Source organism: Hyla sarda, chromosome 13 (assembly GCF_029499605.1).
Source record: "Hyla sarda isolate aHylSar1 chromosome 13, aHylSar1.hap1, whole genome shotgun sequence".
In the NCBI taxonomy this organism is placed as follows: Eukaryota; Metazoa; Chordata; class Amphibia; order Anura; family Hylidae; genus Hyla; species Hyla sarda.
In genome coordinates this window covers 16,306,973-16,595,330 of record NC_079201.1, presented here as the reverse complement: position 1 = coordinate 16,595,330, position 288,358 = coordinate 16,306,973, and the positions used below count along the sequence as shown (strand labels likewise).

The 288,358-nt window shown below is 44.1% G+C and overlaps 2 protein-coding genes, 3 long non-coding RNA genes and 1 pseudogene across 9 annotated transcripts in view; 5 read left to right on the top strand and 1 right to left on the bottom strand.

The window, feature by feature from the left end:
* The window catches only part of AAR2 (AAR2 splicing factor), a 12,740-nt gene extending 12,473 nt beyond the window's left edge, over positions 1 to 267 (top strand). The window contains exon 5 of one of the 2 annotated variants that reach the window (XM_056549963.1): positions 1 to 267. This exon is cut by the window's left edge and continues 1,677 nt beyond it. The gene's annotated coding sequence lies outside the window, so the exon portion shown is untranslated. The other variant, XM_056549961.1, reaches the window with a different exon arrangement.
* Positions 268 to 6,619: 6,352 nt separating this feature from the next.
* Positions 6,620 to 21,718, top strand: LOC130297460 (uncharacterized). Its single transcript, XR_008849528.1, has 3 exons — positions 6,620 to 6,970; positions 18,158 to 18,313; positions 21,457 to 21,718. It is a non-coding gene; the product is annotated as an uncharacterized LOC130297460 (long non-coding RNA).
* Positions 21,719 to 56,089: 34,371 nt separating this feature from the next.
* DLGAP4 (DLG associated protein 4) lies at positions 56,090 to 257,912 on the top strand. 3 transcript variants are annotated; one of them, XM_056549957.1, is made up of 12 exons: positions 56,090 to 56,290; positions 123,773 to 123,849; positions 134,211 to 135,254; positions 137,437 to 137,648; positions 140,907 to 141,021; positions 145,458 to 145,998; positions 227,365 to 227,717; positions 234,834 to 234,922; positions 235,577 to 235,950; positions 236,231 to 236,322; positions 246,327 to 246,479; positions 256,607 to 257,912. In XM_056549957.1, the coding sequence occupies exons 3-12, from the start codon at positions 134,256 to 134,258 to the stop codon at positions 256,829 to 256,831; spliced, it is 3,153 nt and encodes a 1,050-aa protein (XP_056405932.1). In that variant the 5' UTR covers positions 56,090 to 56,290; positions 123,773 to 123,849; positions 134,211 to 134,255; the 3' UTR covers positions 256,832 to 257,912. The 3 variants fall into 3 exon arrangements, with proteins under 3 accessions (XP_056405932.1, XP_056405933.1, XP_056405934.1); XM_056549958.1 differs by lacking the exons at positions 56,090 to 56,290; positions 123,773 to 123,849; positions 134,211 to 135,254; ... (1 more) ...; positions 140,907 to 141,021; positions 145,458 to 145,998 and adding an exon at positions 188,054 to 188,406; XM_056549959.1 differs by lacking the exons at positions 56,090 to 56,290; positions 123,773 to 123,849; positions 134,211 to 135,254; ... (1 more) ...; positions 140,907 to 141,021; positions 145,458 to 145,998 and adding an exon at positions 216,425 to 216,464.
* On the bottom strand, positions 92,756 to 281,401 carry LOC130297461 (uncharacterized). Of its 2 annotated transcripts, XR_008849529.1 has the most exons (5): positions 281,123 to 281,401; positions 273,298 to 273,365; positions 166,667 to 166,827; positions 97,557 to 97,664; positions 92,756 to 92,918 (listed from the first exon to the last, which is right to left on the bottom strand). It is a non-coding gene; the product is annotated as an uncharacterized LOC130297461 (long non-coding RNA). The 2 variants fall into 2 exon arrangements; XR_008849530.1 differs by lacking the exons at positions 92,756 to 92,918; positions 97,557 to 97,664; positions 166,667 to 166,827 and adding an exon at positions 226,347 to 226,527.
* On the top strand, positions 124,328 to 124,432 carry LOC130297882 (U2 spliceosomal RNA; annotated as a pseudogene).
* Positions 264,966 to 268,058, top strand: LOC130297463 (uncharacterized). The gene is made up of 2 exons (XR_008849532.1): positions 264,966 to 265,717; positions 265,836 to 268,058. It is a non-coding gene; the product is annotated as an uncharacterized LOC130297463 (long non-coding RNA).
* Positions 281,402 to 288,358: the final 6,957 nt, after the last annotated feature.

Here is a 288,358-nt window from a genome sequence, read left to right as displayed (position 1 = left end):
TTGTGAACCGATGTTACTTATGCCGCATTTGTAATTGTTTGTCAAGATATGATCTTCTCCCAGTAAAGCTTTTTTGTATCCATGGAGAGAGCTGCACTCACCTTTGGGATCAAATGCTTAATCCTATCCTATAAAATTTGTGAAAAAAATGAAACTGCTTATTCTGACTTCTAAATCTTCCACCAGGGGGCGCTGCTTTACTTAGAAATATTAAAAGTGCACTTGCTTCTTATAGTCCCTAGATCTCCAAATTGTGACACTCCAGCTGTTGCAAAACTACAACTTCCAGCATGCCCGGACAGCCAACGGCTGTCCGGGCATGCTGGGAGTTGTAGTTTTGCAACAGCTGGGGGTTCACAGTTTTGGAGACAACTAGTACAGTGTATGTATAATCTCATTCATTCAGTAACATAAGTCTTATATCAATGGTTACCTACATATCAGATGTTGATTTCCTTTCTTATGACCCGTATATCCTCTGTTCTATATGTATAACTAATCCATTTTAGCTTGTAAATCCCATCATCAGCCTCCTCTGCAGAACTTCACACCTGTCACTTGGCAACCATCGTGATGTTGAGTCGTACCACATGTTTCAACAGAGATATTTGGCAAAGGAGATACAGAAATTTGTTTCAAGATGTCTCTCTTCTGTTTATTTATTTATTTATTTTTTATATAGGACTTCTAAGGCTGCTTTCACACTATAAGTTGCACCGTTTTAAAGGGGTACTCCGGCGCTAAGACATCTTATCCCCTATCCAAGGGATAGGGGATAAGATGCCTGATAGCGGGGATCCCGCCGCTGGGGACCCCCGTGATCTTCCACACCGCACCCCGTTAGAATCAGTCCCTGGAGCATGTTCGCTCCAGGTCTGATTACTGGCGATCCTTTGGATAGGGGATAAGATGTCTTAGCGCCGAAGTACCCCTTTAAAGACCCGTTATAATGTCCCGTTAAGAAAACCCTTACAAACGGCAGTTACAAAATCCCGTTAAAGTCTATGGGATTTTTTGATTATCCGTTATCACCAGTTATAGCCCGTTATGAATAGAGATGAGCGAACTTACAGTAAATTCGATTCGTCACGAACTTCTCGGCTCGGCGGTTGCTGACTTTTCCTGCATAAATTAGTTCAGCTTTCCAGTGCTCCGGTGGGCTGGAAAAGGTTGATACAGTCCTAGGAAAGAGTCTCCTAGGACTGTATCCACCTTTTCCAGCCCACGGGAGCACCTGAAAGCTGAACTAATTTATGCAGGAAAAGTCAGCAACCGCCGAGCCGAGAAGTTCGTGACAAATCGAATTTACTGTAAGTTCGCTCATCTCTAGTTATGAATAACAGACGTTAAAATTAGTGCATATAACGTTTTTTTTTTTCTCCCGTCACAAATAACGCCCGTTATTCATAACTGGCTATAACAGGTGGTAACGGATAATAAAAAAAATCCCATAGACTTTAATGGGATTTTGTAACGGACGTTTTTAAGGGTTTTCTTAGGCCCCTTTCACACTACAGGTTTCATCCTGTAAAAAAAAAAAAAAACTCCTGTAAATTACAGTGGTCCCCCAACATACGATGGTAATCCGTTCCAAATGAACCATCATTTGTTGAAACCATCGTATGTTAAGGGATCCGTGCAATGTAAAGTATAGGAAGTTATACTCTCCTGTCCCCGCCGCTCTGGACCGTCACCGCTGCCCTGGATGTCGCCTCCATCACGTCACTACGCACGCCGCTCCTATTGGATGACGGGACGGGGTGTGCGACGAAGTGATGACGAAGGAGAGCGCCGGTGATGCAGCGGAGCCCGAAGAGGACGCACCGGAGCCCTAAGGACAGGTAAGTGATCGTCACTACAGCACACGGGGCACCGTAAACGGCTATCTGGTGGCAGCTGAAGCAGTCTGCGCTGCCGGATAGCCGTTTATGCGATGGCCCCGACATACAAAAGCATCGTATGTTGATGCTGCCTCTGAGAGGCCATGGCATGTTGAAATGATCGTAGGTCGGGGGGGGGGGGGGGTGTCACTGTACTGTTATTACTCCCGGCAAAAAGTCAATGGGGTTTTTTGAACATCCTTTTGCATCAGGCTTGTCCATTTTTACTAATAACAGTTATTTTTGCCGGCACAAAAGTCGGTGCATGCACTAATTTTTGGCCCGGCAATAAAAACCGGACATTAAAATTTAACATTGAAGTCTATGGGATCCGGATGTTCAAAAAAAACATCCATTATCATCAGTTATTGTCAAGTTTTTTAACATCTGTTTTTTTTGTACTGCTCATCAGTTATTGCATCCGTTTTTTTCCCATCTGTTATTGTAAAATAACGGCAGTAAAAAAAAGCAGGATGATACCTGTAGTGTGAAAGGGGCCTTAATGGGACATTATAATGGGTCTTTAAAATGGAGCAACCTATTGTGTGAAAGCAGCCTTCTATGGAACGCTGGTAACTTGTGTTTTTTGTTATTTTCACTCAGCGAGGAGCTTCGTAATGAAATCATTAACAATGTTACTGTACATTGCCCTATATATCTCCAGCATCCCTGCGGTGACTGAAGGAGAAATCCATCGGTCATTGTGTCTTTGCATGTAAAATCCTCCTTAAAATAATCCCTTAGGCTATATTCACATGAGCGAATGTCTGAGCGGAAATTCCATCGTGTGAACATAACCGTACTGAGAGGCCTAAATGTAACCTTAAAGGGGTTCTCCACCATAAGGTTATTTAAGTACGTACCTGCCAGAGGGTAATGGACATGCTTAGAAAGGATCCGTGCTTGTATTGGGGCTAAATGGCTTTATTGTGAGATTACCATAATGTTGTGGTGATCTTTTTGTGAACTGGGTATTTCCTGTTGGAGTTCATTCTCTCAAACTACAAATCCCATAGTTCCTTGTGTGTAAGTGTGAGGTCACTTTCCTCCCTCCCACACAACAGTCACCCCACCCATTGAAACACAAATGAGCTGCATTCCATTCAAAAGCAAACATTAGAATTTGTTGCCTAATGATACACTGGGTTATAGTGCGGGTGAACAGGAGACCGATGCTAGGTCTCGGACTGTTATACCTACCTGCAGACCGAAGCCCCGATCCCCCAAAGGTCCCCCTCTTCCAACGCTGACTTGCGCTTTTAAGGCAGGCCTGCTGGCTGGATTTCAATATTTATAAGCGCTGGTCACGTGAGAGCTTGTGCCTATTGAGTGCTCACGTGACCGGCGCTTATGAAGATTTAAATCTAGCTGGCGGGCCTGCCTCAAAGCGCAAGTCAGTGCTGGAAGAGGGGGACATTTGGGAGATCAGGACCCCGGACTGCAGTTATGGTATAGCAGTCCGAGAACCCGCATCAGTCTCCTGTTCACCCGCACTATAACCCAGTGTATTGGCTTATAGTGTGGGTGAACAGGTGACTGTTTTCCTTTTAAGCTCTTACTCATGGTCCGCCACCATGGCCCATTGGGCTTTATTCACATGGCAGATTTTTCATATTTCTGCAGTATATTTTTACTTTATATTTTGCAACAGTTAACGGAGCTGAACATGGGAACAACAATGTAGTCCACCATTCAAAATCTTTACTTTATTGCCTTATGGTTACAATTATGTGCAGATAAATACTTAACCCACAAAAGTCTGACATGTTTTGAACTACTTAAGTTCTTATTCATGGTCCCCCAACATGACCCATTAGGCTTTGTTCACATGGCAGACTTTTCAGATTGCTGCTGCAGATTTTGACTTTAGTTTTAAGGATATTTAATGGAGTTAATCAACCTTCTGGTTATCCCTCAAGCTGTCCATGTGTAAAATGCATGAAAATCACATCAATAAATCACACATAACTCTTGTTTTTCCAATGATGCAGATTTTAAATCATAGCGTGAACTATGGCCCAGATGCCAATTAATGGGATATTCTCAGTTTTTAAGCAGATTGCAATATGGAACAGGCTTCAGTCCCATGTAAAAATCCATATAGTATGGTTGAAAAAAGACATGTTCGTTAGGTAAAACCAAGGAGTGGGGGTGATGGATGAAGGGAAGGGGATGTGATACTCCATGTGAACATAGCCCTAGACAGCACCCATTATTTATGGCATCCAGTATTTTGCATATGTAGCTTCAGACACCTGTTTCTATAATATATTATTTTGGCTTTTAGGTAACACACTATAGGAATTTGCTGTATATGCAGTTTTTTTTAAACCACTGCAATGATAATGAAGAAGTCGTGGATACAGTGTGTCTTCTCTGCAGCCCTGTTTTCTCTAATGATGCACCTCCCCATCCCCTGTCCCTGTGTACAGCCAGACGGCTCCTCCGTCCTTAACGTGGCTGCCTATGAAAGAAGCACAGTGACATGTATCGTCATATGCTCCTCCATAGGCAGCCATTTTATGGACGGAGGAGTCATCCAGTTGTATACAAGAATGGGGGATGGAGGAAAGGAAGGTGATGGTGAAGCAGCATCATTAGATAGAACGGGGTCGCAGAGAAGACACACTGTATCAGTAAGTCATTTGCTGTGATTTCAATGGTTTCTTAAAAAAAAAAATTAAAAAAATTTGTATACAAGAATGGGGGATCGAGAGGGCAGAGCTGCATCATTAGAAAGGTGTTGCAGAGTGAACACACTGCATCAGTAAGACGTTCATTATCATTGCAGTGGTTTCTAAAGCGGTCAACCCATTGAAACATCTTTAAAGGGTACCTCTCATCAAAAACACTTTTGATATATTATAGATAAATGTATGCATAATAACTTTACAATTGCATGTTATTAAAAAATATGCTTCTTTCTATTTAATTTTCCACTTTGAAGAAATGACCACTAGGGGTCTCCCTATCAGTCCTGGCAGCAAGCATTTCAGACTCATGCTGGAGTCCTAAACACTACGAGCTGCCAGTCTGCTTTGTTCACAAAGGAGAACACTCAGAGCTGCCAGCCTGCTTTGTTCACAGCCTGTTTGGCTGTGAACAAAACAGGCTGTCATCTCTGAGTGTTTAGGACTCCAGCATGAGTCAGAAATGCTTGCTGACAGGACTGATCGGGAAAAATACAATAGAAAGAAGCATATTTTTCATTAACATGCTATTGGAAAGTTATTCAACATTCATTAATCTAAAATATATCAAAAGTTTATTTGATGAGAGGTACCCTTTAAATACTTCACTTTATAACAACTTAATAATATGGTCATTTAAAGTACAGTGACAAATATTACTCATTTCCAGTCGATGGTTCAGACAGAGTCTTTATTCATAGGTTAATTTAGGATGGAATTATCATTAAATCATGTGAATATTATTGTTTGATGGGCTGTCGGGAACAATGGCAAAAAGGCAATTGCAACATTTTTTATGTATGGACACAGCCCAGGATTTTCACATTACAAACACATTTACTCTGGCATTGTTTCCAGGATGGTGGCTCAATGTGTGAGTGACGTGTTGTTACGTTCTACCAGGATTCCATTATTGGCGGCTTTCATTCACTCTCTCACCCGACTCCACCATAAACAACAATGGAGGCCTGTCCCCGGCCAGTGTTATGGCAGAATTTTTTGTTTGAATCCTGTATCGTTGTAAAAAGTCAGTTTAGTCCTATTTCATGCTGTGTCTGTGATTTCCGCAAAGTGAAACTGATGACTATTTCAATTTTAGGGCCGATTTACACAATTGAATTTCCGAGCTGAAAAATTTCGGCATACCATTCTCCCTGGGATTCTGCTGCACCGTGTTTACTGCAGAATTTCCACAGCGGCAATTGCGGACTCTGGCGAAAGATTGAACTTGTTTCTGCCCAATTCTATAGAGTGAATGAGCCCTAAAGGGAACATGTCTTCAGTTTCCTGCTGCTTTAACTATGCGTAGTTAGGGTCTATTCACAGGGCAGTATTTTCGCTTGCGGAATTCCGCCTCAAATCCCATAGACTTCTATAGGATTCCGCACTCCTATTCTCACTTCTGAATTTCGGCATGCTGGGAGTTGCTGGAGGCACACTGGTTGGGAAACACTGTGTCAGACCCGTAGTCATAAAAATGCAATGTGGGTTTAATGGGGGAGATTTTTCCAAACCTGTGCAAAGGAAAAGTTCCCAGTTGCCCATAGCAACCAAATAGCTTCTTTCATTTTGCACAGGTCTTGTTAATAATGAAAGAAGCGATCTGATTGGTTGCTATGGGCAACTCAGCAACAAGTTTTCATTTTTCAGAGGCCTTTTAAAAAAACCTACAAGAAGCGATCTGATTGGTTGCTATGGGCAACTCAGCAACAAGTTGCCCATAGCAACCAATCAGATCGCTTCTTTCATTTTTGAAAAGGCCTCTGAAAAATGAAAGAATGAAACAGATTGCTATGAGCAACTTGTTGCTGAGTTGCCCATAGCAACCAATCAGATCGCTTCTTGTATTTTTTTAAAAGGCCTCTGAAAAATGAAAACTTGTTGCCGAGTTGCCCATAGCAACCAATCAGATCGCTTCTTGTATTTTTTTTTTTTTTAAAAGGGCTCTGAAAAATGAAAGAAGCGATCTCATTGGTTGCTATGGGCAACTCGGCTACTTTTCCTCCCAACAGGTTTTGATAAATCTCCCCCTGTAAGTTGTGTGGAAATGTAGCCAAAGTGTACCACCTCTTCACACCAAGTCCGGTAGTAACCAGGGAGCTAATTTTAGGAATGGCAGGAAGAGGCAAACGCTATTTTAAAATATCGTCTTAAAAATAGTATGTGTGTATTGTTCATAGGCCGAGTCATATGCTGAATGTTCTGAGACATTCTTGTCGACCTGCACATTCACTTCCCTCCCCCGGTTGTCCAGCTGAGAGCTGCTTTGAGATGATTAATGTCCTGGTCACCTCCCACTCCTCCTTTAGTCTCACCATTACATTCAATCAGCCAGAAATAAAGCCAACAAGTCCTGTGACATCACTACGTGCAGCTACGTGACATCACAGAGAGCACAGGGTGATGATATATACGTCACGTGCAGTCATTTCTGCAGATTATACTATCATACTATATAAATAAATACTGTATAAATAAATAATAAATAAAAAATATATAAAAATATATACATACATAGTAAATTTGAGTAGCTGTATTAGTCCAGAGATGCAGATGCAAATCAAAAAATGTTGCAGTATCTTGTAATAACTTTTTTTATTGGACTCATTTTGTAGAGAAAAGCTTTTGGGATCCCAACCTTTATCAAGTCCCATGACAAAGGGAGGAATCCCAAAAGCTTGTCTCTCCAAAATTCTGTCAGTCCAATATAAAAGGTATTACAAGATACTGCAATATTTTTTGATTTGCATCTGCATCACTGGACTAATACAGCTACTCAAATTTACTATATATATATATATATATAAATATATATATATATGCTGTCACGCCCCCTCCCATAGGCTTGCATTGAGGGGGCGGGGCTATGATATCATCTTTTGGTTTATATTGCAACTTTACAAGGGGAGATGTGCTGTCCACAAACAGTGTTTTATAAGCCTGCAAGATCTCTGTTATCCGCCGACCATGCTTTGCCGTTTATACAGCCCGTTCATCCCATGTAAAAGACTCTCCAGATCCTCTATGCCCTTTATTAGTTAAAAGGGGTACTCCAGAGGAAACAAAAACATTCTAATTAAAGGGGTTATCCAGGAAAAAATTTTCTTATATATCAACTGGCTCCAGAAAGTTAAACAGATTTGTAAATTACTTCTATTAACAAATCTTAATCCTTTCAGTACTTATGAGCTTCTGAAGTTTAGGTTGTTCTTTTCTGTCTAAGTGCTCTCTGATGACACCTGTCTCAGGAATCGCCCAGTTTAGAAGAGGTTTGCTATGGGAATTTGCTTCTAAACTGGGTGTTTCCCGAGACACGTGTCATCAGAGATTACTTAGACAGAAAAGAACAACCTTAACTTCAGAAGCTCATAAGTACTGAAAGGATTAAGATTTTTTTAATAGAAGTAATTTACAAATCAGTTTAACTTTCTGGAACCAGTTGATATATATAAAAAAAAAAGTTTTTTCCTGGAATACCCCTTTAACTGGTGCAAGAAAGTTATAAAGATTTGTAAATTACTTCTATATAAAAATCTTAAAGGAAAACTGTCACTTGTTTTCTCCCGCACTATCCACAGGCACTGGTGGATAGTGCGGTAGACGCTGGTTAAAATGAGCCCTACCTTGTCCGGACCTGCGCCGCCGTTCTCCCGCAATTGTAGTTTTATTATTTGTTGAAATCTTCCTGTAACTGGCACGGGCGGGGCTTCTGCACTGACGTCATCGCCGCTTATGAATATTCATCCCCCTCCCTCCAGTTCTCCCTTTCTTTGCCGCTCCTTAGGCTAGGTTCAGACTACGGAATTTCCGCCTGCAATTCCTCTTTGAAATTGCAGGCGGAAATTCCGCTTGCTAAAATGTATAGTGTAGTGAATGGGTTTCCGTTCACAAATTCACACTGCGGAATATGTGAAGCGGAATTTGTGAACGGAAATTTCCGCCTGAAGAAAGGGGTTGCTCTTTCTTCAGGTGGAAATCCGCGCGGAAAACATTGCAGTCTATTGGAGACTACAGTGTCCGCGCGGTCCTAGTGCCAACTGATTCAGTCAGCGCTGGTCGCACTCGGAATCTCCGGGCGGAAATTTTCTGCCCGGAGATTCCGTAGTTTGAACCTAGCCTAACTGGGGGGAGAGGGGATGAATATTCATAAGCGGCGCTGACATCAGTGCAGAAGCCCCGCCCGTGCCAGTTACAGGAAGATTTCAACAGATAATAATACTACAATTGCGGGAGAACGGCGACGCAGATCCAGACAAGGTAGGGCGCATTTTAATCAGCGTCTCCCGCACTATCCACCAGTGCCTGTGGATAGTGCGGGAGAAAACAAGTGACAGTTTTCCTTTAATCCTCACAGTACTTATCAGCTGCTGTATGCTCCAGAGGAAGTTGTGTAGTTCTTTCCAGTCTGACCACAGTGCTCTGTGCTGCCACCTCTGTCTATGTCAGGAACTGTCCAGAACAGGAGAGATTTGCTATAGGGTTCTATATAGGTATATGGTATAGGGCAGAGAGCACTGTGGTCAGACTGGAAAGCACTAAACAACTTCCAATGGAGCATACAGGAGCTGATAAGTACTGGAAGGATTAAGATTTTTAAATGGAACTTTCTGGCACCAGTTGATTTGAAAACATTTTAGTACAGTGTTTTCCAAACAGCGTGTCTCCAGCTGTTGACAAACTACAACTCCCAGCATGCCGGACAGCCAAAGGCTGTCCGGCATGCTGGGAGTTGTAGTTTGGCAACACCTGGAGACACATTGTTTGGAAAACACTGCCTTAAAGGGGTTCTTCGGTGAAAACCTTTTTTCTTCTAAATCAATTGGTGGCAGAAAGTTAAACATATTTGTAAATTACTTATATTAAAAAATCCTTAATCATTCCTGTACATATTAGCTGCTGAATACTACAGAGGAAATTCTTTTCTTTTTGGAATGCTCTCTGATGACATCATGAGCACAGTTCTCTCTGCTGACGTTATTAATATAATAATAATGCTTTACTTAATGTTGTCCTTAGTGGGATATGAACCCAAGTCCCCAGCACTGCAAGGCAGCAGTGCTAACCACTGAGCCACCATGCATGGTTGCTAAAATGGACAGAGATGTCAGCAGAGAGCACTGTGCTCGTGATGTCATCAGTGTTCCAAAAAGAATGGAATTTCCTCTGTAGCATTCAGCAGCTAATAAGTACTGGAAGGATTAAGATTTTTTAATAGAAGTCATTTACAAATATGTTTAACTTTCTGCCACCAGTTGATTTAAAAGAAAAAATGTTTTCACCGGAGTACCCCTTTAATACTTTTTTTTCCAGCTCCAGGGCGTCTTTTCTTCTGAATAGATTTTCCCCAAATGTAGTCATTTATCATTTCTTCGGGATCTCATGCGGTGATTCTGCCAACCGTCCTCTATCTCTGCCCGTATGAAGTACGGGTGACTCAGGGCTCCGAGTAGACAAGGAGTGTGAAGAAGCCATAATTTAACCCCGAGCCAAAAAAAGAAAAACACCCCATTCACAGTTTAGTTGCTGACAAGTTTTTGTTAATGTTACTATAATGAAATGGTAAGAGTTCAAACCAAGTGACTCACTCTTTCCAGTACAAACTGTTCTACTCTGGATTTTCCAAATTACTATCCTGAAGGAGCCAGGTCCAATTTTAATATTATGAATTAATAAAACTTACATCACCACAATAGTAAACTACCTTGAACATGCTGCTCTGAGTTGAGATGGAAGGGTCACAGAGGGATTGGGTGCTGATAATTAAACGCAATAAAATAACGCAGCGCTTTAGCTACTCCATTAAAGGGATATTCCGGTGAGGCCAATACATTTACATATTGCTGGGAAATGAAAATGAAATGCATTGGGGAAAGTGTTAAAGGAGAAGTGTTATGGGGAAAAACTAATCCCTTATCCAAAGGTTTTGGATCGCTGGGGTCCGACCACTGGGACTCCCTGCAATCTCCTGTACGGGGGGCCCCGGCTCTCCTCGGGAGTGGCATGACACGACCCCTGCATGAAGCATTGACCAACACGTGTCCCCCCCATATATCTCTATGGGAGAGACAAAAATAGCCGAAACTTCATGCTGCCCACACCGTGCTTCACTGTAGGGTTGGTATTGGGCAGGTGATGGGCAGTGCATGGTTTCCTCCAGACATGATGCTGCCCCCATTATGCTTGACTGTTGGGATGGTATTGGGCAGGTGATGGGCAGTGCCTGGTTTCCCCCAGACATGATGCTGCCCCCACCATACTTCACTGTAGAGATGGTATTAAGCAGGTGATGGGCAGTGCCTGGTTTCCTCCAGACATGATACTGCCCCCACCATGATCACTGTAGAGATGGTATTGGGCAGGTGATGGGCAGTGCCTGGTTTCCTCCAGACATGATGCTGCCCCCACCATGATCACCGTAGAGATGGTATTGGGCAGGTGATGGGCAGTGCCTGGTTTCCTCCAGACATGATGCTGCCCCCACCATGATCACTGTAGGGATGGTATTGGGCAGGTGATGGTCAGTGCCTGGTTTCCCTCAGACATGATGCTGCCCCCACCATGATCACTGTAGGGATGGTATTGGGCAGGTGATGGGCAGTGCCTGGTTTCCCCCTGACATGATGCTGCCCCCACCATGATCACTGTAGGTATGGTATTGGGCAGGTGATGGGCAGTGCCTGGTTTCCTCCAGACATGATGCTGCGCCCACCATGATCACTGTAGGGATGGTATTGGGCAGGTGATGGGCAGTACCTGGTTTCCTCCAGACATGATGCTCCCCCCACCATGATCACTGTAGGGATGGTATTGGGCAGGTGATGGGCAGTGCCTGGTTTCCTCCAGACATGATGCTGCCCCCATCATGATCACTGTAGGGATGGTATTGGGCAGGTGATGGGCAGTGCCTGGTTTCCCCCAGACATGATGCTGCCCCCACCATGATCACTGTAGGGATGGTATTGGGCAGGTGATGGGCAGTGCCTGGTTTCCTCCAGACATGATGCTGCGCCCACCATGATCACTGTAGGGATGGTATTGGGCAGGTGATGGGCAGTACCTGGTTTCCTCCAGACATGATGCTGTCCCCACCATGATCACTGTAGGGATGGTATTGGGCAGGTGATGGGCAGTGCCTGGTTTCCTCCAGACATGATGCTGCCCCCTCATGATCCCTGTAGGGATGGTATTGGGCAGGTGATGGGCAGTGCCTGGTTTCCTCCAGACATGATGCTCCCCCCACCATGATCACTGTAGGGATGGTATTGGGCAGGTGATGGGCAGTGCCTGGTTTCCTCCAGACATGATGCTGCCCCCATCATGATCACTGTAGGGATGGTATTGGGTAGGTGATGGGCAGTGCCTGGTTTCCTTTGATCTACTTGTGTGATAGCCTGGGGGATGTAGGGTATGGGGAGTGTAGCTGTGCAGTAATTAAAGGGTGCTTGTTAATCCTTGCTATTCGTGACGCCAGGGTGAGGGTTCATCAATAACGCTTGTCCTACCGCCACCCTTCCCAAGAGCAATAGGGAGGTAGAGAAGAACAGATTGTCCACAACCGGAGAGTTTTCTCAAACAGTATTAACTTTTACTATAGGTTTTCTGCAAGCTTCAATAACATAACAGTCTTTGAGCATAACAACAGCTTTCCTTGGAGATTGACAAATGTTGGGACTTTAGCATTTAGGGTCTTTTAGTACTGTGCGTTGTTCCACTGGATTTAGGGGATTTAGTTGCGGTCCAGTAGTCACGCTAGCATTAGCGGGGATTTAGATTTGAACTCACGGTTTTGGTTCTGCTGAGGTCGGCAGCTTTTTGAGGCCTAGCGTGTCTTTGAAAGTTGCGCAGAACCGTCCTGTTAGTCCGGAATCCACGAGAGCAGCAACCCAAGAGAGCGATAATTGGACGCAGCTCCCTTATATGGGCAGGGGCTGGACTAGTGCTAATTAGTCCATACTGATGTCAATCACCATTACAAAGATTTGTGGGTAACACATGACCCAAGGACCTCCTAAGGTCCTCCAACATACCATAGAGGTGACTAGCATGGTCACATGACCGAAGGTCCTGCGACGCCAAACAAGGTAAGTACTATACACTACTATAAAATATATATAATTATTAAATATATACATATATTATTATTAGAGATAGACTTGAGGAGAGGCGAATAGGGGCTGTCCCACCTGAGGAACCCCACCTGAACGTAGTTACTCTGACTTTGGGACCTCTACACTAGGTACGGTATGTAATACGGTACCGGGACACCACACTTGCTTCTCAGCATAAATTAAAAAACAGGTTGTTAGTATACTTTTTGATCAAATAGTACAAGCCCACTCACCACGTCAAGGCCACCTATTTAGAGTGGGTCCCCAATGTCCCCAGCATAAAATGGCATAGCACTGGGCGCCGACCACCACCTCCACAACACCAGTGCCCACAGGGGGAACGACCCACTGGCAGAGCGGCCCCAATGCCACTCAAACCAGTCCCTGGGCCGTGCCCCCCACAGACACAGCGCCTCGGCAGCGACGGATACCGCACAGCACCACACCAGTGTGAACAGGGAGTAAAGCTCATTTACCATGTGCTCCCAGTCAAACTGGGAGGCAGCTAGAAAAGAAAAGGCCCTTGTGTAGCTACCTGCTACTTTATATAGGGTTGGGCTGAGGGGGTGGGGCGGAGTGCTGACCAATAAAAAAAAGAAGGGATAGAAAACACTATTTGAATTCAAGTAGAGAAAGACATGGTCGCACATCCACAATATGTATTTTGATCTACTTGCTTCTCAGCATAAATTCAAAAACTAACAGGTTGTTAGTATACATTTTGATCAAAAAGTACAAGCCCACTCGCCACATCAAGGCCACCTATTTAGAGTGGGTCCCTAACGTCCCCAGCATAAAATGGCATAGCCCTTCACGCTGGTACGGTTCTCTGTGGCGGCCGTTGTTTCTGTGATGCTTTGTCTGTGGGTCTGGGTCACTCCCCCTGTGGTCACGGTGTATCAGAGGCAGTGGTCGCCGCCCAGCGCTATGCCAGTGTCAGGTTAGGGACCCACTCTGACTGGGTGGCCTTGACGTGGCGAGTGGGCTTGTACTTTTTGATCAAAATGTATACTAGCAACCTGTTAGTTTTTGAAATTATGCTGAAAAGCAGGTAGATCAAAATACAATTGGTGGATGTGCGGCTGTGTTTCTCTATTTGTGTTGTACATTTTCAGTCTCTCCCTTATTCCATGGCCAGCACTCCGCTCCACCCATTCTGCCCAGGCATTTTTAATTAGCAGGAGACTGCATAAGGGTTTCCTCCTACCATTCTCCCAGCCCTCTGGCACTAAGCACACGGTAGGTTTCACGCTAGTGTGGTTCTCTGTGGCGGCCATTGTTTCTGTGATACTTTGTCTGTGGGGGGGAGTGGCCCGGAGCCGGGGGCTTGGTCGGGCGGAGGTGGGGTTGCCTGGCCACTGGGTCGCTCCCCCTGTGGGCATGGTGTTTCGGAGGCAGTGGTCGCCGCCCCAGCGCTATGCCAGTGTCAGGTTAGGGACCCACTCTGACTAGGTGGCTTTGACGTGGCGAGTGGGCTTGTACTTTTTAATCAAAATGTATACTAGCAACCTGTTAGTTTTTAAAATTATGCTGAGAAGCAAGTAGATCAAAATACAATTGGTGGATGTGCGGCTGTGTTTCTCTATTTGTGTTGTACACACTGACAATACTTCAACTGAATGTAGAACACATTCATATGAGAATCAACCGTGCTCTTTTGGCCTGTGTTGGACCAAACACTTTCAGGACAGTGCTTAAAAAACATGACTATATTGCCGGTGGACTGCAGTTGTCCTAGGTATAGGAATGCAAAAAGATGGCTTTTATGACAATTTCAAGTCTTCTAGACCTTTCCTCCGATTACTCATGGCAGCGCATGCACAGTAGGACCATCGGAGCAGCGTAGGTCAAGTAGAGGAGACAGAAATGGGAAGATGTGATCAGCAACAATGATAGCTGTAGTTGGCCGAGAAATTATAGGTAGGGAGGTAAACGGAGATGGAAATGTAGGAAGGAATCACAGCGTGGGGCGTTTCGTGGATGGGAACTGGAGCTTTAAATTCTATTCCATGCAAGCAGCCAGTGTACTGACTGGCAATGAACAGCAGCATTAGTAAACCCATTAAAGCTTACAGCTGTCTATCAAGTGCACTGCCAGGGAGCGGTCTCCAATTTCCTTTCCTGTATACTTATATGGCGCTTGCTATTGTGTTCGCATGTTTTATGTATGGTATATTTTCCGTATCTGCATACAAAACAACCCATTGGCACTTTCTACGGCCTGCTTGCGTTACAACTGGCATAAGCCACCAGCACAAGTTAATTAGCAGCTAATTATTAATCAGGGTCTCGGTGGGTGAAAGAATGATTAATCCGGCTGGTGAGCCGCTAAATAGTAAAATAATGTGACACCATGTATTCTCTTCAGACAAGACCTATTGGTCATATCACATCCCATGCAAAGGAAGCTCAGAAATGGTTCATTTTAGTTGTGTCTTGCTTGTGTCTAGTTTGTAACGTACTTGGAGATAAAACAGAACTGTCTAAGGCTATGTTCACACCTCGAAATGTCTGCTCGAATCTGCAGAAAGAATGGACAGGTTCATTCTTTTCTGTGAACACGGAAATTGAAATTTCCGTGCCAGAATTTCCGCCATGTGCACAGCGCAGCAGAATCCCATTGAATGCTGCAGTAGAATCTTCGTGCAAGAATTACGCACAGTAATTCCTACGTGTGAACATGGCCCAATTCCTAAACAGTGTAAAGTAAGACTAGACAAGTGGTCTCCAAATTGTGGACCTCTAGCTGTTGCAATACTACAACTCCCAGCATGCCTGGACAGCCGTTGGCTGTCCGGGCATGCTGGGAGTTGTAGTTTTGCAACATCTAGAGGCCCACAGTTTGGAGACCATTGGACTAGACAATCTATAAAAGCAGGTTCATGGTGTTTGAAAATCTGGTATATCTATAGACTGTCTAGTTTAAAGGAGTATTTCAGTAGAAAATAATAGGTTTGTAAATCAACTGGTTCCAGAAATGTAAACAGATTTTGTAAATGACTTACTTATTTGTAAACAAATCTTAATCCTTCCAGTACTTATCCGCTGCTGTATGCTCCAGAGGAAGTTGTGTAGATCTTTCCAGTCTGACCACAGTGCTCTCTGCTGCCCCCTTTGTCTGTGTTAGGAACTGTCAGGAGCAGAAGAGGTTTTCTATGGGGATTTGCTCCTGCTATTAAAGTGACAGCTTCTACTATTCCAAGGCTAGACAAGGACTGGAAATAGAAGCGGGTGGCTTGTTGGTTTGCTTTGTGAGCTACTGTTGAAGCGGTGTAGGCTGAATGCATGGTAAGCCTGTAAGTAGCTGGGTCTAAGGAGTCCGATGGGCTGTGGGACAAAGTCAACCCAGTACTGATAACCTGTGGGGGAAAGCAGTGGGATGCTCAAACCTGGAAAAAGACTGTAGTTAGAGCTGAAAAATATAGTGGAAGTCCCTAGTCACGATCGTCCGCTCAATGGCTACAGGGACATCTTTTCACCCTACAGGCCCATGAAGTTGTTTAGGAAGTTTGTGGTAAGCCAGGGTTAATGGCATGTATAAGCTGTGGGGTAACCATGACTAGAGTTTGTGACACCAGGAGTGTTAACAACCACATTACCAAAGTTAAGAGGTTGCTGGTGCCAAGCGCCAGGTAAGAAATACCTACAATGAAAGGTTAGTGAAATTGCAGACATATCTAACAATGAGTACAGTTCAGTCTGAGTGCAAGTTAAGCTGTAGGATGCTATAGAGATTCACAAATGCTTCTTGGCATTTTGGGACTTGTAGTCCTCCATGACTTAGATGTAACTTAGATTGGTCTGAACTTGACGTGGACAGACTGACTGGGACTTGACTAGGTTAGACTTAATTGAAAACAGAAGAGAAGATAGAACTTAGGGACAGGAGAGATGGCTGCCACTGGCCTAGACTTTCAACACATGGGGTTCCAGGGTTAAGGCTTACTGCCAGGGTGAACCTATTTGGACCAGAGTTGCCTGAGGCTTTCACTCACATTATCCATTTAGTACTTGACTTGTCTGAACTTGACGTGGATAGACTTGACTGAAGGATGACCCGGTCGACTGGAATCTGTATGTGGGCAGTCAGTCACTCTGGAACAGGTAGACTAGAAGAAAGACATTGAACCTGTCTCCATTAGAGGTAAGGGGCAGGTATACTGCTGAGCTGCTTCACATTGTTCTGACTGGACTCTACGCTCCTCACTTACTAAGTCCTCCCTGTCTTAGAAAACCCCTGATTGGCCAAAGTGCTCATGTGGTCCATTATGCATCCTCCTTCAGACAGATAAAAAATGGAAATCAAATTACAATACATCATAAAACATAAGACGCTTAAACATGGAGCTGTGGGCTGGAGCAGACCCTGGAAAGTGACATCCACCTGACAGGGCTGGTGGACAAGTGTGTTCTGCACTGGAACACCCCAAGTGAAACTTGTAAATGTGGCCTAGGTTGAAGGACCTGGGTAGTAGGCCACATTGGGACACTCCTGTAAGCAGTGGGATTTGCTCAGAAGACTGAGAAAAGAGTAGTAAAGTGAAGTCCAGATTCTGGTCCTATGTGAAGTAACAAAGACTGGGAAGGGTCTCATGTGATGATAACAGGATCCTGAAACTAAACTGAAGAATTAAATAATGTAATATCTAATACCTGTGTAGTATCTGTAATGTTTACGAAACTGTGTACCGTCACCTCGTATGAAAGCAGATGCTTAGCATAATTTTTTTTAATACAAATTCTACATTGTATGGAGCCATATTACTTCACCCATGTCTGCGGAGCAATACTGCACTTATATATGCCTAAAATTCAATATGGCAGCATCAGGATTTTTATTTCTCTTGGACAGACCAGATGCCATGGGTGCCATACAGAGAGATCATAAAAAGGCATACAGTCCCTTTGGCTCTGCAATATGGAACTATAGCAACTCCATGGGCCGCTATATAGTCTCTGTAGAGGCCTTGGTGTCAGTAATCCTATATATATATATATATATATATATATATATATATATATATATCCTATATAGAAATATATATCTATATATCCTATATAGATCACTGCAGTCAGCCTGCCCCCTAGGCAACAAAATGGCTGCTTACAATGATACATTACTCTGCAGAGTAAATGAGACTTGTACCGCAGTCTGAGGGTACCTGTATAGATTAACTGATTATATGCAGTTCACTAATACAGTCTCTGCATCAGCATCACTATGATCTGAACAATGAAGGTGGCTGCTGCGGGGAAAAGAAATAGTCCCTGGAGACCTTTTAGTGCAGTCTGCTATGGCAGAAGGTGCATGTGAGCAGCAGGTCCCTTGTCTTAAATGCAACTGCCCTGCTCTACATTTAGGCTGCTCCTGTGTTAAAACAGTATTCGAGCCCAGAAAAAAAATAAATAAATGAATGTAAATTGGGTCATATGAAAAAACAACAATACTCACCTTCCCCCTATTCTCCGGATCCAACAGCTCCCGGTCCCTGCTGCTCACAGCTGCTTCCTGGTTCCTGCAGGGTTGACACATCACAGGAAACTGGGACAGGCTGCTCCATCTCCCATCTTGCCTTGACCGTGAACCATGCATACCCCTTGCCTCACTCTGCTGATTACTATGACATTTTAGCAGGTAAGTGTTTGCTGTAGGAGCGGTCACTATAAATCATATGGGGTGTTGGATTATTACATCAGAATTGGTGTGCATGGAGGAGAAAGTTTGTTAGCTCTTTCTCCTCCAATACATTAAACTTTTTCACCTTCAGACTGTTGTTCAGGCTCTTGTATGTAGTGTTTTCCAAAAAAGCGTGCCTCCAGCTGTTGCAAAACTACAACTCCCAGCATGCCCGGACAGCCTTTGGCTGTCCGGGCTTGCTGGGATTTGTAGTTTTGCAACAGCTGGAGGTTCACAGATGGGAAACTGCCGCACCAGAGCAGAGTGATCAGGGGAGTTGTATAACTCTGCAGCTAATTATTTCATGTTGGGAGTTGTAGTTTAAGAACAGCTGGAGGTAAGCTGTTTACAAATCACTGCTGTTAATATTTTCATATGTCTGTAAATTAGCCAAGACGTTGTAATGTACAACGTGTTAATACTCCTGGGACTTCTGCATAACAGAAACAGTCATTATCTCATTCCTTCGGGAAAACAACTTTAAAGCAAAATAATTTACTATTGCTCTTTTCTTTTCTTCTTTATGGAAAAAAAAGCCCCAAACAATAATAATATAATATTAAATTGAGTCCCCAAAGTATTGCATACTACCCTCACGTTTCAACCTAATTAAAAGACTTTTAGGCACGGAGAACGGTACAGATATGCTTTAAAGTGTACCTGTCATTTGCAAAACACTTTTTTTTAATATAATGTAGATGATAACATTATATGTATATTTGTAATATACATTGGTTAAAAATGTGCATATTTTTGGGTGAAAAAGATGCTGTTTGGTCCTTGCAGCTATTGCCTGTGTCTCGGCTGGGACAACATACAGGAAGTATGGACGGGACAAACAGGGCTCTGCGCAGGCTCCTGGCTTGTCAATCATGCTGCTATGTTAGCCAGGGGCATGTCACAGAGCCTCAGTGCACAGAGCCCTGCTTGTCCTCAGTGTACAGAGCCCTGCTTGTCCTCAGTGTACAGAGCCCTGCTTGTCCTCAGTGTACAGAGCCCTGCTTGTCCTCAGTGTACAGAGCCCTGCTTGTCCTCAGTGTACAGAGCCCTGCTTGTCCTCAGTGTACAGAGCCCTGCTTGTCATCACTGTACAGAGCCCTGCTTGTCCTCAGTGTACAGAGCCCTGCTTGTCCTCAGTGTACAGAGCCCTGCTTGTCATCACTGTACAGAGCCCTGCTTGTCCTCAGTGTACAGAGCCCTGCATGTCCTCACTGTACAGAGCCCTGCATGTCCTCACTGTACAGAGCCCTGCTTGTCCTCAGTGTACAGAGCCCTGCTTGTCCTCAGTGTAAAGAGCCCTGCTTGTCCTCAGTGTACAGAGCCCTGCTTGTCCTCAGTGTACAGAGCCCTGCTTGTCCTCAGTGTACAGAGCCCTGCTTTTCCTCAGTGTACAGAACCCTGCCTGTTCTCAGGGCACAGAACACTGCTTGTCCTCAGTGTTCAGTGCCCTGCTTGTCCTCACTGTACAGAGCCCTGCTTGTCCTCAGTGTACAGAGCCCTGCTTGTCCTCAGTGTAAAGAGCCCTGCTTGTCCTCAGTGTAAAGAGCCCTGCTTATCCTCAGTGTACAGAGCCCTGCTTGTCCTCAGTGTACAGAGCCCTGCTTGTCCTCAGTGTACAGAGCCCTGCTTGTCCTCAGTGTACAGAGCCCTGCTTGTCCTCAGTGTACAGAGCCCTGCTTTTCCTCAGTGTACAGAACCCTGCCTGTTCTCAGGGCACAGAACACTGCTTGTCCTCAGTGTACAGAGCCCTGCTTGTCCTCAGTGTACAGAGCCCTGCTTGTCCTCAGTGCACAGAGCCCTGCTTGTCCGCTATATATACACATTTTTTAACCAATGTATATTATCAATTTTTGGTTTTAAAATCAATTTTTGGTTTTAAAGGGGTACTCCACCCCTATACATCTGATCCCTTATCCAAAGAATGGTGGTTAAGATATCTACTCTGGCCGCTAGGATCCCCGCCCGGCACCCTGGTGTTTTCAGCATTAATGTTCAGAACGCCGACTGTGTTAAGCTTCAGTCGTCATGCCCTCTCCATTTATGTCTATGGGAGGGGGTGTGAGGGCTGTGGGGGTCGTAATGGGGTGCCGGGTTGGAGACCACGGGGGTCCCAGTGGCCGCATCCCCCCGTGATCTGACATATTATCCCCTATTCTTGGGAGTACCCCTTTAAAGCAGTAAATGGAAATAGTTGTTTCAAAATGGTATCCAGGCAGAAAGTCGGGACTGGCAGACTGGAGTACATAGTCAGGAAAATAGGTCGGTCAATGCCAACCGATAGTAAATGGAACAAACACTGTTGCATGGAACAGAAATGAAAAAGGGCCTTATGTCTCTGTCACAGCGGTCAGACCCCCATGATCAGACACTTATCCCCTATCCCCAGGATAGGGGATAGGTGTCTATAAAGTTCAATTCCCTAAATTACCCCTTTAAACATATCCCCTATCCACAGGGAATCTACCACCTCCACCTTCTGAGACAGCCTCCTCATGCTGAACAGTGACGGCTCACTCAGCCAATCATCGGCTGAGGCGGGACCTCGTTTCAGCTGGTTATTGGTTCAATGGGCTGTCTCTGTTCAGCATTAGGAGGTTGTCTCGGAAGGTGGGGGCTGATGATGTGGAGTGCTCAGTGGGGGAAAAGCAGCATCCAGAGGTAAGAGAGTGTATCTAGTGGAGTGGAGTTCCCCTTTAAATTTGTAACAGCTAAACATTAGCACGTGCTGGCCCAGGGCAGGGCCCTTGTGGCCCTCCCTCCACCTTAATTGATGACTGTCCCGATGATTCGAGGTTCAGGCAGCGTGTAACTGATGACAGTTTCCCTTTAAATACTGAGGGTCAAATAGAAGAGGAGGACCCAGGAGAGTCCTGGTGGAAAAAATGATGCTACATTTTAATGGACGTTCAGGATGCCAGTAATGGAGTCACCTATGTAGGGGAGAGCAGGACAGAGGCCTAGAGCAGGTCCTGACACTCCTATATATGTCATTCTAATAGCCCACAGATCCCTATCACAATCTATAAGTGCGCTTTTTAATTGAATATATATTTTCTTTCTTCTTGGGAAATCCGCTGCATCGTATGAATTTGATGATGAAGATTTCTACGAATTTGCTGCAGAAAATGTTTGCAATTGTTCCAACCTGTGTGCACCCGCGACCCAAGCCAACTTTAAAGATTTTACCAACCTTTGTACCCTACTGACCTCTGTGATCCTTTGGTGTTACAGTTAATTCGGGGAAGGTCCGCAACATCATTGGAAATCAGTAAATATTACCACTTGTCCTGCAGTAGCACAAAAAGCTTATCATTTCTACACAGGGTTTATTTAGTAAACACAGAACATTTTGGCAATAAATGCATTGTGGCCATTTGGTGTTCTCATACATGAATACTGAAATTCTCTGCTGGACCTTAATCATCTGATTGCAGCCAGTTGATATTACTGTGATTTTGAGTGGGATGTTACTAAGCTACTACATGCTGCAATCAATTGCTATTCTTCAATGTGTGTATATAGTATACTGTATATGCTCTATTTGCTTTACTTACAGTGGTTGTACGATGTTTGTAAAAAAATATATATTTTTTTTTTTACAGAAATAGCTTAGCCTCACTCAAGTGAATCAGACAGAACTGCAGTGCAAGACACAGCTCACGAGCAAGAGCCGTTGTTTCTGGGGAAAAAGTCCTCAGGTGTGTCGCTTGCCCCTTCGGTCCAGCAGCAGCCACCGCTGCTCACTGTCTGCCTGTTTAAGATCATCAGCATGGGCCATAGCCACTTTGAATCAGTGAGAAGCGGTGGCTGCTGGGACTGACGAGTAAGGCCCCTGATGTTGCGCCATTTGTCAGTGCCACACAGAGGACATCGCTCATCAGACGTGACAAGAATGAAACGGCACAGAGGATGATCAAGAGGGGGAATTACATGCCTTTGACTGTCTGGGGATGTTGGGAGTTGTAGTTTTGCGATAGCTAGAGGCGCACTTGTTGGGAATTACTGCGTTATGTAATGACCTTCCTCTTACACTGTCCACGTCTTTGCAGCAGTCATGTGAACAGTTCAGAGACCAGACATAACACAACTCACAGGGGGACACTGCTGCAAAAGGCTAGCAGCCATTGCCCGTTGCAACCAATTAGTTCTCTGCTCTTTTATTCTCCACTGCAAGTTAGAGAATTAAAGACGTAGACGATGAATGTAGTTCTTGGCCACATTTGCATAACAGCATACACAGCAATACTGTAAAGTTGTCAGGGTCACTATTTACAACATACACCATGCAGCCATAACATTAAAGGGAACCTGTCATTGTGCTGCCTGAACCATGAGTCACTGGGGTGGTCCCCAGTGGGTTCTCCGCCAGCCTTAATTGATTGATCTCTATATATACTGTAATAGAAAGAGATCTATCAGTCATGGCTGGTGGGGCAAGGAGAAGCCTTTGACTGTCAGGGCATGCTGGGAGTTGTAGTTTTGCAACCGCCAAGGAGCCACAGGTTGGAGATCACTGACCTATAAGTGATTTTGCTGTGGTCTCTAGTGCTGTCATCCCATAAGGCAGTGGTCCCCAACCCAGTCCTCAAGGCCCATTAACATTTCAGGTGTTATCAGTTACTCCATTTGAATAGAACAGAAAAAAATTCTGGACTGTTGGTGACCTTGAGGACTGGGTTGGGGACCTCTGCTCTATACCACTCATATAAAGATCTGGACTGTTGGTGACCTTGAGGACTGGGTTGGGGACCTCTGCTCTATACCACTCATATAAAGATCTGGACTGTTGGTGACCTTGAGGACTGGGTTGGGGATCTCTGCTCTATACCACTCATATAAAGATCTGGACTGTTGGTGACCTTGAGGACTGGGTTGGGGACCTCTGCTCTATACTACTCATATAAAGATCTGGACTGTTGGTGACCTTGAGGACTGGGTTGGGGACCTCTGCTCTATACCACTCATATAAAGATCTGGACTGTTGGTGACCTTGAGGACTGGGTTGGGGACCTCTGCTCTATACCAATCATATAAAGATCTGGACTGTTGGTGACCTTGAGGACTGGGTTGGGGATCTCTGCTCTATACAACTCATATAAAGATCTGGACTATTGGTGGTCTTGAGGACTGGGTTGAGGACCTCTGCTCTATACCACTCATATAAAGATCTGGACTGTTGGTGGCCTTGAGGACTGGGTTGGGGACCTCTGCTCTATACCACTCATATAAAGATCTGGACTGTTGGTGGCCTTGAGGACTGGGTTGAGGACCTCTGCTCTATACCACTCATATAAAGATCTGGACTGTTGGTGGCCTTGAGGACTGGGTTGGGGACCTCTACTCTATACAACTCATATAAAGATCTGGACTATTGGTGGCCTTGAGGACTGGGTTGGGACCTTTGCTCTATACCACTCATATAAAGATCTGGACTGTTGGTGGCCTTGAGGACTGGGTTGGGGACCTCTGCTCTATACCACTCATATAAAGATCTGGACTGTTGGTGGCCTTGAGGATTGGGTTGGGGATCTCTGCTCTATACCACTCAGAAAGATCTGGACTGTTGGTGGCCTTGAGGACTAGGTTGGGGACCTCTGCTCTATACCACTTATATAAAGATCTGGACTGTTGGTGGTCTTGAGGACTGGTTTGGGGACCTCTGCTCTATACCACTTATATAAAGAACATAACTGTTGGTGGTCTTGAGGACTGGGTTGGGGACCTCTGCTCTATACCACTCATATAAAGATCTGGACTGTTGGTAGCCTTGAGGACTGGGTTGGGGACCTCTACTCTATACCACTCATATAAAGATCTGGACTGTTGGTGGCCTTGAGGACTGGGTTGGAGACCTCTGCTCTATACCACTCATATAAAGATCTGGACTGTTGGTGACCTTGAGGACTGGGTTGGAGACCTCTGCTCTATACCACTCATATAAAGATCTGGACTGTTAGTGGTCTTGAGGACTGGGTTGGGGACCTCTGCTCTATACCACTCATATAAAGATCTGGACTGTTGGTGGCCTTGAGGACTGGGTTGGGGACCTCTGCTCTATATCACTCATATAAAGATCTGGACTGTTGGTGGTCCTTGAGGATTGGGTTGAGGACCTCTGCTCTATACCACTCATATAAAGATCTGGACTGTTGGTGGCCTTAAGGACTGGGTTGGGGACTTTAGCAATAAGGTTCCTATGTTACTTTTCATAAAATTAAAAAAAAAGTAGCTTGTTTCAGAACAACTTCATGAGCTTCAACCAGTCTGATGTCGTCTCAGGAGGACAGGCAGCTAATAATGTGAAAAGGGTAATTTATTCTGCTGCATAACACTCATGCTAATAGCATTCCCTCGGTCTACCTATGGGTGATGCCAAAATGATTTCCACTGAGTCAGCTTGCCTATTATGATTCTTTAAGGTAGTGTTTCACAATAGAATGGCACTATTGGGGGAGGATTCACATCGAAGGTTGTAAGATTTAGGTAAAATGATTCAGTAATACTGTAGTGACATTGTGGGGTAGATTCATCAAAACTTGTGCAGAGGAAAAGTTTACCAGTTGCCCATAGCAACCAATCAGATCGCTTCTTTCATTTTTTAAAAGGCCTTTGAAAAATAAAAGAAGTAATCTGATTGGTTGTCATGGGCAACTGGTCAACTTTTCCTCAGCACAGATCTTGATGAATTTCCCCCATTGAGTAGACGAAAAGAACAGACCCCTTTAATTTCTTAACATATAACAGGTTTGTTCCAGAAACAGAGCCACTCTTGTCCTCAGGTTGTGAGAGATATTGCAGCTCAGGTCCATTGAAGTGAACGGAGCTAAATTTTTGGCGCTGTTTTTTTTTTTTTTTTTTTTTTTTTTAAACAGCTATGGTCAGCTTTAAGTAAAAGTGCCCCAGCCCCATAGCAAATTTTGGAATTGACCCAACCCCCAACTCCACCATGACAACTATCTGCAGCAATTTTGGAAAAGCTTATTATTATTTTGTGTTTCTTAAAGGGGTACTCCGGTGGAAAACTTTTTTTTTTAAATCAACTGATGCCAGAAAGGTAAACAGATTTGTAAATTACTTCTATTAAAAATTCTTAATCCTTTCAGTACTTATGATCTGCTGTATAATACAAATTCTTCCCTTTTTGAATTTATTTTTTGTCATGACCACAGTTCTCTCTGTTGACACCTCTGTCCATGTCAGGAACTGTCCACAGCAGGAGAACATCCCCATAGCAAACCTATGCTGCTCTGGATAGTTCCTAAAATGGACAGAGGTGTCAGCAGAGAGTACTGTGGTCGTGATAGAAAATAAATCCCAAAAGAAAAGAATTTCCTCTGTAGTATACAGCCTCTAATAAGTACTGAAAGGATTAAGAATTTTTAATAGAAGTAATTTACAAATCTGTTTAACTGTTTATCTGGCACCAGTTGATAAAAAAAAAAAAAAAATTCCACCGGAGTACCCCTTTGAAGCACAGCAATAAAGCACATGGTGATATCAATATGCAGAAATAAGGGACACAATGATGGCACAGTACAGGGGTAAGGCACACAGTGATGTCATCGTACAGGAATAAGATACAGAGTGATGTCATGGTACAGGAATAAGGTACACAGTGATGTCATGGTACAGGAATAAGGTACACAGTGATGTCATGGTACAGGAATAAGGCACACAGTGATGTCATGGTACAGGAATAAGGCACACAGTGATGTCATGGTACAGGAATAAGGTACACAGTGATGTCATGGTACAGGAATAAGGTACACAGTGATGCCATGGTACAGGAATAAGGCACACAGTGGTGTCATGGTACAGGAATAAGGTACACAGTGATGTCATGGCAGAGGAATAAGGCACACAGTGATGTCATGGCAGAGAAATAAGGCACACAGTGATGTCATGGTACAGGAATAAGGTACACAGTGATGTCATGGTACAGGAATAAGGCACACAGTGATGTCATGGCAGAGAAATAAGGCACACAGTGATGTCATGGTACAGGAATAAGATACACAGTGATGTCATGGTACAGGAATAAGGTACACAGTGATGTCATGGTACAGGAATAAGGCACACAGTGATGTCATGGCACAGGAATAAGGTACACAGTGATGTCATGGCACAGGAATAAGATACACAGTGATGTCATGGCAGAGGAATAAGGCACACAGTGATGTCATGGTAGAGGAATAAGGCACACAGTGATGTCATGGTAGAGGAATAAGGCACACAGTGATGTCGTGGTACAGGAATAAGGTACACAGTGATGTCACAGTACCGGGATGATCCATAATATTGGAGAAATGTGCACAGTGGTGTCATAGTCCCGGAATAACTCAATGATGTCACGGTGCAGAAATAAGGCTCATAATGATATCAAATTACAGATATAAGACACACAGCGCTGTCACAGGAGCCTGTGGCTCCTACCACAATTTGCAACTGTATCTGCATCCTAAACATATGGATACAGCTAAAAGTTGCATTCACTTACCCCATTCCTTCATGGCCTTTAAGTGCTACTGTCGATTTTTAATTTAATACTTCCTTAAAAAGTATCTCCCTTTGATCCTAATTTTATTGCTAAACGTTATATATATATATATATATATATATATATATATATATTTTTTTTTTTTTAATGGCCTCATGGCATCTCTGTTCCTTTAATTTTGCAAAAAAAAACAAAAAAAAACAGGTCTCCTAGTATTTTTGGTCCCAAGAAGAAGAAGTTTGGACCTGTTTGCTGACAGGGGTTGTGGTTATCTCCTTGTTTGTCCCTCATGACAAAGGAGGGGGAGGGTGGAGGAAAGGAGCAAGTTTGTCATATTCTTGAAGAAACACGCCCATCCACTAGGACAATTTTTCCCAACCAGGGTGCCTCCAGATGTTGCAAAACTACAACAGCCGAAGGCTGTCCAGGCATGCTGGGAGTTGTAGTTTTGCAGTAGCTGGAAGCACCCTGGTTGGTAAACACTGCTCTAGGAGAACTGCCAGAATGGTGAGCACAGTAAAACATAGATCGAAAGGTATTTTGCATATAAAAACATGCATATTTTTATGCATACAGGTCTTAGGGAACATAACTACACTGACTTGAATATTTTAAAAATAAGGTAGACACCATTTTGATTGGTGTCACCTGCACTAACAGGCAGTGCCAGAAGGTAAGTGTGTGATGTCCTGGTGCGGAACATTTCTGTCTTCCTGAAGTGGATGTCACCTAGCGTGTCTGCTCTGGGCCCCCACTTCTCAGGTTTAAATGTATAATTGAATGCTTTATCGTGTCCTTAAGGGTTAACCTTTCTGTGCAGGAGGATGCTGAGGATATCACATGTTTGCTTCAGCCAATCAGGCCTGTTACACTGTTCCCCTGTCTGGCTAGAATGGGAGGATCTAGTGCAGTCCTCTGCTGTGGACCTGTACCTCACCACATGAGGACAGGCCTAAGGAGATCCAATTGCTACACTAATCTGTTCCAGAGCTACAACAACCTTCTCAGGATCCCGCTGACCAGGTCGTCCAGTAAGTCAGAACTTAGTCCGCAGTGGGGAGAAGAGCCAAGTGAGCCCACGGACCCCATTCGCAAAAGAAGAAAATAACTTGAGATAGAAAGCCTCAGGCAACTCCGGTCCAAACATCTAAAGTTCAAGCCTGGAGGTAAGCACTAATAAAAGGTTCCTGAGTGGAGAGCATTGTCAGTGTTTGTTAGCTCCAAAGTCTTGTTCAAGTTATTCAGTCAAGTTTAGACCTGTCTAAAGTAAATCTCTGTTAAGCAAGAAGCTAGTCTGCCTGCGATTATTACAATTCCCATAGTGCCTTGAAGAAACTGATCCCTAAAGCATGTCAGCAGACAGCTCTGTGTTTCAAAAAGAAAAGAATTCCCAATTTAGTATTCAGCAGCTAATAAGTACAGGAAAGATTAAGATTTTTTTTATAGAAGTAATTTACAAATCTGTTTAACTTTCTGGCACCAGTTGATTTTAAAAATAAAAGTTTTTCACCGGAGTACCCCTTTAAGTATCCAGAATACTCATTTAGCACCATAAGTCTTGGTCATTAAGGAGTTTTTACTAGCATTCCTTTTAGGAGAAAAATACATGCAAAACCACAGCAGACCTTTATTCATTATCTAATGCGCGCAAGGTAGATCCAGGCTTATTGATAATCAGTTGTTCAATCTAGTTGTGGTTTAGAGCAAGATTAAAATTCTACTGAGGCAGACAAAGTAAAAAAAAGCTGAACGTACATGTGAAGGTTTATTTCCGGGAGAATCATAGGCGTGCGCAGCCTATTGCATTAGTGTGTGCACCCTAAAGCACAAACTCACGCTGCGCACGTGCGTATATATATATATATATATATATATACACATACACACACAAATACACTCTTGCTTGCATGCACACATACATAAACAGACCTGCACTCATATAAATATCAATACAAACAAAATGACGTCACCATAGGCACAGTGTTGTACTTGAGGCTCTATCCCCTCCGTGCTGCACTGCCTTGCCGTGCATTTGTTTCCCTGCCGATCCAATCCTCCCACACTATGCGAGCCATATCGTTGCACAGTGTAGGACAGACATGCTCCTCCTCCAGACCTCCCCTGTAGCATGCGCGTCGCGTTCCACGACGTCGTTGACGTCACGGAACCCGCCGAGCATGCTACAGGGGAGGTCTCAAGGAGGAGCATGTCCGTCCTACTCTGTGCGGCGATATCGCTCGCATAGTGTAGGAGGATTGGATCGGCAGGGAAACAAATGCACGGCAAGGCAGTGCAGCACGGAGATGATGGATGGTTTGAGGCTTGATTAGGATGTGCCCAAGCACACCTGGCACACCCCATGCGGAGAATCGCAGACCAGGACACTTCTCTTATGATGTATGCCTAGTGCATCGAACATATAAGGCCTACAAATGAGCAGGGTGCAATACAATGAATGCCATCCTGCACATTGCTTGGGGATACTCTCGTAGGCCTATGTTCAGACAAGACCAGGCAGAGTACATGCTGTGAAACGAAGACAAATCTGAGGTCGCCTTTGAAGCTTACCAACTGCTGAGAGGGTTTATCACTGTTTAAACAAGGACAAGACAACAAGATACATAGACTAGCTATGATCCAGAAAGCAAATAGGTTGAAGACTGAATCTTCTAACAACCTCCACTATTACAGATGCCTTTAAATAATTGTAGAGGTTGCTGGGAATTTACTAAAACCGAGCTCATTATCAGAGATCACAGACAATCGATACATGGTTTACAGATGGGAAAGAAACCTGCAGCCGATGCATCTGCTCCGATTCAATACATGAAATGTAGACATACCGGGTTCATGCACCGAGGCCAATAATGTTTATCCATATACAGTTTTCTTTAAAATGACCAACAAAATTACAATTGTGTATAGTACACATGGAAAGATGCTGGTAATGTATACAATGTCATTACTTGCTTGGCTCCTGAAAGGACCCCCTACCGGATAACCAATATCCTTTGAAGACCAGGAGGATCATTATTGGCCATAATGGGAATACATTCAGAGGATGACTGATGACCTTGTAGTTACTGGAAGTAAACTGAACTGATATTAATGATACTGCACCTAAGTCTGGGCCAACAAAATCATTTGTAATCAATGCTTTAGTTAAAAGGATTCTATGGGATTAATACACGTATTGACAAAACAAAAATAATGTACCCAGATAGAAATGTCGAATTGCTGCAACACTCTACATGCAGTTCTGTCTCTAGAAAAGGCATAGGCAACCTTTGGCACCGCAGATGTTTTGGACTACATCTCCCATGATGCTTTGGGAGCATTTTGGGAGATGTAGTCCAAAACATCTGCAGTGCCGAAGGTTGCCTATGCTTGCTCTAAAAGATAAGTAAATGATTACAGGCGTGGACTGATTAGACACTGGGTCTTAAAGGGGTACTCCGCTGCTCAGCATTTGGAAAAACTGTTCCGAACGCTGGAGCCGGCGTTTGGAGCTCGTGACGTCATAGCCCCATCCCCTCATGATATCACGGCCGCCCCCTCAATGCAAGTCTATGGGAGGAGGCGTGACAGCCGTCACACCCCCTCCCATAGACTTGCATTGAAGGGTGAGGCGTGACATCATGAGGAGGCGGGGCTATTACATCACGAGCTCCTCTCACCGGCTCCAGTGTTCGGAACAGTTTCTTCCAAACGCTGAGCAGCCGAGTACCCCTTTAACACAAAGGAGTGTAAAAGTGCTTCCCTGCCTTATAAAAACATTCTCTTAGACTACTTTTGGGTAGTGTACCTTTTGGGAGATAAATTGTTGACCCGCTTAAAAAAGTTGACAGATTTTGAGAGGGGGTGTATCATTCTACTGAGAGAAGCAGGATGGTCATTTCAACAAACTGCTGGCCATCTAGGCTGTACTGACCAAACTTTTAGGAGGTGTTCAGATCAGAGGAGGCAAACCGGCTCTAGACAGTTCAGACAGACCAACAGTAGAGAGGATCGTTTCATCCACTGACAAGCACGAGTAGCTCCTAAAGTTTTCTTGTCCACCATCCAGACAAAGGTGACCTGGCATTACCAGGCTCTTAGCAAAAGGAAATTTGGTGTCTCGGCACCCATTACATGTCCTGCCATTACCACCCAGCCATTGTCACCTTCATTTGCAGTGGTGTTGTGATGGATAAACCTGGACTGGTAGAGGCTGGAACCATGTCCTCTATATCGACAAGTACTGGTTCTGCTTGAAATCTGATGATGATCAGGTTGGAGTATAGAGACTTTGTGGTGAGTGCTTCATCCCAATACTTTAACTTTGGAATGACACACTGCCTCAAATGCTGGTATGAAGATCAGAGGAACCATCGCATATGACAGTCGGTCACCCCTAGTAGTGATACCAGGGACACTAACAGCTCAATGATATGTACAGGACATCCTGCGGCCACATGTGTTGTCTTTCGTGAATAGAAATAAAAAACAAAAAAGTATACTCACCTAAGACACATTCCTCCAATGTCCTCTTCTTTCTGCTCTGATGCCTTCCCACACACCCCAGGCTGGGCTATGCCAAGGCTTATGGGACTGCGGGAGTGCGCTGATAATGTCACAATGAACTGATTGCCTCATGCCATCTACATCGGATCTGTGACGTTATCAGCGTGCTCCCTCAGCCCCACAGGCTTCAGACCTAAACCAGCCTGTAGTGTGTAATAGTACAGAGCCCGTGGCTCTGCAAGTGGCACTCGCTCTGAAGTCACAGGCCCCATAGATGCCACAGGGCCCCACTGCCAGCCCTGAAGGCGGGTGGCCTGCTGGGAATTTCCGGTAGGCCAGTCCGGTCCTGTTCTCAGGCCAGATCTCCGCCAGATTGCAACACTTCCTTGACTTGCCCAGTCACCAGATTTATCACCAATTGAATGGATCTCCAGGCCCAGCTATAATATATGTGGGCATCTCATCTAGTGGGCACCTCCTTTCAGTTAAACAGTTCTCCTAATAATCTGATTCTTTGGCTCTAATATTGTAATCACTTATACAAGTATCATCATTATATTCACACAGAAAGTTTCATTTGATTCCAGCAACTCGTTCTTGGTGAGTTATTTTATTTTGTCAATGAGTGTAGTTATTGTTTATCACTCTGAGTTAAGCTTTGCAAACTAAACAATTTCCTTTGCTAAGATCTAGTGGACTGGTACTGTGTAGGAAGCGTGTGTTTAGCTATACTCATTTGGCCATATAGCATAGCAAGTAAGTTGTCCTCCTCTACCAAACTGTTAAAAATTCCATTTAATCACATCTTAGTTAAACTTCTTTTTTAGAAAACCGGATGACAACCAATAAAGTTGCCAGCAAAACACCCACAGAGGATGTTATGCAGCTTTCCCAGACTCCTGAATGTTATGCAACAATGTGAGAACAGAAGATGCCTCAATACTATTCAGGGGTTTTGGAACATGTGTGAGAACACTGACCTTTAGAAATCACTAAATAAAATGTAGTTATATATTGCAGGTTCTTTTTTAAGGGTTACCTAGATTTGCTTTACTCATTAAAAACAGATATGGAAACCTGTTATTTTTTTTAATTTTCTGATTGTAATTTTCTTTATTTTATGTATTTTTTGGACATTAATATGGGGCAGCCATATTGCCTAGGTCTTTCTGCACAGCAGTTAGGCATATTATTTACAGCCCCGTGGACTAAGGCACAATAGACTGGAAAGGACACTATTGACTTCTATGGGAGAGTTTTCTAGACATACTCTGCGACCTGTGCAGAGGACATTGTGCAGGGAGGGGGAGGAGCTGTGCCTCTCACCCTTTGTTAATGGCTTGATTTTAATGTTATCTATATACTGGTGTCACCTTTCACTTTAATCCAGTCTAGGATCATAAGGAGAAGACGGTTTATTTTTAGACTTAGTGCACACAATGAAAACTGCAATATTTCAAATTTGCAACCTAAAAACTAAAACTAAAAGTTAAAAAAAAAGATAACTGAAAGTGGAGTCATAATATAAAATAGCTTAGCGAAACTGTGTGATCAATCAACTTCTATAGAAAATACACTTGTAAATAAGTTGTAAATAAGCTAACACCATACATAGAGAGCACCAGCGATCTTTAGTCCAAAGTATTAAAAAAAAAAATATTATTATAGAAAACTGTCAGTAAGAACTTGGAAAAATGTCCTCAGAATTAATTTGACCGCAACTGGTGTGAAACAGGGGAACCACAGTAAACTCTATGGGAATTACCATTATTCCAGATTACATGTATTCCACACTGTACCTTCCTGTGTATATTCCATCGTATGCTGTATTATAAAATGTTTTTTTGTTTTTTTTGCTATAAACATTAATAAAAGAAGGCATACATGAGGCACCATATGGTGGCACATAGAAAGCCAATAGCAATATAATATAGGACCAGAGGGACTTAGGGACTTCATGACTTTGCTGTGCACATGAGGCCTTAGTATAATTTTTTACCATTTGTGCAACTACCAACCAACCATGACAATATTGTGTTCTGTAATGGCTAATGAGAGCAGGCACAATGCCAGCTAGGACATCGGTGATAAAGCCTTTGTTTATCTTCCTCTTAATGGAAGCACAAATCCTCAATATTCACACTGAGTTGTCTACAATCCTCTCTTTCCTTTATTGGAGGCTGCAACTGGGGCCTAAAAATATGGTAATCACTGAAACTGGATGATATACAAACATTAAAACTATTTCACCCTGTCGAGCTTTTCTTTAGGACAAAATGTTTCTGATGACAACCTTCATGTCAGTTCTGCAGTCAATTTAAAGACGACCAGTGGTCAATCCAAAAATATTACCATAGAATTTTACATTTATTGTTCACTGATTCCAACAGTGTTTTTACTCCATATAGTACCCTCAAACGTCGATAGCTGCCTTGAGATAGAAAATATTTTGGTTTTGGGAAATTAAATTTAGGCTGCAACTTAAAATGGGTCTTCCAGCCTGAAAAAAAGTATCCCCTATTTACAGAATAAGGGTCTTAACGCAAGGGGTTCGACCTACTGGAACCCAAGGATATCTACAACGGAGCCCAGGCTCTCTGCACTGTATGAGGTGGTAGATAGCACCCACTCCATTCATTGTCTATGGAAGCACAGAGATACCGTGATCAGACACCTATCCACAGTTTTTCAAGGTTGGTAAAATCCCATACCTCTGACTTGGGTGGACTGTTCGGACGGATTTAAGGTTTGAGGCCAAAGCTAAGCATTACTCCACTGGAAATGTGGCGTGAGGGATCCAATTTGTGACCATAACATTAAAGAGTTATAACCCTTGGGAAGCAGGGTACTAGTGTGTAACAAGGGGCATTAGCCACTGAGAGTTAGTTTGGACCAAAGGGAGTAGTCATTAGGCTAAAAGTGCAAGTTTTTAGATGGGCCTGGGTTCTGTTTGAGGTAACACAGGCAGGAAAAAGGCTTCTGTGAGAATAGTGAAATTCTTAATTTTAGGGTATAGTCCCAAGTAGCGCTGACACAGCATTAAATACGCTGCGTAGCATTAAATACGCTGTTGAGCATACACTCAGGGCTACCTGGCAACAGCCCTGTGTGTTCAGTGAGGTTTGAAGGTGGCGCCGCGTATCACAGTCATGCCGACACACCAGATTTATACGCAGCGTGAAATACGTAAGCGCTACCTGGGACCGTAGCCTAAGTTGAATACCCTTAAAGTTATGTTTAGCTAGCTCAGTTTATAATATTTGAGGGGTCACACTGCCTTGTGGAGAATAAAAACTCATTAAGCGTATTTGCCTCTAGTACAAACTGCAACTACTATGCTTGTTGTACCCCTTTATGCGATGGAGCAGTTATGGTTGATTCACACTTCTTTTCTTTAAAAGGATAACCATTGTGAGAGAAAGAAAGTCCAAACTCCATGCTACAGGAATGCCACCGGTGGGGTCAAAAAACCCTAGTCTGACGTTGGCCAAGCCTACTGTATATATTCAGTGTATATATATATATATATATATACACATACAGTATATACATATATTTTTTTAACATGATATTTTCCGGTATGATCATTAAATATCTATAAGACATTTACCTATTAATAAAGTGTTAATAGATTACTTTCTCACTAGTATGATATTTACATCTCTCGCAGTTCATTTGTTACCCAGAATCCTTTGCCTCCTTCTTGCTCTGCCAATTATGGTTCCCTCAATACGTTTAAATCCCTTCATCTAGAATAGAAATCATATACTGAGAACAAAAAAATGTGCACTTTTACTACACCTGAGTATCACAGACGCGGCTCTGCCGTAGCTCCACATTCAGGATGAAAAATCATTATCCATATAAAACATTATAAAGGGTCATAGAATTAGAAATTAGGTGAAAAAAAAAAAACACAGCGACAAAAAGACAGCACTGCAGACAGCCAAGCATTTGTTACTGTATTCAGCTCCATAAGAAAGGCATCTCACGACCTGATGAAGTCACTATTATATACCTGGAGACCAAGAAAAGAGCCATATTGGACAACTAAAAAAATTTGTACAGAATAAAATTGTAGTTAGGGTTTTCTGCGCACCATATTTTGTATGCATAACCTGTCTATACACTGGGTGTATACCGGTATTGTTGGGCACCCTTGCAAAGAATACACCTTTGGCATACATCTAGTCCATTACACTATAGATATATACATCAAATGCACTTATAGCATATTAGTATTGTCCATATGGCGGTGCCAGCCATAACAATACCTGTAAAGCAGAGCTCATTTAAATAATGCGACAAACCAGACTGAAGACTGCAAACTGAAGTGCTTATGTGGTGTCCCAGCACCAATAGCTGTCCTGTGGCTTCGGATTACTTCAGGCAGCTGGACAGCACAAGGTGTTGGGCCCACTAGAGACTTACAGTGAAATCAATTATGTTTACATACTATTGCCAAAGAATATATTTTCCTAAATTAATTGCATTAGTTATCTGTAAATATGTTATTGCTGTGTTACTGTACCCTTAAGTGAGAGCAGTGAACCCCATGTGACCCTGCCTGCCAATGGGAACCCCAAAGTCTCCTCTATATAGTGTAGTGGAGGGAGGAGTTATCCCAGTTCACCCTAGTGTGGCTCCTGAGCAACAGTGTGGTTCAGGTGTGCTGTGTGTCGTGTGCTCTGAGGAGAGGCCCATCTCAAATCTAATCTCAACTGGTCATTCTGCAAGGATCACTCGCTCAGTGGAAGTTCATGCCCCGGTGGAGAAGTCTTCAGTACCTTGACAGAACCTTATGTGGTGAGCGTGTGATGAGGGCAGATGGAAATACCCTAGGGGTAGATGGCATTAACCCCTTGAATTTGTGATGCCCGGGCATGGTTTATCCTCTACACCACCCAAAGGTATATAGCTGGATCCTGGGCTAGGCATGGGGGCAAATTATGACTCAGACGCCAAGTTGTTGGGACTTATGGTGGACTTGGACAATTAGTCCCGGTTGTCGGCCAGGGGGAAGTGTGTGTCCCTGTGCCGAGGCAGGGTGCACCGAACTCGTGCAAGGTCCCCTGACAGACTTCGAGGCCTTGGGACTTTTGGCAGAGAACCAGGGAGGGAGGCGCAGGTCCCTGTACCCAGGCAGAGCGTGCTATCCTTGGGCACAGGATCGTCGACGTGCCCCCCCCCCCCCGGGACTGACTATGACAGGCTTCACCCCGTTTGTAGCTTACCAGGTTTTGACTTGGCCCCAGACACTCTCTCCAGACTTGACCTCACTGTATCTCAGCAAAGACTCAAAGAGAAAGAGGAAGCTTCACGCAGGGTTTATATGGGGGAGACTCCGGAGGGGTCCCATAGGTTACGCTGTAGGTCACATGGTCACTGACACCTTCCTTGGTTACAATCGCATGACAACAGTACTTAAAAGCATAGAACAATTATGTACATTGCATTGGATAACATATAAATGATTTAACTATTCAGGGCACACAGGTGAAGGGGAGGCCCAGGGGTCACGGAATGGAGTCTGCCTGAGAGGGCAGCAATGGTACAGGGGTGCATCTCCTGTAATGGGCCACCACACTTACCTACCAGGATTCATCTACCCATCTCACAAGTCAGTATAAATCTTTTTGGTGAAGCCACTCCAAGTCCCAGCAAAGCAACAGGGCTCCCAAGGGGTTACGCTGCACTCTCTCACCTAAAGCCAGCTGTATGTGTAATATCATCTGCACCCAGCTCAGTAAAGACAGTTAACTGTAACCTGACATTGGTGTGTTCATTTACCCCTGTGTCTGGCCCAGGAGAAGCTGTCCCCAACCTCGGACTGTGTATAGGATAATGGTGCCCTGGCGTCACAAAGTGATCAGGTATTTCTACTAACACCCCGTGGCTACCACACTTATATAGTGACATCAACCATTGCAGTACCAAAGATAATTATACTAGCTAATGTATGAACAAACAAATGATCCAGTGCCATCATGTCAGAAATTTTTTTTTAGTAAAACAAAAACTCATACACAGAAGCGACTGGGACTAGGGGACTGGTCAGGGTTGAAGGAAAGCTGAATGGATCATTTTTAAATCCTTAAAGAAGCATTCTGGGAATTATCTTTTGTATTTCCTAAGTAGTGCTGCATATGCTATTATTAGAGAATAATGTAGAGGTTCTTGTGTATGCTTACCTATTTTTGTTGAATGCATAGGATAAGCTCCATTTTGGAAGTAAATCCTTCAGTGAACTGATTTTGTAATGCAGCCTACATTTCCCATGATGTTCACCTCCCAACAAGACAATGACCCTAAGCCCACAGCCGAGACAACACAGGAGGGGTTTAGGGACAACTCTGTGAATGTAACTGAGTGGTCCAGCCACAGCCCGAACCCAATGGGAATTCTCTGAAAAGTCATGAAAAGATCGCTTTTTTAAAAAGGCCTCTGAAACATGGAAGATACAATCTGATTGGTTGCTATGGGCAACTGCATCAACCTTTTCTCTACACAGGTTTTGATAAATCTCCCCCAATTTCCCAAAAGTGTGAAGTTTCATCATATAATACTTAATTAGGGAAGACATATAGGGCAGCATAGTACATCACCGTCCAGTATAGTATTTCTTGCCACATCTCAATAAGATGTAGGAATGTAATGTGTTACATAACAGTTTGGTGGCCCAGTACGGGAGGGTGTTTCCCCGCACCTTTCCTGCCCTGTCAGGCAGTGTCCCTCAGGTTCCCCGGGGCCCCCTGCAGTTGTTTCCCCCATGTAAATATGTTATGAATTATATTATGTGCTGTATCTTTAATAAATGTACCATGTGATTGTTACCCAGGAGGTACTAGTGACCAGCTGACCCCAAAGGTGACATATGGGCTCCCTGCTAGTCTCCCATATAAACCCTGGGTGGAGCTTCTCTCTCTTGTTCCTGAGGTCCAGTGCAGTCAAGTTGTCTTTGTGTGTCCAGAACATTGGAGGCCTGAAGTCAAGTCATGCATCCTCAAGTCAAGTCCCGCAGCCACAAGTCAAGTGCAAAGAAAGCTATAGTCACAGTCCTGTCAGTCAAGTCAAGTCTTCTGTCTATCCAGCATGGCCTGCACTAAATTTTCCTGTCTGATACAAGTCCCAGCAAACCTGCGAGGTCTCTGTGTCACTGGTCACCTCCTTGGGCCCTAGCTGTACTGCATAGACTTTAGCAACTGTCTACCCTCAGTAAAGCTACTGTTGTCCGTAACGTGGCGTCGCTGTCTTCATTGCCCCGTGCCTAGCCCAGGATCCAGCGGTATACTTTCGGGTGGTTAAGGCTAAACCATGTCCTGGCATCACGAATACAAGGGGTTAATGCCATCTGCCCCTAGGGCAACAACATCTGCCCTGCACCAAACACCGCCGCCATTACCACAACAGTATCGAATGACATAGCAGTAAATAATACCGCTAAAACAATATAGAATCAAATTTAGGTTGTTTAGGGCCATGCTTCCCACAGAGCTGTCAAGGTCAGAACTGTGACAGAAAATCACCCGTAATCTTCCCGTAATAACCATTAGGTCAGACTGTTATGAGAAACATAAGCCACCTAGTCCTGATTCAGGATTAGAAAGAAAGAGGACTTATTGGCTGTGATAGGATAATATGGAATTTAACCCAAGCTTTTAGACATAGAGTTTGAAATAATCAGCCTAGAGTTCTAAGATTATTCACTTAAAAGGGTTAAGCTAATAGCAGTAGAGGAAATAAACTAATATAAACAATTCACCCATCCATGGAAAAACACATACTGATGATTATTATTTTATAGAAAGTTTCAGGAAACTATTGAATTAAATCTTATCTAGGTCCTTCAGACTCAAATCTTTTATGGTCCATGCAGTCTCCTTCTAAAAACAAGGCCTCCCAAACACAGCAATACTTGGGACACCTCCCATAACTAGCTTACCCACTGACTAATCGGTGATTTTACTTCTGCCTTACTGCACTGCACCACTATTGCACTTCTTAAACCCAGGGTCCCTGCTACTCATGCATCTGTCATTTGCTTTGAGTTCCAGTAAATCAACTCTTCCATGATGGACAAGCCACTCGAACATCCTATTGAAACTCTCATACATACAAGCCCTGGTCCTCTCTCTTTCACAAACCACAGCAGGTTCTCCAGGCACCTCACACGGTTCCACCACACACTTCCTTTGGTCCCAAAACACTGCCCTCAATTGTCTTCCTTTTGTCCCATCCTGCCAGCGTTTTCCTTTTGAAAAACAAAGAGGTCAGGCAGTTAAAATTCAACAAGCCCAACCCTTCTGTAATATATATTTATAATACAGTATAATGTGTGAATATAATATAATGTGTCGTGGGAGAATGAGGGGGCCCTATACACATTAAAGAGTCTGCCAGTCCTGTCAAAGTTGGTGAAAATGGACGACTTTTGACACTCAACTTTTTAACTCTTGATACTTCTTGGAGTTTTAGAATTGCATTTTTAATTTTCCTAATTTATCACTAGAGGGGCACAGGGCCAAGCAAATAACTTTTTGGCATGGGCCATGGTTAAGATCAACCTTCCTTGTAAGGCTACATTCACACTACCGTTATGACACGGTAGTGTAACAGCCGTCGGGGGAGCCAGGGAGAATAGCGGGAGAAAAACACAGCTTGCGCCGACTTTTTCTCCCGATGTTCGTGTAAAAAAAAACAACAGCACCGGACAGCCTCCATAATAATAAATGGGGGCTGTCGGGACCCGTTGTTGCCCGTTGCTCCCCTTCACGAGAACGGCCATTAAAGTCACACACACAAAAAAAGAGACTTTAATGGCCATTCTTGACGGGGAGGTGCGGCAGTGTGAAAGGGGTCTAAGTCTCTAAGTCTAACATTAATGATGAAAAGGAAAGAAAAAACCTCCCAAAAACAGGACAGCGCCTCATGTTATTCAACAAATAACAGGAATAGGTTATAGACTTGTAGTTGTGGACTCGAAATACGCCTTGGGTATACACATATCACCACTAATCCTGGGGTACAGATGAAGTAGGATCTTTGGGCAGAAGACTGTCGGTGATAAGATTGGTATCCACATGATGGAACCGATACTAACATGGAGAAAGCGTGCAGAAAAAAGAAACACTGAAGTAGTGCTACCCTAAATGAAAACTCCATAAAAGTATAATGTTATTTTTTTGTAGATTTTTTGGTATAAAAAAAGGATATCCATTGGCAAGACGGGTTTCGGGAGGCTAATGTCCCTTTCTCAAATGCAGGTAATGTTTTTTGGCACCATCACACATTTCAATAACCCTGTTGTATATATTGCACTATATATATCATGTCCTGTTTATTGTTTTTTATTTTATTTTTTATACCAATAAATCTATACATAAAAACATTATACGTCTACAGTCTTCATCTGGATTGCTGCCAGATAGCGCCACTTCAGTGTTTCTTTTTTCTGCACGTTCCTAACATTGGTGACGAGACTCTTGTAAACTGCATATTCCATGTTGTGCATGGAGTGTGGCGCTATATAATTGGCTAAAATCATAATAACAGCTGATGTGCGCAGTCAATGGATATATGGAATAAGAGCCTGAAGTTTATGTAGTATGTTTTTGCTTAATGTTTCACAGTCAAACATATTCTGGTGGGTCTACTGTAAATAGCCCCTAGAAAAACTAATGTGATCTCTTATACAGTATTATGTGAAGACCCTATATACAGTAGAACATGGCACCATTTTTGCAGCTAAGGGAACAGGGGTTTAGTCTCAAAACTTTACTTTCCTACCAAACTTTAAAGTAAAGAATAGCCGAAAGAGATTTAAACCCTGCTGTTGCCAAATTTATTTTATTTTTTCAGTGATTTTACTATAAAAAGAAGCAACTTTGCAAATAGTTTAAAATAAAAACCTTCCTGTTTTGTATGTTCAGCTCCTATGCAGGTCTATGCATCTCCATGGTAACAGACAACAAACCAACCCTGTTGTAGTCGGATCTTGCTGTCTCACTCCCATTCATTTGTACCTAAAGGACGAGGATTAGATGTCTCACTTGAGAAACACTGTTACGCCTAGCGCTCCGGGTCCCCGCTCCTCCCCGGAGCGCTCACGGCGTCTCTCTCCCTGCAGCGCCCCGGTCAGTCCCGCTGACCGAGAGCGCTGCACTGTCATGGCCGTCGGGGATGCGATTCGCACAGCGGGACGCGCCCGCTCGCGAATCGCATCCCAGGTCACTTACCCGTCCCGGTCCCCTGCTGTCATGTGCTGGCGCGCGCGGCTCCGCTCTCTAGGGCGCGCGCGCGCCAGCTCTCTGAGACTTAAAGGGCCAGTGCACCAATGATTGGTGCCTGGCCCAATTAGCTTAATTGGCTTCCACCTGCTCCCAGACTATATCTGCTCACTGCCCCTGCACTCCCTTGCCGGATCTTGTTGCCTTGTGCCAGTGAAAGCGTTTAGTGTGTCCAAAGCCTGTGTTACCTGAACTTCTGCTATCCATCTTGACTACGAACCTTGCCGCCTGCCCCGACCTTCTGCTACGTCTGACCTTGCCTCTGCCTAGTCCTTCTGTCCCACGCCTTCTCAGCAGTCAGCGAGGTTGAGCCGTTGCTAGTGGATACGACCTGGTTGCTACTGCCGCAGCAAGACCATCCAGCTTTGCGGCGGGCTCTGGTGAACACCAGTAGCCTCTTAGAACCGGTCCACTAGCACGGTCCACGCCAATCCCTCGCTGACACAGAGGATCCACTACCTGTAAGCCGAATCGTGACAGTAGATCCGGCCATGGATCCCGCTGAGGTGCCGCTGCCAAGTCTCGCTGACCTTACCACGGTAGTCGCTCAGCAATCGCAGCAAATTGCCCAACAAGGACAGCAGCTGTCGCAGTTGACCGCCACGTTACAGCAACTTCTGCCTCTGCTACAGCAGCAACCATCTCCTCCGCCAGCTCCTGCACCTCCTCCGCAGCGAGTGGCCGCTCCTAGCCTCCGCTTGTCCCTGCCGGACAAATTTGATGGGGACTCCAGACTCTGCCGTGGATTTTTGTCTCAGTGTTCCCTGCATATGGAGATGTTGTTGGACTTGTTTCCTACAGAACGGTCTAAGGTGGCGTTCGTAGTGAGCCTTCTTTCAGGAAAGGCCTTGTCTTGGGCCACACCGCTCTGGGACCGCAATGATCCTGCCACAGCCACAGTCCAGTCCTTCTTCGCTGAGGTCCGTAGTGTCTTCGAGGAGCCAGCCCGAGCTTCTTCTGCCGAGACTGCCCTGCTGAACCTGGTCCAGGGTAATTCTTCAGTGGGCGAGTACGCCATCCAATTTCGTACTCTTGCTTCCGAATTATCATGGAATAACGAGGCTCTCTGCGCGACCTTTAAAAAAGGCCTATCCAGTCGCATCAAGGATGTGCTGGCCGCACGAGAGATTCCTGCCAACCTGCAAGAACTTATCCATTTGGCCACCCGCATTGACATGCGTTTTTCTGAGAGACATCAGGAGCTCCGCCAGGAAAAAGACTTAGATCTCTGGGCACCTCTCCCACAGCATCCTTTGCAGTCTACGCCTGGGCCTCCCGCCGAGGAGGCCATGCAAGTGGATCGGTCTCGCCTGACCCAGGAAGAGAGGAATCGCCGTAGGGAAGAAAATCTCTGTCTGTACTGTGCCAGTACCGAGCATTTCTTGGTGGATTGCCCTATCCGTCCTCCACGTCTGGGAAACACACGCACGCACCCAGCTCACGTGGGTGTGGCGTCTCTTGGTTCTAAGTCTGCTTCTCCACGTCTCACGGTGCCCGTGCGGATTTCTCCTTCAGCCAACTCCTCCCTCTCAGCCGTGGCCTGCTTGGACTCTGGTGCCTCTGGGAATTTTATTTTGGAGTCTTTTGTGAATAAATTCCGCATCCCGGTGACCCGTCTCGTCAAGCCGCTCTACATCTCCGCGGTCAACGGAGTCAGATTGGATTGCACCGTGCGTTACCGCACAGAACCCCTCCTGATGTGTATTGGACCCCACCACGAAAGGATTGAGTTATTCGTCCTTCCCAACTGTACCTCTGAGGTCCTCCTCGGTCTGCCATGGCTCCGGCTTCATTCTCCCACCCTTGATTGGACCACCGGGGAGATCAAGAACTGGGACTCTGCCTGCCATAGGAAGTGCCTCTCCCCCCCTCCCAGTCCCGTCAGGCAAGCCTCAGTGCCTCCTCATGGCCCCCGTCCTGGTGACACACTGCCCCGTGCCAGGCTTCGCCCTCTGCCCTCCCTCCCCATTCCCACTCATGCTGTACTGCCTGCCGTTGAGGAAACCCTCCATTCTTTCCCGGTGTCCTCATCCCAGGGGAGGCAGTTACCGGACAAAGAAAAGGGGAGACCTAAGGGGGGGGGGTACTGTTACGCCTAGCGCTCCGGGTCCCCGCTCCTCCCCGGAGCGCTCACGGCGTCTATCTCCCTGCAGCGCCCCGGTCAGTCCCGCTGACCGAGAGCGCTGCACTGTCATGGCCGTCGGGGATGCGATTCGCACAGCGGGACGCGCCCGCTCGCGAATCGCATCCCAGGTCACTTACCCGTCCCGGTCCCCTGCTGTCATGTGCTGGCGCGCGCGGCTCCGCTCTCTAGGGCGCGCGCGCGCCAGCTCTCTGAGACTTAAAGGGCCAGTGCACCAATGATTGGTGCCTGGCCCAATTAGCTTAATTGGCTTCCACCTGCTCCCAGACTATATCTGCTCACTGCCCCTGCACTCCCTTGCCGGATCTTGTTGCCTTGTGCCAGTGAAAGCGTTTAGTGTGTCCAAAGCCTGTGTTACCTGAACTTCTGCTATCCATCTTGACTACGAACCTTGCCGCCTGCCCCGACCTTCTGCTACGTCTGACCTTGCCTCTGCCTAGTCCTTCTGTCCCACACCTTCTCAGCAGTCAGCGAGGTTGAGCCGTTGCTAGTGGATACGACCTGGTTGCTACTGCCGCAGCAAGACCATCCCGCTTTGCGGCGGGCTCTGGTGAACACCAGTAGCCTCTTAGAACCGGTCCACTAGCACGGTCCACGCCAATCCCTCGCTGACACAGAGGATCCACTACCTGTAAGCCGAATCGTGACAAACACCATATACAGGTAACATAGTTATATAGTTAGTATGGTCAAGAAAAGACATTGTCACGATGCCGGCTGGCAGGAGGTGGATCCTCTGTGCCAGAGAGGGATTGGCGTGGACCGTGCTAGTGGACCGGTTCTAAGTCACTACTGGTATTCACCAGAGCCCGCCGCAAAGCGGGATGGTCTTGCTGCGGCGGTAGTAACCAGGTCATATCCACTAGCAACGGCTCAACCTCTCTGACTGCTGAAGATAGGCGCGGTACAAGGGAGTAGACAAAAGCAAGGTCGGACGTAGCAGAAGGTCGGGGCAGGCAGCAAGGATCGTAGTCAGGGGCAACGGCAGGAGGTCTGGAACACAGGCTAGGAACACACAAGGGAACGCTTTCACTAGGCACGATGGCAACAAGATCCGGCGAGGGAGTGCAGGGGAAGTGAGGTATACATAGGGAGTGCACAGGTGAACACACTAATTAGAACCACTGCGCCAATCAGCGGCGCAGTGGCCCTTTAAATCGCAGAGACCCGGCGCGCGCGCGCCCTAGGGAGCGGGGCCGCGCGCGCCGGGACAGGACCGACGGAGAGCGAGTCAGGTACGGGAGCCGGGGTGCGCATCGCGAGCGGGCGCCACCCGCATCGCGAATCGCATCCCGGCTGGAGGCGGTATCGCAGCGCACCCGGTCAGTGGATCTGACCGGGGCGCTGCAGTAGCGAGGGTGTAGCGAGCGCTCCGGGGAGGAGCGGGGACCCGGAGCGCTCGGCGTAACAGTACCCCCCCCCCCTTGGGTCTCCCCCTCTTCTTGAAGCCTGAGAACCTGAGGACCAGACTTTTATCTAGGATATTGTCCTCAGGTTCCCAGGATCTCTCTTCAGGACCACAGCCCTCCCAGTCAACCAAAAAAAAGGTTTTTCCTCTGACCTTTTTGGAGGCCAGTATCTCCTTTACGGGAAAGATGTCCGAAGAACCGGAGACAGGAGTGGGAGAAATAAGTTTAGGAGAGAAACGGTTGATGATGAGTGGTTTAAGAAGAGAGACATGAAAGGCATTAGGAATACGAAGAGAAGGAGGAAGAAGAAGTTTGTAAGAGACAGGATTAATTTGGCACAAGATTTTGAAAGGACTAAGATAGCGTGGTCCCAATTTGTAGCTGGGAACACGGAAGCGGACATATTTAGCGGAGAGCCATACCTTGTCTCCGGGAGAAAAAATGGGGGGAGCTCTTCTTTTCTTATCAGCAAACTTCTTCATGCGTGAAGAAGCCTGTAAGAGAGAATTTTGGGTCTCTTTCCATATGGTGGAAAGATCACGAGTTATTTCATCCACAGCGGGCAAACCAGAGGGCAAGGGAGTAGGGAGGGGGGGGAAGAGGGTGACGGCCGTACACCACGAAAAATGGGGATTTGGAAGAAGATTCAGAGACTCTGAAGTTGTACGAGAATTCGGCCCATGGAAGAAGATCTGCCCAGTCATCCTGGCGGGAGGAAACAAAATGCCGTAAATAATCACCCAGGACCTGGTTAATTCTTTCTACTTGCCCATTGGATTGAGGATGATAAGCAGAAGAAAAGTTTAATTTAATCTTGAGTTGTTTACAGAGAGCCCTCCAGAATTTAGACACGAATTGGACGCCTCTATCCGAGACGATCTGCGTGGGCAACCCGTGAAGACGAAAAATGTGTACAAAAAATTGTTTTGCCAACTGAGGCGCTGAAGGAAGACCAGGAAGAGGAATAAAATGTGCCATCTTGGAAAATCGATCAACGACCACCCAAACAACAGTGTTGCCACGGGATGGGGGTAAGTCTGTAATAAAGTCCATACCAATCAGAGACCAAGGCTGTTCGGGGACAGGCAGAGGATGAAGAAGACCAGCAGGCTTCTGGCGAGGAGTCTTATCCCGGGCACAGACAGTGCAGGCCCGCACAAAATCAACAACATCCGTCTCCAGAGTCGGCCACCAATAGAAACGAGAGATGAGTTGCAAGGATTTCTTGATGCCCGCATGGCCTGCGAGATGGGAGGAGTGACCCCATTTGAGGATTCCGAGGCGTTGGCGTGGAGAGACGAAGGTCTTCCCTGGAGGAGTTTGCCTGATGGAGGCTGGAGAAGTGGAGATCAGGCAGTCAGGAGGAATGATGTGTTGCGGAGAGAGCTCTACTTCCGAGGCATCCGAGGAACGAGAGAGAGCATCGGCCCTAATGTTCTTATCGGCAGGGCGAAAGTGAATTTCAAAATTAAACCAGGCAAAGAACAGAGACCACCTGGCCTGGCGAGGGTTCAGCTGTTGGGCAGACTGGAGATAGGAGAGATTCTTGTGATCGGTGTAAATAATAACTGGAAATTTTGATCCCTCCAGCAGATGCCTCCATTCCTCAAGTGCTAATTTAATGGCCAGTAGCTCTCGATCCCCGATGGAGTAGTTCCTCTTTTTTAAATTTTCCTGGATGTACTCAGACATAGCAAGAGTCTCTGGGGCGGACAGAGGATAAATTCTGCCCCGGGGTGGAGTAGTGCCCGGGAGGAGGTCAATAGGACAGTCATAAGGCCTGTGAGGAGGTAGAGTCTCAGCTTGTTTTTTGCAAAATACGTCAGCATAGTCCATATAGGCCTTAGGGAGACCGGTTACAGGGGGAACCACAGGGTCACGGCAGGGAGTAATGGGAACCAGTTTAAGGCAGTCCTTGAAACAAGAGGTACCCCAGCTCTTGATCTCCCCTGTGGACCAATCCAGGGTTGGGGAATGGCGTTGAAGCCACGGTAGTCCAAGGAGAATTTCAGAAGTGCAATTGGGGAGGACCAAAAACTCAATTTTTTCATGATGAGGTCCGATGCACATAAGGAGGGGCTCCGTGCGGTAACGTATGGTACAGTCCAATCTTTCATTGTTAACGCAATTGATGTAGAGGGGTCTGGCGAGACTGGTCACCGGGATGTTGAACCTGTTGGTGAGAGAGGCCAAAATAAAATTTCCTGCAGATCCGGAATCCAAGAAGGCCATAGTAGAGAAGGAGAAGGTAGAGGCAGATATCCGCACAGGCACAGTAAGACGTGGAGAAGCAGAGTAGACATCAAGGACTGTCTCACTTTTGTGCGGAGTCTGCGTACGTCTTTCCAGGCGGGGAGGACGGATAGGACAATCCTTCAGGAAGTGTTCGGTACGGCACAGTACAGGCAAAGATTCTCCATGCGGCGTCGTGTCCTCTCTTGAGGTGTCAAGCGAGACCGGTCAACTTGCATAGCCTCCACGGCGGGAGGCACAGGAACGGATTGCAGAGGACCAGAGGAGAGAGGAGCCGGGGAGAAAAAACGCCTAGAGCGAACAAAGTCCATATCCTGGCGGAGCTCCTGACGCCTTTCGGAAAAACGCATGTCAATGCGGGTGGCTAGATGAATGAGATCATGCAGGTTAGCAGGAATTTCTCATGCGGCCAGAACATCTTTAATGTTGCTGGATAGGCCTTTTTTAAAGGTCGCGCAGAGGGCCTCATTATTCCAGGATAGTTCAGAAGCAAGAGTACGGAATTGTATGGCGTACTCGCCAACGGAAGAATTACCCTGGACCAGGTTCAGCAGGGCAGTCTCAGCAGAAGAGGCTCGGGCAGGTTCCTCAAAGACACTTCGAATTTCCGAGAAGAAGGAGTGTACAGAGGCAGTGACGGGGTCATTGCGGTCCCAGAGCGGTGTGGCCCATGACAGAGCTTTCCCAGAGAGCAGGCTGACTACGAAAGCCACCTTAGACCTTTCAGTAGGAAACTGGTCCGACATCATCTCCAAGTGCAGGGAACATTGTGAAAGAAAGCCACGGCAAAACTTAGAGTCCCCATCAAATTTATCCGGCAAGGATAGTCGTAGGCTGGAAGCGGCCACTCGCTGCGGAGGAGGTGCAGGAGCTGGCGGAGGAGATGATTGCTGAAGCTGTGGTAGTAGCTGCTGTAGCATCACGGTCAGTTGAGACAGCTGGTGGCCTTGTTGCGCTATCTGTTGCGACTGCTGGGCGACCACCGTGGTGAGGTCGGCGAAAACTGGCAGAGGAACTTCAGCGGGATCCATGGCCGGATCTACTGTCACGATGCCGGCTGGCAGGAGGTGGATCCTCTGTGCCAGAGAGGGATTGGCGTGGACCGTGCTAGTGGACCGGTTCTAAGTCACTACTGGTATTCACCAGAGCCCGCCGCAAAGCGGGATGGTCTTGCTGCGGCGGTAGTTACCAGGTCGTATCCACTAGCAACGGCTCAACCTCTCTGACTGCTGAAGATAGGCGCGGTACAAGGGAGTAGACAAAAGCAAGGTCGGACGTAGCAGAAGGTCGGGGCAGGCAGCAAGGATCGTAGTCAGGGGCAACGGCAGGAGGTCTGGAACACAGGCTAGGAACACACAAGGGAACGCTTTCACTAGGCACGATGGCAACAAGATCCGGCGAGGGAGTGCAGGGGAAGTGAGGTATACATAGGGAGTGCACAGGTGAACACACTAATTAGAACCACTGCGCCAATCAGCGGCGCAGTGGCCCTTTAAATCGCAGAGACCCGGCGCGCGCGCGCCCTAGGGAGCGGGGCCGCGCGCGCCGGGACAGGACCGACGGAGAGCGAGTCAGGTACGGGAGCCGGGGTGCGCATCGCGAGCGGGCGCCACCCGCATCGCGAATCGCATCCCGGCTGGAGGCGGTATCGCAGCGCACCCGGTCAGTGGATCTGACCGGGGCGCTGCAGTAGCGAGGGTGTAGCGAGCGCTCCGGGGAGGAGCGGGGACCCGGAGCGCTCGGCGTAACAGACATAGGTCCATCAAGTTCAACCAAGCAATTGAAGGAAAGTAGTATGGTTGGATGAAGGGATGTTATTATATTTCTGAATAAACATTAATGTTATTTTGTTCTAGGAATGTATCTAACCCTGTTTTAAAGCTTCCAGATGTTTCTTCTGTAACCAGTTCCTGAGGTAGACTGTTCCATAAATTCACAGTTCTTATGGTAAAGAAGGAGTGTCGCCCCTTGAGACCAAACCTTTTCTTCTCCAAACGGAGGGATGCCCCCTTGTCTTTCCAGGTTTAACCTGGAACAGTTTTTCCCCATATTTTTTGTATGGGCCATTTATATAATTATATACGTTGATTATATCCCCCCTTACTGGTAATAAGAAAGAATTAAGAATTTATTAATATGTAACATTTTATCTCTACTCCATGGCAAATTAGTTACTGTTATAAATAAAAAATAAAAAACTTTTGTAGTTTTATGCAAACGTGAAAAATTTTGATTGATAAAGGTCACCGATCGATAGATATAGCCGGGTGAACAGCGTGTCACTCTGCCGGTCTCCATAGATTATAGCAGTGTTTTACAACCAGGGTGCCTCCAGCTATTGCAAAACTACAACTCCCAGCATGCCCGTACAGCCTTTGGCAAAACATTAACCTTTCTAATATACTTCATTAGAATATGTCATCTCCTCTTTACAGAAATCATGGCTTATGAAAAAGACCACTAGGGGTCCCCAGCCCATCCAGAACATAATCCTGTCTGGCTGCGGCATCATCTTTGTCCCACCTGAAGGGACAAAGTCTAGTAAGTGAGGGCGGGACTAGAACTTCTCAGTCCTGTCCTATCAGAAGGCCTACAGTGATTGCATGAAGATACCCAGAAGTAAAGTAAACGGAAGTAAACGCATGGTAGGTGAGGGCGGGCTCAGTGCTTGGCTAGGACATGCCCCTCCCTGAGCAGTGGATGTCAGAATGAGTGATAGCAGAACAGAGGGACTTGTGAGTCAAATACAGGAGCTAGACACATAAAAAAGAATCAGCATGACCAAGTAAGTAACATATATATGCATCTTTTTTTTATCTGCAATATGTCAGGTACTCTTTAAAACGTAAACATTTTTCAGCCTGCCATGTTAATACTGCATACAGCATGCAGCCATATGGCATTCTGTATGAATTTAACAGCAAAAAACAGCCATACAGTGCTCTTTAGACTACACTTACTGTGCAAATCATATGTGCAGGCTCTGTGCGCATTGGTGCATCAATAGCACAATCAAATATAAGAAACTTAGTAACAGAGACTGCAATGAGACTATACAAGAGATTACTTAGCTCACAACCCTGGGCTTGATTTACAGTGTATACTGCTCATTACTGCTCTATAGTGTCCTTCATGATGCAGCTGCTTCTATAAAGAGATTAAAGAGCTGGAACTTCTCCTCTGTATGTGTGTTGAGTGTATGGGAGACATCATAGAGGTTAGGCTTTATTCACTAGCCTCAGGAAATCTGAAGAAAAATGCCATATACAAGGTATGGTACAGTGCTTCTCCTTATGTTCAATCACATGACGGCCTATCCATAAAGCTACCTAACAATGACAGGTACACTTTAAGATCTGACACAAGCAGAATTGCGGTGAACGGATGAATTTGCAAAGGCTCTTATCTTCATGCAATATGATTTATCATATTAAAGGGATATCACGATTTGTTGAAAAATGTGCTGGTACTGTTTGAAAACATTAAAAAACATATACTTACCTTCTTTGCTCTTGTCACCATTGTTCTCCTGGAGCCGGTCCTGTTGAACAGCAATTTGTCATTTCAGGGCATCGCAAGCACTGCCCATGCAGTGGTGCCCCAAATACAGCAAGCGCTGTGTAAGGGGACCAGCTTTGGAAGCTGGAGTGAGCAAGGTAAGTATATAGCATTTTTTTATGTTTTCAGGCAGCAGCAGCACATTTTTTTTTACCTTTAGGGGAGTAACACTTTTAAAAATGATGGTTGCTTTCATTGAAGGGGGGTTCCACTAATGGGACCCCAGTAATCAACTATAATCTGTTGAGGGGGGACTGCATGAACCATTCAATTCCCCTTCAGCAACACTGCAGGGGAAATAAAGCATTACACAGTTTCAACTGAAATCAATTGTCTGTCCACGTGGTGAACAGATGTGCCAGGTCTCCAGGGCAAGGGCCGATCTTAAAGCTAATAGATGTGGGTATTGAACAGGAGACCCTTTCTGTTACCTAAGATATCCCTAATATAAAATGGGGTTTCTAATCCATAATCCATGCCAAACTTTTAAAGTGACACCAGTTTATCTCACCATAAATCATTTTTTTATTTTGCCTGCAAAAGTTTTCACCAAGTTTGGGACCATGAATGTTCCCCGATACTTACAGATTATTTTCTTACAGTTTAATTCAGGGTAAAGACTGGAAATTCCTCTGTATGAACAAATACGCCCCAGCCTGACTCCTAATAGAAATATTTATGTTCCTGTTAGGTAGGATGGATCATGACACTTGTCCTGATCCGAATGCAGCTAAATCAGACAACCATATTATGTAACCTTGGTGGAGATGGGGCACCCACTGTTTTACTTTAGTACTTCCAATCCAATCGAGACACCTGGTCACATCTGAAAACATTTGTCAAAAGACAAAAAGTAGTGTAATCTTTGGATTGGATGTGACTTGGACATATTCACAATTGCAAACATTTGTATTATTTATTTGAATCTCCTTCACGCGGATGTCCCCGCGCGCGTCCCGCGTCCCAGCTCCACTTACCTCTGCCAAGGATCGAGGAGTCACTCACAGCCCTCGGGTCTGCTGCTTACTTCTCCACCCTGGACTTAACCAGCGGATATTGGCAAGTGTCCATGGCTGTGGAAGACCGTGAGAAAACCGTCTTCAAGACACCCATGGGACTGTTCGAGTTTAAAAGTATTCCGTTTGGGTTATGTAATGCCCCTGCTATGTTTCAGCATTTGATGGAAAGGTGCCTGGGCCATCTAAACTTTCAAAGTGTCCTATTGTACCTGGATGATGTAATTGTATTCTAAGTCCTACCAGGAACACCTAAGTCATCTGTCAGACGTCTTCCAAGTCCTGATCAAGCATGAGCTGAAGACCAAGCGGTCAAAGTGTCACTTGCTCAAACCTCAGGTACACTACCGCTGCTTCATTCCCCACTTCGCCCAGATTGCAGAACCCCTCACAGCTCTCTTATGGGATACAGCAAAGGAGAACTACAATGGGAAACTACCTGTGGAATGGGCAGAAGAGCAAGAGACAGCATTCCGAGCTCTTAAACGTCTGCTGACAGAACCACCTATCCTGGCACACCCAGCCTACAGTCAGCCATTCCGGTTATATACCGATGTCAGTTTCGAAGGTCTGGGAGCTGTCCTGTACCAAGTCCAGGAAGGCCAGTCGTAACCTGCGAGGAGCAGAGAAGAATTAAAGCTCATTCAAGTTAGAACTTCTTGCCCTGGTATGTGCCATGACCAAAGAGTTCAAAGACTACTTAGCTGTCACGCCATTTACTGTCTACTCGGATAATAATCCATTCACCCACTTTAACACTGCCAATTTGGGTGCCATCGCGGTACAGAAGCGGCAAGTCGAATGTCAATGCCGATGTACTGTCTTGGATGACCCCTGGCGAAGAACCACCTGTCGAAGATGTGTGGGAGGACGTGGAGATGCCCCCATTTTATCAACGGTTCGTGAACCAGAATGTTGTGACTGCCCTGATGGACGGTAAACCCAGATCCGAAAAGGTTATATACTCTTCAAGATGAAAGTCTAGTCATGGGGGATCTGTTGGACTACCTTCTGGTGAAAAGGTACCAACCCGTCTACACCGGGACCAGTGTGATTATGAGCTGAAACATCTGTGGAGACCGTTTGTGCACAAAATTCTTTGGATCCGGTTTCTGGTGATCGACTTCATCAGATTCTGGGTCCCCGAAGAGACGCGGCGATGGTCCTCAATGCATACCATGATCAGTCGGAAAACACTTTGGAGTCCACAAGACCAAAGCTACTGTCAGACGAAGATTGGAATGCGAAGCGACATTGAGAAATGGTGCAGTGAATGTGCTGTCTGTAATGTCACCAAGAACGTGCACAAGGACGCAAGAGCACCCCTCCATTACATCCAGAGTGAAAGGCCTAACCAGTTGGTCGCGCTAGACCATGTCAAGTTGTTTCCTACCCAGTCCAGGTACACTTATGCTCTCACCATGGCGGATCACTACTCTAAATAGGTTGTCGTTGTCCCCGTCAAAGATCTTACAGCCAAGACAGCGGCCAAGATGTTCTACTCCAATTGGGTGCAAACCCTTGGGTGTCTGGAGTCTGTCCTAATGGACCGGGGAACGGCCTTCAAGGCCCAACTCTTCCAAGAGCTGTGTCGATTCCATGCCTGCAAGAAACTCCGGACTACTGCTTATCACCATCAGGGGAACAGGCTCTGTGAGCGCATCAAACAAGTCTTTATCCACATTTTGCGACCCGCCTCTGTGTCAAGACAAGAAGAGTGGCCCTGACTGCTGCCCGAAGTATTGGATAGTATTGAGTACACCCCTTTCTACTTGATGATGGGGCGCCATGGACAGCTGCCTAAAGACAGAACATTAGGGCTCCAACATTAGGCCCGTTCAACAACTCTCTGTAAGTCTCCCTGGAGTGTGTCTCTGACCACCAGAGAATAATCCAAGAGGCCAAAGAAATTGTCAGCAAGAAGATGGGCAAGGCTCAGCAGAGAAAATAGGAGAATTCTAACCATCATGCTTCTGCCAAACCACTTCACTTGGGTGATAAAGTCTGGCTGCGGAAGTTTCCAAGGACCCACAAGTTAGACTCTATCTGGGAGACAGAACCATACATGGTGATGGCCATACCCTATCCGGACTCTGATGTATACGAAGTACAAAAGTCTGGGTATGAGCCACAAGTTTTTCACCAAAACCGAATCAAGTTGTGTCTTAAAGAAGATCTACCAGTGCTCCGAGCATCACCTCTTCCAGCTGTCAGACCTGTGAGAGAATATGTCCCAGGTGAGGGAATCCTCCCATCCATGGATATCCCCATGTTCACAACATTATTTGTCATCCCAGTCCACAAGTTCTAAATATGTACAGTCTAATGTTTTCTCTCCTGTCCACGTGTACAGGGTACTCTACTGGCCAGAGGGTTCACCTGATATCTAGATAATGCATGTAGAGCGACAAAATTGCTAAATGTAAAGGTAACACTGTTGTATATTGTAACAACATATATTGAGTTCTGGGGAAAAGAGTTGAGAACCGAGGGGCTCCAGCAGCCAAGGCATTGGGTAGATAGCCTCCGGCAGCCCAATCCGTGAATCTATGTATATTGATATGTATATTGTTCTGTTGAGTGTCTTCAGAAAGCAGTTACAAAATCAAATTAACCCCATATGTTTAAAGAGCATGTATGGACATTCACCATGTCACATTGACTCATCCTTATCTCGTTTCGTAATCCAGACCTGATTAGGACATTGTGCATAAATGCCCCAGGAACTGTCACTAGGCCTCAGTGGCCACTTCAGTCCTCCCCCCCTTCAGGACTGGGCGTCGAGGATGATTTAAATTAAGAGGGGGAGTTTGTGGTGGCCCAGTACGGGAGGTGTTACCCCATGCTCCTACTGTCCTGTAAGGCAGCCTCCTTCAGTGTCCCCAAGGCCCCCTGCCTTGTTTCCCCATTGTAAATATGTTTTACCCTATAAAGTGTTATAAAATGTAATGTTGCTTTAAGAGTTATACTATATGATATGTCATGTGATTGTTACCCAGGAGGTACCAGTGACCAGGTGATCCCAAGAATGACCTATGGGCTCCCTGCTAGTCTCCCCATATAAGCACTGAGTGGAGCTAGCTTCGTTCTCTTTGAGCTCTGCTCTTCAGCTAAGCTGAGGTCCAGTGCAGTCGTGTCTAGTGTGTGTGTCCCGAGTGTTGGAGATCTCAAAGTCCAGTCCTGCAGCCACCATCAAGTCAAGTAAGATAAACTCACAGCTTTATGAGTCAAGTCAGTCCCTGTCATCTGTCAAGTCAGCGTGGTCTGCATTCAATTGTCCAGTCCTACTACAAGTCCCAGCAAGCCCTTAAGGTCTCTGTGTTACTGGTCACCTCCTTGGGCCCTGGCTGAACTGTATAGACTTTACCATCTGTCTACCCTCAGTAAAGCTACCGCTGTCCGTAACTTGGCGTCGGAGTCTTTATTGCTCCCGTGCTTAGCCCAGGATCCAGCGGTATACCTTGGGGTGGTTATAGGCTAAACCATGTCCTGGCGTCACGAATACAAGGGGTTAATGCCATCTGCCCTGCACCACACACCCCTCTACCACAATGTCTAGCAGCGGAGTACCCCTTTAAGTCGTTGCCTTACAAGGTCCATCCATTATCCAGATAGCAAGAGCTGATATAATAGAAAATATATGACATGCTAAAGATTGTATGGAGTGCCCATATCTGGGATACATATTTTTTTCTTTGGACTGAGGCTGCATATGGCAATGATACTGCATTCACCGCATAAATACAATGAACTCCTCAGTGGATCTGTGTTGATATGTCTGTGCATGGTGTCCATGAGAAGTTAGTGCATGCTGGATTGTGTATATACAGACAGCTCCAGATCCTGTGTCCTAGATCCCCATCCCCGCAGGATTCCAGCCCTGCTCTTCCACTCCTCCCCCCTCCTCTCTCGTTCTCCTCTGTGGGGAGGCAGAGCACATAGATCCTGCATCAGCACCAGCCACAGTCACAGCATCTCTGCTCTCCATCATCAACCAGAGTGGGATATAGGGGGTGGGGGGAGAACGAAGGGGGACACCCTAACAGATTATACTAGGGTGGGCTGGAGGAGGTAAAAGGAGTGAAAGAAAGAGACCTCTGTAACGCTGCAGAAGGAGGAGAGGGGGAGGAGAGGTGGAGAGAAGGAGGTGGTGGTGGTGGCGACTAAAGAAAGGGGGGGTGATACAGCCGGTTTTTACCTGAAGACATAGAAGAAGGAAGACTGGAGTGGGTGAGAGGAACCGTGTTGAATATTGCACACAGGAGTACAGGTAAGACTTGATGCATGGTGTCTAAGGTTGGGGGGACTGACATTTCAGATGATGGGGGTTGCATCTAAGCTCCCATGTTGACAGTGGATGCAGCGGTACTGGCCATAGCCATACGAGTGGGGTTTGCAGAACACATAGGGTGAGGGGCATTGTTAACCTTTCCAATCCCCCAGTACCGCTTCCATTTGCGTTGCTTGTTTTTAGGCTACATCTATCCCCCTTAAGCAGAGTGCAGACCCTAAAATCCATAGCAATACATTGTGAGGGCCCTTGGCTCTTAAGTGTTTGCAGGGTGTTATGTTTAATCCCCTCTATTGCCGGTACACAGGCTTGCACACTGTCCTTCACTGTGTTTTTCTGTTTTAGCAAAAAATCCCCATGGGGATATCTCTATTGGCTTTCTTATTGGTCATGCCCAGACCTTCTGCCTCCCTTAGCCTTGCCCTGAAATGCAGCCAGGGATGTGCTAATAGGATACACATAGTGTAAGGTAGCACCAATGTAGAACGTCTGGGCCTGGAGGGCTCCTTATAACTACCTAAAATAGGTCCACATAAAGTCTTTTAGTTTTTCCCCTGATCTCTGTTTACCTCGATACGGAATAGCAAACACTATTTACCTCTGGCTTGTCATATCCTGTGATGTCACTGCTGATGCCAAGTAGGGTTTCCTGCATGTTGACATCATCGCTACCTGACCACACCCCTAGCTATCTATGTCCCACCTGCAGCAGGACTGGTACAACAACCGCCGAGTCCGTTTCGCAGCATTTTTTTTTAATCAATTTTATCTCGATATGAACAATCAATAATTACATCATATGTCGTGGCGTCAGGTGTGGCGAGAGGTATAAGCGGCAAGGGTTAAATCTCCGTTCCCTCCTTAGTGTCGGCTGCAGCCTCGTTTCCTCTTTGCACTGTGATCTCCTCGCACTTTTCTCATCCTGACACTCCACTTCTCATCCCGTTCCACTTCCTCCGCTGTCTCTTACATCTGATTTCCCCCATATCCCTCTTCTTCTGCTACACATCTCATCCCATTCCCTTCACCGCTCCCGTCTTGCCTCTCTTTCAAGCTGTCTTCCATTGCCGTCTAATCCCTTGAAGTGTTTATCTCCCAAGCCTAATATGTATTCCAGTCTATCCCCCACCCCATCATATGCCGACTAACCCGGAATCCTCCAGAAATTGTAGGCCCTTATCATTATTTTTCCTTTTTAGAAGCTATTTAGTCTTTAATTGTTTCTAGTTGACATTCCATGGCACAGTTCATTGGGGGTATCGAATAGTAGCGGCCTTCTGGAAATAAATGCATCCAAATTCAAAGGATATTGATGCGGTGTATAAAAATCCGTCATCCCAGGACTATATCCTTTTGATGTTCTCTTACTTCTGGGTTGTTCTTTCAAGCTACAACTCTATGTTCTGTGCGGTACTTTTGCACATTTCCTATGAGATCCTATGAGTCAGGTTACCAGATCTTCAATTTCCATAAATTACTCTATATATTGTAAATGTGTATTATACTTCAAGAAATAATTCGGTTCTTGCGCTATTCTGTATATCGGTGGTCTTCAACCTGAGGCTGTCCAGCTGTTGCAAGACTACAACTCCCAGCATGCCCAGACAGCCAATGGCTTACTCCATATAGCTTACCACTTTGTAATATACTTCATAACGTAATTCGGTTCTTGCTCAATTCTGTATATCGGTGGTCTTCAACCTGAAACTGTCCAGCTGTTGCAAAACTACAACTCCCCGCATGCCCAAACAGCCAACGGGCATTCTGGGAGTTGTAGTTTTGCAACAGCTGGAGGTCCACATGGCTATTGACCAGTGTCTTCCAACCAGGGTGCCTCCAACTGTTGCAAAACTACAACTCCCAACATGTACATCATATACAAGAAACTAGCACAGTGGTCTCCAAATTGTGGACCTTCAGCTGTTGTAAAACTACAACCCCCAGCATGCCTGGATAGCCAATGGCTTTCCGGACATGCGGGGTGTTGTAGTTTTGCAACAGCTGGAGGTCCACATGGCTATAGACCAGTGTTTTCCAACTAGTGTGCCTCCAGCTGTTGCAGAACTAAAACTCCCAACATGTACATCATATACAAGAAACTAGCACAGTGGTCTTCAAATTGTAGACCTTTAGCTGTTGTAAAACTACAACTCCTAGCATGTCCGGAAAGTCATTAGCTGTCCAGACATGCGGGGAGTGGAAGTTTTGCAACAGCTGGAGGTCCGCATGGTTATTGACCAGTGTTTTCCAAGCAGGGTGTCTCCAGCTGTTGCAAAACTACAACTCCCAGCATGCCCGGACAGCCAATGGCTGGGAGTTGTAGTTTTGCAACAGCTGGAGAGCCACAAGTTGAAGGCCACTGCTGCATCCACTAATGTACCAAGCACAATAACATGTATTAATAACTATTATTAATAGTGTAATATAGTGTGTAATGAAATAGAACATTCAGAATAGATAATAATAATGATACATTTAAAATTCAAATGTTTATAAATATAACATCTCTGTCGTAAAACTACTGATATACCGTAATACACGTCAAGAAATATTTTGGTTCCTGCGCTATTTTATTTATCAGTGGTCTTCACTGTCCAGCTATTGAAAACTGTCCGGGCATGCTGGGAGCTGTAGTTTTGCAACAGCTGGAGAGCCACAGGTTGAAGACCACTGCTGTCTATGCTCTGCATCCACTAGTGTGGTTTTATGTATTTGCACTTGTAGCAAACATAATATATTCCTACAGCTCGGAGGGTGAAGTATATTACAAAGTGATAGCTCTTGTAGTCCCAGGTTAGAGAATCTTATTTTATAGATATCAGGAAAGCTCTTCCCCCTAACAATAATATATCTTGTGGGTAACAAAACAGAACACTGAGTATGGATATAGAATTAAAATTAAAATAATACGTTAAAAAAATTCAGTATTTGGAAATATGACATCGTGATGATGGTCGGTAAAGATCAGACTGATTGTTGTTAAAAATTCCAACGTTAAGCATGGATATAAATCTAAATGTAGAATGTTATATTTAAAATTCCACTGTTTATAGATATGACATTTTAATAATGGTCGGCAAAAGATCAAACTGCTCAATCTATCTATCTATCTATCTCATATCTATCTATCTCATATCTATCTATCTATCTATCTATCTATCTCATATCTATCTCATATCTATCTATCTCATATCTATCTATCTCATATCTATCTCACATCTATCTATCTCATATCTATCTATCTCATATCTATCTATCTCATATCTATCTATCTGTCTCATATCTATCTATCTCATATTTATCTATCTATCTCATATCTATCTATCTCATATCTATCTATCTATCTCATATCTATCTATTTCATATCTATCTCATATCTATCTATCTCATATCTATCATCTATCTATCTATCTCATATCTATATCATATCTATCTCATATCAATCATCTATCTATCTCATATCTATCTCATATCTATCTATCTCATATCTATCTCATATCTATCTATCTCATATCTATCTATCTCATATCTATCTATCTATATATCTATCTCATATCTATATATCTATCTCATATCTATCTATCTATCTATCTATCTATCTCATATCTATCTATCTATCTATCTCATATCTATCTATCTATCTATCTCTCATATCTATCTATCTATCTATCTCATATCTATCTATCTCATATCTATCTATCTATCTATCTCATATCTATCTATCTATCTATCCCTCTATTATCTGTGCAGCTGAATAGATTTTCAGACGAGTTTTCTATAGATTTTCACCTCGAAAAATGTAATTGTCTTTTTACTCTTCAATTCAAGACAACACCATAAACTTGTATATTTCTGCAACAACCGGTCTCTTTGTGCCCAAAGTGTTTCCATTTTCTTCTGTATCTCCACCTTCCCATGTTGTTTTGCATCTCTCTCCCTATGTCTGCCCCCTATCTCCCATGCCCAGTTGTCTTTCCCCCCAGCTGTACCATTTCCGTCTCCACCTCCCTCTCTCTCAATCTCCTGTGTCTCAGTTCCCCTGTGTAATCTGCACTGTGCTGTCTTGTGTTCCCTCAGGTTAATCCCCCTCACTATCATCTGCCGCCCCCTCCCCTCACATCCAGAGCCCCCTACATCTGTCTCCTTCTGCAATTACAACCTTTCACTCCATCTCCAGCTTCCTGCGCTCAACTTTCTATCCTTATAGGCGCAGAATCAACATCATTGAAGGACACGATGGCCGCCACTTTTTGTATTTACTGTTTGGATGAAATTTTAGGAAGTATAGGAAATTGGTTAATTTGGGATTAATTTGCTGTTTATTTGTCATAAAGGTATCCTTTACCAAGATACAACTGGAGTAACATCATTGGTCATGATATTGCATTGGTCTGGATGTTGTAATCTCTGTGTGTCTTGTGCTGACAGTGACAGGACTGGTGACTGCCGCGCTGACAGTGACAGGACTGGTGACTGCCGTGCTGACAGTGACAGGAGTGATGACTACAGTGCTGACAGTGACAGGAGTGATGACTACAGTGCTGACAGTGACAGGAGTGATGACTACAGTGCTGACAGTGACAGGACTGGTGACTGCCGTGCTGACAGTGACAGGAGTGATGACTACAGTGCTGACAGTGACAGGAGTGATGACTACAGTGCTGACAGTGACAGGAGTGATGACTACAGTGCTGACAGTGACAGGAGTGATGACTACAGTGCTGACAGTGACAGGACTGGTGACTGCAGTACCGACAGTGACAGGAGTGATGACTACAGTGCTGACAGTGACAGGACTGGTGACTGCAGTGCTGACAGTGACAGAAGTGATGACTGCAGTGCTGACAGTGACAGGAGTGATGACTGCAGTGCTGACAGTGACAGGAGTGATGACTACAGTGCTGACAGTGACAGGACTGGTGACTGCAGTGCTGACAGTGACAGGAGTGATGACTACAGTGCTGACAGTGACAGGAGTGATGACTACAGTGCTGACAGTGACAGGACTGGTGACTGCAGTACTGACAGTGACAGGAGTGATGACTACAGTGCTGACAGTGACAGGAGTGATGACTACAGTGCTGACAGTGACAGGAGTGATGACTACAGTGCTGACAGTGACAGGAGTGATGACTACAGTGCTAACAGTGACAGGAGTGATGACTACAGTGCTGACAGTGACAGGAGTGATGACTACAGTGCTGACAGTGACAGAACTGATGACTACAGTGCTGACAGTGACAGGAGTGATCACTACAGTGCTGACAGTGACAGGAGTGATGACTGCAGTGCTGACAGTGACAGGAGTGATGACTACAGTGCTGACAGTGACAGGACTGGTGACTGCAGTGCTGACAGTGACAGGAGTGATGACTACAGTGCTGACAGTGACAGGAGTGATGACTACAGTGCTGACAGTGACAGGACTGGTGACTACAGTGCTGACAGTGACAGGAGTGGTGACTGCAGTACTGACAGTGACAGGAGTGGTGACTGCAGTGCTGACAGTGACAGGAGTGATGACTACAGTGCTGACAGTGACAGGAGTGATGACTACAGTGCTGACAGTGACAGGAGTGGTAACAAGAGTGTTGACAATGACAGGAGTGGTAACTAGAGCATTGACAGTGACAGGAATGGTGGCAAGAGTGTTGGTAGTGACAGGAGTGGTGACTAAAGTGTTGACAGTGACAGGAGTAATGAATAGAGCATTGACAGTGACAGGAGGGGTAACAAGAGTGTTGACAGTGACAGAAGTGGTGACTACAACATTGACAGTGACAGGAGTGGTAACTAGAGCGTTGACAGTGACAGGAGTAGTGACTACAGCATTGACAGTGACAGGAGTGATGACTAAAGTTTTGACAGCGACAGGAGTAGTGACTAGAGTGCCGACAGTGACAGGAGTGATGACTAGAAAGTTGACAGTGACAGGAGTGGTAACTAGAGTGTTGACAGTGACAGGAGTGATGACTATAGTGTTGACAGAGACAGGAGTGAAGATTAGAAAGTTGACAGTGACAGGAGTGGTAACTAGAGCATTGATAGTGACAGGAGTGTTAACTAGAGCATTGACAGTGACAGGAGTAGTGACTACAGCAATGACAGTGACAGGAGTGGTATCTAGAGCGTTGACGGTGACAGGAGTGATGACTAGAGTGTTGACAGTGACAGGAGTGGTGACTGGAGTGCTGACAGTGACAGTAGTGGTAACTAGAGTGTAGACAGTGACAAGAGTAGTGACTACAGTATTACCAGTGACAGGAGTGGTATCTAGAGCATTGACAGTGACAGGAGTGGTAACCAGAGCATTGACAGTGACAGGAGTGGGAACTAGAGCATTGACAGTGACAGGAGTAGTGACTACAGCATTGACAGTGACAGGAGTGGTAACCAGAGTGTTAACAGTGACAGGAGTGGTGACTAGAACATTGACAGTGACAGGAGTGGTAACTAGAGTGTTGACAGTGACAGGAGTAGTGACTACAGCATTGACAGGGACAGGAGTGGTATCTAGAGCATTGACAGTGACAGGAGTGGTAACTAGAGTATCAACAGTGACAGGAGTGGTGACTAGAACATCGACAGTGACAGGAGTGGTAACTAGAGTGTTGACAGTGACAGGAGTAGTGACTACAGCATTGACAGGGACAGGAGTGGTATCTAGAGCATTGACAGTGACAGGAGTGGTAACTAGAGTATTGACAGTGACAGGAGTGGTGAATACAGCATTGACAGTGACAGTAGTGATGACTAGAGAGTTGACAGTGACAGGAGTGGTAACTAGAGCATTAACAGTGACAGGAGTGGTAACTAGAACATTGACAGTGACAGGAGTAGTGACTACAGCATTGACAGTGACAGGAGTGATGACTAGAGTGTTGACAGTGACAGGAGTGGTGACTAGAGTGCCGACAGTGACAGGAGTGGTGACTAGAGCGATGACAGTGACAGGAGTAGTGACTACAGCATTGACAGGGACAGGAGTGGTATCTAGAGCATTGACAGTGACAGGAGTGGTAACTAGAGTATTGACAGTGACAGGAGTGGTGAATACAGCATTGACAGTGACAGTAGTGATGACTAGAGAGTTGACAGTGACAGGAGTGGTAACTAGAGCATTAACAGTGACAGGAGTGGTAACTAGAACATTGACAGTGACAGGAGTAGTGACTACAGCATTGACAGTGACAGTAGTGATGACTAGAGAGTTGACAGTGACAGGAGTGGTGACTAGAGCATTGAGAGTGATAGGAGTGGTAACTAGAGCATTAACAGTGACAGGAGTGGTAACTAGAACATTGACAGTGACAGGAGTAGTGACTTCAGCATTGACAGTGACAGAAGTGGTGACTACAGCATTGACAGTGACAGGAGTGGTGACTACAGCATTGACAGTGACAGGAGTGATGACTAGAGTGTTGATTGTGACAGGAGTGGTAACTGCATCACTGACAGTGACAGAAGTGGTGACTAGAGTGCCGACAGTGACAGGAGTGGTAACTAGAGCGTTGACAGTGACAGGAATAGTGACTACTGCATTGACAGTGACAGGAGTGGTAACCAGAGCGTTGACAGTGACAGAAGTGGTGACTACAGCATTTACAGTGACAGGAGTGGTGACTAGAGCATTGACAGTGACAGGAGTGGTGACTAGAGCATTGATTGTGACAGGAATAGTGACTACAGCATTGACAGTGACAGGAGTGGTAACCAGAGCGTTGACAGTGACAGAAGTGGTGACTACAGCATTTACAGTGACAGGAGTGGTGACTAGAGCATTGACAGTGACAGGAGTGGTGACTAGAGCATTGACAGTGACAGGAGTGGTGACTAGAGCATTGACAGTGACAGGAGTGGTGACTACAGCATTTACAGTGACAGGAGTGGTGACTAGAGCATTGACAGTGACAGGAGTGGTGACTAGAGCGTTGATTGTGACAGGACTAGAACATTGACAGTGACAGGAGTGATGACTAGAGCATTGACAGTGACAGGAGTGGTGACTAGAGCATTGATTGTGACAGGAATAGTGACTACAGCATTGACAGTGACAGGAGTGGTAACCAGAGCGTTGACAGTGACAGAAGTGGTGACTACAGCATTTACAGTGACAGGAGTGGTGACTAGAGCATTGACAGTGACAGGAGTGGTGACTAGAGCGTTGATTGTGACAGGACTAGAACATTGACAGTGACAGGAGTGATGACTAGAGTGTTGATTGTGACAGGAGTGGTGACTAGAGTGTTGATTGTGACAGGAGTGGGGACTAGAGTGCCGACAGTGACAGGAGTGGTGACTAGAGCGTTGATTGTGACAGGAGTGATGACTAGAGTGTTGATTGTGACAGGAGTGGTAAATAGAGCATTGATTGTGACAGGAGTGATGACTAGAGCGTTGATTGTGACAGGAGTGATGACTACAGCGTTGATTGTGACAGGAGTGGTGACTAGAGCGTTGATTGTGACAGGAGTGGTGACTAGAGAGTTGATTGTGACAGGAGTGATGACTAGAGCGTTGATTGTGACAGGAGTGATGACTACAGCGTTGATTGTGACAGGAGTGGTGACTAGAGCGTTGATTGTGACAGGAGTGGTGACTAGAGAGTTGATTGTGACAGGAGTGGTGACTAGAGAGTTGATTGTGACAGGAGTGGTGACTAGAGCATTGACAGTGACAGGAGTGGTGAATAGAGTGCCGACAGTTACAGGAGTGGTAACTAGAGCGTTGATTGTGACAGGAGTGGTAACTAGAGCATTGACAGTGACAGGAGTGGTGGTTTTGGATTACTATTTTTCCACAAGGTACATATCTACCAAGTTTCAGGAAGCACTGAATGTCTCATTCAGGAAAAGCTGGGAATAGTAAGTAATCCCTAGATTTTTAAAGGCCTAGATTTTTATGGAATGACAGGCAGGTTGGTAGTGGGACGTTCATTCCCTTTGTGGCCAGTCCAGGTTTTTTAGTTTGGCCCAAGTCAGCCTAGGTGCTGAAGACAGCTTGTTACTGGGCTTTCAAGGAATGTTAACACAGGCTGCAGGTGGATTCCTGGGGTCTGCAGCCTCTAGGGCAGTGTTTTCCAACCAGAGTGCTTCTAGACGTTTCCAAACTTCAACTCCCAGTAAACCCAGACAGCATTTGGGTGTCCTGGCATGCTGGGAGTTGTAATTTTGCAACAGCTGGAGGCACCCTGGTTGTGAAACATTGATATAAATGGAAATTTTTTACAAATGACTTAACACATATTAATGTATGTTGCTGGTAGGGAGTCACCTATATAGACAAGGAAGATACTGTGAATTAGTGCAATGACAAACAGGATTTATTTAGTATTTTTGTGCCTAAAGGTAAAGGCTTTGGGGCTCATTCACACAAGTCGATTTACTTTGAAAATCACAGCGCGTTTCCCGCTGCAAGTTTAAACGGGGGCGGGCTCTCTGTGGGTTGTCCGCAGACAACTTTCGGCATCGGATTTCCGCTGTTAATAAATCCGCCGCAGACCCTATTGACTTCGGTGGAGTCTGCGGTGGTTTTTCCGCAGCGGAGATCCCACTGTCAAAAATTTGCTGTGGGCTGGGAGCCCGCCCCCTTTCCAGCCTTCAGTGGGAAACACACTGCAAGTTTTACATTAATTCTTCTGGTATGAATGAGCCCCAAGAGCACGTTCAGGGGTAATATGGTGCAGATTTTTTGTGAATTTTGGCTTCCTACCTTCCAAGTTAATTGGAAAAATCCACAATAGATCTGCAACGTATCTGCCATTCCCTTACAACTGAACCGCTGCAACTTTATTGCAAATTTGTTGCAGATTTTGACTTTCCCATTGAAGTTATATAGGGAAATCTTCAACAAATCTGCAAATTCACTTACGACTGAAAGGATTCAGGATTTGTATATATTCACACAGGACTCAAATGCTGCAGAATTTTTGTGGATTTTGACTACCCCAAAATCTGCAACAAATGTGGACCTGGCTGTCCGGACATGCTGGGAGTTGTAGTTGTGCAACAGCTGGAGGTCCACAGTTTGGAAATATAGGTCCATCGTTTGGAGACCACCGGTGTAGCATATCAGTAGAATTTTCATGTATAAGGGTTTAAAGGAAATCTCTGGCGAAAAATAAACTTATCCTCTATCAACCGGATAGGCGACATGTGGCTGATTGCAGGGGAGGGGTGGTCAGCGATCACGGGGACAGGCACACAGCCGGCACACACTCCATTTATTCCTATGGGAGAGCCAAAAAAACCTGAGTACAACACTCCGCCATTATCGGCGCTCCCATAGAAATGAATGGAGCGTGTGCCTTCTACCGGTAGACGACACGTGCTCCTCACTGAGCGCCTGGTCCGGTCCTGGTGATCGCGGGGGACCCAGCAATCGGACCCCTTGCGATCAGCTACTTATCCCCTATTCTATGGAAAGAGTATAGTAAATTTTCGCCGGAGTTCTCCTTCAATAATCCTATAGGGATAGTGGCTTCCATTAATACCAATTTCTACACGAAGCTTCCATGATCTGTGATTCTATAATGGTAGTCACAAATACACATACATTTCTCTACGTCAAGTTTTACCAGCTGCAGCATGGAGACAAATGACTCTTTTCAGATTATTAATGCCACAAGGGCTCACCTCTTAACCCCCTCCGTGCCAGACAGCGCATGGCGGAAGCGTATTGGACGTGCTAAAGGATTCCTGCTTGTCTCTGGGTTACAGAAATGTAACTCATCCTTATGGTTTGGGGGCAGAAAGATTCATGCACTGACATGCCAGCATGACAAGGACATTACAAGGTCACTTGGATGCTGAGAATCTACAGACAATCTAGAAAACCATTCGGATGCAAATTGCACTCGATGGATGGATTTAACCCCCGTGCAGCTGTATGCCGCTTTATAACTCTCGAGGGGTTAAAAGTGCATGACTCAGGAGACTGTAGGAGGAAATAGCTTTAAGGTTTGGATGACAGGGTATGAGACATCATTTAATAGGGGAGAAATAGCCACATTTACAAATATATACGGTGGAGATCTCATTGAGAGCGTATAGTACTCAATACAATTTCGTAGCAGCTAAGCTCGGCATAAAGCACAGAAATACTGCATTAGTACAAAGCAATCCTCATGAGAAAACTTGTGTTGGGAGTCCCACCTGCAACTGTGTATCCGAATACAAAGCAGAACAATAGAAAATGTCTGGTACAATCTTGAACTTTATTGTATATTCACAATATAAAATTCAGCAATGATCTGTGTAAATGAGGCCCTACATACAGGCTAAAGTGTTTCGGATCTGAAGGTCCTTAGTTATGGAATGGCATTCTATGAGTAAGGACTTTCAGGTCCAAAATGTGTCAGACTGTATGTGGGACCTGAGATGTGTGACGGACCTCATAGAATAGAATACTATTACTAAGGACCTTGAGGTCTGAAATGCATCAGACTGTAAGTGGGACCTGCATTTCAGACCTGAAGGTCCTTAGTCATAGAATAGCATTCTATGACAAAGGAACTTAAAGGGGTTCTCCAGCATAAGGTGATTTTAGTACGTACCTGGCAGATAGTAATGGACATGCTTAGGAAGGACCTGCGCTTGTCTTGGGCTAAATGGCTATGTTGTGAGATTACCATAATACTGTGGCTAGCTTTTTGTGAACTGGTATTTCCTGTTTTCAGTTTTCTTGTTTGCCTACAAATCCCGTGATTCCATTTTCCTCCTTCTCACACATCAGCCACCCCACCCATTGAAACATAAATGAGCTGCAGACCTGTGGTTTTCAATCAGGGTGCCTCCAGCTGTTGCATCACTTGCAGATTGATCCCTCCACCCATTGAAGCAGACAGGCTCCCTGTCATCAGCTGACTAGTGAGTCAGGTCTCAACCACATTGCATCCTGGGAAAAATCCGAGACAGCAGTCATTTTGTATGCTGTTAAAAATTAATATTGGGGTGAAAATCACGTAAGAATTGTAAGAAAACCGTCACACACAGGTACAGACACTATATTATGAACTACACTAACTTTACAGCCCCTGTAGCATAGTTAAATAAAAAAAAATCCTGGAATACCCCTTTAAGGTCTGCAATGGGTCAGAGTGTATGTGGGACTTGCGTTTAAACCCAAAAGCCCTTAGTCATAGTAATCTATAACTAAGGACTTTTGTTTGAGATCCATGTCAGATTCTACGTGAGACCTGTGTTTGGACCCAAAGGACCTTAGTCAGAGAATAGCATTCTAGGACTAAGGACCTTTGGTTCTAAAATACATCAGGCCATATGTGGGACCTGCATTTTGGACCTGAAGGTCCTTAATAACAGAATAGCATTCTAATACTAAGGACCTTTAGGTCTTAAATGCATCAGCTATATGTGGGACCTGCACTTTGAACCTGAAGGTCCATAGGTGGTCCATTCTATGCTTAAAGGGGTTATCCAGGAAAAAACTTTTTTTTTTTTAGATCAACTGGCTCCAGAAAGTTAAACAGATTTGTAAATTTCTTCTATTAAAAAATCTTAATCCTTCCAATAATTATCAGCTGCTGAAGTTGAGTTGTTCTTTTCTGTCTAAGTGCTCTCTGATGGCACGTGTCTCGGGAGCTGTCCAGAGTAGAAGCAAATTCCCATAGCAAACCTATTCTGCTCTGTGCAGTTCTTATGGGAATTTGCTTCTACTCTGGACAGCTCCCGAGACACGTGTCATCAGAGAGCACTTAGACAGAAAAGAACAAATCAACTTCAGCAGCTCATAAGTACTGAAAGGATTAATATTTTTTAATAGAAGTAATTTACAAATCTGTTTAACTTTCTGGAGCCAGTTGATATATAAAACATTTTTTTTTCCTTGATAACCCCTTTAAGGCCTTTCAAGCCCGAAATGTGTCAGGAAATATGTGGCAATGCAAAACAAGAACCTCCAAGGAACGTGGAGTTCAGGCGCTGAAGGACCAGACAGGGTAGAAGCAGTAAAACATTTATTCCCAGTATGCAACGTGTTTTGCGCATGTGCGCTTCATCAGGCATTGATGCCTGATGAAGCGCATGTGCGCGAAACGCGTTGCATACTGGGAATGTTTTACTGCTTCTACCCCGTCTGGTCCTTCAGCGCCTGAACTCCACGTTCCTTGGAGGTTCTTGTTTTGCATTGCTACACTGGTGGAACGGCAGCAGTGGACCACTGTCACATACTCCCACCCAAGTTGTGCTGGCCCATGCACAACTTCTTTTGGTAAGCGCTATTTTCCACCTAGTGTTTTACATTGATTTGGTGATATTACACCATGGAGCGCTCCTTCTTTGTCTTTTTCTAGGAAATATGTGGGACCTTCGTGGAATACTATTATATGACTAAGGACCTTCGGACTGAAATGCATCAGTCCATATGTGGGACCTTGCTTGTATGAATCATTGCTGAATTTTATAATGTATTTATTTAATAAAGTTGAAGATTTTTCCTGACATGTCACACTTTCTGTTCTATTGTTCCTCATAACTATCCTCTAAAGTTCAACTGTCCTAAATGGATGTAACATGTCCCCCCGTAGAGTGCTTTAGGCTCTACATTGTACCACCAGGGAGTTTTATATTTTATGAAGCCTGCTGGGTGCATTATCACCAATGTGCAATGCATTTTGGGAATTTCCTTACATGTCCATACGCTGTAAAGGCCGAGCGATTGTACTAAATACGTATCTGATCTTCTTACATGATTCATTCCCCGCTGGGATGTTGCACTAGCTGCCCCTCACCCTTCTAATTATTTTCCCATTGTAATAACCTGGACTGACTTAATTGCTTGACGTGAAAAAAATGCACCTTTCGCATTAGTTATTACAGCAGATTACTGCTGAAGGAAAATAAGTAGGAAGCAGGGGAACGGCCAGGGTGTACCCTGTAAACGGGTCATGTTGGAGGACGCTATGCACATTGTAGACGAGCTAGATTTCTAAGAGGCCATTTGCTGTACATGAGGATTACAGGCTATTGTTCACTGTTATCAGCCATTTTTAGTCCAATTGGAGCATTCTCCAATGGTATTGTTGACAGAAAGTCAACGTCAGATTCCATGATCACTGGCTCACATATCTCCAGTTTCGAAAACCTGCATATACACTCACTGACCGCTTATTAGGTACACCAAGTGTTAACCAGCCAATCACATGGCAGCAACTCAATGCATTCAGGCATGTAGACGTGGTAAAGACATCTTGCTGTAGTTCAGACCAAGCATCATACAGTGGTCCCTCAACATACGACGGTAATCCGTTCCAAACGGACCATCGTTTGTTGAAACCATCGCATGCTGAGGGATCCGTGCAATGTAAAGTTTAGAACAGTGGTCTACAACCTGCGGACCTCCAGATGTTGCAAAACTACAACACCCAGCATGTCCGGACAGCCGTTGGCTGTCCGGGCATGCTGGGAGTTGTAGTTTTGCAACATCTGGAGGTCCGCAGGTTGTAGACCACTGGTATAGGAAGTTGTACTCACCTGTCCCTGCCGTTCCGGACCTTCACCGCTGCCCGGGATGTCACCTTCCATCGCTGTCGCCGCGTCCCCGAGGTGTCCCCGACGCTCCGGCAAGGCCTCTGCTTCCCCGGCATCCGCGCTCTCCGTCATCGCCATCACGTCGCTACGCACGCTGCTCCTATTGGATGACGGGACGGCGTGCGCAGCGACGTGATGACGTCGATGGAGAGCGCCAAAGATGCAGGGGATCCCGAAGAGGACGCGCCGGAGCCCCGAGGACAGGTAAGTGATCGTCAGCGGACCACAAGGGGCACCGTAAACGGCTATCCGGTGGCAGCTGAAGCAGTCTACACTGCCGGATAGCCGTTTATGCGATGGCCCCGACATACAAAAGCATCGTATGTTGATGCTGCCTTCAACATGCGATGGCCTCTGAGAGGCCATCGTATGTTGAAATGATCGTATGTTGGGGCCATCGTAGGTCGAGGGTTCACTGTAATGGGGAAGGAAGGGGATTGAAGTGACTTAGAACTCTTGATCTACTGTGATTTTCACACACAACCATCTCTAGGGTTTTCAGAGAATGGTCCGAAAAAGAGAAAATATCCAGTGAGCGCAGTTGCATGGACTAAAATGCCCTGTTGGTGTCAGAGGTCAGAGGAGAATGGGCAGACTGGCTTGGGTTGCCAGAAAGGCAACAGTAACTCAAATATCCACTGGTTACAACCAAGGTATGTAGAATACTATCTCTGAACACACAACACGCTGTGCGCTCGGGGTCGGGGTTCAGAGGAGCATTCATACATACAGCATGGGTGAGTAATAGGAGTTCTATGTATGGGCTTTCTATTATTGGATTGTTGCACTTTTTACAGGGTTAGTGACCGAAAATCATAGTGGTTACAAATGTAATATGGTCTCAGGTCCATTTCTGCTATATTGAGAGCTATACTGTGTTAATATTAGCCCATATTTACTATCAAATTAGTAGTATATGGTTTGATGCCTTTGTAAACACCCCTTGTGTGTTGGTTTGCATACCTCCACAGTGCTGTTTTGACTTTTTGATATTAACATAATTGATAACTATATTCTTTGTGCTCCTCTGCAATGTATCATCTGCAATTTTATTGAGCACCGTTTATGTCTGTTTTATGAGATATTATTTAATAAAGTCATTGAATTTTATTTGGTAGTGGTTATCAACGGGTGTGTTTTTTTTTGTGTATAACACGCCAAACCTTGAAGCCTTTCCAACCCCTTCATCAGGTACCTGATAAAATTCATACCTAATGAAGGGGCCGGATCTGCTTGGAAATGCGTTGTACGTTAAAAATAAAATAAACTTTACTATTATGGTCCTATGAATTGCTGGCAGCACCCATCATATCCTTCGGCATTAGCATGGAATCTTTAAATTGCTATTACTCGTGCGAGCGTTCTGGAGGAGTAGCAGCCAAACTTGACCCGATACAACTATTGCCTTATGCCCTCTGAGTGTTGGGCATTCATTGAGTCTTTTCCTCAAGTTTGTCTTCACTCACCGACATTGGAAGATATCACACAAGGGAGTACTCTGTTTTTCGTTTGTTTTTCTATAATTAATTTATTCCAAAATTCTCTATTCGGTATCATGTGAAATATTTCATAATAGGTTCTTTAAGGACAGGGTAGCTTAACACACCCATTGCACTAGCAGTGGCACAGAAAGAATATTACTTTGATCTTCTGTAATGGGGAAAAGCTTACTTCACATGTCTTCAATAGAAAAGTTGCTTCAAACCAGTGGCCTTCCAGCTGCTGCACAGCGACTAATGACTCCCAGCATACTGGCTGTTAGCGACTGGCGCATAAAACACAATTGTTGCCCCCCCCCCACCCTCAACACTGCCGCCCTAGGCACAGGTCCATGGGTGCCTAAAGGCAAATACAGCGATGTAAGGAGTATCACCCGGGATGGCGGTGTCATACATGTTTTTAGCAGCAGCCGAACAAGGAACATGTAATATATTTGTTATATAATTTTGGCAGCTACTACTTTAGGGCAATATTATATATAGGGGTAGAGTGGTGGTGTTAACATTTTCTGGGAGGTTACTCCACTTGGGTATAACAGAGGCTTAGTGGGACGATAGCTGTGACTGGGCGGTCAACATACAGGGTTCTAGTCTATTCAGGAAGGATCGGACAAAACGGAAAGGGGGAGGAGTTTGTCTTTATGTGAAATAGAGTCTGAAGGCCGCACTGCAGGAGGGAAACTATAATGTGGAGGCATAATGGGTAGAAATATAGGGAGATAAAAATAAAAAAAATCTGATAGGGGTTTGCTATTAGCCACCAAACATAATAGAAGAGGCAGAAGAGCAATTACTGAGGCAAATAATCAAGGCAGCAAATCAGAATGAGGTGATAATAATGGGGGACTTTATCCTGATATAAACTGGGAGACTGAGACCTGTGAATCTCATAATAATGTAATAGACAGATGTCTATTTTTAATATTCAGGGACTCTATAGTGACAGGGACTGTTCCCCAGGACTGGCGCACGGCAAATGTGGTGCCAATATTTAAAAAGGGGTCAAAAGGTGACCCCGGGAATTATAGACCTGTTAGTTTAACCTTCGTTGTATGTAAATTGTTTGAGGGTTTTCTAAGAGATGCTATTTTGGAGTATCTTGATAAAAATAAATATATGAATCCACATCAGCATGGCTTTATGAGGGATCGATCTTGTCAAACTAACCTGATCAGCTTTTATGAGGAGTTGAGCTCCAGATTGGACATGGGGCAATTGCTGGATGTCGTATATCTGGATTTTTTCAAAGCATTTGATACGGTGCCACACGAAAGATTGGTGCATAAAATGAGAAGGATTGGGCTGGGGGAGAATGTGTGCAAGTGGGTAAGTAACTGGCTCAGTGATAGAAAACAGAGGGTGGTTATTAATTGTACTTATTCTGATTGGGTGACTGTTACTAGTGGGGTACCACAGGGGTCAGTCTTGGGGCCTGTTCTATTTAATATATTTATTAATTACCTTGTAGAGGGGTTGAATAGTAGTAATCTTTGCAGATGATACTAAACTCTGTAAAGCGGTAAACACTATAGAGGACAGTGCACTGTTACAATGGGGTCTGGTTAGGTTGGAGGTTTGGGCTGAGAAGTGGCACGTGAGGTTCAACACTGAGAAATGTAAGGTAATGCACATGGGGAGGAAAAATCCGGGCTGGGGTTATGTATTAAATGGGAGAACACTTGGACGACTGATGTGGAAAAGGACTTGGGAGTCTTAGTTAACAGTAAATTTAGCTGTAGTGACCAGTGTCGGGCAGCTGCTGCCAAGGCAAATAAAATCATGGAGTGCATCAATAGGGGCATAGATGCCCAGGAGAAGGAAATAATTCTACCGCTGTACAAATCACTAGTCAGACCACATATAGCATACTTTGTACAGTACTGGGCACCAGTGTACAAGAAAGATATAGTGGTGCTGGAGAGAGTTCAAAGACGGGCAACCAGAGTAAATACGGGGAATGGGAGGACTACAGTACCCAGAAAGATTATCAGAATTAGGGTTATTTAGTTTAGAAAAAAGAAGGCTTAAGGGAGACCTAATAACTATGTATAAATATATCAGGGGACCTTACTGAGATTTCTCCCATGATCTATTTATACCCAGGACTGTATCTATATCAAGGGGGCATCCTCTACGTTTAGAGGAAAGAAGGTTTCTACACCAGCACAGACGGGGGTTCTTTACTGTAAGAGCAGTGAGACTGTGGAATTCTCTGCCTCAGGAGGTGGTCATGGTGAACTCTGTAAAATAATTTTAAAGGGGTCTGGATGCATTTTTGAAGAATAATAACATTACAGGTAATGGATTCTAGATCTTTAGGGACAGAAAGTTGATCCAGGAATCTATTCTAATTGCTATATTTGGAGTCGGCAAGGAATTTTTACCTCAAGTATGAGGTTCTTTTGCCTTCCTCTGGATCAACTCAGTAGGGACTCATTACGGTTATAGGTTGAACTTGACGGACTCTGGTGTTTTTTCAACCTTATGAACTATGTTACTATGAAGCTACTGTCAGGCGAAGATTCTATTGGATCGGAATGCGGAGCGAAATTGAGAAATGGTGCGGTGAATGTGCAGTCTGTAACGTCACTAAGAATGTGCGCAAGGACGCAAGAGCACCCCTCCATTCCATCCAGAGTAAAAGGCCTAACCAGTTGGTTGTGTTAGACCATGTCAAGTTGTCTGCTACCAGGTCCGGGTACACTTGTGCTCTCACCATGGTGGATCACTACTCTAAGTTTGATGTCGTTGTACCCATTAAGGATCTCACAGCCAAGACAGCGACCCAGATGTTCCATTCCAATTGGGTGCAAACCCTTGGGTGTCCGGAGTCTGTTCTGACGGACGGTGGAACGGCTTTTGATGCCCAACTCTCCAAGAGCTGTGTCAATTCCATGCCTGGGAGAAACTCCAGACTACTGCTTACCACCCCAGGGGGGAACGAGCTCTGTTAGCACATCAATCAAGTCTTTATCCACATGTTGCGAGCATCCTCTGTCTCCAGTCATAAAGAGTGGCCCCGGTGGCTACCCGAACTATTGGAAATCTATATTAACACAGTCCATTGTTCTACGGGGTACACCCCATTCTACTTGATGATGGGGCAACATGGGCATCTGCCTAAGGACTGAGCATTTGGGCACCAAGCCCCATTCAACAACTCTCCGCAAGCCTCTTTGGAGTGGATCTCTGACCACCAGAGAAGAATCCAAGAAGTCAAAGAAATTGTCGGCAAGAAGATGGGCAAGGCTCAGCAAAGACAACAACGACTATAATCTTCATGCCTCTGCCAGAGCACTTCAATTGGGCCACAAAGTGTGGCTGCAGAAGTTTCCAAGAACCCATAAGTTGGACTCTATCTGGGAGACAGAACCGTACACGGTGACGGCCATACCCTATCCAGATTCTGATGTGTTTGAAGCACAAAAGCATGGGTATGAGCCGCAAGTTGTTCGCCAAAACCGGATCAAGTTGTGTCTAAAAGAAGATCTGCCAGTGCTCCCAGCACCATATCCTCCAGCCGTTAGACCTACGAAAGACTACGTTCCAGGCGAAGGGATTGGAAGTGCCAACCCTGTCACCAGTCTCTCAACCACTGCTGCCAGCGACTCCAACTAGTCCTGGACTAATACCAGCACCCGAGTTCGCAGAGGAAGAGCCAGCTGCCGTTCCAGAGGTTCCAAGAGCTCCTGAAGACGAAGGCGCGGGTCCCAAAGGTCAACACAAGGACAGATTCCCGCAAGGTACAAAGATTAGCTCACAATATAATGTATAAAGTTATGTGCCATTACTTGTAGTCCCAGTCCACAAATGTCCAATGTATATATATCTGTCTAACATTTTTCTGTCCCGTGTACAGGGTACTCTACTGGCCAGAGGGTTCCCCTGAAAATAAAAGTAAGAAACATGTAGAGGTAGAGTACATTATGCAGAGGTAAAATGGTTATATAGTACTTGTTGAGTCCTGGGGAAAAGTGTTAAAAACCGAAGGGGCCCCAGCAGCCAAAGCATTGGGTAGATAGCCTCTGGCAGCCCAGTCTGCAAACTTGTGTGTATTATGGTCTAAAATGTGTTCATAGAGCAGTTACAAAGCTTGTTAATCCCACGTTTACCAAACCAAAGAGCATGTATGGACATTTACAGTGCTACATGGACTCGTTTCTACCTTGTTCTATGACCAGACCTGTGAAGGACATTTTGCATAATGCCCCAGGAACTGTCACTAGGCCCTCCAGGACTCGGCATCGAGGACGACTGTATTTAGGAGGGGGAGTTTGTGGTGGCCCAGTACAGGAGATGTTGCCCGTACCCTTGCTGCCCTGTCAGGCAGCCTCCCTCAGTTTCCCCAGGGCCCCTTGCACCTGTTTCCCCCTTGTACATATGTTCTGCAGTGTATTGTATTATAAAATGTGTTATATCTTTAAGAGTTATGTCATGTGATTGTTACCCAGGAGGTATCAGTGAACAGGTGATCCCAAGAGTGACCCATGAGCTCCCTGCTAGTCTCCCTCATATAAGCCCTGGGTGGAGCTTCTCTCTCTTTTGCTCTTGCTTCCTGCTGAGGTCCAGTGCAGTTGTGCATAGTCTGTTTGTCCTGAGTATTGGAGGCCTCAAAATTAAGTCTTGCAGCCACCATCAATTCAAGTAAGCTAAAGTCACAGCTTTATGAGTCAAGTCAAGTCAGTTCCTGTCATCTGTCAAGTCAGCTTGTTCTGCATTATATTGTCCAGTCCTACTACAAGTCCCAGCAAGCCCCTAAGGTCTCTGCGTCACTGGTCACCTCCTTGGGCCCTGGCTGAACTGTATAGACTTTACCAACTGTCTACCCTCAGTAAAGCTACCGTTGTCTTTAACTTGGCGTCGGAGTCTTTATTGCCACCGTGCCTAGCCCAAGATCCAGCGGTATACCTTTGTGTGGTTTTAGGCTAAACCAAGCCCTGGCGTCACAAATACAAGGGGTTAATTCCATGGCCTAACGGTTATCCCAAAATGGACCAAACCCCCGGATCTGGGCATTAGGTATGGGTGGGGAGAGTGTCCTATGAGTGGTGACCCAGAGTGTTGGAACTCACTAAGGATGCAGTGAGGGCACTGAACACACACTTAACCTTTACCCTATTGAGCACTCACCTCTAGTTTCCTGGCCTACAGGCTGCTGGTTTCAATGAGGAATTTTTATAGATCCAGACAGATGTCCAAGCTGTACAACGCCGTGCACAATCGATTATTAATCCTTGTGCACTTTTCTGTAACACATTGGAACGTGTGCTCAGCAATGTTTGAAAGCCTCCTATAGAATGAATAGAGTGATGGCCATGCACGTGTATTACGCTTAATTCATTTGGAGGGCAGTGGAGGCCCAGCGATTGAACCCCTCTGTGGATAGGAGCTAACGTTTTGAGTTGGGAATATCCCATTAAAGGGGAATTCTGGAGGAAAATTTTTTTTTTAATTGACTGGTGTCAGAAAGTTATACAGATTAATCAATTACTTCTATTTAAAAATCTTAATCCTTCAAGTACTTATCAGCTGTTGTATGCTCCAGAGCAAGTTGTATAGTTCTTTCCAGTCTGACCACAGTTCTCTCTGCTGACAACTCTGTCAATGTCAGGAACTGTCCAGAGCAGTAGAGGTACCCTATGGGGATTTGCTCCTACTCTGGACAGTTCCTGACAGGGACAAAGGTGGCAGCAGAGAGCACTGTGGTCAGACTGGAAAGAACTATACAACTTCCTCTGGAGCATACAACAGCTGATAAGTACTAGAAGGATTAAGATTTTTAAACAGAAGTAATTTACAAATCTGTTTAACTTTCTGACACTGATTGATTTGTGCAACAATCATCTTCTGTAATATAGCAAGGCTCCAGTGTTTCCAGCTCCATATGTGTGGTTGTCAGTCTGTAATCAGAATATGGGTTGTTATACAGCAGTCTGTAACCTGGGGGCCTTTACTGTCTGCATTCTGATGATGAATTTTCTCGGTCAATCTATATTATATTATATTTTGGACTCCATTATGGAATCTATAATGAACATAGAACTCTAAGATTGCTAAAATTTCAACCTATCCTTTAAGAATTTATATTTGTAGTGGGTGGTAAAGAATTATACAAAGAGTAAAATGTATTGATATTGCCTTTTGTTTATGGAGTGGAGCCCTATGGGCTTTTCATTACAGTATCTTTTGGCCCATTCACTAAATAAGCGTGACTCTTTACTAAGCCACATGCAACTCCAGTACAAATTAAATACATTGCCGCTGACTACTGTTCTATAGAAAGTGATATAAGTAAGAGGATCAAAGACTGCAACCGGATTTCCACTATGAAAGAACCTTAAGTATAACCATCAATTGTGATAATGTAGAGAACTGTGCCTATATAAAATGCATAACAGCTCCGCTAGTCAAACGTTATCGTCATTATCACCATACAGATTGTATATAGCCTCAATTATGGATATGAATATTCTAATATAATTTTCGATGGAAAGAGACGCATTGACGACAATGATTTCACACTGAATAGACATATGAGTGTACAAAGCTTGTAGCGATAAATTCTAAAAATCCTTAATATATGCAAATGTAATGGTAATCGTGGGCCAGACATTTATTGGATTTCTTTTTTTTATTTTAAGGTTTTTATTTTTAAATAGACATTTATTGGATTTCTAATCAAACCCATTGGAGAACAGTATTTTCTGCCATTTACTAACAGGAAGCATTAAAGGGGTTGTCCAGTGAAAGACAACTTGTCATGGATCCACAGGATAGTGGATAAGTGTTTGATCACCAGCTTTTTGACCACTGGGACCCCTCACGATCTTCAAACGATCTCTGACAGAGCGCGTGCTGCAGACAGCATGTGCCCAATTAAAGGGGTACTCAGACTCTAAACATCTAACCCCCCTATCCAGAGGATAGGGGAAAGATTCTGATCATTGTGGATCCACCCGCTGGGACCCCCGCAATCTCCGGTGCGGCATCGCAGTCATCCAGTGCACAAAGTGAACTCGGCTCCATGTCGGATGACGGGCGACCACAGCCATAACGCCCTCTATTCATGTCTATGGGAGGGGGCATGAAAGCTGTGTATGTCTGCTTCACAGCCGTCACGCCTCTCCCATAGACATGAATGGAGGGGCGTTATGGCTGTGGTGACGCCACAAAAACGAAAGCCCTTAACTCTGTGTTCTGAACATAAATGATCAGAACGCCAGGGTGGCGGACAGGAGATTGTGGGGCTCCAAACAGCCTGACCCTCCACAATCAGACATCTTATCCCATATTCTGTGGATCGGGGATAACATGTCTAGCGGTGGAGTACTCCTTTAATTTCTATGGCAGCGCTGGATATTCCCAATGGTTGTATCTTTGCCGCTCCCATAGAAATAAATGAATCATTGGACCCCTATATATCAGAAACGTATTACTTATCCCTATGTATAAGGAATAAGTGGTCGTTCTTCAGATAACCTCGTTTAATTATATTTAGTTGTCCAACAAATGTATACAGTGCCATTAAAAACATGAAAAATGTATATATATCATATATTCTTGATAAGATTATTATTAGCATGAAACATCATGGTCCCCTTACCAATTATCCTAGCCAAGATACTGTACACTTGGTTAAAATAAAATAATTTGTAGGGCACCTATCGCTTGAATTTCACTTTTCAAAAGTTCAAGATCAAAAGTTATTATCCACACAATAGGGGATATCTAGCTGACCACTGGGACCCCCACCAATCCCTAGAACAGAGCTAAATTGTCATCCGACTGAATGGAGCAGAAGTGCGCACTTCATTCATTCTCTATGGGGCTTTTGGACATTGCCAAGCTCAATGCTTGACAGTGTTCAAAAGCCACATAAAGAGTGAATTGAGCACTGGCCGCCTCATTCCTTCTGTGGACAATTAACCTCAGGATCAGTGGGGGTCCCATTGTTCGGACCAGCCAAGTCTTTATCTAATCAAGGGACTTAGGGCCCTCCTGGCTAAGGGTTCCAAAGCAGGCAGACATTTTCTAGACCAGTGTTTCTCAACCAGTGTTCCTCCAGCTGTTGCAAAACTACAACTCCCAACATTGGCTGTTCGGGCATGCTAGAAGTTGTAGTTTTGCAACAGCTGGAGGCACACTGGTTGGGAAACAATATTCTAGAACTTAAGAAATCCTGCTGAAAAACATTACAACCATCCTCTCCCCATCCTAAAATGGCTACGTACAGCTCTTCAAGGATGACCTTCCAATTTGTCTACATGGATCACCATTCCTGGTGAACACATATTATGACCTGTCCGAGGTGCTGAAACCCCCCTGTTAAATTATGCATGCCTCATTTCTGGAAATTGGGGTCAGTAAGCAGAAACTGTCAGTGCTGATTTAGGCAGAAGTAAATACTTTTGCATAATGTACGAAACAAGTAATTTTTTTTCACAACAAGGATGAGCGCGTCAGCGGGAATCTTACATTATTTCTCAGAATAAGCAACCTTCTCCTAGTGTTAGATTTGTTGCCTATTATTTTGCATCTAAGTGTGGATGAAGTCAAGCATATAGGTGTCCACATTTTTCACATAGTTTTCAATTAGTCAGTAGTCTATTGCCTCAGTCTTACAGAAATCCAGTTTTCCAGGACTTTTATATTAATTTCCTATTCTCTGGATAAGACATTAAAGGGGTACTCCAGTGGAAAACCTTTTTATTTATTTATTTTTTTAATCAACTAGTGCCAGAAAGTTATATAGATTTGTAAATTATTTCTATTAAAAAATCTTAATCCATCCAGTACTTATCAGCCGCTGTATGATCCACAGGAAGTTCTTTTCTTTTTGAATTTCTTTTCAGTTTGACCACAGTGCTCTCTGCTGAGACCTCTGTCCATGTCAGGAACTGTCCAGAGCAGGAGCAAATCCCAATAGAAAGCCTATCCTGCTCTGGACAGTTCCTGACATGGACAGAGGTGTCAGCAGAGAGCACTGTGGTCAGACTGAAAAGAAATTCAAAATAACTTTACAAAATAAAGTAAAAAAGAAAAGAACTTCCTCTGTAGTATACATCAGCTGATAAGTACTGGAAGGATTAAGATTTTTTTTATAGAAGTAATTTACAAATCTGTTTAACTTTCTGGCGCCAGTTGATTTAAAAAAAAAAAAAAAAAACTTTCCACCGGAGTACCCCTTTAATATCTGATTGTTGGGGTACTGACACCAAGCACCCCCATGATCAGCTACTGCGACATATACACAATGAACACCCGGAAGCAGTTGGCTTTATTCATTGTGTAGTGGTAGTGCCGGGTTACAACATCTCAGCCCCATCGGAAATTGGCCCCCATCGGGGAAAATTGGTCCCATGTGCTACAGTGCATCCGCAAACACATGCCCATCTCCACTGTGTTCGGCAAAAAACTGACATCATCGCAGGAAGAAGAGCAATCGATGGCCACTTTGCTCATCATTGTTCTCCTTCCAGTGCTGCTCTTGCCCACCTTGTGCCAAGTGCACTTGGGTGGAGGTGTGTGTGTGTGTGTGGGGGGGGGTTGCAAGTGTATAGGATTAGAGGGGACAGTTTACTGCTCCTAACCCCAAACACAAACCCTCTGAATTTAGCCCTAGGAGGACAAGAGTGACACCATTGGGAGAAGCACGCAGAGCAAAATGGTCATCGATTGCTTCTGCCTGTGAAGATGTCAGTTTTTGCTGAACACATCAGGGTTTGGCGTATGTGCTCGCGGCTGTGCAGTAGCACACGGGACCAATTTTCTAATATTTTTATTTTATTTTATGATGACATGTTTGAACAATATTTTGCATGGGGAGTTCTGTCCTTATACAACTTTTCCCTTGATCATTGATTTTGAAGAATACAATTTATCTTTAAGTTTGGCCATTCCCCAAATGAAAATTGTATTTGATAGTTATTGACCACGCTGGGGATACGAGGCCATCTAGATCTGTAACTCAGAAGACGTTCTCTCTCTGGATCAATCATAAGTTCATTTTCCGATCCAATCCCAACATCTGACCTGCCTAGCATACATCCAGCTTATCTTACACCTACTAGCGCTGTAATATGAGGGTCCTCAACCCTAAACATGGCTCTTATTTTCTTGCTTTTGCAATGTCCCATAACCCCAGATTTCAACATGGTGTAACAGAAAATGGGATTTTTTAGACAAGAAAGAAGTAAAGGAGGGCAACTTCTCATCTGATCCCACTAAGATGTACTAAGTCCAACCTAGATCCATATCCTTAGGTATTTGGAAAGAGAGGAAATACACATATGTTACCCACATTAGCAGTAGAAAGTATGGAGAGGGCTCCTTGCCAGGATGTGGCCAACTGGCAGCCATATACAAGAGGGCACGTCCAACCACCAGAGATGCAAAAGGAATAAAAAGGCTCCAAAGAACAACTATGTCACTGAGTTTTCCAAATTAGATTGCATACAACATGATGACACAATTCGGGGACCCACAGGATCAGCTGTCCTTGCATGGAGAGCAAAGGTCCCTGCAATACTTTTTCCAGGTATAGTGGAAAACTGCATACTGTTGCTGTGCCAGGTATGTAACATATCCCATTTAAGTTCAGCCTTCCGATCACAATGGTTGGACACTTACTGATTATATGTTGATGGGCTAAGGACACACTTAGCGAACCAGGATGTACATTTACGTCCTGTACATAACCGCGAGCATCGGAGCGATGATCAGATCATGTGCGGCAGGTCCTGGCTGCTGATAGCAGCCAGGGACTTGCCAGTAAGGGCCGACATCTACGATGTCTGCCATTAACCCCTCAGATGCTGTGATCAATACAGATCACGGCATCTGCGGCAGTGCGGCTACATTTTATGCTGATCTGATCGCCCGCGGCACGGCCGGGGGATCAGATCAGCTAACATGGTGGACGGAGGTCCCCTTCTCTGCCTCCGCTGCCTTCCCGGCTTCTTCTGCTGTGGTTTGAGATCGAGCAGACCAGAGCAGAAGATAGTCGATAACACTGATCAGTGCTATGCCCTATGCATAGCACTGAACAGTATTAGCATTCAACTGATTGCTATAAATAGTCCCCTATGGGGACTATTAAAGTGTTTAAAAAAGAAGTAAAAAAATGTTTTTCTTTAAATATAAAATGTCCCTTTTTTCCCATTTTACCCACAAAAAGTGTAAAAAATAAATAAATTAATAAACATATTTGGTATCACCACATGCATAAATGTCCAAACTATTAAAATATAATGTTTATGATCCGGTATTGTGAACGGCATGAATGTGACAAAAAAAAAGTCAAAAATTTCAGCTTTTTTGTCACATTGTATTTAAAAAAAAATTAATTAAAAATTTATAAAAGTTTTATATACACAAAAGTGGTGTCAATAAAAATTAAAGATCACGGTGCAAAAAATGAGCCCACATACTACCGCTTATACCGAAAAATGAAAAAGTTATAGGTCATCAAAATAGATGGATTTTTAACATACTAATGTGGTTAAAAAGTTTGCGATTTTATTTAAGCTCAACAATAATAGGAAAGTATGTAATAATGGGTATCATTGTAATCGTATTGACCCACAGAATAAAGAACACATGTCATTTTTACCGTAAATTGTACGGCGTAAAAACGAAACCTTCCAAAATTTGCTACATTGTGGTTTTCTTTTTAATTTCCCCACACAAAAAGTATGTTTTTGGTTGTGCCATACATTTTATGGTAAAATGAGTGACGTCATTACAAAGGACAACTGGTAGCGCAAAAAACAAGCCCTAATACTCATCTGTGGAAGAAAATATAAAAGAGTTATGATTTTTAGAAGGCGAGGAGGAAATGAGAATGCAAAAATAAAATTGGCCTGGTCCTTACGGTCAAAATGGGCTTTGTCCTTAAGGGGTTAATGTGGTATCCTGGAAAACGCCTTTAAAGGAGATGTCTTATACTTAAAATTACAGCCGTGATCTAAAACTTATCCTCTATCCGCAGGATAGGGGATACGTTTTTCTGCCATTTTAAGTATGAGACATCTCTTTTAACTATTGTATGATGGAAATCATTGTCACGTGTACTTCACGTGTAATTTGTAACTGTTCCATCAGGAGCCCATTAAATATGTATATGACTAGTTATTCATTACATCTAGTTGTCAATACTTTCCTTATGGATATCTTTGCAGATAGTGAACACGACCAGGGACATATGAGTTATTTGATATGTTAAATTGCAGAACTGCATAAAAAGCTGCCTCATAAATAAGTGATCAGGAACATATATAGGCACCAAGTCTCATCAGTTTACATGTAATACATGCAGTATGTTAGTCACACAAGTGTAAGTATTAAAGGGGTATTCCAGGAATTTTTTTTTATTTGACTATGCTACAGGGGCTGTAAAGTTAGTGTAGTTCATAATATAGTGTCTGTACCTGTGTGTGACGGTTTTCTCACAATTCTTCTGTGATTTTCACCCCAATATTTTTTTTACACCATACAAAATGACTGTTGTCTCAGATTTTTCCTAGCTTGCAATGCGGCCGAGACCTGACTCACTAGTCAGCTGATGACAGGGAGCCTGTCTGCTTCAATGGGTGGAGGGATCGCTTGGTGGGAGAGAGATCAATCTGCAACTAATGCAACAGCTGTAGGCACCCTGATTGAAAACCACAGGTCTTTTGAATGGATGCTGCTCATTTATGTTTCAATGGGTGGGGTGGCTGATGTGTGGGAGGGAGGAAAATGGAATTATGGGATTTGTAGGCAAAGAAGGAAACTCAAACAGGAAATACCAGTTCACAAAAAGCTAGCCACAGTGTTATGGTAAACTCAAAACATGGCCATTTAGCCCCAAGACAGGCGCAGATCCTTCCTAAGAATGTCCATTACTGTCTACCAGGTACATACTAAAATCACCTTATGGTGGATAACCCCTTTAAGCCTCTGAAGACACTTAGAAGGAAATTTTCATTTGTGCTTTTGTCGCAAAATTTTCTAGCTTTCGTTTTTTACCTTAAGCCGGCATAAAATGCGCCAAGTTTATTATATTGTTGTCAGGAACCGGACTGGTATGCGGGGAGGACACGGGTGGTGGATCCTCTGTGTCAGTGAGGTGATGGCGTGGGTCGTACCAGGGGAACGGAATCTAAGGGGTTATTGGTTTTCACCAGAGCCAGCCGCAAAGTGGGATGGACTTGCAGTGACAGGTAACCCCCAGGTCGTTCCACCCGATAGCGACTTAACCTCGCTGACAGCTGAGACAGGCGCGGTACACAAGGACAAGGCAAGAGCAAGGTCGGACGTAGCACAAGGTCTGGGCAGGCAGCAGCAAGGGTCTGGATACACAGGCAATGGAACACACAGAAACACTTTCTCAGGGCACAAGGCAACAAGATCCGGCAGGGACAGGAAGGGGAAGTGGGTTTTTATGGTGTGGGGAGTGCTTGGAACTAATTGGGCCAGACACCAATTAATGGTGCACTGGCCCTTTAAATCTGAAAGACCCAGCGCGCGTGCCCTAGAGAGCGAGGCCGCGCACGCCGGGACTGAGCAGAACAACGGGGCCGGTGAGTGACACGGGATGCGACCCGCGGGCGGGCACATCCCGCCATGGGGATCGCATCCCCGCCGAGGGACACAGAGCAGCGCTCCAAGCAGGAGAGTAATGCTGGAGCACTCGGCGTTAAAGTACCTCCCCCCCCCTTTGGTCTCCCCCTCTTTTTGGAGCCCAGGAACCTATGGATGAGCTCCTTGTCGAGGATATTGTCCTCGGGCTCCCAAGACCTCTGTTCGGGGGCCACAATTCTCCCAGTCAACAAGAATTTTTTTTTTTACCTCTGACGACCTTGGAGGCGAGGATTTCTTTTACCGAGAAGACGTCAGAGGACCCAGTGACAGGAGCAGGAACGGTGACCTTGGGGGAAAAGCGGTTAAGAATGAGAGGTTTGAGAAGGGATACATGAAAGGAGTTAGGAATACGAAGAGAAGGAGGAAGATGGAGCTTGTAGGAGACAGAGTTGATTTGACTCTAAATGGCCCGAGGTAACGAGGACCCAACTTGTAGCTAGGGACACGAAACCGAATATATATTTGGCAGAGAGCGAAACTTTGTCACCAGGGGCAAAGACATGAGGAGTTCTTCTCTTCTTATCCGCATGTTTCTTCATGCAAGAAGAGGCCAGTGAGAGCGACTTTTGAGTCTCTTTCCAGATAGAGGAGAAGTCCAGGGTCAATTCATCTACCGCAGGAACTCCAGATGAAGTGGGGATGGAGAGGGGGGAAGCGGGTGACGCCCATACACCACAAAGAACGGAGACTTGGCGGATGACTCAGAGTTTTTGAAATTGTACGAGAATTCAGCCCAGGGTAACAGGTCGACCCAATCATCTTGGCGGGAGGAGACAAAATGTCGCAGGTAGTCACCAAGGATCTGGTTCACTCTCTCCACTTGTCCATTGGACTGCGGGTGGTAGGAGGGCGAGAAATTTAATTTGATCTTTAATTGATTACAGAGAGCTCTCCAAAATTTAGACACAAATTGAACGCCTCTATCCGAGACGATATGCGTGGGAAGCCCGTGAAGACGAAAAATCTGCAGAAAAAATTGCTTCGCCAACTGTGGCGCAGAAGGAAGGCCTGGAAGCGGAAAAAAAGTGAGCCATTTTGGAAAAACGATCAACGACCACTCAGATGACAGTGTTGCCATGGGATACAGGAAGATCAATGATGAAGTCCATGGCTATGTGGGACCAAGGCTGTTCAGGCACCGGCAGCGGATGGAGAAGACCTGAAGGCTTCTGACGAGGGGTCTTGTCACGTGCACATACTGTACAGGCTCGTACGAAATTGGTCACATCCTTTTTCAAGGAGGACCACCAATAGTGTCTGGCAATCAACTGTAAAGTCTTTTTGATTCCAGCATGACCAGCCAGAAGGGCGGAATGGCCCCATCTGAGGATCCGGAGGCGAAGACGGGGAGGAACATAAGACTTTCCTTGAGGGGTAGGCACCAGAGAAGCAGGAGAAGCAGGAGATCAGACACTCAGGGGGGATGATGTGCTGAGGAAGGGTCTCGGCTTCAGAGGCATCGGTGGTACGAGAGAGAGCATCAACTCTGGCATTCTTGTCTGCGGGACGAAAATGGATTTGAAAGTTGAAACGGGCAAAAAACAACGACCACCTAGCCTGGCGAGGATTTAGCCGCTGCGCGGATTGGAGATAACACAGATTTTTGTGATCTGTATAGATGGTGATGGGGTGAAGGGATCCTTCCAGAAGATGTCTCCACTCCTCAAGGGCCAACTTAATCGCCAATAGTTCACGGTCTCCAATGGAATAGTTTTTTTCTGGAGGAGAAAAGGTTTTGGAGAAAAATCCGCAAGTGACATTTTTTCCTTTAGCGGATTTTTGAAGGAGAACAGCTCCTGCTCCAACAGAGGAGGCTTCAACCTCGAGGAAGAAGGGCTTCTGAGGATCTGGTCTGGACAAGACTGGAGCAGAGGAGAAGGCGGCTTTGAGGTGGTTAAAGGCTTCCTCCGCCTGTGGCGGGCAGGATTTCGGATTAGCATTTTTCTTAGTCAGTGCTACAATAGGAGCAACGATGTTGGAGAAGTGGGGAATGAATTGACGATAATAATTTGCAAATCCGAGAAATCTTTGGATTGCTCGCAGGCCAGTGGGACAAGGCCAATCCATTACCGCAGAAAGTTTATCAGGGTCCATTTGAAGACCTTGTCCGGACACAATGTATACCAGGAAGGGAAGACTGCTGCGTTCGAATAGACACTTCTCAATTTTGGCGTAAAGTTGATTTTGGCGTAGTCGCTGGAGCACTTGACGAACATGAAGGCGATGTTCCTCTAGGTTGGAGGAAATAATGAGGATGTCGTCAAGATAGACTACCACACAGGAGTGCAGCATGTTCCGAAAAATCTCATTAACAAAGTCCTGAAAGACTGCTGGGGCGTTGCATAGACCAAAGGGCATGACTAGGTATTCAAAGTGACCATCTCTGGTATTGAAGGCGGTTTTCCATTCATCGCCTGCTCGAATACGGATGAGGTTATATGCGCCCCTTAGATCAAGTTTGGTGAAAATCTTAGCACCTCGCAGTCGGTCGAAGAGTTCGGACATGAGAGGCAGAGGATAGCGATTCTTTACGGTACTTTTATTGAGACCGCGGTAATCAATACAAGGGCGGAGAGATCCATCTGAAAAATCCAGCTCCAGCTGGAGAAGATTTCCGGAAAAAACCTCTTTTGAGGTTTTCTTGTATGTACTCAGACATAGCTTGTGTTTCCGGGGCAGAAAGTGGGTAAATCCTACCACGGGGCGGTGTGGTACCAGGGAGCAGGTCGATAGGGCAGTCATAGGGTCTATGTGGAGGTAAGACCTCTGCTTGCTTTTTACAAAAGATGTCCGAAAAGTCCTGATAGGCCTTAGGAAGACCTGGCAATGGAGTAGCCATGGAGACCTGGCAGGAAGAAACTGGGTGGAGACATCGCTTGTGGCAAGAAGATCCCCAATTCTTAATGTCCCCGGGGAGCCAGTCGAGGTTTGGCGAATGACGTTGGAGCCAGGGCAAGCCCAGAAGAATTTCAGAAGTGCAGTTGGGTAGCACAAAAAATTCAATATGTTCATGATGGTGAACTCTAACACTCGTGAGTAGCGGATGAGTGCGGTAACGCACGGTGCAGACCAGTCTCTCTCCATTAACGGATGAAATGAAGAGAGGTTTGACAAGACGGGTAACTGGAATGCTGAATCTGTTGACTAGGGAGGCTTCGATGAAACTTCCTGCTGAACCCGAGTCTAAGAAGGCCACAGCGGAGGAGGAAGTAGCATTAGCGGGTATAGCAATCCGCACAGGTAAAGTCAATCGTGGAGAGGAAGAATTTACACCAAGCAACGACTCTCCTACGTTAACTATGTGAGTGGGTGCGTTTCTCAGACGCGGAGGACGAATAGGACAGTCTTTTAAGAAATGTTCGTTGCTTGCACAGTATAGGCACAGGTTTTAATTCCTACGGTGAGTCCTCTCTTGTTGGGTCAGGCGAGACCGATCCACTTGCATAGCCTCCTCGGCAGGAGGCACAGGAACAGATTGCAAAGGATGTTGGAAGAGAGGAGCCTGGGAGGGAAACTGCCTGATGAGAACAAGATCCTTTTCCTGATGAAGCTCCTGGCGTCTTTCCGTGAAACGCATGTCGATGCGGGTGGCCAAATGGATGAGTTCAGACAGGTTAGCAGGAATTTCTCGTGCGGCCAGGACATCTTTGATGTGACTGGATAAGACTTTCTTGAAGGTCGCGCAGAGGGCCTCATTATTCCAGGATAGCTCAGAGGCGAGGGTGCGGAACTGGATGGCGTATTCGCCCACAGAAGAACTCCCTTGGACAAGATTCAGCAAAGCAGTCTCGGCTGAGGAAGCCCGGGCAGGCTCCTCAAAGACACCACGTACTTCTGAGAAGAAGGACTGGATTGTAGCAGTGGCAGGATCGTTGCGGTCCCAAAGCGGTGTGGCCCATGACAAGCCCTTTCCAGACAGCAGGCTGACCACGAACGCCACCTTAGACCGTTCTGTAGGAAATTGGTCAGACATCATCTCCAGGTGTAGGAAACACTGGGACAGGAATCCACGGCACAGTTTAGAGTCCCCATCAAACTTGTCTGGTAGAGACAGGCGGAATCTGGGAGCAGCCACTCGCTGCGGAGGAGATGCAGGAACTGGCGGAGGAGATGGTTGCTGTTGTTGCGGCAGAAGCTGTTGCAGCATAGCGGTCAACTGAGTCAACTGCTGTCCTTGTAGCGCGATCTGCTGTGATTGCTGGGCGACCACGGAGGTTAGGTCAGCGACACTGGGCAGCGGAACCTCAGCGGGATCCATGGCCGGATCTACTGTCAGGATCTGGACTGGTATGCGGGGAGGACATGGGTGGTGGATCCCCTGTGTCAGTGAGGTGATGGCGTGGGCCGTACCAGGGGAACGGAATCTAAGGGGTTACTGGTTTTCACTAGAGCCCGCCGCAAAGCGGGATGGACTTGCAGCGGCAGGTAACCCCCAGGTCGTTCCACCCAATAGCGACTCAACCTCGCTGACAGCTGAGACAGGCGCGGTACACAAGGACAAGGCAAGAGCAAGGTCGGACGTAGCAGAAGGTCTGGGCAGGCAGCAACGGTTCGTAGTCAGGGGCAACGGCAAGGGTCTGGATTCACAGGCAATGGAACACACAGAAACGCTTTCTCAGGGCACAAGGCAACAAGATCTGGCAGGGACAGGAAGGGGAAGTGGGTTTTTATGGTGTGGGGAGTGCTTGGAACTAACTGGGCCAGGCACCAATTAATGGTGCACTGGCCCTTTAAGTCTGAGAGACCCGGCGCACGAGCGCGCCCTAGAGAGCGGGGCCGCGCGCGCCGGGACTGAGCAGAAGGACAGGGCCGGTGAGTGACACGGGATGCGACCCGCGGGCGGGCACGTCCCGCCATGGGGATCGCATCCCTGCCGAGGGACGACACAGAGCAGCGCTCCCGGTCAGCGAGTCTGACCGTGGCGCTGCAAGCAGGAGAGTAACGCCGTGAGCGCTCCGGAGGGGAAGCGGGGCCCGGAGCGCTCGGCGTTACAATTGTTGTGTGATGTGCGATAAATTGGCGAAATTTTTCAATTCACTTTGTTGCCTTATGGACTGCTATACCAGCCATTGAATTGAGGGAGACTGTGACAATATTTTAAAACTTTTTAGCAATGGTTATGGCATGAATATAGTTAGTTTTCCTTTTTTAAAGCATTTGCGGTGCATTGGGCAATCCCTGTTAGATTTCCCTAACAAAATTGCAGCTTGGAACCAGGAGTGATCAGCTGTGATCTGAGAAGGAGTCTGGTAGCAGGTGTTCAATTTCCCTACAGTGCCACCACAGGGGAAATAAAATATTGCACTGTTCCCATTGAAATCCGTAGGCTATCTGTATAGTACAGTGACATGCTGGTTCCTTTAAATAAATAGATGTGTTTTTTGGGGGGATATTTTTTACTCCTAAATGGGAACCACCCTTGTTTAACTCAAAACTGTCTAATAGGCAACTGGAAAATGATGATGCAAAGATAAAAATTTACCACATTGCACATTTTATTTTACAAATCTATGTATGTCAGATATAAGGTCCCCCATACGCTCGAGTCAAAAGTTGGCCGAACTGACTTTTGGAGGCCTCCGGACACCGAAGTTGGCTTTAAACCATTTAACCATTTTGTTCTCAAAGAGATAAGCTGCCGCCAGAGCTGTTTGCCAATGGCTTACCCCTCTTCTCTCCATTGAGAACACATGGAGGTTTGGCTGTGCAAAACATTCATGTGTATGGGGAGATTGGAAGTGATTGCTGTGAGCCAAACTAATGTTCAGCAAAAGCTAGGTATATGGCCACCTTAAAGGCGTACTCCACCCCCAGATATCTTATCCCCTATCCAAAGGATCTCCCTGCTGCACCTGGCGTTTGTTTAGAGCATCGGGTGCAGCGCCGGAGGCTCGTGAGGTCACGGTTGTGCCCAGCTCGTGATGTCTTGGCCATGCCCCCTCAATGCAAATATATGGGAGGGGGCGTGACAGCCACCACGCCCCCTCCCATAGACTTGCATTGAGGGGGTTTGGCCGTGACATCACGAGCGGGGCGTGACCGTGACCTCACGAGCCTCCACCCCGCATCGCCAGTCATCCAACACGGAGCGAAGTTTGCTCCGTGCACTGGATGTCTGGTGTGTCGCAGCTGATATAGTGTGGGTCCCCAGCTGTGGGACCCCCGCGATCAGACATCTTATCCCCTATCGTTTGGATAGGGGATAAGATGTCTAGGGGCGGAGTACCCCTTTTAAGCTTAACCATGTCCATTGTTGCAGTGTAGAACTGGCCAATCCCAAAGCAGCATTAGCATTGCCAATCACAATAGGCACATTTAGGTATTAGGGTTGGCTATATAACATATTGTAGAAGCAATGACATCATCACATGAGGGCCGAGCAAAGACCCTGTCCATCCAGGGAGCTCAACGTTCATTTTGCCGCTGAATATACATGTAAACTTCACAAGGCAAAGGCATGCATTCAGTCGGCTAAGAATATCCTGGCACTAGACGAGGAAAGGTTATTATTATTCATGCATATGAAGCAGCTTTATGCACCAATAAGTTGTGACATTCATGAGTCAGCTTGACATAGTCCTCTGTGTTGTCACTAGATAATAATGCTTTGATAAGCTGAAATTATCCAATAACCCGGTTGTGAATAACAGGTTCATTCAATGGTGTTTTTATAGGATAATATGCACTTGTTTTATTTTATTTGTATAATTTTATTATTACTTTTAATTTTATTTATTTCATATTTTAATTGATAATATATAAACCGTAATATATAAGTTGTCACCTGCTGCATTCCATTATATGTATTCCTGTAATGCCAATGTTCTTTGCACGAAGCTATATAGTCATTGTTATCGCCGCGCGACAGTGTATCACGCCGTCTCACCTTCGCCATTCTACTGGTGACCGAGTGCGTTGCATTTTCAACATTTCTATGGTCTATTGTATAAGACAGAAAAGATTTTATGAATGAAGGCTGGTGCAGCCAATACGAGCCCTCCATCTGTTCCCAAGCGCCTTATTGGCAAACGCGTTTTGCTTTTCACATCTTTCTGCATCTGAGTCATGTGATGAGGTTTTCAGTAATGTCTCCCCCGTGCAGCGTGTGAGCTGGTTGAGTGTGAAAAGCTTATTGCTAACTAAACGTTTTTCAGAAAACCCAAATATGGCAGAGACGGGCTGCAGCAATTACTATGTGTCGCGAAAGGGGGAGGGGGGACGGAATCAATCAAGGAATCCTTATTGACTGCTATACTAATGCTGGAGACAATGCTTCTGTGTGGGATTCTGGGGGCTGTACAACCACTAGATGAATTACACTGGAAACGTTCTGCATAGTGCGCTTATTCTTGTACAACTTCATTCATTATTAGTCAAATAACGCCATTTTGAAAAGAAAGGACCCTTGGTATAATAGCAACCGTTTGGCCAAATGTGAGCTTCCACTGGCATAATACAAGCATATCGTAACTTTTTGTATTCGTCTGAAGGGCAAAAGGTTTTACACACATTTATATACATAAATATCTCATTAAAGGGAACTTGTTACTCAAACTGTAATCTTGTCATCATGCTATAGAGCACGACAATACAGTACAATCTGCAGGTATAATGCTGTAGAGCAGGCAGAGCTGAGCAGATGATATAAACAATAAAGTACAATCTGTAGGTATAATGCTATAGAGCAGGCGGAGCTGAGCAGATGATATATACAATACAGTACAATCTGCCGGTATCATGTTATAGAGCAGGAGGAGCTGAGCAGATGATATAAACAATAAAGTACAATCTGTAGGTATAATGCTATAGAGCAGGCGGAGCAGAGCAGATGATATATACAATACAGTACAATCTGCAGGTATCATGTTATAGAGCAGGAGGAGCTGAGCAGATAATATATATATAATACAGTACAATCTGCCGGTATCATGTTATAGAACAGGAGGAGCTGAGCAGATGATATATACAATACAGTACAATCTGCAGGTATCATGTTATAGAGCAGGAGGAGCTGAGCAGATTATACATACAGTACAGTACAATCTGCAGGTATCATGCTATAGAGCAGGAGGAGCAGAGCAGATGATATATACAATACAGTACAATCTGCAGGTATCATGTTATAGAGCAGGAGGAGCTGAGCAGATGATATATACAATACAGTACAATCTGCAGGTATCATGTTATAGAGCAGGAGGAGCTGAGCAGATTATATATACAATACAGTACAATCTGCAGGTTTCATGTTATAGAGCAGGCGGAGTTGAGCAGATTGGGTTAGGAGTCCAGTAGGCGGCCCTACTCAGTTCCTTTTCTGTATGAGTGTGCTTGCAGAAATAACTGTCAATCACTGATTCGGCACTAGGGAATGTCCCAAGTGCATCAAAAGCCTAATTTACGTACTGGGAACGATATATAAAGAACGGTGTCTCCTAGGCGATGTTTGTTAGAGCAGTAATACCCTTTTAGGGTCTATTCACACGTACAGTATTCTGCGCAGATTTGACGCGCAGGATTTGAAGCTGTGTCATTCAGTTTACATTGAAATCCGCAGCAGAAAATCCACAGCAGAATACTGTACGTGTGAATAGACCATTAAGGGAGCATTCACATGGACATAATCTGCTGTGGTAAATCCACTGTGGATTTGGGTCCTACCATAAAGCATATATCTACATGCTGTTAAAAACAGCTCAGGCAAGTTGGCTGCCCCCATTATAATGGACACATTAAGAAATAAAAAAAATGACAATCTGAAATCCAGATTTATTCAGAAAAAAATATTAGGTAAATATCAGTGATACATTCCCATTAAAGGGGTACTCCACTGGCCAGTGTTCGGAACATTTAGTTCCGAGCACTGTGTGCGCGCTGAGGGGTGGGCCATGCCTCCTCAATGCAAGTCTATGGGAAGGGGCGTGACGGCCGTCACGCCCCCTCCCATAGACTTGCATTGAGGAGGCGTGGCCTGATGACACGAGGTGGCGTGGCCGACCCCTGCAGCGCGCACACAGCGCTCGGAACTAGATGTTCTGAACGCTGGCCAGTGGAGTACCCTTTTAAAGGGCATCATATCTTTGCTATGGGGATTTTCTCCTGCTCTGGACAGTTCCTAAAATGGACAGCAGAGGTCAGCAGAGAGCACTGTGGTCATGACAGAAGAGAAATCCAAAAAGAAAAGCATTTCCTCTGTAGTATACAGCCCCTAAAAAGTACTGGAAGGATTAAGATTTTTTTTATTGAAGTAATTTACAAATCTGTTTAACTTTCTGGCACCAGTTGATTTAAAAAAATAAAGTTTTCCACGGGAGTACCCCTTTAAGGCACCTGATTTATGTACAACAATGATTGAAAAAAGGCATGTTTAGCAGGAAGGACACGGTACTGGACTTCTGGACATTTGTTAAATTTTTTTTGGTCCAGAAAACACTTAGAGTCAGTGAAAATGCACACTGACTGGGAAATGTAAGAATCAGCCTCAACATTCTATTCGGATAAGTCTAAGTCTAAAAAAGTAGCAGCAACATAAACTATGCTACCCTACATATCACCCTCCACTGGAGCTCACCAACAACTAAATATAAAGCAATGTTCAAGAATGTCCTAGGGCAATGCTATCCAACCTCTCGCTCTACAGCTGATATGAAACTCCAACTTTACCGTGTCCTGACAGCCTGGGAGTTACATCTTCACGACAGCCGGAGAACCACAAGTTGGAGACCATTGTCCTAGGGGATAAAATCTCAGAGTTTTTGTTGTTAATTAAGTTATCACATAAATAATGCAAACCTCTAGCTTTTCCGAATGTAATGTAAAGTCAATATATCTTTGTAAATTATAAATGACCTTCATGTTTTGTGGAGGGATTACCATTGGCACAATACTGTAAGTGTAACAATAAGTTAAAGGGGTACTTCACCCCTAGACATCTTATCCCCTATTGAAAAAATAGGGGATAAGATGTCTGATCGCGGGGGAGCCCCGCAATCTCCCTGCTGCACCCAGCGTTGATTTAGAAAGTCGGGGGCAGCTGGAGGGTCATGACGTCACAGCCATGCCCCCTCAATGCAAATCTATGGGAAGGGGCGTGACGGCCATCACGCCCCCTCCCATTGACTTGCATTGAGGGGGCATGGCTGTGATGTCACAAGCAGGACGGAGTCTAGGGGCAGAGTACCCCTTTAAATAGTTGATGTATGGATGCCCAAGTTTGGAATCAGGGTGCATAACTTTGCAACAGGGCCCAGGAACGCCTCTATATGCCTCTCCATGGTACTACTGATGCTAGTAATGGGTTAGGACTGTAACAAGTTCACATTTTTTTTTAAAGGGGTACTCCGCCCCTAGACATCTTATCCCCTATCGAAAGGATAGGGGATAAGATGTCAGATAGCGGGGGTCCCGCCGCTGGGGACCGCCGGGATCTCGGCTGCAGCACCCACCTGTTGCGGCTTCTGGCAGCACTGGAGGCTCTCATCCTAACGCCTCACGACCACGGTGACGGGAGATCGTGACGCCACGACTCCGCCCCCGTGTGACGCCCCCTCCCATAGACTTGCATTGAGGGGCGGGGCTTGACGTCACATAGGGCGGGGTCGTGATGTCACGATCTCATGTCACCGTGGCCCCCTCCCATAGACTTGCATTGAGGGGCGGGGCTTGATGTCACACAGGGGCGGAGTCGTGACATCACGATCTCATGTCACCGTGGCCAGCGTTTCCGGAAGCCGCAACAGGTGGGTGCTGCAGCCGAGATCCCGGGGGTCCCCAGCGGCGGGACCCCCGCGATCTGACATCTTATCCCCTATTACAGAATAAGAGACAGATAAATAGTATAACTAATGTATAACATGAATAATACATGAAAGTTATAAAAATGTCCATAAAGAAGCAAAAGATAAAGGCACTGTTTTATGAAGAAAACCCTTTTTTTTAACCTGACACCAGCCTGGTCTATGGAGCGCTGCGGTCTTGGCTTTAGAAGCCCATATCTCCAGCTGTTATCACTAGAAGCTGCGGCTGGCTAATCATTTGCCCTACAGCGGCCACAGCAGGAGAAATGTAGTATTACATAGTCATGGTTTTTAAAGGAAATGTGTCAAGTTTCCAATTTAAACATATTTATTTAGAATTTTAGTGATTTTATTTTTCTAGTTCTCCATTTTAATATAGATAGATAGATATATGTTAAAATTATTCTCGGTCTGGCCACTAAGCCTAATAATAAGCTGACACTTCCTGTGCCGTAGAGATCACTCTCCAGCAATCTTCTCCTTATTATCGCGGATAGGAGTATAATAAAGCGGTGACACCAGTAGATAGATAAAATGGAGTCAGGCCATTTACAATAGATGATAGTCAGGGTTCAGCCCATCCCTGCACAATGACCTCTGTAAAGGTCACAGAGCATGCCTAGAACATCCATAGAAGTCTCTTGTTTCCTATATTCATGGGGCTACTGTAAAGCATATTTCTAAATATAATGTAGAACAATGGCAATATGGCTGCCCCTATAATAATGTACAAAAAAATTGAAATAGAAACAGAAGAACATATTTCAGTAAATTTATGGCTTACCATGTAATACTTGGATAAATCAGGTCCATCAGAGCAAGATCTGCTTGCTAAAAGATCGGGGTCCCCGAACATTGGACCCCCTCTAAACACTACTTCTGGGAAGACAACCTATAAGTAAAAGATAAACCATGTACATATGTATTTATTTTGAGTTATCTCTAAAGTTTGAGTAATTTTTGCTATTTTATATATGGAAGTTAAAATTATTTTCCCAGATTTCTATTTCATAAACCCGTAACCTTACCATACCGAGCCCGGCAGTAACCGGGGGACTCTATAATTATTATAGGCTGCAAGGAAGAGGCTTAATTGATTGCACCGGTATGCAACATTTCTGAGCAATTTAAGATGTAGCTTAAAAATAGAAGTATAGGGGAGAGAGATGCCTCTTCAGCTATAAGTGATGATAATATTAAAAGGAAATTCTACTAAAAGCATCATTTTAAAGGGGTAATCCCGTGGAAAACTTTTTTTTTTTTAAATCAACTGGTGCCAGAAAGTCGAAACAGAGCAAAATGGAATCACAAAAGGAAGGAAGCGGAGCAACTCACCCGGTCAACGGGAGACAGTCAAGCTTGTCAGGTCACGATCAGGCAACGAGAGAGCGACGCAGGGGCCTGACGAAGCACCACAAGGTGCGATACAGCTGTGGCCCGATGCCTGATTCCCCCCCGTTCCAGCTTCCGCCTCCCCGCTCCTTCGTTGCCTGATCGTGACCTGACAAGCTTCACTGTCTCCCGTTGACCGGTTAAGTTGCTCCACTTCTTTTTGTGATTCCTAAAAAGGTCTAATGTTGCCACATTCTGCACCAAATGTAATACGGCACTGCCTTAAAGGGGTACTCCTGTGGAAAACTTTTTTTTAAAAATCAACTGGTGCCAGAAAGTTAAACAGATTTGTAAATCACTTCTATTAAAAAATCTTAATCCTTCCAGTACTTTTTAGGGGCTGTATACTAAAGAGAAATCCAAAAAAGAAATGCATTTCCTCTGAGGTCATGACCACAGTGCTCTCTGCTGACCTCTGCTGTCCATTTTAGAAACTGTCAAGAGCAGGAGAAAATCCCCATAGCAAACAGATGCTGCTCTGGACAGTACCTAAAATGGACAGCAGAGGTCAGCAGAGAGCACTGTGGTCATGACATCAGAGGAAATGCATTTCTTTTTTGGATTTCTCTTTAGTATACAGCCCCTAAAAAGTACTGAAAGGATTAAGATTTTTTAATAGAAGTGATTTACAAATCTGTTTAACTTTCTGGCACCAGTTGATTTAAAAAAAAAGTTTTCCACAGGAGTACCCCTTTAAGGCAGTGCCGTATTACATTTGGTGCAGAATGTGGCAACATTAGACCTTTTTAGGAATCACAAAAAGAAGTGGAGCAACTTAACCGGTCAACGGGAGACAGTGAAGCTTGTCAGGTCACGATCAGGCAACGAAGGAGCGGGGAGGCGGAAGCTGGAACGGGGGGGAATCAGGCATCGGGCCACAGCTGTATCGCACCTTGTGGTGCTTCGTCAGGCCCCTGCGTCGCTCTCTCGTTGCCTGATCGTGACCTGACAAGCTTCACTGTCTCCCGTTGACCGGGTGAGTTGCTCCGCTTCCTTCCTTTTGTGATTCCATTTTGCTCTGTTTCGTCGGGCGTGTAGCACCACCCATGTGAGAACATTGATTGCAAGCACTGGTTTTACTATTGAAGGTATCATCTACTAGGTCAAAGGGACAGTGCCGGATTCTTTATTTTTTTTTTTGTTTACCTTTGTAATTACATTAGACCTTTTTACTTCCTTATAAATGAAGAATAAAATTGCTTAAAATACATACAAAAAGAGTATCCTGAAATCCAGGACTAGAGAGAATAAACCAGTATAACACTGGGACAGAAGTAAGGGTTCACAGAATATAAAAGTAGTATTAGCTTAAATAGTGGCAGTGTAGGTGCACATAACAAGTGACAATCATACAAAAAAGAGTGACAAAAACATTATATTGTACAGTATAAATACCAAGTGGCTGGAGAAATACCAAGTGGCTGGAGAAATACCAAGGGGCCACTTGGTATAAATACCAAGTGGCTAGATCGTGGGCCCTTACTGCCTGACGTTTCGCCAGGGGACTGGCTTCTTCCACTGGATTCTTTCGCCAGTCCCCTGGCGAAACGTCGGGCAGTAAGGGCCCACGATCTATTACTTCTCCAGCCACTTGGTATTTCTACTGTAGAATATTTTGTTTTTGTCACTCTTTTTTTGTATTATTGTCACTTGTTATGTGCACTTGCACTGCCACTATTTAAAGGGGTTATCCAGGAAAAAACTTTTTTTTATATATCAACTGGCTCCAGAAAGTTAAACAGATTTGTAAATTATTCTATTAAAAAAATCTTAATCCTTTCAGTACTTATGAGCTTCTGAAGTTAAGGTTGTTCTTTTCTGTCTAATTCCTCTCTGATGACACCTGTCTTGGGAAACGCCCAGTTTAGAAGCAAATCCCCATAGCAAACCTCTTCTAAACTGGGCATTTCCCGAGACAGGTGTCATCAGAGAGCACTTAGACAGAAAAGAACAACTGTTACGCCGAGCGCTCCGGGTCCCTGCTCCTCCCCGGAGCGTTTGCGGCGTTCTCCCTTCTGCAGCGCCCCGGTCAGACCCGCTGACCGGGAGCACTGCACTGACATTCGCGATGGGGATGCGATTCGCATAACGGGACGCGCCCGCTCGCGAATCGCATCCCAAGCCACTTACCTGTCCCGGTCCCCGGCTCTCATGTTCTGGCGCGCGCGGCTCCGCTCTCTAGGGCGCGCGCGCGCGCGCGCCAGCGCTCTAAGATTTAAAGGGCCAGTGCACCAATGATTGGTGCCTGGCCCAATCAGTCTAATTAGCTTCCACCTGCTCCCTGTGTATATTACCTCACTTCCCCTGCACTTCCTGGCCGGATCTTGTTGCCTTGTGCCAGAGAAAGCGTTAGTGTTGTCCAAAGCCTGTGTTCCAGATCTTCTGCTATCCACATTGACTATGAACCTTGCCGCCTGCCCCGACCTTCTGCTACGTCTGACTTTGCCTCTGTCTAGTCCTTCTGTCCCACGTCTTCTCAGCAGTCAGCGAGGTTGAGCCGTTGCCGGTGGATACGACCTGGTTGCTACCGCCGCAGCAAGACCATCCCGCTTTGCGGCCGGCTCTGGTGAAAACCAGTAGCAACCCTAGAACCGGTCCACCGACACGGTCCACGCCAATCCCTCGATGACACAGTGGATCCACATCCAGCTAGCCGAATCACAACAACAACCTTAACTTCAGAAGCTCATAAGTACTGAAAGGATTAAGATTTTTTAATAGAAGTAATTTACAAATCTGTTTAACTTTCTGGAGCCAGTTGATTTAAAAAAAAAGTTTTCCACAGGAGTACCCCTTTAAGGCAGTGCCGTATTACATTTGGTGCAGAATGTGGCAACATTAGACCTTTTTAGGAATCACAAAAAGAAGTGGAGCAACTTGATATTCTGTGAGCCCTTACTTCTGTCCCAGTGTTAGGCTGGGTTCACACTACGTTTTCTCCCATACGGGAGCGCATACGTCAGGGGGGAGCTAAAACCTTGCGCTCCCGTATGCCTTCGTATGCGCTCCCGTATGTAATTCATTTCAATGAGCCGGCCGGAGTGAAACGTTCGGTCCGGTCGGCTCATTTTTGCGCCGTATGCGCTTTTACAACCGGACCTAAAACTGTGGTCAACCACCCGGTCGTAAAAGCGCATACGGCGCAAAAATGAGCCGACCGGACCGAACGTTTCACTCCGGCCGGCTCATTGAAATGAATGACACACGGGAGCGCATACGAAGGCATACGGGAGCGCGAGGTTTTAGCTCCCCCCTGCCGTATGCACTCCCGTATGGGAGAAAACGTGATGTGAACTTAGCCTTATACTGGTTTGTTCTCTCTAGTCCTGGATTTCAGGATACTCTTTTTGTATGTATTTTAAGCAATTTTATTCTTCATTTATAAAGATAAATTTTTGGTAATCCTACAAATGCTTTTTTTCTTGTTTATATATATATATATGATTTTGGTGTGGGATTTGTTACCTTTATGAGGGATTCAATTTGTGGTTATTGTCTTTTTACTTCCTTGGAGACACTGCTTATACTCCTCTATTATAGAAGAACACTGTTCCTGGGGGAGCAACTGCAACTTAGGGAGTAAATATGGGTGTATGCAGATCCCAGGGACGTGCACACACAGACATAAAAGGGGGTTGAGCCCCTGCCCTTTTTCTACACCTGCAACTTGATGCCTTATTGACAGGCATATTATTATTGCATTTTGCTGCTATCAGTGATGTCACAGTACAGGGATAATGCGCACAGTGTCGCAGTACAGATATACACAGTGAAGTGCCCTTTTTTTTTTTTACTTGAGCCTCTGGCCTCAAAATGTCTGTGCACGTTCCTGGCAGATCCCCCTACATGTCACCATCACTACATGCACCCATAATAACCCCGAATTGCAGTAACCGTCAAGTCTGTTGTGCCTCTAGACGAGAATATAACGGTTTGCTGTTTGCATTGGAATCGCAGAAAGAATATAGATTTACGTGTAAAGTAGCGAACCAAAAGGGGAAGTTATGTATTTTGGGGGGTGGAGTTACAATTAACTTTACATCTTCGATACTTAACGGAAATAAATGTTCTGTGCAATTTGGTACCAGGTACTAAAGAGGACTAATGGAAACGGAATTAGATGCTGGAAATGTCACCGGGTGCAACTTACATGAATGTCATATGTATTTTTAACGCGAAAGAATAGTACATGATCATTTTAGCGAGACCTTACAATTTGTGTTGTGACTCAGGCCATGTGCACACAGCAGAGGCTGTGCTGCGGCAGACGGTGACCCTATGGCTCCGAAGGACAAGGCTGTAGGCACTCGGAGTGCTGCCATATGGTGCCTCCATACGTCGCTGTATTACAGATATATTCTCCATTAGAAACAATGTTTATAGAAGAACGTACGAAGAAGAATACTTCCTTAAAGAGAATGTTTTATCAGAAAATGATCTATTATTTAAATCAGGTTTTAAAGTTAACCATTCTTTGAAAATTGAAATTTTTGTGATTTTATTATTACTATTTTTTAATTTCACTATCTATATTTTATAATAATCCTGAAATCTTGTTTCTAGTCTGGCCACTTTGCCTAAAACTAAGATTACACTTCTTGTTCTGTACAGATCTCTCTCCAGCAGTCTCCTCCTTATCATCACAGACAGAATAACGGTGAAAGGTGACACCGGCGGATAGATAAGACAGGAGCAGGCCAGTTACAATAGACAATAGTCACAGCTCGCTTCCTCCCCCACCCTGCACAATAACCTATGCACAGGTCACAGAGCATGCCTAGAAAACTACCATAGAAGTCAATAGGGTCCCCACCAGTCTATTTTCCTCACGTCAATGGGGCCTACTGTAAAGCATATCTCTAAATGCTGTTAAAAAAAAAAGCTACGGCAAGATGGCTGCCACCATAATAATGTATTTGTCCATCTGCAATCTCTATGGGTTCACGATATATAATAGTTATATACCTCCCCTCCAGCTCTATCTGTAGGCAAAATGGAGATATTGTACTGGAATTGTGCAAAACATGGTAAAAAAAAAAAAAGGGAAAATCACTGCAAAAACAGTAATTATTAAGTAAATATTAAGTCATTGTTAAGCAATAATTAAGTAAAAATGTGTAAACATTTTAGGTGATTATAGGTCAAATAACTTTCTCCTCCTGGTGATATTTATTGCACTTGAGTAAGAAAACGCATGAAATCTGCACAGTGTGACCTCCAGCACTAGTAGCCTGATGAGATGACCAGCTGCACTAATCAAACACTACACCCACCAAAGACAGAATTCATGGGAAATGTAGGCTGCATTACAGAACCCACATCATTGTTCACCTGTAAAGCAAAATGGAGCTGATCCCATGCATGCCACAGAAAAAGAGGTAAACAAAAGGCATACACAGGAACCTCCACATTATTATAAAATAATAGCCTATATGTTGCACTATATAAGCAAAAAAAAAAAAAAAAATTACCAGAATGCTAAACTAGGGCGGTAATATAGGGGACGGCAGTGGCTTGGATGTGCATAGCGGGAGTAGTAATAAAAAAGTGAGATGAGGGAGAATGTCAAGTAAAGCGTGCAGTTCTCCTATATACAGACATTTAATCCTGTTAATGATATTAATTAAGAAGCAGTAAGGGGTCTGATTTCTGTTCCGAGAGCTTAGAAAAAAGACCAAATGAAGTACATGAGAGGGATAGAGTGCAAGATGAAAGGAATCAGATAGGGAGGGGGGGAGAGTGCTACAAGGGTCAATATACTGAAGTGGCACAGATGTAGAATACATTATTGACTTGTCTTCTTTATGGGCTTACTGTAGTGTTTTCCAACCAGGGTGCCTCCAGATGTTGCAAAACTACAACTCCCTGCATGCCCGGACAGCCTTTGGCTGTCCGGGCATGCTGGGAGTTATAGTTTTGCAACAGCTGTAGGCACCCTGGTTGGGAAACATTGGCTTACTGATATGTTCTAAACTGTATAACACCACCAACCAAGTACTGGCTATATTAAAGGGGTACTCCCGTGGAAAACTATTTTTTTTTTTAATTATTTTTATTAACTGGTGCCAGAAAGTTAAACAGATTTGTAAATTACTTCTATTAAAAAATCTTAATACTTCCAGTAATTTTTAGGGGCTGTATACTACAGAGGAAATGCTTTTCTTTTTGGATTACTCTTCTGTCACGACCACAGTGCCCTCTGGTGACCTCTGCTGTCCATTTTAGGAACTGTCCAGAGCAGCATATGTTTGCTAGCGGGATTTTCTCCTGCTCTGGACAGTTCCTAAAATGGTCAGCAGAGAGCACTGTGGTCGTGACAGAAGAGAAATCCAAGAAGAAAAGCATTTCCTCTGTAGTATATAGCCCCTAAAATGTACTGGAAGGATTAAGATTTGTTAATAGAAGTAATTTACAAATCTATTTAACTTTCTGGCACTAGTTGATTTAAAAAAAAAAAGGTTTCCACGGGAGTACCGATTTAATGATGCCACAATGGGTTCACTCCAACAATATATACCAACAAAAGAACCAATTATGTAAAATAACAAGTTTTTTAGACATATATCAAAATAGACATACATTTAAAAATAGATGGAAACATTAAAATACAGGCACTGGAAGTGACAAATACAGATGACTGAAGATGGGTACGGATGTCAAATAAAAACATGGAATACAGGGTTGACCATAGGTCTGTATAAGACAGTCGGCTCTCTCATAAGAAACATCAATCAACAAAAGGGAATAATGATATAAAATGGACAGATAAGGCTGGGTTCACACTGTGGAATTTCTGGGCAGAATTTCTGCCGGAGATGGAGCCGGTGGCACTAGGACCGCGTGGACTACATTGCCGTCCCCACAGATGGCATTGCATTTCTGAGCAGATCTCCCAAAAGATCCACCCAGAAATGCATTGCCATCTATGGGGACGGCAATGCAGGCTGCCCAGTCCTAGCGCCGCCGGCTCGATCTCCGGCAGAAATTCTGCCCAGATATTCCACAGTGTGAACCTAGCCTAAGCCAGCCATAGAGGAAACAATGGACCAAGAGGACTGGAAAAAGAAAAGAGAAAAGCAGCCATCTAACCAAAGAACTACCTGCCATGCCCCCTGATGAAGCCTGATGTGAAACGTACGTTGGGGTTGGAGCTGGTAGTTGGCAATATGCATGGTAGGTAGTTCTTTGGTTAGATGGCTGGTTTTCTCTTTTCTTTTTCCAGTCCTCTTGGTCCATTGTTTCCTCTATGGTTGGCTTATCTCTCCATTTTATATCATTGTTCCCTTTTGTTGACTGATGTGACAAGTTGATTAAAATGATTCTGACTGCTGATCAATATATATTAATACTTATATATTTATATGCCATTTCAAATCCTGAAAAAAGATATTTGTTACCTACTCTTAACCTACGGTATATATCCAGCTTGTTATCTGCTCGTGACTAAGAAAAAGACCTTGGAATGAGGCCAAGAGAACCAAGATAAGAAGAGGAATTGGAAGTTTAGAGACAAAATATGGCCAAGAGAGAAACAAATGCTAATATGCTAATGTATACAGACACAAAACTCAAATAACCAATCAAAATATAACATGACGATTCTGACGTGATAACTAACCTCCCCTTTTTGTCAAATGTAAAAACCTATGTACTTCTGTGGAATAAACAGAACTCTTTCTCATAACACTTGGGCACTCTCTGAGTTTTCTTGCTGAGAAAGAGTTTATACCAACATTTTGTCTGGTGTATATTTCTTTATGTCGACACTCAGCAGTATACAGCAGCAGTCACGCACATTTTAAGGCCTTATCCACAACCATCCTTGACAGATGTATCTTATGAGATATGTTCTACACCGCCTGTTCTATACAGACCTATGGTCCTACCTGTATTCCATGTTATTATGTGCCATCCGTTCAGTCATCTGTATTTGTTACTTCCAGTGCCTGAATTTTAATGTTTCCATTTATTTTTTAATGTATGTCTATTTTGATATATGTCTAATAAACTTGTTATTTTACATAATTGGTTCTTTTGTTGGTATATAATGTTCTAAACAGTCATGCCCATGCAACATGTATTCTGTACACTTCTATACGCTTATTGCAATGTATAACACCCAGCAAAGATGGCCTCCTTTTCCTTTATAAAGATCAGATAGCAAGCTCGCTATCTTTTATCATGCATGCTCTATATACCGTACACCGCCGCAGTTTTTCCGATGTGCCTGATACACAAAGGCTCTGTGTGCTCAATGCACACATGCATACGTGTGCTGCATAATGTGATGGGCGGCTGTGCTACAGCTCTATACGTCTCTATTTGGAACAGGCAGCTATAAAGTATTCATGTAGCATTTCGCTATTGCGGATTAAACTACCGTCTCTTTAAGACGCTATTACTTAACTGTAATGTATTACAAAAAGCTATATATTACCGGGATGAATAATACACCCGAAATAGCTGGAATGTTTATACCACTTCTAAATATATCCAACTGGCTTTCGATGATTCTGTTTAAGCAGATTGTCGTGTACAAGGAGATAGGTGGCAAGAACACTTGTGTTTGCAGATTTGTATATATCGGTATATTTGGGTTTGGACTTTATGACAATGGCTGTATCAGGGTATTTACTCTTTGCGGCATTAGATATAGAGTCGATTTTTAGGCCCTGGACCTATAAAGGGAGGCCCAAAATGTCCACCTTCTCTATATGAGGAGACAATTAGTAGAAATAATGTCCCAGTTGCGGGTACTGTAAAAGATTTTGCATTAAGGCCAAGATACGTTAACCCCTTAACCACCTATGACATACAGTTACGTATTGTGGTCATTAAAGGGGTACTCTGCCCCTAGACATCTTATCCCCTATCCAAAGGAAAGTGGATAAGATGTCTGATCATATGGATCTCACCACTGGGGACACCCGCGATCTCGGCTGCGGCACCCCAGACATCCGGTGCACAGAACGAACTTCACCCCGTGCCAGATGACTGGCTATGTGGGGCGGAGGCTGGTGGGGTCACGCCCCCGTGATCAGATATCTTATCCCCTAGCCTTTGGATAGGGGATAAGATGTCTAGGGGTGGAGTACCCCTTTAAGGAGGTATAGAAAGGGCTTATAAGCTTTGAACTCACTATACTAGTGACTACTGGCTGCTTTTAGCAGCTGGCAGCCGCCAATAGTCTGTACAGAGCAATCTCCATTGCCAGCAATTTTAACAGTTTTAATGCCGCTGTCAACGGTTGTCAAAGGGGAACTCCGGAGTAATGATTTATTTTTTTTTTAAATCAACATGCGCCAGAAAGTTATACTGTACAGATTTGTAAATTACTTCTATTTAAAAATCTTAATCGTTCCAGTACTTATCAGCTGCTGTATACTACAGAGGAAGTTGTGTAGTTCTTTCCAGTCTGACCACAGCGCTCTCTGCAGCAGCCGTTGGCTGTCCGGGCATGCTGGGAGTTGTAGTTTTGCAACAGCTGGAGTCAACCTGGTTGGGAAACACTGGCCTAGGTTTATCTTTCTGTGGAATCTTTATGTCTTCCTGGGAATCTTTTAAATAGGGTTTATATGGCCTAGAGTCTCCACAGTGAGTGACACTAGCCGCCATCTTTCCTCTATCCCACCGCTTAAGTTGTGAGGTAAAGATGAACCATGTGATGTATGTGAGAGATTTGTGGCACCAGAACGGGAGACATAATAATAAATGAGAAGGGTTTTACAAAGTGGGGAACAAAACAATATGAATTATTCAAACCCCACATTATTATTAAGACACCCACCCCCCAATAGTGCGCAAAAGATATACCAGACAAGAGAACTCCCCAAAACATGACATATGGAACCCTATACATTTTGGTGGTGGTGTCAAAAGCATCAGCAAATATTTAATGAAACCTATTTAAGAAGTGGTCTTCTGTGTGTGTGTGTGTGTGGGGGGGGGGGGGGGGTCTTCTTAACCCCTTAAAGGGCCACTCTGGTGGAAAACATTTTTTTTTTTTTAAAGTCAACTGGTGCCAGAAAGTTAAACAGATTTGTAAATGACTTCTATTAGGGTACATTCAGACGAGCGGATTTACATTCAGACGAGCGGACCTCTGTATACTGCCTTTACATTTGCCTGCTCGGAGCGGCAATATGCCGCTATGTGCATACACACTGAAGCGATGTGCGAGTCGCCACGCATGCGCGGTGTACTCGCACACATCGCGGCCGCCTCCCCTGCTCTATGAGCTAGGCCGAGAGCTGCCACGATGTCCGAGTATACTGCGCATGCGCGCAGCGACTCACACATCGCAGTGTGTCTGCTCGTAGCTGTGTATTGCCGCTCCGAGCAGGCACATGTAAAAGCAGCATATAGAGGTCCTTCAGCGGCGGATCCGCAGCGTAAAATACGCTGTAAATCTGCTCGTCTGAACGTACCCTAATAGAAGTCATTTACAAATCTGTTTAACTTTCTGGCACCAGTTGATTTAAAAAAAAAATGTCAGGAACTGTCCAGAGCAGGAGAAAATCCGCATTGCAAACCTATTCTGGTCTGGACAGTTTCTGACACGGACAGAGGTGTCAGCAGAGAGCACTGTGGACAAGACAAAAAAGAAATTCAAAAAGAAAAGAATTTCCTTTGTAGCAAACAGCTGCTAAAAAGTAATGGAAGGGTAAAGATTTTTTAATAGAAATAATTTACAAATCTGTTTAACTTTCTGGCACCAGTTGATAAAAAAAATAAAAATAAAATGTTTTCCACCGGAGTACCCCTTTAACCCCTTAAGGACCCTTGACGTACGCGTACATCATGACACCCTGGTACTTAACCCCTTATTAACGTATATTTATGTCCTGCGCCGGCTCCCACGATATGAAGCGGGATCGCGCCGCGATCCCGCATCATATCGCGTAGGTCCCGGCACTCATCAACGGCCGGGACCCGCGGCTAATATCACACATCGCCGATCGCGGCGATGTGCGGTATTAACCCCTTAGAAGCGGCGGTCAAAGCTGACCGCCGCTTCTAAAGTGAAAGTGAAAGTGACCCGGCTGCTCAGTCGGGCTGTTCGGGACCGCTGCGGTGAAATCGCGGCGTCCCGAACAGCTTACAGGACACCAGGAGGGCCCTTACCTGCCTCCACGGTGTACAATCGACGAATGACTGCTTTTTTATTTTTCTGTATACGGAGCTGTATGGGGGATCATTTTTTGCACCGTGATCTGTAGTATTTGTCGATACGCCTTTTGCCTATATGTGACTTTTTAAACACTTTTTGTTCTTTTTTTATTTTAATTTTTTTTGGAATACCATGTGAGCAAAAAATCAGAAATGTTGGTATTTTGGAACGTTGCGCCCTTCACGGTACAGGATCATAAACATTATGTTTTATTGGTTCTACCACATTTAATTTGATTCATTTTTTGGGGTTTTATTTTGTTAGTTTTTTTTTTTTTTTTAAATGGGAAAAGAGGTTGATTTAAATTTTTATTAGGGGATGAGCTTATGTGTGTTTAAAAAAATATTTTTTTAATTATTTTATGTATACTTTTTAAGTCCTATAGATAACTTTTTCATGCCTATTTAGATTCCCTAACACTGAATAATGCTATGCTATTGCATAACATTATTCAGTGTTATCCATAATCTACTGATCCACCACATCTACTGATCCACCAGTGATCTACTGCCCCAGCATGCTCTATCAGCAATTGCCAGGACCCACACAGAGCAGGGGAGGGTACCTTCGGCAGGCAAACAAACCGATCGGACCCCCGGATACATGTTGAAGGGGTGCCGCCCGAATACATGTTGCAGGGGTGCCGATTGGTTGACATTGTCAATTAAGGGGTTCGGGATTGCCATGTTGATAGCAGCCATCACTTACAGTTTATGAAACTGGAGGGGCAAGCTGTGCATAACTAGCTTGCCCCCTGACTGGTGAGCAGTAAGGGGTTAAGAAATATACAGGCAAGGTTTTAGCCCCCTCCCCTGCCTGTAAAACTTGCCAGTGCCCATAGTGGTATGTCCCATGGGTGGGGGGGAAGGAGTGCACCAATCAGGGGTTCAATAGTTTCCCGGGCTTTCAGGGGCCCTCCCCTGGGTATTTATAGCTGTGGTGCCTCCCTTCCCCCCTCAATCTGCCCAGGACCCGGAATTTTGCTGCCGGTTGGTGAGTGTCTGCCCCTTATTTATGGCCCGGATGGAGCAGGAGGGTGAGGGCTGGCATGCTCGAAGCACAGCTCTGCGTCCACTTCATAGACTGAATGCCACTCAGGACATAAATGTACATCCTGGTGCGTTAAGTACCAGGGCACCAGGACGTACATTTACGTCCATCGTCCTTAAGGTGTTAAAGAGAATTTCCGCTCTTCATAATTTATGAAAATTCATGGATGTGGACGAGGTCTTTTCAAAGAGGTGGTCTTTTGGAGAGGTTTAACTTAATATTAATTTGACAAAAGTCCAGAAATTCCTGGACAGTCCATAAAAATAGAGAACTTTTTGTTTCCAGTGCCCGTGATTTTGTTGAGACTGTTGGTGCTTTAGTAGGTCGTTGTGGTTGTAATTATCATCATGTTACAGCTCAGATTTATGCTTTTATGTCAGTTTATATAGCTATAGCCATGTATACCTGTAATCTTTAGGATTTAGGTTTTCCAGTTTGTTTGTTAAAGAGAAAAAAAAATAAAAATTTGGTCGCCCATGATTTTTGAATTAGTTGTCAAGAAATAAAAAAAGGATAATTCAGGTTGGCAACCCCGATACTGTCTGGAGAGGAGTTTATATTCTGCCTCCGTGTAGCAGATGGAGATGATAAAATTGTGAAAGTGCACACAGTATATTTATGGGCCACAGTTGTCCAGGAAATATAGATACACAAATTATTTTTCACACTATATTTCTACTTGGCAGTTTTTTGGGTAGCTGCCACTGCAGTTTTTGAGCCAAAGCCAGAAGTGGATCCAGCAAGAAGGAGAAGTATAAGTCCTTGCTTTAGATTTCCTGCTACTTTGAATACACGTCTTACCAAAAACAATGCATTTGGCTGTCCTGGCATGCTGAGAGTTGTAGTTTTGCAACAGCTGGAGGCACACTGGTTGGGAAACACTGCTCTGTATGGAGGATTTTTTAGATTCCCATACGCATTAGGTCTTTGCTTGCAATTTTCATCAATGATATTATGGGGGGGGAAAGGTCATTTAGTCTTTTTGTTTCTTTTGCTGTCTGTTCAAATAATTGACTCTGGAAGTGTCTGGCAGCAGCTTATACACTAGTTTAACTGAAATAATAAGCACTTTCTGACTGACAGTTAACCTGTATATATGGACTTTCTAAGGCTCGGTTCACACTGCGGAATCTCCAGGCAGAACATTTCCGCCCGGAGATTCCGAGTGCGGCCAGTGCCGACTGAATCAGTCGGTGCTAGGACCGCGTGGACACTGCAGTCTCCAATAGACTGCAATGTGTTCTGCGAGTATTTCCGCCTGAAGAATGAGCAACGACATTCTTCAGGCGGAAATTTTCAAGCAAATTTTCCGTTCACAAATTCCGCTTCAAGAATTCCGAAGTGTGAATTTGTGAACGGAAACCCATTCACTATACTATACATTTTAGTAAGCAGAAATTCTACAGTATGAACCTAGCCTTAGGGTCTATTTACACGGCAGAATTTCCGCTTGCGGAATTCTGCCTCAAATTAAAGTCCATAGACTTCAATGGGATTCCGCGCTCCCATTCACACTTCTGAATTTCTGCTTGCGGATATTCAGAAGTGTGAATAGCCCCTTAGTCATACCTACTCTATCTCCTACTTCGCTGTGCTTCTTCCCTCCCCATACACAGTTACCATTCCTTCTTCTTTCCGTTCCTACTTATTATACTGTATCCTCTCTTCCTATTATGTGCAAACCATTATTTACCATTTTTAGCACAATCCTCCCAAGAGACCCTAAGAACCCTTCCTAAGATTTTTGACCATATTGCATGTTTGGTCCGCTGTTTTATCTTCTCCTATTCCTGCTAGGTACCATCTAATTTTTTTATTGCCTTCTCTTACAGAAATAGTAAAAAATAAAAATGCTGTCCTGTCGGATGACATTTCTCTGGACCTTACCTTCTCAGTCAATCCATTTTTCTCTATAGCTCTTTATACCCCTGAAGCTTAATATTCCATGTTTTATTATTCCTTTCCAGAGTTGCCACTTTCAGCTATTTCTGTTCTTGCTCAGTGACCCCATTTTATGCCTTTAGAGTTTTGTAGAACTTTACATTTTCTTGTTAGTTGCAGCCTTTCTTTAAAGTTCCTTAGCTAAATTTCCTCCTATTATCGCTTTTCTATGTCACCCATATGTGTTATACCTGTGTGTGTGTGTATATATATATATATATATACACACAGTATATGTATATATATATATATATATATATATATATGTGTGTGTGTGTGTGTGTGTGTGTGTAAAAGAGGACAGATATCCCAGGATTTTTCTTTCCATAAATATAGAGCTTAGCTCACCCAAGCATATAGGTGTCAGGATCCGGACTGGTATGCGGAGAGGACACGGGTGGTGGATCCTCTGTGTCAGTGAGGAGATGGCGTGGGCCGTACCAGGGGAACGGAATCTAAGGGGTTACTGTTTTTCACCAGAGCCCGCCGCAAAGTGGGATGGACTTGCAGTGGCAGGTAACCCCCAGGTCGTTCCACCCGATAGCGACTCAACCTCACTGACAGCTGAGACAGGTGCGGTACACAAGGGCAATGCAAGAGCAAGGTCGGACGTAGCAGAAGGTCTGGGCAGGCAGCAATGGTTCGTAGTCAGGGGCAACGACAAGGGTCTGGATACACAGGTATTGGAACACCCAGAAACACTTTCTCAGGGCACAAGGCAACAAGATCCGGCAGGGACAGGAAGGGGAAGTGGGTTTTTATGGAGTGGGAAGTGCTTTGGAACTAATTGGGCCAGTCACCAATTGATGGTGCACTGGCCCTTTAAATCTGAGAGACCCGGCGCGCACACGCCCTAGAGAACGGGGCCGCACGCGTCGTGACTGAGCAGAAGGACGGGGTTGGTAAGAGACACTGGATGCGACCCACGGGCGGGCACGTCCCACCGCGGGGATCGCATCCCCGCCGAGGGACATAGAGCAGCGCTCCCGGTCAGACTCGCAGACCGTAGCGCTGCAAGCAGAGGAGTAACACGGCGAGCGCTCCGGAGGGGAAGAGGGGCCCGGAGTGCTCGGCGTTACAATAGGTCTATGTCTAATATAGACCATGATGAGGACCACAATGGAGAAAGCATTTAGACAGTTCCATGCTTCTGGGTTTGAGAGATTACAACAATCTGTAAAAATAGTTTAAATTGATCCTTACATTTATCACTACTATTCACTAGTTTTGGGCACCGGTGCACAAGAAAAGCATAGTTGAGCTTGAGTGGGTCCTAGCAACATGTTAAAAGTTTTGATTAGTAGGGGCCTGAGTGTTGAGACCTCCACTGATGAAAAAAGCAAGCCAGGGCGAAGAACATAATCGAGACACTCTCTATAAACGTACATTGTGAGCATGTCTCAATCATATGACACAGAGCTGGGAAAGCAGGGGCTAAGGGCAGACTTCACGCCTCGTTCTCCAGATCGGTGGAGGTCTGAACTGTCACGATGCCGGCTGGCAGGAGGTGGATCCTCTGTGCCAGAGAGGGATAGCGAGGACCGTGCTAGTGGACCGGTTCTAAGACACTACTGGTTTTCACCAGAGCCCGCCGCAAAGCGGGATGGTCTTGCTGCGGCGGTAGTGACCAGGTCGTATCCACTAGCAACGGGTCACCTCTCTGGCTGCTGAAGATAGGCGAGGTACAAGGGAGTAGGCAGAAGCAAAGTCGGACGTAGCAGAAGGTCGGGGGCAGGCGGCAAGGTTGGTAGTCAGGGGAGATAGCAGAAGTTCTGGTACACAGGTTTTTAAACACACAAAACGCTTTCACTAGGCACAAGGGCAACAAGATCCGGCAAGGAAGTGCATGGGAGGAGGTTAGATATAGTCAGGGACCAGGTGGGAGCCAATTAAGCTAATTGGGCCAGGCACCAATCATTGGTGCACTGGCCCTTTAAGTCTCAGGGAGCTGGCGCGCGCGCGCCCTAGAGAGCGGAGCCGCGCGCGCCAGCACATGACAGCAGGGGACGGGAACGGGTAAGTGACCTGGGATGCGATTCGCGAGCGGGCGCGTCCCGCTGTGCGAATCGCATCCCCAACGGCCATGACAGAGCAGCGCTCCCGGTCAGCGGGACTGACCGGGGAGCTGCAGGGAGAAAGGCGCCGTGAGCGCTCCGGGGAGGAGCGGGGGCCCGGAGCGCTAGGCGTAACAGTACCCCCCCCCTTAGGTCTCCCCTTCTCTTTGTCCGGTAACTGCCTCCCCTGGGATGAGGACACCGGGAAAGGATGGAGGGATTCCTCAACGGCAGGCAGAACCGCAGGAGTAGGAATGGGGAGAGAGGGCAGAGGGCGAGACCTGGCACGGGGCAGTGTGACACCAGGACGAGGGCCATGAGGGGACACAGAGGCTTGCCTGATGGGACTGGGAGGGGGGGAGGGGCATTTCCTGTGGCAGGCAGAGTCCTTAATGACCTTAAGGGGACCGGATACAGGAGGAACCACAGGGTCACGGCAGGGAGTACTGGGAACCGGTTGAAGGCAGTCCTTGGAACAAGAGGGACCCCAACTCTTGATCTCCCCAGTGGACCAATCCAGGGTTGGGGAATGGTGTTGAAGCCAGGGTAGTCCAAGGAGAACTTCAGAAGTGCAATTAGGAAGGACAAAAAATACAATTTCCTCGTGATGAGGTCCGATGCACATTAGGAGGGGCTCCGTGCGGTAACGCACGGTGCAATCCAACCTGGCTCCGTTGACCGCGGAAATGTGGAGTGGCTTGACAAGACGGGTCACCGGAATGCGGAATTTATTCACAAAGGACTCCCGAATAAAATTCCCAGAAGCTCCAGAGTCCAGGCAGGCCACGGCTGAGAGGGGAGAGCTGGCTGAAGTAGAAATCCGAACAGGCACCGTGAGACGTGGAGAAGCCGACTTGGCATCAAGAGACGCCACACCCACGAGAGCTGGGTGCGAGCGTGCGTTTCCCAGACGTGGAGGACGGATTGGGCAATCCACCCAAAAATGTTCAGTACTGGCACAGTACAGACAAAGATTCTCTTCCTTACGGCGATTCCTCTCTTCCAGGGTCAGGCGAGACCGATCCACTTGCATGGCCTCCTCGGCGGGAGGCCTAGGCGCAGATTGCAGTGGAGACTGTGGGAGAGGTGTCCAGAGATCTAAGTCTTTTTCCTGGCGGAGCTCTTGATGCCTCTCAGAAAAACGCATGTCAATGCGAGTGGCTAGATGAATGAGTTCATGCAGGTTAGCAGGAGTCTCTCGTGCGGCCAGAACATCTTTAATGTTGCTGGATAGGCCTTTTTTAAAGGTCGCGCAGAGAGCCTCATTATTCCAGGATAGTTCAGAAGCAAGAGTACGGAATTGTATGGCGTACTCGCCAACGGAGGAATTACCCTGGACCAGGTTCAGCAGGGCAGTCTCAGCAGAAGAGGCTCGGGCAGGTTCCTCAAAGACACTTCGAATTTCCGAGAAGAAGGAGTGTACAGAGGCAGTGACGGGGTCATTGCGGTCCCAGAGCGGTGTGGCCCATGACAGGGCTTTTCCAGACAGAAGGCTGACTACGAAAGCCACCTTAGACCTTTCAGTAGGAAACTGGTCCGACATCATCTCCAAGTGCAGGGAACATTGCGAAAGAAAGCCACGGCAAAACTTAGAGTCCCCATTAAATTTGTCCGGCAAGGACAGGCGGAGGCTAGGAGCGGCCACTCGCCGCGGAAGGGGTGCAGGAGCTGGGGGAGGAGATGGTTGTTGCTGCTGTAGCTGTGACTGTACTTGCTGTAGTTGTGACTGGAGTTGCTGTGTCATGGTGGTCAAGTACGACAGCTGGTGATCTTGTTGGGCGATCTGACGAGCTTGCTGGGCGACCAGCGTAGGGAGGTCAGCGACAACTGGCAGAGGAACTTCAGCGGGATCCATGGCCGGATCTACTGTCACGATGCCGGCTGGCAGGAGGTGGATCCTCTGTGCCAGAGAGGGATAGCGAGGACCGTGCTAGTGGACCGGTTCTAAGACACTACTGGTTTTCACCAGAGCCCGCCGCAAAGCGGGATGGTCTTGCTGCGGCGGTAGTGACCAGGTCGTATCCACTAGCAACGGGTCACCTCTCTGGCTGCTGAAGATAGGCGAGGTACAAGGGAGTAGGCAGAAGCAAAGTCGGACGTAGCAGAAGGTCGGGGGCAGGCGGCAAGGTTCGTAGTCAGGGGAGATAGCAGAAGTTCTGGTACACAGGTTTTTAAACACACAAAACGCTTTCACTAGGCACAAGGGCAACAAGATCCGGCAAGGAAGTGCATGGGAGGAGGTTAGATATAGTCAGGGACCAGGTGGGAGCCAATTAAGCTAATTGGGCCAGGCACCAATCATTGGTGCACTGGCCCTTTAAGTCTCAGGGAGCTGGCGCGCGCGCGCCCTAGAGAGCGGAGCCGCGCGCGCCAGCACATGACAGCAGGGGACGGGAACGGGTAAGTGACCTGGGATGCGATTCGCGAGCGGGCGCGTCCCGCTGTGCGAATCGCATCCCCAACGGCCATGACAGAGCAGCGCTCCCGGTCAGCGGGACTGACCGGGGAGCTGCAGGGAGAAAGGCGCCGTGAGCGCTCCGGGGAGGAGCGGGGGCCCGGAGCGCTAGGCGTAACATGAACATTCAAAAATGTTAACACTTTACTAGGACCTGTCAAATGTTTCTCCAAAACTAGGACAAACAAACAGACAAATAGCCCCCCCCAACCCCCCAAACCCCCCCCCCCAAACCCCCCCCCCGTGTGAAATTCTCCAACAATAAAATAATATAGAAACATAGAATGTGTCGGCACATTATAACTGTATAAACGTATGAAGAATCAATACAGAGATCTCTCCCATGATCTGTTTGTATCCAACATTGTTCCATTCTCTACGTCTAAAGAAAAGAATGTTTCTACATCAACATAGAAGAGGATTGTAACTCTGCCTGACATAACCACCGGGTTACTTTTTCTCTGTCCTGCTCAGTCCATGCCTCCTTTTCCTTGCATGTTACTCCAGGTTTAATGCCCGCACAGTACTTTCCTATTCTGCCCATAGGGTGAGCAAAACCAGTCCCCAGCCAGTTTCACAAAGCCCCATCTATATCAGACAGCTTCACCCTCACTAAACTGCCAGAGCAATACAATTTTATAGCATTTCAGCAAAGGTGCTATTTGTATGCAGATGTATCACCTTTTTTTCTGACTTCCTTCCTGCCTGCTTACTTGTACCATTCTGATCCTCCTGTGTGTGACCTTGGCATGATTGACATCGAATCTGTCCTGCCCACTCAGATTTGTTTGCCTTTTTTTGACCATGCACATATGCCATCTCCAACCCAAGACTTTGGTCAGTTTCCAGACTCGTTTCTGCCTATTCAATGGGTGACCCTTACTGGTGTCTCTTGGCCCACTGGACCACTCGCTACCTTTACCGGGACCAGTCCCAGAGGTAGTAACCTGGTTGCCCCTTGTAGCAAAGACCAGATCTTTATCCTTAGGGGGCTGCTTAGACAACACGCTTTGGGCCATGGGGGTGGCCCAAAGCCAAACTGGTTAGGAGGTACATTGGGTCCACACTCATTACAGGGATTCTTTACTGTAAGAGCAGAGAAGATTCGTTGTTGGGAAATAATTTTCTCCCCATTAAAATGTGAGGAAAATTGGCTTCTACTCCTTTTTTTTTTTTGCGTTCCTCGTATCAACACTGCAAGATAATAGGCTGAACTGGACGGATGGATGAATTTTTTTTCAGCCTTAAAATCTATGTTATTATGTATTATTTCCACATAAATTCAGTTGTTAATAATTCTGACAGTATCAGTAGATGTGGAGACTTTTTTTCCCAGGCTTGTCAACACAACAATCATTTTGTTTCTGCCCAGTGCAGGGTTTATATAACTTTTCCAATGTTTACTTCTGTTTTGCTGATCCTGTTTTGCTTCTCCTTAATTATTTAGTATTCCCCGTTCCTCAGCACATTTACTCATTCCAAATGAAAATGATCATTAACATGTTGGATGAAGAAGTTCTCAGCTAGGTGCCTACAAGGAACCAGGCCATGCTTAGAGAATGCTATATCCAGGCAACTGTGCCGTTTAACACAGATCAAGCCTAAGATTCAAGCTGGACATAGATATGAGATAGATGTTGGTCAACTAATCTTTCGGCTAAAATCTTTCAAGCGTGACTCCTCATAAACATGCAAGTTCGGCTTGGCCGTGCATGTTATTTCATTAGAGAGAGAGACAGGCAGCTCTTCAGCAGAAATAACAAGATAGGATAGGTGGAAATCCAGCCTGTTGGATCCCTATTTTTCTGTTCTCTATGCCTTTGAAGTACATCACAGTCCCCATAGACATGAGCTTATTGAAAGATCCCATTGAAATAAGCTGAAAATGTGTCTAATATATACGGTTCCAAGAAACACTCGCCTGATTCCAATTATATAGGCCAAATGATAGAAACTTGGAAGAGCAGAATAATCAATATTTTAATGCTTTCTGTGTAAGGGAAAATAAGGTTGGGATTGTTTTTCTCCACTGGAAAAAAGACCTAGACATCTATTATATAATATTGTAAAACAGTTCGGCAGCGGGGTGGGGGGTATAGTAAGTAACTCAAGTAGATCTTGGCAAACGTTTCTCAGTAGTATTTCTTTATTATCGAGAGAAGAACAGATTTGTGAAAGAAAGGTATATAGGGTGGATATAAAAGCATTACAAACTATGAAAAAGCTCATTTCCAAATTTTTACGATTATGATTTTTACCACTGTCATCATTGGGGGAACACAACATAAAGTCGTAACAAACGTATTTTATAAGACTGAAAAAACATATACATCTATCCAGTTCAGCCTATCATCTTGCAATTTTGTTTCAGAAGAGGCAACCCCATTAGACAAGATATGAAGAAAGCATATGGGGTTGGAATATGAGAACGGGATATGTGGTTGGGATATGAGGACATGATATGAGGTTTTTATATGAGGACGGGATATGAGGACAGGATATGAAGTTTTTATATGAGGACGGGATATGATGTTTGGATATGAGGACGGGATATGAGAAAGGGATATCAGGAAAAATATAAATTTAACCTAAAAAGGGAAACAATATGTCCCACCATTGCTGTACCAATGTTTCTAATTTAAAAAAAAATATTTTAATAGCATAATAAATCTTTGAAGAATTCTTCTCAGGGTACGTTCACACTGCGGAATCTCCACTCGCAGAATTCCGTGAGCGGAGATTCCGTCTGGCAGCCCCCGCCGAAAATACTTCAGCGGTAGGACCGCGCGGCACTGCGCCTTCACCATTGACGGCTATGCAGTGCTCGTGGAATTCTGCACAAAGAATGAATATGTTCATTCTCTGTACAAAACAATTTCAGCGGCGGAATTGTCCGCTGCTAAAATTCCTCAGTGTGAACAGGTCTCGCGGAAGAAGGAATTCGAGGGAATTCCGCAGTGTGAACGTACCCTTAGAATTATAATCTCAATAGTAAGTTGTGATGTTCTGTTTAAACAAACCATAAAGATTATTGAGGATTAGCAGGAACAACAAGAAGATGGAAGAGGTTTTATTTTTCTCTAGACCTTTGGAATGCCTTTTTAGCGCCATTTATATATAAGTCCCTGTTTTTGCTGCTGATATAGGACTTGTATAAATAATATCCTTTATAACCTTTGTAATATTTCCAGAATGATAACATCTTTAACAACTAGTTTCACATAAATATTACTCACCATCTTAAATAATTTTAAAAGATGAAAGCTGTAATTTGTGATATTTTAAATATTTATCTGTTACTGCTAAGAACTATTTGTTATATGCATATCCAGGAAGACCTAGAGAGTAAAAATCTCAGAATCTCTGCTTTCTTTATAATAATTCTTTCTGGAGAACTGGAAATCTTTTATAGTTTGATCCTTAAATGGGTACATCACCCCTAGACATCTTATCCCCAATCCAAAGATGTCTGATCGTGGGGGTCCCGCCGCTGGGGACCTCCGCGATCACCCTGGTGCACCCAGTGTTCATTTAGAGTGTCGGTTGCAGCGCCATGGCCGCACAGCACTCGTGACGTCAAGGCCACGCCCCCTCAATGCAAATCTATGGCAGGGGGCGTGACAGCCTCCCATAGAATTGCATTGAGGGGGCATGGCCATGACATCATAAGCGGGGTGTGATCGTGATGTCACAAGCCTCCGCCCTGCATCGCCAGTCATCCAGCACAATGAAACATCTTATCCCCTATCCTTTGGATAGGGGATAAGATGTATAGGGGCGGAGTGCCCCTTTAGCATTTACAATATGATCCTTTCTGGCCTGTTGCAGAGGTTTATAATAGCAAAGATCTCCAGGCAAGAGTGTATGCACCATAGAGGAAAACCATGCAATGCTATGGGACCCTTGGAGAGAGAGGGTCCCGTCCTGGCTGTTCCCATTCCTTTTCCTATAAATAAGAAATATTGCAAAACTTCTCTCTCCAGTGAACTGCATTGTCAGCAAATTAATGGAGGTGGGTACTGACCAATGGGTCATGGAAAGCAAAGGGGAAATAACCATCAGACCTTTCTGTCCTGGGAAGGCAAAATCAGCCATAAAAGGACGTCCATTTCCATGTTTGCCATGGGGCAAATATCGATAGACACTTGAATTCAAAGGATACAGAGAAAGGCCTCACTTGTCCTATAGTAGTGGAATGCATAACCTTCCACCCCAGATTACAAACGATCCCTAGGGATCTCAGCAGCATGATGCCTTATGATCAGTTTATAGGCAGATGACAATGGAATATCAATTAATGTGCACAATACAAGATCAAAAAAAGACATTTAAATCACTAAACTTTCAACAATTATACTTTTCAGTACGACTTGTGTGTGTGTGCATGAAGAGTAGCACTATCTCTAACCATTGTGTATTTTCTATATGAAATTTTTCAATAGTTTTGAGCCCTCCGCCAACTCCATCTATACATTTTTAGTTGTCCCTTAGCTTGTCGGTAGACACTAGTGATGAGCGGCAGGGGCCATTTTTGAAATTGCGATATTTCTAGAATGTATGGACGAATATTCGTCCTATGTTTGTGAAATTCACATATTCGCTATGTTCGTTCACTTTTTTTCCATGCGAAAATTGTAATGAACTTCGTATAGTGCGCATGCGCGATTATATCATTCAACTAATTAACACTATACCCTACACTAGAATCTATCTGCTAAACCAACCTACTCTATCTAACACTATCATTGGCCCACAAGTTAAAAGAAGGGAGGGATCAGTGTCCTCTGGAAGTGCCAATATTTGTGAATATTTGCATATTCGCATATACAAAATATTTGTGCTCCACACCAACTCACACAGTAAATAATATTGCAGCCTTCTTTGGACCACAACCTGGAAGCAGGGAGGGATGATCACTTTTTTTTTATCATCATTGTTGTGATGTGTACTGTGAAAAAAAAAAAAGAATATTCGTCATTCCGAATATATAGCGCTATATTCTAAATATTCGCGAAAATCTTGAAGTGCCGATATTTGAAGTAAAAATTTGCATTTTGAATATTTGCCCTCAACACTAGTAGACACAAGCTGCTATAATTTCTCCTGTACACTGCTCTGAGGGATCCTGCTATTATATATCTCTATAGCATATCCTTAAAAGCAACATGGAGAACATTATGGAGCAGTACTGATCAGTACAAGCTGTGAATCAAGCACTGGGGTGAGAATAACACTCAATAGATCTATCAATGTCTCTGAGTGTCTATCTGTCTTTAACTCACAACATCACAACAAAATGTGGAAAAAAGATGAAGGATGCTACAAAAATACACAACTTATAGCACTAACAAGGGGTTACTAATATATATATATATATATATATATATATATATAAAAATAGTTGTGTATCTGCCTTATGTCTTGCTCTGCAGCTAACTCCTCCCTGCCCACCACTCTCCATAGACTTCTGTGGGCAGTATGTAATGTGTTCCCTCAGTGAAATCTGTCTTGTCTTTTAAAATGGAGATTTAGCAGGTTTTCAGCAGAAATTATATGCTGGGTGGGAAGAAAATAAGCCTATTAAATGGAAAAAAGAGGCATTTTATCTAAAAAGGTATGCTATTTATATTCCCTTGCACTATTTTTGTTACTAGATTTTTTCTGTGATACAGCCTGCCCTTTTGATATTTGAACATTGTACTACGTATTTCCTCAAACATTGAGTATTATTTATTGCAAATGTATTCAGTATACCTTAATGAATGTTATCAGATCACAGAGAGGGAAATTGTAATAACATACGACCTGGTCATTTTTATGGTGAACATCTCCTAGTATTGGTTGTAACCCGTTGGCAGTTGGTCCAGCTTATGCTAGATCAGTGTTTCCCAACCAGGGTGCCTCCAGCTGTTGCAAAACTACAACTTCCATCTTCTGTAGCATTCAGCTATAGACAGGGTGTAATAGGAGATCAGCAGATTAACAGTACACTGCAATATATTTATATATTATTGCAGTGAACTGTAGGAGTAATCATGCAGATGAATGTTTATGTCCTTTAGGGCAATGATTCCTAACCAGTGTGCCTCCAGCTGTTGCTAAACTACAACTTCCATCTTATGTAGCACCCAGCTATAGACAGGATGTAATAGAAGATCAGCAGATTAAAAGTACACTGCAATATATTTATATATTATTGCAGTGTAATGTAGGAGTAATCATGCAAATGAATGTTTATGTCCTTTATGGCAATGATTCCTAACCAGTGTGCCTCCAGCTGTTGCAAAACTACAACTTCCATCTTATGTAGCACCCAGCTATAGACAGGGTGTAATAGGAGATCGGCAGATTAACAGTACACTGCAATATATTCATATATTATTGCAGTGTACTGTAGGAGTAATCATGTAGATAAAGGTTTATGTCCTCTAGGGAAATGTTTTCTAACCAGTGTGCCTCCAGCTGTTGCAAAACTACAATTCCCTGCATGCCCAGACAGCCAACGGCTGTCTGGGCATGCAGGGAATTGTAGTTTTGCAACAGCTGGAGGCACACTTGTTGAGAAACACTATGCTGGATCATTGCCTTGCCACGACTATGGCCTTTCCTAAATACTTCAGCCCCGTCTCCGCAAATTGGCTTCTTATCAGGTTTGTTGTTTTCAATGCACGTGTCCCCATTTTCCATGTAAATCTGATGTGTAATTTTCTTCTTCAGCTCAGAATGCATCAATTCCTTGTCGTGTTTTATATATATTTTTTTTCAGTTTTTTTGCAGGCTGCTTATTCTCTCTATCCATCTCTCTCTTTATTCTCCCTGGATTCCCACATCCTGGCAGCGGCCTTCTTCTCCCTCTCATTCAATCTTCTCTTTCATGTTTTCTACCTCCCTTCTCGCTCTCAACCCGCTCACTTTTTTTTTTCTTCTCTATCCTACAGGATAAAAAAATAGTCAGATTTTTCGGAGGGAGGAGAATCGGTGACAAGACGAAGATGGAAAAATCCATGGAACAGAGGTAGAGTGATAATAACAAGAAAAGTAGCACAATACGCAATAAATTGCGAAAGTCAGCGAGTTCGAGCCATTCTAGAGCGCAATGCAATCGTATTATCTCTGCTTTTTTTATTTTATTGTGGAGCTAATGCGTTCTGCATGAAGGGTTATTTGTGGTGGACATGTAAATCAGCGAGGCAGGAGGAGGGGTGGGGAATTGTATGTCTTGGTATTTAGAACAAGGTTATATCCCTTGATACATTCAACTAGAACATGGTCCAAAATTAAACATTGTCAGCTGCCTAATGGATGTATTCCAATATTAACATTTAATATCCTTGACAACACATAAAGCCAGTGAATAATGCAACTCCAAAACTGCGGAAGTAATGCATGTAATACAGCAAAGCAGGCCCGGACTGGGACCAAAAATAAGCCCGGGCATTTACACCAAGCTCATTTTTTATGTGGGGGTCTGCCGGCTGGGACCCCAACTGATCACTGCTTCTCGGCCTTTTGGCTAAGATCAAGTGTAGTATCTGTTCTTATCAGTGGTTTGGTCTTCGCCATTGATGTTGTACGGATGCTGCATGGAGGGAGCAGGTGTACCAGGGCGTTCCGGGGCTGGTTCTGAGGAATCAGTTCAACGGCTGTTCTGATGTGACCTGTTTCCTCCGGGTCTCGCCATGAGGTAGAGGGGTGTAGAGCCGAGGTACTTCTGTGCCTCGGGGAGTGGTGACCTTGAGGTGCCGAAACTCACTGGGTGTTATAACTCACTGAGTGAAAGCACTGCACCATTACTCTTCACCTTTGGCACTCACCCTTGGTATCCCGGCCTTCTGGCTAGGATCGGGGAAATTTTTATAGAACCGTCCGGATGACCGGGTAGTATATCTGCACTTCATTCACTTATTTATAATTTTTTTTGTATGTCACTGTGCCACGTTTTGTGTTTTTCTTTGTACACAGGATTGGCAGGATGCGGTAGCCCTTCTGTGTGTCCCTCCTGGCGGTCTAGGGGAGGTGTGTGTGGCCAACAGGTTCCTCACCTCCCTGCAACTCTTGGGCATCTTGGCTTCGGTGAAGATGCCATCAGTATACGGCTCCTTGGCTGATACCTTGGTTAACGCCTAGGTTGAACGCCTAGGTTTTCGGCCCCTTAGTAGCTTCGGCGAAAAGGGGCATCAAACCTGGATCCTTGCAGGTGCCTTTTGGCCCGGAGGTGAAGGGTAGGTTTGTTGGGGGGCCTCTCTCCTGTTGGAGAAGGGCTTAGCGATAGACCGCATCCTTTTTGCACGTTTTTTTTTTGTGTGACACGTTTGCACTTTTTCTTGCACTTTGGGTGATAGAGAGCACTTGTCTCGGCCCAACTGATCACCTGGGTTCAAAAGGCTCTCCAGCTGTTGCAAAGCTACAACTCCCATCATGCCCGAAGAGCCTTTAGGCATTATGGGAGTCAGTGGCTTTGCTATAGGGGTGCAGAGCTAGCAGTGGCACTAGTGCAATGGTGCCTGAGGGGTCCCCAAAGCACATCTGCCCCATAAGAAACCAGTATTATAACTGACACATGGGGCTCTGTTGCAGATTTTAATTTGGGACCCAGAAGCTACAAGTTATGTGACCGATGGGAGTTGTAGTTTGTAATAGCTGGAGAGCCACAGATCGGGGTACAGTTTTACCCATCATCCCTGCAGAATTTACAAGCTGACGTCTTCTCTATAGTCTTCTTTTTTATCTTAAAGCGGCGGCCGGGCCCTGCAGCAAAGTATGAATGTATTTTCTATAGCCATAGGCAGTGGGATGCTGTCAAGGAACTAGACTGAAATATACTTTGCCATCATGAAAAGATGTTATGTTAAAGGGTTTTGCCAGTTGAGTCCTAGCTAGTTCTGTATGTTGTATGTTTAAAGGTGTAGTCCAGTGGTAAAAAACGTATTTCCTATCATAAGAATAGGGGATAAGTTTTAGATCTTGGGGGGGGTCCAATCGCTGAGGCCCCCGCGATCTCCTGGACGGGGCCCTGGCTCGCTGGCCAGATAGCGCGTGTTGACCACCGCACTAAGAGGCGGCCAACACGCCCCTCAATACAGCGCTGTGGCAGAGCCGGAGATTGCCCCATTCCCACGGGCTGTTGGGGCCCCGTACAGGAGATCGCGGGGCCCCAGCGGTCGGACCCCCCGCGATCTGAAACTTATCCCCTATCCTTAGGATAGGGGATACGTTTTTCTCCACTGGATATCTCCTTTAAGGTTCCCATACACTTTAGTGAAAAGTCATCCAACCCTGTTATATCGGTTATCGGTGGGACCAGCCAACTCTCTAATGTGTATGGGGGCCTCCCGGCATAACCACCCCCCCCCCCCCCACCAGGGGAGAGAAGAATTGGAGTATGTTGGATTTTAACTGCCCAACCCTATTGTTTTCCAGGAGATAGTCTGCTGCCAGGGCTGTCTGGTAGCAGCCTACCTCCCCACTCCTAATTCCCAACATGAATGTTCAGCTGACGACTGTTAAAGTTGTATTGGCACCTTAACAACCTGGACTAGAGAAGCGTCTAGTTGCCGACACGGCACCCAACACATGGGGCACATACCCCGCCACCTCCATCTAGCTACACCTCTGCTGGATATATTTATAACTGGGATCCCCACCTATTGAATGTTCATTGTTAACTTAATCCCCTTTAAGCAAATCAATACTGAATGGAAAAGTCACCATGCATGTGCATGGATTTCTCCAACGTATCTTGTAGATTGCCGCTCCTTTTAGGACCCTGTTTAGACTGACCATGTTTCCCTGAGACTAAAACAGGCCATTTGGATGGCAAAACAAGGGGTTAAGTGATTAGTTATCTATAGTTGTAGGCAACCATACTTAGTTGTAGGCCCTTATACTGCCCCCATATATAGTTGTAGGCCCCATATATAGTTTAAGGTTACTATACTGCTCCAATATAATTGTAGACCCCTATACTGCCCCCATATAGTTGTAGGCCCCATATAGAGATTTAGGCCACTATACTGCTCCAATATCATTGTAGACCCCTATCCTGACGCATATAGTTGTAGGCCCCTTTACTTCCCCATTATAATTCTAGACCCCTTTACTGGCCCATATAGTTGTAGACCCCCATTCTGCCCCCATATATAGTTGTAGGCCCCATATATAGTTTTAGTCCACTTTACTGCTCCAATATCATTGTAGACCCCTATACTGCCCCATATAGTTGTAGACCCCCCATTCTGCCCCCATATATAGTTGTAGGCCCCCATATAATATAGTTGTAGGGCCTCATATATATGCATATATCTGCAGGACAAAACCTGGGAAATGTAAATTTTGTCCCATTGCTGGGTCTTTGTGTGGTGCCTTATTTCCTTCTTTCATTGGCCGCACATCTCCTTGTTGAACAAGGATTTTTTTAAACTGCCAAACGATCTAGTCAGGCGAAAATGTGATCCATCTGGTAACTGCCTCATCTAGGGCCCTTATTTTTTGCCTTAAACAACATTGAATGATAGAAGTAAATGTGATGTCCCAGTACAGGACATGATCCTGTACTACACTTAGGCCCTGTCAGGTTGAGTCCCTCGGTGACCTGGGGGCTCTGCTGCAGTGTCTCCCAGCTGTTATTATAGTGTTATTTAATGTAATAGGATTATAGTCAGTATGCCAATGTATAGTCAGTATAAAGGACATTTGGAGGGCTCCAGTAAATGTCTAAAGGACCTGTGAAATGCCACAAGTTATGTTTATGTTATCACGTATTACCCAAAGAGCACCAGTTAAACACATGACCCGCAGCTTGACCAATGGGCTTTGGCTCAGCCCGCCTCTATATAAGGGCGAGGTCATTACAATTCTCTCTCTTGTACCATCATCACTTTAGTGGGACCAGCAGACACCAGATGTCTCAGTGCTAGTGTCCAGTACCTGGAAGGCCTCAAATCTACAGTTATTCCAGTAAGTCAAGTCTATGTCTGCTGTCTACAGTCTAGTCAAGCCTCAAGTCAATTATCTAAAGTCTATTACAAGTATAATTGGTCCCAGTGTTCTTGGCCACCACTCTGGGATTCTGGCCTAGCTGTGAAAATAATAAAACCTATCTGACCTCAGTAAAGCCTCCGTTAAGCCATAAACTGGTTCTGGACTCTCAATTTCACTGCCTAGCTATTGGAATAACGGATATACCGTTTGGGCGGTTCCCAAAAACCACTCTGGCGTCACGAACATTAGGGGTTAATAACACCTTGCCCCATCCACCTACACCGCTACACCCCGTGGTCCAGCCATCACTGTGGGTCACCACATAAAGACTCTATGGTGTCCCAGTACCGTATTGCATACCGTACCTAGTGTAGAGGTCCCCAAAGTCAGAGTAACTGTGTTCAGGTAGGGTTCCTCAGGTTTGACAGCCCCTAGTCACCTCTCCTAAAGTCTATCTCTAATGTTAATATACATGTATATATTTAATAATTATATATATTCTATAGTAATGTATAGTACTTACCTTGTTCAGCATCGCAGGACCTTCGGTCATGTGACCATGCTAGTAACCTCTATGGTATGTTGTAGGACCTTGGGAGGTCCTTGGGTCACGTGTTACCCACAAATCTCTGTAATGGTGATTGACATCAGTACGGACCAATTAGCGTTAGTCCAGCCCCTGTCCGTATAAGGGAGCTGCGTCCAATTATCGCTCTCTTGGGTTGCTGCTCTCGTGGATGCCGGACTAACAGGGTGGTGCTACACAACTTTCAAAGACACACTAGGCCTTAAAACCTACTGGCCTCAGCGGAACCAAAACCGTGAGTTTAAATCTAAATCCCCGCTAATGCTAGCATGACTACTGGACCGCAACTAACCAGTAAATCCAGTGGAGCAACGCATAGTACTAAAAGACTCTTAATGCTAAAGTCCCAACCTTTGTCAATCTCCAAGGAAAGCTGTTGTTATGCTCAGAGACTGTTGTATTATTGAAGCTTGCAGAAAACTTTCAGTAAAAGTTAATGCTGTTTTGAAAACTCTCCGGTTGTGGACAATCTAATCTTCTTATCTACCTCCCTATCGCTCTTGGGAAGGGTGGCGGTAGGAAAAGTGTTATTGAGGAACCCTTACCCTGGCGTCACGAATAGCAAGGGTTAACAAGCACCCTTTAATTACTGCACAGCTACACTCCCCATACCCTACACCCCCCAGGCTATCACAACTCTACTTGGCTATGTTAAAATGTTCTCCCCCATGATTTCCCCCCTGACCCTATCAAAAATGACTATGGTGACTAAGGACATGGTGCCCCATAATAGAGACACAATACCAATGTCAGCCACAGCCTTCTACAAGAGGACAGCCAGAAGAAAACAATCCTTCAAGTTGCTGTGCTTTTCTGTTTTCTACAATAAAGTTACGGCAAGCGGCCAATTATGGGCTTCTTGCGGTGACTCCGTTTTAGTATGTCAGAAATAATCTCTCTTTTTCGCAACTTCATAGCTGTGGTGCAGGAGAGAGAACAGCTGACAGGTGACAGCTCCTCGCTTCCCTATGATCAGGCAGAGTAGACTGCTCAGCATTCAGGAGCACTCCTGCCTGATCATAAATCTGAAGAAGACAGCTGTACTCTATGCAGCTCACTTCCCCTGAGCCAAGACTGTACGGCTAATACACGAGGGCCACATGTGGCCTCCTGGCAGCCAGTTGGGCATCACTGCTGTAGATCATCATACGTGCAACCTGGGGCCCTGATAGGGTTGTCACCTTTCTTGCCAAAAAAATACCGGCCATGCTCATTTGCATAATTAATTATATATGCCTGACATAACAGGATACTAATACGCAGGGGAAATTTTGTCCTATTCTGACCCCTATAACTTTTTTTATTTCTCCTTATACGGGCCTGTATGAGGGCTTATTTTTTGTGCCCCAATCTGTAGTTTTTAACAGGACCATTTTTGTTTTGATGTGACTTTTTGATCGCTTTTTTTTTTTTAATTAAATTCGGAAGTTACAGTTAGTTACTAACTAAAACTCCCAGCATGCCCTGATACAGCCTGTGGCTCAGTAGCTGCCCTAAATGAAAACTACAACTCCCAGCATGTTGAAGTATAAAGTAGTATACAGTGATCCCCCAACCTACGATAATTTCAACATATGATGCTTTTTTATGTCGGGGCCATTGCCTAAACGGCTATCCGGCAGCGCAGACTGCTTCAGCTGCTGCTGGATGGCCGTTTAAGGTGCCCTGTGTGGTCCGGTGAGTGACGTTCCGGACCATCCTCTTCGGGCTCCGCTGCATAGCCGTCGCTCTCCTTCTTTGTTGTCATCACGTCACGTCATCCAATAGGAGCGGCGTGCGTAGCCGTGCGTATGACGGCGATGGAGAGTGACGATCCTGGGCAGCGGTGACGGTCCGGAGCAGCGAGTACACCCCGGTAACGTGATGACAGCGACGATCCAGGGCAGCGGTGACTGTCCGGAGCGGCGGGGACACGCGAGTATAACTTTCTATACTGTACTGTATTACTATTGCACGGACGATGGTTCATTTGGAACGAATTTCCCTCGTATGTTGAGGGATCACTGCAAGCAAAGAATGTGTGTAGTCCAGTTCACTCCCTCAGCCCGTCGCGCCAGGACCGGCGTGGGCAACAACGACTGGAAACAACGAACAGAGGCAAATTGTCCAGCACGAATATCAAAGAACAGGATGTTTATTCCAATAAAAGCCACAAAGACCAGGAGAACATGACAAGGTGACGCGTTTCGGTTCTAAAACTGGTTCTTAGTCATACGACTTAGTCATATGACTAAGGTCCAGTTTTAGGACCGAAACGCGTCACCTTGTCATGTTCTCCTGGTCTTTGTGGCTTTTATTGGAATAAACATCCTGTTCTTTGATATTCGCGCTGGACAATTTGCCTCTGTTGAGGGATCACTGTATAGTATAGGTCAGTGTTTCCCAACCAGGGGTGCCTCCAGCTGTTGCAAAACTACAACTCCCAGCATGCCCGGACAGCCAACGGCTGTCCGGGCATGCTGGGAGTTGTAGTTTTCCAACAGCTGCAGGCGCTCTGGTTGGGAAACACTGGTATAGTATATGGTGCAACATTACGGGAGTTGGAGGATTGGTTGGATAAATACCGGCCATTGCATTGCCAGTATTTTTAATATAAAAAATACCGTCCGTGCCGGTAAAATACCTAAAATACCGTCCAGGTAGCAACCCTAGGCCCTGCTCGCTGCTGTCTGTCAGTTCATATATAAAGGATTCTCCTCATTCTCATTTATGTCTCACAATGATAAATCTCACGTTGATGAGGGATTTTCCGTAACGTTATGAACACGGTGCTATTGCTTTACGACACGTCCTTTTCTGGCACCAGGTGAATATAACAGGAATGTGGCAGACTGCCATGTAAGAAGGGCAATGAGGCATTAAGTGTAATAATAATCGCATTATGTAATATATAATACGGCACAGCTTAGTAGCGAGGAACTATTACTCTAGCAGGAGAGCAATGACAGCGGTGGCTCTGCTATCAGGATTATATACAGTGTCAGTGCGCTAATTTTATACCTTAGGGCTTGTTTACATCCCGTTTTTGCTATCTGTCAAACGTAAGGGTGTATTCACACATACAGTATCCTCCGCATATTTGATGGTGAATGAACATTTTAAGCTGCGTTCAGTCTTTTAGTTTTCAGGAAATGCGCAGTAACAAGATAAGACTTGAATTGCAAGGAAAAGACCTTACAGAAAGAACGTTTACTTTTTATAATATAAGAAATATAGAAATGTATACCTATAGGTTTAATTTATATTAAAAAAAATAAAATAAAAAAAAACGCTGAATTGTGCATAATCTTGCATATGATTATCTACTTATAGGTATGTGGAATTGGGGTGCAATGCAGGGTAGATGCAGGGCAGATGTTATGGCCCAAGGGGCAGATGGTATTAACCCCTTCTTGTCGTGACGCCAGGGTGTGGTTTAGCCTTAACCACCCGAAGGTAATACTGCTGATCCTAGGCAGGGACAATGAAGACACCAACGCCAGATTAAGGATAATGGCAGCTTTACTGAGGCAAGACAGGTGATATAGTCTTTGCAGTACAGCCAAATATCCCAGGGAGGTGACCAGTGACACAGGGGGCCTCGCATGCTTGCTGGGATTTGCAGTAGTTAGACTGACTTTAGTGCAGGCCATGGCGACTACAGGTGGACTTGACTTGACGGAGATGGTGACTGACAATAAGATGACTTGACTTACTGATAGCAAAGGAATAGAGAGGGCGCTACCAAGCGCATTACCACTAAAAACCAGGGTGAACAGAGGTAATTACAATGCTCACCCAGAATGTTACACTCGCCAAGTGTAAAAATGGAAAATAACTTGTGTGTAAGTATGCCGGCAGCCGGTCCACCTTCAAAAAGATGCACAAGGAAAACAAGGAGCCTCCAAGGAGGTGGCGGACATCAGGAGGCGCTGGACACACTCGGAGGGTAAAATCAACTTTAATCACCCATCATGCAACGTGTTTCACAGATTATCTGCTGCATCAGGCAACCTGATGAAGCAGATAATCTGTGAAACGCGTTGCATGATGGCGTGATTAAAGTTGATTTTACCCTCCGAGTGTGTCCAGCGCCTCCTGATGTCCGCCACCTCCTTGGAGGCTCCTTGTTTTCCTTGACTTACTGATGACTGACTTGTGGCTGCAGGACTTTAGGCTTGAGGCCTCCAATAAAGTATGGACACTGGAACAACTTGACTGGACCTCAGCAGAAGTAGCAATGTGGTCCAAACATTAAAGCAACAGTACATTAAATGAGGAAAACCTATATACATAATGGGGGTTTGCTGCAGGGGAGCCCAGGAGGACAGTACGGGGCCACATCATCCCGTACTGGGACATTACAGGTATATGTTTTATATATGGTTTGATCCCAGCCAAAGGCTGTGTTCACATCCCAATTTTCTGACATGTTGTATGTCAACGTTGGTAACCTGCTAATATGGGGCAAACAAACCATTGACTTCTATGGGCCGAACATAGTCAACCAGTGACTACATTTGGGTGATTTTATGAACACATACTTGTTTCGACTTGGACCCCAAGGGTACATTCACACAGGCAGATTTCCTGCGGAATTTCCGCAGTGTATCTGCTGCAGGAAAATCTGCAACGGATTTTGCTACCATTGACTTTAATGGGTCAGCTGAAAATCCACAATAGAGGCAGATTTGCAAATTTTCCTTTAGGCCCATTGAAGTCAATGGTAGGAAAATCTGCTGCGGACTTTCCACAGCAAATATGCTTTAAAAAATTCTGCCGTATGAATGTACCCTAAAGCAGTGTTTTCCAAATAGTGTGCCTCTAGCTGTTGCAAAACTACAACTCCCTGCATGACCGGATAGACGAAGGCTGTCCGGGCATGCTGGGAGTTGTAGTTTTGCAATAGCTGGAGGCACACTACTTGGAAAAAAATGCCCAAAAGCGTGGTGTGCTGCACTTTATGATCCCAGCCCAAAAGCAGATATGTTCAGAAAATGGACCAAACGTAGTCACTGACTCACTGGCTATTGAAGTCAATAGGGTCAGTGCATATATAAGTTGACATTACCATTTCGACAGGATGCCAACATACGTGTGAAAATTGTAATGTGAATGCAGCCTAAGAGTGAGAGTTGCATAGATAAAGGTAACACAGCAGTGTGGGACATGGCGGTGTATCGATAGAAAATTGCAATTCATCTCCATGTGAAAGGTTAATCTGAGAAGATTAGAATTGTGCGTCTATGATCCGCCATACTAGGGACAGCTCCTCTCCCTCCCATCCACCGTTATATTGTATAAAACATGAGTAGGGGTGAGGAGGGAGAAGCTGTAATTTCTAACAGTGTTCTTATCTCTAATCCCGAGCCAAGGGATAGAAGAATAGAGGGATAGTCACAAGGGCAGTGATAGAATGATACATGAAGAGACAGTAAGGTGAAGAGGGGGTGAAGAATGCCCCATTTTGGGTATTAGCAAGGATGGGGGAGGGCAGAAATAGTTACCGGCAAGAGTGATGGCATCATAAGAACCAAGCTCGCCTTCCATTATGGTAAAGAGAAAGCTGGCAGTTCTGATAAATCATATGAAAGTTTAGGGCACAGAGGGAGGAATCAGCGATGATATTACAGTCAGGCTGAAGGACAGCTGAACAAAGGAAAGAATTATTGTAAATGATGAGGCAACGGTATTAGCAGAAGTTCCCAAAGGGTATCTGGATAAGCGCAAAACAGAAGTACTGTTAGACCAGAAGCAAGAATAATCCATACCATGTTTGCAATCGGTAGAAGATTTTAGATATATATTAACAGGCACATTTATTTTTTCAGAGCTTCTGAAACCCAACTTAGAAACCTGTGACGAGATGATCTGCAATGAAGGGTTTGGGGGACACCCGTAGCCGGCACCTCTCCGGGAACCTGGACTCTCATTCAGACACCCTATATGTTCCACAAGATCGGACACCTTACCTAATCAGTTCTACCGAGGCCTATCCACCGGAACCTCGATACCCCGACAACTCTCTACACCCTGATTGCCTGTATCCCCTCAACAACCAGCTCTCTAACAGTAGCACTTTTCCTCGTATCCACTTTAATTCCCATTATGAACCTCCTGAGGAGACGCCACCATATCCAACCCCACATGCACCTCCTGCAAAAATCAACCGCCTTCCTGCCAGCCTCCTGGACCAGTTTGAAAAACAGTTGCCCATTCATAGAGATGGCTTCAGTACGCTTCAGTTCCAAAGGCAAGCCCCAGAGGGCAAGGACCGTAGTGAAAGCCCGGGGCGTATTCGTCATCTAGTCCACTCTGTGCAAAAACTGTTTGCAAAGTCACAGTCCCTTGAGGGTGGTGGAAGGGCCAGTGTGAATGGCAAAAAGGGTTCGTCGGAGGAGACTAAAGGAACAAAACGTAGTAAAAGCAAAGAACGTGGGAAGGGGGATGGTAAGGGACAAGCTCGAAGTGGTGGAGTTTCTGGATGGTGGAGTTCAGATGACAATTTAGACAGTGACACAGGAAGTTATCGCAACCCAGCAGGCATGATGACTCTCGGAAGGCGTCCTGATCATGGAACTCGACATTTCTTGAGTGGATACAATACTATCAGTGAGAGCATGTTGAAGGCATCCAAAAGCAATAATGACCTCAAGTTCACACCCTTCCAGCCCCCATCACTTACCTTGTCCCCATTGCCAACACCTCGTGAGGTGCTCCCCGTTAGCTCAACATCATCGCTCAAAAGAGGTTCTTGGTCAACACTAACACTAAGTCATGCTCGAGACGTGTGTCAGAAGGCATCAGCCACCATAGACAAAGCACTGCTCAAGTCCAAGTCTTGTCACCAGGATCTTAGCTACCAGTATCTGCAGGTAAGTTATAATTGCTTAACTTAGTTGAGTATTTTTAGTAAAAATAAGATTATAAATTAGGATTTGAGAAGATTAATAATGCAGTCTTACAGGCAATGCTCCATGGGAAAAAATAGAATTTAAATAAGCTATCCTCCAGAAGGAAGAAAACTGTCTCTCTAGTGCCACCTCTGGGTAACTATCCTGTAAGTCAATGAGTGACCTATAAAATCAGCTAAATTTATAAGGCAAAAATGTGTAAATGGATAGAAATTTTACACTATAATTTAAGACTATAACCTTACGTTATATATGTACGGCTAAGAGAAATTTTATCTAGACAGATATTGGACGTACCCAATCCTGTGAAATCTTTCCCAGTTCTAATAATATCCAACTAGCTTTAGAGGTTTGAATAGTTGGATATTGGGTGGGAATAGCATAGAACACCTATTTATCAATTCACCTACACTTTCAATCAAAACTGTTCAACTCCCATTGTAAATTAGGTTTATTTAAAACATTTCTAAACTTTTATCAAAGGACAATGTAAACAGCTCCACACGACTCCACGAGTAACATAACAAGTGGTTTCTCCAAATTTAAAACAAAATACTGTTACCATTTTCAATGACTACTGCAGTCTCAGAATTATTCAGCACCCTGAATAGGTAAAGTGCTTTAGATAAAACATATCAAATACTTGGTCTGGTTTGGATTTTGTTGACCATATCAGTGAGGTGCTGACTCCTGGCACATGCGTTGGTGCTCTGGCATACACAGTGAATCCGTGCGGAAGCAGATAGCTCCATGAAGTGGTTGTACTGGATTACTGCAGATCAGCTCCCATTCACTTCAGTAACCCAATTGGCCTATACACAATGTACAGAGCGGTCAGCTGTGTCTACCGGCACAAAGCTTCTACCAAACAGTTGATCGACAATGGTGCCGGATGTTGACACCCCATCAATCTGACATTGATGATCTATCTTTAAAGGGGTACGTTGCTCCTAGACTTGCTATTCCCTATCCAAAAGATAGGGCATAAGATGTCTGATCGCAGGGGTCCCGCCGCTGGTGACCCCCGTGAACTCGGCTATGGCACCCCAGACATCCTGTGCACCTAGCGAACTTTGCTCCATGCTGGATGACTGACGATGCGGGGCGGAGGCTCGTGATGTCACGGTCATGCCCCGCTCGTGATGTCACGACCACGACCCCTCAATGCAAGTCTATGGGAGGGGGCGTGACGTCCCATAAACTTGCATTGAGGGGGCATGGCCGTGATGTCACGAGCTGGGTGTGGCCGTGACGTCACAAGCCTCGGGTGCTGCACCCAACTCTCTATACGAACGCTGGGCGCAGCAGGGAGATCGCGGGGAACCCCAGCGGCAGAACTCCACGCAATCAGACATCTTATCTCCTATCCGATGGATAGGGGATAAGATATCTAGAGGTGGAGTATCCTTTTAAGGATGGATCATCAATAATTTTTTGAAGAACACTGGTTACACAACCTGGATGCGGCAGAAAGAGGAAGCCATCACCTGCTGCCACCAGATTCCTGAGGAGGCCGCTGGTCAAAACCCTTCGAAAGCAATAGATTTGGTGGCAGCAGGTGCTGAGGTTTCCATTTGCACCTTCAGTGTTAAGGTGTAAACTAAACACTGAAGGGCTCCATGCCCGAACTCCAAGATATACACTTCTACTGACCCCCAAAAAAACTACACAAAAAGTCAGCTTCAAAACCATAGAAATAAATTTTAGGATTCACTTCTGTGAGGCGATGAAACAGAAAAAGGGTTCTCTATTAAGTTTGTTTTGAATTTGGAGAAATTACTAGTTGTATTAGTTCTGTTGAGTGATAAAAAAATTTTTGTTTGATTGGTTTTGTTTTGCTTTTTTTTTTTTACAAACAGCGAAAAGTTTTTAATTTTATCAAATTATTTCGAATAATTTTGAATGTGACTGTACACATTCCTTTTACCAGCAGTCAAATACAAAGCAGCATCATTTATGCAGTCCACAAATACTAATATGTTTATTCTAAGGACCGTTCTCTCATAAGCGATACATTTGGCAGGTTTCTTTTTTTCTTTCCTATTGCTTTCCCCAGTATATAAGCTGCTCTAGATAGAAAGGTTCATTTATTTTTGTCAGTTTTTAGATTTCTTTGTCTGATATAGATATATCTAATTTACAGGTGCCGAGCGGAGAGTGGACTGGAGCACCATGTAAAGATGATGACATCCCGTGTCGACGGATGCGTAGTGGAAGCTACATTAAAGCTATGGGTGATGCAGACAGCGAAGATTCAGAAGGGAGCCCCCAACCTTCCCCCAAAACTGCAGCAAGGAGGCAGAGCTACCTCAAGGCCACACAACAGTCACTAAGTGAGCAGAGCACCACGCAGAGGTACTAGGAAGAGGTTTTACTATTTTTACCACTGACACAAATATAGACGGACACCTAAAGCTCAGGAAAGGGAACAGATCTTATGGAGATGACTCCTGTGAATATAGTGCCCCCCTGTGGTGTCCATGCAGTAATACGACTGCATTCATCTATTGGTTTATATTTACTTTACTAAATAAAATGTAATTGTATGTGTGCTATAATTTAACATGACATTGTTATATTGTGATATAATAGTGTAATAGTGGCTATAACACATTTTGAAAAAATCCAGGATCTGCTCAATTCTGCAATACGTGCATAGGCCAATGATTAAACTCATTGTTTTATACAACACTGCAGCCTATCTGAAAGAGAACACGTGCAATCACATCTGCAGGTATCATGTTATAGAGCAGGAGGAGCTGAGCAGATGATATATACAATACAGTACAATCTGCAGGTATCATGTTATAGAGCAGGAGGAGCTGAGCAGATGAAATATACAATACAGTACAATCTGCAGGTATCATGTTATAGAGCAGGAGGAGCTGAGCAGATGATATATACAATACAGTACAATCTGCAGGTATCATGTTATAGAGCAGGAGGAGCTGAGCAGATGATATATACAATACAGTGCAATCTGTAGGTTTCATGTTATAGAGCAGGAGGAGCTGAGCAGATGATATATACAATACAGTACAATCTGCAGGTATGTTATAGAGCAAGAGGAGCTGAGCAGATGATATATACAATACAGTGCAATTTGCAGGTTTCATGTTATAGAGCAGGAGGAGCTGAGCAGATGATATATACAATACAGTACAATCTGCAGGTATCCTGTTATAGAGCAGGAGGAGCTGAGCAGATGATATATACAATACAGTACAATCTGCAGGTATCATGTTAAAAAGCATGAAGAGCTGAGCAGATGATATATACAATACAGTACAATCTGCAGGTAACATGTTATAGAGCAGGAGGAGCTGAGCAGATGATATATACAATACAGAACAATCTGCAGGTATCATGTTATAGAGCAGGAGGAGCTGAGCAGATGATATATACAATACAGTACAATCTGCAGGTATCATGTTATAGAGCAGGAGGAGCTGAGCAGATGATATATACGATACAGTACAATCTGTTGGTATTATTTTATAGAGCAGGAGGAGCTGAGCAGATGATATATACAATACAGTACAATCTGCAGGTATTATTTTATAGAGCAGGAGGAGCTGAGCAGATGATATATACAATACAGTACAATATGCTGGTATTATTTTATAGAGCAGGAGGAGCTGAGCAGATGATATATACAATACAGTACAATATGCTGATATTATTTTATAGTGCAGGAGGAGCTGAGCATATTCATATATGGTTTTATGGGAAAAGTTCTAGAACAGCTCTCTCTGTATTCATAGTTGTATGCAGATAACTGTCAATCACTCAATAGCACCATCCACTTGACTACTTACTCAGAATGAGCCGAGATTTATGTGAATAAATGACAAATTATCCTGGTCCCTGCTTCTGTACAGTAAACATTCGCAGAGACGGGTACAGAGCACCTGGACAACAAATGTAGTGAGTGCAGGCTGAGATGTAAACACTGACACTGCAGGCTGCTCACTATACAGGAGCAGGGACTCCTCCCTTTGACAGGAGTCCCTTCAACTGTATGAGCAATAAGTGTAATGGTCTGGACAGGTGACTGGAGGTGGATCCACTGGACCAGAGGGGTGATGGCGTGGGCCGTACCCAGGGGACGGAATCTAAGGAGCTACTGGTCTTCACCAGAGCCCGCCGCAAAGTGGGATGGTCTTGCTGCGGCAGGTAGCCCCCAGGTTGTTCCACCAGATAACGACTCAACCCCTCTGGTTGCTGAGATAGGCGCAGTACAGGAGGAACAGGCAGAAGCGTAGTCAGACGTAGCAAAGGTCAGGGCAGGCGGCACAGGATCAGAAGCGGAAGTCACTAGCAACAGGTCTAGGCAGGCAGCACGGGTTCAGAGGCGGTGGTCGTGGGCAATGGTCGGCAACAGGCAGGGAACACTTTAATATTATGGAACACTTTCTCTTGGCACGAGGCACAAAGATCCGGCAAGGACAGGAAGGGGCAGGAAACATTTATAGAGGCCTTTGGGCCAGGCACCAATTAATGGTGCGCTGGCCCTTTAAATTTCATGAAGCCGGCACGCGCGCGCGCCCTAGAGAGCGGGGCCGCGTGCCGGGACACAGAGGAGCGACGTGGAGCCGCAGAAGGTAGGGGACAGTGTCGGGATGCGGCACATGAGCGGGAACCTCCCGCCACGCTAACCGCATCCCCATCGGGGATAACTCTGCGCTCCCGGTCAGCGTGTCTGACCAGGACGCGCAGGGATGCTGAGGACCGGGACAGGGGCAGTGAGCGCTCCGGTCCAGGAGTGGGGACCGGAGCGCACACTGTAACAATAAGTCTGCAACAAATTACAAGTTTGGATTCTAACAAATTGATACAAATCAATTCATGTCTAGTTTCAGTGCAGAGAATTTCCTGGTAATGAATATAGTTAAAGGGGTATTCCAGCAATGAAAACGTATCCCCTAGCCAACAGTGTATAGGTACAGCCTTCGAGGAATATTGATGTCACTTGTTTCGTTTGGGGAAATTAATTAGGAAATAAAACCAAGGACATGACTGATTCTGCTACCTATCTACTCTTATCAGTGCCTTAATGCAGTATTCCAGCAATAAAACTTCTTGCTGGAAAAGTGTCTGATCACAGGGGGGTCCGACTTCTGGGAGAGTTGGGTCCCTGGTCTCATGATTGTGTGGGGTCCCATAGGTTGGAACCCCCTGAATAAACACTTTTCTCCTATTCTGTGAATACGGAATACATTGTTGTCACTGGAAAACCACTTCTAGGCACTAGGGAAACAGCAGATAAGGAGCAGAATCCAAACTTATTGTTATGTCCTCGGTTGTAGATTCAGGTTATACATGTTGAGTGTGAAACCTCTAGACTAGCACTTCTAATACGTAACATTGATATACCTCTAAGTTTGTTGAAACAAATAAAGATACACGGTTGGAACCAATAAAGATAAAGCATGAGAAAAATGCAGGTATTCCCTAGAATCATGTTGTGTTCCCTTAGAGTACGGGTATTATGGGTTAACAATTTAGGCACTGGACTACAGTAAATCAGTGTCCCTTAATTGTGTGGGCATTTATTTATTTGTTATACATTTTTTGTTCACTATACAGAATTGTTTGTTATTCTTTACTTAGGAGTCTGGAGCGTGTGGACTCCATGGACATCCTGTCCCCCCCAAAGTTCCAGAGCTGGGACGAGGATTACAATCAGCTGACTGAGAGTGCAACAGAGGAGGGCAGTCTATGTCAGGTGAGTAGGGGTGTACACCTACATGTACCTTCATTTGGTTCTTAAAGGGGTACTCCGGCCCTAGACATGTTATCCCCTATTCAAAGGATAGGGAATAATATGTCTGATTGCGAGGGAATCCGGCTTCTGGGACCACCCGTGATCCTCAGGCCGGCGTTCATGATTGCGGAAGACTGGGGCTTCCATGTTTGTGGTTCAAAAAAATTTTTATTGAATTTTTCAAGAAAATTGTTTCACAAAACAGAATTGGCCAATAGATAACAAACACGGCCTAAAGAACAATACAGAAATAAATAGAACAGAATGATACAAATTCTCACTCAGTTTAGATACACTTCTTTAAAAAAAAAAAAAAAGAATTAATCAGATCCATCGGATATTGTATAAGATTTACCATTAATTAAATGAACAGATAACTAATAACTTTACTATACCTGAAGTAGTCCATCAGCAAGTAAATTTATGCAGGATCCCGCAGTCCTCCCCTCTCTCGCCACAGGCAGCCATATAAAGTATGTGGAGAATATACCATACATCATGTAATGACCTATGTACATGTGTACGTAGCCCTTGGTACAGTCTACACGCCACGCCCCCTCCATTCATGTCTATGGTAGGGGGCGTGATGGCCGGTACACAGCCGTCATGCCTCCTCCCATAGACATGAATGGAGGGGGCATCAGGGCTATGGTCACCAGTCATCCAGTGTAGAGCGGAGTTCGCTCCGTGCACTGGATGACTGGAGTGCCACAAAAGAGATCGCGGGGGTCCCCAGCGGCCGGACCTCCGCATTAGACATGTTATGCCATATCCTTTGGATAGTTGAGCGAACTTACAGTAAATTGGCTCGTAGCGAACCTCGCAGCTCGGCTGTTGATTACTTTAGTCTGCATAAATTAGTTCAGCTTTCCAAGGGCTCTGGTTGCCTTGAAAAGTCCGGGACGACAGTCTTAGGTCTCCTAGGTCTGTACCCATCTTTTCCAGGCAACTAGAGCCCTAGGAAAGCTGAACTAATTTATGCAGACTAAGGTAATCAACAGCCGAGCAGCGAGGTTCGCTACGAGCCAATTTACTGTAAGTTCGCTCAACACAAGTTAACATGTCTAGAGCCGGAGTACCCCTTTAAGCATATCATAAAAGTAGAGTGGTTACTGTCCACTCTGTATAAGGCAGCGCAGTGTATTTCATGGCTGTGTGGAGAGGATCTGTTAATTCCATGGGAACTATACAAACATGACAGAACTTTCCTGGCTGATAAAGAACCACTGCAATACCAATCTGCGTACCATTGTTACAGTGCCTTGGCATATAAAGTTATTACGTGTGTCACACAATGAAACACTCTGCGATAAAGTGCATTTCTTAATGAACTGTAGGACATTTAGCCTAAAATGTATTTCCATTTATTTTATTGAAGTGAAAACATGATCTTCTGTTGATAAGACTGCCAGGTGCAATGGTCACCAGCCAAGTTGGCAACCGTGTAAAATTTCCAATTGGAGAAAGCATGACCTTAAAAATGCATTCCAAAGAGTTGTCTTTCCTAGTCGAAGAGCAGCTCCAAGCTTCTTTTTCCCCAGGTTTGCAACTTGGTTGTCGGAATTGCTTCTCTTCTGCTCATTTCAAGCCTCCAATATTGACCCAGGACAAATCTTTCCTCCCAGATGTCCCTCTTACCTTGAATATCAGAGGTTTTTTTGTGGGAAACCTAGTGGCCCCAGAATTAAGGTGCCCATACATATTAAAGTCTATGAAAGCAGAAGATTTTAACCAAAATAATTGTTCATTGAGTGAAATGATCATTTAGCCGACCAATGTCAGACTGTCATTATCTTAAAAGTAGTTGGCTGTATTTTAAATTTTCATACAATAGACTAAATATCGTTTGTACATGAATGGTCTTTCTGGGAACATTCCCAGGAAGATGATTCATCCTTCGTCCGATTGAGTTTGACAAGTCTGATAAACTAGATTGAAACTAGGTCCCAATGTGTCTGCAAGGAAAATAGTGCTTATATTGGCACAAAGCCGACTAATGACTATGCCCTTATGGTGCAGAACTCACCGCCATCCATGAACCTGATGAAGAAGAAATGTCTCCTTCGAAATGTGTTGTCTGTTATATATCCAAATAAAAAAAAATTAAACATTATTTTACTCTTGATTTCTGAATCAAGTGGGCATAGTTAATAGTTGTGTTTGCATTAGTATAAGCAACATTTTATTATATACAGCATCAAGGAACACCTTATCCCACGGGCTGGTTGGTGCAGGTTCAGAGAGCGCAGGCTTACCTGCATGGACCCAACATAGCACCCTTCTTATCCTATTATTAGTTGGCCTTAGAAATGACAGAGGACCAGGAGAAGGCAACTTGGGGGTAATCTCCAGGCAAAACAGCAGTTTTTTTCTTTTTTTTTCTTTTTAAATAAAGATGGACTTACAGTCTATGAAAACACTATATTTACATTTTTCCTTGTACATATTATGGAGCAAAACATATTTTTTCTTTAGGTCGTTATTACAGTTTTGATAACTTTTGTTTCTACGGCCTCTGCAGCTTGCTGTAAGAGCTTTATTGTCTCTCCATACATGTACATAGCTTGTATGATTCTCCACTGCAAACTGCCTTGTATCTGCCATCCTCTCTTTCTCCAGCCTATGTGAGCTGTCCTTCAAGGATTCTCTTCCCCCTTTCCATTCTTTGAGCTGGTGTTCAATCTCCTCCTCCTCCCTGCTCCTATCACTAACACTAAAAAATCTAAAAGTATGTGCGGCAGATTTATAGTAACTTTTTATGGGCAACAGCTAGATAGTAAGTATAGTTTGTAAGGTTGACAAAAGACAAGAGTCCATAAACTTCAACCTGAAACTGTACTTTGGTGATTCAGAGGAAGGAAAAAAATTAACCCCATGGGGTTGATGCCAGTTGCCCCATAACAGAGGAAAAAGTCCTTCCCGACTCCAATATGGCATCAGAATAAATCCCTAGATCAACGTTCTGTACACATAAATCTAGTATTTATAACTTGTAACATTATATTTTTCTAGAAAAACATTTAAGCCGTCCCCCTTGAACTTGTTTATTGAGTCAGACATCACATCATGAGGCGGAGAGTTCCATAGTTCCTCACTGCTCTCACAGTAAAGAATCTCTGTCTGTGATGATGGTGAAACCTTCTTTCCTCTAGATGTAGAGGATGCCCCTGTCACGCCGAGCGCTCCGGGTCCCGCTGCTTCCCCGGAGCGCTCGTGGCGTGCCTCTGTATGCAGCGCTCTGGTCAGCACCGCTGACCGCGAGTGCTGCTTCCATGTCACCGGAGGGGAAGCGATCCGAGGCACGGGACGTGCCCGCTCTCGGATCGCGCCCCGTGTCTCTCACCTGCCCCGTCCTCCTGCTCAGTCCCGGCGCGCGCGGCCCCGCTCTCTAGGGCGCGCGCGCGCCGGGTCTCTCAGATTTAAAGGGCCAGTGCACCATTAATTGGTGCCTGGCCCAATTAGTTCCATGCACTCCCTACACTATATAAACCCTGTCGGATCTCGTTGCCTTGTGCCCTGAGAAAGCGTTTGTGTGTGTTCCATTGCCTGTGTATCCAGACCCTTGCCGTTGGCCCTGACTACGAACCGTTGCTGCCTGCCAAGACCTTCTGCTCAGTCCGACCTTGCTCTTGCCTTGTCCTTGTGTACAGCACCTGTCTCAGCTGTCAATGAGGTTGAGTCGCTATCGGGTGGAACGACCTGGGGGTTACCTGCCGCTGCAAGTCCATCCCGCTTTGCGGTGGGCTCTGGTGAATACCAGTAACCCCTTACATTCCGTTCCCCTGGTACGGCCCACACCATCACCTCACTGACACAGAGGATCAACCACCCGTGTCCTCCCCGCTTACCAGTCCGGATCCTGACAGCCCCCTTGTCATGGTTACCCACCTAGGTATAAAAAGATCACTAGAAAGATTGAAAGATCTCTGTTCTGTCCATTCATATATTTGTACATTGTGATCAGATTGCCCCTAAAAAGTATTTTCTCCAAACTAAATAATCCTAAGAGAAAACCTGTCTTGGTCCTGTAATCCTCCCATACCATCAATCATCTTTGTCGCTCTCCTGCTTTATTTTACATTTAGAAAACAAATAAGTGCAAAGGTGTCCATAACCTTTAAATCACATTGGTTACCAAATAACAGTAGTACTTTCTAAAATATACTGATCATTTGGATCCAACCATAGTTCTGTCTTTTAAATAAATCAGTCCTTACAGCCTCCATGGTCTGGGTTGTGTGGCTTAAGAAACATTATGAGGCGTCCTGTCACTTTAATATTTCAATATTTTCAAATAAGCAAATGAGAATTTACATAACATTTTGCCTGACCATTTACCAGAAGAATAATCAATAAATTTGGATGTTCATTAACAATGCCTTTCTTTATTCACTTAGGATACCGAGCCACGATGTCTCCTGCAGTACCAAACACAGGATATAGAAGAGCAGAGGGAAAGATATCATTCTCTCAGTCAGGTAGCTGAGGAACCGAGGGATCGGTATCCATTATGCCAGGTCCCAGAGGAGCCAATGGAAAGATACACTTTAAGTCAAGTCCCAGAGGAACCTCAAGAGAGATTCCAGCTTTGCCAAGTAGAGGAAGAAGAGAACGAACAATATCCACTTTGTCAGGTGCCTGAGGAGCACAGGGAAAGGTATCCCCTGTCTCAAGTTCCAGAGGAGCCAAATATACGATACCCAATGTTAGCAGAAGAAAAGAGGGAGCGCTACCCCTTTGTTCAGGCCATGTTTGGGGATTCTGAACAGTCCCAAACTGAAGCTTTTGACCTCCATCTACCCAATTACTTCCGCTCACGCAGCCACAGCTACCTCCGTGCCATCCAGGCCGGCTGCTCACAGGACGACGACACAACATCCCTACAGTCCATGTCACCCCCTTTACCAATCACCAGCCGGACTCTACCCAGACACATCGGTGAGTTAACCATAGCGGGACCAGCATTTCCGTAGCTTGCTGATCTTCACATTTCATCTGACTCATCAGTTTCACATGCATGTCCAGTTGGAATGGGTTAACCTCACGTATACATTTACAAAGCTGAGCATGAAGCCATGACTAAAGGATATTATAGGAGATTTTTCCTCATTCCTCTACTAATCCTCCTGTGACCCTAGAGATTATACATATAGATGTTCACAATGCTTCATGAAGCCTTACCCTTTCAGTCCTTCCATAAAATCCCCCTTTCCCTATTCACGTCATTCCCAGTTATCCTAATAATCTTACTTCTGACAGCTTACAGTGTTGGTATAAGTAATACTTGTGCTGTTCTATGTGAAAATCACCATTAAAGCAAATGTCCAGTTAGGAGCTTAAAAGTTATATGGAAGTCTGTACCTACAAGGGATGACCACCTGCTATTGATGTTGCCCAAATCCTGCTCCTTGGCTGTTTTCTAGTTTGGCTCCATTAGGACAGAGCTGTGATTTGTGACTACAGTCTATGTACAGTGCCTACAGGTAGTCTGAGGTGGTCTGAGAAATGGCTACTGCATCATTATTGGTTCAGGCTTCTGTCCTCTCCCTCCTCCCTGCAGATCTGCATCTTCATATTGGCTGCTTTGTATAAAGCAAGTTCATCATAGGCTCATTATTAAGGCTAAGTTCACACTGCTGTTGTGCTCCAATTGGACCCAGAATGGGTCGAAGCACAACTGACACCGCCGGGGGCCGAAGGAACCCATTGACTAGAATGGGGTCCATTGGGGTTCCGGTAATTTGCAGGAGTTGAGTGGAGGAAAATAATGTTGAATAAAAAATAAAGACATTTACTATTTTTTTCTCCACTCAACTCTCGTCCTTCCGATGGACTGAACGACGGAGCTCCAATAACCGGATCACAACGGCAATGTGAACGAGCCCTAAGTCGGTGCAGACAGAACTATGTCTGTTACAAACTTTCTATTAATAAAATGGCAGAATGATTATAAAGTACAGATTACTAAACCGCCAGAGAGAAAAAAAAAAAGAGGATTATCAGTTAACTGTTACACGGCTATTGAGGCAAATAAGCTTTAGCAATGGGAAGATTGGGTATTAAAGGGTTAATCCACCCTTTAAAAACATATTCTTTATAAACATGGGGAAAAAGGTGTCTCATTGGGGGGGGGGGTGCCATCTCCAGAATGGTACCTGGCTCTTTCCAATGAGCGCTCCGACCCCCACCTTTCAAGATGAACAGGTCTTGGCGGTGATGGCCCACTCAGCCAATCACCAAATGAGGTGGGATTGACTGAGCGATCATACGGAAAGGGATTGGAAAGGGAAACCATATTGTACAAAAAAGGTATGATGTATGACACATTCTTCGGCGATTAAAGGGGTACTCCGGCACTAAGACATCCTATTCCATAACCAAACTGCCGGGTGCCGACCACGGGGCCGGAGTGTCCTCCGCTATGCAAGTCTATGGGAGGGGGCGTGATGGCCGTCACGCCCCCTCCCATAGACTTGCATAGCAGGGAGGGGCATAACGTCACACGGGGGCGGAGTTGTGACGTCACGACACTCCGGCCCCTTGGTCGGCACCCGTCAGTTTGTGAGCTGGCAGCGTGGCGTGCTCAAAGAGGTGGGTGCCGAATGTAAGATTGCGGGGGTCTCCAGCGGCGGGACCCCCGCAGTCAGACATCTTATCCACTATCCTTTGGAAAGGGGCTAAGATATCTTAGAGCCGGAGTACCCCTTTAAGGTTGTAATTTCTAATTTTTATGATCTTTCCCAGCTTTGTATAGCACTGTTGTTTCGATGCTGTCAGGGTTTGCTGAGGGTAGGTCTAAAGTGTGATGTCAAATTTTTGACATGTCCTAGAGACCAAAAGTTTTGATCAGTGCTGAGACCACCAACCATCACTAGCTGAGCACTTCTCTGCCTGGCTTCCTACAATCTCATGTGACTGCAGGAAAAGATCTCCTTTGACTTATTACAATGGAGCCTATCTCCTAAAGTGAGAAGAAAAGGCAGTGAGCCTGGGAGAGAAGTGGTTGGCCAAGTGCTTCTCCCGACTGCATCTACCAATCGGTGAAAGTCTGATCAAGACATTTGACATGTCGCTAGTGACAGTGCCGATTTATCTTGTATACCAATACAGTTCCCATGTGTTTTCTTCCCTCTCACAGTGGTAAAATATAATGGACTAGAAAAGCATGGTGCATGACATTCTATGGTGATTAGTGTTGTTAAAGTAGACAAACCGGCAAAAATGTTTCCAAGCTAATAAAAATATAGAAAAGTACCTATAAGTGTGTGTGTGAATGCTTAGCAAGTGGTTATTTCTCTTTTTTTTTTATTATCTGTCCCAGTTCTGTATAGAACCTTTGTTGTGATGCGGAGGGTAGGTTCTTGTGTTTCCTCTTCCCTCTCACTGACATGACTTCTTTTTATACCTACCTGCATATCCCTCTATTACAAAGAGTCAAGTAATGCTGTAATGGCTGACTTCAACATAACACAGCGCTGATACAAGTCACACCTTTGTCATTGTAATGCTCATTAGAGCTGCTGCCCAGCATGTGAAACACAATACCACTGTTACAGATATGGAGGGGAAACAATTAAAAGGGTACTCCGGCCCTGAGACATCTTATCCAGAATCCAAAAATCTTAAAAATCCAGAAGAACGCATTTAAAATAAGTTATGAATTGATTAGCATTTTTGCAAGTACTTCGTCCCCTATTATTCAGCGAGATTTCTGGCTCCCATGTGTCTTTTAAACAGGTAACGAGTTGAGATTAGGAGCACTCTCTTAAAGGGAACACTCCTAATCTTAGCTTGTTACCTGGATCGTATCTACTGCAAGCAGTTCTCACTGAGAGCCGGGTCCCAGCAGTCGGACCCCACAAGATCAGCTACTTATCCCCTATCCTGTGAATAGAAGATAAGTTAATTTTGACTGGAGTTTGCCTTCAAAAGGGGTACTCCGTCCCTAGACATCTTATCCCCTATCCAAAGGATAGGGGATAAGATGTCTGACTGCGGGGGTCCCACCACTGTGGACCCCCGCAATCTTGCATTTAGCACCCACTTCTTTTGAGCTGCACGCCGCGCTGCCAGCTTACAAACTGCTGGGTGCCAACCACGGGGCCGGAGTATTGTGACGTCACGACTCCCCGCCCCTGCTATGCAAGTCTATGGCAGGGGGCGTGACGGCCGTCACGCCACTCCCATCGACTTGCATAGCGAGGGAGGGGCGTGACGTCACGATTCTCTGGCCCCGTGGTCGGCACCCGGCAGTTTGTGAGCTGGCAGCGTGGCGTGCAGCTCAAAGAGGTGGGTGCCGAATGTAAGATTGCGGGGGGCCCCAGCGGCAGGACCCCTAAAGTCCTTTCCATAGGGGATAAGATGTCTTAGGGCTGGAGTACCCCTTTAAAGCCGAGATTCGGCACGTCATCTAAATACTATAGGGAAGGGGAGAGGTGGGATAACCTCTTGTTCAGAATACAGGATGTATTTGTATACAAGCGGGAGAGCAACACCAGGAGCTTGGTCATGTGACAGCATTAGAGAATTTCCTACAAAGGCATTTCAGCTCCAGACAGTACATTAGTAAGTGACAAATCGTACAGCATGTAAACCATTTGTGTGTAATTTTTAAGAGTCAAAAAAGCCCTTTAACGGTTTTACTTATTCATGACCTCATTATAGGTGCCTTGCTGCTAGGAAAGTGCATTTTCAGTAAGGAAATAACTTATATTGATGTCTTCTCAAAAAGCAATCGGAAATAATGCTACTGCCCAAGAAAAGGTATTTGCCTATTATAGGCAATATATAACCTCAAAGTCCGCAATTATGTGAAACTATTTGTATATATCAGAACATTGGGAGAAAAAGAAAGACATACAATTTACATGGTTCTTCATGGGTCTGACAATGCCACACTAAACTTACACATCAAACATACAGGGTGGGCCATTTATATGGATACACCTTTATATATATATATATATACACACACAGGGTGGGCCATTTATATGGATACACCTTTATATATATATATATACACACACAGGGTGGGCCATTTATATGGATACACCTTATTAAAATGGGAATGGTTGGTTATATTAACTTCCTGTGTGTGGCACATTAGTATGTGTGAGGGGGGGGGAAACTTTTCAAGATGGGTGGTGACCATGGTGGCCATTTTGAAGTCGGCCATTTTGAATCCAACTTTTGTTTTTTCAATAGGAAGAGGGTCATGTGACACATCAAACGTATTGGGAATTTCACAAGAAAAACAATGATGTGCTTGGTTTTAATGTAACTTTATTCTTTCATGAGTTATTTACAAGTTTCTGACCACTTATAAAATGTGTTCAATGTGCTGCCCATTGTGTTGGATTGTCAATGCAACTCTCTTCTCCCACTCTTCACACACTGATAGCAACACCGCAGGAGAAATGCTAGCACAGGCTTCCAGTATCCATATACACTGCTATATACTACTATATACACCGCAGGAGAAATGCTAGTACAGGCTTCCAGTATCCATATACACTGCTATATACTACTATATACACCACAGGAGAAAAGCTAGCACAGGCTTCCAGTATCCGTATACACTGCTATATACTACTATATACACCGCAGGAGAAATACTAGCACAGGCTTCCAGTATCCGTATACACTGCTATATACTACTATATACACCGCAGGAGAAATGCTAGCACAGGCTTCCAGTATCTGTATACACTGCTATATACTACTATATACACCGCAGGAGAAATGCTAGCACAGGCTTCCAGTATCCGTATACACTGCTATATACTACTATATACACCGCAGGAGAAATGCTAGCACAGGCTTCCAGTATCTGTAGTTTCAGGTGCTGCACATCTCGTATCTTCACAGCATAGACAATTGCCTTCAGATGACCCCAAAGATAAAAGTCTAAGGGGGTCAGATCGGGAGACCTTGGGGGCCATTCAACTGGCCAACGACGACCAATCCACTTTCCAGGAAACTGTTCATGTAGGAATGCTCGGACCTGACACCCATAATGTGGTGGTCACCATCTTGCTGGAAAAACTCAGGGAACGTGCAGCTTCAGTGCATAAAGAGGGAAACACATCATCATGTAGCAATTTCACATATCCAGTGGCCTTGAGGTTTCCATTGATGAAGAATGGCCCCACTATCTTTGTACCCCATATACCACACCATGCCATCAATTTTTGTGTTCCAACAGTCTTGGAGGGATCTATCCAATGTGGGTTGGTGTCAGACCAGCGGTGGTTTTGTTTGTTAACTTCACCATTCACATAAAAGTTTTCCTCATCACTGAACAAAATCTTCTGCGTAAACTGAGGGTCCTGTTCCAATTTTTGTTTTGCCCATTCTGCAGCACCTGAAACTACGGACACTGGAAGCCTGTGCTAGTATTTCTCCTGCGGTGTATATAGTAGTATATAGCAGTGTATACGGATACTGAAAGCCTGTGCTAGCATTTCTCCTGCGGTGTATATAGTAGTATATAGCAGTGTATACGCATACTGGAAGCCTGTGCTAGCATTTCTCCTGCGGTGTATATAGTAGTATATAGCAGTGTATACAGATACTGGAAGCCTGTGCTAGTATTTCTCCTGCGGTGTATATAGTAGTATATAGCAGTGTATACGGATACTGGAAGCCTGTGCTAGCATTTCTCCTGCGGTGTATATAGTAGTATATAGCAGTGTATACGGATACTGGAAGCCTGTGCTAGCATTTCTCCTGCGGTGTATATAGTAGTATATAGCAGTGTATACGGATACTGGAAGCCTGTGCTAGCATTTCTCCTGCGGTGTATATAGTAGTATATAGCAGTATATACGGATACTGGAAGCCTGTGCTGGCATTTCTCCTGCGGTGTATATAATAGTATATAGCAGTGTATACGGATACTGGAAGCCTGTGCTAGCATTTCTCCTGCGGTGTTGCTATCAGTGTGTGAAGAGTGGGAGAAGAGGGTTGCATTGACAATCCAACACAATGGGCAGCACATTGAACACATTTTATAAGTGGTCAGAAACTTGTAAATAACTCATGAAAGAATAAAGTTAGGTTAAAACCAAGCACATCATTGTTTTTCTTGTGAAATTCCCAATACGTTTGACGTGTCACATGACCCTCTTCCTATTGAAAAAACAAAAGTTGGATTCAAAATGTCCGACTTCAAAATGGCCGTCATGGTCACCACCCATCTTGAAAAGTCCCCCCCCCCCCCCCTCACATATACTAATGTGCCACAAACAGGAAGCTAATATCTCCAGCCATTCCCATTTTGTATCCATATAAATGGCCCACCCTGTACATCAATCTGGCCCAAAAAATGTGCACACAAAAAGTGGTATATTTAGCGTACCAAACAGTTCCGCTGCTAACCACGCCCCGTAGATGCACACAAAAATTAAAAAATCAGTACAGACAACATAAAATTTAGGGCAAAATTAGATGATAATTTTGGCACAAGTAAATGTGTAAAATAAAAACACACTACACACGCAATTGTGCAGATGCACGTGAGTTTATCACCCTAATGTGCAGATAATCACATGATCACATTATCTACAGGAGCTCGTAGGACATTCCATTGTCAGTCCATCAGCATTTATATAGAGCTGGTCCTCTCTATGCAGTCATAACAGCTTCTTCTATTCTTGGAAGAGTTTGGAGGTGTCTGTGGGATTTTTTTGCCCATTTACCCCGAAGAACATTCGTGAGGTCAGGCCTGGACCACAATCTCCATTTTAGTTCATTCCAGAGGTGTTGGATGGGGTTGAGGTCAGGTCTCTGTCAAGTCATGATCTTTCACCACCTCCCCCCCCCTATGTTTTTTATGGACTTTGGGCCTTGCTGTGTGCACTGGGGCACAGTCATGCTGTAACAGGAACGGGCGAAACCCAAACCATTCCCACAAAGTTTGAGTATTACAATTGTCCACAGTTTTTTGGTATTCTGAAGCATTAAAGGGGTACTCCACCCCCTAAACATGTTATCCCCTATCCAAAGGGGACCCGCAGCCGCCCAGCTCCCCAATCCAACCCGTCCCCACGCCCTCCGAGCCGACACCGCAGCATTCTGTACATAGAAGCTTGGAGATACGCCATGCCCCCTCCATTCATGTCTATGGGAGGGGCATGACAGCTATGTACTAGCCTCCACCCATGGACATGAATGGAGGGGGTGCGACGACTGTAGTCACCTGTCAACTGGTACGGAGCGGAGTTTGCTCCGTGCAACGCGTGACTGGGATGCAACGCCGGAGATCGCTGGGGGGTTCCATTGGTCTGACCCCGCAAGCAGACATCCCCTGTTTGGATAGAAGAAAAGATGTTTAGGAGCTGAGTAAGGCTGCATTCACACCACGTTTTTGCAATACAGTTCCCGTATACGTTTTCAAAGTTAAAACCGTACGGAACCGTATTGAAAACCGTATGCATTGACTCTCCATTGAAAACCGTATGCCAAAAGATGCATAAGGTTGTGTCCGTTTTGTATCCTGTACGGTTTTGTTAGTTTTTTTCCCCTACCCAAAACTGTAGCCTACCACGGTTTTTGGTCCGGGTGAAAAACTGTATTAAACTGTATAAGTTTTTTTCTTTTTAATGGGAACCGTACAGAACAGTCTGTGCGTACGGTTCCATCCGGTTTTCACCATACGGTTTTTGACTTTGCACAGTTTTTTTTCTTGGAATTTCAATCAAACAAGGGAAACGTTATTCATAATGGAGTGAAAAGTTAAAAACGTATAAGTTTTTTTTTTTTTAAACGGATGCAACTGGACATTATTTTTCAAACCGTATAAGTTTTTTTAACTGTATACAGATTAAAATTTGTACACACCTTTTGATACAGTTTAGTCAGGTTTTGAGAAATCCGTTTTTCATCAAAAACCTGATACGGGAACTATATTGCAAAAACGTGGTTTGAATGCAGCCTAACCCTTTAAAGAATAAATATCATGAACAAAAACTTATCCCTTGGATGTTTGGGCATGCTGGCAGTTGTAGTTTTGCAACAGCTGGAGGCACACTGGTTGGGAAACACTGAACTAGACTGTTGTCTTTACTGTCTGCCATCTGTTGGTGAAAGGTGAGATTCTCCCATGTACTGTTTACCATCACCAGCAGATGGCAAATAGCATTGTATACGAGTGGAGTCGGAGGAGAGCAATGGTACGGAGCCAGGAGGAGCGAGGGCACCAGGGGGAGGTTTTAAAACTTAGCAAGTGCTGCTCTACAAAAGTGACAAGATCCGGAACTTCCATAATGTACACAGAGCAGCAGAATCCCATTAAGGGTAGGATCACACGTTCTGTATTTTGCAGCATATTTGCTGCTGCATATTTTCTTACCCAGTGAAGTCAATGGGTAACAAAATACGCAGTTGATTTTGCTACCCATTGACTTCAACGGGTAGGAAGACACGCAGTAGCAGATATGCAGCAAAATACCCCATATCTGACCCTAAAACAACAGGAGGCTGCTGCAATCGGACTAACTTCAAGCAGAATTCCTGTAGGGTGCATGGGCCCTAACTCTTCTGTGCTTCCGTGCTATTCAGATATTGGTTCCTAAAACTGTGCCTGAATTTAGATACATTGGGGGGGGAGAATGATCAAAACCTGTCCAGGGGAAAAGCTGCCCATAGCAACCAATCAGATCACTTCTTTCATTTTGCAGAGGCCTTGTTAAAAATGAAAGAAGCGATCTGATTGGTTGCTATGGGCACCATTTCCTTTGGACAGGTTTTGATAAACCTCCCCCATTGATGTCTATCTGTGGAATATCCGATGTTAATTTAGCGGAAAAATTCAGCTTGGAAATTCCATTGCAGCAGTGTCCTATTGTTTTTAATGGGATCCTGCCGCACCGTGCACATCGCGGAATTTTCAGGGCGGAAACATCTGTGGCGGAAATTCCAATTCCAGCCTCCGCATAAAGAGTTAATATGTCTATTTTTTTGTAGAATCTGCTCGGAAATGCATTGCCGTCTATAGAGACGGCGCATTTGCGACTGTTCCTAGCCTGCTGCCTGCCTGTGGTTCTCCAGTAGTTGCATGATGGGAGTTTTGCCACCACTGGGGAGACACAGGTTGACCTGTATTAAAAAAACTAAACAAAAAAAAACCTGACCTATTCAATTAAATGTCTCAGGTCTATCGGCTTAAAGGGTACCTCTCATCAAATAAACTTTTGATATATTTTAGATGAATGAATGTTGAATAACTTTCCAATAGCGTGTTAATGAAAAATATGCTTCTTTCTATTGTATTTTTCCCGATCAGTCCTGTCAGTCCTAAACACTCAGAGCTGCCAGCCTGCTTTGTTCACAGCCAAACAGGCTGTGAACAAAGCAGGCTGGCAGCTCTGAGTGTTCTCCTTTGTGAACAAAGCAGACTGGCAGCTCGTAGTGTTTAGGACTCCAGCATGAGTCTGAAATGCTTGAGGCCAGGACTGGTAGGGAGACCCCTAGTGGTCATTTCTTCAAAGTGGAAAAATTAAATAGAAAGAAGCATATTTTTTAATAACATGCAATTGTAAAGTTATTCTGCATACATTAATCTATAATATATCAAAAGTTTTTTTGATGAGAGGTACCCTTTAAAAAATTACTTTAAAATGTATGGGGGAGATTTATCAAAAAGAGTGGTACTGTTGCCCATAGCAACCAATCAGATTCCTTCTTTCATTTTTATAGAGGCCTGTGAAAAATGAAAGAAGTGATCTGATTGGTTGCTATGGGCAGCTGCACCACTCTTCCTCTACACAGGTTTTGATCTCCCCCTATAAGCTGTGGTTTAAATGGAGTTAGGACATTTTAACCTACTAAACCTCGGCCATTGCTGGATAGGTCAAATAATAAAAACAAGCAAACAGATTGTTTAATTATTTGGTCATGCAGGAGTCCTGGAGGAGTGGCCAAGCTGGTGAAGTGCCCCAACCCCTCCCCTTGTTACTCGATTGACATTGCTCAGATCAGTGTTTCCCAACCAGGGGGTAACTACAACTCCTAGCCTGCCCAGAAAGCAAAAGGCTGTCCGGGCAAGCTGGGAGTTGTAGTTTTACTACAGATGGAGACACCTTGGTTAGGAAACACTGGCTTAGATCATTATGGCCCTCATTTACTATTGCAAATTACTATTGTGCGCCAGAAATTCTGTCTGCGCCAGATTTTGCGCCATAATTGAAAAAACCTGACTAACTCTCCATTTTGCTAAGAAAACCTGAAAAGGGGTCGTGTCCTCTAGGGAAAGGGGGCGTGTCTCCGAAAAGGGGTGTGTTCCCGACATTTTCACAAAAAAAAACAACATATTTACTAAGGTTTCCACAGAAAATGTGGTGGATTTGAGCTGAGGAAAACCCGACAGATCAGAGCAGGTGTAAAAAAAGCAAAATGTAGGGAAAGTGGAAAATGTAGGGAAACCTTAGTAAATACCGTGGAAAATAAATTGTAGGGAATTAAAACCCACAAAGAAACCTACACAACACTCTTAGTAAATAAGGGCCAATGTGTGTTATTGAAATCCTGCACCTGTTCTGTACATTCTATAGATTTCAATCTTATGTACAATGATGTAAATAATTCCAGACCTGTTGGTCAAGGTACAATGGGAGGGGTTGGGTTAGGGAGAAATTAGGGAAGCTGTGACACTTCACCTGCTTGGCCACTCCTCCCTGACACCTGCACGATCAAATAAAATTCACACTTGGAGATAAGTATTTACAGGAGATATCTCATCTAGAAAAATGTTAACCCTTCATGCCTGGGCGCCCATAATATAAAATAACAAAGAGGACTCACCTGCCGCCGCTCCATCTGTGTCCCGGTATCTCACTTTGCTCCTCCACCGCCGTCTTCTTCCTGGTGGTCTGGCTGTAGTCTGAGCATCACGAAGCTGGTCAGCAAATCGTCGGCCACAGCAATGTCCAATTGACTGAGTGCCAGTGTAATGCATTGAGCCCCGGCGTTGGTTGCCAGGGAGCCGCGGCAGGTGAGTCCCTTTTGTTATTTTATTTTCTGGGTGTCCGGGCACAATAGGTTACTATTTATTAAGATGAGAGCTGTCCGTTAAGGCATCCTATAGCTCTATTAGATATTGGAGGGCTTATCCAGAATTAGAAGAACATAGGTGCTTTCTTCCAAAAACAGCGCCACACCCGTCCTCAGGTTGTGTGTGGTATTACAACTCTGCTCCATTTACTCCAATAGAACTGAACTGCAATGTCGCATACAAACTGAAGTAGAATCTGCATCTATCAGACGTAATGGCGTATTCTGTGGAAGTTCCATAAATACTCTTAAAAAATTCATATACATTATAATTAATTCATGACGAGTTAAAGGGGTCAACCAGTTTTAGTAAAATAAAAAATGTAGCGGCTCTCTTCCAGAAACAGCGCCACTTTTGTACTCAGTTTGTGTGGTATTACAGCTTAGTTCGATTGAAATGAATGAATCTGAGTTAATACCACATACAACCTGAGGACAGGAGTGGTACTGTTTTTGGAAGAAAGATCACACTTTTTAAGTCATGTTCTATGTTGAATGTCCACTGCCAGGCAGGATGATAAGGAGACAATAAGCTCTGTGTATTTAGTTCATTGTTTTCCAAACTGGGGTGCCTCCAGCTGTTGCAAAACCACAATTCTCAGCATGCTCAGACCACCAACAGCTGGAGGCACACTGGTTAAAAAACACTGCATTAGAGGCTGACAACCTCAGGAATATACCTCAAACCCCTCCTGCAGACTGTGTCAACCTTCTATTCAAGCCCAGTAACAAGCTGTCTTCGGCACCTGGGCTGACTTGGGCCAAACTGAAAAAGCTGGACTGGCCAGGAAGGGAATGACTAACCCCACTACCAACCTGCCTGTCATTCTATTAAAAATTCAGGCCTATAAAAAGACTTCTCCAAAATTCCTTTAAAAGCTATGGTCTGCTAGCGATTTCACACTATTCCTGGATGCAGTTTTGTAGTTTTAGTTTTGCAACAGCTGGAGATGTGGTGTCGGGGTGTGAGGTGTAAGGGGCAGATGGTATTGCCAGGGGTAGATGGTATTAACCCCTTCATGTTCGTGACGCCAGGTAGTGGTTTGCACATGAAACCACCCAAACGGTAGCACCGCTAGTCCTAGTTAGGCAGGGCAAATAATAGTCCAAGGCCAGGTCAGGGTTAACGGTAGCTTTTACTGAGGTAGACAGATGGTGCAGTCTTTACAGCTAGGCCAGGATCCCAGAGAGGTGACCAGTAACACAGGGGACCTCGCAGCTTGCTGGGATTTGCAGTGACTTGACAGACTTTAGCGCAGCCACGCTGACTATAATAGACTTGACTTGACTGAAGATAGTGACAGCAGACAGAGGTGACTTGACTTACTGACTTGTGGCTGTAATTTAGGCTTGAGGCCTCCAGATGTGCTGGACACTGGCTCTGAGACATCTGGACTGGACTTGACCTAAGGATCTAAGAGAGATTGTAGTACCTCCCCCTCTTATAAAGGGGGCTGAGCAAGGAGCCCATAAGCTAGCTGCAGGTCATCTGGTCACCTGGTGCTCTCTGGGTAACAAAACATATGACTTAAAAATGTGACAATCATTATCATGTGACTAACAACCATGTGACCATATCCAAGGTCCTTTACACTTTATTTACAACCTATACACAATATGGGGGAACACTGCAGGAGAGCCCTGAGGACGTACAGGGACTCAACCTGACAGGACTGTAGAAGCATATCCTGTACTGGGACACCGCAGAGACACCCTGGTTGGAAAACACTTATTTAATTGGAGATATATTCTGAATGACTCTATTATTTCAGATCTGGGTGTGTGTGTCTGAAGAGTTGATACATGGCCTTAATCCATTTCATCCGAAGACGATCAGCTAGTTTTCTGAAGCAGATTGAGATTGTTGCCATCTAAACGCTTCTGCTAATGGAGCGGCGTTCCCTCACTTAAGCCCTGTTAATACCTTGGGATATAATGAGTTGTCCATTTTGCACCCTGACCCATTCCTTCTATCCTCTGATCCTCCCTGATTAACACCAATGAGTCAGCGCCATCCATCATGTCAGCCGCTTCCCTGCTCCCTGCCTGGCCTGATAAGGTTACTTTACCAGTGACAGATTCTGCATGTGGTTTCTAACATCCCATGTGACAAAGAAGGGATTCAATAGAAAACAAACACACACTACTGCAATATTAATAACAAAACAATAATAATAATAATAATAATAAAGTCACATCTTTCTGTGTAGTGATCATGTTCTTTGACTGGGTTCACATAAAGTCTTTGCATTGCAACCTGTTTTTAGTGCAAAAATGCACCACAATTAAAGCCTAAACTGATGAAAAAATCTACTACTGCTAGCAACGTTTTACAGCTATTAAAGGGGTTATCCAGGAAAAAAAACTTTTTATATATATATATATATATATATATATATATATATATATATATATCAACTGGCTCCAAAAAGTTAAACAGATTTGTAAATTATATAGAAAAAAATGGAGAAGCTCCCGTCTGTCTGACCGTCACTGAAGACCCGAGCGACCCAACAAACACCTATACCTAAGGTGTAAAAATAGGAAAAATATATGTTGAAAGAAAATGGGGCTCAAAGGTCAAACATATTTGGTTTAAAATAATAATTAATATTTATTAATATAGAATAATAATGGATTCAATAGGGAATGTACAGGGCCCTTGTACTCCCCTAAATAATTTTGAATAATAAAATATAATAATAACAATAAATATAACAACTGTAAAAAAAATATTCTGCGACTAGAGCCTGTAATATCAATATAGCAGTCTAATAACCAATATAATTATGTAGAACAACAATTCTCAATCAAAATGTTCATTCAATTGTTCCTGTTCTCAGTGATCCTCAATATAAGGCAGATACAATGTAGCAGCTGCAGCCACACAGTTAATCAATTGATGTAGCTATAGGGTGCGTTAATCAATGTAGCTATAGGGTGCGTTCCCACAGGGCGTATACGCAGCGTATTTGACGCTGCGCAGAATTTACGGCAGCAGTGGGAAATACGCTGCGTATTCCTCGCTCACTATACACACAGGACTTTCCGGCGGCAGCCCTATGTGTGCAGTGAGTTGTGGAGGTGGAGCCGCGCGTCACAGTCACGCCGGCACACGGCCCCGCCTCCAAAACTCACTACACTCATAGGGCTGCCGCCGGAAAGCCTTGTGTTTATAGAGAGTGAGGAATACGCAGCGTATATCCCGCTGCTGCCATAAATTTTGCGCAGCGTCAAATACGCTGCGTATACGCCCTGTGGGAACGCACCCATACAATGTATCTTTCCAGACAGTGATGACTCCATCCAACAGATGCAAAGTAGCACTCAATGGTCAGTAGCAAGTTCAATTGACAGTCAATCAAGATCACTCCTTATAGATCTCTGTGCATATCACACATTAAAAAGTCACATTAATTTAGGCAATTTGCAGTATGCTCCATGAAATGCTCACCGCTCCCGGGGTACCACGGATCACCCTTATATGTAGTCCTGTATGCCGGCTGTATAGGATATTTCGCCGGGTTCCTTGCCTCAGTCAGGGATCGCACTGCTGGAGTCTCGGCCAACTCCTGGGATCGCAGCGCTCAGTGATGGGCACAGTTTGTGGGGACTGCAGCGCTGTCAAGCGGAGTCCCTTAATCTGACCAGCTGGGAACGGTGGCGGTCGGCAAACACAAAGTCCGTATTGTAAATGGCCGGATCGGCTTCCTACTTGGAATTAAAGGGGTACTCCGGTGAAAACCTTTTTTCTTTTAAATCAACTGGTGGCAGAAAGTTAAACATATTTGTAAATTACTTCTATTAAAAAATCTTAATCCTTCCAGTACTTATTAGCTGCTGAATGCTACAGAGGAAATACCTTTCTTTTTGGAACACTGATGACATCACGAGCACAGTGCTCTCTGCTGACATCTCTGTCCATTTTAGCAACCATGCATAGCAGATGTATGCTAAGGGCAGCATGGTGGATCAGTGGTTAGCACTGCTGCCTTGCGGTGCTGGGGACTTGGGTTCAAATCCCACTAAGGACAACAATAAATAAAGTGTTATTATAAGCAGTGAGAACTGTGCTCGTGATGTCATCAGTGTTCCAAAAAGAAAAGAATTTCCTCTGTAGTATTCAGCAGCTAATAAGTACAGGAAGGATAAAGATTTTTTTAATAGAAGTAATTTACAAATATGTATAACTTTCTGCCACCAGTTGATTTAAAAGAAATAAAGTTTTCACCGGAGTACCCCTTTAATGTAACGGCTGTATGCGGTATGCAAAGGGAATAACCCGGCGGCGTTCCTCGTGCACAGGTCGCACGCTCGGGAGATGCCGCACTGTAATAGATAGATGTCTTGGCTCTGCCGAATGATCACTGTTAGTATCAAGCAAGTGCTATATATTGTCAGGCTCAAGAACGCATATTTAAAATCGCTGGACGCGTTTCAAAACCATCCTCGTTTTTTTCTTCAGCAGTGGAATGAATTAGGAACTGTCCAGAGTAGCATATGTTTGCTATGGGGATTTTCTCCTACTCTGGACAGTTCTTAAAATGGACAGAGATGTCAGCAGAGAGCACTGTGCTCGTGATGTCAGCAGAGAGCTCTGTGTTCCAAAAAAGAAAAGAAATTCCTCTGTAGTATTCAGCAGCTATGTGCAGCTATGTGTAGTATGTGCAGTCTCTGTGCGTTTTCTTCACTCAAAGTTACTTTTTTAGAGAAATATTGTCATGTGGCATAAGGGGTTTGTCCTATAATCACAACTGAGGTGATTAAACGTCTTTAGGTTGTATTTTTAGTTTGGTTTCAAATTACAATGGTCAAGTTACAATAAAAATATTGTAACTCATAGAGGAAGAAGCTATATACAGATCTGGATAAGGAGGGGAGGTGTCTGAGTGCTAGTAAGAAGGTATTTGGTAGGTGATGATGTCATCCTATAGTCCACAGGAAGATAGAAACCAGGTCTGACATCCTGTCATAAACATTAAGCACAGTATTATTATTTTTTGTCACACTGGTGATCACATGACCAAGTTACAGTAATGAAACACAGATTCAGCTGTGCTTGAATAAAACAAATGGAGCTGTAGTGATGGTGCGTGTGCATGATATCGCCACAAAAAAAAAGTTCAAGTGTAAAAAATAAGTTGCACATTTGTTGTTATGATCCCATGAATCATATTACGTCAAGGTATTTTACTATTCATAGTTACTGTATTTCATTATCTTGTCTGCTAAATCTCCATATTATCTCCTCCATCAGCAGGCACGACAGCTCTACTCTCTGGTGCAGGAATTTTGCTACCTGGCGAATGCTAATTTTGCCGCCCCTTGACTCTGCCCATTAGCTCCGCCCTTTGACACGCCCCATCTTACTACTGGGGTGACACACTGTAACAAACCTCCTCCTCATGTAATCTCCTTACTACTGGGGTGACACACTGTAACAAACCTCATCCTCATGTAATCTCCTTACTACTGGGGTGACACACTGTAACAAACCTCCTCCTCATGTAATCACCTTACTACTGGGGTAACACACTGTAACAAACCCCCTCCTCGTCTAATCTCCTTACTACTGGGATGACACACTGTAACAAACCTCCTCCTCATGTAATCACCTTACTACTGGGGTGACACACTGTAACAAACCTCCTCCTCATGTATTCTCCTTACTACTGGGGTGACACACTGTAACAAACCTCCTCCTCATGTAATCTCCTTACTACTGGGGTGACACCCTGTAACAAACCTCCTCCTTATGTTATCACCTTACTACTGGGGTTACACACTGTAACAAACCTCCTCCTCATGTAATCTCCTTACTACTGGGGTGACACACTGTAACAAACCTCCTCCTCATGTAATCTCCTTACTACTGGGGTGACACACTGCAACAAACCTCCTCATGTAATCTCCTTACTACTGGGGTGACACACTGTAACAAACCTCATCCTCATGTAATCTCCTTACTACTGGGGTAACACACTGTAACAAACCATCTCCTCATGTAATCTCCTTACTACTGGGGTGACACACTGCAACAAACCTCCTCATGTAATCTCCTTACTACTGGGGTGACACACTGTAACAAACCTCCTCCTCATGTAATCACCTTACTACTGGGGTAACACACTGTAACAAACCCCCTCCTCATCTAATCTCCTTACTACTGGGATGACACACTGTAACAAACCTCCTCCTCATGTAATCACCTTACTACTGGGGTGACACACTGTAACAAACCTCCTCCTCATGTATTCTCCTTACTACTGGGGTGACACACTGTAACAAACCTCCTCCTCATGTAATCTCCTTACTACTGGGGTGACACCCTGTAACAAACCTCCTCCTTATGTTATCACCTTACTACTGGGGTTACACACTGTAACAAACCTCCTCCTCATGTAATCTCCTTACTACTGGGGTGACACACTGTAACAAACCTCCTCCTCATGTAATCTCCTTACTACTGGGGTGACACACTGCAACAAACCTCCTCATGTAATCTCCTTACTACTGGGGTGACACACTGTAACAAACCTCATCCTCATGTAATCTCCTTACTACTGGGGTAACACACTGTAACAAACCATCTCCTCATGTAATCTCCTTACTAGTGGGGTGACACACTGCAACAAACCTCCTCATGTAATCTCCTTACTACTGGGGTGACACACTGTAACAAACCTCCTCCTCATGTAATCACCTTACTACTGGGGTAACACACTGTAACAAACCCCCTCCTCATCTAATCTCCTTACTACTGGGATGACACACTGTAACAAACCTCCTCCTCATGTAATCACCTTACTACTGGGGTGACACACTGTAACAAACCTCCTCCTCATGTATTCTCCTTACTACTGGGGTGACACACTGTAACAAACCTCCTCCTCATGTAATCTCCTTACTACTGGGGTGACACCCTGTAACAAACCTCCTCCTCATGTAATCACCTTACTACTGGGGTGACACACTGTAACAAACCTCCTCCTCATGTAATCTCCTTACTACTGGGGTGACACACTGTAACAAACCTCCTCCTCATGTAATCTCCTTACTACTGGGGTGACACACTGTAACAAACCTCCTCTTCATGTCATCTCCTTACTACTGGGGTGACACACTGTAACAAACCTCCTCCTCATGTAATCTCCTTACTACTGGGGTGACAGGGTGATGCTGGCTGGGCGGGTGCTTCAGGTGAACGGGGGCTTCGGATGCTGGCTACTAACTTTCTTGCAGTGTGCAGAGTGGCGCCCCCATCAAGAGGGCGCTCTAGGCGGCTGCCTATTATGTCTATAGGCAGAACCGGCCCTGAGGCCACATATACACTATGATGAACTGACCCTTGTAATACCCTCTAGCAACTTGTTACATACTCTGAACATGTCCTATTTATGTCAGCCTTTCTTCTTCCCTAAGGAGCATTTCCACCTAAAATTCAATAAAGACAATCTTCAATAAGAGAGTCCTTGAATTGTCCTCTGCTGTCAGGTTGTTGAGATTTCATTCAGCCGCTTCTTCTCTGCTGTTATGGCAAAAGGAAATGGTTTCCACAAGGGCTGCCAAAATTAAAAGAAGGTGCACAATCTTTACCGCAGACTCTTGAATGGTAAATCTATTTAGGCAAGTGCTGCAATATAGTCTTTATTAAAACTAGGCAGATTTAGCAGTAGGCTGAATAACTCACTGCAGTCATTTCCCGCATGAGAGGTAATGGATCTGAATAAAGCCCCCCCCCCCCCCCCCACACACACACACACACACACATAAGGCCAAACCCACCAATTTTGGCCGGATCAGCCAACTGTCTAATTTGTACGGGGGTCTACCAACTGTTCCATGGTAGATGACATCAGGGGGGAGAAGAGTTGGGCATGTTGGATTTCAACTGACTGATATCCATGTGCAACATACATACCTGCTCCGGGATCCAGCGCCAGCTCCGTGTGAGGTGGTTGGTCCAGTCAACGAGGAGGTAGAGACGCCAAGCCAATCAGGTGTCTGGCCGGTGACCGTGCCTCCCAGAGGCAGGCTATTTAAATCTCTTAATTTTCACAGTCCTTGGTCGTGTTTGGTAAATTTATCAGAGAGTGGGGATGCCAGGCCATTCAGGTGCAGGATTGGCGTCCTGCACGCTACACCAGATGTAAACGGGTGGCTTCTGTCACTTCTGTTATGCTGTTGCTGCCTGGATCTCTGATCTGTCTGTTATTTTCTTCCACGCTTAGATACTGTATTGGATTAGACAAGACCTCCTGTTCTGATCCGGTTTGCTTTTTGCTACTGACTTGGATTATGATTTGGTTCTAACCCTGGTGCTGACCCCTGGCCTGTTTTTGCTCTCTTTTCTGGACTCTGATTATGTTATTGTTGTGCTCATTTGGTTTTGACCCTGTCCATTTGACTGTGCTTTTTAGTTTAAAATTGTGAACATAGTCAGTGTAGGGACCGGCACCCAGTTGAGGGCCACCAGTTAGGGTGGATTGTCCAAATAGGTAGGGACAGATAAGGGCAGCACTCATTACACAAAGTTTATAGGTACACAGAGGCCTAGTTCAATAGAATATAGTCTCTGGGCTGTGCCAATATAGTTTCATGGTTGACAGTGATTGATGTAAAGCAGTGGTTCTCAACCTTTCTTGCGACTGTACCTCCAAAGGGTGAAAGTATGTCCACAGGTATCCCTTGTGCGGAACCTCCATGCTGCACTGACGGGTGACGTCCTTCTGCGCTGTGCCGACACCTCCGCGCAACGTCAGGGGCATCACACGTCAGGCCCGGCACCCGCTGCAGCTCACGTAAAGTGGTCGCGGCCGCATATAATGAACTGCCATGGCGACTGTGGCGTCCAATCCCCGCTCTGAGCTGACAAATACTGGCCAATGCATGGCCGGTATTTGTCAGCGAATTGCCGTACCCCCGCATAACCTTTGGCGTACCCCTAGGGCAATGCGTACCCCTGGTTGAGAACCCCTGATGTAAAGGAGCGATATAGAAACATAGTGCTTCAAATGCTATTTTCTTTTATGTCTGTATGGATATAAGAAATGTTTTTTGTTTATCACAGGTTCCTCTTCCAGATGGAATAAGTTATTTCCCATTTGTCAGAAAGAGTTTGGCAGCCTAAAATAAGATGCAGTAGAGATGGGAGTGAGGACTGTAGTAATGACCTTGACTTTGAGTTCCAAGGTGAATGCACTTGGGTTGTAAAGTTCTTGTGGCTGTGATCGGCTTTCCAGGCCTATTTTGGGTCATTTATTCCATTATAAGGTTCTATTTTTCACAGTGAAGCCTTTATTTTAATTCTATTGATGGTTTGTTACTTCAATATTCAGAAAAGCAACACATAAAGGTGTTGTGTGAAAAGTATGTCAATCTAACATACTCTTGTAGCCTATTGTAGTGTCTATTTCTTAAAACCTTTTTTAAAAAATACCTATCATATCTCACAAACATTTTTTTACTCAGTACTAATCCTCAGTACTAGTCCTGGTCATGTACATGTGATTTTTGTCTATTATGTGTCTAGCACCTATATTTCTTTCACAAATACCTTTTTTCTGTTTCTCATTTGGTTTTTCATCCTGTGCTTTGAAGGGGGGGGTGTCCTTATTCTCCATGACTTTTCCTCCCTGAGTCTGTTGTGCCGGATCTCTTCATCCAATCACTGCAGGCTGCTCTGTAACCCCCTCCTCTCTGTTTTCATGCTGCAGTCTGGAAAGGTTAAAGGGGTTGTCAAGGAAAAAAACTTTTTTATATATATCTATATATCTCAACTGGCTCCAGAAAGTTAAACAGATTTGTAAATTACTTCTATTAAAAAATCTTAATCCTTTCAGTACTTATCAGCTGCTGAAGTTGAGTTGTTCTTTTCTGTCTAAGTGCTCTCTGATTACACCTGTCTCGGGAACTGTCCAGAGTAGAAGCAAATCCCCAGAGCAAATCTCTTCTACTCTGTGCAGTTCCCAAGATAAGCAGAGATTAGAGATGAGCGAACTTACAGTAAATTCGATTCGTCACGAACTTCTCGGCTCGGCAGTTGATGACTTATCCTGCATAAATTAGTTCAGCTTTCCGGTGCTCCGGTGGGCTGGAAAAGGTGGTTACAGTCCTAGGAGACTCTTTCCTAGGAATGTATCCACCTTTTCCAGCCCACCGGAGCACCTGAAGGCTGAACTAATTTACGCAGGATAAGTCATCAACTGCCGAGCCGAGAAGTTCGTGACGAATCGAGTTTACTGTAAGTTCGCTCATCTCTAGCAGAGATGTCAGCAGAGAGCACTGTTGCCAGACAGAAAAGAACAACTCAACTTTAGCAGCTGATAATTATTGGAAGGATTGTTTAAATATATAAAATAAAAAAAGGTTTTTCCCTGGAGTATCCCTTTAATGTTTTGCCAAGATGTACAGCATAACATTTTTTGAATCTGACAGTGCCCATTTAAGTATTTACAGGTGGGCCAAAGTGTTTATTGGGCGTAAAACTAATGCACATGGGATAAACGCACATGTGATCCTAGTGCCAAAGGGTCAAACGACTGTGGAAAAAAATGGATTTCCATGCTATGATTTAGTGAAGTTCCACCCTGTAATCTGAATATTATGATAATTATAAGTGTTTATACCGTATATACTCGAGTATAAGCCGACCCGAATATAAGCCGAGGCCCCTAATTTCACCCCAAAATCCCAGGAAAAGTTATTGACTCGAGTATAAGCCTAGGGTGGGAAATACATCACCGGACAGTCCTGCAGCACCGGACCAGCGCACCCTAACGCCCCGCCGAGCGGAGGTGAGTACAGATCTAAAGGGGGTGAGAGGGGGGGGGGCTGGATGATGTCGAAGGCTGCAGTGGTCTTCAATCTGCGGACCTCCAGAGGTTTCAAAACTACAACTCCCAGCAAGCCCGGACAGCCGATGGCTGCCCAGGCTTGCTGGGAGTTGTAGTTTTGAAACATCTGGAGGTCCGCAGGTTGAAGACCACTGAGGGCGTAGAGTTCACTCGAGTATAAGCCGAGGGGGGTGTTTTCAGTACGAAAAATCGTGCTGAAAAACTCGGCTTATACTCGAGTATATACGGTAAGTGGAAATATTCCGACAGGACATGAAGGAGTTTGACATTAGCGAAGGGTGGGAAATAGTCTGGAATATAAGAAACTGAAAACTAGAGAGAGACTTATGCACCGAGCCCCAGGAGCTTTTACTAAACATCTTGGAAAACATATTAAAGGGTATAAACAAGAATGTTCTAAATGTTCTGGCTCACTTAATATTGCAACGTGTTGAGAAGTTCTGATGAGGAATTAAACATTTTGAGATGAGCTATCAGATATATTATGCTAAAAAAAAACGTGTTTTCAGATACATGAAATGAATGCAAGAAAAATAGTAGAAGAAAACAACTCCATACATTTTTTTCGATTCTCAATCCTTTTTACCTTAGCAGGAAAGGCTCATTAAAGGGTGGAAAACTTTATTTTTTTTTAAATCAACTGGTGGCAGAAAGTTAAACAGATTTGTAAATTTCTTCCATAAAAAAAATCTTAATCCTTCCAGTACTAATTAGCTGCTGAATACTACAGAGGAAATTCTTTTTTTTTTTTTTTTTTTTTTTTTTTTTGGAACACAGAGCTCTCTGCTGACATCACCAGCACAGTGCTCTCTGCTGACATCTCTGTCCATTTTAGGAACTGTCCAGAGTAGGAGAAAATCCCCATAGAAAACATATGCTGCTCTGGATATGTTCCTAAAATGTCAGCAGAGAGCTCTGTGGTCATGATGTTTGCAGAGAGCACTGTGTTCCAAAAAGATAAGCATTTCCTGTGTAGTATTCAGTAGCTAATAAGTACTGGAAGGATTAAGATTTTTTAATAGAAGTAATTTACAAATCTGTAAAACTTTCTGGCACCAGTTGATTTAAAAAAAAAAAAAAAAGTTTTCTACCGGAGTACCCCTTTAACCCCTTAAGGACGCAGGACGTAAATGTACGTCCTGGTGCGGTGGTATTTAACGCACCAGGACGTACATTTACGTCCTAAGCATAACCGCGGGCATCGGAGCGATGTCCGTGTCATGCACGGCTGATCCCGGCTGCTGATCGCAGCCAGGGACCCGCCGGCAATGGCCACCGCCCGCGATCTCGCGGGCGTCCGCCATTAACCCCTCAGGTGCCGGGATCAATACAGATCCCGGCATCTGCGGCAGTGCGCGATTTGAATGAATGATCGGATCCGATCATTCAGAACGCCGCACGGAGGTCCCCTCTCCTTCCTCCGTCCGGCTCCCGGCGTCTCCTGCTCTGGTCTGTGATCGAGCAGACCAGAGCAGAAGATCACCGAAAACACTGATCTGTTCTATGTCCTATACATAGAACAGATCAGTATTAGCAATCATGGTATTGCTATGAATAGTCCCCTATGGGGACTATTCAAGTGTAAAAAAAAGATGTAAAAAAATGTAAAAGTAAAAAAAAAGTGAAAAATCCCCTCCCCCAATAAAAAAGTAAAACGTCCGTTTTTTCCTATTTTACCCCCAAAAAGCGTAAAAAAAAATTTTTATAGACATATTTGGTATCGCCGCGTGCGTAAATGTCCGAACTATTAAAATAAAATGTTAATGATCCCGTATGGTTAACGGCGTGAACGAAAAAAAAAAAGTCCAAAATTCCTACTTTTTTATACATTTTATTTAAAAAAAATTATAAAAAAATGTATTAAAAGTTTTTTATATGCAAATGTGGTATCAAAAAAAAGTACAGATTATGGCGCAAAAAATGAGCCCCCATACCGCCGCTTATACGGAAAAATAAAAAAGTTATAGGTCATCAAAATAAAGGGATTATAAACGTACTAATTTGGTTAAAAAGTTTGTGATTTTTTTTAAGCGCAACAATAATATAAAAGTATATAATAATGGGTATCATTTTAATCGTATTGACCCTCAGAATAAAGAACACACGTCATTTTTACCATAAATTGTACGGCGTGAAAACAAAACCTTCCAAAATTAGCAAAATTGCGTTTTTCGTTTTAATTTCCCCACAAAAATAGTGTTTTTTGGTTGCTCCATACATTTTATGATATAATGAGTGATGTCATTACAAAGGACAACTGGTCGCGCAAAAAACAAGCCCTCATACTAGTCTGTGGATGAAAATATAAAAGAGTTATGATTTTTAGAAGGCGAGGAGGAAAAAATGAAAACGTAAAAATTAAATTGTCTGAGTCCTTAAGGCCAAAATGGGCTGAGTCCTTAAGGGGTTAAAGGGGTATTTCAGGAAAAAACTTTTGTATTGAGGGGGCGGGGCATGATGACATGAGGGGCGGGGCTATGATGTCACGAGCTCCCTACACTGGCTATAAGCATTCGCCGCAATCCTCTTCCTGGTTGCCGGTAGTCAGCGATTCACACCACACTCAGCCAATCACCGGCCACAGCGAAGTCCCGACTCGGGACTTTTCCTCCCCGGCACCTGCAAGTAATTGTATTCTTGCAACAGCTGGAGGCACCCTGGTTAGAAAACGCTGGTCTATCGCATGGAAAGCATCACAGGTGTGTCTCAATGGGTGGGGTCGCTGAAAAAAGTGACCTCACATTTCCAAACAAGGAATCATGGGGCTTGTAGTTGGAGGGCATTGACTCCAACAGGAAATAGCCAGTTCAAAAATGGTAATCTCACAACATAGTAATTTAGCTCAAAGACAAGCACAGATCCTTCCTAAACATGTCCATTACTGTCTGGCAGGTACATACTGAAGTCACCACCACTTTAAGGCTAGGTTCAGACTACGGAATTTCCAAAAGAAATTCAGTCGTAAAATTTCCGTCAGAAATTCCGCTTGCTAAAATGTCTATCCTAGTGTAGTGAATGGTTTTCCGTTCACAAATTCACACTTGGGAATTTGTGAAGCGGAAAATCCGCTTAGTAAATCCGCTTAGAAATTTCCGCCTGAAGAAAGGCGGTGCTCTTTCTTCAGGCGGAATTCCTCGCGGAACACATTGCAGTCTATGGGAGACTGCAGTGTCCGTGCGGTCCTAGCGCCGACCTATTCAGTCGGCGCAGGCGTAACTCAGAATCTCCGGGCGGAAATTTTCTGCCCGGAGATTCCGTAGTCTGAGCCTAACGGACTCACACTAAATCAGTGTTTCCCAACCAGGGTGCCTCCAGCTGTTGCAAAACTACAACTCCCAGCATGCCCGGACAGCCTTCGGCTGTCCGGGCATGCTGGGAGTTGTAGTTTTGCAACAGCTGGAGGCACCCTGGTTGGGAAACACTGCAATGGATATCACCCGTGCTCCCAAAGTATCACTAGATTACAGTAACACAATAAATCACTGGCTGACTTTATGCCGTCTCAGAATATCACTTCATTATCTAGAGATATCAAAGGAGCAAAGGGAATATCTGGAGCCATCAAATTTTAATAAGCGGGTGACAGCTGAAGGGGCTGCGCAATTCCTGTGTTTGCGGAGACTGTCATATATCAATATAGCAAGTACTGTGATATTCCGTCTTATCACCAGACAGATGGGGGGGTAGGTAACGCGATGGTAAATATTTACGCGAAAATCGTCTGGTGGTTCGCTTGTTTTCTGTTTTGCCACGAAGACTGTTAATTATTATTTTCATCACTGCGAATCGTCTGTGAAATTAATTTATTTTGAGAATCTTTTTACTGGAAAAAAATTATATATTTATATATATATATATATATATATATATATAATTTTTTTTTTTTTTTTTATATGTTCATATTATTACAGCGGAATGTGTAAAGCTTTGTTCTTTGCTGACAATTTATATCAAACAAGCTGCCAGTTATTTCTTTTTTAATTGGTTGGGTTTTTTTTTCCATAGAGAAAAGGGACTATTGGGAGATAAAACGACACATCCAGGCATCTTTGCCAACTTCATGCACTTTTAACGTATTTAAAAAAGCACCCTGGGAAATGTTTTATTATTATATTAATTTTTTTTTTTTTTTTGGCTTTTATAGTGCAGAATAGGCTATTATTACAGAACAATAAAGTGGTTCTTGTGTATGCCTTGTGCTTACCTGTTTCAAGCTGATGTGGCATGCGTGAATTTGTAGCCATACTGATTGCAATTAGAGATGCGCGAACTTACAGTAAATTCGATTCGTCACGAACTTCTCAGCTCGGCAGTTGATGACTTTTCCTGCATAAATTAGTTCAGCTTTTTTTTATATATCTATATATCTCAACTGGCTCCGGAAAGTTAAACAGATTTTTAAATTACTTCTATTAAAAAATCTTAATCTTTTCAGTACTTATCAGCTGCTGAAGTTGAGTTGTTCTTTTCTGTCTAAGTGCTCTCTGATTACACCTGTCTCGGGAACTGTCCAGAGTAGAAGCAAATCCCCAGAGCAAATCTCTTCTACTCTGTGCAGTTCCCGAGATAAGCAGAGATTAGAGATAAGCGAACTTACAGTAAATTCGATTCGTCACAAACTTCTCGGCTCGGCAGTTGATGACTTATCCTGCATAAATTAGTTCAGCTTTCAGGTGCTCCTGTGGGCTGGAAAAGGTGGATGCAGTCCTAGGAGACTCTTTCCTAGGACTGTATCCACCTTTTCCAGCCCACCAGAGCACTTGAAAGCTGAACTAATTTATGCAGGATAAGTCATCAACTGCCGAGCCGAGAAGTTCGTGACGAATCGAATTTACTGTAAGTTCGCTCATCTCTAATTGCAATTCCATCACAGAAATGTATTCCTAAGGCTGCCTACATTTATCATCTGGCTTTGCAGATAGAGGGTGTGGAGTTTGATCACTGCACCTGGTCATCTAAACAGGCTGCTGGGGCTGGAGATCACCCAGGTGAACTGATTAAACTCATAAGCGGCTTGAGGTCAGTTTGCATTATGTGCAGATGTGTTTTCTTATTTCTTATCGTGTTTTTTTTTTTTTTTAGAAATATTGATATGAGGCAAAAGTGATTTGACCTATATTAACAATTGAGGTGTTTTATGAAGACTCAAAGTCTTTAGGCTGTGTTCACACCTCAAAATTCAGCGATTTTGGGAAAGGCACATGCAACAAAAAATTGAATGTGTGAACATAGCCTCAAAGGAGGTGAACAACAACTCGATATCCTGATCCCATAGAGATAGCAGCAGTATACAGATAGAGATGGGAGGCGAGGTGTATAACTACTATATATCCTGATCCCATAGAGATAGCAGCATTATACAGATGGAGCTGGAGGAGAGGTGTATAACTACTATATATCCTAATCTCATAGAGATAGCAGCAGTATACATATAGAGCTGGAGGGGAGGTATACAACTACTATATATCCTGATCCCATAGAGATAGCAGCAGTATACAGATAGAGCTGGAGGGGAGGTGTACCATTACTATATATCCTGTATATCCTGATTCCATAGAGATAGCAGCAGTATACAGATAGAGCTAGAGGGGAGGTGTATAACTACTATATAACCTGATCCTATAGAGATAGCAGCAGTATACAGATAGAGCTGGGAGGGAAAAAGAGGGTTCTGAGCGCTAGTAGGAGAGATCTGATGATGTCATCCTATAGATCACAGGAAGTCAGTTGACCCAAGATAGATCTTTTCCTCTAACACATTAAAGTGTATCTGTCACGATTTTTTCACATGTTAAACTGCTGACACGGGGAAACAGAGGTTGGCATCCACATAAAAGGCATTTTGTGTTTGAGTCACCCCAGGCCCGCGATGCCTCTTTTCTCTGACGTTAGGCTGCCCCAGCTGGTGATAGACTCCCAGCGGTGTAGATGTGCTGAGTCTCATCCTGTCAGATTGCGCATGCGTTGCAATAGCTAGAACTGCCACAAGAGGCAGAAGCGAGCAATCTGCCTCTTGCCTTTGCGACGCATGTGCAGTGAGTCTGACACAGTGTTTCCCAACCAGGGTGCCTTCAGCTGTTGCAAAACTACAACTCGCAGCATGCCCGGACAGCCGAAGGCTGTCCGGGCATGCTCGGAGTTGTAGTTTTGCAACAGCTGGAGGCACCCTAGTTGGGAAACACTGGTCTAACAGGATGACAATCAGACTCAGTGTATGGGCAATCTACACGGGGCCACTGCTCAGTGCGTTCACATGGCCCGTTTTTTTATCCCCATTTCGGTTCCGATCTCGCAGGCTGTAAACGGATTAAAAACGGTTTTAAAAAATTCCCATTCATGTCAATGGGATTTTTTTACAATCTGTTTACATCCGTCTGTACCCGTCTGCACTCATTTCCGTTTTTTGGGGTTTTTTTGACGGCAGAAAAAAACGGCACATGCAGTATTTTTTCTTCCGTCAAAAAAACTGAAGAAAAAATCGATAAAGTAAATTTAACATTGAAGTCTATGGAAAACGGATGAGCCTTTAATGTCATCCGTTTGCATCCTTTTTTTCAATCCGTTTTTCGATCCGTTTTTACATCTGAGCACCTTATTTTTTCGTCTGTTTATTAACTGAACGAGAACTTCTACATCCGTTATTTTTTTTTAAAGTCCGTTTTTATTTTTGACGGGAGAAGAACGGGACGGGTCTAGACGGCCGTGTGAACGCAGTCTTAGTGCACGCCCACTTCTCTCCTAGCGATCTGTCAGGGTCTGAATTGTTAGACCCTGACCGGTAAAAACATTTGACACATTCCTTCCTAGGTCAGGTACAACCTTATTGCATGTAAAAAAAAAATAATAATAATAAAATAAAGAGACACAAATTAAAACCAAACCGTGGACTGACCACAATGCCTATGTGACCTGTGACCTGGTGACCTGCAGCCGCAAGTACAGGGAGGGTAGGCTCATATTGAGTGTTGATGTGGAAATAGGCATGAAATGCACACAACTTTATTTTTAAAGGGGTACTCCCTGGAAAAACATTTTGTTTTAAATCAACTGGTGCCAGAAAGTTAAACATATTTGTAAATTACTTCTATTAAAAAATCTTAATCCTTCCTGTACATATCAGCTGCTGAATACTACAGAGGAAATTCTTTTCTTTTTGGAATGCTCTCTGATGACATCACAAGCACAGTTCTCTTTGCTGACATTATTATAATAATAATAATAATAACGCTTTATTTATTGTTGTCCTTAGTGGGATTTGAACTCAAGTCCCCAGCACTGCAAGGCAGCAATGCTAACCACTGAGCCACCATGCTGCCCTTAGCATACATCTGCTATGCACGGTTGCTAAAATGGACAGAGATGTCAGCAGAGAGCACTGTGCTCGTGATGTCATCAGTGTTCCAAAAAGAAAGGAATTTCCTCTGTAGCATTCAGCAGCTAATAAGTACTGGAAGGATTAAGATTTTTTAATAGAAGTAATTTACAAATATGTTAAACTTTCTGCCACCAGTTGATTTAAAAGAAAAAAGGTTTTCACCGGAGTACCCCTGTAAACAGATTTGTAAATTAGTTGTTCCAGTCAGAGATCATATGCCCAGCAGAGGTGAGTGGATTACGCATGTTAGGATCCATCCGACAAGAGGCCACTTCCGTGTGGTGGATGGGGGACATGTTTTGATCAAAAAGTGCGCTAAGAGCCTCCATTTTTTGACCAATAATACTGCTGCAACCTTCTTTTTTTGCATACTTTGTATTTGCCACAGCAGCGTGCACCCGTGTATTAGGTAGTGGCACTGGCTATTTTTCTTTCTTTTTCTTTTGTTTTCAAATTTGTAAATTACTACTATTAAAAAATCTTAATCCTTCCAGTACTTATCTGCTGCTATATACTCCAAAGGAAGTTCTTTTCTTTTTGAATTTCCTTTCTGTCTGACCACAGTTCTCTCTGCTGACACCTCTGTCCATTTTGGGAACTGTCCAGAGCAGGAGAGGTTTGCTAAGGGGATTTCCTCCTACTCTGAACAGTTCCTAATATGGACAGAGGTGTCAGAAGAGAGCACTTTGGTCGGGCAGAAAGGAAATTAAAAAAGAAAAGAACTTCCTGTTGAGCATACAGCAGCTGATAAGTACTGGAAGGATTACGATTTTTTTAACAGAAGTAATTTACAAATCTAACAGTAGGGAAGTTGTTAGCTCACTGAAGGCGTACTCCGCTGCTCAGCGTTTGGAACAAACTGTTCCAAACACTGGAGCCAGCTCCGGGAGCTCATGACATCATAGCCCAGCCCCCTCATGATGTCACGCCCCCCCCCCCAATGCAAGTCTATTGGAGGGGGCGTGAGCTCCCGGAGTCGGCTCCAGTGTTTGGATTAGTTTGATCCAAATGCTGAGCAGCGGAGTACCCCTTTAAGAAATCGCCTTCAGTGAGCTGACAACTTCCTTACTGTTAGATTTGTAAATTACTTCTATTGAAAAATCTTAATCCTTCCAGGACTTATCAGCTGCTGTATGCTCAACAGGAAGTTCTGTTCTTTTTGAATTTCCTTTCAGTCTGATCACAGTGCTCTCTGCTGACACCTCTGTCCATTTTAGGAACTGTCCAGAGTAGAAGCAAATCCCCATAGCAAACATCTCCTGCTCTGGACAGTTCCTGACATGGACAGAGGTGTCATCAGAGAGCCCTGTGGTCAGACAGAAAGGAAATTAAAAAAGAAAATAACTTCCTGTGGAGCATACAGCAGCTGATAAGTACTGGAAGGATTAAGATTTTTAAATAGAAGTAATTTACAGATCTGTTAAACTTTATTTCACCAGTTGATTAAAAAACAACAGTTTTCCAGTGGAGTACCCCTTTAATGGTAAAATTGTGTCTGTTGTGCTCTGACCCGTTCAGGGTCCATTTGGCGCAAAAAACAGAGCCAAAAAGACCCTGAAAGGGTCAGAGTGTGGTGTCCCGGTACCGTATTGCATACCGTACCTTGTGTGGTGGTCCCCAAAGTCAGAGTTACTACGTTCAGGTAGGGTCCCCCAGGTGGGACAGCCCCTAGTTGCCTCCTCCTTCTCTAATTTTATAATGTTTATATGTATATATTTAATTTAATATAATGCATATTAGTCTACTTACCTTGTTGGCGTCACAGGACCTTCGGTCATGTGACTATGTTAATTCCTCTATGGTATGTTGGAGGACCTTTGGAGGTCCTTGGGTCACATGTTTACCCATAACTCTCTGTACAGAAGATTGACAGTTGTATGGACCAGTGAGCTTTAGTCCAGCCCCTGCCCATATAAGGGAGCTGTAGCCAATTATCGCTCTCTTGGGTTGCTGCTCTCGTGGATGCCGGACTAACAGGATGGATCTGCGCAACTTTCAAAGACAAGCTAGGCCAGAAGCCTGCCGGCCTCAGCCTGAAACTAAACCGTGAGTTAAAATCTCAATCCCCGCTAAAGCTAGCGTGATTCCTGGACTGAATCTAAACCCCTAAATCCAGTGGATCACCGAAACAATTATCTTCCTAAACTCAATAGACTCACGGGGTCCCAACCACTTATCAAGCTCTAATAGACTTTGTTATGTGGACTGTTCCTGTTCATTATTGCATAAAATCTTCAGTACAAGTTCCGACAAGTTTCTGCATAACTCTGGTTGTGGACAATTGATCATTTCCTCTCTCCCTATCGCTTTTGGGAAGGGTGGCGGTAGGACAAGCATACAGAGAATAGCCCTCACCCTGGCGTCACGAATAGAAAGGGTTAAGCAAGCACCCTTTAGTAACCGCACAGCTACACTCCCTATACCCTACACCCCCAGGCTATCACAAGAGCATAATGGCAATTTGAACACAGCCTAACAGGACACAGTACATGAACCAAACTACTTCATAATTCAGTTTTTCTTTAGACTTTTGTTATTACATTTAGAAACGATTTAACTTCCCTATAAGTGGCACAAGATGAGGTTGGCTTAGGGGCAATTCAATAGTGTATTGGTTGTAGTGAAAACTCAAGTATATGCAAATACAAGGGAAATATTGCAGTCTGAAGCACCCACATGGGAACTGAACCAAAGGCCTTTGTGTTTACAGAGCAACGATATTGTAATGTATAATTATGTCACCCACCATATATCTCCATAATGATAAGACGATCTGTTGTTCCTAATGGGAACAATGAGGGAGATTTATCAAAACCCGTGTAGAGGAAGAGCGGTGCAGTTGTCCATAGCAACCAATCAGATCGCTTCTTTCATTTTTCACAGGCCTCTTTAAAAATGAAAGCAGCGATCTGATTGGTTGCTATGGGCAACTGCACCGCTCTTCCTCTTCCCGGGTTTTGATACATCTTCCCCAATATCACTAAAGTGGCGCTATGACAGAATCTGATGGACTTTATTAGAAATAAATGGAGTCTGGTGGGCGCACGTGGTGTCCATCATGTGGTGGATTCATAACAGCTTCAATTCGAAACAGATGACGAAACAGAAACGGAATATAGAACGCAGCTGTGAACAGAGCCCAAAACTCACAAACACACAATATCTAATCATGATACAATATCATGCAATCGAAAAACAAGGTAAAGGTTCCATAGAGCTGTAAAATTATATATATATATAAATATCAGCATATGAAACTTGGTATATACGTTACTTATGTGTCACCTAAAAAAAAGTGAGTAAAATTAACCCAAATCCACCCCCTTATGTGAGGGTAGGGGTTTGTCCAATGCAATTCTATGGGACTCTGATACATCCCCTGATCACGTTAGAGCTGCAAAGATTGCCCAGGACTTATAGACATCCTGTCGACTGTCTGGCAGGTACAGAGAATAGTTAATGCGGGGGTGGGATATGAGGTCGGAATTATGAGAATGGGATATGAGGTCGTAATTATGAGAATGGGATATGAGGTCGTAATTATGAGAATGGGATATGAGGTCGGGATATGAGGACGGGATATGAGGACAGGATATGAGGTGTGTATATGAGGACAGGATATGAGGTGTGTATATGAGGACGGGATATGAGGTGTGTATATGAGGACGGGATATGAGGTGTGTATATGAGGACAGGATATGAGGTGTGTATATGAGGACAGGATATGAGGTGTGTATATGAGGACGGGATATGAGGTGTGTATATGAGGACGGGATATGAGGTGTGCATATGAGGACAGGATATGAGGTGTGTATATGAGGACAGGATATGAGGTGTGTATATGAGGACAGGATATGAGGACAGGATATGAGGACAGGATATGAGGACAGGATATGAGGACAGGATATGAGGACAGGATATGAGGTCAGGATATGAGGACAGGATATGAGGACAGGATATGAGGACAGGATATGAGGTGTGTATATGAGGACAGGATATGAGGACAGGATATGAGGTGTGTATATGAGGACAGGATATGAGGACAGGATATGAGGTGTGTATATGAGGACAGGATATGAGGTGTGTATATGAGGACAGGATATGAGATCTGGATATAGGACTGCATATGAGGATGGGATATAAGGTCTGGATATGAGGTGTGTATATGAGTATGGGATATGAAGTCGGGATATGAGATCTGGATATAGGACTGCATATGAGGATGGGATATAAGGTCTGGATATGAGGTGTGTATATGAGTATGGGATATGAAGTCGGGATATGAGGACGGGATATGAGATCTGGATATAGGACTGCATATGAGGATGGGATATAAGGTCTGGATATGAGGTGTGTATATGAGTATGGGATATGAAGTCGGGATATGAGATCTGGATATAGGACTGCATATGAGGATGGCATATAAGGTCTGGATATGAGGTGTGTATATGAGTATGGGATATGAAGTCGGGATATGAGATCTGGATATAGGACTGCATATGAGGATGGCATATAAGGTCTGGATATGAGGTGTGTATATGAGTATGGGATATGAAGTCGGGATATGAGGACGGGATATGAGATCTGGATATAGGACTGCATATGAGGATGGGATATAAGGTCTGGATATGAGGTGTGTATATGAGTATGGGATATGAAGTCGGGATATGAGGACGGGATATGAGATCTGGATATAGGACTGCATATGAGGATGGGATATAAGGTCTGGATATGAGGTGTGTATATGAGTATGGGATATGAAGTCGGGATATGAGGACGGGATATGAGATCTGGATATAGGACTGCATATGAGGATGGGATATAAGGTCTGGATATGAGGTGTGTATATGAGTATGGGATATGAAGTCGGGATATGAGGACGGGATATGAGATCTGGATATAGGACTGCATATGAGGATGGGATATAAGGTCTGGATATGAGGTGTGTATATGAGTATGGGATATGAAGTCGGGATATGAGGATGGGATATGAGGTCAGGATGAGGACAGTATATGATATGAGGGATATGAGGACGGGATAGGAGGACAGTATAGGAGGACGGGATATGAGGACGGGATATGAGGACGGGATATGAGGACGGGATATGAGGACGAGAGATAAGGATAGGATTTGAGGACTGGCTATGGGGTCAGGACATGGGGCTAGGAGTGACATTCTTGCTTTTTCTCTCCCACAAGTATTAGGTAGGAAGACTGGGCAACTATAAGTACTGAAGAATTTACCCCTAATGACGTGCAGGGCCTGGACAACAGGCACTCTCCATATACCGTAATTGTCCTTGTCAATAAACATGAATTGGGCATAATGGGCTATTCTGGCACATATATTAACCCTTGAAGATGGCCAGTTGGCACCATTTGGCTGATCTTACAGATGTAGAAATCACAATATCAATCACCATCTAGATTATATGCACTTATATCTTATATGATGTTATGATGCAAATTTTCTTTTTTCCGCTCTATTTTATTTTCATGGGGTGAGATTTATCAAAACCTGTCCAGAGGAAAAGTTGCTGATAGCAACCAATCAGATTGCTTCTTTCATTTCTCAGAGGCCTTTTCAAAAAAAAAATGGAGAAGCGATCTGATTGGTTGCTATAGGTAACTCTGCAACTTTTCCTCTGGACCGGTTTTCATAAATTTACCCCCATGGTGAATAAAAACCTAGCACAAAGTAAACTCCACAAACCAAACAACTAGGCCCTATAGCGGTTTTTCCCAACCAGGGTGCCTCCAGCTGTTGCAAAACTACAACTCCCAGCATGCCCGGACAGCCTTTGGCTGTCCGGGCATGCTGGGAGTTGTAGTTTTGCAACAGCTGGAGGCACCCTGGTTGGGAAACATTGCTCTATAGACACACTAAAGAGACAGTGAGAGAAAGTATAAGGACGTACAGCACAAGGCATCACTGCTCATGTTGCATCAGATACTCATCCTCTATAGAGGTCAATGGCCTTCTGACTAATGGTCAGAAAACTATCCTAGTGGATTAAAGGGGTACTCCGGTGAAAACCTTTTTTCTTTTAAATCAACTGGCTCCAGAAAGTTAAACAGATTTGTAAATTACTTCTATTAAAAAATCTTAATCCTTCCTGTACTTATTAGCAGCTGAATACTACAGAGGAAATTCTTTTCTTTTTGAAATGCTCTCTGATGACATCACGATCACAGTGCTCATTGCTGACGTTATTATAATAATAATAATAATAATAATAAGTCTTTATTTATTGTTGTCCTTAGTGGGATTTGAACCCAAAGTCCCAGCACTGCAAGGCAGTAGTGCTAACCACTGAGCCACCATGCTGCCCTTAGCATACATCTGCTCTGCATGGTTGCTAAAAGGGACCGAGATGTCAGCAGAGAGCACTGTGCTCGTGATGTCATCAGTGTTCCAAAAAGAAAGGAATTTCCTCTGTAGCATTCAGCAGCTAATAAGTACTGAAAGGATTAAGATTTTTTAATAGAAGTAATTTACAAATATGTTTAACTTTCTGGCACCAGTTGATTTAAAAGAAAAAAGGTTTTCACCGGAGTACCCCTTTAAACTGAAAAAAATGGGAGAAGAGATGGATGTACGTGGCTGCAGAATATTTTGGTGAAAAAAGCAGACTTGTAAAGGGTCAGGTTTTTTTACATGGCAAAATATTATTGCAGACGACATGATTCTGCCCTTCTGGAGCATGAGGTCATGCTAATTTCCGTGCGGAGCAGAGTCCTGTTGAATTCAATGGGATTCTGCTGCGATATGCACACGGCGGAATTTCCGCACCAGTTGTTTCTGGCGCAGAAATTACGATTCCACCGTCCGCAGAAGGAATGAATCTGTTCATTCTTTCTGCAGACTCTGCACGGAATGCATAGTTGTCTATGAGATGGCGCCTTTGTGGTGACACAGGGGAGGAATTCCTAATCATTTCGTGACGCCAGGGCACAGTTAACCTATACACGGTCTAAGGTGGAGACAGCTTATCCTGAGCCAGACAAAGGGGGGTAAAGAAACACACCGACATCAGGTTACGGATAACTGTGTTTACTGAGCAGGGTTGCAGATGTTATTACAGACAATCTGGAGCAGAGTAGAAGGGAAGCAGTGTAACCCTTTAGGAGCCCTGTTGCCTTGCTGGGACATATGGTGCTTTTCACCCACTTGGAATAATACTAACTTGAGATCAGAGACTGTAGATTTCCCACGCTGGCTAGGGTTCTGACAAGGTCCATTTACCTTCACCGCCAGGGCTTGACTTTCCGCTGCATGGGGGAATACTTGCAGAACAGCAGTGCAGACTTGAGAAGAGATTTGTTCTTAGGCTGCGTTCACATCACGATTTCTCAATCCGATTTGATCCGCATCCAAATTCAAACGATTTTTGTTCGGGTCTGAAGTCGTGGTCAAACCCCATTTCAGACCCGAACAAAAATTGTGTGAAATCGGATGCGGATCAAATCGGATGCGTGTAATGGATCCGATTTTTTAATGGAGGTCAATGGATCCGACTTTATATACGATTTCATACGGTTTTAAGTTATAAAATCGTGTACTCAAGTCGGAAGGAGAAATCGTGATGTGAATGCAGCCTAGGCTTCCCTCAGGATTCCTCCACACACTACTTCACCTCCTTTCCACACTGTACTCAGCTTTAGCACTAGAGCTAGACTGGGGCAACTCCTGCCCCACTACACTAAATACCTGACAATTTAAGGGTTCCCATTGGGAAGGCAGGGTCACCTGGTTTACACTGCTCCTTACTCTTAAAGGTACAACACACATTAATAACATACAGTGAATATGGGAAACATAAATGTAATAAAGTGCTTGAACATTCTCTCAGTGGGCCCAACATATGTGCAGGAGGCATGCCCGGGGAGATTCACAGCCCACATGACAGCTTTGGTGCTAGGACACCACACATTCCCGTGCAGTCTTAGTGCAAGCATATTGTGCCGACGCCTGCAGTCTTCAGAATGTACGCACAGAGATTTTCCATGTGGACATTCTGAAAGTGTGAACATAGCCTTAGAAACCTGACTAAAACAATAGACTCCTCATTTGTTGCTTCAAGGGTTCATCTTTGGTAGCATTGCATGCAGAGTGGGAATTTAAAGTGTTAAAGCCCGTTCCCACTATGCAATTTCCGCAAGGAAATTCTGCTCTAATTGCGGCAGATTCCCATTTATCTAAATAGGAGTCTGCTGCTCAGTGTGCACTACGGATGTTCTGTATTGGAACTTCCCATGCAGAATTGAATTCTGAAGGGGAACTCCGGACGGAAAACTTTTTTTTTTTTTTTTTTTAATCAACTGGTGCCAGAAAGTTAAAAAGATTTGTAAATTACTTCTATTAAAAAATCTTAATCCTTCCAGTACTTATTAGCTGCTCAATACTACAGAGGAAATTCTTTTCTTTTTGTAACACAGAGCTCTCTGCTGACATCATGACCACAGTGCTCTCTGCTGACATCTCTGTCCATTTTAAGAACTGTCCAGAGTAGGAGAAAATCCCCATAGAAAACATATAGTGCTCTGGACATCTCCTAAAATGGACAGAGGTGTCAGCAGAGAGCACTGTGGTCATGATGTCAGCAGAGAGCACTGTGTTCCAAAAAGAAAACAATTTCCTCTGTAGTATTCAGCAGCTAATAAGTACTGGAAGGATTAAGATTTTTTTTATAGAAGTAATTTACAAATCTGTTTAACAAAAAAGTTTTCCCCTGGAGTACCCCTTTAATCTCCCAGCTGGATCTGCCCCCGAGAAGTCACAGCACTGCGCTGTAGGGAATAAGACGGCGCTTACTGTCCACAGCATCGAGGAGTAGGCTGTTGCAAGTGGAATCTGCCCAAAATTTTTACAAGGAATTTCCATAGTGTGAACAGAGCCTAGCGGTCACATAACAGGTCAAAGGTTACCACAATCTAGTGATAAATAAGCCTGCAGGCTGCAAGAGGAAGTGGTGGCACAAGGAGCTTAGGAGGCACAAAGGCCGTCCGGGCATGCTGGGAGTTGTTGTTTTGCAACAGGTGGGCGCACCCTGGTTAGAAAAAGGAACACTATTATATACTAATATACTAGAAAATTGACTATAGGCACGGAATGGTCCATATGGAGATAGTGATTATGGGGAGATTTATCAAAACCTTCCCAGTGGAAAAGTAGCAACCAATCAGATCGCTTCTTTCATTTTTGAAAAGGCCTCTGAAAAATGAAAGCAGCGATCTGATTGGTTGCTATGGGCAACTCAGCAACTTTTCCCCTGGACAGGTTTTGATAAATCTCCCCCTATGTGCTGTATGTGGATAATTGAAGTGCATTGTGCCACACTGACAAGTTTGTGATACATAGATTTTACTAATAAGGCCAACTAATATTTTTGGTGTGTTCCTGCACTGTGGATGCCGTATGTGTAATCCTACCCATAAATGGGCACTGCCAGTTGTATATCTTGGCAAAACAATAGTTTTTCTAATACACTTATTTAAAAAAAATAAAAATCACATTTTATTAATGAAAACTGCCTTTGAAAATTCCACCACTAGGGGACCCCATACCTCCTGGGACACTGATGAGTCCCACAGCAGCATGAGGGTGTCCAATGGTCATGGACACGAGATGGCTGATTGACAAGACTGCAGGAGGAACACAGCCTGCAGCAAAACTGCTGTAACACGAAGTGTTATCAAACATGTGCCTCCAGCTGTTGCAAAACTACAAATATGTGTGGTAGCAGGGTGTGATGAGGGCAGATGTTGTTACCCTAGGGGCAGATGGCATTAACCCCTTGTATTCGTGACGCCAGGGCGTGGTTTAGGCTAAAACCACCCGAAGGTATACCGCTGGATCCTGGGCTAGGCATGGGGGCAATAAAGACTCTGACGCCAAGTTACGGACAGCGGTAGCTTTACTGAGGGTAGACAGATGGTAAAGTCTATACAGTTCAGCCAGGGCCCAAGGAGGTGACCAGTGATGCCGAGACCTTAAGGGCTTGCTGGGACTTGTAGTAGGACTGGACAATTGAATGCAGACCACGCTGACTTAACAGATGACAGGGACTGACTTGACTTGACTCATAAAGCTGTGAGTTTATCTTACTTGACTTGATGGTGGCTGCAGGACTGGACTTTGAGGTCTCCAACACTCTGGACACACACACTAGACAAGACTGCACTGGACCTCAGCAGAGGAGAGAGAAGCTCCACCCAGGGGTTATATAGGGGAGACCAGCAGGGAGCCCATAGGTCACTCTTGGGATCACCTGGTCACTGGTGCCTCCTGGGTAACAATCACATGACATAACTCTTAAAGATACAACACATTTTATAAGGGTACAGGCTAACATCTCCTGTACTGGGCCACCACACATACCTGGACGGTCAAAAGATGCTGGGAGTTGTAGTTTTGCAAAAGCTGCAGGCACCACCGCTGCAAAAAAAGAGTTATCCAAACACCTCCAACTATTCCAAAACTATAAAAGCTGTTTTCTTCCAAAAGCAGCACCACACCTCTCCTCAGGTTGTGGGTGGAATTACAGCTCCATTAAACTGAAGTGAATGGAGCCGAGTTGTAATACCACACACAACCTTAGGACAGGGGTGGTGCTCCTTTTATTTTAATTTTTTTAAAAGGGTTAGAACAGCCAGAAACGTGTTAATCTGTGCATACCTTTCCTAGGTTGCACATATTTGTTATGGCGTTTTAAGGGTACGGTCACATGTAACTAATCTGGAGTGAATTTTGATACTGTTGACTTTGATGGGTCAGCAGAAAATCGGCAATAGTGGCAGATTTGCGGATTTTCTGTGAACCCATTGAAGTCAATGGTATTAGATTCTGATTGTTACATGTGACTGCACCCTAGGGCTATGTTCACACGTCGGAATGTCCGTATGGAAAATCTTATGGACGGCTATGCATTTCGTGCGGAGTCCGCAAAAAGAATGGACAGGTTAATTGTTTCTGCGGACAGCGGAATCGGAATTTCCGCGCCGGAAACATCTGGCACGAAAATTTCGCCGTGTGCACAGCGCAGCAGAATCCTGATGACTCTGCCGCTGCGGAATCTCCGTGCACAATTCCACTGCGGAATCCTGCACGGAAATTCCGAGGTGTGAACATGGTCTTAGGGATCTTCAAAAAACTGATGAAGCTTTTATTACAGGGTGTGGGGCCTATGTTTTTTGTTAGTAGAGGCAAAAATTTTTTTTTTATGTGAAGTTCACACTTAATCCAATTCGTATTTTATTGACTGTTGCCCAAACCGTTTTTTCCTTATCTCTACTCTATCCGGGCATGTTGGGAGTTGTAGTTTTGCAACAGCTGGAGGCACCCTGGTTAGGAAACTGTCCAACTGTTTCAAAACTACAACTACCAGCATGCCTGGAGAGCCTTTGGCTGTCCGGGCATGCTGGGAGTTGTAGCTTTGCAACAGCTGGAGGCACCCTGGTTAGGAAACACTGATGTAGAGCGGTGTGCGACAGTGCAACTGTTGCAAAACTACAATTCCCAGCATGCTGGGAGTTAAAGCTTTGAAACAGCTGGAGGCACCCTGGTCAGGAAACTGTCCAACTGTTTCAAAACTACAACTACGAGCATGCCCGGAGAGCCTTTGGCTGTCCTGGCATGCTGGGAGTTGTAGTTTTTCAACAGCTGGCGGCACCCTGGTTAGGAAACACTGATGTAGTGCGTTGTGTCCAACTGTCCGTTTCAAAACTACCAGCATGCCCGGAGAGCCTTCGGCTGTCCGGGCATGCTGGGAGTTGTAGCTTTGCAACAGCTGGAGGCACACTGGTTAGGCAACTGTCACACTGTTTCAAAACTACAACTACCAGCATGCCCGGAGAGCCTTCGGCTGTCTGGGCATGCTGGGAGTTCTAGCTTTGCAACAGCTGGAGGCACCCTGGTTAGGCAACTGTCCAACTGTTTCAAAACTACGACTACCAGCATGCCCGGACAGCCTTTGGCTGTCTGGGCACGCTGGGAGTTGTAGTTTTGCAACAGCTGGAGCCACCCTGGTTAGGAAACACTGATGTAGTGAGTTGTGTCCAACTGTTTCAAAACTACAACTACCAGCATGCCCGGAGAGCCTTCGGCTGTCCGGGCATGCTGGGAGTTCTAGCTTTGCAACAGCTGGAGGCACCCTGGTTAAGAAACTGTCCAACTGTTTCAAAACTCGTAGTCGTAGTTTTGCAACAGCTGGAGGCACCCTGGTTAGGAAACACTGATATAGTGCGATGTGTGGCTGTGCAACTGTTGCAAAACTACAACTCCCAGCATGCCCGGACAGCCTTTGGCTGTCCGGGCATGCTGGGAGTTGTAGTTTTGCAACAGCTGGAGGCACCCTGGTTGGGAAACACTGCACCGCCTAATACCACTATGCAGTTCTAGGGCTTGTGTCCCTCCCATTGACAATCACATACGGTAGTTGTCTCCCCTTTTACATGTAGCGTTATCAGCGCCGCGCACTTGTGCCTGTCTCTTTAAGAAAACCCGCGCTGGCCTTTTAAACCGTCTACGTCATCGTGCGTAAGAAAAAAAAAAAAAAAAAACCGAAGCCGCGCCCACCCCCCCCCCGTCCCCGCCCACACGCTATGCCATGACGTTCTAAGTGGGCGTGGCCTCCCGGCTGGGCTTTAACCCAAGCTGTCCCTCCTCTTAAAGGGGAGACGCTGCAGAGGGAGCGGGCAGGAGGGTGAGTGTCCGTGTGTGTCCCTTGTCTCTCTATCGTGTCACCCGGGCGACTTACCCACTATCAGTGCCCACCCCAGATCTGTACCACCCCCACAACAGTGCCCCCTCCGGCCTGATCATCACCATATTAGTAGTGGAGTCTTTTCTAGGGCTTTTCCTATGAATGAATAGGGCGGATCCCCCACCCGTTGTCCGTAGAACCCACGTCTGCCCAGCACCATCCGACCCGTCTCCGATCTGCCACCTGGACCCCCTTCTTTGTGCCCATCTGCTAGAGACCCCAGAAGATCGGAGCCCCTCCCCGTCTCTCCCACTCACTGATTCCATCATCCTGGCTTTGTTTCAAGAGCTGTGGAGGCAATGTGAGTGCATCGTTTTCTAGATTCCTCTGTGCATTGTGCCCACTCTTTTTTTTTTTTTTTTTTATTAATGCATGGCATGCCCATCATGGGTGGCATTTGCTTTGTGTTATGGATTGGGCATCTGATGTGTACCCCCCCCCCCCCTCCCTTTTTGCATTTGTGCTCTGATGCCTGCTGCTCTCCTGGATCGTCACCCCCCCCCCCCCCCTCCCCTCCTTGTGCCATGAAGATAAAATGGCAGTGATGCCAGCTGGGTAGTAAGGCAGGAGAAGGTGGCATGCATACTATAGGACCTATAGAATCTTAGGTTTCACTCCTTAGTCTGCTCTCTTTGCCTACAGATTCCATGTGCCATCTGTTAACCGTAGCCTCGGGCTACTTGGTTAACTATCGGAGCCCTGGCATTGAGTATTGGCACCGACACTAGTGCAAGCGACTCCAGCTGTTGCAAAACTACAACTCCCAGCATGCCCGGACAGCCTTCGGCTGTCCGGGCGTGCTGGGAGTTGTAGTTTTGCAATGGCTGTTTGGGGAAACGCTGGGCCAGTTGGCATCGCATTTCCTATTGGCACATGGCATGTAGATTGGCAACAGCTCCAAGTCTGGACATGGCATATGACACGTTTAGTAAAATACTAATTGTTCCTTTCATGCCAGTCTACGTTTTTTTATTTTTTTATTGTTTTTATATATATATATATATATATATATATATATATATATATATATATATATATATATATAAAAACCAGATACAGGCGCAGCACTCCAACAAAATAAGTGATTTAATGTCTCATGTCAGCATTACAACGTTTCAGCTCCTCCTGGAGCCTTTTTCATGCTTGAAAAAGGCTCCAGGAGGAGCTGAAACGTTGTAATGCTGACATGAGACATTAAATCACTTATTTTGTTGGAGTGCTGCGCCTGTATCTGGTTTTTATCTTGGATGGACTCTGATCAAGTCCTTTGGGACGCTGGCACCAATTTTTTGGTTGGACTGGATAAGTAGTGCTGCTTTATTTTGGGATTATATATATATATATATATATATATATATATATATATACATGCACACTATTTTATATGTTTTTTTAATGTATTTATTATTAATATATTATTATTAATAATAATAATACATAATTAATAAATAAAATACATTATATGTGTGTGTATATATACATTTAAATATATATATATATATAATATATATAATTTTATTATAAAAAAATATATATACGGTATATAGATATATATAATTTTATATTTTTTATTATAAAAAAAAATATATATATATATAATTTTATATTTTTTTATTATAAAAAAAAAAATATATATATATATATAATTTATTTATTTTTATAAAAAAAAATGTAAATGTGTGTCTGCCCGTTTGCTGTGTGATGTATTGTGGAGCTCGGTGGGAATTCCTGTTTATCTCCCCGTCTCTGCAGTGGTCCCTTAGATGTCAGATGTTGCTCCATGTGGTCCCGGCGTGTTTCTTTTTCTTTTCCCTGTTATTGGACGTGGCGCTTTTAATAGCTATATGTGTGTGAGCAGTTTCTGCAGGGATTGCAGACGCCATGATAGGTGTGATTCTCTATGGTGATGTATAGTGGGTACAGAGGTGATGGGTTCGGAATGGAAAGGCTCCTCCGGGATGGGGTTCGTGTCACAGCAGCTGTTGCGACTCCTGTTACGGAACAACTGTCACAACATAGGGGTTAGGGCGAGCGCCGCGCTCATCAAAAGTTCACCAAATTGTTTATGTGGCCTAATGGTTTTTCGCCAGTGATGGCATCAGACAACTAGTGCCAGGCAGCTGCTGCCAAGAAATACTGTACATGACAAAAACCTAGTTCTGTGACTGCATCACTATTCAGACCAGGGCCGGACAACATTTAGGAGCCGAGATGATGTCGGTCATTAGTGTCCCCTCATCTTCCCCTTGTGTCACAGTCATTATAGTCCCCTCATCTCTCCCTGTGTCATAGTCATTATTTTCCTTTCATCTTTCCCGCTGTCACGGTCACTATTGTCCTCTCATTTCTCCCTATGTGTCACAGTTATTACTGTCCCCTCATCTGTCCCTGTGTGTCACAGTCATTACTGTCCCTTCATCTCATCCTGTGTCACAGCAATTAGTGTCCCCTTATCTCTCCCTGTGCCAGTCATTACTGTCCCCTCATTTCTCCACGTGTGTCACAGTCATTACTGTCCCCTCATTTCTCCATGTGTGTCACAGTCATTAGTGTCCCCTCATCCTAATAAAAAAAAACTGTTTAACTTACCTCCGCTTCCCTTCCCGTGCTGGTACCACCTTCAGCCTCCGGTCAGCTTTGGCGTTTAGCAGTAGATGTCATTGGCTTGTGCTCCGGTGTAACATGGGCAGCGGATGTAACGTGACCATCCCAGCCAATCAGCAGTCACCTGGTGTCCGCAGCTCATGTAACGCTGGAGTGCCGACCACAGGCAGAACAAGGTATCAACGCTGGAATTATTATCATTATTTTATTTTAATTTTTTTTAAGATTGACAACACCTATTAAAAAGGACTGTCAAAAACCTAGGCACCACCGTAAAATTCTTAGTAGCCATGACAACATGGTGCCTGGGATTTGTTGAGCCCTGGTTCAGACTGCACATAGATAATTGTGAATAAGTTGGGGCATCAATCTAGTCATAATCAGGATTGGACCTTTAACAAGGTGGCATCTTCTGTGGTTCTCCAGCTGTGGCATAACTACAACTCCTAGTATGCCCGGAAAGCCAACGGGAGTGGTAGTTTTACAACACCTAGAAGAGAAGTGGTCTGGAGGAAATAAAGTTTCTACAACAACATATAGAAGGGGGGTCTTTACTGTAAGGGTATGTTCACACTACGGATTATGAACGGAATCTCCGCTCGCAGAATTCCGCGAGCGGAGATTCCATTCTGGTGGCTGCCCCCGCAATACTTCGGCGGAAGGACCGCGCGGCACTGCGCCATCACCATTGACAGCTATGCAGTGTTGGCGGACTTCCGCGTAAAGAATGAACATGTTCTTTCTTTGTGCGGAATAATTTCAGCGGAGGAATTGTCCGCCGCTGAAATTCCGCAGTGTGAACGGGTCTCGCAGAGACTCATTCACACTGATGTTTATGTTCACAGCACGGAATTCTGCGGGAATACGTAGTGTGAACATACCCTAAGAGAAGAGAGACTTTGGATTTCCCTCCCGGAGAAAAAAAATAGTCATGGTGATCTCACTAAAGGCCCTTAAAGGAGTAGTCCAGTGGTGAAAAACTTATCCCCTATCCTAAGGATAGGGGATAAGTTTGAGATCGCGGGGGGTCCGACCGCTGGGGCCCCCTGCAATCTCTCTGTACGGGGGCCCGGCTCTCCGGCCAGATAGCGGGTGTCGACCTCCGCACGAAGCGGCGGCCGACACGCCCCCTCAATACATCTCTATGGCAGAGCCGGAGATTGCCGAAAGCAGCGCTTCGGCTCTGCCATAGAGTTGTATTGAGGGGGCGTGTCGGCCGCCGCTTTGTGCGGAGGTCGACGCGCCCCCTTCCCACGGGCTGTCGGGGCTCCGTACAGGAGATCGCAGGGGGCCCCAGCGGTAGGACCCCCGCGATCTGCAACTTATCCCCTATCCTTAGAGTAGGGGATAAGTTGTTCACCACTGGGTCACCACTGGACTACTCCTTTAATTACATTAGGCTGCGTTCACACGGCCGTCTAGACTCGTTCCGTTCTTCTCCTGTCAAAAATAAAAACGGACTTAAAAAATAAAAAAAATGGACAATAATGGATGCAATTTGGGTCTGTTTTTGTTCAGTTAATAAACAAACAAAAAATGTTTTTGTTGTGAGCATGCTCAGAAGTAAAAAAAGGATTAAAAAAAAAAAGATTGAAAAAACGGATGATATTAAAGGGGTTGTGCGCTGCCCTGCCTTTCGGAGCTCCGCTCACAGCGTCCGGAAGTTCATTACTCTGAACGCTGTGTGGGGGCTTCCGTGTTCGCGGCCGCCGGGCGTGACGTCACGCCTGGCCCCTTCGTGACGTCTCGTCCGCCCCCTCGTGACGTCACGCCCGCCCCCTCTACCAAAGTCTATGGGAAGGGGGCGTGACAGCGGTCGCGCCCAATTCCCATAGACTTTCGTTAAGGGGGCGGGCGAGACGTCAGGAAGGGGGCGGGCGAGACGTCAGGAAGGGGGCGGGCGAGACGTCAGGAAGGGGCCGGGTGAGACGTCAGGAAGGGGGCTGGCGAGATGTCAGGAAGGGGCCGGGCGAGACGTCAGGAAGGGGCCGGGTGAGACGTTGCGAAGGGGCGGGGCGTGACGTCGCAAAGGGGCCGTGCGTGACGTCACGAAGGGGCCGGGCGTGACGTCACGCCCTGCGGCCGCGAACACGGAAGCCCGTACACAGCGTTCGGAGTAATGAACTTCCGGTCGCTGTGAGCGGAGCACCGAAAGGCAGGGCAGCGCACAACCCCTTTAATCCGTTTACTGCCTGCAAGAATGGAACTGAAACGGGGATAAAAAAAAAAACGGGGACAGACGAATTTCTCTCCCAGAGAAAAAAAATAGTCATGTGATCTCACTAAAGTCCCTTATTTACATGATAAGTCATCCAAACCTGCTATTTTCGGCAGGACCGGCTAATTTGTGTGTGGGCCCCCTGACTTGGGTCCCCTGGCAGATGATGTTGGGGGGGGGAGAGAAGGATCAAACATGTTGAATTTCGGCTGCCCAACCCTTCTGTTTTCAGGGAGATAAGGCATCACCACATAGTTTACTATGACAACTTCCCAAACATTTAGGCTAGGTTCACACTACAGAATGTCCTAGTGTAATTCTGCTTAGAAATTCCACTTGCTAATTCCGCTGCAGCAGAATCCTATTGCTGTCAATACTACAGCGCACACTACAGAATTTCACCGGCAGATGTTCTGTCGCTGAAATAAGCGTTTTCTCCTTCGTCGCCAGGTATCATGTGAAGAATTACCCTGTGTAAGAATTTAAAAGATTTTATATGTCTGTCCCCTTTTGCCCCTCTAAGTCCTCGATGGGGTCTTCTGTACCTGCATAGGGGAATCTAGCGGTGTGAAGATAAAATGCCGTTCTGGGGTTTCGAGGACCTTGTGCGAACCACGAATTACACTAGAATTGGATAGCACCCAGGACGCTTTCTATATACAGGTAGTTGCGTGCGGACTGATCTCATTTAGCTGTTGATTGGATTTGGGGGGTTCAGAGTGAGCTCAGGATTATTCTCTGTCCTGTCAGGGGAAAACACTTCCGTAATATGGCATCTTGTACGTGCAGTAGGCCTTAGACTAGTGTTTCCCAACCAGTGCGCCTCCAGCTGTTGCGCTGTCCGGGCCTGCTGGGAGTTGTAGTTTTGCAACAGCTGGAGGCACACTGGTTGGAAACAAATGCCTTAAAGGGGTATTCCGCCCCTGGAATCGTATCCCCTATCCAAAGGATAGGGGATAAATGTTAGATCGGCGCGGTCCCGCTGCTGGGGACCCCGGGGATTGCTGCTGCGGCACCCCGCCATCATTACTGCCCAGGGCGAGTTCGCTCTGTGCGTAATGACGGGCGATACAGGGTCCGGAGCAGCGTGATGTCATGGCTCCGCCCCTCATGACATCACGTCCCGTCCCCTTAATGCAAGTCTATGGCAGGGGGCGTGACGACCGCCACGCCCCCTCCCATAGACTTTTATTGACAGGGGCGGGTCGTGACATCACAAGGGGCGGAGCCATGACGTAAAGATGCTCCGGCCCCTGTATTGCCCGTCATTACGTGCAGAGCGATCTCGCTCTGTGCAGTAATGATAGCGGGGTGCTGCAGCAGCGATCCCGGGGTCCCCAGCAGTGGGACCCCGGCAATCTGACATCTTATCCCCTATCCTTTGGATAGGGGATAAGATGTCTAGGGGCGGAGTACCCCTTTAAGATCTTTTTTAATAGAAGTAATTTACAAATCTGTTTAACTTTCTGGCACCAGTTGATTTAGGAAAAAAAAAAAAAAGTTTTCCACCGGAGTACCCCTTTAAGTAGGTATATTTGCACGCAAAAATAAAAATACATGCCGCAATTCACACTGTAAACTGCAATGTGTATTTGCATTGCAAAACTGTGTGATTCATTCATCCCTGAATGGGTTTGTTTAGTAATGCGACTTCTGGTTACGTGCCCACATTGACCTGTGCTTTACTCGAAAGCGTTCGCACCATGTCCTTCCACATGACCTCTCTTGTTTCGTCTACATGTACTGGTGTGTTTGGAGAGGAACAACACTTACAAAAAAAAATAAAAAATAATAATAATAATGATAATAATAAAAATATATATATATATATATGTGTGTGTGTGTGTGTGTGTGTATGTATATGTGTGTGTTTGTGTGTGTATATATATATATATATATATATATATATATATATATATTCCTGTGGGTGGCGCTAGACGGAGGCACAGTTGGGCACACTGAACTGTACTGCGGAGGACAAAGGGACACCTGTGTATACACGGGGCGTAATGCGTGTGTAAATTGACCTCTACAGGATATACTCCTGCACCATAAACTGAGCCTTCTTTTTCTGTCGTTTGTATAGTAAGCTGTCCCAGCACCGCACATAGTTTAGCAGAGTTCTCCAAACCTTCTTGTTGTTTAGGACGTCACTGTGTAAATATGGTACAGAGGCGACAACTGTCAATATATAGCCTACTTATCGAGAATAGAATAAATGTTTATAAAGAGTACATACCTGCAAAGAAGTGGATTCCATCATGCCTTTGTTGTCTATATTAACCTGAATTTAATTAAAAAAAACAACACAGGAACGTTTCGGGCCCATTCAGACTACAAAATATCCCCAAAGGAAATTTCAGGCAGACATTCCATGCGCAGCAGGCGGGATTCGGAATTTGAATTTCGATGTGGAAATTCTGCAGTGTGCACGGTTTTGAAGATTTAAGAAAAAAAAAATGGTAGGCTGCTGCATCATGTCAAAGCGGAATTTCTCCACTTGGAAAATTTCTATTGTGCATGGATCCTAAAAGGGGTACTTCGCCCCTCGACATCTTATCCCCTGTCCCTGTCGCTGGGACCTAACCCCCGCCATCCCACCCCCTGTGGGACCTGCGCCCCAGTAATCTGCTGCACAGAGCGAACTCCGCTCCATGCCGGTTTACCTGTGGCCATAGCCGTCACGTCACCACAGCAGCCCGATGTTCAGAACACCAGGGTGCCGGGCCGGAGAACCCAGCGGCCGGACCCCCAAGATCAGACATCTTATCCCTTATCCTTTGAATAGGGGATAAGATGTTTAGGCGGAGTACCCCTTTAAGGGTTGATTCAAACGCTGGAATATCTTTCATAAGGGTATTCCAGGAAAAAACTTTTTTTTTTTATATATATATCAACTGGCTCCAGAAAGTTAAACAGATTTGTAAATTATTTCTATTAAAAAATCTTAATCCTTTCAGTACTTATGAGCTGCTGAAGTTGAGTTGTTCTTTTCTGTCTAAGTGTTCTCTGATGACACCTGTCTCGGGAACCGCCCAGTTTAGAAGAGGTTTGCTATGGGGATTTGCTTCTAAACTGCGAGACACGTGTCATCAGAGAGCACTTAGACAGAAAAGAGCAACCTTAACTTCAGAAGCTCATAAGTACTGAAAGGATTAAGATTTTTTAATAAAAGTAATTTACAAATCTGTTTAACTTTCTGGAGCCAGTTGAGATTATGTGTATATATATATAAAGTAAGTTTTTTCCTGGATAACCCCTTTAATCAGTCATCGCAAGGACCAATGGGGCATTCTTCGTCTCCATTGACGGCAATGCATGTCTGAGGGGATTCTGCTATAAGAATGAACATGTTCATTCTACAGAGTAGTCTTGAATTTGATTTTCCTGCTGCGGAATTTTCACCTGCGAAAATTCTGCCATGTGCACGGTGTAGCAGAGGCTGCTGCATCAGAATTTCGAACTGAATTTTTTTTTGCTGGATTCCGCTCGGAAATTCCTCCTTGTGAATTGGTCCCAAGGCCTTGTCTACACTGCTGAAACAAAGCTGAAATTCAGCTTGTCCTCTCTCTATTGAATCCGCCGCTCTTCTCCGAGTTATGCGGAATTGGAGCGGAATTACTGTGAAAATTCTGCTGCTAAAATTCCGCACAGAATTCTGGTTCTGGCATCTTTTGGACCAATCTTGTCCAGTTATGCTGCATATTCATAGCAGAAATCTCTGAGTATTGATTTTGCTTTCAGTTCCGGTCTCGCAGCATTCTAAAATAATAGGTTATGTTTTTAGGCTAATTTTGGATGATCAGTGCCCCAAATGGTAAATACCGTGTTCACATACTGTATACGGCTACTCTTTTGGATTGGTAGGAATCATTAATGGCTTCTTGGGCCTTGTGCACATTGCCATCTCGCGCCTACACACAGCTATAGTGGAAACTACGGCTGGATTCACACTACGCAATTTCCAAGCGGAATTTCCAAACGAGAGTCCCACTGCTGTCAATGAGATTACACTGCACAGACCACACTTTAGTATTTCAGGCGCGAAATTCCACCACCAAAAGAATGATCTCGGTAATTCTTTTGGTCGGAATCAGCATGGAATACATTGCTGCCTATGGGGACAGCGCGTTCCTAGTGGCGAATCGGTCGGCACCCGGCGCACTCAGAATTTCCGGCAGGAACTTTCTCAGTGTGAACCTGGCCTAACAGAATCGCACAGGGTCTTTCTGTACCTCTATAGGCACCATGGGGGAGATTTATCAAAACCTGTGCAAATGAAATGTTGCCCATAGCAACCAATCGGATCGCTTCTTTCATTTTGCAGAGGCCGTGTTAAAAATGAAAGAAGCGATCTGATTGGTTGCTATGGGCAACTGGGCAACTTTTCCTCTGGACAGGTTTTGATAAATCTCCCCCCATATGTCAATCAGCGACACATAGATTGAGGTCATGTTCACACCTCGGAATTTCTGTGCGGAATGTTTCCAGCGCAGAAATTCCGCTTTCCGTGTCTGCAGAAATAATGAACCTATTCATTCTTTGTGTGGACATCGCACGAAATGCATGGCCGTCTATAAGAAGGTGCATTCCTGTGCCGGCGCCCGCAGTCTCCAGGATGTCCGCACGGAGATGTCCCCAAGTGTGAACATAGCCTAATGGAATCAGGAAAATAATCTTTGCATGCTCCATTACATGCCGTATTATGATTCACAGACGGGGTTCACATCACACATGATGGATAGATGTCGGTATTCTGTTGTTATGCTAACGTCTACCAGCGCATACGGGAAGGGGCCCTATTCATTTTAATGGTCAAATGTATTAAAGGGGTACTCCAGTGAAAACCTTTTTTTTTTTAAATCAACTGGCTCCGGAAAGTTAAACAGATTTGTAAATTACTTCTATTAAAAAATCATAATCCTTCCTGTACTTATTAGCTGCTGAATACTACAGAGGAAATTATTTTTGGAATGCTCTCTGATGACATCACGACCACAGTTCTCTCTGCTGACGTTATTATAATAATAATAACACTTTATTTATTGTTGTCCTTAGTGGGATTTGAACCCAAGTCCCCAGCACTGCAAGGCAGCAGTGCTAACCACTGAGCCACCATGCTGCCCTTAGCATACATCTGCTATGCACGGTTGCTAAAATGGACAGAGACGTCAGCAGAGAGCACTGTGCTCGTGATGTCATCAGTGTTCCAAAAAGAACGGAATTTCCTCTGTAGTATTCAGTAGCTAATAAGTACTGGAAGGATTAAGATTTTTTAATAGAAGTAATTTACAAATATGCTTAACTTTCTGGCACCAGTTGATTTAAAAGAAATAAGGTTTTCACCTGAGTACCCCTTTAAATCAACTGGTGCCAGAAAGTTAAACAGATTTGTAAATTACTTCTATTAAAAAATCTTAATCCTTCCAGTACTTATTAGCTGCTGAATACTACAGAGGAAATTCTTTTCTTTTCTGTTTGGAACACAGAGCTTTCTGCTGACATCACGAGCACAGTGCTCTCTGCTGACATCTCTGTCCATTTTAGGAACTGTCCAGAGCAGCATATGTTTGCAATGGGGATTTTCTCCTACTCTGGACAGAGGTGTCAGCAGAGAGCACTGTGCTCGTGATGTCAGCAGAGAGCTCTGTGTTCCAAAAAAGAAAAGAATTTCCTCTGTAGTATTCAGCAGCTAATAAGTACTGGAAGGATTACGTTTTTTTTCTTTTTTTATAGAAGTAATTTACAAATCTGTTTAAGGGTACGTTCACACTACGGAATTTGCGCGGAATTCCACAGTGTGAACATAACATTAGTATGAATGAGTCTCCGCGAGACCTGTTCACACTGCGGAGTTTTAGCGGCGGACAATTCAGCCGCTGAAATTGTTCCACGCAAAGAAAGAACATGTTCATTCTTTGCGTGGATTCCACAAGCACTGCATAGCCGTCAGTACCTCGCGGCCCTAGTGCCGAAGTATTTTCGGCAGCCGCCAGACAGAATCAGCGAATTCAGCGAGCGGAGATTCCGCAGTGTGAACGCACCCTAACCACCAGTTGATTTAAAAAAAAAAATAATTTCCACTAGAGTACCTCTTTAAACCACTCCAGTGTTTCCTAACCAGGGTGCCTCCAGCTGTTGCAAAACTACAACTCCCAGCATGAGAGGAATGAGACGTGTGGATTCCGTGAAACAACTTGAACACTTTATAGCAACTTCTGTACAAATCCAGTGCAATGCAGTTACTTTAGCACAGCGCGGAATGTTACGGATTTTGGTGCAGATGAAAGAGTATTCGGTCACTGCCCCTTTAAGGGTCTATTCACACGTACAGTATTCTGTGCAGATTTGATGCGTAGAATTTCAAGTCATTCAGTTTACATTGAAATCGGCTGCAGAAAATCCTGCGCATCAAATCTGCAATTCACATGTACCTTATTTTTCGCCCTATAGGACGCACCGACATATAAGACGCACCCAATTTTAAAGGTGCAAAATCTAGAAAAAAAAGATTATGTGATCTTCAACCTGCGGACCTCCAGCTGTTGCAAAACTACAACTCCCAGCATGCCCGGACAGCCTTTGGCTGTCCGGGCATGCTGGGAGTTGTAGTTTTGCAACAGCTGTAGGCACCCTGGTTGGGAAACACTAAACAAGTGACTACGTTGGTGCCATTTCCTGCTTATCGATATGCATTTTCATGCTTCCAGCTCTTGTCACTGTATATTACTGTGTTGATCTATGGGGGGGGGGGGGGTACAAGTTTTCGCCACTCCCAAATATTGATGGTCTGTCATGAAAACAAGTCATTGATAACTTTTGCCCAAAAAAACTCTTTAAAGTGAATGGGGCTGCTCCCTGTGTATGTTGGCACCCCATTTTGCCAGAGGTATACATGTCCTATTTGGACAGATTGTGAGGTAAACATGGCTTCTCTATAGGAATAAACAGGTCACAGATAAGTCCTGTACACATGTAAAATGCTGCCTCAGGGGCAAAGTGACATTGTCGTCCATAGCGAGCGAGCAGAGTTCACTTCCTGTTTATCCAATGTAAGTGAATGTAATGTGAAAGTGAAAGCTGAACTCTGGTTGTTATGGGCAACAAGGATGCCTTGTGTCTGCAATGGCTGAGGCCTACAATACATATGAGATTTTTCAATCCCTGTGCAGAGGAGAGGTTGCCCATAGCAACCAATCAGATCGCTTCTTTCATTTTGCAGAGGCCGTGTTAAAAATGAAAGAGGAAATTGTTATTGGTTGCTATGGGCAACTGGGCAACTTTTCCTCAGGATCGGGTTTTGGTAAATCTCCCCCCCCCCCCATGGTTAACTTGACAAATGTGACTTAATATACCCAGTCGTCCCTGTTTTTTCTTCCATATTGGGGTTCCCCTGTGTATGGACATTAGCTTTTTGCTGATCACCCCAATGTCTGGATCAGCTGTGGAGAAATAAAGCATTGCGCCCTGTTCTTGGAAATAAATGGCCTCTCTGTTTTAAAGGGGTACTCTGGTGGAAAACAATGTATTTTAAATCAACTGGTGCCAGAAAGTTAAACAGATTTGTAAATGACTTCTATAAAAAAAATCTTAATCCTTCCAGTACTTATCAGCTGCTGTTTACTACAGAGGAAGTTCTTTTCTTTTTGGAACACAGTGCTCTCTGCTGACATCATGACCACAGTGCTCTCTGCTGATATCTCTGTCCATTTTAGGAACTGTCCAGAGAAGCATATATTTGTTATGGGGATTTTCTCCTACACTGTATATTAAAGAGGAAGTTCTTTTCTTTTTGAATTTTTTTTCTGTCTGACCACAGTGCTCTCTGCTGACACCTATGTCCATGTCAGGTACTGTCCAGAGTATAAGAAAATCCCCCTCAGCAAACCTATCCTGCTCTAAGCAGTTCCTGACATGAACAGAGGTGTCAGCAGAGAGCACTGTGGTCAGACAGAAAAGAACTACACAACTTCCTCTGTAGTATACAGCAGCTGATAAGTACTGGAAGGGTAAATATTTTTTAATAGAAGTAATTTACAAATCTGTTTAACTTTCTGGCACCAGTTGATTTCAAATAAATTGTTTATCACCGGTGTACCCCTTTAATCCCTTTCTCTAGAGCTGGAGTCCCTCTTACCCCGACACCTCAAGGGGCCCCAAAGGACAACACATTTATATGCCCTAGCTAATCAGAACGTATGAATAAGCAGGGCTAGATTTACATGTAAAATACTACTTAAAGGGGTACTCCACTGGAGAACCAACTGGTGCCAGAAAGTTAACCAGCTTTGTAAATTACTTCTATAAAAAAAATCCCATTCCTTCCTGTACTTATCAGCTGCTGTATAATACACAGGAAGTTCTTTTCTTTTTTGAATTTTATTTCTGTCTGACCACCGTGCTCTCTGCTGACACCTCTGTCCATTTTAGGAACTGTCCAGTGTAGGAGCAAATCCCCATAGCAAACCTCTCCTGCTCTAGACAGTTCCTGACATGGACAGAGAAAGGAAATTAAAAAAAAAGAGAAGAACTTCCCGTGTATTATACAGCAGCTGATAAGTACTGGAAGGATTGGGATTTTTTAATAGAAGTAATTTACAAATCTGTTTAATTTTCTGGTACCAGTTGATTTAAAAGAAAAAGTTTTCCAGTGGAGTACCCCTTTAAAGTCGTCTGAACAGTTTAGGCCCCGGCGACACTGTTCACACTACAGAGATTAAGCACAGAATTTCCACAAAGAAAATTCTGCTTGGATTCGGCTTGCAGCAGCCTCCCATTGATTTCAATGGGAATTCTGCACGGTTCACAATGGTATTGGGATGTGGAAGATTGTACATGTCCAATCCACCGGAGAAGTGCTGTTCGACCTTGGGATGACTCGGACATAAGCCCAAATTTCCACTGAGGAAATGCAGCAAAAAAAAAAAACCTCAGTGTAAACATAGCCGGCAAAACACATCGGACATTCCGCAAATAGCTGGCGGTGGCAGAACATGCGAGCGTTCGGACTGCTCAGAGATGCGCCGTCTCTATAGACTTCAATGCATTTCTGACAGGATTCCAAGGAAAGAGTTGACATGTCGATTCTTTTGTCTCCCATAGACTGCTATGTGTTCCGCTAGGTTTTTCGCCTGAAGAAAGAGCATCCCCTTTCTTCAGGCGGAAATTTTCTAGCGGATTTTTCATCCGGATTTTCCGCTTCACAAATTCCGAAGTGTGAATTTGTGAACGGAAAACCATTCACTACACTATGCATTATAGTAAGCGGAATTTCTGCCGGAAATTTCAAAGCAAAAATTCCGGCGGAAATTCCGTAGTCTGAACCTAGCCTAAGGCTAAATTCACACTGCGTTTGTGTTTTACAATTAATGCATGAATTTTATACTCTTTTTAATGGTCTATTCACACGTACAGTATTCGGCGCTGATTTAATGCGCAGGATTTTCTGCTGCAGATTTCATTGTAAACTAAATGACTGAACACAGCTTTAAAGGGGTATTCCGGCCCTAAGACATCTTATCCCCTATCCAAAGGATAGGGGATAAGATGTCTGATCGCGGGGGTCCCGTCGCTGGGGACACCTGCAATCTAGCATGCGGCACCCACCTGTGAGGACTGCAGGAAGCTATGGAGGCTCCAAGTGTTATGCTTCCCGACCACGGGGACAGAGTATCGTGACGTCACGACTCCGCCCCCCGTGTGATGTCACGACTTTGCCCCCGTGTGATGTCACGCCCAGCCCCCTCAATGCAGGTCTATGGGAGGGGGCGTGATGGCACGACTCCGCCCCTCTGTGACATCACACCCCGCCTCCCTCAATGCAAGTCTATGGGAGGGGGCGTGGCGGCGCGACTCCGCCCCCGTGTGACGTCACGCCGCACCCCCTCAATGCAAGTCTATGGGAGGGGGCGTGACGTCTGTCACGCCCCCTCCCATAGACTTGCATTGAGGGGGCGCGGCGTGACGTCACACAGGGGGCAGAGTCGTGCCGCCACGCCCTCTCCCATAGACTTGCATTGAGGGGACGGGGCGTGACATCACACGGGGGCGGAGGCGTCACAATACTCCGTCCCCGTGGTCGGGAGGCATAAGACTTGGAGCCTCCAGCGCTTCCTGCAGTGCTCACAGGTGGGTGCTGCATACTAGATTGAAATCAGACATCTTATCCCCTATCCTTTGGATAGGGGATAAGATGTCTTAGGGCCGGAGTACCCCTTTAAATCCTGCGCAGAATACTGTACGTGTGAATTGACCCTAAAGAGGATGAAAACTTATATTAACGGATCCTACAAAACTGATTCTGTTGTGTGATATACAGCAAAATCTGTTTCCCATAGACTTACATTATAAAAGTATAATACACTGAATTATTATTTTTTTTTTTTACTGTATACAACACAGTAGTATACTAGACTCTTGTATACAGCTGATGTATTATGGGTATGTGGACATGACCTTACATAGCATGTACACTGAAATTGTTCAGTTCACAAGCTGTAACCAAGCCTAGACCCAAAGGAGCAGGCAACGCTTTTCTTTTTCCATTGGCCGCCCTAGGCGCAGGCCTCTTGTGTTTAATTAACCAGATGCTATGATGTCAAACGGCATGGAAGCTAGATGCATTATTAGTGTGTGTATGCGATTCGTGCAAAAAATGTTAAACTTAAAGGGGTATTCCAGGCAAAAACTTTTTTTTATATATCAACTGGCTCCGGAAAGTTAAACAGATTTGTAAATTACTTCTATTTAAAAATCTTAATCCTTCCAATAGTTATTAGCTTCTGAAGTTTTCTGTCTAACTGCTCAATGATGATGTCACGTCCTGGGAGCTGTGCATGATGGGAGAATATCCCCATAGGAACTGCACAGCTCCTGGGACGTGAGTCATCAGAGAGCAGTTAGACAGAAAACAACAATTCAACTTCAGAAGCTAATAACTATTGGAAGGATTAAGATTTTTTAATAGAAGTAATTTACAAATCTGTTTAACTTTCCGGAGCCAGTTGATATATAAAAAAAAGTTTTGGCCTGGAATACCCCTTTAATACAGTAGAATCTTTAAAGCGGTTATCCAGGAAAAAAACTTTTTATATATATATATATATATATATATATATATATATATATATATATATCTATATCTCAACTGGCTTCAGAAAGTTAAACAGATTTGTAAATTACTTCTATTAAAAAATCTTAATCCTTTCAGTACTTATGAGCTGCTGAAGTTGAGTTATTCTTTTCTGTCTAAGTGCTCTCTGATGACACCTGTCTCAAGAACCGCCCAGTTTAGAAGCAAATTCCCATAACAAACCTCTTCTACTCTGTGCAGTTCCCGAGACAAGCAGAGATGTCAGCAGAGAGCACTGTGGTCAGACAGAAAAGAACAACTCAACTTCAGCAGCTGATAATTATTGGAAGGATTAAGATTTTTTAATAGAAGTCATTTACAAATCTGTTTAACTTTCTGGAGCCAGTTGATATAAGAATTTTTTTTCTTCCTGGAATACCCCTTTTAATAGTGGACACTCACGGGGAATAAAAGAGTGTCCGCTTTGGGAGATATCCCCTATTGGAAAAAAAAAAAGGTTTAACAAAATCTTTCTTAAAGGGGTACTCCGCTGCTCAGGGGTACTGCGCTGGGAGTTTGTGACATCATAGCCCTACCCCCTCATGATGCCTCGCCCCTCAATGCAAGTCTATGGGAGGGGGCGTGACAGCCATAGACTTGCATTGAAGGGGTGGGGTGTGACATCATGAGGGGGCGGGGCTATGACATCACGAGTTCCAAACACTGAGCAGCAGAGTACCCCTTTAATGACCGAATACTATACTGTACCCACTCTAGAGTGTAAATACCTATAAAACACGATAAAAAGCAACATTACAGCAGAATCTCCCAGTGCAGTGTAATCACCCCCGTATCATTTCATCCCCCCTTTATACCCTGTGCCACCTTTTGCCTTAGGCCAAATTATCCCCCCTTACCCCCTGTGCCACATTGTTTTTCCATGATCCTTCTGTGCCATTTAATTCCCCCCATTATTACCCTCTGTTTAAATTGATCACCCCCATTTTATAAAGTGGCACGGGGGGGGGGGGGGAAATGGCACAGGGGGTGGTAAAGAGGGAATGAATGGCTCTGGGGGATCAGGGAAGGCTGGCATATGTACTGATGTGACTGGCATATGTACAGAAGAAGGAGACCACTGTTTAAACAGCGCTCTGCTGCTTTTGTACTGGGGCTGCTGCAGCGGGGGCCTGGGCCCCCTGGGAGTCTGGGACCCTTAATGGGGTATTGACTGTACAAGGCCCTGTGTACAAAGTAGGGCTGGCACATGAGCCTGGTTTTCCCCTATTGGGAGTGTCCGCATCCACTATTGGGAGTGTCCCCTATTTGGAGACTGCAAAAACATTCAATCTTATGGGACTCTTTTTGGGAATTAAAAACTGTCCCCTATTGGGAGGTGTCCACTAAGGGAGATTTTACTGTGTACATGTATATACACTGCTCAAAAAAATAAAGGGAACACTTAAACAACACAATGTAACTCCAAGTCACTGACACTTCTGTGAAATCCCACTGTCCACTCAGGAAGAACACTGATTGACAATCAATTTCACATGCTGTTGTGCAAATGGAACAGACAACAGCTGGAAATTATAGGCAATTAGCAAGACACCCCCAATAAAGAAGTGGTCCTGCTGGTGGTTACCACAGACCACTTCTCAGTTCCTATGCTTTCTGGCTGATGTTTTGGTCACTTTTGAATGCTGGCGGTGCTTTCACTCTAGTGGTAGCATGAGACGGAGTCTACAACCCACACAAGTGGCTCAGGTAGTGCAGCTCATCCAGGATGGCACATCAATGCGAGCTGTGACAAGAAGGTTTGCTGTGTCTGTCAGCATAGTGTCCAGAGCATGGAGGCGCTACCAGGAGACAGGCCAGTACATCAGGAGACGGGGAGGAGGCCGTAGGAGGGCAACAACCCAGCAGCAGGACCGCTACCTCCGCCTTTGTGCAAGGAGGAGCACTGCCAGAGCCCTGCAAAATGACCTCCAGCAGGCCACAAATGTGCATGTGTCCACTCAAACGGTCAGAAACAGACTCCATGAGGGTGGTATGAGGGCCCGACATCCACAGGTGGGGGTTGTGCTTACAGTCCAACACCCTGCAGGACGTTTGGCATTTGCCAGAGAACAGCAAGATTGGCAAATTCGCCACTGGTTCCCCGTGCTCTTCACAGATGAAAGCAGGTTCACACTGAGCACATGTGACAGACGTGACAGAGTCTGGAGATGCCGTGGAGAATGTTCTGCTGCCTGCAAAATCCTCCAGCATGACCGGTTAGGCGGTGGGTCAGTAATGGTGTTGGGTGGCATGTCTTTGGGGGGGGGGGGGCATGTGCTTGCCAGAGGTAGCCTGACTGCCATTAGGTACCGAGATGAGATCCTCAGACCCCTTGTGAGACCATATGCTGGTGCGGTTGGCCCTGGGTCCCTCCTAATACAAGACAATGCTAGACCTCATGTGGCTGGAGTGTGTCAGCAGTTCCTGCAAGAGGAAGGCATTGATGCTATGGACTGGCCGCCCGTTCCCCAGACCTGAATCCGATTGAGCACATCTGGGACGTCTCGCTCCATCCACCACAGACTGTCCAGGAGTTGGTGGATGCTTTAGTCCAGGTCTGGGAGGACACCCTCAGGAGACCATCCCCCACCTCATCAGGATCATGTCCAGGCATTGTAGGGAGGTCATATGGGCACGTGGAGGCCACACACACTACTGAGCCTCATTGTGACTTGTATTAAGGACATTACATAAAGTTGGATCAGCCTGTAGTGGGGTTTTCCACTGTGATTTTGAGTGTGACTCCATATCCAGACCTCCATGGGTTGATACATTTGATTTCCATTGATAATTTTTGTGTGATTTTGTCAGCACATTCAACTATGTAAAGACGAAAGTATTTCATACGATTAGTTCATTCATTTAGATCTAGGATGTGTTATCTTAGTGATCCCTTTATTTTTTTGAGCAGTGTGTGTATATACCGTATTTTTCGCCGTATAAGACGCACTTTTTTTTCCCCAAAACTGGGAGGAAAAAGTCGGTGCGTCTTATACGGCGAATACACCCCTATCGTGGCGGTCCCTGCGGCCATCAACGGCCGGGACCCGCGGCTAATACAGGACACCACCGATCGCGGTGATGCCCTGTATTAACCCTTCAGACGCGGCGATCAAAGCTGACCGCCGCATCTGAAGGGAAAGTGACACTAACCCGGCTGTTCAGTCGGGCTGTTCAGTCGGGCGCCCCGAACAGCGCGACTGAATAGCCGGGTTAGTGCTTACAGGTCACCGGGAGGGACCTTACCTGCCTCCTCGGTGTCTTCTCCGTTCAGGGATCCCCTGTATGGCCGGCACTCTCCTTCCTCGTCATCACGTCGTCGCGTACGTGCGTCGGCGTGCGTAACGACGTGATGGTGGCGACGGAGAGCGAGGATACCCGGCCGGCAGCAGAGACGTTCCGGAGCGACGGGGACAGCGATGGAGGGCGACATCCAGGGCAGCGGTGACGGGTCCGGAGCGGCGGGGACACGTGAGTATTACCTCCTCCTATGCAGTGGTCTTCAATCTGCGGACCTCTAGATGTTGCAAAACTACAACTCCCAGCATGCCCGGACAGCCAACGGCTGTCCGGGCATGCTGGGAGTTGTAGTTTTGCAACATCTGGAGGTCCGCAGTTTGAAGACCACTATTGGGTTCAAAATCTTTTATTTTTTTAGATTTTGCACCTATAAATTGGGTGCGTCTTATACGCCGGTGCGTCCTATAGGACGAAAAATACGGTATATAATGTTGCATTACTTGTTTTCACACGCTTGTGACCAGGGCCTTATAGACGCGGAGATAGATTCACGGCTGAGCATATGATATATTGACGTACACAAGTCCACATGAAGTTGATACGTCTATATAAGCAGCTGCAGCACAGCTGTCCGTGTGGATGTTTGTTAATACAGGACGAGCAGCTGACAGGAAGACACTTGTGTCGGCGTCCGTATACTCATTCATACCGTACTGCCAGAAAATGCATGGACGGGGTCACTTCCTGAACACTGCTGCATAGAGGGGAAATCCATTCACGTTTACGGCTCTTTGTGACACATCTACGCCCGCCTTCCTCGCCCTCGTTTTTTCCTTTTTTTTTGTGTTTCCAGCCAGGATGTAGGGGGGCCGGTCAACGAGGCTTAAATGGTAAGGCCTGACACAAACCCTCAGTGCAAAAAAAATAAAAAATAAATAAAAAAATTCCTTTATTCGGTTATAGCGTTTGCAAACCCGTGTGAGTAATAATAATACGCTTTGGCGTTGTGTACTGCGCAGATATGACACATGCTTGGGTGTGTATTTTCTCTGCCGGTCTTTTTTTCTGAGTCACTGCTGAATATACGCTCTCACGTGGCGCCGTCTCTTTAAAAAGGGGGAGTGTCTGCCAGCTCAGTGGTTTGTGTGACAGCGATGCACTTAACCCCTTTTTCACCGAAAATAAAACACACGATCCTGGATGTGGCGATAGGTTTCCCTGCACGCTAGTTGGCGGCTTGAAGCCGTAACGTCGACGGTCTGAATATTTATGGTTTGCATATTTATTTTTTATTTTATTATAATTTTTTTTTTTTTGCCTTTTTGTATTCTATTTTGTATGGGCGGTTCATTTTTATTTATTTATTTATATTCATTGTGGTTAGCATTTGCCTTTTATAAAGAATGGATTCTTTTTTGTACAGTGGGGTGCAATGCTCTGCAGGGTGCGGTGTGTCTATGTGCCATTACTCACCACTTATGTAAGACTATGTAATTCAACACACAATAGGGTGGTACTGAGTATACACCCAGCTCAGCATCCCGCAAGACCGAAGATTCACTCCAAGTACAGACGAGGACACTCCAGGTCTGTCCCTGTATGGCTGCCGCTGTTAACCCTTAGATTTTTGCGCTCTTTTCTGCTGGGCTATTGCGTTAACCCTTTGCATCATCCTTGGCAAGGCTTGCAATATGGGATAGTATACAGAGCAAGGTTTCCCAACCAGGGTGCCTCCAGCTGTTGCAAAACTACAACTTCCAGCATGCCCGGACAGCCGAAGGCTGTCCGGGCATGCTGGGAGTTGTAGTTTTGCAACAGCTGGAGGTACCCTGGTTGGGAAACACTGATGTAAAGGATGTGTGCCACATCCTTTTTTTTTTATTTATTTTTGTTTTGTTTTTTTTTCCAGCATGGGGCACGTTTGCTGTATTCGTATTGTGCATGTATTTTATTATGAGATTTTCTGTATGTTTTATCTCTGAAATTTACAGTGTTTGGCTATTACTACTAGCAGGTAGGTTCATACTGTGAGTTATATTGCATCATAGGTGTCACAATGTGTCACGTAGTGTTTGCTTTTCTTTCCAAGGATGGGTGACTATCTTACAAATCTAACTTTTCCTTCCTCTCTTAGAGATTATCTGTCAAGAGAGGGTTCTCCAACCGGTGTGCCTCCAGCTGTTGCAAAACTACAACTCCCAACATGCTGGAAGTTGTAGTTTTGCAACAGCTGGAGGCACACCGGTTGGGAAACACTGCTCTATAGCAATGGTCTCCAAATTGTGGACCTCCAGCTGTTGCAAAACTACAACTCCGGGCATGCTGGGGGTTGTAGTTTTTTAGCAGGAGAACCACAGGTTAGGAAATACTGCTCCATAGTAATGGTCTCCAAATTGTGGACCTCCAGCTGTTGCAAAACTACATCTCCAGGCATGCTGGGGGTAGTAGTTTTTAGCAGGAGAGCCACAGGTTGGGAATCGCTGCTCTATATCAATGGTCTCCAAATTGTGGACCTCCAGCTGTTGCAAAACTACAACTCCGGGCATGCTGGGGGTTGTAGTTTTTGAGCAGGAGAGCCACAGGCTAGGAAATGCTGCTCTATAGCAATGGTCTCCAAATTGTGGACCTCCAGCTGTTGCAAAACTACAACTCCGGGCATGCTGGGGGTTGTAGTTTTTGAGCAGGAGAGCCACAGGCTAGGAAATACTGCTCTATAGCAATGGTCTCCAAATTGTGGACCTCCAGCTGTTGCAAAACTACAACTCCGGGCATGCTGGGGGTTGTAGCTTTTTAGCAGGAGAACCACAGGTTAGGAAATGCTGCTCTATAGCAATGGTCTCCAAATTGTGGACCTCCAGCTGTTGCAAAACTACAACTCCGGGCATGCTGGGGGTTGTAGTTTTTAGCAGGAGAGCCACAGTTTGGAAAATGCTGCTCTATAGCAATGGTCTCCAAATTGTGGACCTCCAGCTGTTGCAAAACTACAACTCCGGGCATGCTGGGGGTTGTAGTTTTTAGTAGGAGAGCCACAGGTTGGGAAATGCTGCTCTATAGCAATGGTCTCCAAATTGTGGACCTCCAGCTGTTGCAAAACTACAACTCCGGGCATGCTGGGGATTGTAGTTTTTGAGCAGGTGAGCCACAGGCTAGGAAATACTGCTCTATAGCAATGGTCTCCAAATTGTGGACCTCCAGCTGTTGTAAAACTACAACTCCAGACATGTTGGGGGGGTTGTAGTTTTTAGCAGGAGAGCCACAGTTTGGGAAACGCTGCAATGAGCCCTTGAGTTGTTCACAAAAGTAGACATTTTTGACAAATCCCAGATTTCAAAGATTGATAGTTGACAGATCTTCTTCTTCTTTAATTTTTGAAGTATCAAGCTGCGTCAATAATATTCCAATGCAAGACTACTTTACCATTCAGGAGCCTGTAAAAGCTGGGTGACAATCCCTTAAGGAGCTTTTATTAGACACTTTACACACCGCCATCGTGGCTTCTATTACAACGGAGGCCATGACTGCCCGTTTGGACCTTACAGTCGACTGGCACAAACTGTGCCTGACAGATGCCATTGGCTTAAAATGGGGTCTGCTGCGTTCCGTCATTTTGATGGGAAGAGTAAATAACTTTTTCTTTTCTTTCTGTTCCCATCAAATCTGACGGAACTACCGACAAAGCTGCTGATGGCAGTGAGACGAATTGTTAGGCTATAGTCACACTACACAATTTCCGCAATTAAACAGATCTGTAAGTTACTTCTATTTATAAATCTTAATCCTTCCAGTACTAATCAGCTGCTGTATGCTCCACAGGAAGTTCTTTTCTTTTTGAATTTCTTATCTGTCTGACCACAGTGCTCTCTGCTGACACCTCTGTCCATGTCAGGAACTGTCCAGAGCAGGAGAGGTTTGCTATGGGGATTTTCTCCTGCTCTGGACAGTTCGAGGTGTCAGCAGAGAGCACTGTGGACAAGACAGAAAGGAAGTTGAAAAAGAAAAGAACTTCCTCTTTAACATACAGCAGCTGATAAGTACTGGAAGGATTAAGATTTTTAAATAGAAGTCATTTACAAATCTGTTTAACTTTCTGGCACCAGTTGATTTAAAAACAAATAGTTTTCCAGTGAAGTGCCCCTTTTAACAACTTCATGAAGATAACTGAGCGATCTGATGACAGGAGAATGAAGTGGCTTTATTGTACGGTATTTCACGAATCAATAAGGAGCGTGTTAATGTGAAGGTAGTGTATAAACAATCTTGCCACTTAAGGTGTCAGATGTGGATACCGGTTTGACAGATACTTGATGCCATGCCAAGAGGAGGTGGCGAGTTTTCTGGCATTTAATGAGACGGAGGCTTAGTTGGCCATGATGTCTATAGTGATATTATAAATCCCTGTTTCCCGAATTAGCACAGCACACGCCCGGCCCCTGCTGATCTGCTCGTCTGCTGCTGATGCAATTGTGTGGAAACAGTACGGCGCTGGAAATAATTCTATATACACACAGAGCGCCGGGGTTTTATTGTTAGAGTCTCCTCTAAAATGTCTTTGTCCTTTATTCAGATCTTTTTTTTTTTTTAAACTATGCTGATAAAAACATTTTAAAAAGTGGCACTATTTTTGTGTAATCCGGTGTCATAGGTACCATAATGAGAGGTTTCAGATGCATGCAACATGTGCCGTGTCCAGGACCCTCAAAAACTATGTAAAAAATAAATAATCTTTGTTATGAAAATGATACAAAAATGAGGTTAAAAGCAAGAGGCATGGACACAGAAAAAGGGGGTCATTAGGGAAAGGAGGAGTAGAGAATCAAATAATGGCCATATAGCACTAATAAGTCACGGCCAGCTATATAAAACAAAAACAATAATACAGTAGTCCCACACGGATGTATATGGCAGGACCAGGTAGAAATATAGATAAGTGCATTCGTGCAAGAGAAGTGCGCTGTGACATTCCTATGTACTTATATGTATTTATTTGTCACTGCGCACTTTTCTTGCATTTTTTGCACGAATGCATTTATCTATATTCCTGATTTTGGGCGTTATCGGTATCGGCAATTACCTTGCTGATAATCCGATAATGCCGCACCGCCCCCACCGCGCCGCACCACCCACCGCACCGTGAACGCCCCCCCCCCCCCACCACACTACGTCGCACCCCCCACCGCCCCAGCCCCATTGCCTCCCCCATCCCCGGTTTTATAATTACCTGTTCCCGGGGTCAACGCTGCTTCTGTCTCCTGCTGCGTCCATCGTTATGCTGTGCATAGTGACGAGTGACATCCTCAGCGCGACGTCACCGTCAGTGCGCACAGTGACTGCTCAGGAGGACGCCACCGGAGCCAGATGTAGAGTGGACCCCGGGAACGGGTAATTATAAAACCGGGGATGGGGGAGGCAATGGGGGCGGTGCGGTGGGGGGCGGTCGCGGTGGCGGTGAGCGGGCGGTGGCGCGGAGGCCTATGGCATCGCAAAAGCCGCTGCAGTTCGTTGATTTAAAGCGCCGCTTTAAATCAATGATATGCAGCGGTGTCGTGGGGGGGGGGGGTAAATTAGCCGATAACTTATACCGAAATATCGGTATAAGTTATCTGCTATCGGTCCTAACCTCCACAGATTATCGGTATCGGACGATCCCTAGTCTGAACCACGAGTCACTGGGAGCGGCTTCTCATCGTCTCCCCAATTCTTGATGCATATCATTTTTTATTTTTTTGGCAGGTGCCTTAGGGCTTAGGCAGTATGAGGCCTTATTCACACGGAGGAATGTAAACATATCAATTGTTGCAGGAAATAGCATTGCTGACTATGAAGACGCCATATTTCTGTGCAGTTCCAGCACTGGCATCTTCTGTCGGCGTCCACTGTCTGCAGAATATCCCCATTCTGCAAAATATCCGCATGTGAACATAGCCTGAAAGTGATGGCAAGGTTCCCTTTAAAGGGGTACTCCACCCCTAGACATCTTATCCCCTATCCAAAAGATGTCTGATCGCGGGGGTCCCGCCGCTGGGGACTCCCGCAGTATAGCATGCGGCACCCACCTGTTTCTTGTCCGGAAGCGCTGGAGGGTCTGGGTCCCGACCACGGGAACGGAAGTCCGTGACGTTGCGACTCTGCCCCCGTCACTCCCCGTCCCCTCAATGCATGTTTATGGGAGGGGGCGTGACGGCCGCGAGACTCGTTCACACTGAGCAATTTCAGCGGCGGACAATTCCGCCGCTGAAATTGTTCGGCGCAAATAATGAACATGTCCATTCTTTGAGAGGAATTCCGCAAGCTCTGCAAAGCCGTCAATGGTGACTGCACGGTAGAGATGAGCGAACTTACAGTAAATTCGATTCGTCACGAACTTCTCGGCTTGGCAGTTTATGACTTATCCTGCGTAAATTAGTTCAGCCTTCAGGTGCTCCGGTGGGCTGGAAAAGGTGGATACAGTCCTAGGAAAGAGTCTCCTAGGACTGTATCCACCTTTTCCAGCCCACCGGAGCACCTGAAAGCTGAACTAATTTATGCAGGAAAATCCATCAACTGCCGAGCCGAGAAGTTTGTGACGAATCGAATTTACTGTAAGTTCGCTCATCTCTGCTGCACGGTCCTGGCGGCTGCCAGGCTGAATCTCACGAGCGGAGATTCATCGAGATTTCCGCAGTGTGTGCTTTAAATTGCAGACTTTTTCAGGGCCCCAGGAAAGCTGGATGAAACTCTTTTTTTGAGGCTGTTTAAAAAAATAAAAAATAAATAAATAACAAATTTGTAAAATATATTATTTTGATATATTTTTATATGAAAATACAGGCCAAAATAACGGCCATATTTTGGTTACATAAATGGCGCAAAGAAAGTTACGTCTGTAACAAATACTGAGTGAGGGGCTACGCACCTAGACTCGCTGTCTCTGGACCAAAATAAGTCGCACAACCAAAATAATTAGCTTGCTCGACGTTAGAGCCACATGACTTGCATTGGGGTCAGTTGTGGGAAAGTCACGTGAACTTGTGACTAAAAATCCACAAAAGATTATTATTTTTTTGCCTCAGTTGTGTGACTCGCCCCCACCCCCCCCACCCCCCCCCCCCCCCCCCAATTCCCTTTTTTTTTTTTTTTTTAGCTCAGTTACAGTCTATAGTAGAAAAAAAAAACATATAAAAACACCATGTGGGTTTAGTTTATGTATTTTTTTTATTTTTCTTCAATAGAAATCCATTAGTCACATGAGATGTCATGATAAAATAAAAAAAATGCCCCCCCCCCCCCAAAAAAAAAACCTACAATCCACTATTTTTGAGAAAAAAAAACTCAACAAAAAACTGCATTTTTTTTTCTTTTTTTATTAGGTAAAAAAAATAAATAAATGTGGAAATATATCTTAGATCAATGGTCTTCAGCAGTTACAAAACTACAACTTCCAGCAGGCATGCTGGGAGTTGTAGTTTTGCAACAGCCAGAGAGCCACAGGTTGGAAACCATTGTAGCTCAATGGTCTCCAAACTGTGGCCCTGCAGCTGTTGCAAAACTACAACACCCAGCATGCCCAGACAGCCTTCGGCTGTCTGGGCATGCTGGGAGTTGTAGTTTTGTAACAGCTGTAGGGCCACAGTTTGGAGACCACTGTGTAGAGGAATGTTCCTTCTTTTTTGTGGGGGCTATGCTGAACAGAAGGACCATGTGGACGTGTCACCTGCTTTGTTCCCATTTGGCTGCTGGAGACACTGACAAGTCTATAAATGTCTCAGACGGGACACTTGACCCTCGACTCACCCGCCATTACCCTGAATAAACCGCGGCGAGTTTGGTTTTATCCGTTTTGCGGGCATCAGGTCGAGCACTTGCTACAACTCTCTCGTATCAAGTACTCCGCACAGAAGTGACATGGCGGAGAACCTTAAAGGGGTACTCCACTGGAAAACATTTTCTTTTAAATCAACTGCTGCCAGAAAGTTAAACAGATTTGTAAATTGCCTCTATTAAAAAATCCCAATCCTTCCAGTACTTATCAGCTGCTGTATGCTTCACAGGAAGTTCTTTTCTTTTTTTAATTTCCTTTCTGTCTGACCACAGTGCTCTCTGCTGACACCTCTGTCCATGTCTGGAACTGTCCAGAGCAGGAGAGAGGTTTGCTATGGGGATTTGCTTCTACTCTGGACAGTTCCTAAAATGGACAGAGGTGTCAGCAGAGAGCACTGTGGTCAGACAGAAAGATTCAAAAAGAAAATAATTTCCTCTGTAGTATACAGCAGCTGATAAGTACTGGAAGTATTGGGATTTTTTTTAATAGAAGTAATTTACAAATTTGTTTAACTTTCTGGCACCAGTTGATTTAAAAGAAAATGTTTTCCAGTGGAGTACTCCTTTAAGGAACCTAAATGTTGTTCTGGCAGGGGAGCGACTAAGGTGACGCTTGCGTCCGTCCTTCTCTTCTCATTCCATTCATTCCTGCTCGTGCATTATACCGGCTTGGGACTAACTTTGTTGCTGTAATAACAAAGGGGTTAAAAAGGACGCTGCTTGGGTGACTGTTGTCACGACAACGGTGTAAACGAGTCTGTTGCTTGGTAACCACCATCTGAGGCCCGGCGGCCATTTCCTGGAGAGTAGACGGATGGATGGGAGACTGGAGACAAAGGGGGAGATTTATCAAAACCTGTGCAGAGGAAAAGTTGCTGAGTTGCCCATAGCAACCAATCAGATCGCTTCTTTCATTTTTGCAAAATGAAAGAAGCGATCTGATTGGTTGCTATGGGCAACTCAGCAACTTTTCCTTTGGACAGGTTTTGATAAATCTCCCCCAGAGTTTAATATGAAGGATTACTGTATATTGTATACAATACAATGCGGCGTATACTTTTACTGTAATAATCCGACCAAAATTGGAAATTTATTGGGAGGGGAGGGGTATATCAGATCTGGTGCTAAGGAAAAGTGACGCAGTTGCCCATAGCAACCAGATTCATTTTGTTTCAGAGGCCTTTTTTTTAAATAAGTGAAGGAATCCAGTTGCTATGGGCAACTGCTCCAGGGTTGACTTACATTCCGTCCAGAGTGCTTGCTAGCCAGGGTGCCTCCAGCTGTTGCAAAAGAACAACTCCCAGTATATCCGGATAGCCAAAGTCTAAACATAGCCTAAAGGTAATGGCAGGGTTCCCTTTAAGGAAAGGTAAATCTACCTAGTTATTCTTTTATATAGCAGTTTTCAGGGGCCTAGGAAAGCTGGATGACCAACTTTTTATAAGAGATAAAGGGGACATCACAAGGACTTTTGTATTAGGCTATCTTCCACAAAAAAAATTTTGAGGCTGTCTTTTAAAAAATGTTTGTAAAATATCAAAAGTCAACGCCATTGTTCAGGCGGAAATTTTCAAGCGGATTTCCCGTTCAAAAATTCCGCTTCAAAAATTCCAATGTGTGAGTTTGTGAGTGGAAACCCATTCACTACACTATACATTTTAGTAAGGCTGGGTTCACACCACATTTTTGCAATACAGTTCCCGTATCAGTTTTTGATTAAAAAAAAAACCTGACTCCTCAAAACCGGACTAAACTGTATCAAAACGTGTGTACAAATTTTCATCTGTTTATGGTTAAAAACCATATACGGTTTGAAAAATGATGTCCGGTTGCATCAGTTTTTTAAGAAAAAATTGTATCCGTTTTTAACTTTTCATTCCATTTTGAATAAATAAAGTTTCACTTGTTTGATTGAAATTCCAAGAAAAAAAAACATGCAAAGTCAAAAACCGTATGGTGAAAACCGGATGGAACTGTACGCACATACAGTTCTGTACGGTTCCCATTGACTCCCATGTTAAAAAAAAAACGTATACGGTTTAATACAGTTTTTCACCCGGATCGAAAAACTGACAAAATCGTACAGGTTGCAAAACGGACACAACCTGATGCATTGTTTGTCATACGGTTTTCAATGGAGAGTCAATGCATACGGTTTTCAATACGGTTCCGTATGGTTTTCACATAGAAAACGTATACGGGAACTGTATTGCGAAAACGTGGTGTGAATGCCCCCTTAGTAATGCTGGGATCACACCACGTTTTTACAATACAGTTCCTGTATCAGGTTTTTGATTTAAAAAAAAAAACGGATTCCTCAAAACCTGACTAAACTGTATCAAAACATGTGTACAAATTTTCATCTGTATATGGTTAAAAACCGTATACGGTTTGAAAAATGATGTCCGGTTGCATCAGTTTTTTAAGAAAAAACTGTATCCGTTTTTAACTTTTCACTCCATTATGAATAAAGTTTCAATTCCAAGAAAAAAATCTTCGGCTCTGCCATAGAACTGTATAGAGGGGCGTAGCGGCCTCCGCTTTCGGCGGGGGTCGTGACTTGCCGCTGTAAAAGAGGGCCAGGGCTCTAAACAGGAGATCACGGGGGGGCCCCAGGACTCGGACCCCCTGCGATCTAAATAGGGGATACATTTTCTTTAGATACATCTAAAACGTATCCCCTATTCGTAGGATACATTTTTTTTTTTACATGTTAACAGATGTGGAATCTGGCTAAGCCGATGTCCGGTGCAGAAATCCAACTTGTGGCTGGACAGGCGCACGCCCGAGGATGGACACAGAGCCGAAATGGATTTTTAAGGCTTTATTTTTGGTGCAGAACAACGCGTTTTGAGGGAGCACCCCTCTTCGAACCTGACGAAGAGGCGTGCCCCCTCGAAACGCGTTGTTCTGCACAAAAAATAAAGCCTTAAAAATCCTTTTCGGCTCTGTGTCCATCCTCGGGCGTGCGCCTGTCCAGCCACAAGTCGGATTTTCATGGGACATCGGCTTACCCAGATTCCACATCTGTTAACTCGTTCCTGACCGCTTGCAAAGCGGGACTGACGGCCGGCTACCTCCCAACATACTTCTATCCAAAGCGCGAATCAGTGTTGTGCCTGTCGGCACAACACACAAAGGTGAGCCTCTTTCCACTTCTCCTAAAAATTACCTATCCCCTACGATCTTCACCATTCGAGCGCTGTCTCTGTGTTTTCTCTCTCTCTCTGCTTTCTACGTTTTTTTTACATGACACGTGTCCTTTTAATAAATGTATGGATGCCATGAGAATGATGTGCCGCCATGACCGGAGACAATTGACAACGTGCTTGTAAGTGTAGAACAAGCTGGACAGCTCGAACACGTAATACTTGTCAACATGTCTCTCGGTTGTCAGTATATAATGGCCCTTTGGTGTGGAGAACGTTACAGGCCTGTTTTAATGGTGACTTTTTCTGCCATCGTAAAGGTGCAGGACAGTATTTCCCAACCAGTGGCTCTCTATAAATTGGCATGCTGGGAGTTGTAGTTTTGCCCCAGCTGGAGTTACCCTGTTTTGGGAAACACTGGTCTATAGCCATGTGGACCTCCAGCTGTTGCAAAACTACAACTCTCAGCATGCCCGGACAGCCGTTGGCTGTCCGGGCATGCTGGAAGTTGTTGTTTTGCAACAGCTGGAGACACCCTGGGATAGAAAAATGGAGACAAAAGACCAGTTCACACTATGGGAATTCATAAGGAATCTCCTCATGGAACATATTGTTTTGTAACATCTTGAGGGCCGCAGTTTGTAGACAAGAGATGAGCGAACTTACAGTAAATTCGATTCGTCACAAACTTCTCGGCTCGGGGGTTGCTGACTTTTCCTGCATAAATTTAGTTCAGCTTTCCGGTGCTCCGGTGGGCTGGAAAAGGTGGATACAGTCCTAAGAAAGAGTCTCCTAGGACTGTATCCACCTTTTCCAGCCCACCGGAGCACCTGAAAGCTGAACTAATTTATGCAGGATAAGTCATCAACTGCCGAGCCGAGAAGTTCGTGACGAATCGAATTTACTGTAAGTTCGCTCATCTCTATTGGAGACCACTGGTGGCAATAAGGCTAAATAACAGCAAGACCTATAGATTAGGACTGTAAGGGTGCGTTCACACTACGGAAGTCCCGCGGAATTCGGCGGTGTGAACTTAACATAAGTGTGAATGGGTCTCCGCGAGACCCGTTCACACTGCGGAATGTCAGCGGTGGAATTGAAATTGTTCCGCGCAAAGAAAGAACATGTTCATTCTTTGCACGGATTCCACGTGCACTGCATAACCGTCAATGGTGACGGCACAGTGCCCCGCGGCCCAAGCGCCGAAGCATCTTCGGCAGCGACCGCCAGGCGGAATCTCCGGATTCCGCAGTGTGAACGCACCCTAAGGCTCGGTTCACATCATGTTTTTGCAATACAGTTCCCGTATACGTTTTCAATTTGAAAACCGTATGCATTGACTCTCCATTGAAAACCGTATGCCAAATGATGCATGCAGTTGTGTCCGTTTTGCATCTTGTACGGTTTTGTCCATTTTTTCCCGTACCCAAAATCGTAACCTACCACGGTTTTTGGTCCGGGTGAAAAATCGTATTGAAACCGTACACGTTTTTTTTTTTTTTTTTTTACATTGGAGTCAATAAGAACCGTACAGAACTGTATGTGCGTACGGTTCCATCCGGTTTGCACCATGTGTTTTTTTTTTTACTTTGCACATGCGCAGTGCAAGCCGAAAGTTTTTTTTTCTTGGATTTTCGATCAAACTATTGAAACTTTATTCATAATTAAAGGGATACTCTGGTGCTAAGACATCTTATCCCCTATCCAAAGGATAGGGCATAAGATGCCTGATCGCATGGGTCCCGCCGCTGGGGACCCCCGTGATCTTCCACGCCGCACCCCGTTAGAATCGGCCCCAGGAGCATGCTCGCTCCGGGTCTGATTACTGGCAATCACGGGGACGGAGCATTGTCATGTGACGGCTCTGCCCCCGTGTGACGTCACGCTCCGCCCCCTCAATGCAAGGCTATGGAGGGGGCGTGATAGCTGCCACGCCCCCTCCATAGGCTTGCATTGAGGGGGCGGAGCCGGGACGTCACTATGCTCCGTCCCCGTGATCGGCAGTAATCAGACCCGGAGCGAGCACGCTCCTGGGGCCGATTCTAACGGGGTGCGGCGTGGAAGATCACGGGGCTCCCCAGTGGCAGGACCTCCGCGATCAGGCATCTTATCCCCTATCCTTTGGATAGGGGATAAGATGTCTCAGTGCCGGAGTACCCCTTTTAGTGAGAAGTTAAAAAATATATACTTTTTTTTTTTATCTTAAAAAAAACTGATGCAACCAGACATCATTTTTCAAACCGTATATGGGTTAAAATTTGTACACGCATTTTGATATGGTTTTGAGGAATCCGTTTTTAATCAAAAACCTGATAAAGGAACTGTATTGCAAAAAACATGGTGTGAACCCAGTCTGAGACGACAAGTTATGCGTTTCCACCTAATAGTCAATAGCAATGCATCTGGAGTCTCGTGACAATTAATAAGTAAATCTGTGCTATATACCAGTGGTCCCCAACTTAGTCCTTGAGACACACCAAGATTTTTTTTTTCTTTTTTGACTAAAACAGGGAATTCTTTTTATCTTGGACTGTTGATGGGCCTTGAGGACTGGGCTGGGGACCTCTGCTCTATACTGTACGAAGTTTCTCTTCTTCTTACACTTTTCTGTGCAAACATTTGGAATGTAATGAACCCAGTGCAAAAAAGCCCAAAAAGATTCCAATAGAATCTTGGCACTTCAGTCAAGAAACATCTTCTTTTTTTTTGGGGGGGGGGGGGGGAATTAGGGATAATGAAATTGTACAAAACACCTCTATGGCTTATATTCAAGAAAAAGGCCTTGAGCATAAGTGTCACCCAGCTCCAAATTCTGGAGAGATTTAAAGGGGTACTCCGGTGGAAAACATTTTTTTTTAAATCAACTGCTGCCAGAAAGTTAAACAGATTTGTAAATGACTTCTATTAAAAAATCTTAATCCTTCCAGTACTCCTTAGCAGCTGTATGCTACAGAGGAAATTCTTTTCTTTTCGAATTTCTTTTTTTGTCTTGACCACAGTGCTCTCTGCTGACACCTGATGCCCGTATCAGGAACTGTCCAGAGCAGGAGAAAATCCTCATAGCAAACCTATGCCGCTCTGGACAGTTCCTGACACGGACAGAGGTGTCAGCAGAGAGCACTGTGGACAAGACAAAAAAGAAATTCAAAAAGAAAAGAATTTCCTCTGTAGCATACAGCTGCTAAAAAGTACTGGAAGGATAAAGATTTTTTAATAGAAGTAATTTACAAATCTGTTTAATTTTCCTGTACCAGTTCATAAAAAAAAAAAAAAGAATATTTTCCACCGGAGTACCCCTTTAAGCAGAAATGGGTCAACTCGTATTATGTGGACTGAAACCAGGCATAAAACGTGATATAAAAGAGGATTTATAAGCTATATTATTCACGTGGAACATTTACATAGAGAATTCTGCTATTCCCCATTAATCTAGGTGGGGTTGTGAGGGCGATGATGATTTAATGGCTTATAAAGTGTTGTATCTGTGACAGAACCTGCCATACACCGCAATTATTCGTCTGTCATGTGACAGCGTTTGGCACGGCAAACTTAACATGTATGCAAAGCAGTCAGTCAAACCATTTCTCTTTTGTCAGATATTTACCAACATGACAGTAGAAGGTGATTGAGCCTGGCGTTATTTTTAGCGTAGGTGTCTTCATATGAACAAGATCCGCGCTATGTTCATAATGTGTTCTACGTTCTGCTAATAATCCAAAAGTAACTTCTCCCATAATCCGAACCTGTTCCTCCTCCAAGTCTCCTAGACTCTACTGGTCTCCTCTATTATCATTATGTCCCAGTTACCACCCCCCCCCCCCCCCCCTTCATGCACTTTAGACCTTCAGAGATTGGCTGGTGACTGGTTCACCCACCTTTAAAGGGGTTATCCAGGAAAAAACTTTTTTATATATATATCAACTGGCTCCAGAAAGTTAAACAGATTTGTAAATTACTTCTTTTAAAAAATATTAATCCTTTCAGTACTTATGAGCTTCTGAAGTTGAGTTGTTCTTTTCTGTCTAAGTGCTCTCTGATGACATGTGTCTTGGGAACCGCCCAGTTTAGAAGAGGTTTGCTATGGGGATTTGTAGAGATGAGCGAACTTACAGTAAATTCGATTCGTCACGAACTTCTCGGCTCGGCAGTTGATGACTTTTCCTGCATAAATTAGTTCAGCTTTCCGGTGCTCCCGTGGGCTGGAAAAGGTGGATACAGTCCTAGGAGACTCTTTCCTATGAATGTATCCACCTTTTCCAGCCCACCGGAGCACCTGAAGGCTGAACTTATTTACGCAGGATAAGCCATCAACTGCCGAGCCGAGAAGTTCGTGACGAATCGAATTTACTGTAAGTTCGCTCATCTCTAGGGATTTGCTTCTAAACTGGGCGGTTCTTCGAGACACGTGTCATCAGAGAGCACTTAGAGAGAAAAGAACAACTCAACTTCAGAAGCTCATAAGTACTGAAAGGATTAAGATTTTTTAATAGATGTAATTTACAAATCTGTCAAACTCTCTGGAGCCAGTTGTTATTTAAAAAAAAAAAGTTTTTTCCTGGATAACCCCTTTAAGGGGTATTCCGCTGAAAAACATCTTATTAGGGGATAAGATGTCTAATTGCTGGGTCCCGCTGCTGGGGACTAGTGTTGAGCACGAATATTCGTAATGCAAATTTTTATCGCCAATATCGGCACTTCGCAATTTCGCAAATATTTAGAATATAGTGCTATATATTCATTTTTCACATGCAAATTTTTATGCAAATTTTTCATGCAAATTTTCACATGGGCAAAGAAAGTGAACAAACGTAACGAATATGCGAATTTCGCGAACATTGCATGAATGATCGTCAATATATTTGCGGAATATCACAAATTTGAATATGGCCCCTGCCGCTCATCACTACTGGGGAGCACTGTGATTTCCGGCGTGGCACTCTAGTCATCCATGCACGGAGCGAACTCCGCTCCGTGCCGGATGACTGGCAATTACAGCCGCCACGCCCCCGATCCATTCATGTCTATGGAAGGAGGCGTGGCGGCTACTCCGTAGACATGAATAGAGGGGCCGTGGCGTGACGTCAGGAACACGGAATCTGCAAGTTTCCATGTTCCCGGGCACCGCTGCTGTCGGCCCGGGGTTCGTGGCCCCGCAATCAGACATCTTATCCCCTATGCTTTTGGATACGGGATACAATGTTTTTCAGTGGAGTACCCCTTTACGCAATCGACCCTTATTTATAAAAAATGGACACCTTATCATACTATTAGGTATGTTCTCAGAGAATCGCACCATGATGTCCACATTCTAATACCCTGCGCCATGAAGCATTTTGGTAAAATGATAAACTTTCTGGGTATTGGGCCACGATATAGAGTTCCCTTAGTTCCCATCATGGAAAATCTTTCAAGTGCCATACACCCCACAGCCAACCATTTATCGATTAAAGGGGTACTCCACTGCTCAGCGTTTTGGAACAAACTGTTCCGAGCGCTGGAGTCGGCACCGGGAGCTTGTGGCATCATAGCCCCGCCCCTCATTACATCATGCCCCACCCCCTCAATGCAAGTCTATGGGAGGGGGCATGACAACCGTCACACCCCCTCCCATAGACTTGCATTGAGGGGGCGTGACCCCATGAGAGGGCGGAGCTATTACGTCACGAGCTCCCGGCTCCAGCGTTCGGAAACGCTGAGCAGTGGAGAACCCCTTTAAATGTAAATGAAGCTGCGAACAAAGGACGTCTGTCCGAAACGCGTCATAGGGCCCCAGGGTCACTGCTACCTCGTCACCCCCTATAGTTATGCCCCTGTATTGCCTTCCTTTATGACCTCTATAAATGTCATCCCTTTTTTAAAGGGCGTCCGATAACCCTCGCTGGCTTGTGTCCCTCGGGACATGTGTTCTAACCTCGGTCTGTACATTGGCGGAATACTTGTTACGGGAAAATCGTATTAATATTCTCCCGCTCGCGTTCCTAATTTCGGTTAAAGCAGAGTTGGACGGTGCGAGCAGTCCTCAATATGTCACCGACTGATGTGTGCAGGAAATGTAGGTCAGACATCAAGGGAAGCAATCAGGATACGGAGTCAGACACTAATCCCTGAAAGTGTCTCTGCTGGGCGTGTGTCTGCATATGTGCGCGGTGTGGAATGTAATACTATGCGTCTGGTATGCAGCGTGTATGCCTATTGTGCAGGCTCTGGTATGTTGCGTGGCTGCTGTCTTCGGGCGCATACGTTGCTGTCTGTTTTGGTTATTACGTGTGTCTGTAATACATAGTGGAGTGTGTGAATTGTGTCTGAGTATTTTAATAGACCAAGTTGCATTCCAAACCTTTTCCCCCCCTTTTAGGTCTCTCCTTTACTGGTAAATGCTTCAGTTTTTCCATGAACTGTATACCCGGTCTACTATGTTGTCGTAATTCATTGCAGAACCTTGTGTCTTAGCTCTGATCCTTATAGGGACATCGAGATCACTTTCTGCATTGATGTCTGTGTATTTCGGTAGCCTTAAAGCCCTGATCCATGTATGTCGAAGATTACCCCGAGAGCCTTGGCGCAGCATTATTTCCATATTCTGAGCCCTTTATCACCAAGTCCCAGATGTATTAATGAAGGTGGCGTAACGGAGACCCATAGTCACAGAAGGAATAGCTTGGGAACGGCTTCCTCGCTCTTCTTATAACCATTAGTAAAGGCGAATCTGTTTTGACAATTGCTGTTCTGTAGCTGCAGCTATCGTGGACACCAGAAGTGGTTACAGTCTCCAAAAATATTTGGTGACATTTCCTCCTCTATGACAAATGTCAGAGGCAGAATAAATGTCATTCTTTTATAGGGGGACTTAAATGGGCACTGTCAGATACAAAAACTTTTGATATTATAGTAAAGCATGTATAACCAATCGGTTTTGCAATTGCTTTCATTAGAAAATTTTCAGTATTTCATACTCAAAAAGCCAGTCAAACAATGGCCCCCCCTGCCTGCTTGGACACATACTAGTCCTGCTGTGTCCATGAGTCATCACCTATGTCATGGACACACTTCCTTGATTGACAGCTGTGAGCACAGGGGAAACATCCTCCCACTGTCAGCTTGTGTCCCGATACTGTCAGTGAGGACAAGCTGGGAGTTGTAGTTATGCTAATGCTAGGGGAGATGTGAGCAGAAAGCATACTGAGGGAGGGGGCGGAGACCTGCACAGTGAGGCCACGCCCCCTCCCATTGAGAGCAATTCAGACTAGTGAGCTAAATTAAAAGTGTAATAAAAAAAGAAATAAAGGTGCTAGACACATAAAAATTAGATGTACATGGTCAGGATTAGGTATTGAGTGATAGATTTTTTTGTGTTGGATCTGACGGGTACGCTTTAAATAAAAAAAAGTACGACTGCGTCCTATCCGGCAAAAGAGAACACACAGGTGCATAGCCATACTTCATAGGAATCTGAGAGTAAAAAGAGGAATCCTAACATTTGGGAACTTCTCAGAAGAGTAGTTTTTAGCTTTTGGGCCCCAATGCAAAATTTGCAACAGGGCCCTATATCTACCATTTATAATACTGGTCTCATATAGGGAAGGCACCAGGACCCTGTTGCCACTGCTACCTCTGCACCCCGAGGGTACGGGGCTAAGTAGAAGAGGCATGTCCTGGCAGATTTACTATAATTTACACCAGAAACTGGCCTAAAAATATAGCCCCAGCTCATATGGCTGGCATAGATTTAAAGCGTACCTATGGTAGTCGTTTTTCGAAATAACATGCATTTTAAATTCGGCACCTAAATCCCTTAATGTGTGCCTTTACCCCTGTATATAACTATGTGCTAGGAGATGGAGCTACCCGCTTCAGCGCAAAACCCTGTGCAAAACTACAGCGCAAAACTGTGCCATAGATTTACATTACACTGTGTCTCGTGCTGGAGGTGGGTGTTGTGGGGACGGAGCGGGAAGCTTCATATCGTTGCCCAAATATTCTGCAGTGAGCGGCAGGAAACAGACAAAACTGTTCTGGGATTTAGGCAACGAAAATGAAGACGTATGCTTTAAATATATGGTGCATGAATGGCCACACGTGACAAATTTATTAAGAGGCGGGGATCTTTAATTTGTTGCATCTGACTATAACGTGGTTTTTATTGAGACCGTCAAATAAATTGCCAATCTTAGGCGGGGTTCACATATGTCTGGAGCAGTGTTTGCCAACCGGGAAACCTATGTCAGATGCCAGGAACGATCCCATGTGCCGATATGGCAATCCGGCTCCGTTTCCTGCCGGCATCTATTGTAAACATGGGTAAAAAAAAATTATTTTTAGTTTAATTTCATCATTCCTATACAGGCGTAAATAAATCTATGTTGAACTAAACATACAATAGCAATGAAAACTATGTTCACACGGGAGAATGTCCGCACGGAAAATGTTGGCGCCAGGACCACTCGGAAATGCGCCGTCTCATAGAAGGCAGTGCATTTCCGTGCGGACTCTGCAGAAAGAATAGACATGACTATTCTTTCTGCGGACACCAGAATTTGAAGATTCTGCCTTGTGTGCATAGTGCAGCAGAATCTTATTGATATCAATGGGATGCATTAGAATTCCGCATGGGCATTCTGCAGCAACAGAGCCTTATGTGGAATCCTTTGCGGGAATTCCATCGTGTGAACATAGCCTAAGAAATATATAATTAATTAATTAATATACGGTATATAACAAAAAGTTTTTTCCTGGAATACCCCTTTAACGAAGAGTGCCATACTACACATACAAAGTGCATACCGAATTGAACTAGTACAATACATTGATATACTACTGATAGGTAGTGTCATACTGTGCCCACCTAAAGCCAAACAGTAGTCACCATATCCCACTCCCGGCTCACATAGTCTCAAAGAGTGCACAGAGGGTGTCAAACTTTGGTTTATAATAGAGCCGAAATATGTGAATATATAGTGGTTTCTGCTGGTGAACTTTGCACTGTTAGGACTTTCTGTGTATAGTGGTGTGCTACATGTTTCACGCTTAGATCATATGCCAGAAACCATATCATCATGACCCATATGTTGATTGTAAATGTGCATCCTCAATGTTAATACAGTCTCTTCTCTGTTTTCACAGGCTCCTCTTGTCTGGTGGGTTACAAGAAGACCCCCCCACCTGTACCCCCTCGCACCACCTCCAAACCCTTTATATCTGTGACTGTACAAAGTAGTACTGAATCTGCCCAGGACTCTTATCTGGATGCACAGGAAGGGCAGAGTGAAGGCAACAGCCAGTCAGGGCTCAGCACCTCCACCGAGAGCCTTGAAAGCACCCGGGCACCAAGTGTAACCCGTATCTGTCCCCCAACTCCAATCAGGCAAATCCCACCCGAGGTGCCCCCAAAAAATGCGGCCGTAAAAATCATCAAAGAAGAGCCGCGGGCCCCTGAACCCCTCCCGAAACGTAAACTGTCCTCCATTGGAATTCAGGTGAGTTTAGAACTTCAAGCAATAAAGGAGAACTCCGGTACTGCTGCTCGGCGTTTGGAACAAAATGTTTCGAACGTTTAGAGCCAGCTCCGGGGCTCGTGACGTCACGGCCCACCCCCTCAATGCAAGTCTATGGGAGGGGGCGTGCACGCCCCCTCCCATAGACTTGCATTGAGGGGGTGGGGCGTGACGTTAAGAGGGGACGGAGCCGTGACGTCATGAGCCCCGGGGACAGCTCTAAGCGTTCGGAACAAAATGTTCCAAACGCTGAGCAGCGGACAACCCTTAAGTGTCTGATCACAGGGGTCTGACTGCTGGGACTCCCTGGCTCTGATGCCCCAGCTCTCCCCATGCTCAGAGCGGCCACCGCTTCGTGCTGTGGTGGACACAGGTCCGTGCAGCCACCTGCAGGTTTCTCTTCCTTTTTTTTCTTTTCTTCACTTTTATATAATTAATTCGTCTTCCTTATTTATTTTTTCGTACTGAGGACTTAGAGAACACTGCAGTGTATAATGACACAGTAAGTTAAAGGGAAGTTAAACCTATCATTAGATTAGGGAATTATATTAATAGAAATTCCCTTACATAATGTTATTATTGGAATCTATCCCATTAGCTAGATGTGCGTTGTGTGTGCTCCAATAATAACCTACAGGGTGTTGGGAGAGTCTTGTACTACAGACCCATCGGGAGACGCATGCAGAAAACTGTAGTGTGAAATCGACAGAGTACAGGCTGCTACAAACGGCTGCTTGTCTCCGTCTGATAGGTCTGCAGTGTTAAAGGGGTATTCCAGGAAAAAACTTTTGTTTTTTATATATCAACTGGCTCCAGAAAGTTAAACAGATTTGTAAGTTACTTCTACAAAAAAAATCTTAAACCTTCCAATAATTATCAGCTGCTGGAGTTGAGTTGATTTTTCTGTCTGGCAACACTGCTCTCTGCTGACACCTCTGTCTGTCTCGGGAACTGCACAGAGTAGAATACGTTTGCTATGGGGATTTGCTTCTACTCTGGACAGTTCCCGAGACAGGTGTCATCAGAGAGCACTTAGACAGAAAAGAACAACTCAACTTCAGCAGCTCATAAGTACTGAAAGGATTAATAATTTTTTAATAGGAGTAATTTACTAATCTGTTTAACTTTCTGGGGAGCCAGTTGTGAGATATATATAGGGGAATATGCAAAGCAGCTCATTACACCACCTTTTCAGGTAGTGTTCCCTGGTATCAGCTTGGCTCCTGTTACGGAATATAAAAAGCTGATCGGGATTTATGCCAAGCCAGACTACTCCCCAAAAGGGAAGTTTCTACCCATCTGCAGACAGCTGTTTCGTGGTGTTTGCCACTCGTCAGTACAGAGCAGGGTGATCTGGCTTGGCTGAGGTGAGAGGCCTCAGACCAACTAATATTCCCCTACCCAGAATGCCCGCGGAGTGCTAATTGGCCTTTTGAAGCTCCGTCACACCAGAAGTTATCCCCTTTAGTATATATATATATATATAAGTTTTTTCCTGGATAACCCCTTTAAATCTTGTATCAATTTTGCAGTAGATGTTGAGAGTGAATAGGGCAGCAGTGCACACGTGTGTCTGAAGCTTCGTTCCAATAGGAGGCTCTTATTCTTGATATTGCAGAAGGTCACAGCAGTCCGACCCCATGTGACCACGCTCTTTTTCCCTTATCCTGTGGGTAGGGGATAAGTGTTAATGGTGAATCCCTTTAAAGGGGTTTTCTGGGCTAGTGTGATTGATGGCCTACCCAATTGGTCATCTGTTGATCGGCACGTGCACTATACAGTGAATGGGGCTGGAAGCAGTTCACTGCTTAGGGTGCGCTCACACGGCCGTTTTTTTTTATACCCGTTCTTGCTGTAAACGAATTAAAGCGGTTTTAAAAAAATCCCATTCCTATCAATGGGATTTTTTTACAATCCGTTTGTACCCGTCTGTACTCATTTCCATTTTTTTGACGGCAAAAAAAACTGCACTTGCAGTATTTTTTCTTCTGTCAAAAAAAACTGAAGAAAAAAACGGATACAGTAAATTTAACATTGAAGTCTATGGAAAATGGATGAGCCTTTAATGTCATCCGTTTGCATCCATTTTTTTTTATCCGTTTTTACTTCTGAGCATTTTTTGCTTTATTAACTGAACCATAATGGATCCAAACAGATAACATCCGTTTGCATCCGTTATTGACCGTTTTTTTGTTTGTTTGTTTTTTAAAGTCTGTTTTTATTTTTGACGGGAGAAGAACGGGGCGGGTCTAGACGGCCGTGTGAACGGAGCCTTAGTGGCCGGAGCTGGTTACTGCAGCTTAGCTCTCATTCACATGAACCATTCTCATTCACATGACCATTGAGGGAGGTTTATCAAAACTTGTGCAAAAAAAAAGTTGCCCGTAGCAACCAATCAGATCACTTCTTTCATTTTGAAGAGGCTGTGTTAAAAATGAAAGAGGAAATCGTTCATGGTTGCTATGGGTGACTGGGCAAATTTTCCTCTGCCCAGGTTTTGATAAATCTCCCCCATTGTACATTCAGGGTCCTTTCTTTTGTTTTTGTTTTTTTAGGAGGGGGTGGGGGTTCCGCCTAACGGACCCTGAACGGATAAGAGCACAGCTGACACCGCTGGGTTCCGACAGATCCCATTGACTTGAATGGAGTCTGTCGGATGTCGAGTATTTTACAAAAGTTGAGAAAAATATGGGACATACAGTATTTGTTTTGGCACCCAATGGCCGTCCTTCCAACGGACTGACCGGCGTAGCTCCCTTTAAGCGTAGCGCGCTGTCAATGTAAATGAGCCCTAAGCAGCGTTAACGAAAAGCCATTGCTACACTATGAACCGAGCCTAGCGCTTCCTACCCTGTTCACTGTGTAGCGGGCGCAGGACAGCTGATCGGTGGGGCTGGCGGGTTTCGGCACACTACAGATAAGAGATTAATTGGTCTGTCTTGTGCGCCATCACTCATACTAGCCTGGGAAAACGTCTTTTTTTATGTTTTGAACTACTTTTTATGGCCGTTATTCATCATAATGGAATTTTAAGCTCCTACATTCATCATTCATTCAGTATTTGCATCATGTATTTATCCGGAAATGCTTCACATATTAAAGCTATGATGGGGCCTTCCAGTGGCATCAGACATGTGTAGACTAATATGAGATTTGTTTAAAGAGTACCTCTCATAATCTTGTTCCCTGACCTAATCATAATAAACCACCCCCTGCCTTTATTTTTTAGTTTTCTACCTTGATATTGCTCTGTATGTTCTGCTCAGTCTCAGTCAGATTCACAGACTGGGAAGGGGTGTTCCCCAGCAGGCGGGACATCATCTGAAGCCATCCAGGGGAGAACTTCCTCCCTCACTCTGCTACACAATTTAAGGGATACCTAAACATTATACAGGGGTGTGGAAATTTTATAAAAAACTACTTGTCCACGGGACTAAAATGGAGCAAAATCTACTTGTCCCTCATGACGATCCACTTGTCGGGCCAATTTTCGCTTTTACGTGCTGATTTTTTTCCTCCTCGCCCTATAATAGCCATAACTACCTACTAGGAGGTTATAAGGATACCTTTTAATTTTTCAATAACATATTCTCTGAACCAAAATATATATATATATATATATATATATATATTTAGGGAAGTGATATTGAAATAGTAAAAGATAATTTTGCAGATTTGGTGGATTTTCTTTTCTACGCCATTTACCTTGTGGTCAGATAACATGTTAGTTTTATACTTTAGGCGCCTGATTACAGCAATACCAGATTTGTATCGTTTACGTCATGTTTTACTAATACTGAACTTTTTCTAATTTTTTTAGTCCAATTTTTTAACCCCTGTAGCTTTATTTTTTTTTTTCCACATACCAGGCTGTATGAGGTCTCATTTTTTGCGCCATAATCTGTTTTTTGTATCGGTACAATTTTGGTATTGATCTGACTTTTTAATCGCTTTTTAACTTTTTTTTCTGGGATATTATAAAAATTGCAAATCTGTGGTTTGGTATTTTTTTTACATTTTCCGTACGGGATACATAATGTTATATTTTAATAGGTTGTACAATTACGCACGAAGCGATACCAAATATGTTTATTTTTATTATGTTTACGTGTTTTTATATAGGAAAAGGGGGTGATTTGAACTTTTAACATGGAAGGGGTTAAAGGAGAACTACGGGATTGAACATTTTATCCCCTATCCTAAGGATAGGGGATAAGTTTCAGATCGCGGGGGTCGGACCGCTGGGGCCCTCCACGATCTCCCGTACGGGGCCCCGGCTCTCTGCATAGAGAGCGCGTATCGACCACCGCACGAGGCGGCGGCTGACACGCGCCCTCCATTTACTGCCATGGGAGAGCCGAAGCGCTGCCTTTGGCAATTTCCGGCTCTCCCATAGCAGTGTATGGAGGGGGCGTGTCGGCCGCTGCTTCGTGCGGTGGTCAACACGCCCTCTCTAACCAGAGAGCTGGGGCCCCGTACGGGAGATCGTGGGGGACCCCAGCGGTCGGACCCCCCGCGATCTGAAACTTATCCCCTATCCTTAAGATAGGGGATACATTTTTCAATCCCGTAGTTCTCCTTTTGTGTGTCTTTCAAACTTTTATTAAAGCTTTTTATTTTTTTAACACTTTATTACACTTATATGAGGAATCATTAGATTCCTCATACAAATTAATAGAGTTCTATTGAACTCTATTAATCTGTGTGCTCTGTGATCCATTGATAGAGCCTGGTCCAGCCAGGATCTATCAATGACAGAGTGGGACAGCAGGGAACAGAGGCTACCTCTATAGTGGATCTCCCCCCGCGATCGCGCTGCGGGGAGGCGATCCACCCCTCTAGCCCACCAGGGAGCATACACATGTCCCTTTAGACGACGCTGTCAGCTTTGACAGCGGCGATCTAAAGGGTTAATAGCCAGCCGCGGCGATCGCCGCATGCTGGCTATTAGCGGCGGCCCCCGGCTACTGAGAACAGCTGCAGAGTATGGGGGCTGCAGAGTATGGAGCGGGCAGGAGTCGGCAGCCTGCTCCATACAGACTGCAGATCGCCGCTGCGCTTGTCAGGTCCAGCCCTGCTTGCCCGAAACAAATTCACCTGCCCGGCGCCCAAAACTGCTTGTCCCAGGCGTCGGGCGATAGGAATTCCACATCCCTGATTATACGTATTTCTAGCCCAGTGTTTCCCAACCAGGGTTCTACCAGCTGTTGCAAAACTACAACTCCCAGCATGCCTGGACAGCCGAAGGCTGTTCGGGCATGCTGGGAGTTGTAGCTTTGCAACAGCTGGAGGCACCTTGGTTGGGAAACACTGGTCTATAGCCACGAGGGCGCCCAGCTGTTGCAAATCTACAACTTCCATCTTGCCCCCACAGACTTTGGCTGGGAGATGTAGTTTTGAAACAGCTGGAGGCACCCTGGTTAGGAAACACATGCCAATCATACAGTCATTTGCCCTTTGTCTGACAATGAATCCCTATTGAGACTTTTTACTTGTACGTTAGGAGCTTTTACGTGTACACCCCCTCCTCCCGATAACTGCTCCTATATCTGAGGGAGTATACACTATTTTTACACAGTGGTATTATACTGCTAGGTGAGATTTCTCACTTCACGTTGCCTGACATGCGAATCGTGGTTTGGTCCCAACTCGAAAAAAAATAAAATTACGCTTTGCACTGTTCAATTACAAGCCTTTTATTATAGGGCTCCGAGAACACTGTGGGAAAAAAAGATACAAGTGTTCATTAAAGTAATTGCTGGGAGAATAAATCTACCTTTTTTTTTATTTTATTTTTTTAATTATTTTATATATATATATATATATATATATATATATATATATATATATATATTTTTTTTTTTTTTTTTTTATTTTTTTTTATATAGAGGAACATGTTCTTCCCCTATTGAGTTCCTTATTTCTAGCATATCCTATGTAGAGAACATAACCATAGTGCAGATAGGCAGCTGGGTTATATAAAAACTGGCCCCCGAAATTTTGGCCCTGTGATGTTTTGCAGTGAATGCCAAGTTCAGACATTAGTGCTCTTCACGGCCGTGTGAAGGAATGGAAGTGACAACTGCTCGGAGCATGTTCCTGGCTCGGAGCGATGATTCTCACGTTTGCAGCACAGATTTCCATCGTACTGTAAAGAATAGAACCACCTCTTGGTGATCTCTTGTGGATATATACGTTTTGCAGGGGGGGTGTAGTCTCCCTGTCTACAGCTCGTTTTACAACCCGTGGCAGAACTACAACTCCCAGCATGCCTGGACAGCCATTGTGCCTCCAGCTATTGCAGGACTACAACTCCCAGCATGCCTGGACAGCCATTGTGCCTCCAGCTATTGCAGGACTACAACTCCCAGCATGCCTGGACAGCCATTGTGCCTCCAGCTATTGCAGGACTACAACTCCCAGCATGCCTGGACAGCCATTGTGCCTCCAGCTATTGCAGGACTACAATTCCCAGCTTCCCTGACAGCCATTGTGCCTCCAGCTATTGCAAAACTACAACTCCCAGCATGCCAGGACAGTCGGAATTACTTTCTTGTTACTCCCCAATATATAATGATTTACTCCTTGGCTGATTATCTGTATTTTTATTAAAGGAGATGTCTCATCCTAAAGATTACTTAAAGGGGTACTCCGGTGAAAACCTTTTTTCTTTTAAATCAACTGGTGCCAGAAAGTTAAACATATTTTGTAAATGACTTCTATAAAAAAATCTTAATCCTTCCAGTACTTATTAGCTGCTGAATGCTACAGAGGAAATTTTGGCCCTGTGATGTTTTGCAGTGAATGCCAAGTTCAGACATTAGTGCTCTTCACGGCCGTGTGAAAGAATGGAAGTGACAACTGCTCGGAGCAGTGGCAGACTGCAGGAAGAGACACGTAGCACTCGTGTAACCTCGTGTATAATTGTAAAGTTCTGTTATCGGAATATGACGATCTATGAATATTTGCATAATTTACAATGATCTATATTTATCCTCCTGTAGTCATACCTAATTGGTTACCAAAGTTTTTTTTATATTTTATTTTTCTTTGCTCATGTCTCTACCAGTTATTTTATTTTATGTGTATTTTATACAGGTGGACAGTATACAACCAGTGCCTATTCCCGAGCCGCCCCCTCCCGCCAAATTTCAGTCCATTGGAGTCCAAGTGGAAGAAGAGTGGAGGTAAACCTAAATCCTACTGTACGGGGATTCTTGAAGGGGTACTCCCGTGGAAAAAAAATGTTCCAGAAAGTTAAACAGATTTGTAAATTACTTCTATTAAAAAAATCTTAATCCTTCCAGTACTTATCAGCTGCTGTATGATCCACAGGAAGTTCTTTTCTTTTTGAATTTCTTTTCTGTCTGCCCACAGTGCTCTCTGCTGACACCTCTGTCCATATCAGGAACTGTCCAGAACAGGATAGGTTTTCTATGGGGATTTGCTCGTACTCTGAACAGTTCCTAAAATGGACAGAGGTGTCAGCAGAGAGCACTGTGATCAGACAGATAAAATGGACAGAGCACTGTGGTCAGACTAAAAGGTAATTCGAAAAGAAAAGAGATTCCTGTGGAGCATACAGCAGCTGATAAGTCCTGGAAGGATTAAGATTTTTTTAATAGAAGTAATTTTAAAATCTAACAGCAAGGATGTATAAGTGTGTATATAGAGAGCTGTCAGTCACTGCGTAGGACCGCCCACTTGACTACTGAAAATAGCGCACAATAAGATGATAATTTTTTCGGAAAAAACACACTGCGTACGCAATTTCGCAGGTGCACACCCGTTGCTCATTCCCCCCCCCCCATCATTGATTGTTTTTTCTTGTTCACCAATAGGAACAGCCGATCCAGCAGTATGACATCCAAGCAAGAGACAGATTCCGATACGCAAGAGCCCAGCAATTCGTCTGACAAGAGCGTCCCCGACTGCCCACCTCCTCGCCAGCCCACCCCAGGTCCTCCAGTGCCCCTCCCCAAAAAGCACCTCTCCTATGGAGATGGTGGGGAAACCGAGGCCTCTGCCCTTCCTCCTCCCGACCCTTGGCTGGACTCTGCAGCCTCTCCTCCCTCTACTGAGCCCGCCCAGGCAGGCGCTTGCCGCAGGGATGGACACTGGTTCCTGAAATTGTTGCAGGCCGAGACGGAAAGACTGGAGGGCTGGTGTAAACAGATGCAAAGAGAAACGGGCGATAACAACCTGTGCGAAGAAGGTATTTTTTCTTAATAATATCGCCTATGATGGTAGGCTCCAAACTGTGGACCTCCAGCTGTTGCAAAACTACATCTCCCAGCATGCCCGGACAGCCAGCGGCTGTCCGGGCAAGCTGGGAGATGTAGTTTTGCAACAGCTGGAGGTGCACCGTTTGGTGACCACTGACCTATGATGATCAGGCTCCATTTCCCGTAGCCCATCTGGCAACTCGCATCCCAGATAAGTATGTCTTACTCTTTTGATATGTGTCCGTCCTGACCTCTGCCCTCTGCTTGCAGTGATCGGGAAGCTTCTTAGTGCTGTTGGCAGCGCTCAGCTCCTGATGTCACAGAAGTTCCAGCAGTTCCGCGGCTTGTGTGAGCAAAACCTGGTAAGAAATCCATAGAATACAACAAAGGCCATGGACTGAGCCTATAACCTAATGTTTTTCCAACCAGGGCGGCTCCAGCTGTTGCAAAACTACCACTCCGATCATCCCCTCATGCCAGGACAGCCATTGTATGTCCAGGAATAATGGGAGCTGTAGTGAAGATGGTGTTATCACTGACATCTCTCTTTTATTTATTTTTTTGGTGTATTAAAGGGGTACTCCGCTCCAGGACATTTTATCCTTTATCCAAAGGGGAACTATGGGTACGGTGCAGCTGTGGTCGTGATGTCAGTGACCACAGCCATCACGCCCCCTCCCATAGACACGAATGGAGGAGGTGGGATGTGGCGTCACGACTGTGGCCGCCCGAACCCGGCGTTGGGAATGGAAATGTTCAGAACGCTTGGGTGACGGCCTAGAGATAGCAGGGTGTCCCAGCGGCCGGACACTCCACGATCAGACATCTTACCCCCTATCCTTTGGATAGGGGGTTAAAGGGGTACTCCGGTGGAAAACATTTTTTTTTAAATCAACTGGTGCCAAAAAAGTTAAACAGATTTCTAAATTACTGCAATTTAAAATTCTTGATCCTTCCAGTACTTATCAGCTGCTGTATGCTCCAGAGGAAGTTGTGGAGTTCTTTCCAGTCTGACCACAGTGCCCTCTGTCCTTGTCAGGAACTGTCCGGTGAGAGGGCGAGGTTTGCTATGGAGATCTGTCCTGACACGGACATAGGTGTCAGCAGAGAGCACTGTGGTCAGACTGGAAAGAACTGCACAACTTCCTCTGGCGCATACAGCAGCTGATAAGTACTGGAAGGATCAAGATTTTTAAATAGAAATAATTTACAAATCTGTTAAACTTTCTAGCACCAGTTGACTAGATAAAAAATTATTAGGGTACTCTGCCCCCTAGATATCTTATACCCTATCCAACAGATAGGGGATAAGATGTCAGATCGCGGGGGTCCCGCCACTGGGGACCCCCGGGATCTCGGCTGAAGCACACCGGTGTCAGTACTGCACAGAGAAAGCTCGCTCTGTGCATAATGACTGGCAATACGGGGGCTGGAGCATCGTGATGTCACGGCTCCGCCCCCTCATGATGTCACGGCCCGCCCCCTCAATACAAGTCTATGGGAGGGGACATGGCGGCCGTCACGCCCCCTCCCATACACTTGCATTAAGGGGGCGGGCCGTGACATCACGAGGGGCGGAGCCGTGACGTCACGATGCTCCGGCCCCTATATTGCCCGTCATCACGCACAGAGCGAGTATGCTCTGTGCAGTAATGACAGCGGGGTGCTGCAGCCGAGATACCAGGGGTACCCAGCAGCGGGACCCCCGCGATCTGACATCATATCCTTTGGATAGGGGATAAGATGTCTAGGGGCAGAGTACCCCTTTAAGATGTCCAGTGGTGGAGTTCTCCTTTAAGCTTCGCTTCAGGCTTTTCATAGCAATTTTGTTTCGAACAAGTGCACTATATGTATTGGACAACAACATCTTCCATGCTACCACGATACAGGCAAGAAGTCAAGGTCATAAGTTTGGCAGAGGAACTTTCGCAGAAGATGGTTAATCTGTTGCGGCCTTGCAGTCTGTCTGCAGTTCATACACTGCCTTCCCATCATATCTATTATGACTTTGCACATTCTTGAATAATTGATCCCATAGTTTTAATTCTGCCCAGACTAAATTATTTAGTTGCTTTACTGTTGACCTTGGTGGATTTTAGATATTGGTTCCCTTTCTGTCTAAATGAACGGATGTGGTATGCAACATTTATAAATACTCTAAAAGGAGATCCCAAGATTAGACCATCCGTATCAGATGGGGGCACTTGTATATAAAGGGAAGTATTCTGGTCAATGAACTGATGGAATATACTTTTAAAGTGACGGCGTAACTGTCCTAGTAACATGTGCGTCATACACCATTTGGTGTTATTAAATCCACAGCATGACAACTTGTGTTGCAGAAGCATAGCCTGAAATATGGCGCCGTGTGCCTAAGTTGTGCCTGGCAATATAGAGGGAGTGCAACCAAGAAAACAAAATGGTATCGCACCTATTTGGGATACCCCTATATAAGTGCGAAGGAAAAAAGGAGGAGAAAAAACAACGGGGCGCTCGCTGTGTAGTACTTCTTAGAAAATGGATGATGAAAATACCCGCCACCAACACCCAAGGTGACGTACTGCCCTTGAGTCGATGTGCACCGAGGTGGGTGGGGCCCCTGTGATATGGAGGGGGGTGACAAAATTGAGATAGCAACAGTCTGCTGCTCTCACCCCTTATTTTTCCGTATTCCCGAGGGAGTGTAAAGTGTAAAAAATTGGTTTTTTTGAGAGCGCTACTGTTTTGCGACGGGGGTCAAATGAAACAGAGGTATGAGCCAGCACTTATGCAGGACTAACTTTTATTAGAAAAATAAGTCAAAGGTAAAACAGGACAACGCGTTTCGGTGCACACTCGCGCCTTCCTCAGGTCCACAATCACAAATCTGTGTAGTCCTGGCCAGGGTTCCTGCGGGTGGGCTTGTCCGCTGGCTCATACCTCTGTTTCATTTGACCCCCGTCGCAACACAGTAGCGCTCTCAAAAAAAAAGATTTTTTACTCTTTACACTGCCTATATAAGTACGTTAGTTTCTTGTATAATAGAGAGCTGTTAAAGGGGTACTCCACTGCCCCGGCATCCGGAACATCTTGTTCTGAAAGCTGGGTGTGGGCTGCGGGGGTTGTGACGGGCACACCCCCTCGTGACGTCACGCCACACCCCCTCAATGCAAGTCTATGGGAAGGGAGCACTGTGTTCCAAAAAGAAAAAAAAAAAGTTTTCCACTGGAGTAACCCTTTAAAGGCTATAGACACCTTTTTATTAAAGGAGTAGTCCGGCATGCACTTTTCTCATTTTATCTGGTCCGGGCTGCAAAATAAAAGAAAACAAACTTTCCCTTACCTGCCAACGAGCCCCTGATGCTCCGGTACACTCCGGTACAGGTGTTCGGTCCCGGGGCTGTATTCTTCTTACTTCCTGTTAGCCCGGCACGTTACACGGAGCTTCAGCCTATCACCGGCCGCAGCGATGTCCCGCCTCGGCTGGTGATAGGCTGAAGCTCCGTGTGACGTGCCCGGGGACCGAACACCTGTACCGGAGCATCGGGGGCTCGTTGGCAGGTAAGGGAAAGTTTTTTTGCAGCCTGGACCAGATAAAATGAGAAAAGTGCGCACCGGACTACTCCTTTTAAGCTTTTTTTTTTTTTTTTTTTTTTTGCCATATGCCTCTTTTGCCTTAGATTTAATTTTTTTAACAAAAATGTTAAGTTCATAGTTTATAGCTTCTGTTATAAGTAAAGTCCGTCAGAGAAGCAATTCTGTCACAGGCTTCCCCCCCCCCCCTTCTAATTTCTTCTCAAGGAATTTCAAAGCCGATTTGTGACTTCAACAAAGTTGACCCTTGATGTGGTCATGAATCAGCTTAGAATATGGTTTAGAAGAAAAGGGCAGATAAGAAGCCTGTCAGAGAGTAGCTTCTCTGACCGACTTTACTAATAAAAGATGCTGTAGAAGTAGAACGCAAGCTTAATGTTTATTTATTTATTAAACAAAACTGCGGAGAATATGTTTTAAGTACCAAAAATAAGCAAAAAAGAACAATAAAATAATGTATTTTTTTTTAAAGGTATCCACAGCCAGTAAGGTATATTCTTATAACCTAGATTTTGTCTTTAAACCACATGAACAGAAAGGTCTATCTTGATTCTAATGGAACTATTTCCGACCTAACATTTGCATTTCTCTGTAAATTTTTGGCTTTTAATTGAAAACAGATGTAAGAGGAGAGAAGAAGCATTTAGTTCAGATCTATTTTAAATGTATCTTAAACTCATTGTGGCCTCCTAGAAAGATGAGCTGTTAAAGGTGGCAGCAAGATTATAGGATTTGTCAGCAGCTATGCATAAAATACCAGGAAAAATGGTTAGTCAGCCAGTAAAGGGATTTACATTTTCAATAGAAGAGCAATGTGGGAGTGTAAATTTTGCATGGATTGGGCTAAGGGCTTTTTGGCCATGTTGGAGGAAGTTGAGGTGTTTAAGGATATGTTGCAATAGGTGGATTAAAGGGGTACTCTGCTGCTCAGCGTTCGGAAAAAGCAGTTTCGAATGCTGGAGCCCGCAGCTCGTAACGTCAGAGCCCTGCCCCCCCTTGACGTCATGCCCCTCCCCATCAATGCAAGTCTATGGGAGGGGGCGTGACAGTTCAGACTTGCATTGAGGGGGCGGGGTGTGATGTCATGAGGGGTGGGGCTATGACATCACGAGCTCCTGGCTCTAAGCGTTCGGAACATTTTGTTCCAAACGCTGAGCAGCGGAGTACCCCTTTAAAGGGGTACTCCGGTGAAAACCTTTTTTCTTTTAAATCAACTGGTGGCAGAAAGTTAAACATATTTGTAAATTACTTCTATTAAAAAATCTTAATCCTTCCAGTACTTATTAGCTGCTGAATGCTACAGAGGAAATTCCTTTCTTTTTGGAACACTGATGACATCACGAGCACAGTGCTCTCTGCTGACATCTCTGTCCATTTTAGCAACCAGGCATAGCAGATGTATGCTAAGGGCAGCATGGTGGCTCAGTGCTTAGCACTGCTGCCTTGCAGTGCTGGGGACTTGGGTTCAAATCCCACTAAGGACAACAATAAATAAAGCATTATTATTATTATTATAATAACATCAGCAGAGAGAACTGTGCTCATGATGTCATCAGAGAGCATTCCAAAAAGAAAAGAATTTCCTCTGTAGTATTCAGCAGCTAATAAGTACAGGAAGGATTAAGATTTTTTAATAGAAGTAATTTACAAATATGTTTAACTTTCTGCCACCAGTTGATTTAAAAGAAAAAAGGTTTTCACCGGAGTACCCCATTAATGCACCAGTCATATGGTGCACCAATAATAATTCCCCCCCTAAGTAGGTTCCTAATAACTGCTATGTTCTGTGTAATTGATGTAACATAGTTACGTAGTTGCCCAACCAATTATTCCAAAGCCCTATGAGACTTGTGCCAATTGCCTCATATTGGGATATTTCCTCTAGGAACTTGTGATATTATCTTTCAAGCAAGGCACCCAACTCGTTCATCCATCACAACATCAGAGTCTCACTACTCTTACAGTAAAGAATCCCTGTCTGTGATCATGGTGAAACCTTTTTTCCTGTAGATATAAAAAGAATGCCGCCTGGTCACAATTACCTTCCTGTCTATTTTCCAAATTTTTGTAACTTAAAATTGTGGAAATCTATCTTGGTAGTATATTTAACCTATTTCCCAAAATACCTTGGTCGCCCTTCTCAGCACCCACCTAAATTCAGCTATAATTTTTTCTGCTAATCATTGTAGAGATTTGGGATTCAATTATTCTCTGCAGTTTCAAGGACGTTCTTCCTGCAGCTTTGGATTTATGCATGATCCGATGTATACGCAGTTACGGTGCCGCCCATTGTCCCCAGTCATCTGGTCCCCTGCTGTGCCCAAACCTTCCTGTCTGCGCTCTCTCTCCTCATCCGTGAACCAGTATGAGGGGCTATCAGTTTGGCACATTTGTCTAAAGGAAATTGTATCAATGTTATCAGTCTCATGCAGATTGATAAATCTGAACATAAAAGTGGTGTACAGATTGCACTCTGTCTATAAGAAAAGTTCTAACAGAATGTTGCCCAAATATAAAATAAAATGTGGTTAATTAGGTGTGGCAATTACATTTGAGCTATCTATTAAATTTAATAAATCAAATTTTTTTTTTTTTAAAGGGGTACTCCGGTGAAAACCTTTTTTCTTTTAAATCAACTGGTGGCAGAAAGTTAAACATATTTGTAAATTACTTCTATTAAAAAATCTTAATCCTCCCTGTACTTATTAGCGGCTGAATACTACAGAGGAAATTCTTTTCTTTTTGGAATGCTCTCTGATGACATCACGAACACAGTTCTCTCTGCTGACGTTATTATAATAATAATAACGCTTTATTTATTGTTGTCCTTAGTGGGATTTGAACCCAAGTCCCCAGCACTGCAAGGCAGCAGTGCTAACCACTGAGCCACCATGCTGCCCTTAGCATACATCTGCTATGCATGGTTGCTAAAATGGACAGAGATGTCAGCAGAGAGCACTGTGCTCGTGATGTCATTAGTGTTCCAAAAAGAAAGGAATTTCCTCTGTAGCATTCAGCAGCTAATAAGTACTGGAAGGATTAAGATTTTTTAATAGAAGTAATTTACAAATATGTTTAACTTTCTGCCACCAGTTGATTTAAAAGAAAAAAGGTTTTTCACCGGAGTACCCCTTTAAATGTCACAGTTGAATTAGTGTCTTTTTTAAAAAGACAATACAATTTTTTCTTTTCCTCCAGGTATCAGCCTATTTTTCTGCCCTCCACCCCTACTAAAATCATGATTTATCCTTAAAATAATAGAAATGGTTACTGAAGTACAATAATAATCAGTCCTTTTATTTTTTTTTTATTTTTTTTTTTTTTACTTTTGTTGACAAATGCATCAAGTTTATGCAAAGATTCGATATTTACAGTGTTGACCCTTCTTTCTCACGACTTCTGCAGTTTTCCCTGGCAGGCTGGAGGTCAGCTTCTAGGCCAGTATCTGACTGGTGACAACACATTTTTGCCTAGTCAGTTCTTGGAGTTTTTTACAATTTCTGTGTTTTTGTTCAGACACTTTTTAAGGATTTTTGGGATTGTGATCTGGGGAGTTTTCTGGGCATAGGCCTAAAATGTCTATGTTTTGTTCACTGTTTGTTATCACTGTTACCTTGTGACATGGTCTCCATCATGCTGGGAAAATCCTTGTTCATCACCAAATCGCTCCAGAATTGTGTGTGTGTGTGGGGGGGGGTTATTTATTTTCTTTTTTTTTTATTTTAAAGGTCACATGCGTTATAAAGGTTAAAGGAGATATCCAGTGCTGAACAACTTATCCCCTATCCTAAGGATAAGGGATAAGTTTCATATTGCGGGGAGTCCGACCACTGGGGCCCCCTGAGATCTCCTGTACGGGGCCCCGGCAGCCAACGGGAAAGGGGCAGGTTGACCACCTCGCGAAGCGGCGACTGACACGCACGCTCAATACAACTCTACGGCGGAGCTCCTGCCTTCGGCAATCTCCGGCTCTGCCATAGCGATGTATTGAGGGGGGGTGTCGACCACCACTTTGTGCTATCTGGCCAGCAAGCCGGGGCCCCGTACAGGAGATCGCGGGGTGCCCCAGCGGTCGGACACCCCCCGCAATCTGAAACTTATCTCCTATCCTTAGTTTAGGGGATAAGTTTTTCAGCACTGGACTACCCCTTTAACGCTGCTCAGCGTTTGGAACAAAATGTTCTGAATGCTTAGAGCTGGCGCCGGGAGCTCGTGACTACATAGCCCCGCCCCCTGATGAAATCACGCCCCACCCCTTCAATGCAAGTCTATGGGAGGGGGTGTGACGGATGTCACGCCCCCTCCCATAGACTTGCATTGAGGGGGCGGCGGCGTGGTGTCGTGAGGGGGCTGGGGCTATGACGTCACGACCTGCCATCTCTAAGCGTTCCCAACGATGAGCAGCGGAGTACCCCTTTTAACACAACCTTTTTAGTCCTTCTTAATAGCCTGTCATTGTGAACGCTGCTGTTCTCTAGAATGGTATTGATGTAGCTCCTTGTCTGTATGTAATATTGTAATCCCTCGGAGCACAGTTTTCCATTATGGAATTTAGGTTTCAAAATACAAAGTGCTTTAAGACAGCAGCCGCCTTAAGAAAAGGCTTGGACAAATACCCTTTTTTTTTTTTTCTAATGCACGGCTATTGTTGCTGTGTAATGAGGTATAACACGTATGCAGCCATTTATCAGAGTACTTCCCATACTGCCGGATTTCCGGAAAGAATCCTGTGACATTTTTACAGTGCACAAATGCCTTTTGGGGATTGTACAAAAGAATGTAATACTGAAAATCAATTTATTCTTTTTAGATTTATCTACATAGATTTCCTATTACATTGTAACGTGTTATTATCAGTAGTGCCCAAATAGCAGAACAGTGTACTTACTGATCATGCTGGACTGTGACTGGAATTTGAAATAGCTTTTTGGAATGCTCTCTGATGACATCGCGAGCACAGTTCTCTCTGCTGACGTTATTATAATAATAATAGCGCTTTATTTATTGTTGTCCTTAGTGGGATTTGAACCCAAGTCCCCGGCACTGCAAGGCAGCAGTGCTAACCACTGAGCCACAATGCTGCCCTTAGCATACATCTGCTATGCATGAGCATGAGCAGAGAGCACTGTGCTTGTGATGTCATCAGTGTTCCAAAAAGAAAGGAATTTCCTCTGTAGCATTCAGCAGCTAATAAGTTCTGGAAGGATTAAGATTTTTTAATAGAAGTAATTTACAAATATGTTTAACTTTCTGCCACCAGTTGATTTAAAAGAAAAAAGGTTTTTCGCCGGAGTACCCCTTTAAATGTCACAGTTGAATTAGTGTCTTTTTTTAAAAGACAATACAATTTTTTTCTTTTCCTCCAGGTATCAGCCTATTTTTCTGCCCTCCACCCGAGTGCGGCCAGCGCTGACTGAATCAGTCGGCACTAGGACCGCGCGGACACTGCAGTCTCCAATAGACTGCAATGTGTTACGCGCGGATTTCCGTCCTGAAGAAAGAGCAACGCCTTTCTTCAGGCGGAAATTTCCAAGCGGATTTTCCGTTCACATATTCCGCAGTGTGAATTTGTGAACGGAAAACCATTTACTACACTATACATTTTAGCAAGCGGAATTTCCGCCTGCAATTTCAAAGCGAAATTGCAGGCGGAAATTCTTTAGTCTGAACCTGGCCTAAGGGTTCTCATTTCTGCTGCAAAGCATTTCCTGCAGTCATGGTCTCAGTACAAGAAAGGGCCCACATCACTGGTCAATGGGGTTCACTGTCTGAGCAGACAATTTCTTGTGTAGAAACCAAGACCAAGAAGTGGTACACAGTGGGACTGGGCACCATTGGAATGGCGGCAGTGGGTGAACGGGGGGCAGATCAGTAAGTTTTTTTTTTTTTTTTTTTTTACCCAATGTACGTGTCTGCCCCACTCCCCCGCTGCCGCCCAGTCTCGCTGCGCTCCACTTCCTCGTTTTGGTCTTTACACAACACTGACCTTACTTAATATAATGCCTCTAGAGATGAGCGAACTTACAGTAAATTTGATTCGTCACGAACTTCTCGGCTCGGCAGTTGATGACTTTTCCTGCGTAAATTAGTTCAGCTTTCCGGTGCTCCGGTGGGCTGGAAAAGGTGGATACATTCCTAGGAAAGAGTCTCCTAGGACTGTATCCACCTTTTCCAGCCCACCGGAGCACCGGAAAGCTGAACTAATTTACGCAGGAAAAGTCATCAACTGCCGAGCCGAGAAGTTCGTGACGAATCGAATTTACCGTAAGTTCGCTCATCTCTAAATGCCTCCATTTGCTTCTATCTTTGGTACATTACTCTATCATCTACCCAGTAGACCAGATAAACAGGATACTCTGTGTAGAATAAGCGATTACGTCATTGACAATATGTCTCATATAGTGATGAATTATATAAACCTACGTTATATAAACCTGTATTGTCGAAAATGGTGGAGGAGGATGAGGATGAGGATCACAGCTGGTCATCGCCATACCATTGAATAATGCAATAGGTGAAGATATTAGCGCAGTCGGTCAGAGCAGAGATAATGTGGAAGGGGCAGGAGATTTCGAGGACAGATAAAACCCCTGGCATACTGATGGGCATGTGGTACTAATTGAGTGGGTTCAGCTAAACTGCACAGCTGATCTCACATGGCTGTGGGGGATGTATGTGTCTCAGCACGTTGAAGGTTTTAATAATGATGTACAGTATGTTTTCACATTCAGTTTGATGGAATGAAAGGAATGATTTGTAAAGACTCACTCCTACCCCCTTTCTTGCTTTCTAGAACCCGAACTCCAACCCTCGTCCATCGGCACAGGACCTTGCCGGATTCTGGGACCTGTTGCAGCTTTCTATAGAAGATATTAGCATGAAATTTGATGAACTCTTCCAACTTAAGGCCAATGGCTGGGTATTGACCGAGACCCCTGATAGAAATGTAAGTAGAAATGTCCTGGGCCTGTTCTACAGTGTAACGTGCAGGTGAAATGTATCCATCGGGGGTCCAGGCTACTTAACTATAGAGTAACCCAACCCCCCCCCCCCCCGACCTACGATGGCCCCGACATACGAGCCTCTCAGAGACCATCGCATGTTGAAGGCAGCATCAACATACGATGCTTTTGTATGTCGGGGCCATCGCATAAACGGCTATCCGGCAGCATAGACTGCTTCAGCTGCCACCGGATAGCCGTTTACGGTGCCCCGTGTGGTCCGGTGACGATCACTTACCTGTCCTCGGGGCTCCGGCGCGTCCTCTTCGGGATCCCCTGCATCGTCGGCGCTCTCTATCGACGTCATCGCTGCGCACGCCGTCCCGTCATCCAATAGGAGCGGCGTGCGTAGCGACGTGATGGCGGCGACGGAGAGCGAGGATGCCGGGGAAGCAGAGGCCTTGCCGGAGCGTCTGGGACGCGGCGACAGCGATGGATGGCGACATCCTGGGCAGCAGTGACGAGCGGCGACGGTCCGGAGCGGCGGGGACAGGTGAGTACAACTTCCTTTACCAGTGGTCTACAACCTGCGGACCTCCAGATGTTGCAAAACTACAACTCCCAGCATGCCCGGACAGCCGTTGGCTGTCCGGGCATGCTGGGTGTTGTAGTTTTGCAACATCTGGAGGTCCTCAGGTTGTAGACCACTGTCCTATACTTTACATTGCACGGATCCCTCAACATGTGATGGTTTCAACAAACGATGGTCCGTTTGGAACGGATTACCATCGTATGTTGAGGGACCACTGTACATTGATGGACTATGCTTGGGACTAGGCTGCAGTTCCCGGCACCACCACATGCACTGATAGAAGAGTCTGTAGGTTTTATTCTGTTGTTCGACCTTCAATGTTTGTAAAATTGCTTTAATGGGGTTTTCTTATCCGAACACTTGAAGCAAACACACAGGATATGCCATAAATGTCTCATAGATTCAGATAAAGGAGTACTCCGGGATATGAAAACTTAGGGGATACGTTTCAGATCGCGGGGGGGGTCCTGTACTGGGCCTCGGCGAGAGGGGTGTCTGACCACTGCATAATGCGGCTGCCGACACACCTCCTCAATACATCTCTATGGGAGAGCCAGAGCGCTGCATTCGGAAGTCTCCGCTTCTGCCATAGAGATGTATTAAGGGGGCCGGCCGGCACGCCATGCGATGGTCCACGCACGCTTTTTCGGCAAATACGGGAGATCGGGTGGAGGGGGGGTGTCGCGCTTGGATTATATTATTATTAAAAAGGTCTCTGAAAAATAAAAACTAGATTCTGATTGGTTGCTATGGGCAAGTGCTTCACTATTCCTTTGCACAAGTTTTAATAAATCTCCCCCATCGTCTCGAAAAAGCAATTCTAGGATATCCAGTAGATTGCAGCCATGAGGGCAGCATTTCTTACTGATAATATACAATTATTATTATCTGTTAAATAAAAATATATTCATCCTCTTATTAAACTTTGATCTTTCATATCCTTCCATAATCCCGGGGCTCTGAAGCAGCATCAAACTCTCCCTTAAATCTCTCTTATCTAAAAGGGACCTAAAGTGCTTTTCTGTCTAATCTCCATAGTTTAGAACTTCCATGGAGACTGCTGCACAGTCAGATAAGTAGATAATTATGCCATTCAGGGTTTGTAGAAAGGATTGGTGGCAATGCCATTGAGCAATAGTTAAATGGGCACTATCATTAAAGGACATCTGCAGCGTGATTAACACTTATCCCCTATCCACAGGATAGGGGATAAGTGTTTGATCGTGAGGGGTCCGACCGCTGGGACCCCCTGTGATCTCCTGTACGGGGCCACGGCTGTCCCGTGCAGGGGGAGTGCTGGCCGCAGCATGACGTTACAGCCGGCACGCCTCCTCCATACATCTCTATGGGAGAGGCGGGGAGGCAGCGTTCGTGCCTCCCCGTCTCCCCCATAGAACTGTATGGGGACGGGGAGGAGACGGGGCGTCACCATGAGCGCTAATGGCGGCGCCCCGTTAAGGAGATCGAGGGGGGTCCCAGCGGTCGGACCCCCCGCAATCAAACACTTATCCCCTATCCTGTGGATAGGGGATAAGTGTCATTCCGCTGCAGTAGTCCTTTAACGCAGATTTTTGCTATTGCACTCCTTATGGTAAATAATCTTTCTAATGTACTTAGATTGAAAAAATTAAGTTTTCTCTGTTTTTATTTGTGTTTTAACCCCTTAACGACAAAGGACGTAAATGTAAGTCCTGGTGATGCGGTACTTAACGCACCAGGACGTACATTTACGTCCTAAGCATAACTGCGGGCATCGGAGCGATGCCCGGATCATGCACGGCATGTCCCGGCTGTTGATCGCAGCCGGGGACCCGCCGGTAATGGCGGACATCTGCGATCCCACGGATGTCCGCCATTAACCCCTCAGATGCCGTGATCAATACCGATCACGGCATCTGGAGCATCGCGGTCACTTAATTGGATGATCGGATCGCCCGCAGCGCTGCCTCGGCGATCCGATCATCCTGCCTTCGCTGCCTTCCCGGCGTCTTCTGCTCTAATCTGCCTTCCTGCAGACCAGAGCAGAAGATGACCGATAACCCTGATCAGTGCTATGTCCTATACATAGCACTGAACAGGATTAGCAATCGAGTGATTGCTATAAATAGTCCCCTATGGGGACTATTAAAGTGTAAAAATAATATTAAAAAAAGTAAAAAAAAATAAAGTAAAAAAATGTGAAAAACCCCCTCCCCCAATAAAAAACGTAAATTGCCCCATTTTCCCTATTTCACCCCCAAAAAGTGTTAAAAAAATATTTTATATACATATTTTGGTATCGCCGCGTGCGTAAATATCTGAACTATTAAAATAAAATGTTAATGATACCGTACGGTGAACGGCGTGAACGTAATAAAAAAAAAAGTCCAAAATATCTGCTTTTTTATAACATTTTATTCCCAAAAAAATTAATAAAAAATGTATTAAAAGTTTTATATAAGAAAATATGGTATCAAAAATGAGCCCTTATACCGCCGCTTATACTGAAAAATGAAAAAGTTATAGGTCTTCAAAATAGGGGGATCTTAAACGTACTAATTTGGTTAAAAAGTTTGTGATTTTTTTTTTAAGCACAACAGTAATAGAAAAGTACGTTATCACGGGTATCATTTTAATCGTATTGACCCAAAGAATAAAGAACACGTCACTTTTACCATAAATTGTACGGTGTGAAAACGAAACCTTCCAAAATTTGCAAAATTGCGGTTTTCTTTTTAATTTCCCCACACAAATAGTATTTTTTTGGTTGCGCCATACATTTTATGGTAAAGTGAGTGATGGCATTACAACGGACAACTGGTTGCGCAAAAAACAAGCCCTCATACTAGTCTGTGGATGAAAATATAAAAGAGGTTTGATTTTTTTGAAGGAGAGGAGGAAAAAATAAAAACGTAAAAATAAAATGTTCTGCGTCCTTAAGGGGTTAAAAAAGCTGCCACTAGGTGTCTCCCTACTTGTCCAGAGCACATCCCCCCCCCCCAATCTTTTGTACAGACTTTGGACTCCTGCTGGCTTGGCAGGAGTCCAAAATTAGGAAATGCAGTCTGGAGTTCTGGGGTGTTGTGTGCAGACTTAGCCAATCATAGCTCATCTCACACTGAACAGCTCTGGGCTGTGTGTAGCAGAGTGAGGGAGGAAGTTCTCCCCTGTATGGCTTCAGATGATGTCATGCCTGCTGGGGAACGCCCCTTCCCAGTCTGTGAATCTGACTGAGACTGAGCAGAAAATTCAGAGCAATATCAAGGTAGAAAACTAAGAAATAATAAAAATAAAGGCGGTGGAGGTGGTTTATTATGATTAGGTCAGGGAACTGTGAGGATTATAACATTTAACAAGATCATGACAGGTACTCTTTAAACAGGTTGTTTGCTAAAGACGACCTCTTTCTATATTCCCTATAGGTTGTGGCCAGTGATCACCGGATGTGATGGCGCCTTAAATGGGTTGTGCGCTGCCCTGCCTTTCGGAGCTCCGCTCGCAGCGTCCGGAAGTTCAATACTCCAAACGCTGTGTGCAGGCTTCCGTATTCGAGGCCGCCCCCTCGTGACGTCATGCCCGCCCCCTCGTGACGTCACGCCTGCCTCCTCAATGAAAGTCTATGGGAAGGGGGCGCGACCGCTGTCAGGCCCCCTTCCCATAGACTTTCGTTGAGGGGGCGGGCATGACGTCACGAGGGGGGCGGCCTCGAACACGGGAGCCTGCACACAGCGTTTGGAGTAATGAACTTCCGGACGCTGCGAGCGGAGCTCCGGAAGGCAGGGCAGCCGACAACCCCTTTAAAGAGTACCTGTCATGATCTTGTTAATTTATTTATAATCCTCCCACTGCCCCATCATGATAAACCCCCTGCCTATATTTTTATTATTTGTTTGTTTTCTCTTGATATTGCTCTGTATTTTCTCCCCAGCAGGCATGACATCATCTGAAGCCATACAGGGGAGAACTTCCTCCCTCACTCTGCTACACACAGACCAGAGCAGTTCATTGTGAGATGAGCTATGATTGGCAAAGGCTGCACACACAACCCTCAGCACTCCAGGCTGCATTTCCTGATTTTGGACTTCTGCCAAGCCAGGGAGACCTAGTAGCAGCTTTTTTAAACACAAATAAAACATAGAAAACTTCTTTTTTTTTTATTTTTTTTTTATTTTTTTAAACAAAGTATATTAGAAAGATTATTTATTTTACCATAAAGTGTGCAATAGCAAAACTTTAGTTTTAATGACAGTGGCCATTTAAGAAGCAGCCACCCCGAACACTTAACTCAAAGACTTCTGTTTCTGAGTACAGTCTGTATCTTCTGATCTGTACATGGGAGAAAACTAAAGCAATAGACCCGAATCCTATTTCATTCAAGGACTCTCGAAGCTTCTTGTGCAAAAGCTAAAAACAGATAATTTCTGTGCTATGCCTTATAAACCACGGAGTAAGGCTTCGGTAAAACTGGTGCCATTAATAAGTATTTGGGCCACTTTGCTGCTCTCCATATGTCTTTTCATTTTGCACAGTATCCTTCATGCATGACTTAGTCCTGACATTTTTCCAAATTCCCACATCTACAGCACTCCCCTCCGAGCAGCTGCTGCCTGCTTTCTCCCCGGCATATCCTTCATCCCATTTTTCCTGTTGTAAGACCTTTTTTTTTTTTCTTTTTTGTGCCCTGCCCCAACTTCACGTAAAAAAGTGACAGAATCAGAATATATGAACTTTATATTAGATGACCTCATTTGAAACACTGCCATGGATGCTTCCTTCGCAGGGATGGGTCAATTATGGAGCTTTATAATGCTATCTGTTATAGAATATATATATATATATATATATACATATACACACACACATACAGTAGGGATAAAAAGTTTGGGCACCCCAGGTAAAAATTTGTATTAATGTGCATAAAGAAGCCAAGGAAAGAGGGAAAAATCTCCAAAAGGCATCAAATTACAGGTTAGACATTCTTATAATATGTCAACAAAAGTTAGATTTTATTTCCATCATTTACACTTTCAAAATAACAGAAAACAAAAAAATGGTGTCTGCAAAAATTTGGGCACCCTGCAGAGTTAATATCTTGTACTGCCCCCTTTGGCAGGTATCACAGCTTGTAAACGCTTTTTGTAGCCAGCCAACAGTCTTTCAATTCTTGTTTGAGGTATCTTTGTCCATTCCTCCTTACAAAAGTCTTCCAGTTCTTTGAGATTTCTGGGCTGTCTGTCACGCACTGCTCTTTTAAGGTCTATCCATAGATTTTCAATTATGTTGAGGTCAGGAGATTGTGAAGGCCATGGCAAAACCTTCAGTTTACACCTATTGATGTAATCCCCCGTGGATTTCGAGGTGTGTTTAGGATCATTATCCATTAGTAGAAGACATTCTCTCTTTAACTTCAGCTTTTTCATAGATGGCATCAAGTTAGCATCCAAAACTTGCTGAAATTTTATTGAATCCATTTTTACGTCTGCTCGTGAGATGTTCCCTGTGCCACTGGCTGCAATACAACCCCAAAGCATGATTGATCCAACCCCATGCTTAACAGTTGGACAGAGGTTCTTTTCATTAAATTCTGTTCCCCTTCTTCTCCAAACGTATCTTTGCTCATTCCGGCCAAAAAGTTCAATTTTAACATAATCGGTTCACAGAACTTGTTTCCAAAATGCATCAGGCTTGTCTATATGTTCATTTCCAAAGTTCATTTGTGGTGAGGACATAGAAGAGGTTTTCTTCTGATGACTCTTCCATGAAGACCATATTTGTACAAGTATCTCTTTATAGTGTAATAGTGTACCACAACTCCAATGTCTGCCAGATCTTTCTGGAGGGATTGTGCAGTCAAACGTGGGTTTTGAATTGTTTTTCTCACAATCCTGTGAGCTTTTCTGTCTGATATTTTTCTTGGTCTTCCAGATCTTGCTTTAACTTCCACTGTTCCTGATGAATGCCATTTCTTAATTACCTTCCGAACAGAGGATATTGACATCTGAAAACGTTTTGCTATCTTCTTATAGCCTTCTTCAGCTTTATGAGCGTCAACTATTTTCAGTTTCAGATTTCTAGACAACTGCTTAGAAGAACCCATGGTGCTGATTGTTGGGGCAAGGTCAGATGAGTCTGGGCATTTAAAACCTTTGAGATTGACATCACCTGGTCTTCCCAGATGATGATTGAGAACAATCCATGACACTGGCAGGTCTCAGCTTTGCAAAGGGGGCAGTGCATGCTATAAATTCTGCAGGGTGTCCAAACTTTTGCAGACGCCATTTTTTTGTTTTCTGTTATTTTGAAAATCTAACTTTTGTTGACATATTATAAGAATGTCTAATCTGTAATTTGATGCCTTTTGGAGATTTTTCCATATTTCCTTGGCTTCTTTATGCACATTAATACAAATTTTTACCAGGGGTGCCCAAACTTTTGATCCCCACTGTATATATATATATATATATATATATATTTATACATACACTTGCCAGACATTAAAGCAGTTTTTCCCAACCAGGGTGCCTCCAACTGTTGCAAAACTACAACTCCCATAATGCCCTTCATGCTGGGAGTTGTAGTTTTACAACAGCTGGAGGCACTCTGGTTGGGAAAACTGCATTATAGTGTCCTCCTAAGGCTGGCCGTACACATACATATAGATAGCCGTCACCGAAACACTTGTTCAGTCAACAACTGTTCTTTCCAACCTATACACAAGCATGCTTGGCTTGACTGAGCGTGCATATGCTCTCAGAAAAAAGCCGCTGCCAGGCATTTCTGGTGGAGGCTTATCTGCTGCCCAATTCCTCATTGCTCCAACATCTTCTGTAGGGAAAGCCTCATACAAATTAAATGTTAGGGCAAAATTGGTCAGTTTGGCCGACATTTATCTATCATGGATGGCCCACCTTAAAGGAAACATGTCGCCTTTTTTGTTTTTTACTGAAAAAAAGAGAGATTCCGATACATATTTTATTTATATATTTTTTTTTTATTCTATTTTCTATGTATATGATTATATGGGCAGACACCTTGCTGCAGAGATCATTGTGCAGGAAGGGGGAGGTGGGGAGCTGTTACCATTACCTGTTGTGAATGGTGGATCCTGTGTTATCTATATATAGGTGTTACACTTGTTGATGACAAGGATAAGACTGCTGAAAAGTTTTCTTTACAGAACAGAAAGTGTCCTCTTATTGTTAGGCTTAGTGGCCGGATAGAAAATTTCAGTATTAAAAAATAATAAATAAAAAAAAAACATCAATTGATTAGGGCTGGGCGGTATGACCAAATATGTGCATCACGGTATTTTTTTAACTTACGGCGGTTCCACGGTATATAACGGTATTTTCACACACACCCCCCCCCCCAAATCATGTGACCCGCCAGCGCTGTTCTGCCCCCCCCCAATCATGTAATCAGCGTGCGGTGTTCGGCTTCCCCCCCCCCCAAATCATGTGACCCGCCAGCACTGTTCTGCTCCCCCAATTAATGATCAGCCCAGCGGGGTACTACTCACATATGTCAAGCACTGCCCTCCTCTTTGTTGGGGGCCGCCGGCAATGGAAATCACTGTACACCAGTTGTCTCAAACCTGCGGACCTCCAGTTGTTGCAAAACTACAACTCCCAGCATGCCCGGACAGCCAATGGCTGTCCGGGCATGCTGGGAGTTACAGTTTTGCAACAGCTGGAGGTCCGCAGGTTGGAGACCACTGCTGTACGCTGTATCCCTATGCCCGGGTTGCAAAACATACAGAAAATAAACTTTAACTCACCTACGTCGGCCTCACGCTGTTCCTTGCGACTGGAACGTCGGAGAGCCGTCAGCCTATCACCGTCCGCAGCGATGTCCCGCTCCGGCCAGTGATAGGCTGAGCGCACTGTCATGTAAGAAGCCGGCCAGAGCTTCTTACATGACAGTGGGCTCAGCCTATCACTGCCCGGGGCCGGACATCGCTCCGGCCGGTGATAGGCTGACGGCTCTCCGACGTTCCAGTCGCAAGGAACAGCGTGAGGCCGACGTAGGTGAGTTAAAGTTTATTTTCTTTATCTTTTGCAGCCCGGGCATAGGGATACAGCATACAGCAGTGGTCTCAAACCTGCGGACCTCCAGCTGCTGCAAAACTACAACTCCCAGGCATGCTGGGAGTTGTAGTTTTGCAACATCTGGAGGTCTGCAGGTTGGAGACCACTGGCGTACAGTATAGAGTTCCAGCGCCCGGCGGCCCGCAACAAAGAGGAGGAGGGCAGTGCTTGCGGGTGACATATGTGAGTAGTACCCCGCTGGGCTGATCATTAATTGGGGGGGGAGGGAAGGCAGAACAGCGCTGGCGGGTCACATAGGATTAGTTCCCCAATGTGGGGACAGCGCTGCGCTGGGCTGATAATACATTCCCGAGGGGGAGGGGCCCAACCAGTATTGCGGTATGGGGGAAAATTCATATCGTGCAGCCCAAAAAATTCGGTATTTGGTATGAACCGGTATACCGCTCAGCCCTACAATTGATCTCATTTTCTGAACCATCCACAGCATAAACCAGAGCCAGGATGCAGCAAATTAAAGGGGTACTCCGGCCGAATACATCTTATCCCCTATCCGAGTGTGAAGCGTGACGACCACACGACTCCGCCCCATGTGACGTTACGTCCCGACCCCTCAATGCAAGTCTATGGGATGGGGCGTGACGGCCGGGGGCAGAGTCGTGACGTCACGATACTCCGGCCTCGTGGTCGTCACGCTTCACACTCTGAGCCTCCAGCGCTGCGGAGAGCTCACAAAGGTGGGTGCGGAATGACAGATTGCAAGGGTCCCCGGCAGCGGGTTCCCCGCGAACATACATTTTATCCCCTATCCTTTTGGATAGGGGATAAGATGTATTAGGGCCGGAGTACCCCTTTAAACTATGATTTTACTCAGAAGTGTCAGGGCCCCCGAACTTCCTTTGGAAATTCCGGCCGGAAAAATTCTGGTCAGCTGCCGACAGTATCAATCCCAATTGACGGCAATGCAATACGGAATTAGAATTTTCACGACAGAATTTTCCGCCACAGAAATGCCACCATGTGCACAGAGCTGCAGAATTCCACTAAAAGCAATGGGAGTGTGTTGCAGCCAGAATTCCACTTGGAATAAATATGAGGGGTATTTCATTGGCCCTTGGGGTTGTGTCAGAGAAATCATAATTTCACAAGCCATCAGTGGGGTAACCAGTCACGGGCGGGTGGTCCCTACAGCTGCTCGTCTCTCACTATGTGCTCCTAAGGCTAAATCACACGAGAGTTTGTGTAAATTATAGTTTACGGTGTTACTGCACCTGTCCCTGTGGTTCAGGCAGCATGAAACAGCTGTCTGGTTCCCTTTGCCAGGGAGAGGGATAGGGTCAGTGAAACAATGCTTACCCTGTTTCACCCTCCACATTAAAATTTTCAGTATTGTAGCATTGCTAACTTATAAGAATACTACTCACCAGTACTTTATGCCATGTTAGTGAATGCTTTATTATGTATATTATTTAATGAAATATTAAAATCTCATTGTTTATATTTATCTATTTACCAGGAGATAAAAAGGCCCCCTCCCCCTGTGCCAAAGAAGCCAGCCCGACCCAAGCCTCCCCTCAGTCGTGACAAGGCACCCGGCCCCTCCAACAGTGACAAGCAGCGACAAGAAGCCCGTAAAAGGCTGATGGCAGCCAAGCGAGCAGCCTCCGTGCGCCAGAATTCTGCTACAGAGAGCGCGGACAGCATCGAGATCTATGTGCCAGAGGCACAGACGCGGCTCTGAGAGCGAGCGAGAGAGAGAGAACCACTGGTGTGCCAATCATGGGGTAAATGGAGGGTCTTGGCAACTATAGACTTACTGACAGACTCAAGTGGGAGACACAGGGAGAAAGGCACAAGAGCACACTAATTCTATGCGGCTATGCCTGGCAGACACGCGGTGCTGTCAGGAGGGTTCCACGGCTGGTGTGCCAGGACTTTTCAACTAATTATTCTTTAAAATTTAAGGCAATTTTTCTTGGGGAAGAGACATAAAGTGGAAGTTTTTTTTTTTTGGAAGGGGTATCCCTGTTATGCAGCCCCACTACCCCTTCTCCTTATCTGGGCCGAGGCAATAAAGCACCCCCAAAATCTCACAATTGCACAAAGACTGCACCCTGGTTTTGGACGGTCCGCCATCTTTGTTTCACCCCCCCCCCCCCTTCCTTTTGTCTGTTATAAGTAGCACCTATTGCAATAAGGAACAAACCCCACCCCCTAGCATTCCTCTCCTCTTTAAGCAGGAGCATGCGGATTTGTATGGTTCCGATTTAAACACTCGCTCCTAAAGCCCCAAAATTTGTCGTCTGTTGTTAAGTAGACCGACGGCTTGCATTGTTCTATTCAGTAGACATACACATTGCTCTGCAGCATATGTAGATGCAGTGCTCTGCTCCCCAGCCGAGGTCAGTAATGGTTAACTCTTCATAATTAACGTCAGGCTCTGCGCCGCAATGCGTTGCTGACTTCACTAGCAGAAGAGTCGATTTATTTTAATTTTAATTTTTTCGTGTGTGTGATAATTCCAAAAGTCATTTTTGACAAAAAAATTCCCATTGAAAACTGCAGTCAGCAAGCTAGGTCAGCAATGTTGATTATAAAAAACAAAGCACACTGTACTATGTAAGATCACGTCCCCCCCCCCCGTACACGAATAGTGAACCTACTTAACTGTGCTGAAGCAGAGTATCTCAATACCTTGACCGTTTGCTCTTGGCACTTTCTATCATGATGCTGAGTATCTCTATACATTGATTTTGGACATGCTGCGCTATATACTGATGCTGAGTATCTGTTCACCAATAATATGCAACCTCGTTGTATGATGTGGATTTATTTATTTTATTTTTTACACACCAATGAAAAAAAAACAAAAAAAAAAACACCTCCGTGAATAGAGATACCAAGTATCCTACACATCAACAAGTAGACATATTGTACTGTTTGGCGATGCTGAGGATCCCAATGTGAACGAGCAGGTCACGCTGTATAATGAGGCCGAGTATACTTCACCGGGGACATCATGGACTCCTTTTTTTTTTTCCCCCTTACCCACTTCTTAGATCGATGACATCACTTAAGATGGTAGGTTTCTCTTCCCCACGTGACATGGACAGGAATCAACTTCACGTTTTGCAAACGTGGACGTGGGATTTTTAGGACAAAAAAAACTAAAAAAAAAAAAAAAAAAGGTTTAAATAAAATCAGATGTTTTGGAATTTTGGAAAAAAAAAATAATCTATTCCTAGGGACGCACCCAATAAAGAGCAATAGAGCCTGATATGTGGAATCGACTGTATTCATGCTGTGCCTGAAATAAGGGATTTGTAGCAAAGCAGGTCCGTTCTATGAGGTTCTGCCAATTTATAAATGTATTTTTCACTCACTAATCCCGATACATTACACGAGGGGGTGGAGTTACTGAATACTTGCGGACTAAAGATGCCAAAAAAAATATATATATATATATATGGGTCACCTATTTTTCTTTTATTCAATGGCGGCGAGACTGTGATGTTCTGTGGACGATGCATCCCTTGAGATGTATTCACACTAAGGGCTATTTATATTTAAAGATATATGATGTATCATCAGATGGGTCACGCTGGAGAGTCAATTGTGTCCGAGTTCGTGAATATCGTGCATGTGATATATATTTTTATTAATATATAGCGTTGCTACAAATACACAGAGGTTACACTTTACACACAGTATTTCTTCCTTTATTTTTTTTGGGGGGGGGGTTAACGGAGGATAAAGAAAATCCTTAAACTGTTCTTGCAGCTTGTATTGCGCAACCATGTCTGTTGTCAGCCATTGTGAACCAGAAGTGTACCTGTCATCAACAAAAACCTTTTAGATAACTTTTTATAAACATTTTATGTATACTTGTTAACCCCTTAAGGACGCAGCCCTTTTTCACCTTAAGGACTGTGCCCTTTTTCGCAATTCTGACCGCCGTCGCTTTACGAATTAATAACGCGAAAACGCTTTTACCGAATATTCTGATTCTGAGATTTGTTTTTTTTCGGGACATATTCTACTTTTATTTTGGTGGTAAATTTTTGGCGTTACTTGCATCCTTTTTTGGTGAAAAATCCCAAAATTTCATGAAAATTGCTAAATCTGAAGGGACAGATGTTACAGAACTACAACTCCCACCATGCCTGGGCAGTCTAGGCATGCTGAGAGTTGTAGTTTGGCAACATCTGGAGGGCTACCGTTTGGGCACCACTGTAACAGTGGTCTCCAAACTGTGACCCTCCAGATGTTGCAAAACTACAACTCCCAGCATGCCCAGACAGCCTTTGGCTGTCTGGGCATGCTGGGAGTTGCAGTTTGGCCTTCCTAGTGGTTGCCACAGTAAAGATCACTTTACTTTCACTTTCAATTACCCCCCCCCCCCCCCACTTGTAGTTTCCCTACCTGAGCCAGGATCCAGCAGTCTCCAGCGAAGATCGGGGGGTCCCCAGGCATCTTCTCGTCCAGGTACCGGCCTCCATCTTCTGTCCATGTTCCCCTCAACATCCAGGGGTGGGCAGAACGGGGGGTTGCCATTGCAACCCACTGTCCTGCTCTGCCATTAGTCAGAATCAGTTCTGACCAATGGCAGGGGATAGGAGGAGATCGCAACACTGCGACCTCACTCCTAGCCCTCAGGATGATCGAGCTGTCCCTGACAGCTCCGATCATCGCTATTTTCCGGGTGATCGGGTCACCAGAGACCCGATCAGTCCTGAATAGCAGAAAATCGCATGTCTGAATTGACATGCGATTTTCTGCGATCGCCGACACGGCTAGCAGCGGGGACCAGAATTCCCACGAGCATATGCATAAGCCCCACGTCCTTAAGGACTCGGGATGCAGGGCGTATGCATACGCCTGGCGTCCTGAACAGGTTAATATACATAGGTTAAAAATGTGTATATTTTTGGGTGAAAAAAATGCTGTCCCTGCATCTATTGCCTATGTGTCTGTATGAGGAGTCCAAATACAGGAAGTGAGGGCAGGACAAGCAGGGATAAGTGCAGACTCCTGTCTTGTCAATCATCCTGATGTGTGAGCCGGGGGCATGTCATAGAGCCTCAGTCCTCAGAGCCCTGCTGGCCCTCGGTGCATGGAGCCCTGCTTGTCCACCCTCACTTCCTGTATTTGGACTCCTCATATAGACACACAGGCAATAGCTGCAGGGACAAAAATATACACATTTTTTAATCAATGTATATTACAAATATACATATAATGGTATTATCTACATTATATTAAAAGTTTTTGTTGACGAGAGGTACACTTTAAGTTACAAAAATATTGTACCAATTGCACCAAGGAATGACCAGATCAAGTTCATTCATTTAAAGGTTTTTCCATGACCTGGAAAAAAAATGTTTTCTCTCTCTCTGGAAACCGTGCCATGCTTGCCTATGGGTTGAGTCTGGTTATAGTTACATAGTTGATAAACTTGAAATAAGATAAAGGGCCGTCTATATACAGGGTGGGCCATTTCTATGGATACACCTTAATAAAATGGGAATGGTTGGTGATATTAACTTCCTGTTTGTGGCACATTACTATATGTGAGGGGGGGAACTTTTCAAGATGGGTGGTGACCATGGTGGCCATTTTGAAGTCGGCCATTTTGAATCCAACTTTTGTTTTTTCAATAGGAAGAGGGTCATGTGACACATCAAACTTATTGGGAATTTCACAGGAAAAACAATGATGTGCTTGGTTTTAACGTAACTTTATTCTTTCATGAGTTATTTTAAACTTTCTGACCACTTATAAAATGTGTTCAATGTGCTGCCCATTGGGTTGGATTGTCAATGCAACCCTCTTCTCCCACTCTTCACACTGATAGCAACACCGCAGGAGAAATGCTAGCACAGGCTTCCAGTATCCGTATACACTGCTATATACTACTATATACACCGCAGGAGAAATACTAGCACAGGCTTCCAGTATCCGTATACACTGCTATATACTACTATATACACCGCAGGAGAAATGCTAGCACAGGCTTCCAGTATCCGTATACACTGCTATATACTACTATATACACCGCAGGAGAAATGCTAGCACAGGCTTCCAGTGTCCATAGTTTCAGGTGCTGCAGAATGGGCAAAACAAAAATGTGAACAGGACCCTCAGTTTACGCAGAAGATTTTGTTCAGTGATGAGGAAACTTTTATGTGAATGGTGAAGTTAACAAACAAAACCACCGCTATTGGTCTGACACTAACCCACATTGGATAGATCCCTCCAAGACTGTTGGAACACAAAAATTGATGGTATGGTGTGGTATATGAGGTACAAAGATAGTGGGGCCATTATTCATCAATGGAAACCTCAAGGCCACTGGATATGTGAAATTGCTACATGATGATGTGTTTCCCTCTTTATGCACTGAAGCTGCACGTTCCCTGAGTTTTTCCAGCAAGATGGTGACCACCACATTATGGGTGTCAGGTCCGAGCATTCCTAGATGAACAGTTTCCTGGAAAGTGGATTGGTCGTCGTGGGCCAGTTGAATGGCCCCCAAGGTCTCCCGATCTGACCCCCTTAGACTTTTATCTTTGGGGTCATCTGAAGGCAATTGTCTATGCTGTGAAGATACGAGATGTGCAGCACCTGAAACTATGGATACTGGAAGCCTGTGCTAGCATTTCTCCTGCGGTGTATATAGTAGTATATAGCAGTGTATACGGATACTGGAAGCCTGTGCTAGCTTTTCTCCTGCGGTGTATATAGTAGTATATAGCAGTGTATACAGATACTGGAAGCCTGTGCTAGCATTTCTCCTGTGGTGTATATAGTAGTATATAGCAGTGTATACAGATACTGGAAGCCTGTGCTAGCATTTCTCCTGCGGTGTATATAGTAGTATATAGCAGTGTATACGGATACTGGAAGCCTGTGCTAGTATTTCTCCTGCGGTGTATATAGTAGTATATAGCAGTGTATACGGATACTGGAAGCCTGTGCTAGCATTTCTCCTGTGGTGTATATAGTAGTATATAGCAGTGTATACGGATACTGGAAGCCTGTGCTAGTATTTCTCCTGCGGTGTATATAGTAGTATATAGCAGTGTATACGGATACTGGAAGCCTGTGCTAGTATTTCTCCTGCGGTGTATATAGTAGTATATAGCAGTGTATACGGATACTGGAAGCCTGTGCTAGCATTTCTCCTGCGGTGTATATAGTAGTATATAGCAGTGTATACAGATACTGGAAGCCTGTGCTAGTATTTCTCCTGCGGTGTATATAGTAGTATATAGCAGTGTATACGGATACTGGAAGCCTGTGCTAGTATTTCTCCTGCGGTGTATATAGTAGTATATAGCAGTGTATACGGATACTGGAAGCCTGTGCTAGCATTTCTCCTGCGGTGTTGCCATCAGTGTGTGAAGAGTGGGAGAAGAGGGTTGCATTGACAATCCAACACAATGGGCAGCACATTCAACACATTTTATAAGTGGTCAGAAACTTGTAAATAACTCATGAAAGAATAAAGTTACGTTAAAACCAAGCATATCCTTCTTTTTCTTGTGAAATTCCCAATAAGTTTGATGTGTTACATGACCCTCTTCCTATTGAAAAAAACAAAAGTTGGATTCAAAATGGCCGCCGTGGTCACCACCCATCTTGAAAAGTTCCCCCCCTCACATATACTAATGTGCCACAAACAGGACGTTAATATCACCAACCATTCCCATTTTATTAAGGTGTATCCATAGAAATGTCCCACCCTGTTTTACTCTACTGTGTTGACGCAGACACCATTTACCCCATACTAGGGGACACGGGGGGGAATTAATCACTGGTTTTACCCTGGTTTTGTGGTGTACATTTGTCGCACAGTTTGTCTCAGATGTTAAGAGACTTTTCATTGCGATTTTTTTGCTTTAGAAGGTTTTTCCAAAACATCATACCAAGTGGTGATTTCAGTTGATCTCATGCAGTGGTCAGGAATGTATGATGTGCAACTTTGTCGCATCTTTTGTCACAACTGCGCTAACTTAGGCGCAAATCTACACCAGCCCTGACTAGGCTTACAAAACTGAGTGCAAACAGCATTATTAAAAAGATGCACAAAAGTCACAGAGGGATCAGCATACAAAGCGGAGTTCTGAAGTAAGAAATGTGATCAGCACCAGATTTATCACCGTTTCCGCCACACACATTAATAAAATTAATGTGTAATTAATAGATCCCATTAATTTTAATGGGGGATTTTTCATCTGCGCCATATCCTCAGTTGTCATCAGTACCGCTTAATTTTCATTATTTTAACGGAAAAAATACCTGGCATTCTAACGTATGTTAGTAACTCAACATTGAAGTCTACAGTGACTGAAGTAACCTCCATTAGTCTCCGTTATTTTTACCTCCGTTATTGCCAGTGAGCAGAAAAAAAGCCGGCTCCAGCGTTCGGAACTGTGTTTTCCGAACGCTGAGCAGCGGAGTACCCCTTTAATCCCTCTAGTATTTATCAGCTGCTGTATTCTCCAGAGGAAGTGTTTTTGTTATCAGTCTGACCACAGTGCTCTCTGCTGACATCTCTGTCCATGTCAGGAACTGTCCAGAGAGGTTTGTTATGGGGATTTTGACAGTTCCTGATACAGACAGAGGTGTCAGCAGAGAGCACTGTGGGCAGACGGAAAAAGAACAACTCAACTTCCTGTGTAGTATGCAGCAGCTAATAAGTACTGGAAGGTTTAAGAATTTTTAATAGAAGTAATTTACAAATCTGCATATCTTTCTGGAACCAGTTGATTTGAAGGGGAAAAAAAAAACCTTCATTCTGATTCTAAACAAACCCTTTAAAGCGTAACTCCGATAATGTTTTTGCAGCAGAATACGTGATTAAATCTCCAGGCAAATTTGTAGCATGAGACTTTCCCAAAAGCGACCAGGATACGTATTTGCTGTAAGTCCCATAGACCAAGATCCTGATTGCTGTAGTCGCTATACTGCCCTTTGACCATCATTTGGAGTAACTCTTTCAGTGCCCATTCACACTGCGGAAGCTTCCGCTCTGAAATTTCAATGCAGCAGCCTTCAACTGTTTAGCAAAAAGCTGAATTTCCGCAGCGGAAAATGCTGCCATGTATATTCAAATTCCGAACAGGAATTCAGGACTCAGGTAATTGCTTATTCAAAGTTAAAGGGGTACTCCGGAGGGGAAAACATTTTCAAATCAACTTGTGCCAGAAAGTTCAAAAGATTTGAAAATTACTTTTATTTAAAAAATCTTAAAGGGGTACTCTGGTGGAAAACTTTTTTTATTTTTATTTATTTTTTACTTTTATTTCTTTTTTTTTTTAATAATAAAAATTTACAAAACTACAGTGTACAATTCAGATATAATAACAGCACCAGTCAAAAAAAAAAGAAAAAAAAAAAAAAAGGCCATATAGCCATACTTATACATGTTTACATCTGAAAAGTATACCCAATCATTATTTACACCCCACCCCCACCCCACCTTCTGGCACAGAGAGAAGGAAAGAGGAAAAAAAAATAAAAAATTTTTTTTTAAATGAACTGGTGCCAGAAAGTTAAACAGATTTGTAAATGACTTCTATTAAAAAATCTTTATCCTTCCAGTACTGATTAGCAGCTGTATGCTACAGAGGAAATTTTTTGCTTTTTGAATTTCTTTTTTTTTTTTTGTCTTGTCCACAGTGCTCTCTGCTGACACCTCTGTCCGTGTCAGGAACTGTCCAGAGCAGCATAGGTTTGCTATGGGGATTTTCTCCTGCTCTGGAGAGTTACTGATACGGGCATCAGGTGTCAGCAGAGAGCACTGTGGACAAGACAAAAAAGAAACTCAAAAAGAAAAGAATTTCCTCTGTAGCATACAGCTGCTAAAAAGTACTGGAAGGATTAAGATTTTTTTAATAGAAGTAATTTACAAATCTGTTTAACTTTCTGGCACCAGTTGATTTAAAAATAAAAAAGTTTTCCACCAGAGTACCCCTGGTATCACAGGGCAATTCAACCCTACCCTATATGTCTTCATGTGACAATTGTTTTAAAGGGGTACTCCGATGGAAAACTTTTTTTTTTCTTCATATAAGCTGGCTCCAGAAAGTTAAACAGATTTGTAAATGACTTTTATATAAAAAATCTTAATTCTTCCAGTACTTATCAGCTGCTGTCTGCTCCAGAGGAAGTTGTGTAGTTCTTTCCAGTCTGACCACAGTGCTCTCTGCTGACACCTCTGTCCGTGTCAGGAGCTGACCAGGGCAATTGCAAAAACCTCTCCTGTTCCGGACAGTTCCTGACCCGGACAGAGGTGGCAGCAGAGAGTACCGGAGTATCCCTTTTAAGCCATGTAAGTATTTGGGTATACTGTTACATTACTAGAAGAGAAGAGCCACTGCCATTCCCCTGCTGTAGAAAGTGGTGTAAAACCTGCAAGAGTTTTTAAAGGAAAAAAAAAATACAAAACACTTTCATTTCCATTCCAAGTCTATTTTGGGGGGCAAGTACAGCGGACCCTCTTTTGTTTCCTATCTGAAATAACCCCTGAGGAGGAGTCTCTCATTTGGCCCCCTACAGGCTATTGTAACATACTGCACCTCAATAGAATTTCTGTCAATTATTATTGTCTTGTCATTGAATAGTGCAGTGTTTTCCAACCAGTGCGCCTCCAGCTGTTGCAAAACCACAACTCCCAGCATGTCCGGACAGCCTTCGGCTGTCCGGGCATGCTGGTAGTTGTGGTTTTGCAACAGCTGAAGGCGCACTGGTTGGAAAACATTGGAATAGTCATTGCTTAGAGATAATTTCAGAATCCATAAGGATCTAATTATTTAAAAATTAACTTTTTTAGGCATTGTTTAGGAGATGTCGTTACTATTTAACAAAACTAAAGGGATTGTAAACCCATGCTACACAATAAATACTTTTTTTTATTTCACGTGACTTGTATTACCTACTCAAACGTACTGCTAGGACTTGGTTGAAAGCATGGTTAGTCACTAAGGGGCGGTTAAAAATGGACATATTTAGCCTTTTTTGCCGAATCTGGAATGCAGAATTTCTGCAGCGGAAATTCCGCCATGTGAATGGGACAGCGAAAAATTCCATTCGTGTAGCGGTATTGCCGAGCTGAATTTTTCCTCCGTATTCCGCATGGATATTTTGCCGTGTGAACATACCCTAATAGGAAATGTGTAGGCAAATGGCTTCTTGCAGGAAAGGGCCATATGAATGATCACATGGCTCTCTGCATGTTTATTTTTTTTTAATTAAAGAAAAAAAAATTCTTATTCAAAATACAAAAAAACAAAAACAAATCATCACATCCAACTTTGTCAATAGAAGAAAACCCCTTACCTCCCCACCCCAGTCCTACATACCGTGTGGTTCTTGAGCATTGTGTAGGCTCTGTAAATAAGCGCTGATCTACAAGCTCGGCGCCTATTTACGGCGAGCATACGGCGGTCTAATAGGGCCCAAAGGTATGAGTATCTATATACAAAAATGTATACTGTAATACAGTGGTCCCTCAAGTTACAATATGAATTTGTTTCAGGACGACCATTGTATGTTGAGACCATAACTCTATGGAAACCTGGTAATTGGTTCTGAAGCGCCAAAATGTCATCCAAAAATAGGAAAAAGTGAGGATTAAAGAAAAATAAGTAGATAACTGATATGGATAAAACATATCCTTACATATAAAAGTAAGAAAAATCTGCTGGGAGCTGTAATCACTGTATATGTAGAGGACAGGAGCTTCTTCAGGGTCCTGTACAGTACACAGTGTCCTAAAAAAGTAATGGAGCCGCCCTCACCTGGTGTCCAAAGGAGCAGCTAACCCTGGTAAAGGTTAAGAGTACAGAACAGGTAATACCTCCCTGTACTGTAGGGGGCGCTACCAGACACCAGTCAGGGCATTCACTTCAGTAATACTGGTAAAGAGTAGTACAGAACATGTAATACCTCCCTGTACTGTAGGGGGCGCTACCAGACACCAGTCAGTGCATGCACTTCAGTAATACAGGTAAAGAGTAGTACAGAACATGTAATACCTCCCTGTATTGTAGGGGGCGCTACCAGACACCAGTCATTGCATACACTTCAGTAATACAGGTAAAGAGTACAGGACATGTAATACCTCCCTGTACTGTAGGGGGCGCTACCAGACACCAGTCAGTGCATACACTTCAGTAATACAGGTAAAGAGTACAGAACATGTAATACCTCCCTGTACTGTAGGGGGCGCTACCAGACACCAGTCAGTACATGCACTTCAGTAATACAGGTAAAGAGTAGTACAGAACATGTAATACCTCCCTGTACTGTAGGGGGCGCTACCAGATACCAGTCAGTGCATACACCAGTAATACAGGGGTTTTACCAGTGAATGCCCATTCAGATTGGTCAGATCTTCCGGCCATCAACATTTTTTGTAGATCTGGACTGTCTGTAGTATTGGATGATGAGTCTGGTTTCAACTTGCAAGGTCCAGAAAAGACCATTGTGTGTTCAGAATATTGAATGTTGAGGCCGCTGTATGCCCACTGGGCACTGTTGTATGTGAAAAGTGCGTCGGACAAAGTGGAGAGCAGTTGCAAAGAGTGCAAATCTTCGACCATTCATTTCAATTAGCCATGTAATGCCCTTTTTCTACTGGGGTGGCGCTGCAACATATGCTCTAAAAGCTTGCGCATCTAGTTGCCAAATAAAGATATAATTCCTAGTATACTTGGCCTTTTTTTTTTTTTTTTTGCCACGTAGGTATCACATGGAAGCATGCCACGATTTTTGTTTTGTTTTACATGACCAAATCTATCACGTGGCATATCGTGGAGGCCGTCTCTGGCTTCACATATAGACATTATAAGGCTGTACAAGGATACTGGGTTGTAACATGGACTTAAAAGGACTCTGTGATATACGTAGTATATATATATATATATATATATATATATATATATATATATATACACACACACTATCTTTGACCATAACAGCACAGTTTCTCAACATAAAATGCCGAATGCCCCGTACTGGTCATCTCAGATAAACATTGTTGGCCATGAGTACAATGTTACCGGTTGGTGCTTGAAATCAGGGATAAAATCCAAATATAGGACGATACCTCCAATTTTTCTTTGCAGTTAATAATTTATTTCCCCCCCTATATCTTCACTGTGTGCTTTGAAAAAGGTTTGAAAATTGTTAAACAATGTAACCTGGCTTGGGGGGGTAGGGGTGGTGAGAAATTAGGGAAAAAAAATTATTATAATAAAAATTAAATGAAAACAATAACTGTGTGGTATTAAAAGTAGACTTGGTACCAATACATAGCAGATGGAAACCATTACCAATTAAAGGTTTATTAACATATTTTTGGGGGTACGTCGATAGTCTACCACGCGTTTTGAGTCCTGTGACAAGACATAATCACTACTAAACTACATATAGGCTATAAAAGAAAAATGCTGATTCTTTTTTTTTTTTTCTTTTTGTTTTGCAAACACAGCACCACCGCCTGTCCACATGTTGTGTCTGGTATTGCAGCCCAGCTCCATTGAAGTAAATGGGACTGAGTTGAAGTACTACACACAACCTGTGGACAGGTTGCAAAACTACAACTTCCAGAATCCCCGGACAGCCTTTGGATGTCCAGGGATTCTGGAAGTTGTAGTTTTGCAACAACTGGAGGCACCCTGGTTGGTAAATACTGATATAAAATATGTTCACATACCATTTTTTAGCCTTATTTGGGTCATCAGACCCGCAGTCAGGCTGCAGTGTGTGGCCTTAAAGGGGTACTCCGCCCCTGGCATCTTATCCCCTATCCAAAGGATAGGGGATAAGATGTTAGATCGCCGCGGTCCCGCTGCTGGGGACCCCAGGGATCGCCACTGCTGGGGACCCCGCCATCATTACTACATAGAGAGAGTTCGCTTTGTGCGTAATGACGGGCGATACAGGGGCCGGAGCAGCGTGACGTCATAAGATGTCTAGGGGCGGAGTACCCCTTTAAGGCTGGAATTCCACTGAGGTATTTTTTGCAAAAACGCCGTAAAAGACGCCAATTTTCCCACACGGCGTTTTTTCACTGAAAAAACGCCGTGTGGGAAAATTGGCGTCTTTTACGGCGTCCAGATGTTAGCTGCAAGTCAATAGTAAACTGCAAAATGCCAGATTCACTTGGTGTTTTTCAGTTTGGCGTTTTTTTCTTATCCTTTTGGCGTTTTTCAGCAATTTCGGGCTCAGAGGCTGGATTTTCAAAATGCCCGACAAAACCTAGTTTGGCGTTTTTGCTCTGAAATTGTGCCGTTTTCCTCCCATAGGAGTCTATGGGAGAGCAAAAACACCAAGAAAAACGCCATGTTTGTTTTAAATTTTGCGTTTTTGCAGGCGGTTTTTATTCTTTTTTGGACTTTAGCGATCCAAAAAAGTGATGGAGATACCTTTTTTATTAAAATTTCGTAGGGTACCATTAAACAAATAATAATAAAAAAAGATACAGTAGTGATGGAAAAAATTGTATCTAATGAAATTTTTTTTTTTTTTTTTTTATTACAAAATGTTTATTAATTTTTAAACAGGGATCAATTTATGTGAGCGGGTAAAGCACTAAAAATGTAGCCGACAATAATAAAAATGTAGTGTGTGTTTTTCACTTTTTTGTTTCCATGATGGGAGTAGTAGTACCTGTACTAATTGACAGATCGCCCGTTGCGATCCTCCTGTATAATGTATAGATGAGGTGGCCGCTCTTCTATGGTCCCCTGCACTGACGTATATATATATATATACACATATTCATATTTCCTGCAGAGAGCTGTGATTGGTCAGATGGTTCCAGCCAATCACAGCTCTCTGTGGGAAATAGGAATATGTATATATACATCAGTGCAGGGGACCATAGAAGAGCGCCGGCCGCATCCATACATTATACAGGAGGATCACAGCGGGTGTCAGTACTGATACCCGCAGTGATCTTTCCTTAACTACAAGTACTACTACTCCCAACATGGAGCACACTCTGCTCCATGCTTGGAGCTGTAGTACCTGCATTAATAGACAGATCGCATCATGTGTCAGAAATTACACTTGCTGCGATCTGTCTATTAATGCACGTACTACAGCTTCCAGTATAGAGCAGAGTGTGCTCCATGTTGGGAGTAGTAGTACCTGCAGTTAAGAACAGATCACAGCGCGTATCACTACTGACATCCACTGCAATCGTCCTGTCTATAGCAGAGATGCAGAGCGGCTGTATAAATCGCTCGCATCCATGCTCTGTACTCCGGCCACTCACTCATTCATATTTTCCTCAGAGCTGTGATTGGCTGCAACCATCCGGCCAATCACAGCTCTGGGCGGAAAATATGAACGGCCAGTGATGTGAATAGAACATCAATCATCATACAGAGCAGAGGTGCGAGCGCTGTATAGAGCCGCATCTCTGCTATATTATGGACGATCGCATCGGGTGTCAGGACTGACACCCGGGGTCGATATGTCTATAGTACAGGTACTACTACTCCCATCATGGAACAGTGTGTTCCATGCTGGGAGTAGAAGTACTACATAAAGAATGTGGAAAAAAAGAGAACAAAAAGATAAACACACACACTTTATAAAAAAAATTATAAAAATGTTGTTATAAAAAATCAACATTTAGTTAAATACATTTTTACATCCCTACTGCATACTTTGGCGTTTTTCTTTTACAAAAAAATAAAAATTTAAAAAATAAAGGGGCCAAAAAAGGCAAATTCCACACAAAGGTAAAAAGGCCAGAAAAAACGCAGGGAAAAACTGTGGCAGTTTTTCTGGCGTTTTTTCGGGCATTTTTAAGCCAAAAAAATCGCAGGGCAAAAATCTCTGTGGAATTCTATGTCACTTCCATTAACCTGTAGGCAGAGACCTAGACTTTTTGAGACCTTTGGTGAAACTCTGTCATAAGGCCCCTCCCCGACAGCCTGCGAACGTAAGAGAATGGCGGTGTATACAGAGTATTTTTTTCATAGGTTGGGGAAGATTTATCGAAACCTGTCCAGAGGAAAAGCTGCTGAGTTGCCCATAGCAACCAATCAGATGGCTTCTTTCATTTTTCAGAGGCCTTTTCAAAAATAAAAGCGCTCTGATTGGTTGCTATGGGCAACTCAGCAACTTTCCCTCTGGACAGGTTTTGATGACTCTCCCCCAAAATAATGCCTCCACACCAGGTCGACAAATTACTTCCTTCATACTATTATATAAAAACCACTATACACAGACTAATACACTGCTCAAAAAATAAAGGGAACACTAAGATAACACGTCCTAGATCTGAATGAATGAACTAATCGTATGAAATACTTTCGTCTTTACATAGTTGAATGCGCTGACAAAATTACACAAAAATTATCAATGGAAATCAAATGTATGAACCCATGGAGGCCTGGATATGGAGTCACACTCAAAATCATAGAGGAAAACCCCACTACAGGCTGATCCAACTTTATGTAATGTCCTTAATACAAGTCACAATGAGGCTCAGTAGTGTATGTGGCCTCCACGTGCCCGTATGACCTCCCTACAATGCCTGGGCATGATCCTGATGAGGTGGGGGATGGTCTCCTGAGGGATGTCCTCCCAGACCTGGACTAAAGCATCCGCCAACTCCTGGACAGTCTGTGGTGGATGGAGCGAGACGTCCCAGATGTGCTCAATCGGATTTAGGTTTGGGGAACGGGCGGGCCAGTCCATAGCATCAATGTCTTCCTCTTGTAGGAACTGCTGACACACTCCAGCCACATGAGGTCTAGCATTGTCTTGTATTAGGAGGAACCCAGGGCCAACCGCACCAGCATATGGTCTCACAAGGGGTCTGAGGGTCTCATCTCGGTACCTAATGGCAGTCAGGCTACCTCTGGCAAGCACATGAAGGGCTGTGCGGCCCCCCAAAGAAATGCCACCTCACACCATTACTGACCGACCGCCAAACCGGTCATGCTGGAGGATGATACAGGCAGCAGAACGTTCTCCACAGCGCCTCACGTCTGTCACATGTGCTCAGTGTGAACCTGCTTTCATCTGTGAAGAGCACAGGGCACCAGTGGCGATTTTGCCAATCTTGGTTTTCTCTGGCAAATGCCAAACGTCCAGCACTGTGTTGGGCTGTAAGCACAACCCCCACCTGTGGACGTTGGGCCCTCATACCACCCTCATGAAGTCTGTTTCTGACCGTTTGAGTGGACACATGCATATTTGTGGCCTGCTGGAGGTCATTTTGCAGGGCTCTGGCAGTGCTCCTCCTGTTCCTCCTTGCACAAAGGCGGAGGTAGCGGTCCTGGTGCTGGGTTGTTGCCCTCCTACAGCCTCCTCCACGTCTCCTAATGTACTGGCCTGTCTCCTGGTAGCGCCTCCATGCTCTGGACACTACGCTGACAGACACAGCAAACCTTCTTGCCACAGCTCGCATTGATGTGCCATCCTGGATGAGCTGCACTACCTGAGCCACTTGTGTGGATTGTAGACTCCGTCTCATGCTACCACTAGAGTGAAAACACCCGCCAGCATTAAAAAGTGACCAAAACATCAGCCAGGAAGCATAGGAACTGAGAAGTGGTCTGTGGTCACCACCTGCAGAACCGCTCCTTTATTGGGGGTGTCTTGCTAATTTCTTATAATTTCCACCTGTTGTCTGTTCCATTTGCACAACAGCATGTGAAATTGATTGTCAATCAGTGTTGCTTCCTGAGTGGACAGTGGGATTTCACAGAAGTGTCATTGACTTGGAGTTACATTGTGTTGTTTAAGTGTTCCCTTTATTTTTTTGAGAAGTGTGTATCAACCACTATACCAGGGATAAATAATTGACCCACACCATGACTACTACCATTACCTTCATATAGTGACGGGATAATACCACCATACTGATACTGAATAACACCACAATACACAGACCAGTATCACCAATAACCCCCCTATACACAGACCAATATCACCAAGAACACCACAATACACAGACCAGTATCACCAGCAACACCACAATACATGGGACAAATAATTGTACTACTCCATGACTACACATTACTCCCACATAGTAACAGGATAATACTACCGTACTGATACTGAATAAACCACTGTACACAGATATCGGCTCTGCACAGGCTCTGCAGGCCATATTAGTGACTACATACAGTAACATCACGTGATGTCTTCTCTAATTGGGGTTGTTCACTTTACCTTTTCTTCTCCATCCGGCCCAGACCGTCATGATGATTTCTTCCAACCACAACTCGTCTCCACAGAACCTGCCAGACAAACATTTTAGACTCTGCACTTTTCCAGCACTTATAGTAATAACAATTAAAGGGGTATTCCAGGAAAAAAACTTTTTTTTTATATATCAACTGGTTCCAGAAAGTTAAGCAGATTTGTAAATGACTTCTATTAAAAAATCTTAATCCTTTCAGTACTTATGAGCTTCTGAAGTTAAGGTTGTTCTTTTCTGTCTAAGTGCTCTCTGATGACACGTGTCTCGGGAACCTCCCAGTTTAGAAGAGGTTTGCTATGGGAATTTGCTTCTAAACTGGGCGTTTCCCGAGACAGGTGTCATCAGAGAGCACTTAGACAGAAAAGAACAACCTAAACTTCAGAAGCTCATAAGTACTGAAAGGATTAAGATTTTTTAATAGAAGTAATTTACAAATCTGTTTAACTTTCTGGAGCCAGTTGATATATATAAAAAAAAGTTTTTTCCTGGATAACCCCTTTAAAGTATGCCAATGTATTATGCACACATGCTTATTTTCAGTAAAGCTGCATTCACACACACTAGATCCTCTGCGGATTTTACAAGGCAATCGCTTTATTCACATGCCAATAAAAATACATAAGAATTGCCTTGTAAATGCTGCAAATCCACACAAAAATCCACACGTTTTGATGAGAATTTTCTGTTGTGGATTTTGGTGTGGAAACATTGCAAATGTGCATATAATATCCACCATGTGTGAACAGACGAATAGCAGCAAAGTGCATGCCCCCTTGTGACGCCATGCCCCCTCCATTCAAGTCTATGGGAGGGGGCGTGACGGACGTCACGCCCCCTCCCATAGACATGAATGGAGGGGGCATGGCGTCACGAGGGGGCATGGTCGTGACGTCATGTCTCGTTGGCAGCACCTAGCACAGAATGCCGGGGGCTACACCGAGATCGCGGGGACCCCTGCCATCATACATCTTATCCCTATCTTTTGGATAGGGGATAAGATGTATAAGGCTGGAATACCCCTTTAAATCCACAGGATGTTAGTTTTCTTGCTGGATACACTTGTGGATTTATTGCAGAATTTTCGTATTGACTTAAATTGGAAAATCAAAATGTGCAATAAATCTGCAGGGTTGTGGATCTTGCTGTGGATCTGCAGCAGTGTCCAAAATTGGGATTTTTAAAACACGCTGCGGGAGATTTAGCAAAACCTGTGTAGAGGAAGAGCGGTGCAGTTGCCCATAGCAACCAATCAGCTTTCTACTTTCATTTTTCACAGGTCTCTTTAAAAATGAAAGCAGCAATCCGATAGGTTGCTATGGGCAACTGCACCGCTCTTCCTCTACACAGGTTTTCAATAATCAACTTATTAAAACTTTAGGCCCCCTTTAAACCGTCCCTCCAATGAAAATGTGACAAATAACTATCATACAGCACTGGGCATAATAGTCGTTGTTTTTAAATTGATGTGTATTTAAAATTCGATGTCTAAACTGTGAAACAAGGCGCCGTTCTCCCCGCCACATATCCCCATTCATATAGTAGGACCCTCCAGATACGTCCCCATTGCAGTAGTCTGCGGTGCGATACCCAGCGTAAAACTATTCTAAGGCGCTGATTCTTGGGCTGAGATGGCTGCTATACAGACTAAATGGGAAGCTCCATCCCATAATGAAGGCGGAACATTCTGGCGTTTAGGTGGCGATTTTTAAATACATGTCAATTTGAAAAGTGCTGAATAATAGTCATTTCTCAGAAAGTTTACTACGTCATTAGAGGTTCGCTATACACATTATATATACATATATATATACCGTATACATGGACACATATACACAATAGGAAGACATACAGATCACACACATATACAGTATATATATATCACACTTATACATATAGTACAGTACACATACATATCACACACATATACAGTATATATATATATCACACATACATATAGTACAAGACACATACATATCACACACATATACAGTATATATATCACACATATAGTACAGTACACATACATATCACACACATATACAGTATATATATCACACTCATATAGTACAGTACACATACATATCACACATATATACAGTATATATATCACACTCATATAGTACAGTATATATATCACACACATATATACAGTATATATATCACACATATAGTATAGTACACATACATATCACACACATATACAGTATATATATCACACTCATATAGTACAGTATATATATCACACACATATACAGTATATATATCACACTCATATAGTACAGTACACATACATATCACACACATATACAGTATATATATCACACATATAGTACAGTACACATACATATCACACACATATACAGTATATATATCACACTCATATAGTACAGTACACATACATATCACACACATATACAGTATATATATCACACTCATATAGTACAGTATATATATCACACACATATATACAGTATATATATCACACATATAGTATAGTACACATACATATCACACACATATACAGTATATATATCACACTCATATAGTACAGTATATATATCACACACATATACAGTATATATATCACACTCATATAGTACAGTACACATACATATCACACACATATACAGTATATATATCACGCTCATATAGTACAATACACATACATATCACACACATATACAGTATATATATCACACTCATATAGTACAAGACACATACATATCACACACATATACAGTATATATATCACACTCATATAGTACAGTATATATATCACACACATATACAGTATATATATCACACATATAGTACAGTACACATACATATCACACATATATACAGTATATATCACGCTCATATAGTACAATACACATACATATCACACACATATACAGTATATATATCACACTCATATAGTACAATACACATATATATCACACACATATACAGTATATATATCACACTCATATAGTACAATACACATACATATCACACACATATACAGTATATATATCACACACATATAGTACAATACACATACAGATCACACACATATACAGTATATATATCACACTCATATAGTACAGTATATATATCACACACATATAGTACAGTATATATATCACACACATATACAGTATATATATCACACTCATATAGTACAGTATATATATCACACTCATATAGTACAGTATATATATCACACACATATACAGTATATATATCACACATATAGTACAGTACACATACATATCACACATATATACAGTATATATCACACTCATATAGTACAATACACATATATATCACACACATATACAGTATATATATCACATTCATATAGTACAGTACACATACATATCACACACATATACAGTATATATATCACACTCATATAGTACAATACACATACATATCACACACATATACAGTATATATATCACACACATATAGTACAATACACATACAGATCACACACATATACAGTATATATATCACACTCATATAGTACAGTATATATATCACACACATATAGTACAGTATATATATCACACACATATACAGTATATATATCACACTCATATAGTACAGTATATATATCACACTCATATAGTACAGTATATATATCACACACATATACAGTATATATATCACACATATAGTACAGTACACATACATATCACACATATATACAGTATATATCACACTCATATAGTACAATACACATATATATCACACACATATACAGTATATATATATCACACACATATAGTACAATACACATATATATCACACACATATACAGTATATATATCACACTCATATAGTACAGTACACATACATATCACACACATATACAGTATATATATCACACACATATAGTACAATACACATATATATCACACATATATACAGTATATATATCACACTCATATAGTACAATACACATATATATCACACACATATACAGTATATATCACACATACATATAGTACAATACACATACATATCACACACATATACAGTATATATATCACACACATATAGTACAGTACACATACATATCACACACATATACAGTATATATATCACACACATATAGTACAATACACATATATATCACACACATATACAGTATATATATCACACTCATATAGTACAATACACATACATATCACACATATATACAGTATATATATCACACTCATATAGTACAGCATATATATCACACACATATAGTACAATACACATATATATCACACACATATATAGTATATATATCACACTCATATAGTACAATACACATATATATCACACACATATACAGTATATATATCACACTCATATAGTACAATACACATACATATCACACACATATACAGTATATATATCACACTCATATAGTACAGTATATATATCACACACATATAGTACAGTATATATATCACACACATATACAGTATATATATCACACTCATATAGTACAATACACATATATATCACACACATATACAGTATATATATCACACTCATATAGTACAATACACATACATATCACACATATATACAGTATATATCACACTCATATAGTACAGCATATATATCACACACATATAGTACAATACACATATATATCACACACATATACAGTATATATATCACACACATATAGTACAATACACATATATATCACACACATATACAGTATATATATCACACTCATATAGTACAATACACATACATATCACACATATATACAGTATATATCACACTCATATAGTACAGCATATATATCACACACATATAGTACAATACACATACATATCACACACATATACAGTATATATATCACACACATATAGTACAATACACATATATATCACACACATATACAGTATATATATCACACTCATATAGTACAATACACATACATATCACACATATATACAGTATATATCACACTCATATAGTACAGTATATATATCACACACATATAGTACAATACACATATATATCACACACATATACAGTATATTTATCACACTCATATAGTACAGTACACATACATATCACACATATATACAGTATATATATATATATATCACACTCATATAGTACAATACACATACATATCACACACATATACAGTATATATATCACACACATATAGTACAGTACACATACATATCACACATATATACAGTATATATATCACACTCATATAGTACAGCATATATATCACACACATATAGTACAATACACATATATATCACACACATATACAGTATATATATCACACTCATATAGTACAGCATATATATATCACACTCATATAGTACAGTATATATATCACACTCATATAGTACAGTATATATATCACACACATACAGTATATATATCACACTCATATAGTACAATACACATATATATCACACACATATACAGTATATATATCACACACATATAGTACAATACACATATATATCACACACATATACAGTATATATATCACACTCATATAGTACAATACACATATATATCACACATATATACAGTATATATATCACACTCATATAGTACAATACACATACATATCACACACATATACAGTATATATCACACATACATATAGTACAATACACATACATATCACACACATATACAGTATATATATCACACACATATAGTACAATACACATACATATCACACACATATACAGTATATATATCACACTCATATAGTACAGTATATATATCACACACATATACAGTATATATATCACACATATAGTACAGTACACATACATATCACACACATATACAGTATATATATCACACTCATATAGTACAGTACACATACATATCACACACATATACAGTATATATATCACACTCATATAGTACAGCATATATATCACACTCATATAGTACAGTACACATACATATCACACACATATACAGTATATATATCACACTCATATAGTACAATACATATATATATATCACACACATATACAGTATATATATATATCACACTCATATACAGTATATATATCACACTTATACATATAGTACAATACACATATATATCACACATATATACAGTATATATATATATATATATATCACACTTATACATATAGTACAATACACATACATATCACACACATATACAGTATATATATCACACACATATAGTACAATACACATATATATCACACACATATACAGTATATATATCACACTCATATAGTACAGTACACATACATATCACACACATATACAGTATATATATCACACTCATATAGTACAATACACATATATATCACACACATATACAGTATATATATCACACTCATATAGTACAGTACACATACATATCACACATATATACAGTATATATATATATATATATATATATATATCACTCATATAGTACAATACACATACATATCATATACAGTATATACACTTATACATATAGTACAGTACACATACAGATCACACACATATACAGTATATATATCACACTCATATAGTACAATACACATATATATCACACACATATACAGTATATATATCACACTCATATAGTACAGTACACATACATATCACACATATATACAGTATATATATATATATATATATATATATATCACACACATATAGTACAATACACATACATATCACACACATATACAGTATATATATCACACTCATGTAGTACAATACACATACATATCACACATATATACAGTATATATCACACTCATATAGTACAGTACACATACAGATCACACATATATACAGTATATATATATATCACACTCATATAGTACAGTACACATACAGATCACACACATATACAGTATATATATCACACTCATATAGTACAGTATATATATCACACACATATACAGTATATATATCACACTCATATAGTACAATACACATATATATCACACACATATACAGTATATATATCACACTCATATAGTACAATACACATACATATCACACATATATACAGTATATATATATATCACACTCATATAGTACAGTATATATATCACACACATATACAGTATATATATCACACTCATATAGTACAATACACATATATATCACACACATATACAGTATATATATCACACTTATACATATAGTACAATACACATACATATCACACACATATACAGTATATATATCACACTCATATATACAGTATATATATCACACTCATATAGTACAGTACACATACATATCGCACACATATACAGTATATACACTTATACATATAGTACAGTACACATACATATCACACATATATACAGTATATACACTTATACATATAGTACAATACACATACATATCACACACATATACAGTATATATATCACACTCATATAGTACAATACACATATATATCACACACATATACAGTATATATATCACACACATATAGTACAGTATATATATCACACACATATACAGTATATATATCACACTCATATAGTACAATACACATATATATCACACATATATACAGTATATATATATATATATATATATATATCACTCATATAGTACAATACACATACAGATCACACACATATACAGTATATACACTTATACAATTAGTACAATACACATATATAGGTACATCTGACCAATAAGAATTGGCATTTTACTGGTAAAACCCCTGAATTCCTAAAGTGTATGCGCTGACTAGTCTCTTGTAGCGCCCCCTACAGTACAGGGAGATATTACATATTATGTACTACATGTTACCTGTACCAGGGTTAGCTGCTCCTTTGGACACCAGGTGAGGGCGGCTCCATTACTTTTTTAGGACCCTGAAGAAGCTCCTGTCCTCTACATAGACAGTGATTACAGCTCCCAGCAGATCTTCATTACTTTCATATGGAAGGATTTGCTTTATCTATATTAGTTTATCACTTATTTTTCTTTCATCCTCACTTTTTCCTATTTTTGGATGACATTTTGGGGCTTCAGGACCAATTACCAGGTTTCCATATAGTTAGCCCAGATTTATCAAACTGTGTGAGAGAAGAGAGAGAGATTTCCCCACAGTGACCAATCACAGCTCAGCTAAGGAGCTGAGGTAAAGTGAAAGCTGAACTGTGATTGGTCACTGTGGGGAAATCTCTCTATTTTTTCTCTCACAGTTTGATAAATCTGGGCCAACATGAATATGTGTTTCTAATGCAGTGTTTCCAAACCAGGGTGCCTCCAGCTGTTGCAATATTACAACTCCCAGCATGCCCAGACAGCTTTTAGCTGTCTGGGCATGCTGGAAGTTGTACTTTTTCAACAGCTGGGGGCACCCTGGTTGGGAAACACTGCTCTACTGTATTTATGCAATATACCTATATATGTGTACTATGTATGTGTACTGTATGTGTGGAATATACCTATATGTATGTGTACTGTATGTGTGTACTATGTATGTGTACTGTATGTGTGGAATATACCTATATGTATGTGTACTGTATGTGTGTATTATGTATGTGTACTGTATGTGTGTACTATGTATGTGTACTGTATGTGTGGAATATACCTATATGTATGTGTACTGTATGTGTGTATTATGTATGTGTACTGTATGTGTGGTATATACCTATATGTATGTGTTCTGTATGTGTGTATTATGTATGTGTACTGTATGTGTGTTATCTGTATGTGTACTGTATGTGTGGAATGTACCTATATGTATGTGTACTGTATGTGTGTATTATGTATGTGTACTGTATGTGTGGTATATACCTATATGTATGTGTACTGTATGTGTGTATTATGTATGTGTACTGTATGTGTGGAATGTAACTATATGTATGTGTTCTGTATGTGTGTGTGTATGTATGTGTACTGTATGTGTGGTATATACCTATATGTATGTGTACTGTATGTGTGGAATATACCTATATGTATGTGTACTGTATGTGTGTATTATGTATGTGTACTGTATGTGTGGAATGTACCTGTATGTGTGTATTATGTATGTGTACTGTATGTGTGTATTATATATGTGTACTGTATGTGTGGAATGTACCTATATGTATGTGTACTGTATGTGTGTATTATGTATGTGTACTGTATGTGTGGAATGTACCTATATGTATGTGTACTGTATGTGTGGAATGTACCTATATGTATGTGTACTGTATGTGTGGAATGTACCTATATGTATGTGTACTGTATGTGTGTTATATGTATGTGTACTGTATGTGTGGTATATACCTATATGTATGTGTACTGTATGTGTGGAATGTATCTATATGTATGTGTACTGTATGTGTGTATTATGTTTGTGTACTGTATGTATGTATGTGTACTGTATGTGTGGAATGTCCCTATATGTTTATGTACTGTATGTGTGTATTATGTATGTGTACTGTATGTGTGTTATATGTATGTGTACTGTATGTGTGTTATATGTATGTGTGGTATATACCTATATGTATGTGTACTGTATGTGTGGAATGTATCTATATGTATGTGTACTGTATGTGTGTTATATGTATGTGTACTGTATGTGTGGAATGTACCTATATGTATGTGTACTGTATGTGTGTTATATGTATGTGTACTGTATGTGTGGTATATACCTATATGTATGTGTACTGTATGTGTGGAATGTATCTATATGTATGTATGTGTACTGTTTGTGTGTATTATGTATGTGTGTTATATGTATGTGTACTGTATGTGTGGAATGTATCTATATGTATGTGTACTGTATGTGTGTATTATGTATGTGTACTGTATGTGTGTTATATGTATGTGTACTGTATGTGTGGAATGTCCCTATATGTTTGTGTACTGTATGTGTGTATTATGTATTTGTACTGTATGTGTGTTATATGTATGTGTACTGTATGTGTGTTATATGTATGTGTGGTATATACCTATATGTATGTGTACTGTATGTGTGGAATGTATCTATATGTATGTGTACTGTATGTGTGTTATATGTATGTGTACTGTATGTGTGGAATGTATCTATATGTATGTATACTGTATGTGTGTATTATGTATGTGTACTGTACCACAGTCCAGTCATTACAAAGTTTCTGAGGAGGGTGGGTGGGGACCTCAGAGTCCGCTGCTGAGGAGGCGCCCAGGTGCCAGGTATGACAAAGGCGGAGAAGATCCTCCAGAGATGTCGCCACATGCTTAGAGCCACCATGGGTGACTACAATTTTAGTAGGGAATCCCCATTTATAGGGTATCCCATTGGCTCTGAGAACCCTTGTACCTTCAGAGAACTCCCGGCGGCGTGCCATGGTCGCAGCAGATAGATCCGCAAAGATAGTAAGCTGGGCAAATCTATCCGGGTGAGCATGAGGTTGTCGTGCTGTCGATACGATGCTTTCCTTAACATGGAAGAAGTGTACCCGTAGGATGACATCTCTCGGGGATGAGGCCGGGATGGACTTAGGTTTTGGCAGGCGGTGGATACGATCCAACAGGAGATCTTGGGACGAAGCAGAAGGGAGGAGAAGGGCAAAATAATCCGTCACGAAGCTCCGCAGATCTTCTGTTTTAACCTCCTCCGGAATGCCTCGGATGCGGAGGTTGTTCCTCCGGGAACGGTCCTCCATATCAGCCAACTTTGCCTTGAGAGCCGCAATATCATCTTCCATCGTATTCACACTGTCCACCACAGAGTTATGGGCCGTGGTCAGTTCTCCCATCTTACTTTCAATGTGCGAGGTACGGGAGCCAAGGGAGTGCAACTTCTTTTGGAGGCTCGACACAGCCGATCTAATCTCCTTTTGTATAGTAGACGTGAGCTCAGCTGCAACTGCCCGTAAAGCTGCTTCCGTTAGGGCCGGGGAGGCCCCATCCTGTAGCCGCAGAGGAGAAAGGCCGCCGCCAGAAGGAGGGGAAGGCGGATGAAGGCTCACCGGGGAAGTCGCAGGGTAAGCATGAGGGGATCCTGCTCCGGACGATCCAGCAGGGCTCGAGGAGGGAGTTCCCCTGTTAGACTGAGAATCCGCCGTTGTAGGAGCCTGAGAATCTGCAGCACCACAGGCATGTGGGCCGCCGGCGCCATCTTAGGCGTCCGCAGCGGGGAAGAACTGAGTTGTTTTAAGAGAGCTTTTTTTTGCTTTTCTTAGTGCGGGCCATCTCTCACCCGGCTCAGAAGACCTCCAGAAGTGCTATCGGGAACGGAAAGGTAGGTAATAGCCGGTTAGTGCCGTTATACAGTCGGAGACTAGCGGAGCTCACTCAGTAAGCGTCCTCCACCATGCGTGTCCAGGCCACGCCCCCTAAACCACGCAATTTTATTCAAACCAGCTACATCTTATTTCTCTAGATATATTCCTATAATTGGAAGGTATACACCTTAAACTCTTATCTAGTTTACACCTTGAGGTCTGATTCCTATTCTTTGGTTTTAAATAATTTTTTGGCACTCTTGGGTATAGTGCAACTCAGTACCTTGGTCTGAACTTAAAGGGGTACTCCGCTGCTCAGTGTTTGGAACAAACTGTTCCGACTGCTGGAGCCGGCAGCTTGTGACATCATAGCCCCATCCCCTCAATGCATGTCTATGGGAGGGGGTGTGACGGCTGTCACGCCCCCTCCCATAGACTTGCATTGAGGGGGCGGGACTATGACGTCACGAGCTCCCGGCGCCGGCTCCAGTGTTCGGAACAATTTGTTCCAAATGCTGAGCAGCAGAGTACCCCTTTAACATATATCATATTAGTGTGTAGCCACCCAATCCTTGTTTTTTTTTCCATTACAGATTAAATTTTTAGTTTAGAAAGAGAGAAATAGAATCACAAATAGATATATATACTTCTGAACTTATGGCGTCAGTTGGTGCTGACAATTCACAGAGATTTATGTAAATATTCCGCCATCTAGTGGTCACACTAAGAAAGTAGGCGATAATACTGTTAGGGTGCATGCACACGTTTTTGCTATACAGTTCCGGTATACGGTTTCAAGTTAAAAACCACACGGAACCGTATAGAAATCCGTATGCATTGACTCGCATTCAAACGCATCATCTGGTTTAGTCCGTTTTGCATCTCACACGTTTTTTTTCCGGGTTTTTACCTGTACCCAAAACCGTAGTCTACCACGTTTTTTGGTACTGGGTTAAAAACCGCATACTTTTTTTTTTTAAACATGGAAGTCAATGGGAACCATACAGAACCGTATGTGCGTTCGGTTCCATCCAGTTTTCACCATACGGTTTTGGACTTTGCACAGTTTTTTTATTGGAATTTCAATCGAACAAGTGAAAATGGAGTGAAAAGTTAAAAGCGTATACGTTTTTTTCTTAAAAAACGGATGCAACCAGACATCATTTTTCAAACCGTATACGGTTTTTAACCATATACAGGTTGAAATTTGATACAGTTTAGTCAGGTTTTGAGGAATCCGCTTTTCATCAAAAACCGGGAACTGTATTGCAAAAACGTGGTGTGCATGCGCCCTAAAACTCTAGTTTGCCTACAGCATCACTTAAAAAAAAGGTTAAAATGTCGAAACTTATTTTATTAACTCTGGAAATCACATGAGATGCACCTGATCCACATTTCGCTGTTTCCGTTTCATTAACTTTTGGTTTGCCATACACAAAATTTTTAGTCGACTACGCCATCGTATACAGATTATCCTGTATGGCGCACTGTATATTTTAGCAGAGCATAAACTTTATAGTCTCATGGGGAAATTTATCCAAACCTGTCCAGAGGAAAAATTGCTGAGTTGCTCATAGCAACCAATCAGATCGCTTCTATCATTTTTGAAAGGGCCTCTGAAAAATGAAAGAAGCAATCTGATTGATTGCTATGGGTAAGGCAGCAACTTTTCCTCTGTACAGGTTTTGATAAATCTCCCCCTAAATGTACATTAAATGTCAACAAAAACAGCTTTACTTAAAAGCATAGCCTTGATTAAAGGAGAACTCCAGCCAAAACAAACTTATATCCACAGCATAGGGGATAAGTAGCTGATTGTTGGGGTTCCCACCACTAGGACTCCCTGCGATCTTCGGAACTGGACTGTGCTGCAGACAACATGTGCCCCATTAATTTCTATGGGAGTGCTGAAAAGACCAGAGTACAGCACTCTGGCTTTACCGGCCCTCCCATAGAAATGAATCAAGCGAGTGTCGGCTGCAGCACGCGCTCCTCACTGAGCGCTGGGTCCCATCTCTGTGATTGTGGGGAGTCCCAGCGGTCAGACCCCCCGAGATCAGCTACTTATCCCCTAACCTGTGGCTAGGGCATATGTTAGTTTCTCCTTTAAAAAAAAAAAACTTTGCTTTTAATTTATATATTTTCCTATTAATAAATGTCACAAAGTACTTAAGTAGTAACAAAGTTTTCTCTTCCCATTTGAACCCCCCCCCCCCTAACAAATTAGAAAAAACAAAAAAAACATTACAAAGTCGTAATAAATGTTGCAAGGTCCTTATGAAGAAGTTTTATTTTATTTAAGTAGAGAAAACAAACATGGTCGCACATCCACAATTTGTATTTTGATAGCATCAAATGGCGTAGCACTGGGCAGCGACCATCGCTGCCCAAAGGGGGAACGACCAACTGGCAGAGCGGCCCCAATACCACTCAAACCAGTCCCTGGGCCTCACCTCCCCACAGACACGGCGCCACGGCAGCAATGGACGCCGCACAGCACCATACCAGTGTGAACAAGGTGCAAAAGCTCACTTACCATGTGTCAGACTGGAAGGCTGCCAGAAATGAAAGGGCCCTGTGTAGCTACCTGCTACTTAATATAGGTCTACATGCTTTCAAAGGGAATATATATATATATATATATATTTTTTTTTTTTTCTTATTTATTTATAAATTTATACTTTTTCAATCCCCTTGAAAGCGTAAAAAAAGTTTAAAAATCTAAAAAAATTAAATAAAAAAAAGCACCCCTACTTTCCCAAAAAAACAAACATTTAATCCCTCTAGGAACTTAAAAGGCAATCTGTCAGCAGTATGACCTGCACTAACCGGTCGGTAACGGACACTGGTGACAACGGTACTTACCTTGTCCCGTTCCATAGCTGGGATCTTTTGTAATCTCTTGTGTTAGTTTCACTCCGGGCACCCAGTTTGGGGCACGGGCGGAGCTTACTGACATCACCGCTTCTGTTCTCTCATAGCGAGACCCAGCAGAGAACAGCAGCGGCTTGGGCGGAGCTTAGTGATGTCACCAATGCTGCTCCCTGCTGGGTCCCACTGTGAGAGAACAGCAGCGGTGACGTCAGTAAGCTCAGCCCGTGCCCCAAGCTGGGTACCCAGAGCAAAGCTAACGGAAGAGAACAGGGGATCCCCCGCCACGGAACGGGACAAGGTATGTACCATTTGTCACCAGTGTCACCTGCACTACCTTTCGGTAGCGACCAGTTAGAGCAGGTGACACTGGTGACAGATTTCCTTTAAAAAGCATCAAAACAAAAAATAAATTGTTTGTATATATAAAAAAAAAAGCCCATCCCATAATCTTAATAATTAGATTGCCAATACTGATCAGTTCTATGCTATAGTATAGCCTCGATCAGTTAGATCAGCACCAATATGTCCAGCACCGAGGCCTTCATTAACGGTGAGTCCAGTCTGTCCCGTCATAGTCCCCGATTATATGAATGTCATGTGTCAAAGGGTTAATTTCATGACTAAAGGACAAACGACCCAAAATTTGCTTCAGGTCCGATTTGCCGAATCTGAAAATTGTTTTGAAAGTGTCCCAATTATAACCGCCCATGCAACGGAGCAGGGACTATTGTCAAAGGCACAAGTCCCTGCTCCTGTACAATTCACTGGGCGGCTAAACTGAGTGCAGGACTTGCTGGAAGCGCTTGGCTACCATGACATCCAATCAACACCCTGCTATTGGGTTGCAGGGGTGCAGAGTGAAGGCCAGAAAGGACTGGCATGCAGCACACAGCATTGACCACACGCATTTTGGGAATAGGAGTTTTCTATAATAAAGACAGAAGAATGCTAAAGTTTGCAGAGAGTT

Coding starts and splice junctions, on each gene's coding strand:
- DLGAP4 (XM_056549957.1), top strand. CDS start 134,256: ATGAAGGGTTTGGGGGACACCCGTAGCCGGCACCTCTCCGGGAACCTG. Junction 137,649..140,906: donor GAGCAGAGCACCACGCAGAG/GTACTAGGAAGA, acceptor TTCTTTACTTAG/GAGTCTGGAGCGTGTGGACT. Junction 234,923..235,576: donor CAAGTGGAAGAAGAGTGGAG/GTAAACCTAAAT, acceptor GTTCACCAATAG/GAACAGCCGATCCAGCAGTA.